Raw genomic sequence first — 288,358 nt, forward strand, 5'->3', positions numbered from 1 at the left:
GACTCTGCTGTGCTGATTGTCATGGTGCTGGATGAGGTAAAGTTTCTGTGTGGGGTCAGAAGGGGTTTACAGTGTGGATGTAGCAGAGCTGTGTGTGTACGAGGTGTATGGAGCAGAGCCGTGTGTGTACGAGGCGTACGGAGCAGAGCCGTGTGTGTACGAGGCGTACGGAGCGGAGCCGTGTGTTCGAGGTCTACGGAGCAGAGCCACATGTGTACGAGGTGTACGGAGCGGAGCCACGTGTGTATGAGGTGTACAGAGCGGAGCCCTATGTGTACGAGGTGTACAGAGCGGAGCCCTATGTGTACGAGGTGTACAGAGAGGAGCCGAGTGTATACGAGGTGTATGGAGCAGAGCCATGTGTGTATGAGGTGTACAGAGCGGGGCCGCGCATGTACGAGGTGTACGGAATGGAGCCACGCGTGTATGAGGTGTACAGAGTGGAGCCACGCGTGTACGAGGTGTATAGATTGGAGCCACACGTGTATGAGGTGTACAGAGCGGAGCCACGCGTGTACCAGGTGTACGGAGCGGAGCCACGTGTGTATGAGGTGTACAGAGCGGAGCCCTGTGTGTACGAGGTGTACAGAGAGGAACCGAGTGTGTACGAGGTGTATGGAGCAGAGCCATGTGTGTATGAGGTGTACAGAGCGGGGCCGCGCATGTACGAGGTGTACGGAATGGAGCCACGCGTGTATGAGGTGTACAGAGTGGAGCCACGCGTGTACGAGGTGTATAGAGTGGAGCCACACGTGTATGAGGTGTACAGAGCGGAGCCACGCGTGTACCAGGTGTATGGAGCGGAGCCGTGTGTGTATGAGGTGTACGGAGCAGAGCTGCGTGTGTATGAGGTGTACAGAGCCACGTGTGTACGGGCATACAAAGCAGAGCCACATGTGTATGAGGTGTACGGAGTGGAGTTGCGCGTGTACGAGATGTACAGAGCGGAGCCATGTGTGTACGAGGTGGAGCCACACGTGTACGGAGCGAAGCCGCATATGTGTACGAGGTGTATGGAGCAGACCCATGTGTGTATGAGGTGTACAGAGTGGAGCCGCGCGTGTTCGAGGTGTACAGAGCGGAGCCACGTGTGTATGAGGTATACAGAGCGGAGCCGTGCGTGTACGAGGAGTACGGAGCCACATGTGTATAAGGTGTACAGAGCGGAGCTGCGTGTGTATGAGCTGTACAGAGCGAAGCCACGTGTGCATGGAGTGGAGCCACGTGTGTATGAAGTGTACGGAGCCGCGTGTGTGCGGGGCGTCGTCGTATGTGTGCAAGGTGTACGGAGCGGAGCCACGCGTGTACGAGGTGTGCGGAGCGGAGCCGTGTGTGTACGAGGTGTACGGAGCGGAGTCGTGTGTACTTGGTGTACGGAGTGGACCCAAGTGTGTACGATGCATACAAAGCGGGCTTTTCCCATGGACACAGGAGTACATGGCAGAGCCCCGAGGAGCACTTTAAAACTCACACATAATGGTCCACCGGAAGTGATGTGCTGGAAGCTGACCGGATATGAGGTAATTTCATGAGGAGATTGTGACGGAACCAGGAATGCTTCAGATCCATCACCATGTCCTCCTCCGACAGTGTGGACAGCAGGATCGCCTTGGAATCAGGGATGCCGGCTGTTAGGCGTCGGATTCCTGACACTGCACAGCAGGAATCCAGAGCCAGACATCCAGCGGTCTCCCATTCTCCTCCTACCGGTCCGGGTGCTGCTCAGACTTGCTCTGACAGCCTGGATATTGCTGCCACCTCTGGTGCAGAAATGGTAGCGCAACCTGCTCTGCAGGGAACCGCTCCAGAGGCTAAGTCCTCATGCCGTGCCACTGGGCATGCCCGCAAGGTGACCTCTCAGTGGAGAGCAGGGGTCACATGTTCAGGTCTTGTGTCGGATCTGATTGGTCCTTCCCAGGGGACTGGAAGGTCCCGGAAGCGCATGGCTATAAAAAGCCCGCATGGCGGCTCGGCCATGCGCTAGTGTAGCATATTATGCTGTGTGTGTATGGTGATGGATGCATGGACTGGTGACTGAATTATTATGAAACCCCTTCCCTTGAATAATGCGATTGGTAACTGTGTGTTGGGTTAGTCAGCTCCAGGTTGTGGCAAGCTACACGCCACTGTGCTTTCCGCACCTACACTAGCGTCCGTCGGTGCACGGTTCTCCGGTACCGACGCCTGCGGCTTTAGTTATTGCCACGCTGCGGTAGCAGCGTCTATTGGCGGTTGCGGCTGCAACGCCACCCGCTGAGCTTCCTGTGAAGCCAACAGGGTCAGCGGCTTTATATTTATTTCTGCCCAGCGACTCTGTGTCTGAACAGAGCCGCTCCTAGCGTACGGGTGACATTAACCCAAGCACAGTACTTCACCTTCTGATGCACCTGCCATTGTCCAGCAGCGGTCTTACCATCTACCGCACGGTCAACCCCGGGCGGCGAACGCACCTCCTATTATTTATATCTGGTGCGTTCCGCCGACCCTAACACCGGCCATGTGAGCGGATCATGATATGTCCTGCATCGGGAGGCTCAGGTGGGCATTACAATGGGAGCCGGGCTGCTATAGTATCTTTATAGAATCTTTCTTTCTTTCTTACTTTACTTCTTTCTTTCTTTCTTTCTTTCTTTCTTTCTCTCTCTCTGTTCTTTCTCTGTCTCTCTCTGTTCTTTCTTTCTTTCCCCTTTCTTTCTATCTCTCTGTTCTTTCTTTCCCCTCTTTCTTTCTTTCTTTCTTTGTTTCTCTCTCTGTTCTTTCTTTTTTTCTCTTTCTTTCTTTCTTTCTTTCTTTCTTTCTCTCTCTGTGTTCTTTCTTTCCCCTCTTTCTTTCTTTCTCTCTCTCTGTTCTTTCTTTGTTTTTTTCTCCTTCTTTCTCTCTGTTCTTACTTTCCCCTCTTTCTTTCTCTCTCTGTTCTTTCTTTCTCTCTCTCTTCTTTATTTCTATCTGTTCTCTCTCTCTGTTCTTTCTTTCCCCTCTTTCTTTCTTTCTTTCTTTCTTTCCCCTCTTTCTTTCTCTCTCTCTGTTCTTATTTTCTGTCCCCTCTTTCTTTCTCTCTCTGTTTTTTCTTTCTTCCTATTGCTTTTTCTCTGTTCTTTCTTTTCCCTCTTTCTTTCTCTTTCCCTCTCTTTCTTTCTCTCTCTAATCTTTTTTTCATTCTCTCTCTATTCTTTCTTTCTCTCTATCTGTTCTTTCCCCTCTTTCTTTCCCCTCTTTTTTCTTTCCCCTCTTTCTTTCTTTCTATTTCTTTCTTTCTCTGTTCTTTCTCTTTCTTTACTTCTTTCTTTCTTTCTGTATCTCTCTTCTTCCTTTCTTCTCTTGCTGTTCTTCCTCTCTCTGTTCTTCCTCTCATTGTTCTTTCTTTCTCTCTCGCTCTCCTTTCTTTCTCTCTCTATTTTCTTTTTTTCTCTCGCTCAGTTTTCTTTCTTTCTTTTTCTCAGTACCTGTCAGTGTGCCCACATTACCAGCCACTGTGCCCATAATGCCAGCCACTGTGTCCTCAGTACCAATCCGTGTGATCAGCAGTGCTAAATGGGTGCGGTTGGGCGTGGACATGAGTGTGACTAGTTGTGAAATGGGTGTGGTTGGGGCGTGGCCTAAAACTTGCCACAGCGCACGCAGCGCACAGCATCCTTTGTCCCTCTTTCCCTTATTCAAAAGTTGGGAGGTATGTATAAAGGAACAGGTAGAGACCTGTTCGCACAGCAGGTGCAGGTACTGGAACAGGCAGAATGGAGTGGAGTATGACGAAACAGGTTAGGACCTGTTCACACAGGAGGTGCAGGTACAGCTTTAGACAGGAAGGAATGGAGTATGATGGAACAGGTTTGGAGCTGTTCACACAGGAGGTGCAGGTACGGGTACAGACAGGAAAGAGAGGAGTATGAAAGAACAGGTTTGGACCTGTTCACACAGGAGGAGAACCACAAGGCTGCAGAGAAGAGCTGGAGAGCAGCCAGAGGTTGTGCAGCAGCAGAAGCAGGACAAAGCAGAACCGCAAAAGTGCAGAACACAAGCAGACAGGGAGGACACAAGGAAAGACACAGCAGGGAAGGAAGCCAAAGACAGGGAGACAGGCAGACAGAGGTAGGACAGAGTTCAGACAATGTAATAGTGCGAGACAAAGAACAGGATCAAGGACACAGGGACCAAAGTACATACAGATACAAAGCAAGGCTAGGAGCTACAGCACAGGGACCAGAAATTATTGCCTCCAGGAGAGCGGCAAGACAGGTACAAGGCAAGACTAGGACAAAGACACAGAAACCAGGATATTCTGCCTCCTGGAGAGCAGAATGAGAGTACCAAGCAAAGCTAGGAGTAAGACCTCCAGAGAAGGAGAAACACAGAGCAAGACCTGGCAGCTCAGTAGCAAGACACTAGCTGAGTTAACACATTGCACAGGCCATTTTCCAGTGGGTGGAGCTGCCCTAAATACTAGAGGGCTCTTGGTAATTGATCAGGGACACATTAGACAGGTGCACCCTGACTCCATAAGAACCAGAGAGCTCTGGAGCCGCCCCCCTATACACACAGCCAGGAAACATGCACAGAGCAGACAGGAGACAGAGAATGGAGCTGGCAGTAGTCAGAAATCACAGCATGGCCTGGAGCAGTGAGAAAGTTGGTGAGTGAGGAATGGGAGGCCATGCAGTGATGCCAGCAGGGTTGTTACAGTCCTGATGTCCAGCCTATGTGTGCCTCGGTGATCCGTTGGTGACTTGGGGTCCACTAGGTGGTACCCTTCTGGGAGGTGTGGAATCGGGAGCCTGGCATAGTCATGTTTGGTTTATGTACTGTGTGACTCTACTTTAGTAAACTTTACGTTCTCTATATGTGAAGTTGTGTGGTGTAATCAAGTTCTACGTGTCTTCTCTTTGTCCCACATGCTCAGCTGCCAGCAGTACCCCGGTCGCTGCACATTTCTGGTTCAGGGTACGTCCGGGTCCCCCTCTGCGTTATGGAGGGTCCATATTGTGTCCCCGGGGGACGCTCGCCCCACGCGGTTGTGATGTGCGCCACCAAACAATACATTATACCATGGGGCCTGGTGAACAGAAGCAAAAAGGGACCCATACACAAGTAAGGGCAGTTATGCCCTGATTGCAGCCCTGAGCAAGGACAACATCTGCAGGGAGTTTGTATGTGCTCTCCATGTTTGCGTGGGTTTCCTCCGGGTTCTCCACTTTCTTCCCACATTCAAAAGACATAGTAATAGGGATTCTAGATTGTGAGCTCCAATTGGGAGAGTGATAATGAAGTCGGTAAAGCACTGTGGAAATCAATGGGGCTATATGAATGAGTAAAATATAAAAAATGGGGGTGCTGATCGATATAATTGTGGAGAACTGATGTTTTGGAGATTCAAAGTTCAGGCACAATGCCACCCCTTGTGAGCTAAGGCTAGATGGGTTTTACCTCGGATTGGTAATTAATAGGGATTAGCGAGCACTAAAATGATCAGATGCTTGTTACTAGGACCAAGCAATTCCTAATGCTCGGATGTCCATTTCGAGTAACGAATATAATGGAATTAATGGGATATTCGAACATTTTTCTGGCAGACCCTACAAGGAGGTCTGGGGGGCAGTGAAAATGTTGAAATGGCTGGAAAAAGTGCTGAATGGAAGGAGAACAGCATGGGGAAAACCCTTGGAAGCATCTCTGATTCCCAGCTGGTTGGAACAATAGTGTCGCATTTTTACTCCACTTTAAGGAATGACAAAAACATTCAAAATTGATGAGAAATTGGAGTTTACAGGGAAAAATGTTAAGAAACATTCTTTCCTGTATAATGACTCATATATAAGGCAAAATTTTTAAAGGATATAAAAACTAATTATTTAAGTAAGCCAAAATGTATTTATTTTTATAATTTTTAATAAATTTGTACTTTTTTTAATTACAAAATTGGAAATTTCAGTGTAATTTATGAAGGAAGTATGGACTGTCAAAATTGGATGGAAGAGGGATTCAGATACACCCTGTATTATACATAAAGGAGGGCCTCATACACATTATGTTCAAATTGTCATGTAGTGGTACTCCTGCACTAAGTACAAAGCCTGCCAATTACAAGCAGGGTCATCCATACACCCTTTAAGGCACCAACTGTAGTCCCTCATTCAAATATTTTGAACAAAGTGTAGTTGTGGTACTTCTACACTCATAAAAGCTCTGAACACATTTCAAAGCATGACAAAAATTATAAACAAGGTCATCCATACACCCTTAAAGACATCAAGTGCCTCATAAAAATTTAACAAAGTATAGTTGTGGTTCTTGTACACTTATAAAGGCAGAAGAATTAGGGAGTACGCTAGTTTTGTCACTCAGGTATTGCTTGCTTGACCATCTTTAAAAACTTTTCCCTCCTTGTCAAAAATATCTGATCATCAGGGCCTGGATGCAGGGAGGCTGTCATAAAATTGGTCCAGGCCTTTTACAGTGTACACCTGCCTTTGCTATAGCCAGAATGTGTCTCCTCCCTTGTTTTTCTTCCTTGGTTGAGCAAGCAAGCCTGTCCTCTGCCACTAGGATTCTCTGATGGGAATTTTTTCAAAATATTTTCCACAATGGCCTTCTGGTATAGAACCATTTTAGCAAACCTCTCCGCCTCAGGAAGGAGAGATGCAAGGCTCGCCTTGTTGCATGGGTTTAGCCGGGAGAACAACCAGTACTCTTTTTTGGCCATGGTGAAGTAACACGAGGGTCACGGGAAAGGCAGCGGTACATAAAGTCAGACATATGTACCAAGATCCATACAGCCAAGCCAACACTTCCCTGTCTCCACCATGATGACAACTCTCCATCACTTTCTTATTCCCCTCCTCAACCTATCTACGAATTAGAGGGCAAAGCTTGTGTTGGTACTAGCCTCTGTTACGCTAGCAACCAGCTCCTGTTCCTCCTCCTCCTCAGCATCCCCCTCCTCATTGTTACCCAATCTGCGCTGAGCAGATGAGATAAGGCTAGGCTGGGTAATATCTCCCTGTCTCATGTCTTCCTCAATCACCACCTGTTACACATGCAAAGCTTCAGCTTTAAGTGTGATCAACAACTGTTTAAGTAGGAACAGAAGCGGGATTGTTGCACTGAATATGGCATAATCACCACTCGCCATCTTTGTGAAGTCCTCAAAGTATTGGAAAACTGCACAAATGTCAGACATCCATACCCACTGTTCAGTTGCTATGTGATGAGGCAGACCAGAATACTGACGGGCGTGTTGAAGCTATCAATCCACAACTGGCCTCTTCTTCTCAGTGCAGTGTGGAGTTCCGGCACATGGTGAAATCGCATACCAGTCGATGAGCTGGCAGTTGCATGCGGTGGCAGCGGTGGCAGCTGTAGACGACTTGCGGAAATGGGTGCTGACGTGACGTGCCTTGACCAGAAGCTCTGGCAAATCTGGGTACATATTCAGAAACAGCTGAACCACCAAATTGAGCATGTGGGCCAAACATTGTACGTGTGTGATCTTGTCAAGCTTCACACCCACCACCAGGTTACGGCCATTATCACACATGACCAGGCCTTGTTGGAGGTTTATCAGCAAAAGCCACAGATCTGTCTTATCTGTTATTCATTTCTATAACTCTGCTGTGGTGTGCGGTTGTAGTAATGTGTGCCGACTGGGGAGTGGTCCCTTTTTCGCCGCAGACAGACTGGAGACAGAAACTGATGTGCGTTCAACAAGTCCTCTTTATTGGCCGTCCTCCGGACGACTACAGCAACACGACAGCTTCCGTACACACAGGCCCGGGTACCTTGCACCTTCTTCTCTCTCCTACAGTGACGTCCCTCGCGGTTCTATCGCTGTGGCTGCCCTAGGCCTACCACCACAGCGCTTCGCCTGTCCGAGTCCATCCATCTGGTACCCGCGGCCTTCCTCTGTCCTGCGGCTCTCCTGTCAGGGCCACCCCCCTGAATGTCTCTCCTTCCAGTCCCTTCCAGAGCTCTTCCTCTTTCAGTCTCTTCCTCCTTCAGTCTTCCCCTCCACTGAACTCCTCCTCCTGGACTGGCTTCCTTCTGGAACTCTCTCTCCCTTTTTATTCCCCTCCCTGGGAATTCCCCTCTTGAGTCCCTGGAACTCTGCCCACCATGACTTTGTGGTTTCTTTAGCATTAGCTGCTGTTAAGTCCTTTCTCTGCTTGCTTCTGTCTCCCTCTAGTGGCCAAACCTTAGTACTGCACCGTCTCCTTTTCCTGCTGCTCTTTGTCTCCCCCTAGTGGCCAAAACCCAGTACTTCACCATCTTTCACTATTTCTAGCTGTCTCCCCAAATGTATATACCAGTTCACGTCAAGTATATTTACTGCACATCTTACATTCACTTTCCTGCTTCAGACCGGTCCATAGGTCAGTCCACTTCCCTACCCGGTTTATCTCCTAGACAAATTTTCTTCAGCAGAACCTGTTGCCGCATCACTGAGGCAGTACTGCAGAGCTTCCATCTTCCGGCTGATGTGGATGACCTGCTCTGAGATAACAAATCAGAGGAGGATGAGGAGGTACGGGAGGGGGGTGCAGGAACTGCTGTAGGAGATGAAGGAGATCTGATCGAAGTAGGGCCAGCAATCCTAGGCGTTGGTAGCACATGTGCCATGCCAGGATGGGACTCAGCCACGGCCTCCACAATGTTCTCTCAGTGTGCCATCAGGGAACTATCCATTTTTTATTTTTAGTCTATTCTGACCTGACCTAATTATTCTGACTAATATCATGTGTGGAAACGCTCTATTACTGGTGTCACCATAATTGCCTGTGGGAACAATTGTATGGTTTTAGCTTATGTCTCACACTCTCTTTTTATACGCATTTTTATCCTTATTGTTTGTTTATATTTGTGTAATAAAGAAATGATTTTTCAAAGAAAATTTGGCTAATACTCTTGTTTATCTATAGTTTTTATTTACTATTGGGAGAGCCCTTAATTTTGGTCTTTTTGGGTACATATTTAGCAACGGACTGCAAAGCACTAAACCCTGCCTAGATGCTGTATTCTGCCACTCTCCCTGCTCCTGCAACTGTCCATAGACCAAATGCAGAATGTATCTGATACAAAAAGCAAAGCACAAGATTGGCACTTAGAAGGGCTGTAAGTATGATGGTTCAGCATCAACACTCTGATTAGTCAAACTGTGTACACACAGGCCTGGATAACTGCTCTCTCGCTCCAATCAGAACTGTCCCTGAGCTGTGAAATGGCGTCAGTGTGCCAAGCGCGGCGGCCCCAGTCCTTTTATAACCTCTGATGAGGTAATGCGGCCAGCCAATCACAGTAATGCTACTAACAAGATGGCTACGGCATCACAATGACTCCCACATGCTGATTGGCTGTGTAAGCCAATCATGTGGGGTAGGGATTCAAGCTTCAAATCCGAACACCAGCCAATGCTCGACGAATGCCGAGCCCATCGGAGCACCCAGATACTCAAGTGATATCTGAGTAACACCAAGCATGTTCGTTCATCAATAGTAATTAATCTATGATCGCCAAGAGGTTCCACTGCTGGTACCCTAAAGATGACTATGACAGGAAATCCCAAGTCTCCAGTTGCTTCTCCATTCAGAGTCTTCAGTACTGCTGGAGACAAGGATCGTGCATCCTGTGGATAGGTGTGAAATATTGCTGTGTATACGTAAACTCAGACTTCAGAAGCTTTTAGAATTTATCAAAGAATTTTAACTAATTTTTGGCAATGTCAGGTCTATGAGCCCTTTTTAATAAATACACTCTGCTCGCCTTTTAGCAGAGTGTATATATATGGTATATATAAAACATTGCTCGTTTTAAACTCTTGAACACAGGATTAGGATTTCCTTTCAGGAGAATTTCTTTGGCCACTACTGTTGCTATATTTAAGGATTATATTTTCAAGTTCAGACACGTTGGAGAAATTTAATCCTTGCAACTGAGAAAAACCATAAAGATTGCAGAGCATTTGCTGTATGAGTTGCTTATGAAGTATTCTTTTCAAATGGTCTTCAGAGACTTTAACCCCTTTACCCCCAAGGGTGGTTTGCATGTTAATGACCGGGCCAATTTTTACAATTCTGACCACTGTCCCTTTATGAGGTAATAACTCTGGAACACTTCCATGGATCCTGGTGATTCTGATATTGTTTTCTCGTGACATATTGTACTTCATGTTAGTGGTAAAATTTATTTCATATTACTTACATTTATTTGTGAAAAAATGGAAATTTGGCAAAAATTGAAAATTGAATTTTCATGTCCTTAAATCACAGAGATATGTCACATAAAATACTTAATAAGTAACATTTCCCACATATTTACTTTACATCAGCACAATTTTGGAACCAAATTTTTTTTGTTATGGAAGTTATAAGGGCTAAAAGTTGACCAGCGATTTCTCATTTTTACAACAACATTTTTTTAGGGACCACATCACATTTGAAGTCACTTCAAGGGGTCTATATGATAGAAAATACCCAAAAGTGACACCATTCTAAAACTGCACCCCAGAAGGAGATCAAAACCACATTCCAGAAGTTTATTAACCCTTCAGGTGTTTCACAGGAATTTTTGGAATGTTTAAAAAAAAAAAAATGAACGTTTATCTTTTTTTCACAAAAAATTTACTTCAGATCCAATTTTTTGTATTTTACCAAGAGTAACAGGAGAAATTAAACCCCAAAAGTTGTTGTGCAATTGGTCCTGAGTATGCTGATACCCCATATATGCAGGTAAACCACTGTTTGTTGGTATGGTAGAGCTAGGAAGGGAAGGAGCGCCGTTTGACTTTTTCCAACGCAAAATTGGCTGGAATTAAGATGGGATGCCATGTCGTGTTTGGAGAGCCCCTGATGTGCCTAAACAGTGGAAACCCCCACAAGTGAAACCATTTTGGAAACTAGACCCCTTAAAGAACTTATCAAGATGTGTGGGGAGCACTTTGAACCCCCAAGTGCTTCACAGAAGTTTATAACGCAGACCCGCAAAAATAAAAAAACATATTTTTTCCACAAAAATGAACTTTTCTCCACCAATTTTTTATTTTCCCAAGGGTAACAGAAGAAATTAGACCCCAAGAGTTATTGTGCAATTTGTTCTGAGTACGCTGATACTCCATATGTGGGAGTAAACCACTGTTTGGGCACATGGCAGAGCTCAGAAGGGAAGGAGTGCCAGATTTTACTGTTATGCTTTGCAGATGCCATGACCCACTGGGAGAGCCCATTAGGTGCCAAAACAGCAGAACCCCCATACGTGACCACATTTTACAAACTACACCTCTCAATGAAATCATCTAGGGGTGCAGTGATCATGTTGACACCATGGGTGTGTCACAGAACTTTATATCATTGGGCAGTCATGCGGAGAGACTAGGGAGGAGCGGAGCGCTATTTGCCTATTCAAGTGAATGGATCTATGCACATGTCAGTGTGTTTCCACGGACCATGTGTCCATGGGCAAAACACACTGACATGTCCATTTTTTAATGTCAGCACGGGCCACAAAACATCCAGCACACGTGCATACACATAACACACATGGATGACATCCATGTGACACGCATCGGGGAAGAAGTGTTACAGTAAGTGCTGTTCCCCGATGCCGGGTGCTGAACACACCTCTCATCATTCTCCCCTGCTTGTGCCGATCGCCGGCAAAGCAGGTGAGAATGATGAGAGCAGTGTTCAGCACCCGGCGCCTGGGAACAGCACTTACTGTAACACTTCTTCCCTGGCGCCCGTCCTTGTGGTACTGATGCGGCACACGCATGCCACACATGTGCCGCAAGTATTACACACACGGACACTGACATCTCCAGTACTAGAAATATCAGAACGTGTGAAACAGGCATTATAGCGGGTTTCTCTGTTTGGCAGCTGTCACACACTAAAAGACGCTTTTTATTGCAAAAAAAATAGTTTTTGCATCACCACATTTTGAGAGCTATAATTTTTCCATATTTTGGCCCACAGAGACATGTGAGGTCTTGTTTTTTTGCGGGACGAGTTGACGTTTTTATTGGTACCATTTTCGGGCACATGACTTTTTTTATCGCTTTCTATTCCGATTCTTGGGAGGCAGAGTGGACAAAAAGCAGCAATTCATGAATTTCTTTTGGGGGGGTGTTTATACCGCTCCGCGTGTGGTAAAATTGATAAAGCAGTTTTATTCTTCGGGTCAGTAGGATTACAACAATGCCTCATTTATATCATTTTTTATGTTTTGGCGCTTTTATACAATAAAAACTATTTTATAGAAAAGCATCGCTTTATTCTGAGAGCTATAACTTTTTTATTTTTCTGGTGATGGAGCTGTATGGGGGCTTATTTTTTGTGGGACAAGATGATGTTTTCAGCGGTACCATGTTTATTTATATCCGTCTTTTTGATCGTGTGTTATTCCACTTTTTGTTTGGCGGTATGATGGTAAAGCATTGTTTTTTGCCTTTTTTATGGGGTTCACTAAAGGGGTTAACTAGTGGGACAGTTTTATAGGTTGGGTCATTATGGACGCGGCGATACCAAATATGTGTACTTTTATTGTTTAGATTTTTACTTCATTCAAATATTTATTTAGTGATAGATTATATATATATTTTTTAGTATTTTTTTTTGTAAAATACTTTTATAATTATTTAAAAAAATTTTTTTTACTTTATTCTATCTTTTACATTTTATCCCACTATGGGATAATCATTTTTTGCAGGCTGATCGCTTCTATAGCATGCAGACGAAGCAGCATCTGCATGCTATAGAAGCTGTAAGCGCTGCACTTACTGCACACTGACCTGAGAGACTTCCTGATCATGCACTGCGCATGACCGGGAAGTTTCTCAGCTCTGGTAACTCGGTGACGGAGACGAGAGAGTGAACAATTTTGTCACAAATTTATCTTGTAGATTGGAAGTCATAGTCCATTGGTAAGATATCCCAGCGTGTAAGCGTTCCCGTGTGGTTTGAGAGAATGATTTCCGTTTTTGTAGGGTATCTCTAGACAAGTCCTTGAAAAAAGATAAATTGTTGTATGGAGATGAAAGAAGTTCTGAGTCTTTGTCAGCATAAGGAGATCGTTCTTTACCCCAATAGGATAAAAAGACACAATAACATCTCAAGCAATGTTCATAGGGAGAGACAGCTGCCTGCGAATTCTGAAAACCTTCTCAATCAGGTTTTTTTCTTTATTTTTAGGCAGTAGTAAGTGAAAAATCATTGTAGAAATATAGTCCCTCTTCAAGATCCAAAAATAACGGATTCTTTATACAAAAATCATCAGATCTCGCCTTCTATTCATGCTCAAAGTCTACCCATACTCTCGGATTCTCTGGAGAAGATTCAAAAAGACATCATCTCCTTTAGAAACTGCATGGCTAACTATGAAGATTTTACAAGGAAAAAACAACATAAAAATCAGGGTAATTTCGGAGTCGGTCCATGCAGTAGACTTTGAGCATGAATAGAAGGCGAGATCTGATGATTTTTGTATAAAGAATCCGTTATTTTTGGATCTTGAAGAGGGACATCAGAGACCATAGTAGAGTTTAAGTCAGAATCTTTAAAGGGAATCTGTCACCTCAATTTGGCGCAGTATGTAAATGAGTTGTGTCCAGTCCGATGGGAGGTGTTTTGGCTCCTTCCCTCCACCCCTCCTTGGCCGCTGTGCGCAATCTTTCTGCAAATTTCCGTAGCTGTCGTCCAGATTATGCGCGTGTGCATTGCAATATCCAATTGCGCGTGCGCAGTATGCTTTGCCCAACTGCGGGCAAAGCCGAAAAGCATTAGTGCGCAGGTACCGGTGAACCATGTCCTGGAAGTATTTCGCTGCCATTTCTGTGTTCCGGGATATAGTTCACCGGCGCCTGCGCACTAATATTGATGTGAAATACTGACCAAATATTGAAAGTGTGAATATGGCCTAAAATAAAAAAGACGAATGACACCTACAAATGACTGATTACACTTCCTAAATTTTAACTACAATCAGTCTCTATCTTGTGAACATCTGACTTACATACGACTCCTAGTTATGAACGTGAGATGTTAGAAACACGGAATGAATGCAGCAGTGAGGTGGCCGGAGAAGTGAATAATGAGGTATTGGTAAAAAAAAAAAAAAAAAATAATAAAGTAATACAACATACATTGACGTCCAAGGTGTGGATGTGAAGAAGCCAGAGATACAGTCCACTATGGTGGAAAGAAGAGGACCGCATGGCGAGTAGCATGGCCGCTATAGAGGTCAGAGATTATGTTTTAGTGTTTTTCTTTTGCTGACCCTATTCCAAATTTCATTCAAATAAGGGTTACAAGTAAACCTACGTATCGAGTTTGTAACCAGGGGACTACCTGTCCATGAATACTTTTTCAAATAAAACATAAAAGCCTAAACAAAACAAATGAAAAGATCTTTTGGCAATGGGTTACAACCCATATCATTGGCATAATAACCAATAGGGCCATATAAATATATTGAAATAAATATAAATACATAAAGTGATGTCAAATAGTAATCAATAATGAAAAAGATGCAATACGCACCTACGGATGGAAATGCATAAATAACACAAAAACAAAAGAACATAAAAGAAGTAAGCAGTAAAGGATGAGTCATGTAAAGATAGAGAGGTTCGCTAGATGCAGTGATGAGCCGGAGAAAGAGAAGGGGTTAACAGGATTTACTGAACAAATAATACTCCACACAGGGAGGCAAAACTAGTAGTGACAAAGATGGGAATTGCACATAAACACAATACAGTAGCAAAAGATATACAAAAAAACAGGGTAAGGCTAGTTTCACACTTGCTTTTTTTTGCAGCGCGTTTTTCCCGCAAAAAAACGCATTGAAAAAACGCATACAAAAGCATACAACTGCTGCGTTTTTTTCAAGCATTTTTATGAGCATGCATGAAAAAAACGCAGCGTTTTTATGCGTTTGTATGCGTTTTTAGTGCGTTTTTACCGCGTTTGCGTTTTTTTCCAACATTTTTAGGTGGCCCCTCACACTACCCAAACCATGACTTTACTAACCCTAACCCTGACCCTAACCCTAACCCTAACCCTGACCCTAACCCTTAACCAAATCATACTTAACCCTAACCCAAACCCTAAACCCTAACTAACCCTAACCCTAACCCTAAGCCTGACCCTAACCCTAACCCTAACCCTGACCCTAACCCTAACCCTAACCCTAACCCTGACCCTAACCCTAACCCTAACCCTGACCCTAACCCTAACCCTAACCCTGACCCTAACCCTTAACAAAACCATACTTAACCCTAACCCTGACCCTAACCCTAACCCTAACCCTAACCCTGACCCTAACCCTTAACCAAACCATACTTAACCCTAATCCTGACCCTGACCCTAACCCTAACCCTAACCCTGACCCTAACCCTTAACAAAACCATACTTAACCCTAATCCTGACCCTAACCCTGACCCTAACCCTTAACAAAACCATACTTAACCCTAACCCTGACCCTAACCCTGACCCTAACCCTAACCCTAACCCTGACCCTAACCCTAACCCTAACCCTGACCCTAACCCTTAACCAAACCATACTTAACCCTAATCCTGACCCTAACCCTGACCCTAATCCTTAACAAAACCATACTTAACCCTAACCCTGACCCTAACCCTAACCCTGACCCTAACCCTAACCCTAACCCTGACCCTAACCCTAACCCTAACCCTGACCCTAACCCTTAACAAAACCATACTTAACCCTAATCCTTGACCCTAACCCTGACCCTAACCCTTAACCAAACCATACTTAACCCTAACCCTGACCCAAACCCCAACCCTAACCCTGACCCTGACCCTAACCCTAACCCTAAACCCCTTTAACTAACCCTAACTCTAACCCAAACCCCTAAATTCCATGGTTAAAAAAAAAAACGCATATGCAAAAAAACGCATACATGAGCATGCCAGTGCGCACATATGCGCATCCATAGGCTATAATGGCCATTTTTAGCGCAAAACGTGCGCATATGTGCGCATGCGCTTTTTTGCAGGGCCAAAAAATGCAACATGCTGCGTCTGGAAAATACAAACGCACACCCCAAAAAAACGCAGCGCATGAAAATCGCATACATGCGCTTACAAGCGCGCAGGTATGCGCACCCATGTTAAATATAGGGGAAAAAACGCATGCGCACATATGCGTTTTTTTCCAGCGCTAAAAAACGCAAATGTGAAACCAGCCTTACATATCGCTTGCAGTCCTTGCAGTGAAAAGGCTGGAAAATCACCCAACGGTGTCGCAGATTGTGAACAAAGTCCCTGGCTCTGTTACAGAGGAACGTGAAACACCATTTTCCGACGGTGGTAATGTATCCGGTTTGGCTTGGCTTGAGTGCGCTGGAACGTGGAAACAGTCCTTTGTGTAGATTCCTCGGGGATGACGCTGACCCGGAACCGTGGGCACACTCACAGACCACGGTGGCGGGCGTTCTTCTGGAGTAGTCTCTAGGAGCGGAGCAAGTAAGCTTATCTATCACTGCAGTCATGAAAGTGCTGTCAAAACAGGCCGGGTCCGGAAGTAATTCAGCAGTGTAACAGTCAGTCTTAGAGTCAGTACGCTGAGGGATAAGTGGCGCAGAGTTCTCAGTCAGAGCAGTGGAGAGGGAGTCAACCTTCTCCTGTCGCTTTTCCGCCAAGTCTGACCCGTTCCTGCACTCAGTTCTCTTTATACTCCCCGTGCCTCCTGCTGTTCAGCGTAAAGGTCCTTCCCTCCCAGAAGAATCCTCCCCCGGCAACAGTAGTGACAGTCCCAATAGTTCCGGCCTCAAAGGACACCGGAAACTGCTGACTCCGCCTCAGCTCATCTTCTTACAGTCACAGGGTTATATAACTCAGATGGGGATCACAACGCAATTCTTGGACTGGTTGTTGGCTGTCACGCTCGGGTTGGAAGAGCCAACGGTCAGTCCAAGCATTGCGTCTGACTCATGTTCCTCGTTAGAGTTATATATCTGACTCTTCCCTAACACTGCAATTAAGTGCCATGTACTTAGTTACCCGGGACAATTGGCACAGAGAGGAAGCATCATGTGGGAATGAAGACCCCACATGTACTTCCACAGAAGGGAGCCACGTACTGTGGCTATACACGTATTTTTGTATTTCATCATTATACAGGTGGTGCACACTCCATTGGGATCTTTTTCTGTCCGTTCGGCCCCCAGACACATTAGCCCAAACCCTCTGATATTGGCCAGCTTGCACGACAGTGTAATGTTTATGGCGAGTGATGTAAGAATCTGAAGTGTCGGATTTGGAACTGCGGATACTTTTGTTCAGGGTGAGATAAGCTGCCGACGCCATAGGGGTCGGGCAGCAGCTAGGTCATAGAGAACACATGAGTGAGTGCTCAATATGGAGTAGTCAGGAGAGATAGCAACTGGCCAAATGTTTGGCTGATCGTTCCTCTGGCAGCTATCTATTGTGTATGAGGCCCCTTAGGATAAGTCAGCAATTTCAATTTGGTGGGATCTGACACACAGCACAGCGCCACACCTTGTGTAGTGGCTGTAAATTATACTGCAATTTATCTCCCATTGAAGTGAATAGGAAAGAGCTGCAGTAACATGGGGACATAAGTTTCATGAATACCAACTTATATTCCAGTTCATCTCTTTAGGTTTTTTATTTCAGTTGGTTTGCATCAAGTGCATATAAAGGTATGGCTGTCCTTTTCGTTGAGTTGAACATTACATTCATGTAGTTCCCCATGGCTGCGTATCTTCTCAGCCCTTATCCACATATATGTCCCTTGACAAATGGTAAGGTCTTTATTATTAGAGGTTAGGATTATCCCAATTAGGGTCACCATGTCATGGTGAGATAGTTTTTACATCTTTTGATCAAAGTTATGTTAACCCTATATTATTTTCATGCACTACTGCATTATTTATTTACTGCAGGGTATTTACTTATTATGTTACTGTCTCCATAGAGGGCTGGGAGATGTTCTTGGTCGAAGCGGATCTCTGAGGGAAAAAATGATCTGCAGCAAACGTGCTTGTAGGGAAGAGCCAGAAGTTTAGGAAGATACCCGATTAACCTATGTTAGGAGACAGATGGATTTAAGTGGGGAGGTGGCTACCAGACTGGAGCAATTAGCTCACAGGGCACAAAATATACCAGCCAGGCCCCAAAGGTCCATAGGGAAACTGCAAGGGTTCCTTAAAAATGTCACCTATGGGGTCCCGCTAGGTTGCTTTGGCTATGGAAGCCAATAAGGATGGAGACTGAGAAATGGCTTTCTCTTCAAAGGGGGTCCTTTAGCTGGGAAGAACTTGGGACGAGGGAGACAAAAAGTGCTCATGTGAATGCATTGTTGGGTGACTCTACGTCCCTATTGGATGTTCTTAATACAGTAAATAAGTAAAACTCAACTATTGATACACTAACAGGTCAACTAGGCTTCATTCAGGAAACTATTTCCATAATCCGTATGGATGTGCAGAAGGAAAAGGAACATACCACATGGCCAGGTAAATGAGCTGGAAGATGCACCCTTGCTCTTTCCTTGTGCAAATGAGAATAAAGTTGATCCTTCTACAATGTGACAGCCCTTTAGATATTTGTAGACAGCTATGAAGTCTCCTCTCAGTCTTCTCTTTTGTAAACTAAACATTCCCAAATCCTGCAACCTTTCCTCATAAGACAGGGTTTGCAGACCGGTCACCATTCTGGTCGCTCTTTTCTGAACTTGCTCCAGTTTGTTGATGTCTTTTTTAAAATGTGGTGCCCAAAACTGGACACAATATTCCAGATGAGGTTTGACCAAAGAGGAGTAGAGGGCAATAATGACTTCACGTGATCTAGACTGTATGCTTCTGTTAATACATCCTAGAATTGCATTTGTCTTTTTTGCTGCTGCATCACACTGTTGACTCATATTCAGTCTGTGATCTATTAGTATACCCAAGTCTTTTTCACATGTGCTGTTGCTTAACCCTATTCCTCCCGTTCTGTATATGCTTTTTTCATTTTTATTGCCCAGATGTAGTACTTTGCATTTTTCCCTGTTAAAAACCATTCTGTTAGTTGCTGCCCACTTGTCCATAGAGATGTTCAAAATCATGCATAGGAGGTGGCAGTGCTGTTGCATGCAGCTGAAGACATAGAAAATGGCCAGAGATGCAATAACATTAGGCTGGAAAAAGTTCCGAAAGTGGAAAGAGCCGAGATAGCTTCTTTGAAAAATGTCTCCTTGACCCCTTCGGCAAAGATGTCTGTGGCGCCCATGAGGCTCAGTCGCCACAGAGGTACTGCACCTCCTCCTGAGGTGTGGTGCCCCACCATCCAGGTAAGTTGGAGGATCCTGACCATGCTCCAACACCTGCATCCCACACAACACAGTAGTTCATCAAAGCCACATTGTGGCTCCCTGCTTGGAGTGTAGCAGAGCACCTTTGGTGGCTCCCTGCTTGGAACACGAAACGTGCTGGGAGGCGGGTGGAGTTAGAATACATAAAAGAGCAGGAGGGTTTAGGATTTGAGGTCAGTCAGTCAGTGAGTCACTCAGAGAGGAGTGAGGAGAGAAGATCCCTGAGAGAGGGATGGAGGAAGAGGTGCTGCAGCAGATCTCAGTGATCTGGGTCTGCTGTCACGGGAAAGGAAAGAAGGAGAAAGACATTGAACCGAAACCTGATCTTCCATAAGAAGGAAAGACTAGTACGGAATGAAGGAGTAAAAGGGAACAGAGGACGTGGGTTAGGAGAGAACCCTGCCTAGAAGTTCTAAGCACAAGGCCAGGGCCCGGTCCCCGAGGTTGTTTGGATACTAATTGTCCTACAGCAGACACCGGTGGAGTAGTGAGCTGTAAACGCACTACTCCCATCTAAGACTCGGGGGCACAACAGCAACTTGGATAGTGAGCCGGGACTCAGGAGCAAGGAGTCCCCGAAGCAGGTTACAGCTGTCTGCCGTACAAGTAGAGTTCTTGGGAACATCTGTCAGGAGGAACTCCAGTGTAACTCAGTACTAGGAGTACTTCACACTTGAAGGTTCTATAAGAGGAGACGTTCAGAAAGGCACATGTTGGTGGAGTGTTGGAAGAGAGCATTCCATCTGGCCTGGAGGTTGATTGAGTCCCTGACCGGGAGGACACAGCACAGAGGCAGGCACCTGTGTGTACTACAGACTGTGAGTAAAGCTTTGGAACTACAATCCCTGGTGTCCTCCAATTCTTGCGCCAACGCACCCAGCACCGCTACATCTGGGTACCAGCTTCTACACCGCTTGTGCCTCTCCTCTACCCCGACATCTACACTGCCCTGGGGCTACAGCTCCACCTGTGGGGAGCTTCACCATCTTGGCTGCAACACACCACCAGCCCCAGAGGGTCTGCATGCAGCGTCGGCTCAACATCTCACTTGCCGAACACCACAAGTGGCGTCACAAACTATTCCATTAACTACATTCCACCATTCAATCTACCCTGCTTACATTGGGCGCCCAGGGCCACGGACCGGGTCACCGCTGCTGTGACACATCCCGCCGACGCCGGCCCGGTACTGAGTACCCCATGGCCCTGGGTGGGCGACCCAAGTTTGGCGTCACGAACAGGATGATGAGACCTGATGCCATCAGGTTCTGTGTGCCTAAGACTTAAAGTTTTTGAAGATGTGCCGAAGACCCAATTTAATAGACTGTAAAATGAACATTAAAAATGGCCGCTGGCGCGGTGAAGAAGGGTGTGATAACATAGGAGGTCCTAAGAAAAGACCGCAAACTGTCCTGGGCCTCCCCTGCCTGAATTACTATGCAACGGCAACATGGCCCACCTCCCGAGGGGTTCGTATACTGGCTTGGTATGGAGGAGTTGGAAGAAGATGCCGCCCAAAAAAGGAGGAGCGGAAGCCAGTGACAGGAAAGGAGCCGAGACAGGAAGAACGCCAGAACGCCATCTTGGAAGGAGACGGGAGGAGGCCTGCGGAGCACAGGGAGGTTATGCTGGATCTCCCCGGCGCCATGGCTAAAGGCTCCAACCCAGTGTCCGAGATGAACCGCCAGCTGCTGGACAAAATAGCCCAGCTGACGCGCCGCCTGCAACTGAGGCAGGAAGCACTATGGACTTTGAATCTGCAGCGCGCCCAGGAGGAGACCACAACTAGTCAAGATGCTTCTTTAAAATAACTCTCGTTACCCAGGAGGGTATTTGCACCGTTGTGCCTTTTGTTTCCTATTTTTTGACCATCATGGTTTAGTTTTGTTTTTCCAGTTATTGCCCAGTTGTAATGGCAGCTTTCACACTTGAACTGCAGAGATCATGAACGCTGAATGGTCCAGAACTGTTATTGTATATAGTTTGCACCTCTTTAGGTGCCCTCTTTTGGTTTTACATAGACACTTTGCGAAGATAATGTCTACCTCCTTTGGAGCATGACTCCAATCAAAGGACACTGCAAGAGATCCTGGCTGGGAGCGGTGTCCAGCACTTACAAGAATTATTGAAAGTTTTAGTGTGAAGTATTTGATAATGTGTTTTATGATAGTTTTCATATAAGATGTAGGAATGTTTTAATAAAGAGATGAGAGATTTGAATAAAGAATGAAGATTTGGAAAATGTAGGTGATGAACCAGGTATGAGCAGTTATCACTTTAAGCTAATGACAGAAGGGTAGAAAATGTGAAAAAGGAAAGATGATGAAGAATGAAACTTGCACTTTTGAATTAAGATTTTAGATAGTTAACTAAGAATTGTTTGCAACGTTCAAGAAACCGTGCCTCCCACATCGGAAAGTTTAGTATAAGAAATGTTTATTCAGCATTACAAAAATTTTGTATGTTCCTGTATTGTCAACTTTGTTTGCCTTGCAGCCAGCGGACATGCTGTGTTTAACAGGGGGGTATGTGGCATCCCTGAGGCTCAGTCACCACAGAGGTACTGCACCTTCTCCTGAGGTGTGGTGCCCCACCATCCAGGTAAGTTGGAGGCTCCTGACCACGCTCCAACACCTGCATCCCACACAACACAGCAGTTCATCAAAGCCACATTGCGGCTCCCTGCTTGGAGTGTAGCAGAGCACCTTTGGTGGCTCCCTGCTTAGAACACGAAACGTGCTGGGAGGCAGGTGGAGTTAGAATACATAAAAGAGTGGGAGGGTTTAGGATTTGAGGTCAGTCAGTCAGTGAGTCACTCAGAGAGGAGTGAGGAGAGAAGATCCCTGAGAGAGGGATGGAGGAAGGAGGTGCTGCAGCAGATCTCAGTGACCTGGGTCTGCTGGCACGGGAAAAGAAAGAAGGAGAAAGACATTGAACCGAAACCTGATCTTCCATAAGAAGGAAAGACTAGTACGGAACAAAGGCGTAAAAGGGAACAGAGGACGTGGGTTAGGAGAGAACCCTGCCTAGAAGTTCTAAGCACAAGGCCGGGGCCCAGTCCCCGAGGTTGTATGGATACTAATGGCCCTACAGCAGACAACGGTGGAGTAGTGAGCTGTAAATGTACTACTCCCATCTAAGACTTGGGGGCACAACAGCAACTTGGATAGTGAGCTGTTGTGAGTTCATTTTCCCCTTCACCGTCGATGTCTGATGAACTCCCTCTTCTGGTAAAGGAAGGTAGTGAGGCTGATTACCAAACACCTGATCTGGTAGATGATGACTGGGTAACAGGAACTGCTGACTGGATATAAGGCAGCGACGCCCTTCTGAGTCGCTGGTGATTTCTCTGCTGGATTCTTGGAGACCAGTCTGATTCCTACTTCCCAAAGATAAGTTTTTGCTCTGCTATTGAACTTATTAGTTTTGTTTTGTTTGCCTTGTTTTTTGGAGTTCAGCCATCCCCGGTCGGGGGTGTGCTGAGTTACATTTTTGTCTCTGATCAGTTTGTCTCTTTGCTCTGTCTTCAGAATTTACCTGAGTGCTGATATAGTCTTTTTGAAGTCCTAGCGACCTCAGGGCCTGTTTTTCCTATCAGACGGTTGGGACAGTTTTTGGTAGGGTTTTTTGCGGATTGCAGACAGCAGCATTTCTATCCTGTCCTTTTTAGTTAGCTTGGGCCCCATCGTTTGCTCAACCTATCTTTCTATCTGTGTTAGTGTTTTCATCTTGCTTCACCGTCATTATATGCTGGGGGCTGCCTATTGCTTTGGGGTCTGCTCTGGGGCAGTTTAGATTTCCCCTTTCTTTTTTTAGGCCTATTTAGTTCTCCGGCTGTGATCGAGGGGTCTAGGGCATCGTAGGGAACCCCCCCATGGCTACTGTTAGTTGTTGTGGATAGGATCAGGGGTCTGCAATCCGATAGCTACCAACCTCTCCGGTTTTCTGGACTTAGCTTGTATTTTTGTTTTTTCCTCCTTCGGTGACTCATTCATAACAGAATCACCAGCCATACCTCAGATCCTAGGGTACTCAATAGCAGGAAAGAATTGTAAAAAAAAAAAAAAAAAAAAAAAAGTTTGTCAGAATTTTTTTTTTTTGTGTATATTTTTTCCTCTATGTCTCTGAGGCCGCAGGGGGAATTTTTTTTCTTTCTTAATGGAGATGAAGCAATTGTCTGATTGTGTGGAGCAGCTCACTGTTGAAGTGCGGGGAATTTCCACCTATCTTGCTCATTCACATGCTGCTGAACCAAAGATCCCTACTCCTGATGTGGTTTTTGGGGATCGGTCTAAATTTTTGAATTTTAAGAATAATTGTAAATTATTTTTTGCCTTGAAGCCTAACTCGTCGGGGGGCTCCGCGCAGCAGGTTAAAATTGTCATCTCTTTGCTGCGCGGCGATCCCCAGGATTGGGCGTTTTCTTTGAAACCTGATGATCCTATTCTTACTAATGTGAACGCATTTTTTCAAGCCTTGGGGTTGTTGTATGATGAACCTAATGCTATTGATCAGGCTGAAAAGGCCCTGTTGGCACTGAGCCAGGGTCAGGATTCTGCAAAGTTGTACTGTCAAAAATTCTGAAAGTGGGCGGTCCTTACTACCTGGAATGATGGTGCCTTAGCAGCTCTCTTTCGGAAGGGTTTGTCAGAAACCGTAAAAGATACTATGGTGGGATTTCCTGTTCCCTCTGGTCTTGACGATTCTATGTCATTAGCCTTTTAGGTTGATCGGCGTTTGCGTGAACGTAAAACCGCATGAGAGGTGTTGCCACCTGTTGAACAAATGTCTGAACCTTTGCAATGTGATAGAGTTTTGTCTGGGGCGCAGCGTCAGGAGTTCAGAAGGCGTAATAAGCTGTGTTTCTTCTGGGGTGATGCCTCGCATATCATTTCGGTCTGCCCTAAACGAGAGAAATGATTTGCACACACATTTGCTATGGGTGGTGTTCAACCTAAGTTTCTTCTGGCAATTACTCTGATCTGCTCCCTGTCCACATTTTCCGCTAAGGCTTTTGTGGATTCGGGAGCAGCTCTGAACCTGATGGACTTGGATTTTGCTAAACGTTGTGGATTTCCTATGACACCTCTGCGGACGCCTATCCCTTTGAGGGGTATCGATGCTACTCCTTTGGCGAAGAATAAACCTCAGTTTTGGACCCAGGTGGTAATGCGGGTCGCCCCAGACCATCAAGAGAATTGCAGATTTTTGGTGTTGCATAATTTGCATGTGTTAAATATTAATAATCCGTTAATTTCTTATAAGACTCAGTTCTGTACATTGCTTTAGCTTACACGACATAGGCTATTTTTAAGCTTGGCTCATGGTAGAAAGACAGCTCCATATATGTAGAGACCACGTGCTTTAGGAGACGTATATAATTCATGGCTAACTGTAGAGGTCGCTCTTCTTCCCTCACCATCATGAGACACAGACGCAAGATGACATAACTCAACAGCTGGTATGTTACTTTACTACGAAGAAGCCGAACTGAGAGACAGACGCCATTTGCCATGTGAGATCCCGGAGAGAAAGAAGAATACATGCTGCTTTGCTATGAACAATGGACAATATCTCTTTCACTTATTTTTATTCACCTGTTTTTCTGTAATAACCTTTCTTTGATGGAAGAATCCAAATAAACTACTATATTTTTATCTGGTAACTAGTCCTGAGTATTTTACAGGATATGCATTATTTTACATTGGAGAGCCAGCCAGATCTGCATTTTTGTACTTTTTTGCGAATTTCCCTCCACTTGCCCAAAAGGGGGATTGGACTTTGCTAACGTCAAATCATATGTGCAAGTTATCGGGAATTCCACTACTTACAAGAATCATACAGAACCTAGAAGTAAGAATTACCAGATAGATTGAGAAGTACTACAAGTGCCAAAAGTACCAGACGTAAGCCAGACGTGTGAAGACAACAGGAACCCAGCGTTGTCCATCAAAGGAACAAGCTGAGACATTTCAAGGTAAGATAAAATGGATGTCATTAATTGTCTTGCTAAGCAGAGTAAATTGAAATTTAAGTCTGTAGACAATTCTAATTCAGAAGTTTTATCGTTAAGTTTATATGCCGAGTGTGAACTCGAGAATCAGAGGTTAGATTCTAAGTTTTTCAATAGAGAAAGAGAGAGATTAAAAAATATTCTACAGATGGTAGATATATTTCATAGATCTGTGTCAGAGAAATCTAAAAATGATTGTGTAGAGGATAGTGATATTCCCGAGATTTACTGTAATGTGGAGAAACAGTTACAAGTAGCAGCAGCCATGGAAGGTGACCTTGCAGACGTGGAACAAGATGGAGAAGTAGGAGGAGACTTCAGAACTGACGTAGAGGACGTACAAGGGAAAGACGTACCACTAAAAATAGACGACTCACAGGCCCAAATCCGAAGGAAAAGTTTGCTACAGATATGCCAAATAATTCCTGCGTATGACAACAAAATGCATGTTTGTAGAAACTCTGAGGTTTTTGAAAGTTGTGTTGATAAATTTGATTTATCTAACGAGGAGAAGAATCAGTTGTTCAAAATGTGGATCCCTGTAACCTTTTCCAGGAGGTTATCTTTAAAGTTATCTGGTGAAACACATGAGAATTTAACTGATGAGGACAGATTAAAAATTCTCATTTTTTGTTCATCAAATGAAAATCATCCAGATATTGATATTCTTCAAAAATTAAGGATTGGTCGGAAGGAATGTACCTACACATTCATGTCTATATATCACCGCTTGTATAGAACGGTCATGGAGAATGTCAAAACACAGTCCCTCATAAGGAGTTTTGTGAGCAAATTTTGGTTTCTAAATCCTGCATCTCGTGTTATTGCGTCACAAAAAGATTCTTTGTTTGAATGTGCGCAATCCCTTGATTTTGCCAGAAAACACGAGAATCGTGAAAGGAAAGTAAATTGTGCTAATTTTGTGAAGACAGGCAGAGTAAAATCTTATCAGAAGCCGGTATTAGCAAAGCCTTCTAAAATGAGTTTTCCCCAAAATCAAATCTACGAAGAAAGAAAAAGAAAATCACATGTTTGTTATAAGCCATATGGAATGATGCAAAATAACACCGAAAAGACACAAATTGAATTAAGAAAAATGATGAGTTCTGATTTTCTTTCTGTAACCAAGATGGCCGAATTTAACAGACAGAAACAGGTGGTGAGTGACATCATGGCCTGTAAACTGAATACTCTGCTCCAAGAATCTATCAGCTTTAAAATGGCAAGAACCTTTCAGGATATTTTTTGCAGAGAAATAAGTATGGGTGTAGGAATTGGCTAGAAAAAGTAATATATATTGTGTAACAGTGTTATACAATTAGTGAGTTATATGTAATTATTTTATAGAGTATAATCCTGTAGTTTTATGGTTTGTGGATATATACATAGTCATACAGTATATATAGAGTGTTTGTAGAAGTAGAAATAGTAGAACTGTATTTTTTAATGAAAATTAAAATCTACATCAGTAATAATATTTAAAATTATGAATATGATATTAACCTTATCTTTTATGTTTCCTTAGAATTTTCATTTCAAAGCAGGACTTAATCGGGAAAAATTCTCTTCCAAGGATTTATGCCTTTATTTACACAGGAAGTTGCAATAATTGCATGATATATATATCTAACCCTTAAAAGGAAATAACTAACTGCATTTAAAATATGTTCTGTATGTGTGCCTTCACTGCATGGTTCGAATGACAACCACAGCATGTGGAATTTGAACCTTGTTCTAATAATACAAGTATACCAGTATACTATGTCCCTGTTCCTTAGGGAAAGAATTTTTAAGGGGGTCTCAACTTTTGCAAACCAATGGAATTTTTTTCTAGGCCTAAATGTCAAGTATAGCTATACATATACATATATTTATGTCATGTGTATTTGGGGAATATTCAAAGAAATATTAAGAGACTAAATTTTAAATAGTTTACAATGCATTGATGATTAGGATAATTTGGGTTAAAACACGTGTATTCATCACACCTTCGTATGTGAGGTATTTGGTTTAAAGTTAATATGTGACAGAGTCTGAGTGACAGTGACTGAGTGTATGAGCAGCTGCTGAGCGAGTAATGTGATACGTTTGTGAGGCCTCAGGATCCTGAATGCATGAGAGAAAAAAAAAAAACCCCCAAAGCTTTTATCTTTAGGAAATTATTAGAATATTAAGATACATAATGAAATATTATCTATACAACATATATTTCTATATTTCTATAGTAATTATTATTTCTTGATTTAGTTAATTGTGGATAAGTGCAAAGTGCAATCGCACATCAAAATGGTTTATGCAAATTAATTTTTCCAAAGGATAATTTTATGATATTCAAATTAATTTTGATGGTTACACATCTTCAGACAAATAATGGTATAAGCAAGTATAAATTCACATAATTTATACATTAATTATTTTTAATTTTGGTTTTGATAAATGAATTATTTCATAGAACAATATTTTTTGGTATTAAGGGGGAAAATATGTTTTTGATCCTGACTACATCATCACATTTGATTAATACCTCTTCTTCACACATTTTAATAGGAAAAAATATTAATAAGGTACAATGGTATAAGTATTGGGTATAATAACAAGTATTATAAAGAGTCATTTCTTTACACTAAGAGGAATATTATATGCAAAGTTGCATAATTTGAATATTTTGGTAACACAAGTTTATGACAATTATGAAATAATCCAGATCATGGAAATATTAAGGGTGTATGTTACTGAAGACATAACTACTCTGCATCAACATAAAGGCCTTGTTTTTATTTTTATTTTTATTCTTATTTTTCATTATTTTTAATTCTTTCACCAATATTTAGTAAAGTAATATCTACTGAGAATATTGCTTCATTAAATATAGCAATTATATGGTTCTATTACTAAGGAAATGTTTCACTTCTGAGTTATATGCAACAATTCTTTTATTCATTCATTCGCTCACTCATATTCTTATTTTGGTTCATGGCTATACATTCCTACATATTATTAGTATAATAAATATATTCCTTATTAATAAAGATGACGACACTGGTTACATAAAACACAGTGACACCTATGGGTTGAAAAAGGTAATTACACCTATGACATAAAAATGTTCTATCACATGAAAAAAATATGGATAATAATGTATTATCACTTATTATTGGTTTATTATTTCAAATATTGAAATCCATATATGGTACAAATTCTGATAATAATTATATGGATATTACTGATTGCTATGGTACGCTGTGATATTATAGGATAGGAAAATTACCAGATTTGGTATAGAATAGAGAATGAAGACTTCAAGCAAGATACTGAAATTACGTTAATAAAGACTTTTCATATTAAAATTGATTCTTATCAGTTGCAAGAAGAAGAATGTCGCTATCCAGAAGTCCCAGAAGGTAGCAAAGCTATGACTTCTGAGAAATGAACTGTGTTAATTACAAGTGCAGTATCCACCACTGACAGTCACAAGTGCAGTATCCACCACTGACAGTCACAAGTGCAGTATCCACCACTGACAGTCACGATTAAAGTGTCTAACCTGACAACCAGAGGACGATGATCCTATGATGCTGAGATGAACTGTGTTATCACGTTCTTATCAAGTTCCAGAGGTTTTCAATCACCTGAAAAGCTTCGATGAAAGCTGGTGAACAATGAAGGTAATTAACCCTGACATATGTCCTGTGCATTAGGACAAGGACTGGTTATGGTGCTATGTTTAGCAAGGAAGAGTCATTTTAACCCTTGCTTTGCTGACCAAAGACGTCACACCTGTTCAAAGACCAGTACCGATGGAGGATTCCAGAATATCCAAGGCGAGCCAATGTAAGCCCAGGTTTTTAAAGGTGACACTACACAGATATTAAAGCTGCATAGACTTTGTTTTCGTATTAACATTTGAATTTATGGACTTTGATTTGATACACAACACAATTTCTACAACATCTATATGCTATAGAAAAACTGTGTTTTTAAAAGAACCAAGAAGAAGACAGAAGACATCAAAATGAAGACCAGATGACATCAGATGATGATGACTGGACCTGAGATGCTTCAATTTAGACTTAGGGAAGTATAATTATACATATTTTATATGAATATTGTTCACGGCTTATCATAACATGAATTCACATCAATTATGTCATTGAGTACTTATAACGGTAATCTGATATTATTGATATTAAATTATTTTGTCAAAGAAGAAGAAAAGAAGAAAAAAAAAATCTCATTATAGTTTGAGGGTTCCAATTAATGTCTGTCTCCCTCAAAAGGGGGAATTGTTAAATATTAATAATCCGTTAATTTCTTATAAGACTCAGTTCTGTACATTGCTTTAGCTTACACGACATAGGCTATTTTTAAGCTTGGCTCATGGTAGAAAGACAGCTCCATATATGTAGAGACCACGTGCTTTAGGAGACGTATATAATTCATGGCTAACTGTAGAGGTCGCTCTTCTTCCCTCACCATCATGAGACACAGACGCAAGATGACATAACTCAACAGCTGGTATGTTACTTTACTACGAAGAAGCCGAACTGAGAGACAGACGCCATTTGCCATGTGAGATCCCGGAGAGAAAGAAGAATACATGCTGCTTTGCTATGAACAATGGACAATATCTCTTTCACTTATTTTTATTCACCTGTTTTTCTGTAATAACCTTTCTTTGATGGAAGAATCCAAATAAACTACTATATTTTTATCTGGTAACTAGTCCTGAGTATTTTACAGGATATGCATTATTTTACAGCATGATACCATTGTTCTGGGGTTTCCCTGGTTGCAAATCCATAATCCAGTTTTGGATTGGAAATCTGTGTCTGTGGTGAGTTGGGGTTGTCGGTGTGCCCTTAGTGATGCTCCTGTTTTCTCCACCTCTCCCCAGTCGCATGATGTTCCTGACTATTTGGCTGATTTTTATGATGTATTTAGTGGGAATGAGTCTGCATCTTTGCCTCCTCATAGGAGTTATGACTGTGCAATTGAGCTGAGCCCTGGGTGTAAATTTCCTAAGGGTCGACTTTTCAATTTATCGGTACCCGAGCACGAGGCTATGCGATCTTATATTAAGGAGTCGTTGGAGAAGGGTCATATTAGACCATCCTCTTCACCCTTAGGTGCTGGGTTTTGTTTCGTGGCTAAGAAAGATGGGTCATTAAGGCCTTGTATTGACTATCGCTCCCTCAACAAAATTACTGTTAAATATCAGTATCCGTTACCCATGATTTCTGATCTATTCTCCAGAGTTAAGCCCCCGTTACACACTGCGATATCGCTAGCAATATCGCTGCAAAGTCACCGATTTTGTGACGTTGCAGCGATATTGCTAGCGATATCGCTGCATGTGATACTTACCTCCGACCGGCTCCCCCGCTGGTAATCGCTGATCGCGCGAGAAGCTGCTGGATCATTTCTCGTCGTCAGCTTCCTGCTGGGCTTCCTGCTGTGATGATGAGCGACGCGTGGAGCCGGGCGGGAGGACGCAGGATCGCCGCGTCTGACAGGTAAGTAGCGATCCCCGTCCCCAGCGATGTCGCTGGTGAGATCTGCCTGTGTGGCAGCTCACTAGCGACCACCCAGCGATGCACCAGCGATCCTGACTGCGTCATATCGCTAGTCGGGATCGCTGGTGCATCGCTAGGTGTAACGGTACCCTTAAAGGTGCTTGCTGGTTTACAAAGCTTGACCTCAGGGGAGCGTATAATCTTATTCGCATTAAGCATGGGGATGAATGGAAGACGGCGTTTAATACTCCGGAGGGACATTTTGAGTACCTGGTGATGCCTTTTGGGCTCACTAATGCCCCTTCTGTCTTCCAGTGCTTCATGAATGATATTTTCCGAGACTTGGTGGATACATTTTTGATCATCTATCTGGATGATATTTTGATCTTTTCCAAGGATTGGGACTCTCATGTGGAACATGTCCGGACTGTGTCCCGGATTTTGAGGGAGAATTCCCTGTATGTCAAGGGATCGAAATGCCTTTTTGGTGTACAGAGGATTTCGTTTTTGGGATTTATTTTGTCTCCGTCAACTATTGAAATGGACCCGGTCAAGGTACAAGCCATTTATGATTGGGTTCAGCCCACTTTGAAGGCCCTCCAGAAGTTTTTGGGTTTTGCTAATTTTTATCGTAAATTTATAGCTAATTTTTCTGGTATTGCCAAACCATTGACTGATTTGACTAAGAAGGGTGCTGATGTGCTGAATTGGTCTCCGGAGGCTGAAGGTTCACTTCTGCTCCGGTTTTGCGGCATCCTGATGTCTCACTCCCGTTTCAGGTAGAGGTGGACGCTTCTGAGATTGGTGCAGGAGCTGTTTTGTCCCAAAAAGATCCTGTAACATCTAAAATGAATCCCTGTGCTTTCTTTTCCCGAAAGTTCTCCCCATCCGAACGTAACTATGATGTGGGGAATCGGGAACTGTTAGCCATGAAATGGGCATTTGAGGAGTGGAGACATTGGTTGGAGGGAGCTTAACATCAAGTCGTGGTCCTTACTGACCACAAGAATTTGATTTACCTGGAGTCGGCCAAACGCTTGAATCCTAGACAGGCTAGGTGGGCCTTGTTTTTCACACGTTTTGATTTTGTGGTCTCTTTTCTTCCGGGCACTAAGAATGTCAAGGCAGACGCCCTCTCTAGGAGTTTCTTTGCTCATTCTCCTGTTGTGACCAAGCCTGCTACCATCTTAGGTGAGGGAATAGTTCTTTCTGCCATCTCGCCCGATTTGAGACGTGCCCTGGAAGAGTTTCAGGAGGACAAACCTGAGCGTTGTCCCATTGGAAAATTGTATGTTCCTGACCAGTGGAGGAAGAGAGTGATGTCTGAACTTCATTGCTCTGCATTGGCTGGTCATCCAGGTATTTTTGGTACTAGAGATTTGATGAGTCGGTCTTTTTGGTGGCCCGCCTTGTCTCGTGATGTCAGGAATTTTGTGCAGTCCTGTGGGACTTGCTCTCGGTCTAAACCTTGTTCTCGCTCTAGTGGGTTGTTAATGCCTTTGCCGGTGCCCAGGAGGCCATGGAACCATATTTCAATGGATTTTATCTCTGATATGCCTGTCTCTCAGAGAATGACTGGTATTTGGGTGATTTGTGATAGATTCTCTAAGATGGTCCATCTTGTACCACTCCCTAAGTTGCCATCTTCCTGAGAGTTGGTGCCCTTGTTTTTGCAACAGGTGGTTTGCCTGCACGGGATTCCTGAGAGCATTGTATCTGACAGAGGAGTTCAGTTTGTGTCTAGATTTTGGAGGACTTTCTGTTCCATGCTGGGAATTCAGTTGTCCTTCTCCTCTGCGTTTCACCCTCAGACCAATGGGGAGACGGAGAGAACAAACCAGACTTTGGAGTCGTATTTGAGATGTTTTATTTCTGCTGATCAGGATGATTGGGTTTTATTTTTTGCCCTTGGCCGAATTTGCTTTAAATAATAGAGCTAGTTCTGCCACTTTGATGTCACCTTTTTTTTGTAACTTTGAGTTTCATCCTCGATTCTCTGCCTGCCCAGGTGTTGACACTGTGGTGGAGAGAATGCACCAGATCTGGGACCAAGTGGTGGATAAGTTGTCTCTCTCCCAGGAAAAGGCCCAGCGGTTTTCCAACCGGCATAGGACCATTGGTCCCCAGTTTAAGGTGGGTGATATGGTTTGGTTGTCATCAAAGAATATCGCTATGAAGGTGGCTTCTCCAAAGTTTAAACCTAGATTTATTGGACCTTACAAGATTTTGGAGATTCTTAATCCAGTATCTTTTCGATTGGCTCTTCCTGTTACATTTAAGATCCATAATGTGTTTCATAAGTCTCTGTTAAAGAGGTTTGTTGAGCCAGTAGTTCCTGTGGTGGCACCTCCTGACCCGGTTTTGGTTGAAGGTAATGTGGAATATGAGGTTGAGAAGATACTGGATTCTCGCCTGGCTAGACGGAGACTCCAGTATTTGGTTAAATGGAAGGGTTATGGCCAGGAGGATAATTCTTGGGTCCCTGCATCCGATATTCATGCCGAAAGATTGGTTCGTGCCTTTCATCGGGCCCATCCTGATCGCCCTGGTGGCGTGGATGAGGGTTCGGTGACCCCTCCTCAAGGGGGAGGTACTGTTGTGAGTTCATTTTCCCCTTCACCGTCGATGTCTGATGAACTCCCTCTTCTGGTGAAGGAAGGTAGTGAGGCTGATTACCAAACACCTGATCTGGTAGATGATGACTGGGTAACAGGAACTGATGACTGGATATAAGGCAGCCGACGCCCTTCTGAGTCGCTGGTGATTTCTCTGCTGGATTCTTGGAGACCAGTCTGATTCCTGCTTCCCAAAGATAAGTTTTTGCTCTGCTATTGAACTTATTAGTTTTGTTTTGTTTGCCTTGTTTTTTGGAGTTCAGCCATCCCCGGTCGGGGGTGTGCTGAGTTCCATTTTTGTCTCTGATCAGTTTGTCTCTTTGCTCTGTCTTCAGAATTTACCTGAGTGCTGATATAGTCTTTTTGAAGTCCTAGCGACCTCAGGGCCTGTTTTTCCTATCAGACGGTTGGGACAGTTTTTGGTAGGGTTTTTTGCGGATTGCAGACAGCAGCTTTTCTATCCTGTCCTTTTTAGTTAGCTTGGGCCCCATCGTTTGCTCAACCTATCTTTCTATCTGTGTTAGTGTTTTCATCTTGCTTCACCGTCATTATATGTTGGGGGCTGCCTATTGCTTTGGGGTCTGCTCTGGGGCAGTTTAGATTTCCCCTTTCTTTCTTTAGGCCTATTTAGTTCTCCGGCTGTGATCGAGGGGTCTAGGGCATCGTAGGAACCCACCACGGCTACTGTTAGTTGTTGTGGATAGGATCAGGGGTCAGCAATCCGATAGCTACCAACCTCTCCGGTTTTCTGGACTTAGCTTGTATTTTTGTTTTTTCCTCCTTCGTTGACTCATTCATAACAGTGAGCCGGGACTCAGGAGTAAGGAGTCCCCGAAGCAGGCTACAGCTGTCTGCCGTACAAGTAGAGTTCTTGGGAACATCTGTCAGGAGGCATTCCAGTGTAACTCAGTACTAGGAGTACTTCACACTTGAAGGTGCTATAAGAGGAGATGTTCAGAAAGGCACATGTTGGCGGAGTGTTGGAAGGGAGCATTCCATCTGGCCTGGAGGTTGATTGAGTCCCTGACCCGGAGGACACAGCACGGAGGCAGGCACCTGTGTTTACTACAGACTGTGAGTAAAGCTTTGGAACTACAAGCCCTGGTGTCCTCCAATTATTCTTGCGCCAACGCACCCAGCACCGCTACATCTGGGTACCAGATTCTACACCGCTTGTGCCTCTCCTCTACCCCGACATCTACACTGCCCTGGGGCTACAGCTCCACCTGTGGAGAGCTTCACCATCTTGGCTGCAACACACCACCAGCCCCAGAGGGTCTGCATGCAGCGTCGGCTCAACATCTCACTTGCCGAACACCACAGGTGGCATCATGAACTATTCCATTAACTACATTCCACCATTCTATCTCCCCTGTTTATATTGGGCGCCCAGTGCCACGGACTGGGTCACCGCTGCTGTGACACATCCCGCCGACGCCGGCCCGGTACCAAGTACCCCACGGCCCTGGGAGGGCGACCCATGTCCTTATCCATATATCTGCGATGGAGAAAGCCCATAGGGTCCCTATCAGTCTGGGACCAATGGGCAGACCTCACCAGCCTGTTCTAATTAAAATATTACATTACAAAGATCAGGACATATTTTTGAGAAAAGCCCTTGAGATGCAAGATATTAGGCTTGGTGGGCAGAAGGTCTCTTTCTTTCTGGATTTTTCAGCGGCTGTTCAAAAGAAGACATCCATGTTTCTGGACATGAAAAGGAGATTGAGAACACTGGGAGTACAATATTCCATAATTTATCCTGACAAGTTGAGAGATCCAACAGGTGATGAGTGGAAAGGAGTCTATTGAAGAGGAATTCTGTTACACTAAATATTCTGCTTGGTGGAGGTGAAAAGTTTACTAGGGATTTTCAGCCTGGACCCCCAGGTTTCCTTGAAAGTACAAGGTTGTATAAGAATGTATAGGTGAAGCTACAGTTTAGTTCTGAGTTTGTTTTTAATTCTCTTTTTTGCTTATAGCAATGGAGCGCACTCTGCTACGAAGTTGCCTGCATTTGGTAAAGAAGTATTTGTTAAATATGGGTTTAATGGTAAAATTTGTGTCTTGGAATGTTTGGGGTCGTAAAGACAGCGCTTGGAGGCAAAGAATTTTTGAGCACATTAGGAAAATCAATCTTGATATTTGGCTCCAGGAAACACACTTGATCAAGGAGTCTATTAATCTGCTAGACATGTCCTGGATGGGGTTTAGTCTTCATTCTGTCCATTCTAACTATGCCCGAGGAGTCAGCTTTTTATTACTCAAGAACATTTCCTTAAAATATATGGAATCATTTATAGATGATGAGGGTAGATTTGTTGGGGTTCATTGTAAACTGTCTCATTTTGGATGCATCATTATGGTAATATATGTTCCTCCTCATTTTTCAATTTCTCAATTAAGATATGTAACCTTTATAAGGATTACCTTTACAAGGATAGATGTCTAGCAGGGGATGACAATTTGTCCCCTTTTGGACACCTGGTTAAAGAAGTGTGTCTATCTAATAGTTATTTGGAGGGAAAGAGTTCCTAACCTAAGGGTCCTCTCGTGCATCCTCAACATACAGGTCCCTTTCGAGAATAGACATTTTAGTGTCTGCCGGCGCCTCCGCTTGGCTATCCTCCTCCAAACATGCAGGATTACTCACCGCCCCGGCTGCAGCAACTTCCACGGAAGCTGTCTTCTTCTCTGTGTGCACCACATTGTGGTACAGTGGCATACATAGTACAACCATGTGCGCTCTCCCCTGTTCTTAAAGGGGAAGCACGCACATAGTAATATAACCCCAGCTGTCAGCTGAGAGGCATTTAGTTAAAGTACTACTTTCCTGCAAGTTGTCTCCCAGCCAATAGCTGGGAGGCATCTTGTACATAAGGCACCCTCCCCAACTGGGAGGTGCCTGAACAGCCCCTATAGTATAGTCCTAGTGGTGTTGGTGTAACTATATGTTGTCTATCTCCTGTCCCCAGTCTGTTAAAGATATTCCCATATTCTATGTTCTCGTTAGCTTAGTTTATCCTTGTTCCTGTGACTGCTTCGGCAGCATCCTAATCTTGAACCATGTCTGTGGTACCTATAACCGGTCCGCCGGTCCCGGTGCGGCTAGTCCTGATTCCGTTATCCCTGGTCCTAGTGAAGCCAGCTCCTGGACTGTTTTCTTGATAGCTATGTATGTGAACAAAAACCCATCTTCAACATTCAAGTTGTCCGTTCAGCCCATCAGTCCTCGTTATTGGCTTGTCAGTGACCTCGGTGTCAGCAAACCCGACCCTTGGGATCGACAGCTGCAGTACCGGTGTCCGCCTAGGAGTGGTACCTTGCGGCTACCCGCAGCCCAGTCTGTCTCCACCATCAGGAGCTCTAGTGAACAACAGATAGCCGCTTAGCTACGCCCCTTCCTAGGCAAGTGAAAAACATGATTCTCTGTAATGCCATGATGGTTCTGTTTCTCTTTAATATCTAATACTCCCCTAGGTCTCTATCAGACCACTCTCCTCTCCTATTTCAGGTACAAGTGGACCCAATGTGAAATAGACATCATTTGGGCTGGAAACTTAACACATTTTGGCTCAAGCTTATCAACCTAAATTATATCAGGGGGAAGCTGACAAAATGTTTCCATCTTAATGTTGGTACAGCACCCTTGAATGTACTTTAGGACGTATGAAGGCTTTCATGAGGGGGATAATAATAAGAGAAATAAAGATGGTAAAGGATAGCGCGTAAAAAGGGGGAGCAGATAGGAAATTGGGAATTGAATGCGAATGACTGATGGTGCTTTTTTATTCTCAATAATAGCTCAGATAATAGGACTGAATGGAAAGATGTTCAGTAGCAGCAAAGAAAGTATAAGTCGGAGCAGGCGGAACAAAAACGTATGTTTTTAAAACAACAATTTATGAGGAGGGAGAAATCTGGTCCGGTATTAGCCAAATTAGTGCAGACATAATGAGATAATGCATTTATATACCAGTTCAGAGATAGGGAAGGTAAGGTGGGTGCTCAAAACACCAAAATCATGCAAATTTTACATGGATTCTATGCTAGCCTGTAATCCTCCGAGGTGTGCCCCTCCGAGGGGAGGCTACTGGAATATTTAGCTGGGATTCATCTCCCACTCTGAGTAATAAGGACAGAGAAATCTTAGAACGACCCGATCACTGTAGAGGAAATTCAAGAAATGGTAGGGAAAATGTCAAAGCTCGGGGTCTGAAAGTCTCCCAATAGAAATCGCCAAGCTGTTTGAGGAGGAATTATGGCAACATTATGATAAGACAAATTACGCATTTCTGACAGGGAAATTGCCTAAATTTATGTAGCAGGCAACAAAGATAAAGAACTACCTGACTCATATAGACTTATGGTAATTCACTACTGACATCAGATGTTAAAATATTGGCCAAATTCCTTGCAATACACCCAAGTACGGTAATTACATCGGGAGTTGATACTGATCAGGTGGGTTTTTCGCCCTCAAAATCAACAGCCATTAATTTGCACAGACTGTTCCTTAATTTACAAGCAGCAGTGACTGATCCTAGGCACAAGGCTATTCTTTCATGGTAAGGCAAAACCCATTCATTCATAACCAATATACTTAAATTAAGGATAAAAACAGCCCGTGGTGTTTTATTAAGAGTAACTTGAATTTTCAATTTAATAATTAACCATAACACACCATAAGATTAAAACCAATAACCACTTTTGACATAAATATAAAAAGACCAAATCCACCCAGCAAGAGCTGGGCGATTTTCCCACAAGCCACATTCCAAGAAGACGTTGTCCCCCCCAAATACCACAGCCATCTCTCAATCACTGTCTGAAAATCTAAATTAAAAATATCTAGTCCAATGTTCCACCTGAGTTATTATTAAACCAGGATAGGGCCAGAATTTTTCTAACTTTTTCATTGCTTGGCATAAATCCTTCCATTTCATACCACAGAGACTGTACCACCATACTTGCAATTTATCAGAGATGAATGAAAGCTTCTCAGTGTAACTTCTCAGACGGGCCTTCTTCTCAGCCCAGTGTGAGAAAGAGTGACCTAAAATCCAAACTACCAATGGACCCGTTAATTTAATTGTATAACATTTTACTTGAATGATATATCTGGTCTAATATATAACTCCAATCTCCCATTTTTCGAGAATGGCTCCAAATTGATATTTCATAGCTGGATCTTCATGTCAATGAATAAACAGAGGACCTTGAGATAGTTGTTTTGACCTTAAGCCATTTTATCAACTACTGCAGTGGTTCCCAACCTTTTTCACACCAGGGACCGGCTTCCAGCAAGACCATTCTTCCATGGCCCAGCGGGGTAAAGGTGGGGCGGGGGGCATAGATATATATACACACACACAGACATACACACTGTTAGGCGTCAGATTCCTGACTCTGCACAGCAGGAATCCAGAGCCAGACATCCAGCAGTCTCCCATTCTCCTCCGACCGCTCCGGGTGTTACTCAGCAATCACGGTGAGCCAGACGTACTGCTCAGACTCACTCTGACAGTCTGGATGTTGCTGCCACCTCCGGTGCAGCAATGGTAGTGCAACCTGCTCTGCAGGGAACCGCTCCAGAGGCTAAGTCTTCATGCCGTGCTACTGGGCATGCCCGCAAGGTGACCTCTCACTGGAGAGCAGGGGTCACATGTTCAGGTCTGTGTCGGATCTGATTGGTCCTTTCCAGGGTACTGGAAGGTCCCGGAAGCGCATGGCTATAAAAAGCCCGCATGGCGGCTCGGCCATGCGCTAGTGTAGCATATTATGCTGTGTATGTATGGTGATGGATGCATAGACTGGTGACTGACTTATTATGAAACCCCTTCTCTTGGATACTACGAATGGTGACTGTGTGTTGTGTTAGTCAGCTCCGGATTGTGGCAAGCTACACGCCACTGTGCTTTCCATGCCTACACTAGCGTCCGTCGGTGCCCGGTTCTCGGCTCCGATGCTTGTGGCTATAGTTGCCGCAGCGCTGCATTAACAGCAGCTATTGGTGTTCGCGGCTGCGACGCCACACGCCGGCTCCTGTGACGTTAACAGGGCCAGCGTCTTTATATTTATTTCTGCCAAGCGACTCTGTGTCTGCACAGAGCCGCTCCTAGCGTTCGGGTGAAGTTAACCCGTGCGCACTACTTCACTTTCTGGTGCATTTGCCATTACCCAGCAGCGGTCTTACCATCTACTGCACGGTGGACCCCGGGCGGCGAACGCACCTCCTATTATTTTATATCTGGTGCGTTCCCCCGACCATAGCATTACACTAGCGCCAGGGTCTGGCTGGTAATGGCAAACGTGCAGCAGTTGCAGCGCTATATTCGGCAGCTGGAGAGCAGTTTGGCGGCTATTGAGAGCGCCAACTCAGCTGTGAATACCGCGTTGACTGCCTCTCAGACAGTTGCTGAGGCTGTCTCACGTGTGCCCACACTATTGCCCACGCCGACAATCTCTCGCCTCCCACTCCCAGACAAGTTCTCGGGTGACAGCGCCACCTGTAGGGGATTTATCAGCCAGTGCTCAATTCAGCTCGAGTTACTGGCTACGCAGTTCCCTACAGAGCGGGCTAAGGTGGGATTTATCGTCTCTTTATTGTCTGGCAGAGCATTACAGTGGGCTACACCTTTGTGGGAACGTGATGATCCGGTGGTTCAGGGTGCTGCCCAGTTCCTCGTGGCCCTGAAGCAGGTCTTTTTGGGACCCCGGATCACGCACGACACCTCTTTACAATTACTCTCCCTAACACAGGGGTCACTCTCGGTCAGCCATTATGCCGTCCGGTTCCGGACATTGGCTTCCGAATTAGAGTGGCCGGACAAAGCTTTAGTCCCGGTGTTTTGGAGAGGGATGGCGGAGCACGTTAAAGATGCTCTAGCTACCAGGGAGGTTCCCACAAGTCTGGAGGATTTGATTGCAGTCTCCACCCGCATTGACCTCCGGTTTACGGAGCGTGGGCTGGAACGTGCACAATCCAGACGAAGGGTTAATTTGGCTCCCACCTTCACCGAGCCGCTGAGATACCCCGCACAGGAGCACGTACCCTCCGAACCTATGGAGGTGTCCCGCACCGACTCCAAGCCGCCACCGGTGTGTAGTTATGTACGTTGCGACCAGTGTCGACAACTTTGACACTCGGACAGCACATGTCCTTTGCGGGCGAAAAAACGCCCACGTCCTGTGGTCATAGGAGGTGGTCAGTCCAGCATGAAACCCTTCTCACCCAAACCGGTATTCCGGGGTACCTTAGACAGTGGCCCCCTCACCTGGGAGGCGGAGGTTATCGTGGATTCCGGGGCCGAAGGGAATTTTATGTCCTCAACCTTCGCCCAGAAACACGCTATCCCTCAGGTGTTGCTGCCTCAACCACTAACCATCATGGTGGTTAATGGGGCGCATTTGCCTACCCAGGTGACCCATCAGACAGTCCCACTCGGGCTTTCTATCTCTCCGTCCCATCGAGAGATCTTATCCCTGCTCATTTTGCCAGACGGTATTGACCAAGTGCTACTTGGTCTTCCCTGGCTCCGTTGCCACTCTCCTCATATTGAGTGGGCATCAGGGAAAATACTGGCCTGGAGCAAAAATTGTGATGGAAAGTGTCTGAAGGGCAGTCTTCAGGTGGCTTCCACTGAAGTGCCTGCGGATCTCTCCGCACTTCCTAAACCCTACCATCAGTACGCGGACTTCTTCTCCAAAAAATCTGCGGAGACGCTCCAGCCACACCGCTCATATGATTGCCCGATAGATCTTATGCCAGGCACAGAACCTCCTAGAGGCTGTGTGTATCCATTATCACTCCCTGAGACAGAAGCTATGTCACAATACATCTGGGAGAACCTGGCTAGAGGTTTCATCAGGAAGTCGGTGTCGCCGGCTGGTGCAGAGTTCTTTTTCGTTCAGACAAAGAGCGGAGAGTTACGTCCCTGCATTGATTACAGAGGTCTCAATGCCATAACAGTGAAGAACAAGTACCCTCTTCCGTTGATCTCTGAACTGTTTGACAGGTTGCGAGGGGCCCGGATCTTTACAAAACTAGATCTACGGGGGGCATACAACCTGATCTGCATTCGCGAGGGAGACGAGTGGAAGACAGCCTTTAACACCAGGGATGGCCACTATGAATATCTGGTCATGCCCTTTGGCCTATGTAATGCACCAGCTGTCTTCCAAGACTTCGTCAACGACATCTTCCGCGATATGCTGTCTACTTTAGTGGTGGCCTATCTGGATGATATACTCATCTTCTCGCCAGATTTGACCACTCACCGGAGAGACGTATGCAGGGTCTTCGACCGTTTACGGGCGAACTCTCTATACGCCAAGCTGGAGAAGTGTCAGTTTGAGCAGGAGTCCTTGCCGTTCCTGGGCTATATCATCTCGGCCCAGGGATTGGCTATGGATCCGGCCAAACTTCAAGCGGTGATGGACTGGCAAGAACCCCATTCACTCAAAGCGGTGCAGCTCTTCTTAGGGTTCGTAAATTATTACCGCCAATTTATACCGCACTTCTCCACATTGGTGGCTTCTTTGGTTGCTCTCACCAAGAAAGGAGCTAACCCTAATGCTTGGTCAGAACAGGTCTCCAAGGCCTTCTTGTCTATCAAATCCCACTTTGCTGGCGCTCCCATCTTACATCGTCCCGATGTGAACAAGCCATTTATTCTGGAGGTAGATGCCTCTTCCGTTGGTGCAGGAGCCGTCCTCTTCCAGAAGGATGCTCAAGGTCGGAAGCATACTTTCTTCTTTTTCTCAAAGACCTTCTCACCGGTGGAGAAGAATTACTCCATCGGTGACAGGGAGCTGCTGGCCATGAAGTTGGCCTTTTCTGAGTGGAGACATCTCCTGGAGGGGGCTCGGTTTCCCTTCCAGGTATACACGGACCAAAAGAATCTGGTCTATTTGCAAACGGCCCAGCACCTGAACTCCCGTCAAGCTAGGTGGTCGCTTTTCTTTTCCCGCTTCCGCTTCACCCTGCATTATCTCTCCGGAGAGAAGAGCGTCCGTGCGGATGCTCTTTCACGCTCGGTGGTTTCGGCGGAAGAGGGAGAGGCTGAGCCTCGGCTTATTCTCCCGTCGGAGAGTTTTACAACCGTGGCTCCAGTTTCACTCGAGTCAGTGCCACCGGGCAAGACCTTGGTTCCTCCTTAGCTACGGCCGGAGGTCCTCGCCTGGGCACACGCCTCCAGGGTAGGTGGTCATTTTGGCAATAAACGGACCACCGAACTCCTGGCTAGGTCATATTGGTGGCCACATATGGCTCGAGATGTTAAGGAATACGTGCAAGCATGCATTTCGTGTGCTCGGAACAGACCCTCTAGACAGAGGCCGGCGGGGCTGTTATATCCCCTGCCAGTGGCGGATAGACCGTGGGAGATGGTTGGCATGGATTTCATAGTTGGCCTGCCCAAGTCTGGTGGCAGTACGGTCATCTGGGTGGTCACCGACCATTTTTCCAAAATGGTGCATTTGGTGCCACTCGCACAGCTGCCTTCCGCCCGTGGTCTTGCCACTTTGTTCTTAAAGCACGTGTTCCGTTTACATGGGATGCTGGACAAAATCGTGAGTGACCGAGGTCCCCAGTTTGCGTCTCGGTTCTGGAGGGAGCTCTGCAGCCTACTCAGCATCGAGCTAAATCTGTCTTCCGCCTACCATCCCGAGACGAACGGCTTGGTCGAGAGAGCCAATCAGACCTTGGTTACCTAACTGCGACATTTTGTCTCTGCCAGGCAGGATGACTGGGCATCCTTGCTACCTTGGGCTGAATTTGCCCTAAACAATGCGGTGGCTGATTCCACTGGTCAGACGCCCTTCTTCCTAAACTACGGTCAACATCCACGCGTTCCTGCTTCGATGCCAGTGTCCTCCACTGACTCCAGGGTGGCAGACTGAGCAGTGGAGGCCCGGGACATTTGGGATCGCACTCAGGATGCTATCCGTGCTTCTAAAGAAAGGATGAGGGCGTCTGCCGACATGTATCGGCGACCCGCTCCAAGCTTCTCCCCTGGCGACATGGTGTGGCTCTCCACCCGAAACATCAAACTACGGGTCGAGTCCCCTAAGTTCGCACCACGATATATTGGACCATTCAAGGTCCTTGAGCGAATTAGCTCGGTGGTCTACCGCCTGGCTCTTCCTCCACATTTAGCGATTTCGGACGTGTTTCATGTGTCCCTCCTCAAACCAGTTCACATGGTCCGGTCTTCTGAGTCATCGGCCGGGTCATCAGACTTATTATCTGATGAGTTTGAGGTTAATGCCATCGTAGGGCGCAGGTTTGTCCGTGGCAAAAAAATTTATTTAGTGGATTGGAAGGGTCATGGGCCCGAGGCTCGAACCTGGGAGCCGGTAGAAAACATCCACGCACCGCTCCTGATCGCGGCTTTTGAGCGCAGTGAAGCACAGAGGGGAGGGGGCCTTAGGGGGGGGTAATGCTAGGCGTCGGATTCCTGACTCTGCACAGCAGGAATCCAGAGCCAGACATTCAGCGGTCTCCCATTCTCCTCTGACCGTTGCTCAGCAATCACGGCGAGCCAGGTGTACTGCTCAGACTCGCTCTGACAGCCTGGATGTTGCTGCCACCTCCGGTGCAGCAATGGTAGTGCAACCTGCTCTGCAGGGAACCGCTCCAGAGGCTAAGTCCTCATGCCGTGCTACTGGGCATGCCCGCAAGGTGACCTCTCACTGGAGAGCAGGGGTCACATGTTCATGTCCTGTGTCAGATCTGATTGGTCCTTTCCAGGGTACTGGAAGGTCCCGGAAGCGCATGGCTATAAAAAGCCAGCATGGTGGCTCGGCCATGCGCTAGTGTAGCATATTATGCTGTGTGTGTGTGGTGATGGATGCATGGACTGGTGTCTGACTTATTATGAAACCCCTTCTCTTGGATACTACGAATGGTGACTGTGTGTTGGGTTAGTCAGCTCCAGATTGTGGCAAGCTACATGCCACTGTGCTTTCCACGCCTACACTAGCGTCCGTCGGTGCCCGGTTCTCGGCGCCGACGCTTGCGGCTATAGTTGCTGCAGCACTGCATTAACAGCAGCTATTGGTGTTCGCGGCTGTGACGCCACACGCCGGCTCCTGTGACGTTAACAGGGCCAGCGTCTTTATATTTATTTCTGCCAAGCGACTCTGTGTCTGCACAGAGCCGCTCCTAGCGTTCGGGTGACGTTAACCCGTGCGCACTACTTCACCTTCTGGTGCATCTGCCATTACCTAGCAGCTGTCTTACCATCTACTGCACGGTGGACCCCGGGCGGCGAACGCACATCCTATTATTTTATATCTGGTGCGTTCTGCCGACCATAACACACACATACGTGCACAGATACACACATACACAGATAAACACACATACATAGATACACACATACATACACACATACATGCACAGATACAAACAGATAAACACACATACACACATACATACACAGATACAAACATATACACACATACACATACAGTATAGACACATATACACACATGCACAGATACACACATACATACACAGATACACACATACACACACATACATACACAGATACAAACATATACACACATACACATACAGTATAGACACATATACACACATGCACAGATACACACATACATACACAGATACACACATACACACACATACATACACACAGATACACACATACAGATACACACACACATATACAAAAAAATACCTCTCTTCATTCCCTGCTGCTTCAGTCGGGCCATGGCTGCAGTGTTACTATGGCCACGGGCAGGAAAGCAGAGGGCTTGCTCCCTGCCCACAGACAGCGCTGACACATAACAATGTCAGCGTGTTCCCGCCTGCACGCAGCCACACATGCGTTGCAGTGTTCAATGTGATGAACGCTGCGTGCCTCTAAGCGCGACTTGCCCCGGTGATAATGAACAGCCAGGGCAGGCACCTGCAGTGTGCTCTGAGCCGCCGCAGAGCACACTGTCAGTGTTTACTGCTGGTCTGCGGCAGCTCCGTGGACAGGCAAAAGAACCCCAACGGCCCGGTCCTGGGCCGCGGACCGGTGGTTGGGGACCCCTGAACTACTGGACAAATTGAAAGGTTGAGTATGGCATGAAGTCTACTCTACCTATCTGATCCATTTTGGACCATCTTATATATATAAATAAATGAGACTTGAATACTTTAATGTCGTAAAAAAAAACAAACCTGAAGGTTTTGATTTGTTAAGGCCCCGTCACACATAGCGATCTCGCTAGCGAGATCGCTGCTGAGTCACAATTTTTGTGACACAACAGCGATCTCACAAGCGAGATCGCTGTGTGACAGCAATCAGCGACCGGCCCCCCTGCCGGTATCGCTGATCGCTGCAGGAAAGGCTAGGACTTTTTTTTGGTCGCTGGTCTCCCGCTGGCCACCACGCATCACTGTGTGTGACAGGCGGGAGACCAGCGATCTGCTGGTAACTAATGTACACATCGGGTATCCAAGGGACGTGCGTCCCTTGGATACCCGATGTGTACGATAGTTACCAGCTTCCGGCATCAGCACGCTGGTTACTAACGTGCACAGCGACGCCGGGCGCTGGGCGTCGCTGTGTGATCGCTGGTGAAGCTGTCTGTTTGACAGCTCACCAGCGATCACATAGCGATTCACCAGCGATCCTGACACATTGATATCGTTGTCGGGATCGCTGGTGAGCCGCTATGTGTGACTCCAGCCTTAGCTGATACTAACTCACCAACTCTCAGTGCAGCAAATGAAGCTATAACACAAAGGCTCCTCTGAAGAGAAGCATTTCAAAGCTATTTGTACATATTTTTTCCAATGATACCCACAACACCTCGAATAGCTCCAAAGAAATAGGACGTCTTTCATCTGGTTTATATAAATAATGTTTATAGCCCTTAAGAAGTTGTTTAATTGGAAATAAACTGCTTAGCGGACTTTCACCTGCAAGTTTTAAGAAGAAAGAAATCCCAGCTAAAATTTTTGGTAACACTGAATGTGACAAACCTTTATCTGTTAACATTTGGCAAAACTGTAAATCAGTCTCTGTACTGGATTTTGAATAATCAAAGCTATTCTTTTGGCAAAAATTCTTCTATTGCCACTATGCAGCTGGATAGTCAGCCCAGGTTCTTTCTGAAATGGAATTCTGAATAAAGAAATGTATCTTCTCATGTTAGGTCACAGGGACACGGTGGGCATGGTGTTCCCTCTTTTTCAAAAAACCGATCACTGGTGGTGAGAAAGGGCTCTTACGATTAAACTATGACCACTGTCTGCTAACTGAGCTTTCATCCAAATATTTTGTTTTAACAGTATAATAGTATTTGTCTTAAAATTTTAATTGCCCACCTATTTTTAGCCAGCAAAGTGTTTATCGCAAAGACCACACCTTGATTTTTTGAAGAAAACAATATCCTTCTATTAAGTAAATTAGAACCCCAATTAAACAAAGCTAATAGAATGCAAAATAATTCTAAAACTAATAAGTTATCAGTAACTTTTGTAGCCACCCATAAAGTAGGACAATTTCAGTTGACCGACATATGTTGACAATGATTCCATAACCTATATTGGTTGTTATCCCAATTGCTGAATCCAAAGAATCTGTTGAAATAAATTCATTCTGCCAACATGTCTTACCATTAAAATTGATTAAAAACTCTTGCCAAATGCCCACATCTTCTTTTAATTCCTTATTAAGCCTAATATGAGCTCTAGGTGAATTGAAACCAATTGTAGCAACGTTTAAACGCCTAGAAAAAAAAACTCTACTCATTAGGATTATTTTTAAAGCGAAATTTAAAGAGCTCAATAACGAATGTAATTCTTTCAACGTAACTTTTTCTTTACCTAACATATAATCTAAAGTTGTTGTAAGATTTATTAGTTTTTTGGAAGGCAGACTACATTCCATTCTTTTAGAATCAATCAATATCCCTAAAAATTCAAGGCTATGACAAGGGCCTACAGTTTTCTTTAGCTATTGGGACCCCAAAATGCTCAGCTAACTCCAGAATTTTTCTAAATTAGCTCTGCACATGTGTTTAGGTTAGATGCTCCTATAAATAAAAAGTCATCTAAATAGTGGAAACTACCTTCATTGACAACCTCATCTTGAACTGACCTTTGAAGGAATGTAGAAAAAACTTCAAAGTAGTAACATGACAATGAGAAACCCATTGGTAAACATGTCATAATAGAATTCCCCTGTCAAGAACTGAAACCTATTGGATTAACTGGTAAGAGCCTAAAAGTTGATTGTATGTCTGATTTGGCTAATAATGCATTTTTTCCATAAAACCTGAGTAAATCAGCTGCCATATTAAACGAAGCATATTTCTCGGATGCTGTTTTACTGTTTATTTCATGATTTAATGAAGAACCTAATGGATATGGTAAATGATGTATAAGCCTGAAGGACCCAGGTTCTTTTTTAGGAACTAATCCTATCGGAGAAATTCTGATATTAGATAAAGCTGGTGACTTAAAAGGGTCCGCAATTCTATTTAATTTGAATTCCTTAACAATTTTTTGTTTTGCTATATCCTTATATAGGTCAAAACATATTAAATTATTTAAGGTATGGCAACCTAAACATTTAAAGGGGGGAACAAAGAAAGCAATTGAAAAACCTTGTATAATTAACTTAGGTTTCATTATGTCTGGGTAACGTTCGAGCCAGTTTGAGGTTGTCTATTGAAACTATGCCTCTGTGGGAGCATCATATTCAACCCCACATATTTTGTTCTGTTACGGGCTGGTGGAACGCACCAAATAATATAATGATAGTAGGTGCGTTCGCAGCCCGGGGTCCACCGTGCAGAGGTGGTTAACTGCTGCTTAGTAATGGTGGATGTATATAGTGGTATACAAAGGTCATACGCGGGTTAACGTCACCTGGTGTGAACAGGAGCGGTCTTTGTTACGTCACAGAGCCGCAGTACCGCGAAACGTAAATGCCAGAGTCTGTTAGCACTCACAGAGCTCAGCAAGGGGGCGCTCAGAATGTGGTCACGGAACTCTGCCCCAAGGACACGGGGTCAGAGTCCCTCTAGACCTTCTGAGCACGTGGCGTCGCACCTACGGACACCACTATAGACGCTGACTTTGGAGAAGTGTCAAGCATGTGCACCGTGGCGTGTAGAGCCAGCGGTGGACACTGATTCTAGTCTCTGACTCAGCCTCTACCTACACCTAGACCTGGGCGCTTGACAGGCTAGGCTGCACAACACATGCGTACCAAGGGTAGGGGTTTCCAATGAGTCATTCACCAGAGACATTCATACATGCATACAACACTCACTCCACATGGTCTAATCTCTGTCTATGCTAGCGCATGGCCGTGCAGCCATGCGATTCTTTTATAGCAGCATCCTTCCGGGACCTTCCTGATGGTCCAATCCGAGCTGGAGAAAGACCTGAGCATGTGACCTCCGATCTCCAATGAGAGATTTTCCCACGGGCATGCTCAGTGGACCGAAAGGAGGACTTAGTCCCCGGAGTAGCTCGCTGCTGACCAGCCTGCGTTGCTACAGCTGGACCAGAGGCGGCAGCAGCAACTAAACCTACAGAGCTGGTCTGAGCAGAGCGCCTGGATCGACGAGTCTGCTCTGCAGCATCCTGTGCGGCTGGAGAGGAATGGGAGACTGCCGAATGCAAGGCTCGGGATTCCTGCTGTGCAGCGACTGGAACCCGACGCCTAACGTTACCCCCCCTCCTCGGGCCCCCTCCTCTCTGAGCCTCGCTACGCTCAAATGCCTCAATAAGGAGCGGAGCATGGATGATCTCCACTGGCTCCCAGGTCCGAGCCTCTGGACCATGACCCTTCCAATCCACCAAATAAAACTTTTTGCCCCGCATCACCTTGCATCCCACGATGACATTGACCTCAAACTCGTCCGAAGACAGCTCTGATGTCCTGGCAGATGACTCGGAGAAGCGGGACATGTGAACAGGCTTAAGGAGGGACACGTAGAACGTGTCAAAGATAGCGAAGTATGGTGGAAGGGCCAGACAGTAGACCACAGGGTTGATCTGCTCAAGGACCTTGAAGGGGGCAATGTAGCGTGGTGCGAACTTAGCGGACTCAACCCGCAGCCTGATGTTTCGGGCGGAGAGCCACACTAAGTCACCAGGGGCAAAGGTCGGAGCAGGGCGCCGTTGTGCGTCAGCGGAGGTCCTCATTCTCTCCTTGGAGGCCCGGATAGCATCCTGAGTGCAATCCCAAATGTCACGTGCCTCCACCACCCAGTCCGCCACCCTAGAGTCGATGGATGACACAGGCATGGGCACAGGGATGTGCGGATGCTGGCCGTAATTTAGGAGGAATGGGGTCTGACCGGTGGAGTCGGCCACAGCGTTGTTCAAAGCGAACTCCGCCCACGGCAGCAAGGATGTCGTAGATATGTGACCAGGGTCTGGTTGGCTCTCTCTACCAAACCGTTTGTCTTGGGATGATAAAATGTCGTAGATATGTGACCAGGGTCTGGTTGGCTCTCTCTACCAACCCGTTCGTCTCGAGATGATAGGCCGAGGAGAGATTTAGCTCAATGCTGAGCAGGGAACAGAGCTCTCTCCAGAATCGAGAAGCAAGCTGAGGGCCCCGGTCGCTGACAATCTTATCCGGCATGCAATGCAGGCAGAAAACGTGCTTAATAAACAACGCTGCCAGGCCCCATGCAGAAGGTAGCCGAGAGAGTGGTACCAGATGCACCATCTTGGAGAAATGGTCAGTGACAACCCAAATGATGGTGCTGCCACTGGACTTGGGCAGTCCCACCACAAAGTCCATACCGACCATCTCCCAGGGCCTGTCCGCTACCGGCAGGGGGTAAAGTAGCCCAGCGGGCCGCTGCTGAGAGGACCGATTCTGGGCGCAAGAGATGCACGCCTGAATATAGTCCCTGACGTAACGGGTCATATGCGGCCACCAGTACGTTCTCGCCTGAAGCTCAGAGGTCTGTATGGTCCCAAAATGTCCACCCACCCTGGACGAATGAGCCCAAGAGAGGACCTCCGGTCGCAGACGGGCAGGGACAAAAGTCTTGCCCGGAGGTACAGACTCAAGGGCAACCGGAGCCACGGTCCTCAGGCTCCCAGATGGGACTATCAGCCGAGGCTCCTCCTCCTCCGATGACACCACGGAGAGAGAGAGAGCATCAGCCCGGACGTTCTTCTCCCCGGAGAGAAAATGCAGGGTGAAGTGGAATCGGGAGAAGAACAAGGACCCTCTGGCCTGGCGAGAATTCAGACGCTGGGCTGTTTGTAAATAAACCAAGTTCTTGTGGTCGGTGAACACCTGGAAAGGGTGGCGAGCCCCCTCCAGGAGGTGTCTCCACTCTGAAAAGGCCAACTTCATTGCTAGCAACTCCCTGTCCCCGATGGAATAATTCCTCTCCACCGGTGTGAAGGTCTTCGAGAAGAAAAAGCATGGGTGCTTCCGACCTTGCGAGTCCTTCTGGAACAGGACCGCTCCAGCACCGACGGAAGAGGCATCCACCTTCAGAATGAAGGGTTTATCCACATCGGGGCGATGTAGAATGGGAGCGCTAGAGAAATAGGATTTAATAGAGGAGAAGGCCTTGGAGAGAGGTTCCGACCACAACTTGGGGTTTGCACCCTTCTTGGTGAGGGCTACCAAGGGCGCTACCAAAGTCGAGAAGTGGGGGATGAATTGGCGATAGTAATTTATGAACCCCATAAAGCGCTGCACCGCTTTGAGAGAATGGGGTTCCTGCCAATCCATCACCGCCTGTAGCTTGGCAGGATCCATGGCCAAACCCTGGGCGGAGATGATATAGCCCAGGAAAGGCAAGGACTCCTGCTCAAACACACAGTTCTCCAACTTGGCATAGAGGGAGTTTGCCCACAGGAGGTCGAAAACTTTGCAAACATCTCTCTGGTGGGAGTCAATATCTGGAGAGTAGATGAGGATATCACCAAGATAGACTACTACCGAGGTGGTAAGCATATCCCGGAAGATATCGTTCACAAAGTCTTGGAAGACGGCCGGGGCATTACAGAACCCGAAGGGCATCACCAGGTATTCATAGTGCCCATCCCAGGTGTTAAATGCCGTCTTCCATTCGTCCCCATCACGGATGCGAATCAGTTTGTAAGCCCAGCGCAGATCAAGTTTGGTAAACATTCTCGCTCCCCGTAGCCTATCAAACAGCTCCAATATCAGGGGCAGAGGATACTTATTCTTAACGGTGATGGCGTTAAGACCCCTGTAATCGATGCAAGGACGTAGTTCCCCACTCTTCTTCTGGATGAAGAAGAATCCCGCCCCCGCTGGTGACACTGACTTCCTAATGAATCCTCTTGCCAGATTCTCCCTGATGTATTGAGACATGGCCTCTGTCTCCGGGAGAGATAGGGAATAGACATGACCCCAGGGAGGCTCAGCACCAGGCAAGAGGTCAACAGGACAGTCATAGGGGAAATGCGGTGGAAGGTTCTCCGCCGCCTTTTTGGAGAACACGTCCGCATACTGTTGATAGTGTTTGGGAAGCAAGGAAAGATCTGTGGGGACCTCGGTGGAGGCAACCTGGACGCACTCCCTCAGACATCTACCCTCACATGATTTATTCCAACCAAGAATTCTCCCCGAGGACCACTCTATATGGGGAGTGATACCACAACCAGGGGACCCCTAGAAGGACCTGGTCGATACCCTCGGTCATGACGAGGAGGGATATCGTCTCCTGATGAGATGGAGACACCGAGAGTAACAGTGGAGCGGTTTGGTGGGTAATCTGGGAGGGCAGAGTCGCGCCGTTCACTAATCTGACGGTGACTGGCTTGGACATCATAATCAGTGGTATCGCGTGCCGTTGAGCAAAGGCAGATGACATAAAATTGCCCTCCTCTCTGGAATCCACGCAAACCTCCACCGCCAGAGTGGAAGAACCAAACCCAAGTGTCCCCTTATAGGACAACTTGGAGGAAAACGCCACAGATTCTAGTGAGCCACCTCCTACGGCCACTAGGGGCGAGCGTCTTCCCAGGCGCTGTGGGCACCGGTTGGCAAAGTGACCGGACTGCCGGCAACCATGACTGATCACAGGGGCTCGAGCGGGCCAGGGCCTGGACCCCTCACGGGAAGCCCCCTGACGCTCGGACGCCTGATCGGGAGATTCCAGAGGTTTAGCAAAACTGGGTGCCGACCTAAACCTCTGCCTACACTGGGACCGCTCCAACCTTCGCTCGGCAAAGCGAAGGTCTATACGGGTGGAGACAGTGATAAGCTCCTCCAGTGTAGCGGGAATCTCCCTGGTGGCCAGAGCGTCCTTCACATGGTCAGCCAAACCTCTCCAGAATGCCGCAATTAGGACCTTATCTGGCCACTCTAACTCCGAGGCCAGCGTTCGGAACTGGATGGCAAAGTGGCTGACCATGGACGAGCCCTGTGACAATGCCAGCAGCTGGAGCGCGGTGTCATGGGTGACTCGTGGTCCCAGGAAGACCTGCTTTAGAGTGTCCAAGAACCGTGAGGCACTCTGCACCACATGATCACCACGCTCCCACAGCGGTGTGGCCCACTCCAAAGCCCTGCCCGACAAGAGGGAAATAATAAATCCCACTTTAGCCTGCTTGGAGGGGAATCGTGCTGCCAGCAGCTCCAGCTGTATAGAGCACTGGCTCACGAAACCCCTACAAGAAGCACTATCGCCCGAGAACTTCTCGGGCAGCGGGAGGCGGGACAAAGTCGGGGCAGGGATGGCAGTGGTCACACGGGAGACAGCCTCTGTGGCTGCCTGAACAGCTACCGCAGTAACATCTGCAGCTGAGGCACTGAACGCTTGAGAGCCGTCAACCTGCCCTGCAGCTGCCGGATGTACTGCAGCAGTCGCTGTTCGTACGCCATTACTAGCCAGACCCTGGCGCTAGTATAATGTTACGGGCTGGCGGAACGCACCAAATAATGATAGTAGGTGCGTTCGCAGCCCAAGGTCCACCGTGCAGAGGTGGTAAACTGCTGCTTAGTAATGACGGATGTATATAGCGGTATACAAAGGTCATACGCGGTTTAGCGTCACCCGGTGTGAACAGGAGCGGTCTCTCTTACGTCACAGAGCCGCAGTACCGCAAAACTTAAATACCAGAGTCTGTTAGCACTCACAGAGATCTGCAAGGGGGCGCTCAGAATGTGGTCACGGAACTCTGCCCCAAGGATACGGGGTCAGAGTCCCTCTAGACCTTCTGAGCACGTAGCGTCGCACTTACGGACACCACTATAGACGCTGACCTTGGAGAAGTGTCGAACAAATGCACCGTGGCGTGTAGAGCCAGCGGTGGACACTGATTCTAGCCTCTGACTCAGCCTCTACCTACATCTAGACCTGGGCGCTTGACAGGCTAGGCAGCACAACATATGCGTACCAGGGGTAGGGGTTTCCAATGAGTCATTCACCAGAGACATTCATACATGCATACAACACTCACTCCACATGGTCTAATCTCTGTCTATACTAGCGCATGGCCGTGCAGCCATGCGACTCTTTTATAGCAGCATCCTTCCGGGACCTTCCTGATGGTCCAATCCGAGCTGGAGAAGGACCTGAGCATGTGACCTCCGATCTCCAATGAGAGATTGTCCCACGGGCATGCTCAGTGGACCGAAAGGAGGACTTAGTCCCTGGAGTAGCTCGCTACTGACCAGCCTGCGTTGCTACAGCTGGACCATAGGTGGCAGCAGCAACTAAACCTACAGAGCTGGTCTGAGCAGAGCACCTGGATTGATGAGTCTGCTGAGCAGCCTCCGGTGCAGCTGGAGAGGAATGGGAGACTGCCAAATGCAAGGCTCAGGATTCCTGCTGTGCAGCGACCGGAACCCGACGCCTAACAAGTTCCTCATTTTATATTAGGATGCCTTTGCAATTTTTGCTAAAGGTCTCATCATACGAGTACCGTGCCATCCCTCCGAAGTTTCGGTTGGCTTCTAAGACAATGTCTATCTGTTGAAAAAGACCAGAACATAAATTGGGTGACTTTTCACCCAATAGCACGGCATAAATTGAGAAAGCTTGACTCCAATTATAAAAAGATTAAAAGATTTTGTAAACCCACACTTCTTTGCTTCTCCCTCCAATCTTTTTTTACCAAACTTAACTGGCTGAACTTCCGATGGAGGAGAACTCGACTTCTGTCTTGAAATTTCAACTTGGTTGGTGGATGGCGGCGGTGAGTATGGTTCACGGTGTCTCCTCTTCTTCCACAGGTTTCTGGCTGGAGTTTCTTCAGGAATATGAAGTGTTCCTGATGATCTTGTGGCGACATCCTCCGCTGCACATACATTATCTTCATCCCTCACCATTGTTGGTTCACGGATAAGACAGCTTCTAAGCCAATCGGCTCCCCCTTCTTCTTTGGCTCTCATAGGTGCTTGCTGAAGAAGTTCCTCCATGCTTCGCTCTTTTTCTGACAGGAACTGGCAGATGACTGGTGAAACAATGGTATTTATAACTTTCCTGCACTTTTTCAAAGGGATCCATTCACAAACCGAGAAACCGAGAAAAAAATGCCAAAACATGCTGGTTATAACTGGAATGAACCTACTTGTACATCCACTGATATGACCTTCTGACGGTCCTATTGATGAAAACTGTCAATGCAAAATATGAACCATAATGAAAAACCACATCTGAAATACATTAGGTTGAAGAGTTTGTGTTATCATGAGCCCCCCATGTTATTTGGGTCTATGAGGGGCTTCCATTAGATGCCAACAAGTTAATGGACAGTGAGGCCGTGTTACAAGAGATGGGTTTGGACCCAATTTTGTTAGGTGGGCAATGCTACTATACAAAGCCCCGAATGCCAAAGTAAAAGCCAACGGGGACATCTCTGACAGATTTGTGCTTCACATGGCAGGAGGCAGGGCTGTCCGTTATCTCCATTAATGTTTGCCCTTGCAATAGAAGCATTGGCTTGCCTTTGTGACGCAACAGCGATCTCGCCTGCGATCTTGCTACATGTGACACGCAGCAGCGACCGCCCCCCCTGCTGGATATCGCTGATCGTGCAGGAATGTCCTGGGGCCATCCTTTATTCATCGGCGTCCCGCTGGCCAGCATGCATCGCTGTGTTTGATCGCTGGATCGATGCTGCGTCGCTGAAGAGATCTGCCTGTTTGGCAGCTTACTAGCGATCATTTAGCGACGCACCAGCGATCCCTACCAGGGCGCATCGTTGTCAGGATCGCTGGTGCGCTGCTGAGTGAAACGGGACCCTTATTAGAAAACATCCCAGACCAGAAGGCATGTATGCCATGCCTCTTTAATGCCGAGTCCTCACAGTTCTTGTAGAAATCCGTTTTGCTTTTTAGCAAAATTGAAGTTGAAATGATATGCTAATGAGATGCCTGCCTGCGACCGACAGCTCACTCATGTATCAGTCACCTGTCAGTCAGAGACAGGAGGCTGGCAGCGGACAGGATACAATCAGAGAACCCGCCCGCTGCACTTGCAGCTCATTAGCATACAATTTCAACTATGGAGTTGAAATAAAGTTTTCCTCAGCATTAAAGAGGCTTTACATGGGATTTTCCCATGAGCAAGGTACATTTTGATTAATAGATCTTGGAATAATCTCCACAATTAGATGTGTATAAATAAAATGTTCCTGTGCTGAGATAATCTTATAAATGTGCCCCTGCTGTGTACTGTGTGATGGCTGTGTCTGACCGTACAGGGACATGGTCTGATCATACCACAGCTCCTGGGTAGTGGAGGACGCAACAGAGTATTCAGACAGGACATCAGGAGATTACAAATAATTCTTTCTGTGAGGTAAAGCATTTCACTGCCTCTGTTTAGCAATGTTTGGTCTCAAAGAAAGAATCGGCTGCGATCCTGTGCTCTGTTTCCCCCCACCAACTGCCCAGGAGCTGTGGTATGATCAGGCCATGTTCCTGTAAGGTCAGACACAGACATTACACAGTACACAGCAGGCACATTTATAAGATTATCTCAGCACAGGAACATTTTATTTAAACACATCCAATTGTGGAAATGATTATTATTCCAAGATCAATTAAAGTGTACTTTGTTTGTGGGAAAAATCCTTTAAAGGGAACCTGTCACCCCCCAGGGCGTTTTTCACTAAAAGAGCCACCTTCAGCAGCACTAAAGGCCCCGTCACACACAGCGAGATCGCTGATTTTGTGACGCCACAGCGATCTCTCCAGTGATGTCGCTGTGTGTGACATGTATCAGCGACCGCCCCCCCCCGCCGGGTATCGCTGATCGCGCTCGAACGTCCTGGGCCGTTTTTTGATCGTTGGTCTCCCGCTGGCTGCATGTGACAGCGAGAGACCAACGATCAGCTGCAAGCTGGTTTCCAATGTAAACAGCTGGTATCTAAGAACCGCGTGATTCTTAGTTACCCGCTGTTTACCCTGGAAACCAGTGTGCACGCTGGTCCTGATCGCTGGTGAGTCTATGTCCCATCGATCCCATCCATGTTGGATCGTTGGTGGGATCGCTGGGACATGGTTGTGTGTAACGGGGCCCTAAGGCTGCATTCTGTGATGGCGGCTCTTCTGTTTCTGACGCCCATTAATGGCAAAATATAGACTTTTATAAATCGTTCCTCATACCTGCATCCTGTCACAGAAGTATGGAGTGTCGCCGCCTCTCAGCTGTCCATCAACCTCCCTCTATAGTGTCCCTGCACCGCCTCCTTCTTTTGTATTTGCCGCCGTTACATGTTGTCGGGCGCCTGCGCTGCGCCAACAGTTCACGGGCATGCGCAGTACGCTCTGCATGGGAACTGCCATCAAGCTATCGCGCCTGCGTGTTTCTGCGTCCCCAGATCCCGCCCCTCAGTGTGTTATGAAGTATTCACACTGCGGGGCTGGGAATCTAATCTTGGCGTTAATGGGCGTCAGAAACAGAAGAGCCACCTTCACAGAATGCAGCCTTAAGGGCCTGTCACACTAAGAGATATCGCTAGCAATATCGCTATGTGTGATACTTACCTACGACCGGCTCCTCCGCTGGTTATCGCTGATCGCGCCAGAACAGGCTGGACTGTTTCTCGTCGTCAGCTTCCTGTGGCGCTCCCTGCTGTGAGGACGAGCGACGCGTGGAGCCGGGCGGGAGGACGCAGGATCACCTGATGTGACAGGTAAGTAGCGACCCCCGTCCCCAGCGATGTCGCTGGTGAGATCTGCCTGTGTGGCAGCTCACTAGCGACCACTTAGCGATTTACCAGCGATCCTGACCGCGTCATATCACTGGTCGGGATCGCTGGTACATCGCTAAGTGTGACAGTACCTTTAGTGCTGCTGAAGGTCACTCTTTTAGTGAAAAACTCCCTGGGTGGGGGGGGGTAACAGGTTCCCTTTAAGTTCATGGTACTAGAAATGACTCTGACAAATTCTGCTACATTTCATTGTTTCTTCACTATTGTCAAAAAAGTAATTTATTTATTTTACTCACTTATATATCGCCATTAATTCCAAAGCCCTTTACATAGATTATCATCACTGTCCCCATTGGGATTCACAATCTAGATTCCCTATCAGTATGTCTTTGAAGTGTGGGAGGAAACCGGAGAACGGGGGAAACCCACGCAAACACGGGAACAACATACAAACTCTTTGCGGATGTTGTCATTAGTGGGATTTGATCCCAGGACCCCAGCGCTGCAGTATTAAACACTGAGCCACCCTGCTGCTGTAATACAATGGAATGTATAGTGGAAAACTATAGACTTCAATGTAAGTACTAGCTGTAAGGTGAGCACTGGGGTCATGAGGTTGGTAAAGTCATTTGATTACAAGATTACCTAGCTGTCCCCAGCAGATAGATTAGACTGATTGCCAGGACTGTTGATGAAAGCAATGGGACATCTCCTCGGGCTACTGCTGAGTTACAACAAAGGAAACAAAGGCCACCACCTTTTCCCTGTAAGATAAGATTTCATTTGGACTCCATGCCTCCTGTGTATGGTCTCGTTCACACGACTGTATTTTCAGTCTGATTGCTGTCCATGGAAAAACGGATCGCACTGGAACTAATGTTCCTCAATGGGGCAGCGCAGATGGACGATTTTTTTAACTGGCCGAATCTGCACGTGAACAATATCAATATCGAATGAGACTTGCCCATTCAAGTTTATGGGTGCGGAAAAGAAATTGGATGCCATAAGGAGCCACAGTATATTATCCAATTTTTACAGATACATTGCAATTCTGTAACATAGGAAACTGTAAATGGTTAATAGGTGTTTCTATAAAAAGCGCATTGCATATGGATGAGAAATGAGAAAAAACATCCAAGTTTTCCGGTTGATGCTCTGAATGACTTTTTATACGCTCTTATGGGAGAGATTGTTTGGCTGATAGACATCTGAAGTGGATTGAGGGCCTCGGCCAACAGATTTAGGCTGTGTGCCCACGTTGCGTTTCCGCCGTGTTTTTGCCACAGCAGAAACCGCGGTAAAATCCGCAGCATGTCCATTATTTCTGCAGAATAGCGGCGATTCCGCCACCATAGGATTGCATTGAAACGCTCACGTTACGCATGTGGCTATGCCCACTATGCATAAAGTGAGTGCTTCATTTGCAGATGGTACCCAGGGTCTGGAGGAGAGGAGACTCTCCTCCAGGCCCTGGGTACCATATTCCTGTAAAAAATAGAATTAAAATAAAAAATAGTGATATACTTACCCTCTGTCGGCCCCCGGAGCTCTCCCGCCTCTCACCACGCTCCCGGCAACTTCCGTTCCCAGGGATGTATTGCGCAAATCACCTGAAATGACGTTGCGGTCTCACGAGCGTGACGTCACAAAGGTCCTTCGCGCAAAGCATCCCTGGGGATGGAACGTTCTGGGAGCGCCGCTGAGGAGATCGGAGGCTGTCAGGTGAGAATAACCATATTTTGTTATTATTTTTAACATCCTATCTTTTAGTACTGATGCTGCATAGGCAGCCTCAATAGTAAAAAATTGGTCACACTTGTCAAGCACTATGCTTGATAAGTGTGACCAACCTGTCAATCACTCTTCCGAGGAATGCGGACATTTCCGCAGTATTTCTGCAACGTGGGCACTTAGCCTTAGGGTGACTGCACATATTCATCTAAAGGTGCCCAAAACCACTGATTTCAACCAAACCAATTATCAGGTGAAACAAAGAAAGATGGTTATAGCTGAGCAATGACGATGTCAAAGTCCGGACCCATGTCAGCACTGTTTAAAGGGATCTGTCAGCAGGATTTCACCCACAAAGCGGTATGTGTTTGTAGCTATTTCAAAGACAAGTCCAGCGACACCCTTACATGGCCGGTCCGTTCCTCCATTACCGAGATATCAGCATTTGAATTTTGTATGTAAATGAGGCTGAAGCACTATGGTAGATCTGAAGCCTCTGTCACTCCGGCTCTATTCCCTGTCCAGCGCCGCCTCCTCCTGCTTGTTGGACTGGAGGAAGATCTGGGGTGTAAGCTACGCCACACCCCGCCATGAATTAGCCCGCTTTGGCGTAGCTGGGTGGAATTGGAGACTTGTCCAAGCGACTGACGCCAGTGAATGCTTTGATGAATTGGGGTCTTTGCACAAGTTGTTGCCGTCTGGTCACATGAGCCCTTACGTCCATTTTATCACCAGAGTACTGCCTGCATTATTTTTTATTGCTGTTTTATACGTTTTTTGGTCATCTTTTTCATGTTTAAGCATCTGCCGCCTCACTTTTCTTGTTTTCTATCTATAGAAAGGCAGAATTCTACATAATATCATGCAGCACGGCGGCCCATAGGATCCCCAGCCAAGGTTTAATGGAGGAGACCCCCGTCCCCCCAGCTGGGGTCCTCCATGGGCCTGTGCTAGAGAAGGGAGGTCACACCATGACCCCTCCATGTCCTTGTGCCATCCTGCCCACCTCTGGTATTAGAATGGATGTCTAGCACTGCGGGGCCCCATAACCAGGGTGACGGCTGATCCGCTGAGGGTCACGGGCGAGGAGCGGACACGTCTGTATGGCCAGGGCTCTTCTACACGGTCTCCCGCTAACCTGTGGGGTCTGGGAGCCTGGTTGGCTGTTCCCGAGGAGATGGCAAATGTTTCTACACCATGCAGGGCTCGAGGACACTATACAGGTGATGTGCTCTTTTATTTGTGGTTGCAAAGAAAAATTTCCAAGGAAAAGCCCTTTAAGATTCCATTATCCCCTTGATGTGATGACCACGTGATCCCAGCCCAGCAGTAACTACACACTAGCTCAGTACTAAGCAGCGCTGCCTGCCCTGCACTGACTGACATCCCCGGGGGGGGGGGGGGAGCAGCTCCCGCGCTGAGCCCGTGGCTGGCGCGCGGCCACTGAGCAGGAAGTGACAGCAGGTGCTGGCAGGGCGTCACGCACCGCGACTTCATGCCAGACCACGGTGCCTACGTAATGACGTAGGAGGCGTGGCTAACTCTGAACTGTCAGTGGCGCTCTGCTGTGTGTGTGCCGTGTGGTGCGGTCCGCCTCTCTCCTCTGGCAGTGCCGCCGCCAGACAAAGCCCGGGATTACGGGCCACTGCAGGGAGTCGCCATCGGGAGCCGGTGATGGCAGGTAATATAACATACGGGGATGCACAGGCTGGCGACCAGGGGCAATGGTGGGCACAGCAGCTGTCTGTACCTCTGCTGACCAGGTGGGGGCAGTATGTCGCTATGGGCCTGTGGGGCACTGATGGGGGAGCCTGGCACCGCCACACTGCATGGCATCCTCCCCAGACCTGCCTGCGTGGTGCACGACCCTGACCAGCACTTGTGGCCAGACCTGCAGCTGGGACACTGCAGCCCCCGGCTGGACCAGGCATACTGGGAGCTGTAGTGCAGCAGGAGCTGGGGATCGCTGCCCTCCTCTGTGGGATCGCCACCCCCAGTTATAGGATCAGAAATGTCTTCCTGGATAAGTGACATTCTGTGTGTAGCGCGGAGTTGTGTAAAGGCTTAGCGACATTTGGCGTTTTCACGCCTGTTTGGGTCAGTTCTGATGGAGCCTGAGACGGGGCGGGGGTCGTTTCTGCCGTCAGAATCCTATATAGTGCTGGTGTTTGTTACCCTAGGCTGCGGCATTCTAGTGCGACACAAGCATCTCTGAAGACGTGCTGCATGTATGACGTGGTGTGCGCCTCTTACAGGGAATCCGTAAGCAGGTTTCTGTTACCTCATCTGAGAGCTGTATAAGGTAGGGGCAGAGACCCTGATTCCAGTGATTTATCATTTAGGTTACTGGGTGCAGCAGTTGTGACACAATCGGAGTCCTTAAATGTAGCAGAGCTAAAAGCTGCCCCCGCCCACACCAGGCTCTCCATGTACAGTCTGTAGACGGTGAGCTGCTTATCACAGGAGGCAGCATGGTCGGACCAGGGCTCATGCCAGCTAGTCACAGCATTGATAATGTCCTAGTGACAAAACATAAGTACACAGCCTGATAAGTGACACATTATTGAATTGTGTGTTTTAACCCCTACAGCACGCTGTCCTTGGATTATATATCGATAAGCTGCTGATGCATTCCCTTTAATGAATTTGTTGCCTCTTCTGCTCCATTAAGGATTCTATAATGTGAGCCACCCCAGTCTTAATGAATCTGCCCCTGTGTTTTGGGTGATCAGCCTCAGGCCAGTCCCTGGTGACTTCTCCCCCTACGCTGTCAGCTTCCCCCCCATATACACACACCCGGGGACCTTCCTCGCAGTCGCACTTTACCACAGCTACATGAGACACCGCTCATAAAGAGGATGTGGATAAACTTGAATTAGTCGCTGAAGAAACATTCTCTAATCTGAGTGTTTGTCCCGTTTGGTGCCATTTTCAAGCTTGATATATAATATTTAAATTGCATAATGAGGCTGTAAACCTGTCCAAGCCTCGTGTTAGTGTCCCGGTCAGGATCCGACTGCTGGGGCAAAGGCTGCTGTGAAGGCTGTAGAGGGGGCACTTTTGTGAGGTGTTGGTAGTTAGGGAAGCTCCGTGTGGATAGACTGCTCCTCACATGGTGGGTCCCAGTACTTCTCAGGAGAGACGGCTTATGTTGTGTGTGACTCCAATATCAGACACCCCCTATGTGTTCCTCGGGCAGCCATAGCCCGGCTGGCTAGGTGCACATTTTGTGTGGCTGTGACGGATCTCTTATAATCTTCTGGATTTCCGGGTCAATGTGGCACTATATGACGGGACAGAGCTGGATGTTTTCGGGGGGTTCTGTGGATGGAGTTTAGGGATATGATCAGATACGGCAGAATCTTCTCTCTCCCGATGCTGACACTGGACTATCCTGCCGGCAGGTGTGAGGACTCGCAGGTCTGCTGTCACAACACTCGGCTTTGGTGGAATGAGCCTTTAGTTTCTCTAGAGGAGACAGCTTTTGACTTTTTTTTTTTTTTCTAATCTTCTCAGTTGCCTTTCTTAATGCTGGTGGCAATAGTAATTTTAGACACTATTTTGCCATTATTGGGTCCACAATATTGCACAGAGATTTAAAAAAAAAAAAAAAATTCTCCGGAACTAGGTCTTTGTAGGCAGCAGGTAACATGTTAAGGAAGAATAATCCCATCATCCAAAACAATTGTATAGGTAGGGTTATCTGGTAGAGAAGGCCTGGATTTCTCCCTTCTTGCTGTTGGGATGGCTGCTGAGAAAGCTGCTAAGACACTGTTCACATTTAGAAATGGTTATTCCTTTAAGAACAAGAGACCCTAGGAAGCAGAAGTGTGGCAGCTGTCATCACCTCAGTGATTTCCAAAGTCCTCATCATACTATAGACTTGTGAGATGTTTTCTCCAACTTGTTGTGGAGAAAATCCAGGATTTTGGAGATGTAAGAGGTAGAATCCACCACTCCAGGATACAGAAGTTGTCAAGAATTTAGATTATTTGTGACTTTCTACCTTTTCCTGTGAAGTAAGGATGATGGACACAGACATTTTGGCTTTCAGATTCCAAGCTGTAAGACATAAGTTTCCTGACTTCGGATAGAAATTGGGTCCCTGTTGAAGGACAACTGAGGTGATTGGAAAAAGAAATAGTTCTAGATTCATCTTGTTCAGCCGTATGAACCAGCTCCTTTGTGCCCACAGAGGTGCTGATAGAATGGTCTTGAGCTCTTCTGATGGATCTTCTGTAAAATTCTTGGAAGAAGATGAATAGGAAATGCATAGACCATGTTGAATTCCAGGGGTGGCCTAGAGCATCTAACCATGGATCCTCGGATTCATTGTGAAGATGAGTGGTGGCTTTGTATTCTTTTCAGAGGCAAATGGGTCCACATCTGGATACCTCCATCTACTCGTAAAGTGGAAGGCTGACATGCTTAAGACAACATCATCTGGAGTCTTTCCAGGTCAGAAGGTTGATTTGCTTGTTGGATGATCCTTTTAGGTGATGTGCAGAGAGAAAGGATGTTTCCATCCAGGAAAAAAATTCTGGCTGACAAACTCAAGATTCTTCTGGCTTTTTCAACCCTGTTGTCTCATGAGCCCCTGTAGTCACATTGTCAGTGACTTCTGACATGAGTCCTGAAGTTGGTGTTCCATGATTGTTCGAAACTTGATAACTGTTGGCCTTCTGTCTAGGACCAAGTACAGAACTCAAATGAAATAAGAGCGACTATAGCACCCCACCATGTTTATGACACTTACTGTGATTACACAGAGCTGTTGCCAACTTATTCCTTTAAGTTGCTTCTTTAACCACCAGAGGCGAGGATCGTTGAGGACTGGAGAGGGAGGTTTTCTTGTCCAGAAACAAGGTAGATCAGTCCAAGAGGAAGAGATGAGGGACATAAGAGGCCCTGTGTGTTTGAGCCGAAGGCATTTCCTGAACACATGCCATTATGGAGCCAAAGCTAGATGAGGCGAATCTTTAGAGATGCCTTTGTTTAGGGGGATGAAGTTTTTTTTTTTTTTGTAAAAGAAATTTGAGAATCTAAAGGATTTCCCAAAATTTCCCTGTAGACAGATATAGATAAGACATCTGTGCATTAATGAACCATCCAAAGGGTTGGTGTCCGTGCCCAAGACATGGAGACACGTCTGCTTTTTTTTTTTTTTTTTCTTCCCAGCAGCACAGATGGCAAAACGTTCAGCACACGGATGGCATCTCGTGTGCTTTACGTGGTTAACATTACACATGTAGGAGACGCTTTGTCATTTTAATTCAAATTTAATTCTAACAAAGTTTAGATTTGGAGATGACCACGAGTCCACATTTACAGCCACAAGGTCCATGTAAGAATTTTTTCTTTTCGCCACGACAGCACCCACTGAGAGAGGGGATCCGCCCCCAGGAACAGGAAACCTACAGAGAGATAAAAGGGGCGGTCCCCCTCGCTCCCTCAGTTGGTTTCCTGTTCCTAGGAAGGAACCCACAGAGAAGAGGATTCCTGGCCTGGCAGCCGCCCGCGGCATTATGTGAGCAACGGGGGCCCCAGAGCTGGAAGCAGCGACGGGCGGATCCGAAATAGGAATCCCCCCTCTGCTGGTAATGCGGGTGAGGCCGTGGCGAGGAGTGCCTGGCTCACCAGGAGGTGCAGTGGAGGAGCACCTGGGAAATCCCTAGGAGGGGATTGTGCATTACGAAGCGCGGCACAGACGCAGGGTATGCCACAGGTGCTTGAGATGAAAACAAAAGACCGGCATCCTCAGGTATGATGCGGATTGCGGTAAGAAGCTGAACGCTGATTCCATACCTGATTCCTGGCGATGGTCAGTGGTGGTATGGTCCGGTCCGACAGCATAGACCGGGAGAGGCCAACATGGCGCATATAAGAGGGCACAGCACGGTGCAGAAGGCCAGCAGCCGGGGGCTTGGCATGGTGATGCAGCATATGGCTGGAGTAGAACTGGCTCCGGTCTGACAGCGTAGACCTGGAGAGGCCGACCTGGCGCGTATGAGAGGCGCAGAAGGCCAGCAGCCGGGGGCTTGGCATGGTGATGCAGCATATGGCTGGAGTAGAACTGGCTCCGGTCTGACAGCGTAGACCTGGAGAGGCCGACCTGGCGCGTATGAGAGGCGCAGCACGGCGCAGAAGGCCAGCAGCCGGGGGCTTGGCATGGTGATGCAGCATATGGCTGGAGTAGAACTGGCTCCGGTCCGACAGCGTAGACCGGAAGAGGCCGACATGGCGCGTATGAGAGGCGCAGAAGACCAGCAGCCGGGGGCTTGGCATGGTGATGCAGCATATGGCTGGAGTAGAACTGGCTCCGGTCCGACAGCGTAGACCGGAAGAGGCCGACATGGCGCGTATGAGAGGCGCAGAAGGCCAGCAGCCGGGGGCTTGGCATGGTGATGCAGCATATGGCTGGAGTAGAACTGGCTCCGGTCCGACAGCGTAGACCGGAAGAGGCCGACATGGCGCGTATGAGAGGCGCAGAAGGCCAGCAGCCGGGGGCTTGGCATGGTGTGCCTGAGTCTCAGAGGAGAGCCGAGGTAGATTGACTCCCCCCTCGGCCGATAATGACAGCGTGAGGCAGGGGCCAGGTGAGGCCATCCTCGCTCACGGATGCAGCACGATATGGCTGGAATATAACAGGCGCGCATTTGCGCAGAGGGTCTGCAGATGAAGGCCTTGTATAGCCACGGATAAAAGTGGTAGACAGAATGATTCCACGGAACGAGGTGGTACTACACGGTGAAGCAGACCACATCTTAGGCTGAGTTTCCACAGCCGGTACCATGTGTTAATCATCAAGGAGACGCGGGGTTGCTCTCTTTAGGTGGCTGCTGAGCAGATGAAGGCCGGGCAATTACCAGAGTGGGAGAGAGACCAGCTGATGATCCCTAGTCTGGTTGATGTGTGAAAAGAAAAAAAAAAAAGTGCACTAACCTCACCCTGCTTCCCTGGAGGGGAGGCTCAGTATAGCTAGACCCTCGGCTTGCAATTGGGGGCTACAGCACCCGGCAGGGGTTAATGAAGCAGTGTGCAGGAGTTTGATCATTCTTCCTCCTGCTCTCCGAGAGAAAAAAAAAAGGAAGGGTCGGCAGCCTTTCCAGTCTGACTGCTCTCGTTAGATGGCAGCAGCTAAGTAGCTGGAAGCCAGGCAAGTACCAGAATGGAATACCAGTCATAGATCCTGTTAAACAGCAGCATACTGGTAGCAGTCCAAGAGGCACACACAATTTCATGTGCTGAGAGCCTTATGGGGGACTTGAGCAGCGCATTGTCTCCGTGAAGATTGCCAGCTGCAGCTCGTTAATTGGCTCCTTCGGGGGAGGTCACTCTGACAATTGAGATGTACCATTCAGAGTGGGGGTTATCTGGAACTCTGAGAGGTGCCCCCTTGAGTGTAACTGTGGGCCTGGTCTCTTGTTTAGCACCTTCAAGCGGGGCCGTAAGTCTGTGTGTACCCCATGGGGCCTATGTATATCATATGGTATAATAGAGTCTGGATGTATCGTATTACGTCATAGCGGCTCTATGAATCGTACTACATCATAGAATACTTCATGGTAATTCATAGTTGCTCTCCATGTCAGAGGAGTGGACAATTCCGGAGCACACCTCCTCAGCCACCCTACCCGGCATCAAGAGGAATGGGTGCTCAGCCCGGGCATCTTCAAGATGATAGCGGCTATATAGGGCATGCCGGAGATAGATCTGTTCGCTACAATAGACAGGTCGAAGGGTTCGCTCCACTGTACAGGGCATGTACTCGACGCCCTTCTAAACCCTCGGACGGTTCACCAGACCCTCCGATGTTATGGTCGCCAGCTGTTACCAGGATGATGAGGTAATAAGGAGCGAGAGTCATCTTAATAGCCGGTGGGGCTAAAAAGACGTGGGTTTCATGGCTGAGAGCCATGTCATGGGTTCTCCCTCTGGATCGGGACCTGCGCTCACAAAGACCCTGTTACACCCTCAGGTCAAAGGTCTACGCCTCACAGCATGTAATTTGAGGGGCAGTTACTGAAGCTAAGCAGATGACTTATTTGGCACCCTCTTGGAGGAAAAACTTTAAATTTTCCATTCAGCAGACCTTTCTGGGGAGGGTCTTTTTCCTTGCCATATTAGAGTTCCGGCAGGAGGGGAGTGAGTTTGGACTTGCAGGTAACACCCTAAAATTCCAAGTTTCGGCTCTGGAGGCCAACTATAATAACGTGTGGGCAACAAAGGGGTAGCTCGATCCTTGCTTGCCAGCAAGCAAACCCGGTTCACATTCTTCAAGGACCGCCTTGGGGACCTTAGCTTAGTCCTAGATGCTTTCACACAGGGACCATTCGGGCCCATACACTTGACCTCAATAAAGTGCGTTTCATTGAAAGCCGCCATATTGGCAGCTCTAGTATCGGCACAGAGGATGCATGATCTCCAGACCCTGTCAATAGATCCTCCATCCTGACAATATTTCAGGACAGAATAGTGTCAAAGACAGACCGTCCTACCTCCCTAAGAAGGCTGCTAAATTCCATAGATCCAAAAAATCTACCTTCCCTCTTTTTTTATGATAGCCCGGCAACACCAGAGAAGGAAAGATAGCATGGCCTAGACGTAAAGGGGGCCATCTTAGTCTATATAGATAACTCTAGGCCCTGGAGGCAGAGCAGGGCTCTTTTTGTCTCTTTTTCTCTTTCCAGGGTAACAAGATGTGTGGATCAGAAACGCATTGGCATATTCGGCAAAAAAAGGAGAAGGCCCGCCACAGGGCGTGAGGGCACATTCTGCAGGAGCCATATCTTCTTCCTGGGCCAAAAGGACGGAAGTCCCAATTGAGCTAATATTGGTCTGTTTCCCTAGAGGTGAGTAGGAGGTAAGGCCGCAACCTGGTCTTCTCCTTCTGCCTTTTATAATCACTACAGGCTACATTTGTCTTCTTCCGATGACTTGGCCTTTGGTAGATCTGTCCTTAACACGGTGGGCCCTCCCAGGTGATTATCTCTGAAAATCTCTCAGTGGGTGCTGTCGTGGCGAAAAGAAAAAAACGGATTACTTACCGGTAATACTCTTTTGTAGAGCCACGACAGCACCCGCTCACTTCCCTCCCTTGATATATATACATGTGGTTCACTCTGGTGGGTGAAGGATAGAAGCTGTATATAAATATATGCTAGAATCGCTTACTGAGCAAATTGACTAAAGCATGTGTGGCGGTTCCTCTTGTTCTCTGTAATCCAACTGAGGGAGCGAGGGGGACCGCCTCTTTTATCTCTCTGTAGGTTTCCTGTTCCTGGGGGCGGATCCCCTCTCTCAGTGGGTGCTGTCGTGGCTCTACAAAAGAGTATTACCGGTAAGTAATCCGGTGTTTTTTTTCATCTCAGATGGTCTTGCAGCTGTTCAATCCAGCGAGCTTGGGTATGGCCAAACATGTAGATGCTACATTAGATTTTTAATATAGCCGCAGAGATTTCCCAATATTTCTTTAGGCTATTGGTTTTTCAGTTTCTATTTTCAAATGGATGGAAAGGTGGTTTTCTTCACCGCCTTAGTCACTTGTATGCCAATTTTAGGGTGTGTCTCGGGGGGCTTTCACACTGCGTTTTGTCACTTGTTGGTCTGCTCCTTTGGGGCTTGGACTCGACCCAATGTTTTTTTTTTTTTTACATGCTTTCTATTACAACTGTTTTTTTCCACGATACTACTTTAACTTTTTTAAGGTTTGTTAATGGGGAGTTTTGGAAAGCCAGGTGTCAACTCCTGCTAGAGAAATAATGGAGCCATATTTGTTGTCACCGATTTTGGTGAAAGAAACACTTAGAAAGTTCTGACATAGTGTATGTGACCATTAGGCTACATTCACATTTTCAACATTTAACATCAGTATTTGTCAGCCAAAATCAGGAGTGGGTGAAAAATGCAAAAATTGTGACATGATGATGACGCTTGTACAGCTTTCTGCAGGGACCTAGTGAAAACTCATCTACTCTTCTGATCATCAAAATAGCTTGTTCACAATGGTGAAATGGCATCCCCAGGCAAGAATCTGCAAAAACCGCACTTGTCCCGGGCAAGCCTTCGTCAGAGGCTGGGATTAAATGGTGAGCAGCGTGTTAAGTGTAATTATCAGATGAGCCTGGCGTTTATGCGGTCGTGGTAATGATGTTAGGAGTAATTGCTAGGGTGCAGCTCATATTTAACCCATTATATAGAATCTGTAGACAGACGCCTATCAGAAATACAGTACCTTTTTATTAAATCGTTACTATTGAGAATTCCTTGCTAGCTCTTCTCCAACCATTTGTCCTCAGTAGTTCTAAGGCGTGAAGTTTCTCCTTGTGGAGATTGACATGCCTGGCATGCGAGTGTAAGGAGACTTATTGGCCAAGCATGGCTAGGAAAACTCCTTACACTGTCATGTCACATTCGACAAGGAGAAATGTTATCCGTTAGATTCCAAACAGAGACCTCTCATACAGCTAAATCGCATCACTGAGGAGGGGCAATACCCCAAAACACAGTGGTCTGCAAATTGACTCTGGTTTGGCTTTTATTCTAAGCCATGTGACAAGGCACATTAGAATCAATATTAACTTTTTCGTTTGCTACCTCTAATAGGCGACACTAGAGCAACAAGTATGCTCGCTCATCACTATTCAAGTAGTCTTTCTCTCTGAAGAGGCACTTTGCTTCAGGGCTGTGGAGGCTGACACAGTTGGTATCTATTTTGGTGGATTCGGTTTAAAATGAACCAACTCGGACTCCTAAAATGTATAATAAATTGTGTATAGTAGTTCAGTAATGTAAGTGTATTCATTAGAATTTGGGAAAGCTATAAAATGTCCTATGTGTCTGTTCTGTTCCTGATCTAAGGATCTCTGCTTTTAGTTGAGATGAATCTGTGCTGCACTTTATGCTCATGCTCAGTAGGGGGCAGTGCTGTGGGATCTGTGCTGCACTTTATGCTCATGCTCAGTAGGGGGCAGTGCTGTGGGATCTGTGCTGCACTTTATGCTCATGCTCAGTAGGGGGCAGTGCTGTGGGATCTGTGCTGCACTTTATGCTCATGCTCAGAGACCAGTGCTGTGGGATCTGTGCTGCACTTTATGCTCATGCTCAGTAGTGACCAGTGCTGTGGGATCTGTGCTGCACTTTATGCTCATGATCAGTAGTGACCAGTGCTGTGGGATCTGTGCTGCACTTTATGCTCATGCTCAGTAGTGACCAGTGCTGTGGGATCTGTGCTGCACTTTATGCTCATGATCAGTAGTGACCAGTGCTGTGGGATCTGTGCTGCACTTTATGCTCATGCTCAGTAGTGACCAGTGCTGTGGGATCTGTGCTGCACTTTATGCTCATGCTCAGTAGTGACCAGTGCTGTGGGATCTGTGCTGCACTTTATGCTCATGCTCAGTAGTGACCAGTGCTGTGGGATCTGTGCTGCACTTTATGCTCATGCTCAGTAGTGACCAGTGCTGTGGGATCTGTGCTGCACTTTATGCTCATGCTCAGTAGTGACCAGTGCTGTGGGATCTGTGCTGCACTTTATGCTCATGCTCAGTAGTGACCAATGCTGTGGGATCTGTGCTGCACTTTATGCTCATGCTCAGTAGGGGGCAGTGCTGTGGGATCTGTGCTGCACTTTATGCTCATGCTCAGTAGTGACCAGTGCTGTGGGATCTGTGCTGCACTTTATGCTCATGCTCGGTAGGGGGCAGTGCTGTGGGATCTGTGCTGCACTTTATGCTCATGCTCGGTAGGGGGCAGTGCTGTGGGATCTGTGCTGCACTTTATGCTCATGCTCAGTAGTGACCAGTGCTGTGGGATCTGTGCTCCACTTTATGCTCATGCTCAGTAGGGGCAGTGCTGTGGGATCTGTGCTGCACTTTATGCTCATGCTCGGTAGGGGGCAGTGCTGTGGGATCTGTGCTGCACTTTATGCTCATGCTCAGTAGTGACCAGTGCTGTGGGATCTGTGCTGCACTTTATGCTCATGCTCAGTAGTGACCAGTGCTGTGGGATCTGTGCTCCACTTTATGCTCATGCTCAGTAGGGGCAGTGCTGTGGGATCTGTGCTGCACTTTATGCTCATGCTCACTTTATATACATGCTCAGTGTGGGCAGTGCTGTGGGGGTCAGAGTCGAGGAAATTGAGGAGTTGGGGCTGTGGCTTTGCAACTCCACAGCCCTGATTTCATCACGTTTAAAAAACACCACCAGCAAAAAATGCCAACAGTTTCTAGTGCCTTTTTATAAGACTTTTTTTTTTCCCCTGGAATTGCTGTTTTAATGGGTAATTGGCATTAAAAACACTACTGAGAAAATGCCGCATTATGAAAAAAAAACAAAAAACGGATGGCAAACAACAAAAGCTGTCTCCCATTAAGCCTGTTTTTCCAGAATTCTGGTTTAGCCTATGTGCCCACGTTGCGTGTTAAAACGCACACTGAAAACCGGACTCCTTCCCAGAAATCGCGTGATTTCACCGCGATTTTACCGCGTTTCTGTTCGCGATTTTGCAGCGATTTTCTCAAGCACTTTCCAAGCGATTTGAAGCATCGCTTGGAAAGTGATTTGACAGGTTGGTCACACTCGTCAAACATAGTGTTTGACAAGTGTGAGCAGCTTTTTACTATTGAAGCCGCCTATGCGGCATCAATAGTAAAAGATAAAATGTTAAAAGATAAAATAAAAAAATCGGGGTATATTTACCTTCCGGCGTCCTGCGTTGCCATCCCGGACCTCTGATGACGTTGGTCTCGCGTTGCTATAGCGATCTCGCGAGACTACGTCATCACTGGACCGTGCCACAAGGCATTACTGGGAACGCTGTGGCCCGGGAAGGTAAATATACCCCAATTTTTTTTTTTTTATTCTGTTTTTTTTTTTTTTACAGGGGTATGGTACCCAGGGCCTGGAGGACAGTCTCCTCTCCTCCACACCGTGGGTACCAACCGCACATGAGACACTTAACTTCCCGCATGGTGGGCATAGCCACATGCGGGAAGTAAAGCGATTCTCATGCATTCCCATGGGTGCGGAATCGCGGCAATTCTTTGCGATTTCGCACAAAAGAATGAGCATGCTGCGATTTTTTTTTTTCCGCAATGCATTTCCGCCTCGGAAAAAAGCGCAGCATTAGCACAGCATGTGCGAAATGCCATAGGAATGCATGGAGGGCATTCTGTACACGATTTTTAAACGTTTTTGCGCCGAAAATCGTGGCAAAAACGCTTAAAAATCGCAACGTGGGCACACAGCCTAAAACTTTTTTTTCGCACGGTTTTTGTGCAAAAAACGCGCGTTTTTGATGCGTTTTTTTCCGCGCGTCTTCTGGATTATGGGAAATAGCCAGAAACGCGGACCTAATCGGAAATTAATGAACGTGCTGCGTTTTTTACCGCTAAGCGTTTCCTTAGCGGTATAAAACGCATCCATTGGCACAAAAAGGCCAAAATGCATTAAAATGAATGGGATGCTTCTTTTAAGCGTTTTTTATGCGGTTTGACCCCGAAAAACGCATCAAAAACGCTTAAAAAAAGCAACGTGGGCACACAGCCTGACAGTTCGGAGCAACAGAATAGCTGTGCTGCATGTCTGCCCTGAACGCTCTGCCATGCTGCTAGAAGCGATGGCTTTGTATGGGAGAAGTGCAGGAGGACTGAAGCTATCCTGCAATCCGCCCAGCTGCAGAGCGGTGAGCATAGACCCTGCAATCACCACGTGTTCTTGTACTTTCTGTCATCTGGCTTCGCATGTTAATGAGTGATTATGGAAGTGAGCATTTTTCCCTATATCTTGGCAGTATGTTTTTAATGGATTTTTCTAATAAAAATTACATTTTTGGAATAAAAAACGTTTTGCCTTGTAATCATCTTTTTCTTGTGTATGTCTATATACATTAGACTGTCTGCTGAACCCGCCGATATCCACGGGTTTGGATGATTGTCCATTGTATGGGGTTTCTGGTCCGGTCAGCTGATGGTCAGAGGGTATGTCGATCACTCAGGTTCGATTTCGGACTGCCAGTCGCACTAATTCTCCCTGAGACAAATCACTGGACAATGGGATAGTCGGTGACTTTCACACGAAGAACACAGGAGAACACAGCCAAGCGAGCGCTCCTGCGCGTGGGCGAGTCGTCTGAGCGAGGAGCGCTCGTGGGCGAGTCGTCTGAGCGAGGAGCGCTCGTGGGCGAGTCGTCTGAGCGAGGAGCGCTCGTGGGCGAGTCGTCTGAGCGAGGAGCGCTCGTGGGCGAGTCGTCTGAGCGAGGAGCGCTCGTGGGCGAGTCGTCTGAGCGAGGAGCGCTCGTGGGCGAGTCGTCTGAGCGAGGAGCGCTCGTGGGCGAGTCGTCTGAGCGAGGAGCGCTCGTGGGCGAGTCGTCTGAGCGAGGAGCGCTCCTGCGCGTGGGCGGGGAGCGCTCCTGCGCGTGGGCGGGGAGCGCTCCTGCGCGTGGGCGAGTCGGCTGGAGCATCGTTTGTGCACAGTTATTTGTGTATGGCCAGCTTAATCTGATCCATCCTGTTGGGTAAAACAAGAACATGAACATTTTCCTGCCGCCATGTTCTCTAGGATGAGCAGTCGATCACTGGATTTAGCTGTGACTCTGAGGTGTATTTTATTTTTTTTTCTTCAGCTTACTCATGAAAATAAATATTGAAAGCGGTTGTCCTGCATAGTATAAACCGCCATGTTCCTCTGGGTATACCTTTGCATTGCAGCAGTGGCGTGCTTGGATGTGAGACATATTCCTTGGTGAAGTTTCCATGCTGTTCTGCGTTATCTTTCTAGCTCACATGCTTTGGCTCTAGTCCAGACGTAATTTACTCTGACGGCCTCAGGTGGCTGGTAACTAATGCACCATCTATTTTTAGGAATTTTCCTGCCTCCCGGATTTATTACCACTGTCCTCTTGTGATTGTCCCGCAGGCACAATACTCAGTAAGATTAGTATCGGAATTGTAAGGCTAGTGCGTAGATCGTGCAGGTGACATTGACGGCCGTGGATGGCGTAATGACATGGGCAGATGAAAATGCTGCTATTGTGTAATAACATAGTTTGCTGTTTGTTGGTAATGAAACTTGCTAGTTGAAAGTTGTTTTTTTTTTTTTTGTTTTGTTTTTGCTTTTTTCCCCCACTAGGAAATTGTTGGGGAATTTATGACATGTTTAAATTTACAAGGGGGATTTTGGGGGACGGAGTCCCAGTAGTCTGATCCTTACTAGATCTGACATTTAAAGGGGGTATTTTCAAGTTTGGAGTAACATAATCTCTTCAAAGCGGTTGTCTCAAGTTTTAAAGTTATTCCCTATACATGGAATAGAGGAAAACTTTCCAATTGCCTGGGGTCTGACCTCTGGCGCACCCAAAAATCCTGAAAGGTGGATGCTGTATTAGAATTAGAATGCTGTAGAGTAGCCCTGAAAGGCAGTGGCCACATCTTATAGCAGCCAAAACAGCTGATATGTTCCCTTTAATAATTTGTTCAAAGATCTTTACTGGTATAGAAGTCAGACTCACCGGCTTATAGTTGCCTGGGTCCACCTTCTTCCCCTTTTTGAAGATTTGAAGATAGGAACAACATTTGCTCTTCTCCAGTCTTCTGGGACTTCTCCTGTTCGCCGAGAATTTTCAAAGATTATGGAGAGGGGTTCAAAAATTTCTTCCATCTCCTTCAGTACTCTGGGGTGTAATTCATCTTGACCTGGAGACTTGAATTCATTTATGTTAGCTAAGTGCTTCCTCACTATCTTTCTGTTTTATAGATATCCTGGATTCTTCTGTTCCTTTAATAGGACAGTGAAGATCAGTTGATGTTACATTTCCTTTCTAAGAGAAAAAAGGAATTTAAATGTTTGGCCTTCTCAACATCCTTTCTTACCATTTCATCATTTTCATCCTGTAAAAATCCTATAGCATCTTTGACTTTTCTCTTACTTTTGACATCCCCTAAATCCTTTTAATTGCTTTTGACATCTCTTGCAAGCCTCAGTTCATTGTCAACTTTGATATTCTGATTTGTGCCCTGCAGGTTCTGCAGACAGCATTATATTATTCTTTAGATATACCTTCCTCTTTCCATTTGAAACACAGTTCTTTCTTCCTTTTTAGCATGTGTTTAAGTTCTGTGTTCATCCTTCCTGGTTTCCTTAAATGCTTCCTATTCCCTCTTTTTGGAATTGTTAACGATTGTGCTTTGAGAATCTAATTTTTCAAGATTTCCCATCCTTTCTTAACATTTGTGTCCTTAACCCCTTCCCCACCTGTGACGCAACGTATGCGTCATGGCGGGATCTCGTTCCTGCGCGTCGGGTGACTGGCGTTACTGAAATGTCACCCGACCCGCAGGTACAGGAGGACCTGTACTTGACCCTGGGTGGGTGTGGCTTTACCCTCCGTTGCTACGATCGCTCTAATTGGCTGTTTCACTTTCAACAGCCAAGCAGAGCAATTGTAATATTTCACCAATGAAACTTGGTGAAATATTACAATCCAGCCATGGCCGATGCTGCAATATCATCGGCCTAGGCTGGAGACCGCGATCTGCTGCCGCCACCGACTAACGGCTGCGATCTATCGCCGCCATCAGTATTTCCTCCCCTCTTCTGCCCTCCGATTCCACCCCCTCCTGTACCTCCCGGTGTCCCCCCGTCTCCAGGCCTTCCCCCATGGGTGCAGCCAGCTTACGGTTAAAAAATGGCGGGCGCATGCACAGTGTGCCCGCTGAGATTGGCCGGCACCCGGCTGATCCCATTCATTCCAGGTACATTTTGATCACTGTGATAGACTCTTTCACAGTGATCAGAATAAAAAAAAAGTAAATAAACCCCCCTTTTATCGCCCCCTTAGATAGGGGAAAAATAAAGTATTTTCGGTTGGGGTTGGAATGAGGGTTGGGGGTGTGTTGGAGTTAGAATTGAGGGGTCTCCACTGTTTGGGCACATCAGGGGCTCTGCAAACGCGACATGGCCGCCACCATTGATTCCAGCCAATTTTGCGTTCAAAAAGTCAAACCGTGCTCCCTCCCTTCCGAGCCCCGACGTGTGCCCAAACATTGGTTTACCCCAACATATGGGGTATCAGCGTACTCAGGAAAAATTGCACAACAACTTTGGGGGTCTAACTTCTCCTGTTACCCTTGGGAAAATAAAAAATTTGGGGCTAAAAAATAATTTTATGGAAAATTATTTTTTCCTTATTTTCACAGCTCTGCGTTATAAACTTATGTGAAGCACTTAAGGGTTCAAAGTGCTCACCACACATGTAGATAAGCTCTTCTAGGGGGGGTGTCTAGTTTCCAAAATAGTCACTTGTGGGGGTTTTTCACTGTTTAGGCACATCAGTGGCTCTGTGAACATAACATGAAGCAGACCATTCTATCAATGTCTGCATTCCAAACCAGCAGTACGTTCCTTTCGAGCCCCAACGTGTGCCCAAACAGTAGTTTCCCCCCCCCCCACCCCACATTTGGGATACTAGGGTATTCGGGACAAATTGGACAACCACTTTTGGGGTTCAAACTTTAAACTTTAGTGAAATACTTGGGGGGGTTCAAAGTTCTCACAACACATCTAGATAAGTTCCTTGGAGGGTCTAGTTTCCAAAATGGGGTCACAGGGGGCACTCCATATGCGACATGGTGTCCACTAATGATTGGAGCTAATTTTCCATTAAAAAAATCAAATGGCGCTCCTTCCCTTCAGAGCCCTTCCGTGCTCCCAAACAGTGGTTTTTGACCACATTTGAGGTATCAGTGCACTCAGGAGAAATTGCTCAATAAATTTTAGGATCCATTTTATCCTGTTGCCCATGTGAAAATGAAAAAATTGATGCTAAAAGAACATTTTTGTTGGAAAAATTAAAATGTCCATTATTTCCTTCCATGTTGCTTTAGTTCCTGTGACGCACCGGAAGAGTTAATAATCTTCTTGAATGTAGTTTTGAGCAGCTTGAGGGGTGCAGTTTTTAGAATGGTGTCACTTTTGGGTGTTTTCTGTCATATTGACCCCTCAAAGTGACTTCAAATGTGAGGTGGTCCCCAAAAAAAAAAAAAAAATGTTAATTTTGTTGTAAAAATGAGAAATCGCTGGTCAACTTTAACCCTTATAACTTCCTAACAAAAAAATTTCTTTCCAAAATTGTGCTGATGTAAAGTAGACATGTGGGAAATGTTATTTATTAACTATTTTGTGTCACATAACTCTGGTTTAACAGAATAAAAATTCAAAAACTGAAAATTGCGACATTTTCAAAATTTACGCCAAATTTCCAATTTTTTTTCCACAAATAAACGCAAAAACTATCGACCTAAATTTACCACTAACGTGAAACCCAATATGTCACCAAAAAGCAGTCTCAGAATCACTAGGATGCGTTGGAGCGTCCCTGAGTTATTACCTCATAAAGGGTCACTGGTCAGAATTGCAAAAAATGGCCAGGTCATTAAGGTCAAAATAGGCTGGGTCGTGAAGGGGTTAAAATCCCCCATCCTGTAAGATGTCTGCCGTCAGTGAATGAGAGGTCACTTGTACAGACCGTGCGGGCCGCCCAGCCTGGAGAGAATTGCAGCAAAGTTTCACTCGTGAGAAAGGTTATTAGATGGAAATGGGATCTAACATTCGGTTCTGCATGGAATGGTTACATCTTGCGGTGGTCTCCTAGCGGTGGTCTCCTAGCGGTGGTGTTACACAGCGTTTACATCAGCAGGTGACCAGGCTAGATGCCATCCTCTTGAGCTCAGCGCTGTTCTGAGTTTGGCCACTTGGGGGCACGCTTAGATGAAGTCAGCCTGTGGAGACTGCTCGCCAGGACGGCTGGCCTCTTATGCAATGCAGCAGTCTTCCGGCATGTTAAATAAGCAATGCATGCTGTGCTATTGTATAATGACACAGACATGCTGGAGAGGAGCGCAGACAGCGAGCGAGCGCCACCGAAGACACATGTCGTCCCCGAGCCGTGACCTGCCCTCAAGGTGAGCGAGCGTCCCCATACTCCACTGCACACACATTCTCTGCTTTCTTCTACTCCGTTACCACCGGCTCTGACTTTTTTTTTTTTTTAGATTTATTTCTGTTTTCTGCCTTTTTCTTGTGCTATTTTCGTGTGTCTTGTACATGTCGCTGGTTGGTGTGTGGGGTGGGCAGAGCTGGCAGCAGTGTCTGGGCACGGTCTTTGTTCTCTGTAGTGGGTAGGTCTCCCTGTAAGGCTCGCTCCCTCTATATTACTTTATTATGTGAGCCCATCCATCCATGAGTCTCGGCCTTCTCCCCTTCCCCGTACGGCTGACCTGCTGTCGGTCACTGCCTATGGGTACTGTGGTCTTCTGGATCCGGGCTAAGTAATGACCCAGAGGCGTCTCGTGGTCTCCATCATATACATCCATCTATCTGTATGGAGGTCACGACTGGGCTTTGTGTATGACCTGTACTGTCCCACATATGATCAACGCTGCCTATAAGGCCGGCCGTTCAGGGCACATGCCCCACAGGTCGGCCTTTGTACTGTGGTCCGAGCGCCATATAGTCTAATAGTCTTAGGGGGCCATGTATCCAGGCTTTTGCCACAGTTTTAGTAGATCAAAAATCTGCTTCCAACTTTTGTCACTTTTTTGTTCACTTGATTGATAATGAGGTTTTAAGCAAGATTTATGAAATGCATTATTATTTATTACCTTTCTAGAGCAACCTAATTTTTTAAACTTGTGCGACACGTAGATAAATTTGGCGCAAATAAGTGCAACACTGAGATGAACAAAAGTCCCCTAATAGCCCCTCATAACAAATGGCCCAGCGTCCTGCTGTCTTACAGTCTTTCCCAGTGGTGTACCAATTTTCCCCAGTATGTAATGTGATATATCATATGTGTGCACATACAAATTTATTGTCTTTTCTGCCACAGTCTGAATACGGACCACAGAACCCGGACTAAATGCAGGTCTCCCGACCCTGATTTACAGTCTCGTATGTGTCTGAGGTTGGAGGCTGTCGTTTCAGAGCTGATAAGTGTGGGTTTTAAGGACCATATATGACCCATGAAATGTGCCCTGTGGGAACCTTTATCCTTAGGACAGGTCATCCGTGTCAGATTGGTGCAATCTGACCCACCAACCATACAGCTCATATACATGGCGTTGGCTGGGTGTAGGCAGTGTACAGAGGAGCGCCACACTCTGTTTAGCAGCCACTACCAAATATTGCGGTTCAACGCCCAGCAGCAGCCACAAAACATTGTAAGGGGTTGTGTTGATCCACTCTGCACACAGTAGTCACTAGTCTATGAAAGGACTTGCCAGAAAGGTTGTCCACCCTTGTCTTTCAACATCAGTGACTAGAGGATATAGAGATCTAATAGAAATCACGAAGAAGGCTGAGTATCGTTTGATGGACTTTCCACCAACAGTCACAATCCCTTTAGTCCGTGCTGGCTGCCGGTAGTCCGTGCTGGCTGTTGGCCAGTTTGTATACCTAGTTTGTACAGCTAACCCCATTATGGGCTGTTATGTTTTTGGCTGTGTTGGTGGAATGTTCACCAGACGATTGTCTTCTGCCATCAGCCTTCTTCTCTAGGTTGGATCGTGATTAATATTTTATATACACCTCTGTCCTCTAGTCACTATAGCTAGTTGGTGTGTAAGGCCAGGTTCACATAGCGTTAATGCAGCCCGTTCAACGCATGTGTTAAACGGATTGCGCTAACGCTACTCTAATATTCTGATCGCATTAGCGCACATGCTCAATCTGCGCTAGCAGTGACGGACCCTCGAACGCTGCAGACCGCATCCGATGGTCCGTCACAGAGTGACGCTTATGACATGCGTTAGCGATGCGCTCGGTAATGGCAGTGTATGGGTGCGGTAACGGATGCATTACATCGTGTTAATGCCGCTTTGTAGCGCAATCCGTTTAAACGGTCTGCCATAACGCAGTGTGAACCTGGCCTAACCTAGTTGGCGATGCAGCAGGCAATATGGGCTGTGGGAGACTGTGGTAACCTCCGTTACTGCTAGGTAGTAATAATGAAGTACTGTGGATCCGGACACTGGGTGCCGTTCCCATGATAAGTTTTTGATGTTGCAGTATTTCTGCGCCTAATATATAAATTCAGTTCCGATGTATGCAGATTGTGGGAGGAGGCAGTGGAGTTCAGCCTACTGACAAATTTTCTTGAAACATTTGGGGGAGAAAAGTCCCCCCCACCCCGTGCACATTAATTACCGTTGGCAGAGCCAGGCGCCATCGATTAGTTAAGCAAACAGTCAATTGTGAATGGAGATTTTATTTCAGAATAGTGGTCCTCTGTATGTTTACATTTCGGCCACCACGCTGAAACTAAGGGTACCGTTACACCTAGCTATGCACCAGCGATCCCGACAACGATATGATGCGGTCAGGATCGCTGGTGCATCGCTAGGTGGTCGCTAGTGAGCTGCCACTCAGGCAGATCTCACCAGCGACATCGCAGGGGTCGGGGATCGCTACTTACCTGTCAGACGCAGCGATCCTCTGCACGCCTCGCTCGTCGGCGCCACAGGAAGCCCAGCAGGAAGCGGCCGACAAGAAATGGTCCTGGACCTTCTCGCGCGACCAGCGATGAGCAGCGGGGGAGCCGGTCGGAGGTAAGTATCACATGCAGCGATATTGCTAGCGATATCGCATTGTGTAACGGGGGCTTACGGAATAAAGCCAACCAAGATGGCACATACTGATTATGTTTATAGGCAGAAAGGACTCTGTGGAGTTAAAGGGACTGCCAGCAGGATTTCACCCCCGACACTATTCATATGCACATATAGCTCTTGCAAAGACCAGTCCATCCATACATTTGGTTACAGTCTGTTCCTCCATTACCGAGAAGTCGCTGGCTTCATTACTGTATAAATGATGCAGAAACACTTTTGGCACCATTTATTCCTCTACAAACTGTATAAATTGACAACTGGAGATATGCACATTAAACTACTGGTAGTTATCATGGATTCAGATATTTTTATGGTTTTCCTGTCCCTTTTATATGTTCACCATATAATTACTATTGGGCAATAATGTATTGATCTCCCAGCTCCTGCATATGTGCAATACTTATATAAAGGTCCCCTGTGCCAGTATTGTGTTGTGTCCAATCTGGCATTTTCTATCTATATGGGACCCCGGATGGAACAAATTGTAAAGTCCTGAATGAATGAATGAATCCTTTCTTAATTTCCACTCTGTAACACCCCATTGGATATGTCACTTTGACCTGTCATTGAGGTTTGTTTAGTCCAAGTCCCACCATTTGGAGAACTGCTTGAGGCTGGATCCGGTCTTCTCCTCCTCTACATCTGTAAGATGGAGCACACAGACTCAGAGTTTAAACGCTATGTATCAAGATGAAATGTTACCCCCAATCTGCATAATGGGGAAGAACTTCCTGATTGCTGGGGGTCCAACTACTGGGGCCACAGATCCCAAGAATGGGGCTTGAATGGACCGAAGATGGAGAAATATACACACCTCGGCTCCATTCATTTTAATGGGAGTGGTGGAGACAGCTGAATACGGCGCTTGGCCACCTCCGGCGGTGTTGTGGAGAATGAATGGAGCAGAGGTGCACATACTTCTCTCAGATCTCTGACCCATTCTTGGGATTGGTAGGGGGTCCTAATGGTCAGATCCCAGTGATAAAGGGTAACTTCTAATCTTGGTATATGCCGTTTAATGGAACCATTCAACTTTTTTGACTCTTGATCTCTTACATTAAATTTGGAGCATGTCCTATTCTCATCAGGTTTTTTGTGAATCAAGATAAATTGATGGAAAACGGGAGAAAAATGGTCTGCTTTTTTTATTGCAATACAATTAGAAATTGATTGATAAATGTTGCCATAGGCCATGTGCATATGTTGAGTGTTTGCAGCACAGATTTGTCTACACCAAAAAACGGGTTGTGGCAGGACAGACGCTGTACAATGGGGAAGTATATATATTTTACACTTCTGAAATCTCATTCACTTTGCTGCTCCTGTAAAAACGTGGCAAATATGTGGAAATACCGCAGTAAGCGAGTCCTCGAGGTTTAGATTGTTGTATGAAAAATTTTCCTTTTTTTCATGCTGAACTTCATTGTAAAGAGGTTAAGCCCCGATTTCTTTTTTTTTTTTTTTTTTTTTTTTTTTTTTTTCTTCACATTTTTTGCTCCACGTTTTATAAAATTGTGCAGAGGGTTCATGGGTTTATGCTCAAAATAAAAAATGTTTTTATTGTCTTATATTTTTTATTAGACCTTTTTGAAGTTAGTTTCTATGTGCTCTCGTCGCTCCATGTGCCTCTACAGCCGGCTGTAAAGTCTCTCGACACTTCCGGTTTCCTTGTCTCTTGGCAACACTCGATAGGAGCGAGCGCCGCTCTGGTAAATGAATCACATACTGCTGATGGACTCGCATCTTCCCTTACACCTTTCCCTTCCCGTAGCTCCATCTCATTCACAGCAGTGCAAAATTAGACTTGTTCCTTTCTTTAGAGGCACTGATACTAAAGTGATCAGTAAGGTGTCATTTCATTCATGTCACCCTGAGTTCACACAAGCGTAAAACAAAATCGTCCCTTTATCATCCAGTGCAAAATATTCAGTATGCACTTATATTGCCAGTGGCAGACACAGATGAAATAGGGCCTCGGTGCAAGGACAGTATATGGGCCCCTCTTTGTGTCTGTGACGGGATCGGCCCCCTATCCTCTTGGGCCTTGGTGCGGCTGCCCTCGTCCTCCCCTATGTATTGCCATCCTTATGGCCCAGTTCTTGGATCGCTCTTGTAAATTTCATTAACTGCTGATATACGGTATATCTCAAACGGGGTGCCATCATAGCCGCTGCCTGTGATGCGCTGGTGGGAAATCCCTATGGCATCGGGAGGGCGGTAATGTCATGATGGGGGCAGGCTTTTCAGCGTTGAGAATCTCTCCCCCCATGTGCTTACCCACCTATCCACTCTCTCTTTCCCCATGTGCTGACTTCTCCCGTCTGTGCTCTCTTCTATGACCTGTCTACCCCATGTGCTATCCCCCTTGTCTGCTGTCTCTCTCCTTCCTGTACTGTGTTCTCCCCTCATGTGCTGTCCTGTTTGAGCTGTCTCCCCCTTGTGATCTGTCTCTCTCACCCCTGTGTCTGACCGTGTACAGATCATACCACAGCTCCTGGGCAGGGGAGGAAGCAAAAGACAATACTGACATTACAGCAGGAGATCTCAGAGGATACATTTTGTGAGGTAAAATATTGTTTAATAACAGTCAGTGAAATATTTTACCTCACAAAATGCATCCTCTGTGATCTCCTGCTGTAATGTCAGTATTGTCTTTTGCTTCCTCCCCTGCCCAGGAGATGTGGTATGCTCCGTACACTGTCAGACAAAGACAATTTTTAAAATGAACTTTCGTTCGTGGGAATACCCTTATAATGTGACCGGCTTCCTCTTCCTGTAGACACATCGTGCTTCTGCCGCCGGGATCAGCCGAATGATTCACTGCGGCAGCGTTGAATTCGCGCAGTGCGATGGTGTTCCACTGGTGGTACTGCACAATACGTTGGTACCAGCAGCAGTTTCCATATTGAGACACCCATCACTTTGGTGTCTCCATATGGCGGTCGGTAAACTTCCTCCGCTTGGAATTCTGGGATACGGTGACATCTGGACAGAACAGGAAGGGAAAACATTACAAGGCAATTATATAAATAGATTCTAGCCACCTATCCACCAACAGCAGCACATCAGAGCGCTGGCCTCGAGATGGCTACACGACCAGTTGGTGGCACCCACCTCTTCTATACATTTATGGCTTATTACAGATCTCCATAAATGTATGAGATGGAAATACCCCGTTAATTCTTGATCGCATGTGTCTGTCCGTGGTTGCGGGGTTTGCAGTGTGTGGAGCTCTTTCCTAACGCTGTAGATGCTGGTTACATTACATTGCCGGCATCTGTCTTTGATAACCGCGGCCTGAGCTGGGCTCCGATCGCTGCTGTCAGTGCCAGGGAGTGACTACAGCCGCCATTCACAGTATAGCATACGGTGACTGTACCGACTCCGTGCACGTCACTATGACTGAAAGTGAGTGGCTCCGGGAAGGATATAATTTAATTTTCTCCCTGTAGCCGCACTTTTCATAAGGCAGCCAGGCAGCATTTTAACACTATCTGCAGATTAAACTCACATCTGCACTTTTTTTTTTTAATTCAATTTTAAAGCAGATGTCACTTATTTTATTTACTTTAATTTTTTTCAAGCACCAACTGCATTCATTATTACATAGGTAGACCTGTTGAGGCTGGTGTGCTCACTGTAAAAAAAAATCTCAGTATGTTCTTGGGTTGCTTTGAATACGAGCGTTTTAGGAATCTGTTTCTAGCTCCTTTTTTATGTCTGGATTATACAGCTATTCTGATATGGATTTTCAAAGTAAATACACCAGTCTCAACAGGTATAAAATCTATGTAATTATGAATGCAGTTTGTATCATAAAATCTGACAAATCAGCTTTTTCTTGTGGTTCTCAATGGCACAAGGAGGCTTTTCATGCCTGCACTGACATGCTGCTTCTTTCTCAACATCATCAGAAACATGTAGGAGAAAATAAATGCGCCATGTGCAATCGTAGCCAGTTTTCCCATTGAAATCAATAGGAATTTCTTTCAAAGAGCATTTTAAGTGATTTTTCACATGGATCCTACAAGAGCCAGGTGCCAACAGTGTGACATAACAGATGTCTGACAGCTCTCCATCCCCCCAAGTCAGTAGTATTTTTAGCTGGCACATCTCCTCATATGATCGATCCAGGCTATGGATTTCCTGACTATTCGCTCAGACTCCGGCAGACGGCGGCCCCCGCGCTTTACTATTACATATACCAGCATATGTAACTGGCACTTGATGCGTCGCCATGTGCGCAGCGCCTTCTCCAGCTTCCCCTGGCACGGAAATGTTTAATCTGGCAGAATAAGACCAGGATGTTTTGGCTGCTGATTTAGGCCGTGTTACAACCCCGTGGTTCAGAGCCTATTAGATCTGAGATGTCATTCGGTGGAATAAAAGCACAAAGTGAGTTGGGGAGACGGTCACATACGGTAAAATGGATTGGATAAATCTGCGTGTAATAGATGTTTATCAATTCCCGGCCTTACAGGACACTGCATATTACACCCCAGATCATGAATGTAATGCCAGTAATGCGGTTAATACTGACACCGTTTTTTTTTTGTTTTTTTTTATTTCAGTAGTCTTGCCAAACCACTCTAAAAAATAACATGTTGGGGACTATACCCCTGAAAAATGGACACTAAGTGGATTTTTTTCTTTATTATATGTATATATAAATCCATTATTCAACAGAGGCATTCAGACAACAACCACTGCTGGACAAGGTGGGCAGCGATTGGAGATGATGGTGGTGTTATCCTGGAAACCCACCACCCTGTGATGACAGGTGCAGCCATTACCAGTTTTAGCTAATGAACTGGTTGTGTATCCATCCATCCAGTTCTTTAGCTAAAACTGTAACACCCATCATCCCCAATCGTTGCCCACCTTGTGCAGCAGTGATTGGTTTCTGAATGCCTCTGCTGTTGATGATCGGGTTTAGTCACCACATTTTTAGGCCACTGATTCATCCTGATGAGTCACCAGATGTCTTCTTGCACAAAGGACAGGATATTGCCTCCTCCTGCAGCCGGCAGGGATCCTCCTGGGTGGAGGGGGCTGTCCTGTCACACCGTGCACCTTCACCTATAAGACTTCTACTCCGCAAGGCGCTTAATTAGATCTGGGCTAATCTGCCATCAGTCCGGGTTCTGGGTTCAGACATCCTCTCACCGGCAGTCTGCGCCTCCTACCTCTCCGAACACATTTAACCCAGTAGTAGCTCATTGTGGGGCTGGGACAACAAGTCCCAGCAAGCTCTGCTCGAAAACCCTTGCTGACAAGGTGGCTTTTAATATATTCGGTATTTTCCTCCACATCTGTTGTGGCCAGATGTTCGTATATCCTTATGTCAAGCAGTAAAGTCTGCAGACAGCTTCTGGTTTGCGGTGGTTGCTGCGTCTTTTGGGGTCAGTAGGTGTTCTCCTTATTTACACACGCCGTGCGTTTTCTACCTTCTCAACAAATTCACATTCAGGAGGAACTGTCAACATGGCAAAAGAAAAACATAAAAATCCTGTTTGAAGACTGTGCTGATCCGCCTGTCTGCACAGATTCCACTAAGAGAGCATGCTGTGATAAGTCTGCAACAAACCCTGATTTTCCCCTTTACAGGACTGCAAGCTATTGATTCCTTCCTCTGCTGTTAGCAATTCTCCGGTCAGCAGATCATAAATGGGCGCTCAAAGTGGATCCGTTGTCAGATTTCACAATCCAAACTGCATACCCAATAAAGCAATTTATTGGCCCGGATAGGGCTGGTGTGCTTACTTTGAAAAGCCATGTCAGAATTTTGTTAAAGTTACAATTTTATGAGATGAGTTAAAAAAAAAAAAAAATCCAAGTGTATTCAGTAGATAATTATCTACTGGCTAACACAGTACAAAGATATACCGGACATCTTTCCTGTATCAAGTGTATTCAGTCTCCTTCAACCCAGCTTGACTGACCACTGCACCTTGTGCTTTGCAAGGTGAGATCTGAGCAGGGAGGAGGCACACTGAGAAGCTGTCAGTCAGGCTAGTAGGGGAATGGAGAGTGGGAAATTTGTGCTAAGGATTATGCAGCAATTCTATCATGATATTGAGACTGAACTGCAATCACTTGATCTGGGAGATTTGTGTCATAATCTACAAAGTTTGTATTGTGAAATCTGGGGACTTATCCGCTTTAATGGCACCGCCTCAATTGGGAAACGCTGCAAGATCCGTATTTTGTAATGTCAAAAACGTGATTTAAATCTCGAGCTGAAAGGTTGAAACTTTTTTTTTTTTTTTTTTTTTTTTAGCATTCCTATAGCTGGACTTTTTGGGCACTTGATGTGGCTTTTGCACAGTGCTGTAGCAGGATGCATGATAAACTTGATTTGAACCTCCGATTTTTCTCTGTCCTGCTGATGTCTATGCTTAAATGGCAATTTATCACCTGTGAACAGGATGGGGTGGATAAAGGGGTTTTCTGGTTTAGGAAAATCCCTGTTCGTTGGTTTAAAAAAAAAAAAAACAAACAACAAAAACGTGCTTTAGGCCTTGCTCTCACGTTTAATATTTGGTCAGTATTTTACCTCAGTATTGGTACACCAAAGCAAGTGGTGCAGCGTGTTCCTATTAGGCTGCCCACGATCAGGAATAGCAGCGCTCTGGATGTAGTGTTTTTTTTCTTTTTCCTGCGTTCTACTCATGCAGATTTACCACATCTAATGCCTGATTATGGGGAGAGTAGTGTATCCCGTGCTGAAATCGCCATGCTGCGGCCCATAAACCCACACCATGGGTGAGGCTGCACAGTGGGCAGAGGATTTCTATAAATCCCATAGATGCTTGTCCTGTAGATCGCAGCGCCGCTATACCGGATCGTGGGCACGCCGCCTTCCACTCCTCCTCCGATTGTTCCAAGCCTGGTTTTGGCTAGCCAATACTGAGGTAAAAAACTCGTTAAATACTGAACGTGTGAACGTGGCCTAACTCCTTTCTCGGGTCCATCAGCCGAGTCTCCACCACTGCTTACAGTGTCTGTGATTGTCTGCAGCGCTCTCATCACACTGCAGGCAATTGCTGAGCTCAGAGGCTCTGCCCGATCAGACAGCACGATTGGTTGCAACGTTGTTGAAGTGACATCAGCGCTCCAGACAGTAACAAAGACAGAGTAGTGGTGGAGACGCGGCTGCTGGACCTGGGAAGGGTGAGCAATGAGCAGATGATTTTTTTTTTTTTTTTCTTTTTTTGTTCTAAAGTTTAAAAAAATAAACGTACAGTAAGGGAACAATGGTTTTACTGCAAAAAATCCGTTAATTGATTCTGCAGGTCCCAGCAGTTGATATGTAATATGGGGCCCTTCTGTCCCTCTCCTGGCACGACTGCACAGAGCCATCCTATGCAAAGTACAACTAGGAACGGTGGTGGGCACGGGGGCAGCCATTCTGGCTATCCTCCAGGCAGGCTATGCAAGACATATCTGTTGTTGTTGATCCCTTTAAGTGGCACTTGTCACTAGTGTTGGCATTGTTATTGCAGAATAATAAGCCGAGGCTGGGTTCTGTGCCGTATCTACTGGAGTGTGCCAATGTGTTTACTGATAGGAATAAGCCCACGTCAGCCGTTCTGCTGCTCTTACTTGTGTTTTTTTTGTTTTTTGCAGTGTCATTCTTACATCATTTTGGGTGAAAAGTATATGGGAGAAGTGTGAGCCTTTAACAGAGCGCCACCTTGTGCATTTTATGGGCCTGACCCCTTTGTGGACTGGAAACAGTGGTGGTTCTGAGATGGAGACTTAACTAGGAGAGGCGCGGGTCTGCCCTGGGGATTTACCTCCTGCAGTCCTGGAGACTCGCACCGCTCCTTGTTCTCAGCAATGTATCTGTGTAAGGGCGCACTTACTCTGCCCGATCCCAGCCGTCAGACAGCCACAGATCCGCTATGTACAAGTCAGCGGTCATTTAATAGAGGAGGACCACAGTTCTGTGTGCGCAGAACAATTGTTACTGTTCTGTGCAGATAGAATATCATGCTGTCGGCAGCACATCACCCATCTCCACAAGATACTGTGCTGCCGAGAACACTGACTTTAAAGAAGCTTAAAAATCATCTCCCCTGACGAACAAGTGTGTGTTGTTTTTTTTTTTTTACTCATTTGTATGGTGATTTCCTTCTGTCTGATCGACAGTACAGTGTTCCTAGGACAGTCATTCCCAATTGTGAGACTGTCTAAATTGGTCATAAATCTCTTAGGTTCTGTAGTTATGTAACATTTAGTATCGGGGCAGTGGTTGTGGACGTAGTCTAAAAATGTACTGCCGGGCCTAAAGACCATGCTGATTGTCCACAGGATTGGTGGTGCTCCTGCTTGGTCCCACCACTGCAACTCCCGCTGATCCCGAGTCCCCCGTCTAACGGAGCGATGTTCTCACATGCACAGCACCGCCCCATGGGAAAGCAGTGCGCTCGGCTATCCCTGTCAGTCCCATATTCAATGAATGAATGGATCGATGGTCCCACAAGCATAGCCCTGCCCCATGGGACAGAAGTGCGCTCGGCTATCCCTGTCAGTCCCATTTTCAATGAATGAATGGATCGATGGTCCCACAAGCATAGCACTGCCCCATGGGACAGCAGTGCGCTCGGCTATCCCTGTCAGTCCCATATTCAATGAATGAATGGATCGATGGTCCCACAAGTGCTACTGCTTCTAACGGGACAATCCAAAGCACTGTCCTCAGCATCGGTGGAGGTCCAACTGGTGGGACCCCCAGTAATGAGAAAGCGATCACCCATTTTGTGGCATTTGTAAGCCGCTCTCGTTTCCGCTGCGGTGCCTCTGCGTTGTGTGCAACCAGCGTCGTAAATTTTACCACCAGTCTGTTTGTGTAATAATTGGGGGTGTTGGGGATGAGATCAAAATATTTTTTGTAGTTATTAATTATTGTATTTACTGGTCTGGTTTCGGTGTTGGCAGTTTTTAAATATTTTATTTTAAACTCCCTGCAGATTTTGATGGAGTTTTTGTGAACCAATCTGAAAAGTTGTTTGAAAAAAAAAAAAAGCGTCCTCTCTTTTCCATGACTTCTGTCTTGGGCCAGAAAAACCCCTCTTGTGTGTGAACCCACCATTAATGAGCTGTTCCTCGAACTCCCCCACTGCCCCCGCGATCTCCTCAATCAAAGCCTTAGTCTGTTGACCTTCGTGTGTTTTTAGAGCGAACGGAAACTACAGAACCCAGAATAAACCACTCCAAGATTGAGAAAACATGGAAAATGCGGCTTCTCGTTCAGTGGCTGTGTTTATTTAGTTTCCTCATGTTTAGTTCCCACTAGTCTGAGACTGAAGATCTGCTGATCCTGGGGTGTAGGACAGTCTGACGTTATCTACAGATCGTGGGGATGAATGTTTTTCATTAGTTTGTGTGTTACATTCATATTAGACAGTGACTATACTTATTGTCCTCTGTCCAGACTGTCGCTCCGCTTCCCTCCTGCATCCCATGATGTAAACTACGTTCTATTAAAAACATTGATGTAATCTTCATCGCTGTTGTCATCCCAATGTAACCGGTTGCTGGCAATGAGCTCTAAGATTACCCATTTCTAATTTTGTTAAAACATATATGTGCATGAAGATCAGAGTTTCTTGTTCTGCTGGCTTGTGGAGCTGCTAGTTCAGTGCTCAGTTTGTTTTCCCACCTTCAGTGGGGAAATAAGTATTTGATCCCTTGCTGATTTTGTAAGTGTGCTCACTGACATACATGGACAGTCTATAATATGAAGGGTAGGAAAATTTTATCATTGAGAGAGAGAATATCAAAAATAAAATCCAGAAAATCACTTTATAAATTTTATATAAATTTATTTGCATTTTGCAGTGAGAAAAAATGTATTTGATCCCTCTGGCAAACAAGACTTAATACTTGGTGGCAAAACCATTGTTGGCAGGCACAGCAGTCAGAAGTTTTTCGTAGTTGATGATGAGGTTGCGCACATGTCAAGAGGAATTTTGGTCCACTCCTCTTTGCAGATCATCTCTAAATCATTAAGATTTTGAGGCTGTCGCTTGATAACTCGGAGCTTCAAATCCCTCCATAAGTTTTCTATAGGATTATGGTCTGGAGACTGGCTAGGCCACTCCATGACTTCAATGTACTTCTTTTCGAGCTACTCCTTTGTTGCCTTGACTGTGTGTTTGGGTCATTGTCTTGCTGGAAGACCCAGCCACGACCCTTTTTTTAATGTCCTGGTGGAGGTTGTCAGTAAGGATTTTACGGTACATTGCTCCATCCATTCTTCCATCGATGCGGTGAAGTAGTCCTGTGCCCTTAGCAGAGAAACACCCCCAAAACATAATGTTTCCACCTCCATGCTTGACAGTGGGGACTGTGTTCTTTGGGTCATAGGCAGCATTTCTCTTCCACCAAACACTGCGAATTGAGTTAATGCTAAAGACCTCAATTTTTGTCTCATCTGACCACAGCACCTTCACCCAATCGCTCACAGAATCACCCAGGTGTTCATTGGCAAACTTCAGATGTGCCTGCACATGTTCCTTCTTGAGCAGGGGAACCTTGCAGGCACTGCAGGATTTTAATCCTTTTACATCGTAATGTGTTGCCAAGGGTTTTCTTGGTGACTGTTGTCCCAGCTGCCTTCAGATCATTTTCCCCGTGTAGTTTTAGGCTGATTTCTCACCACCTTCATGATCAAGGATACTCCACGAGGTGAGATTTTATAAAAGCGAAAGACAGCAAAATGTGCTGGAGTGATTTATCAAAATCATAATGATCTAGATGTGCTGGTGATCACAACCAAGATTCCAGCACATAAATGGACAGTGCAGAACACACTGCATATTAAATGCAACAACTAAACAAAAAGCAGTGAAAGAGTTCAAATACCGCATAGTAAAGTGCAAAATAGATTTTATTAAGGATGAAAACAGCAGAACATGGCTAAAAAGTGACATTGGCAAAAAACGATAGGCCGGGTAACAATGGCTGCTCCGAATAAATAATCATGAAAATACATACCGTATTTTCCGCTTTGTAAGACGCACTTTTTTTCCCCAAAATTTGGGGGGAAAACAGGGGTGCGTCTTACAAAGCGGACATGCCTTACCTAGGCTGTGATCGGGGCGTCCGGCGGTTGCTGGCCGCTGCTGCGGGTGTGTCCGGTGCCGCGTTGTGTGCCCGTCGATGCCCGGGGCTCTGCCAACATTGTGCGACAGGCCAGAGCCCCGGCATTTCCTCAGTTCCCTGTGTGCCGGTAAAAAGATGGCCGCCGGTGCGTGCGCAGATGGGATCTCGGGACCCAGTTCTCGAGAGATGAGATTTGAAATCTCATCTCTCGAGAGGTGGGTCCCGAGATCCCATCTGCGCACGCGCCGGCGGCCATTTTCCCTGGGTTCCCTGTGTGCGCGCGGTGGTGCCTGCAAAAAAATGGCCGCCGCGCGTGCGCAGATGGGATCTCCGGACCCAGCTCTCGAGAGATGAGATTTCAGATCTCATCTCTCGAGAACTGGTCCCGAGATCCCATCTGCGCATGCGCCGGCGGCCATTTTTTTTTTTTACCGGCACTTCAGCGCACATATACAGGGAACCAAGGAAATGCTGGGGCTCTGGTCTGTCAAACAATGTCGGCAGAGCCCCGGGCATCGATGGGCACACAACGCCGCACCGGAGCACCCGCAGCACCGGCCTCCAACCGCCGGACAAGTGGAGAAACCTGACACCAGCACAAGACTCTGCAGCAGCAACAGCACACATCGGAGCCCCCCCTCATCCCTGAATGCGGCCTGCAGCATCACTCCACGCCTGCCTCCTCCAGCAGCGAGCCTGGGACCCCTCTACACCGCAGCCACCAACCCCGGTAAGCAATAAGATGCAAGGATTATAAGAGGCACCACCATTTTATTAAAAAATATTTTTTTCTTATTTTTCTCCTCAAAAATTGTGGTGCGTCTTATAATCCGGAGCGTCTTATAAAGCGAAAAATACGGTAATCATCGTGGAGTACCTCATTATCTAGACATAGGCAGTGCTCTCCCATGGACATAGCCATATAATAAAGGTAAAAATCCCTGGCAGAGTAATATAAAACAAAGGTGAAGCAATAATCTGGGGAACACTTACACAATGAAGGAGCAGCAAAAGGGACCACGGCCGTACCCCAACGCGCGTTTCGGCAATTGTGCCTTCCTCAGGGGGCATGTGTTAATGCTGATATGGGCCCATTATATAAGGGGAGTGAAAATAAAAACTCCAATCACGCCCGGAACCACTAGACACACAGACCCATCCCAGCATGGCAGTCACCGCTGACGCTGACAAATCACGGGGCCCCGCGTAGTCAGACGGTGGGCGGGAGGGAGGAGGGGAGATGTCACGTGGTCCGTGACGTCATCAGCGCATGCGCAATACATGCGGAAGTTACTGCGGCCATTTTTGAAAGGGGAGCGCTGAGAGGGCAGTAATGAAATCAGTGCCTGCACCAAGCATGGAGAAATGTACAAGCGGCCATCTCAATACAGGGAAAAAGGGGCAGAAAGCAAAGGTAAATGCCAAGTGGTACAGATAAATGGAATTGTAATGGACATTATAAGTATCAGATTATCACAATACGGCAAACATAACAGAAAAGATATAAGATACAATAAACAAAGAAAAAAGAAAAATCAATAATATACATATCAATATGTGATCCATGTAGATAAATGGCTAATATATATAGGGATAAAAAATATATCCATATATCAATATTAGATCCTAACTCCACATGGAACAGACTTACATAAAAAAGAAATATGCACATAAAATAAAAAATATATTTAAGAGACATATTTGATGGCCCAAGTGTAGAGCCAGAAGATAGGAGTAGTCCAACATCAGTATCCAGTAGAAAAAGGTAAGGTATATGGAAAAGATCCTTAAGCGCCACATCCCCAAATCAAAAAGCTGGAGTATTCAATCACATGAAGGGCCGGAAAACAGCAGAAACACACAGTCACTATAATGGAAAATAAAAACAAATTAAGAACATGCTAAAACCACAACCAATATCACATAACTGGATTAAAGGAAAGGGGCAAAGGAAAGGCTCTCATTGAGGCCATGTGGATGAACAGTCTTAAGTTGCCAGATCCACCTAGTTTCAAGCTGGCTGAGTCTTTTGGATAGACCCCCGCCTCGAATATCGATTTTAAGCGCATCGATGCCTTTAACCTTCAGTGAGGTGGCATCACAATCATGATGATCTAAAAAATGACGTGGTATAGTTCTAAGGGTGGCAGGGTCCTCGTGTGTGCGTGCCGCTTGAATCCCCAGCACATGTTCCCTCACTCTTACCTTAAGCTGACGTGTTGTGAGGCCGATATAGATCAGGCCACAAGGACAGGTAGCATGGTAAATGACATATCTAGTGGTACAGGTTATTCTTTGACGAATGTCATACATATTGGTCCCACTGGAGTCACAGAATTACTGCGTATTATATTGGGACATGCCACACAGCCACCACACGGGACACAGCCACCCCCAGAGACAAAATTATCCAAAAAAGTCAGTGGTTTTCGGGCAATATAATGGCTGGAAACCAAATAATCTCTAAGATTCTTAGAGCGCCTGAAGGACATGGATGGTCTTTGTGATAGAAACTGGTTGATTACTGGGTCAACCTGAAGAATGGGCCAAGCTCTCTGTAATGCCATACGTACCTGGTTAGACCTAGAACTAAACGTGGTGACAAACCTAATAGTCCCGTCTGTTTTTTTGGTGCTGGGTAGACTCTGGACGATATAGAAGATCATGACGGGAAGCATACTTAGCCCTATTAAAGGCCCGCTTGATGGACCTGTGGCTATAGCCGCGTACCAGAAACTGTTGACGCAAGATTTCGGCTTGCCGAAAGAAATCATTGTCCGTGGAGAAGATCCTACGGAGTCGCAGAAACTGCCCCACAGGGACGGCACGGATGATATGTTTGGGGTGACTAGAACTGGCATGTAACAGAGAGTTAGTGGCGGTTACCTTCCTGAAGATGTCCGTCTGTAGGACCCCAGCATGGTCCCTCTTAATAGTGACATCTAAAAAGTCCAGAGATTCCCCACTGTAGGAGAATGTTAGATGAATGTTCTGATCGTTGCCATTCAAGAGAATAATGAGTTGTTCAAGGTCGACGGGCGTGCCATGCCAGACGAAGAAAATGTCATCAATGTACCGTGTCCAAAAAGGGACACGGCACATTGAGAGACCCTCGTCTGACATAAAGAGGTCCCTCTCCCACAGCCCCAGGAACAGACCCGCATAGGAGGGCGCATAGGCCGCTCCCATCGCGGTCCCCTGGAGCTGCAGGTAGAAGGACCCCTTGAACACAAAGAAATTGTGTGTGAGGGTGAACTCAATTAGTCTCAGCAGAAGGTCCCTTATTCCTAAACATAGGCTAGAAGTGCTTAAAAAATATTTGACAGCCTTAAGGCCATCAATATATTTGATGTTGGTATAAAGGGACTCCATATCTGCCGAGACTAAAAGAGTATCACCCCCAAGGCACAGCCCGTCGACCCTGCGCAACAAATCACCCGTGTCCCGAAGAAACGAGGGAAGGCTGGTGACAAAGGGTTGTAGGTGGAAATCGATCCATTTATTAATATTTTCCAAGAAGTTCCCCCGTTCCGAGACAATAGGCCGCCCGGGTGGCACAGAGGAGCTCTTGTGTATTTTGGGGAGGAGATATAAGGTAGAGACCTTGGGTTCAGGAACAATTAGTGCATTACACAGCTCATAGGCAGCATTTCTCTTCCACCAAACACTGCGAATTGAGTTAATGCTAAAGACCTCAATTTTTGTCTCATCTGACCACAGCACCTTCACCCAATCGCTCACAGAATCACCCAGGTGTTCATTGGCAAACTTCAGATGGGCCTGCACATGTTCCTTCTTGAGCAGGGGAACTTTGCAGGCACTGCAGGATTTTAATCCTTTTACATCGTAATGTGTTGCCAAGGGTTTTCTTGGTGAATGTTGTCCCAGCTGCCTTCAGATCATTTCCCCCGTGTAGTTTTAGGCTGATTTCTCACCACCTTCATGATCAAGGATACTCCACGAGGTGAGATTTTGCATGCTGCCCCAGATTGATGTCTATTGACCAGGGCTGTGGAGTCGGAGTCGGAGTCGTGGAGTCGGAGTCGGTGCTCATTTTGGTGGAGTCGGAGTTGGAGTCGGTATAAAATGGACCGACTCCGACTCCTAAAATATATAATAAATTGGGTACAGTAATTCAATGCAGGATGTGCTGAATATTTTTTCATAGGAATTTGGGAAAGTTATGAAATGTCCTATAAATGGCTGTTCTATTCCTGATCTAAGGCTACATTCACACACAGCGTTTTTCCTGTGTTTTTTGAGGATACGTTTTTCAGCTGCAAAAGCTGATCATCTTTTTAAAAAACCACATCACCTGAAAGGTTTTTGAGCTCATAGATAATGTTTTCAATAGCAAAAGCAGATTAGAAATCTGCTCTATCTATCCATTTATCCATATCTGTCTATCCATATCGTATCTGTACCAAAAAGAATGAAAACCGGGTAGTACACCAATATATTCTGTTCTATCTAAATATCTTGATTATGGGATCATAAAAATGATTAAATGTCTGAGGTTCACATTGTACTACAATAAATTTTTCACTTAAATATAAGCAATATGTGTGGGAGTCGGAGTCGTGGAGTTGGAGTCGGAGTCGGAGTTGCAGGTTTGGCTTACCGACTCCACAGCCCTGCTATTGACAGTCATTTTGTATTTCTTCCATATTCTTTCTATTGAGCTAACAGTTGTCTCCTTCTCACCCAGCGTCTTACTTATGGCTTTGTAGCCCATTCCAGTTTTGTGCTGGTCTATGATCTTGTCCCTGACATCCTTAGAAAGCTCTTTGGTCTTGCCCATGTTGTAGAGGTTAGAGACTGACTGAGTCTGTGGACAGGAGTCTTTTATAAAGGTGACTTTATTCCTAATCGATATTCTCACATCACACACACTGCATTATTGCATCCAGCTTTATTGACCCCTCTAACTGGCAGTATCGTCCCTTCTGCAGTTTGATATATTTATGCCCCGCTAGTATTTCCATATCTACATATGCTCTTCTGTGCAGGGCTATCCACAAAAGTCTCCATTTACAGAGCTATGAAGATCTGAGGTTGTGGGTTGTAATAATCACATAGGCAGGTGAACAACTATTTTTATTCCTTCCATCCATGGTCTTCCAGCAATTCCGAATAGATGGTCACAGTGTAATGTCCCCAGTCTGTGCGACTTGGGCAGCTCAACCCTGATTACCTATTTTTGTGTAAATCATGTTTATTGAATTAACAATGTTAAAATAAAACATTGCTTTCAACAATATCATGTCTGGTTCTTGAATGAAAAACAAAGTGCATATTAATTCCATTGTTGCGTACTTAACACCAATATTCTCTTCTAATTGGAATAACAACTATTAATACCATTCAGTCCAGAAAATTGTCATACACAAAACAACCTCTGTGTTGTGTATTCTCATGAAAATTTAAAATAGAGGTTTGATGAACAACATTAAAATAACAGGGAAAAAAAAAATTAAATAGTCAGAGGAAAAATAAGAAAAAAGGTGAAGAGAGGGGGAGAGAAAAAAAAGGGGGAAGTAGAGGTAAGGAGAAAGTTATAAGTAGAGGGTCAAGTAATCCAGACCCCCCCCCCCCCCCCCCCCCGTTAAGCACTTTTGTGTCCTCTGTCCCATACGGAGGGGATAATAAGTTGGTGAAGACCATTTTAAGCCAAAGACAAACAGGTCCAACCAAGTGAACAAGATCTAAAGTGTACAGAATATTTCTGATGCTATCCTATATATGAATCAAGGTCCCGATAGCCAGATATCTAATTCCGGGGTTTCCCTGAATGCTAGCCAGGAGGCCCAAGTGTTTATAGTCTGTCAGGGTTCCCTGTGGTTTCAATCAGCAAATACTCCATTCAATAAATATCATTGAGTTCTGCAACAAATTCAGAGCGAGAAGGGTATTTCTCTTGCTTCCATAAACGGGGATCAGATTCCGAGTAGCCGTGAGAAAGTGCCTGAGGAGACTCTTCTTAAACCTGGAAATCGACATATCACATAAAGATAAAAGTGCAAGTTCCACTGTAGGTTGAATTTGACATAGCCTGTTGTAGAGATCAAAAATCGACAACCACAACTTCTTTATAGGCGGGCAGTCCCACCATATGTGAACATATGTTCCTTTATCCTGTAACGATCTCCAACATGTGTCCGGAATCACCGGAAACATAGAATGCACCATAGAGGGACACCGGTACCACCTTGTTAAAATGTTATAGCTAGAGTTGAGCGACTTTGGTCGGATCGGGTTTCATGAAACAAAATTTGTTTCAGATGAAACTCGTCCGAATAGGGCAAAAAAAGTCGGAGTTTCGTCCGAAACCCGACCCCAATGCAAGTCAATGGGGAATAGGTTTCGGAAGAAACTCCGACTTTTTTTGCCCTAGTCGGACGAGTTTCATCTGAAACAAATTTTGTTTCATGAAACCCGATCCGACCAAAGTCGCTCAACTCTAGTTATAGCTCCTCTCCTGTGATGCTGAGTGTAACGACGTTCTAAATGTAAATAGTAGCACCCTGCCCCTCTCCTCTTGAGATAGGGATGTCCCCAAGTCATGCTCCCACTTTGAGAAAAATAATGGGAAGTCATGTGTCGGAGTCTGATTTTTTTTGGAAAAGATTGTACAGCAAGGAAACCACGTGGGCCGGAGGGTCCCCCGTGACACAGAGCTCCTCGAAGGGAGTTAAAGGTCTCCTGATATCATTTTGTTTGGATATAGCAGTTATAAAACTTCTTAGTTGTTCATAAAAGAACCAGGCACCTGTGGGTGGTACTCCGCCCTGAAATATCTCATCTAATGATCTCGTATCAGATCGATCCACAAAATCATAAACAATATGACGTGAACTCCTACACTTATCTCGATAAAATTTCCTATTAAAACCAGCAGAGAAATTAGGGTTATCATAAATAGGAGTCAGTGGCCCAGGAGATGTTGAGGTCTGAAGAGCCCTGTGCCTCTGTTTAGTAAATAAGATCATGTTCCTGGTCAGGAACAGCAAGGTGGCTCCCCCTTCCCCCCACCCCCCGTGGATCACAGTATAATTTGAGGATCACTACCATTAAGATCACTTTCCAAATTGACCCATTTCTTACTATCCCTGCTATGATATAAATCTAGAATACAAGTTCCCAATGATGCACGGCTGTGTTAGAAAGTCCGGTAGGCCAACTCCACCCATTCTTTTAGGACAACTTAATAGGTGGTATGATATTCGAGCCCGTGTATGGGACCACACAAACCGGGAAATTGCTTTTTTAAGGCGGGAAAAAAAGGAGGCAGGTAAATATATGGGGATCGTTTGGAAATAATAAAGAAGGCGTGGCAATAAGTCCATTTTAGTTACATTGGCTCTACCAAACCATGATAACGGGAGTTTGTGCCATTTTTCTAGGTCCGATTCTGCTTTATGTAAGGCAGGCTTGAAATTGGTGTCATATAGCCTGGACACTCTAGGTGTTATTTTGATTCCCAAATAGGTGATGATGCGGTCAGGATCGCTGGTACATCACTAAGTGGTCGCTAGTGAGCTGCCACATCGCTGGGCATGGGGGTCGCTGCTTACCTGTCACACTAGTCGATCCTGACGTCCTCCTGCCCGCGTCCACGCTCGTCGCTCGTCTCTCCACAGGAAGCGCCGCAGGAAGCTGACGACGAGAAGCAGTCCTGAATGTTCTCGCGCGATCAGCGATAACCAGCGGGGGAGCGGGTCGTAGGTAAGTATCAGACACAGCGATATCACTAGCAATATCGCTATAGCATCACAAGTTATAGCGATATTGCTAGCACTATCGCTTAGTGTGACAGTACCTTTAGGTAAGACCGTGATGTGAGCCGTCAAAGCCTGGGAAGGAAAGGATCCTCCCAAGGCTGATTACCTATTTTTGATGATACTGGTTTGGCACGTTTGAGTGACTATTTTCCTAAAGTTTCTTTTTGTAGGCATTGGCTACCTTTTTCTAGGTGATTGTCTGGTCTTCTGGACTAATAAGTGGTGTCTGTTACTGTCATCATAAGAATAAACAGTTATGGTATACCATACCGGGCTCATGTATGACAACCTTTGCGTTGGGCTACATTCACACATCTGCCTGACACGTCTAGGTGCCTTGTTTTCTAACCCCCCCCCCCCCCCCCGACCCATAGAGTAGAACATGTGCACACGTCCATTAACATCGTAGATCTGAGAGTGAGATCCGTGCGCCTCGGAGCACGTCCTAGTCTCATCTGCTGTGCAAATCAAAGTGTCATTCAAGTGTACAAGGATCGGCAAAACGTAGATGCAAATCGCAAGACTTCTGTTTTGCACCCTTGTATTGCAGATCTGTTGCTGAGTATTGAACTGGAATAAAAATGTGAATTTGAGAGTTTTTTATTGGCTTGGAAGCGAGATAAAAAACTCCCCCAAAAACTGGCAGCTAGGAGGACACAAAGCAAAATCTCTCCTGGTCTCTTGGATGTGTTATGGCACCTATAGACGTCTGTCGGGCCGTACTGTGCCCCATAGTCCTCTGATAACATATAAGCACCATTTTGGCGTTTGACCAATAATGCTAATACTTTATTTTTCAATGTAAGATTTCTTTTCGGACAGAATAGCTTTCCTAGGGATGCACACACGCCTGTGGCTCTAAAGGACGAGGCTGCAGGGACTGAACTGAGTATTATTGGGCTGAAAATATTTGGTGGTTTTTTTTTTGTTACTTTTTGTAGTCTATTCTTGTTATCTGTTGATTGTGTTATTCTGTTAGGTCTATTGTCTGTACAAGTCCCCTCTAAAATGTAAAGTGCTGCGGAATATGTTGGCGCTATAGAAATGAATTTATTTACCCTATAAAAAAAATCCATCTATAGAAGAGATTTGACACTTAAGTAAGAATTTCAGAGTATTTTATTAGGCATAAATAATGGACTCCTACTTTTCCTTCTTGCTGTGTCAACTTTTGGCTGTGATTAGAAAAACTGCTTCAAACTGCAATTTTGATTCCAGCTGAAGGGAGGTTTTGAAAAGTGGCCATTGACCTGCTACTTTACCCAACACACCCATTTGTTGAGGGGTGTTGTTGTTGTGGTTGTTGTTGTTGTGTTTTTTTTTTTTTTTTTTTTTTTTACCATTCTAGATCCATTGAGATACCCTTTTTTAAAAAAGGGTTGTCTGGTGCAAACAACTTGTCATTTCCAGGACAGGTGTTAACTTATTGATCGGTTGAGGTCTGGAGCCTGGAAGAAATCATTAACATAAAGTCCCCTTTACATTCAGCGATGCACCAGTGATCCCGACGACTATATGACCCGGTCAGGATCGCTGGTGCATCGGTAAATGGTCGCTAGTGATCTGCCAAACAGGCAGATCTCACAGCGATGCAGCAGCGGTCGCTACTTGCCTTTCAGACGCGGCGATGATGACATCCTCCCGCCCGCGTGTCGCTCGTCAGCGCCAGCAGGAAGCCCAGCAGGAAGCAGCCGAAGAGAAATGGACGTGGACGATCTCTCGCGATCAGCGATAGCCAGCGGGGGAGCCGGTCGGAGGTAAGTATCACATGTAGCGATATCGCTAGCAATATCACTGCTGCGTCACAAAATCGGTGACGCTTTAGCGATATTGCTAGAGATATCACTATGTGTAAAGCCCCCTTAAGATTATACATTTCTCAGTGGCTACACCCACAGCTATGAGGCATACAGGTAAGACTGGTTTAACCATTCAGTTATTTGCTTCTACCTACTTTAGCTAAGCTCCTGTTGGCTTTAGCTTTGCAGGGTGTTGGCATTGCTTTAGGTTGCCATTTTTTTAATACTTTTCTCGAGGCTGGTTCACGACTGATCTTGGCTGTAACTCCATATGCGTCAAGAACCCGTTCCTCATAGAAAGTCCAGATACTAACCTCCCAGTTCCAAAATGATGGCTGAATGTCTGTTTCAGTGGTTACAGGGTTAATAAGTGGAATTTTCAAGTATTTAGAATATATTGAGGATCACAATGGAACCTCATACTTGGCCAATCCACAACATGTATGAACACTTGAGTTCTGACATAGGTATAAAGTAGGATTAAGGTCATTCTTTTGTGCGATTAGGTGAAAGTATGAGGCTCAGGTAACGCCCTGCGTCTTGTACATCCCCGATCACCTTATAGAAGATCCTGTCTCACGCTTCTAGTCTCGCATTACTCGTCCTGAAGAACGGAGACTAATTTATAAAGGTTATTTTTCTATGTTCCCTGGAGACTGTGACAGTGATCTATAACATAGTAATGATGCAATGATTGCAGCAATAGTGAATCATTCCTGAGGAATCGGTGACTTAAATCGATATCCTGCCCCCTTAGTAGCGTCAGTTCTGCTGGGGTTAATACATTACCAGTGCACATCATTTAGGGTGAGGCTGGTTATAGCCACATTAATTACAATACTTATGTCATTACGTCCAAGCCTGGGTTTCAGAGAATTAATTAATTTATGGTTAGTGGTTAAAACCAGGATAGCAGCCTTTAGGGTACGTCCACACGGAGAGGAAATGCTACAGATTTTCCGTCCACAGTGGAATACAGTTTGGATTATATTCTTGCAAGTCTCATCTGCATGTTGCAATGAAAAAACTGTTTTTCAATTGACACGTGGTGACAAAGCAAAGAGTGAGAATCAGTACGTGAGCAAGGTTAGGGAAGGAGCGAAACGTTGGCTGTATTGGATACTCATGATAATCTTCCAATAACCAATCTTCTTGAATTGCAAATTGTGCTTTCATACTACAGCAGTGGCCCCGAACTTTTCTGACCTTGAGAGCTACATCCAGCACTGAGAGGGTCGCGCGCCACAGTTAGCTCCCACCCCCCTTCAAAGTAGTGTCAACCAAAGCCCCCATTACAGGTATAATGATAACCAAAGCTTTTCCACATAAATCACTCCAAAGCAGTAGCCTGAGATCCAGGGTTTCCCACAATACCCTGTTGTGAGTTCATTCTCTGGTTCACAAGTTGTGAGTTCTCCTTCCAGACTCCCTCTGGTGGTAACAGGAGGTAGTGAGGCTGATTTGATCGGTGGAGATCTGCCACCTGAGAATGAGGATGACGATTGGACCTCAGGAGTCTCAGATTGGATTTAAGACAGCCGACGCCCTATTCAGTTGCTGGTGATTCTGTCTGGCTTGTCAGCTCTTGGTTTTCAGCTCTGTTCCAGTCATCTAAAGCTGAGATTTTCTGCTAATGTTCACACTTGATTTTGTTGCTCTATTCAGTTTTTTTGCGTGGTCAGCCAGCCACTCTTATTTATCAGTATTTTGCCAGTTTGCTTTTTGTTCCTTACTGGTTTGGCCTCTTTTTGCTCTGTCTCAGAATATTTCAGAGTGCTGATATAGTGGGAGAAGTCAAGTGACTTCAGGGTTAATTTTGCTATCAGAAATGTTGTAAATTATTTTTGTAGGGTTTTTGGCAGATTGCAGACAGTGTTTGCTCAGACTATTTTCCTGCCTGTTTGTGCTTTCATCTTGTTTCACCGTCAATACATGTGTGGGCTATCTATTCCTTTGGGGTCTGCTCTGGGGCAGTTAGTTTTCCCCTTTTCATGCTTCAGGCTTATTTAGTCCTCCGGCTGTGACGAAGCGTCTAGGAACATCGTAGGTACGCTCCACGGCTGCTGCTAGTTGTGTGGTTAGGATCAGGGATCTGCAATCTGCATAGTTACCAACCTCTCTGGTTTTCTGTGACTTAGCTTGTTTTGCTTTTTTCTCCTCGGTGACCCATTCATAACAATACCCCCATTCAGTATTCTCCCATCAAGGACTCCCAACACAGTCACATCCAGCTTTAAGCACCTCCTCAAACAGGTAGTACCATCCTCCAGCGTACTGTACCTAAAACATCTCTAAACCCTTAAGACCAGTTAATGTGAATCCACATCTGCTCTTCTCTGCAGGGCTACTCACTATTTGCCATTTTGAAATGTGCTCTTCATACCTGTTTGCTAGACCTGGACCTAATGCACCAAGCTGGCAGACAGTCACGAGCCCTGTTCTACGTATTTTAAATCCAGGAAATCCTATTTTCCTCTAAGCCCTTTCCAGTGTAGGGAGGTGACTATCCGTATGGAATACGGTGGCATGTGGAAGTGTGGGCACCCCTCGTCAAAACTACTGTTATTGTGAACTGTTAATTTGAAGATATAATTATCTCTATAAGACCTAAACTTAAAGGTGACACAGTTCCTTTGTATGATAGCACCCCCTCCCCCCACAATTTTTTTTTTTTTTCATCATTTACATTTTAAAAATTACCAAAAGCAAAATGGACTGAGGCAAACGTTTGGGCACCCTGCATGGTTAGTACCTAGTAGCACCCCCATTTTTTGAAAGTTTCACAGCTTGTAAACTTTTTGTAGCCAGACAAGAATCTTTCAATTCTTGTTTGAGGGGTTTTCATCCATTCTTCCTTGGAAAATTCATCTAGTTCTGTGCGATTATTTGGTCGTCTTGGATGCACTGCTATTTTTGAGGTCTAGCCACAGATTTTCAAGAATCAGGTCAGGGGACTGTGAGGGCCATTGTACAACCTTTAGCTTGTGCCTCTCGAGGTGGTCTATTGTGGATGTCGACGAGTGTTTAGGATGATTATTCTTGATGAGTGTGCTTTGCTATAGTGTTATCCGAGTATCTTGGACGTTCTCGAGTAATATGTTCGAGTCCCCCTGCATGATTCACAGCTTTTGGGGAGTGGCAACAAATGCAGCCGCAGGGAATCAATCATGTTACTCGAGCATGCCCAAGATACTCAGTTAACCTCTAAGCATGCTCTCTCATCACTAATCATTATCCATTTGTAGAAGCCATCCTCTTTTCAACTTCAGCTATTTTACAGACAGTGGTATGTCTGCATCAAGAATTTGTTTAAATTTCATTGAATCCATTCTTCCCTCTACCCGTGAAATGTTTACCACACCATTAGCTGCAACACAACCGCAAAGCATGATTGATCCACCCCATGCTTAAAGGGAACCTGTCACCAGGCTTGGCCGATCTGAGATGTGGCCACCGCCTTTCAGGGCTTACAGTTAGGTTCATATATATTTGGACAGGCAACATTTTTCTAATTTTGGTTATAGACATTACCACAATGAATTTTAAACAAAACAATTCAGATGCAGTTGAAGTTCAGACTTTCAGCTTTCATTTGAGGGTATCCACATTAAAATTGGATGAAGGGTTTAGGAGTTTCAGCTCGTTAACATGTGCCACCCTGTTTTTAAAGGGACCAAAAGTAATGGACAGATTAAATAATTGTAAATAAAATGTTCTTTTCTAGTACTTGGTTGAAAACCCTTTGTTGGCAATGACTGCCTGAAGTCTTGAACTCATGGACATCACCAGACGCTGTTTCCTCCTTTTTGATGCTCTGCCAGGCCTTCACTGCGGTGGTTTTCAGTTGCTGTTTGTTTGTGGGCCTTTCTGTCTGAAGTTTAGTCTTTAACAAGTGAAATGCATGCTCAATTGGGTTGAGATCAGGTGACTGACTTGGCCATTCAAGGATATTCCACTTCTTTGATTTAATAAACTCCTGGGTTGCTTTGGCTTTATGTTTTGGGTGATTGTCCATCTGTAGTATGAAACGACGGCCAATCAGTTTGGCTGCATTTGGCTGGATCTGAGCACACAGTATGGCTCTGAATACCTCAGAATTCATTCGGCTGCTTCTGTCCTGTGTCACATCATCAATAAACACTAGTGACCCAGTGTTACTGGCAGCCATGCATGCCCAAGCCATCACACTGCCTCCGCCATGTTTTACAGATGATGTGGTATGCTTTGGATGATGAGCTGTACCACGCCTTCGCCATACTTTTCTCTTTCCATCATTCTGGTAGAGGTTGATCTTGGTTTCATCTGTCCAAAGAACGTTCTCCCAGAACTGTGCTGGCTTTTTTAGATGTTTTTTTAGCAAAGTCCAGTCTAGCCTTTTGATTCTTGATGCTTATGAGTGGTTTGCACCGTGCAGTGAACCCTCTGTATTTACTTTCATGCAGTCTCCTCTTTATGGTAGATTTGGATATTGATACGCCTACCTCCTGGAGAGTGTTGTTCACTTGGTTGGCTGTTGTGAAGGGGTTTCTCTTCACCATGGAGACTATTCTGCGATCCTCCACCACTGTTGTCTTCCGTGGGCGCCCAGGTCTTTTTGCATTGATGTGTTCACCAGTGCTTTCTTTCTTTCTCAGGATGTACCAAACTGTAGATTTTGCCACTCCTAATGTTGTAGCAATTTCTCGGATGGGTTTTTTCTGTTTTTGCAGCTTAAGGATGGCTTGTGTCACCTGCATGGAGAGCTCCTTTGACTGCATGTTTCCTTCACAGCAAAACCTTCCAAATGCAAGCACCACACCTCAAATCAACTCCAGGCCTTTTATCTGCTTAATTGAGAATGACATAATGAAGGGATTGCCCACACCTGTCCATGAAATAGCCTTGGAGTCAATTGTCCAATTACTTTTGGTCCCTTTAAAAACAGGGTGGCACATATTAAGTAGCTGAAACTCCTAAAAGCTTCATCCAATTTTAATGTGGATACCCTCAAATGAAAGCTGAAAGTCTGAACTTCAACTGCATCTGAATTGTTTTGTTTAAAATTCATGTGGTAATGTCTAGAACCAAAATTAGAAAAATGTTGTCTCTGTCCAAATATATATGGACCTAACTGTATCTACAGCATTCTATACTGTGGGGCGGTGCGGTCCGAGGGGTGTCGCTGGTCTTGATCCGGCACCTTCCATCTTCTTGCGATGCTGTCTTCTTGGTCCGACGATTCCCATGTTGATGCGATGCTGTCCTCCTTCTTGCTTCGTGTGAGTGACGCGTCCCTCCCGAGCGGGCGTATTAATCTGCCCTGTTGAGGGAAAGGTACTGCAGTGTGCAGGTGCTGGGCCTCTCTGACCTTTCCCAGCGCCTGCGCACTGCAGTACTTTGCCCTCAACACGGTAGATAAGTACGCCTACGCAGGAGCGCAATGCTGAGCAGACTGTGTGGACAATGCAGGGACGTGTCATTCACAAGAAGGACGGCATCGCAGCAACATGGGAGTCGCCGGACCAAGAAGAGCAACACCCCTCGGACCTTACCGGTTGGGTGCCAATTATACAGCATTATAGGATGTTGTATATCAGCCCCGAAAGGTGGTGGCTGTAACTCGTATCGGCCAAACCTGGTGACAGGTTCCCTTTTAAAGGTTGTCGAGATTTTTTTTTCCACACATACCTTTTTGATCATTGTGGCCATTGAGTTTTATTTTAAACTCATCGGTCTACAGGGCTTGTTTCCAAGATGTATCAGGCTTGTTTAGATGTTCCTTTGCACTATTCTGGCACTAAATTTTATGGTGAGGATGCACAAGAAGTTTTCTTCTGATGAATTTTATTTATTTTTTGTTTTTCATGAAGGTCATTGCAGTGAAATGTGTGTGTGTGTATATGTATGTGTGTGTGTGTATATATATATATATATATATATATATATATATATATATAATCTGCAGTAATTAACATTTGTCTTAGACTGCAGCTCTCCACACAGACCTCATGTTATCCTGAAAAGGCAGACTCGGATCTCGGCTGGGGCCTTTCCTGAGAACTTCACAGTGGTAACATTTCACACCTCTTAGTGTCTTTGAAGAAGAGATGCTAATTAGAGAATGACACTATATTATAATAATGATAATCTTTATATAGCGCCAACATATTCCGCAGCGCTTTACGGTTTAACAGTTTCAAAACACAAGTCATAAGTAACGTTAACCATACAATAATTAAAGCAAAATAAGACAACCCTGCTCGTGAGAGCTTACAATCTACAATGAGGTGGGGGAGATACAAAGTACAGGTGTGTATTTACAATGGTGTATTTACAATGATGGTCCAGCCATCTTGAGGGAGTGAGGATTGGATGGAGATAGTGAATGGGCTACACATGCACACTTACACATATAATGATTTTGATTAGTGAACGTGATAGGCCGCTTTGAACAAATGTGTCTTGAGGGAGCGCCTGATGCTATGCAAATTGTGGATAGTCCTAATTTCTTGGGGTAGAGCATTCCAGAGGATTGGCGCAGCACGTGAGAAGTCTTGGAGTCGGGAGTGGGAGGTACGGATTAGTGCAGGGGTTAGTCGAAAGTCGTTTGCAGAGCGCAGCGGTTGGTTAGGCCGATAGACAGAAATGAGGGAGGAGATGTAGGGGGGTGCTGCACTGTGGAGAGCTTTGTGTGTGAGAACAAGTACTTTGAATTGGATCCTATAATGAATGGGCAGCGAATGTAAGGACTGGCAAAGAGCTGACGTGTCCAAGTACCGATTAGCCTGATAGATGACCCTGGCTGCTGCATTAAGTATGGACTGTAGAGGGCATAGTCGAGTAACGGGGAGGCCAATTAATAGAGCGTTGCAGAAATCCAGGCGGGAGTGGATCAATGCTACAGGGAGGGTTTTTGTTTCCACGGTGAGAAAAGGGCGGATTGTAGAGATGTTCTTTAGGTGTAAGGGGCAAGAGTGTGTAAGAGATTGTATATGGGATGTGAAGGAGAGATTGGTGTCTAACATAACACCCAGACAGCGTGCCTGCTGCCGGAGTGTTGTTGTGGTGCCACCCACGGAGAAGGCAATGTCAGATTTAGGGAGGTTAGTAGATGGCGGGTGCAGAAGAAGTTCAGTTTTGGAGAGGTTGAGTTTCAGATAGAGAGTGGACATGATGCGGACAGACAGTCACTGGTGTTCTGTAGTACAGTGGGGGTAAGGTCGGGGAATGACGTGTATAGTTGTGTGTCATCAGCATAAAGATGGTACTGAAAGCCAAATCTGCTGATGGTCTGTCCAGATGGGGCTGTGTAGAGAGAGGAGAGAAGGGGGCCAAGAACTGAGCCCTGAGGTACCCCGACAGCGAGAGGAAGAGATGACGTGGAGCCAGAGAACAAAACACTGAAGGAGCGGTCAGAAAGATAGAAAGAGAACCAGGAGAGAGCAGGGTCCTTAATGCCAAATTACTGGAGCCTAGAGAGTAGGAGATGGTGGTCAACAGTGTCGAAAGCTGCAGATGGGTCGAGAAGAATGAGCAGAGATTGGTCACCATTACGATTTGCTGTCAGAAGGTCATTGGTCACTTTGAGTGCAGTTTCAGTTGAATGTAGGGGGTGGAAGCTGGACTGTGAAGGGAGTGAGTGGAGAGGTAACGGGTAAGACTGGAGTAAACTAGGCGCTTCAAAATTTAGAGATGAAGGGGAGATTGGAGACTGGTCTGTAATTGTTTGTGCAGGATGGGTTGAAAGCGGGTTTCTTTAGTAATGGATTAACGATGGCGTGTTTGAAGGAGGATGGGAAAATGCCCGAGGAGAGGGAGAGATTAAAGATTGCAGTTAGGTGAGTTGTGACGACTGGAGAGAGAGACTGGAGGAGATGTGAGGGAATGGGGTCGGTAGTGCATGTGGTCGGAAGAGAGGAGTTTGGAGACTTCTGTGATGGGATCAAATGTGGAGAGTGAGCCAGGGGAGATGCAGGAAGGGATGGGAGTCACAGTACTTGGTGGTTGGGAGCAGATTTCCTGACGGATATTATCTATTTTTTCTGTAAAGTGGGCGGCCAGGTCATCAGCACAAATGGCTGTGATAGGGGCTTGTGCTTTTGGCCTGAGGAGGGAGTCAAAGGTGTCAAAAAGTTTCTTGGGGTTGTTGGCTAGTGAGGAGAGCAGGGTGGTGAAGGAGGTCTGTTTGGCGAGGTGAAGGGCAGCATTATAGGTTCTTAACATTTGAAGTGGATGAAGTGTTCTGGTGTACGGGTTTTTCTCCATAGGCGTTCAGCACTCCTAGAGCATCGCTGGAGAAGTTGAGTTTGCGATGTGAGCCAGGGCTGTTTAACTCTGTGCTTGGAGGTGTTGAGAGTGAGGGGAGCTACTCGGTCAAGGGTGCTTCTAAGAGTGTTGTTGTAGTGATGAACAGCCAGATCAGGACAGGAAAAAGAGGAGATTGCGGACAGTTACGAGTGTAGAGTCTGAAAGTGTCTGAGGGTTAATGGCTTGTAGATTTCTGACTGTGTGGTAGGTAGGAGTGAGCTGGGATGGGCGAGGATTTGTGAGTGTGAAGGAGAGAATGTTGTGGTCAGAGAGTGGAAGCGGTGAGTTGTTTAGGTGGGAGATTGAACAGAGCCGGACAAAGACCAGATCATGGGTGTTGCCGTCCTTGTGTGTCTGAGGTTGAAAGCTGCAAGAAGCCTAGAGAGGTGGTTAGTGATAGAAGCTGGGATGCAGATGTGGAAATAGGGCTGTTAATGGGGATGTTGAAGTCTCCCAGGATAAGAGTTGGCAGCTCTGAGGACGTGAAGTGCGGCAGCTAGGCTGAAAAGTGGTCAAGGAAGTGGGTGGGTGAGCCTGGGGACTGGTGTATGACTGCTACTCTGAGGGAGAGGGAACAGAAGAGCCTGATGGTGTGGACCTCAAAAGAAGGGAATATGAGTGATGGAACTGGGGGGATGACATGGAAAGTGCATTGTGGGGACAGGAGTATGCCGACTCCACCACCATGTCTGTTTGAGGGTCTCGGGGAATGAGAGAATTGTAAGCCACCGTAGGAAATGGCAGCAGGCGAGACAGTGTCAGAATCCTGAATCTAGGTTTCAGTGAGGGCCAACAGATTAAGAGAGATGTTCAGAAAATAGTTGTGCAGGAAAGGAAGCTTGTTTCAGACAGACCATGGATTCCAGAGGGCACAATTAAAGGATGGAGATGAGGGAGTGCAAGTAATATTAATAAGATTATTATGGTTTCAATATGAGGTAGGGTTGAGGTTGGGGGATGGTGGACCAGGGTTGGGGGCGATGTCCCCTGAAATCATTAGGTGTAGGAAGATAAAGAGCAAATAGTTGTTGGAATTGTAAGTAGTTTTTTTTCTGCCTTGTGTTTGGGCAAGATGGGCTGAGGTTTCTCAGGAAGGTGAGGAGTGCATGAGAGCTGTACATGGGAGAGGGGAGTATAGAGGGGTTGATGTGTATGAGTTGTGATGGAGGGGGGATGAGGTGGTGAATGTGGATAGCAAGGGAACACAGGAGGATACAAATAAAGCAAATGGTTAAAGGGGAGAGCAAAGTGTGGGTTACCTGACTCCTGCCCTGATTAACTGTCGTTTTCTTGATGCTTAGCTTCTGTGATGTTTTGCTTATGGGATGCTTGCGTGCTGCACCCCACACTGCGTCTGCACCCTACACTGCATGCTTCCCCTTACTATATCTGAGAGGTTACACAAGAGTTTAAGAGCAAAAAATAATGTATTCATTGGTAAAATAGCCATGGTCCAGTCACAAACCAGCAATTAGAATATTAACATGAGAGGCTGGTCTAGAAATTGGATTCCTGAGTCACATTTATAAATTAGACACACAAAGAAAACTGTTCACAGTGACAGGCAACCTAGCTGTTGTGCTCCATTTCATATTTCCCCCTCCCTCGGGGACAGAGGATTAGACTGCAAAGTTCAATATTTCAGTAAGTTTTCTCCTTTTTATTTTATCGCTATTTCGCATATTTGTATGTCACGTTTTATTTCCATTTTTATATCCTTTTTTATTAAATCTTAAAACTTTAAGTCTAAATCTTGTTGCTCTAAAGAATCCATAGCCTTAGAGTAGGTGCTCCTGGTGATTGGCACATAGTATTAGTACTATTTCCGGGACTCATCGCCTGTGTGTTCGGTGAGTGGCGGCAGCGTGTATGAAGCGGGGTGTATGGTCTGTCAGGGTGTGATTTATGCTCTCACTGCAGCATAGAACAGAGGTTGAATGCTGGACTGAATGAGAGGAGATAGATTAACCCTTGCAGGCGCAACCCCAAATCACATGCTGAGTAGTAGGTACGTGACAATTGGTGGCAGCGGTGAGATATTCGAATATATCCTCCCTGGTAATTCGTGACAGTCATATTTGTGCAGTTGTCTGTTCTTCTGTTCAATGTACCACAACTCCAGTGTCTGATAAATCTTTCTGAATGTCTTATCCTGCGAGCAGCTCAATGAAAAGTAATTTTGACCAGGAGTGCCCAGACTTGCTGTAGACTCATCTAGGAGTTTGCTGGAATCTCTAAAACAGACTTTTGCTTTTTTTTTCCTGTCCTGTGCGGACATGCAGTTATTAACGTTACACCATGTATCCTAAATATTAAGTAATTGCTACATATATTGACTGTCCATTACTGTGACTGGTGGCCATGTTCCCAAGGGACTTTTCAGGATATATTGGCAGTGGACATTGTGTGCAAACATACTGGAATAGTTTCTGTAAGATGGAGAATTGTAGCCTGCTGGCGAAAGTGATGAAGACTGACTTTTGTGGAGAACCACAAGGGTGCAAATTTCCGAATTGTCGGTTGGGTGTCTATAAATTAGCTTGGTATGTGTGGTGACTCTTCCTGTAAATCCTTTGACCCATTCTACATGGTGCTTTTGGGTTACCTAACACATCTCTTGCAGTCCTGAAAATATGCTGCCTTTTTCCCTTCTAGTAGTACAAAACCAGCTTTTAACTTTCTCTCATTTGTTTTATTCGTCCATCCAGGTATCTTTGAAGACCGTCCACGCTGTTCTTGTCAGTCCGGATGCTTAGGGAGGCAGACGCACCTTTCTGATCCCTGAGACCACATTCCCTTAACACAAGAACACTGTATTGTTGGAAACTTCCCTTGAGCCAGGCGTAGCCGAGGCAAGACAGAAGTGGACACTGCTCCAGCGATGGGCATTGGTCGTAATCCCTCATCTAAGGCGATGGAATCCACAAACTCAACCGACGGGAAGTATGAGGAGGAACCAAAACACACAACCTTCTTCACTCTACCGGTAAGGGTGATGGGTAGACATTGTCTTTTGCTATTTTCCTAACATTGTTTGCCATAAGTATGGAATTGAGTTCATGGACTAGTGTGCAACTGTTGGCTAGCCTAGGACTTAGCAGGGTGTTCTCAAGTATGAAAATGGTGTCTTATCCAAAGGATAAGGGGTAACTTTCCTATTGCTGGGATTCTGACTTCAATGGCCCCCACCGATCCCAAGAACTGGCACTTTAAAGAGCTCTGGCTGAATGGAGCAGATGTTGAGCATGTGCTGTGCCTTTCCATTTATTCTAATAGAAGCGCCAAACATCAGCTGAGCTCTCCACTCGGCAATCTCCAGCACTCCCATTAAGAATGAATGGAGAGGTAGTGCACATGATCGACCTCCACTCTGTCCAACCTCTGTTCTTGGGATCAGTGGGGGCCATAGGGGTCAGACCCCCAGCGTTCAGAAAGTTATCTCCTATGGATAGGGGATACTTTTTTTTTTTTTTTTTTTAACTCCGAACTCCCCTTTTAAGTTGTTAATTATGGCTCGTATAATGACACCCAATATGATGGGAAATGTTTTGTTTGTCCCAGCCCCCCCCCACCGCCCTCTGCCAAACCTCTGGAGTCAGTAATTTTCCATTTGTCTTTCTACAGAAAACCAGTCTTGCTCTTGTATTGCATTTAAGCCATTATACAACTGGATTTTTTTTTTTTTTTTTTTTCAAAAGATTTATTTTAGTGAGCATTCAGTCTGCAATTTCTAGCTATAAATGGGCTGTAATCTTGCCAGCTCCTCCTGTATTTTGGATTAAGAGCTACTGTTGCTCTTTTACAACTCCAGTTAGAGGCTTATAGATTTATGGCGGTGACTCTCCCCATTGTAAAATTTCCATAAAGCAGGCTAGCATGGGATTACCAGTCTTCAGTTTACGTTGTCAGTGACTGTGCCTTTTTCGTGAGATGTCAGTGCTGGGCCATACAATGGAAGCCTGCTCTGTGTCTGAGCTACGAGAGCCATATTATCGATTCAAAGTCAAACTGGGGTTTCTCACTAAATCCATAAGAATCTGAAGAATGAAATGTTGACATGGAGCGGTGTATGGTGTATTGCGAGCGCTCATGGTAATTCTGCCCCGTAAGTTTTGCTGCACAAGGTACCTGCTCTTCTCTACATTCCTCAGAGCCGTGACTACGATCCGCGGTGCAGTTACATTGTCCTCCTTGTTAGGACGTGAGCCATGCAGATTTTCCCAGTTGTCCCCTCTTCTAGATCAGGAGGAGGATTACGCGTGAGTAGGATTTGCTCATATTATTTTTTTTTTTTTTTATAATTCTTTATTTAAAGACTCACAACGAAATCCAGGATAACATAATAATTGAAACCAGACAAGTAGACGAATACAAGCAATACAACTTAACTCCCGACCAAGACAATCGTCCACGAATCCTTAACAAACGGGGACCTGGTAGTAGAGGTCAATGACCCAATTCGAAGGGTCTTTCATTTTTTAACTTTTAGTAAACAGTATAGGAAAGAAAAAACAGAACAGAGGAAGAAGGAGAGCAGTTGAAGCGAAAAAAGAGAGTGGGGGGAAATAAGTAACGGAGCCAAGAGAGGCATAAAAACGAGAGGGTAAGGGAAGGAGTACTCACCCAACCAAGTCCACCACTCAGCTTGATGTTTTCAGTTAACCTCAGGGGGGTTTGCCTCCAGCATTAGATCTCAATACTCACTAGAGCTTTGAAAATCCATCCATCCAAGCTAAGTAGCCCAAAACTTTGTGTACGATTCATGTATGGATGAGGTGAGGTCCTTCATATACATAACTTCATTGACTTTTGCAGTCCACTGAGTTATGGTTGGAGGATTCGCTCACTTCCTAATCTGTGCCTTGCTGGTGACAATCTGATGATGCCCGCGCTTTCTAAGATTATAGTCTTATCGGAAATTGTTCTTTATCTGCGGTTTCTCAATGTTCATAAACTCATCGGCCCGCATTCACCTGCCGGCCAATGAAGGTTCGCTTTCTCTTCATTGCGAGGTCGAAATACCTTGGATCTGATAAGGCGTAGTTTATTACTCGGATGTGTTACGGTTTTTCTTTTGATGTTCGGAATGTCTTGTTGAAGAGGAGCTTTGGATTTTTTTTTTTCCCTAGGAAGTGAATCTTGTCTATTAAGTACTTGTTATGAGTGTATATGAACTGTAGCGCCGTGTAGCAATCGTAAAACTCAATATTGACCCTTTTAGTCTTGCCGCATGACTTTGGATAAAAGCCAAACCAGAATCCCTTTTTGCAGACTTGTGTTTTGGGGTGGTGCCCCTGCTCGGTGCAAAGCATGACATCTGATTTGGCTGTATGAGCAGCTTCTGACTGGGATTCCAAGGGGTACAGTTTCTCCATAGAGAAGCGTCAATATTATGGTCACTGCTTAAGTGGAAGATGTAGGCAGAGAAAGTCTACCTATTTGTTTCATATATTTGATCCACCGCCAGAAGAACCAAATCACTTTAAAGGGGGTTTTCTCAAGTTTTGAATCGATAATCTTGAACTTCCTGATCGCAAGGTATCTAGCTGCGAGGACCTCCACTGGTCTATTAACCTGGGCTGTTAAGAGCCCAGGTTATCTGGATTAATGGGAGTTCCAGGAGTTGGACACCCCGCAGTTGGGATGTTAGAGGTTTTCTTACGTTTGGAAGTTATACTCTACCCTTTTAACCTGCATATTGATGTTTCCCAACACATTAAATTTTTCCCAAGACCTAGTTATCTAAAATAACTTCCTTGTCCCACGCCAGTCTGTTTACCGGCTCTAGGGATGTCATGCCAGTATGACGTGACCATTTTCGTCTGTTTGATGACCTTTGCTGACACAGTGGGGTGTAAACGCATCACTGCTGCAGCCAATCATTAGCTGCAGCTGATCGATGTCGCCACGCCAAAGCGGAAGGCAGATAACGACTAGGAGGAATCGAGAAACTTTGGCACAGGTGCCATGGTGTGTTGGTAAGGTAACACAAAACACTCCTTTTTATTGATTGGCCATTCTTATTAATTGTGCTTGGATAACACTTTTAAAGGAAAACTTGGCTGTCACTGAAACCCTTTTGTCCCTTTGTCTATTTTTGTCTTTGAAAGTGTTGAAATTGTATGTATTCCATCATATGTTTGCTTCCCTGTGAACTCGTGTATAATTACACTACCAGATTTACCCTGAGGGTAAATGGACCCCGCTTAAGGGATTATGTGACTAAAACTTGACTTTTGTTGTTATTTAATTAATATGGGCAAACAAGAAGTAATGTACAGTTAAAGGCAATCGGCATGGTGGCTTCAGGCTGGTCTGCTGGCCTAGGAAAATCTGCCACGCCAAGTATGTGAAAATCTGCCAACTGTGACGCCAAGTATATGAAGCTTCGGGGGTTTTGGCTTAAATCTATGTAGAGAAATTTTGTTCAAATTTTTTTATTTTATTTTTTTTTTTAAACTTTTATTTTTTAATTTGCCAAATATTTCAGTTTGCCCCGTTCCCCCAGGATTCTCTGCACGGAGCGGGGTGTACCTACGTCCCTTATGTCTGTGTATAGAGATGCATAGCCTCATTGGGTCAATGATGATGATAATAATAGTAATCTTTTTATATAGCGCTAACCTATTCCACAGCGCTTTACAGTTTGCACACATTATCATCTAAATTCCCTATCAGTATGTCTTTGGAATGTGGGAGGAAACTCGCGCAAACACAGGGAGAACATACAAACTCCTTGCAGATGTTGTCTGGACGAAACCCACGCAAACACGGGGAGAACATACAAACTCCTTGCAGATGTTGTCCTTGGTGGGATTCGAACCCAGGACTCCAGCGCTGCAAGGCTGCAGTGCTATCCACTGAGCCACCGTGCTGCCCTAGTGATGTCCTGAAGCCTCAGACAGGCTCTCCCAGCCGGCAGTCATCGGGACGACTTCACCTTTCTCCCTTTCCGGCTGCGGAGCCGGATTCTTGAGGGTACCATTTCTCCGAATGATGCGCTAGATCTCACTGTATGAAGGTGCTGGATTTGTCATTAATTTGTTTTGTTAGATGCTGCTGATTAAAGGTTATCTGTGTCCGCACGCAACATGGAGCGCTGATATTTAAAATCTTTTTTTTTTTTTTTTTTCCACCCTTTTTTTTTGTAGAAGTCTTTAATTATCTACTGCATGCCCCAGATCTGCCGCTTTTATCCAACTGTCTGGTTACCATGGAAACCTGCTCCTTGCCGCTCATTAGAGTAGCATTCTTGCTGGTTTGGGGAGAATATCGCACACTCCTCCGTCCTCGTCTCATCCCGTACCCTTATGTCCCAAACTGACAACACACGGGTATGCTGAGCGCTGCCGTGCTCGCGGTGAGTGTCGTTACCGGCAGCAACGGCTGTTACTGGAGTGCGGCCCTTCTGCACTGTTATGTATACACTAAGCGTATGGATGTCTGTCTTACGCACACAGTATAAATATAATGCATACATTACACTGTGCGTAAAATACACATACGGTGCATACGCTTAGTGTATACAGAACATGAGTCACCGCACATAATACTGTAGAAGGGCTGCACTCCAGTAAAAGGGTGTGTGTGTGTGTGTGTATATATATATAGAGAGAGAGATAGATAGATATGGATTGCACTGTAATAGTGATTTATATACTTAGTGAGTGTTACTCTCCATGGCCAGTGACCATATGCATTGGAAAGCCTCAGGTCTTTATAATGAGGGTATTGGGGAGGCTAGAACATGTGCCTGTACCATCCTGACCCAAGCACTCCAAAGCATGGAGCAGTTTTCGGATGCCTGTGATATGATGGGTCGCCTCCTAGGTCGGGCCCCTGCCATCAAGTGCGCAAATGGGTAATGGCGGATGTGATATATAAAGAATGACCTCTCCTCCGGAAAGATTTTGACCCCTATGGAGAGGAGCTGTTGGTGAGACAAAAGCGAATGCTGGCAATCATCTAACAGTGTGTGCACAGGGCTTTTTTTTTTTTTGTTGTTGAGTGGGTCGGCTTCAGTAACTCTTGAAGTACAATATCCGTTTGTATAGTAAAACCACTTGGCTGTTCATATCTTCTGTCTTTTGGGCATTTTTTTTCTGCCTTCGGTTAAAAAGAAAAAAAAATCTGCTTCATCTGATCACCTTTCATGGCTTCAGTTTCTGATTCCTGAAACATTTTAAGAGAAGTGACGTAAGAAAAAAAAAAAAACACCTGCCCAGTGACGTCCTATTGAAATTACTGTGCACAATGTTCATTTTGTGGGGCGCAATGTTCATTTTATGGGGCGCTTGCTCATGGCCACAGGGAACGCTTTAGGGAACGCCTTCAGAAACTCTCCTAAAAAGGAGCTATTGTTTAATCTGTTTCCTCTGAAAAACTTGTCCTTTTTGACAGTCTCAAAAAAACTGTGTGCACATTAAGGCCACGTTCACACGATCAGTATTTGTTCCACTCCTGTTTTTTTGGCTTACAAATACTGAGGTAAAATACTGAACGTGTGAATGTGGCATCAGATGGTCAAAAGTGCTTTTACCACTGAGAACTTATCAAAATGGTAAAACAATCTTCTAGAATAAATCATAAGCATTAATTAAAACATATTAAAGCCACCGGCGTAATAACACTTTGCCATTACAAAAGTATAGAAGACCCCTGAAGGTGTCCTGTGGTATATGGCCCCAATACATTGGTAGCAGATCCTTGAGTTACCGTAAGCTTTTTTTTTTTTGCCATAGTCTGTACAATGTTTTTATCTACAGTAGGTGGAAAGTGTCAAAGTGATACCCGCATAAGTGCTAGGACACAAGAATTTCCAGTAGGATGTTGCTCAGAACATGGGACTGCCGGCTGTTGTCCCTTAGGGCAGGGTTCCCCAACTCCAGTCCTCAAGACCCACCAACAGATCATGTTTTCAGGATTTCCTTAGTATTGCTCAGGTGACAATTGCATCCTGGTGCCATCTTTTCCCCGGGTAAGCGCCACATTAACACTTGGCTGTATACAGATGTTGTGAGTGTTTTACAAGACCAGGCCACCTTCCATCATAGAATCGTAGAATGGTAGAGTTGGAAGGGACCTCCTGTGCCATCTGGTCCAACCCCCAGCTCAAAGCTCAGTGCTCCATCCCATCTGGTCCAACCCCCAGCTCAAAGCTCAGTGCTCCATCCCATGTGGTCCAACCCCCAGCTCAAAGCTCAGTGCTCCATCCCATGTGGTCCAACCCCCAGATCAAGGCTCAGTGCTCCATCCCATCTGGTCCGACCCCCAGATCAAGGCTCAGTGCTCCATCCCATCTGGTCCAACCCCCAGATCAAGGCTCAGTGCTCCATCCCATCTGGTCCAACCCCCAGCTCAAAGCTCAGTGCTCCATCCCATCTGGTCCAACCCCCAGCTCAAAGCTCAGTGCTCCATCCCATCTGGTCCAACCCCCAGCTCAAAGCTCAGTGCTCCATCCCATCTGGTCCAACCCCCAGCTCAAAGCTCAGTGCTCCATCCCATCTGGTCCAACCCCCAGCTCAAAGCTCAGTGCTCCATCCCATCTGGTCCAACCCCCAGCTCAAAGCTCAGTGCTCCATCCCATCTGGCCCAACCCCCAGCTCAAAGCTCAGTGCTCCATCCCATCTGGTCAAACCCCCAGCTCAAAGCTCAGTGCTCCATCCCATCTGGTCCAACCCCCAGCTCAAAGCTCAGTGCTCCATCCCATCTGGTCCAACCCCCAGCTCAAAGCTCAGTGCTCCATCCCATCTGGTCCAACCCCCAGCTCAAAGCTCAGTGCTCCATTCCATCTGGTCCAACCCCCAGCTCAAAGCTCAGTGCTCCATTCCATCTGGTCCAACCCCCAGCTCAAAGCTCAGTGCTCCATCCCATCTGGTCCAACCCCCAGCTCAAAGCTCGGTGCTCCATCCCATCTGGTCCAACCCCCAGCTCAAAGCTCGGTGCTCCATCCCATCTGGTCTAAGCCCCAGCTCAAAGCTCTGTGCTCCATCCCATCTGGTCCAAGCCCCAGCTCAAAGCTCAGTGCTCCATCCCATCTGGTCCAAGCCCCAGCTCAAAGCTCAGTTCTCCATCCCATCTGGTCCAAGCCCCAGCTCAAAGCTCAGTGCTCCATCCCATCTGGTCCAAGCCCCAGCTCAAAGCTCAGTGCTCCATCCCATCTGGTCCAACCCCCAGCTCAAAGCTCAGTGCTCCATCCCATCTGGTCCATCCCCCAGCTCAAAGCTCAGTGCTCCATCCCCCAGCTCAAAGCTCAGTGCTCCATCCCCCAGCTCAAAGCTCAGTGCTCCATCCCCCAGCTCAAAGCTCAGTGCTCCATCCCCCAGCTCAAAGCTCAGTGCTCCAACCCCCAGCTCAAAGCTCAGTGCTCCAACCCCCAGCTCAAAGCTCAGTGCTCCAACCCCCAGCTCAAAGCTCAGTGCTCCAACCCCCAGCTCAAAGCTCAGTGCTCCAACCCCCAGCTCAAAGCTCAGTGCTCCAACCCCCAGCTCAAAGCTCAGTGCTCCATCCCATCTGGTCCAACCCCCAGCTCAAAGCTCAGTGCTCCATGACCCCGGACTGATGCTCGCCTGTACATTGTAAGCGCTCTCGGAGTTGCAAAGGGGTCAGGCTGGTTTATGGCTATACACCCCCCTATATAAAGTAAGCTGCCACACAGTTTTTTTTTCCTTCAGTCACTAAGAACTTTTTCATCAATTTGTGTTGCAGTAGCTCTTGTGTGGGATTGTACAAGACTGGCTAGGCTTTTTTCCACATGTACATTTGTGATCTTTGATTGTATAACGCTGTCATCAGTCCAGAAGTTGTCCTTCCTTACATAATTTTCGATAGGTGCTAACTAGCAATGAGTGTATGTGCCCGGATAAGGTGTTGTCAGAGCATGCTTGGGTCCTAACCAAGTGTCTTCGGCGCTCGAAAAATGTTTGAGTCCCTGCACCTGCGCGTCTCGCTGCTGTTTGACAGCCACAACACATGGAGGGATTTTCTGTTTTGTTAGACGCTCTGCTAACGTCTTATCTGAGTACATTCGCTCATCACTAGGACTAACCAGTGGCGTAACTTGAACCTCATGGGCCCAGATGCAAAATCTCCAACAGGGCCCCAACTATGGCAGGTCTTAAACAAAAATAATCTCTTCAAATTTGCTAAAGAGACTAATTCTCCAGGGCTCTCTGTGATTGCATCCCCTGTACCTATTATAATTGCGCCCCCTGTCCTAACCAGTGCATTCCTGGAAGACCCAACAATGCCGGATATTTGGGGATGTCTTAACCCAAGCCATCAAAATGTGGTCTTTGTTAAAATATCTCCCATCCCTAGGCTAGATTTGCCCAAAAATGTGAGTGTTACCATCCAACAGAAACAAACTGATGTGTTTCTCAGTTTTCATTGTAGCTTCTGTGTTTTTTTTTTTTTTTTTTTTTCCCCTCTGTATCGGGCAGACTGAATTTTTTACTCGTTGACTCTTAACAAGGTATTGGTAAAGAACAGATGAAACTTGGATGAAAAACGCAAGTACACAGTTTGTCTGCCTAGTTTCATCTTTGCTTTCATAGTTCCCTGTAGACTTTAATGGCCGAGTCTAATCCGAGGATGTGTGACTAGCCGTCACCGCCATCTTTTTTTTTTTTTTTTTTTTTTTTTTTAAACTCGTGACCCTCAAGAACGCACGGATCACTTGATGGCTTAATTATCCCATTCATTGACGGCAATGTCACACGGTAACTATCGGACTGTACTGTGAAAAACAAGTTATCGCCTCTCCATATGATGGGTGATCACTTACTGATCGGCGGGTGGGCCGTCTGCTGGGACCCCCACCGTTTGGCAGAACGAGGACTTTTTAGTACCAATAGGAAAAAGGAACATCAGGTCAGTTGGTCATCATCCAATACATTCATTCCATATGGAGCTGCCGGAAGAAGCCAAGCACAGCGATAACATATGTATTGTCTCCATTCTGATGGGAGTAAAGGTTCCCCATTCTGCCGATCAGTGCAGGTCCCAGTAACCGGACCCCCACCGATCAATGGACAACCCCTTTTAATGTCACTTAATTTTATGGCTGATTTGTTGTATATTAGGGTTTTAGAATGAATACTTTGTAATTAAATTTTCTGTAATTTCAAGCTCAAAGCTATGCCCAAGGTCATGTTTTGGATCTGGAATTTTTTTTTTTTTTCCTCCATAGTAGGATATTGTTAAATGACTGTCCCTATCTTGTGAAGAGGAAAGTTCAGCTTTGGCTACAGAGCAGGGTCACCGCTGTTTGCTGTCGTTTGTTGGGTAAGAGTTCACAGGACTTGATTGTAAAACTGAGATAAGGATAAAGTACCTAGGAATCGGGGGCCGCAGAGATGACGTCTTTCGCCAGAAATTCCCGACTGTCTCCTGAAACGCAAAAAAACACCTCTCTTTCCCACCCACCAATACATACTTTAAGTGCCCCATTGCCGTGTTTGCTCCTACTTGGCTCGTTGGGGTGTTTTTGCTGCCCAAGGTTCAGAGCTGTAAACTCCGGACTGTGACGGCATCTGTAACGATCAACATGGCAGCGCTCTTGTGCGTAATCCCTTGACTGCTTTCCATTGAGCAGGAGCGTCCACTGTCTGCCCATATGTGTGTGATGGTTGCTTTTAGTATCTGTGCAGGAGACGCAGCGCCAGTGAAGCGGTTGTGTGATTTCCTACGTGACGGACGTCATCTTGACCTGCTATGGATGTGGCTGCGCATCTGTCCACTATTTGCACCACCGATCTCTGAACAGCAGGGGATCTGAACTTGTTGCGTGTGGGCATGTAATGCAGGTGTTTCTGCTTGGGTTGGAAAAGTTGAGGCTGATGGGTTTTAGGCTGGACCCCCACAATGAGTTTTTGACACTTCATATTTTCGCAGGTTCGTCCAACAAAGTAGTTGAGATTTATAGACCCCTCATACCCATTGTTCTTGAAGTTTTGTGAAATATCAGGATAAAAAAAAAAAACTGTGACACATCAAAAAGAGACAAAAACCTCAGTGTAAAAAAAAAAAAAAGCATTAAAAACACATGTAAGAAAAGGCACTCAAACACAGTGGAAAAACCCACAAGTGACCGAACATACCTAGTAGTAGGTGCAGAAACTCTGAAACATCTAAAACTCGCTGAAGACTCATCCTGGGAACGTAGCCTAAAGGTTTACGTACAATTACATGAACTGTCACGGTTTTGATTTAAAGCTATTATTTAAATGATTTCAATTTTTTTTCATAGCTTTAGGTGAATTCCAGCAGAACGGATGTAACGTTCGCGTGACTTTTCACGGTCGTCAGGCTTAAAATTAGTTTGCATGCAGCCGCTGAAACGTGCAGATGTATTACTGTATGCAGCAGACGTGGGTAACGTGTATGTGGAAGGATGGCAATTTCAGCTTTTTTTGCGTAAAATATTTAATAGTAAACTGGGTAACGGATGCAACATGAAATGGAAGCAGGGTTTCTCCTGCGAAATGAATGAAACCGCGAACATGCTAAGATGTGGCGTTATCCGTGCGCGCTCGAGTGCTGAGCTTTATTCGCCGCCGCTGCATGTCTCACTGCAGTTTGGCAGTCGCAACACATTCAGGGATTGCCTAAGAAACTGGCTTGCCTTGCATGTGTTGCGGCTGTTGAACAGCCACTAAACATGCAACCACGGGGACTCTCAACATATTTTTGAGCATGAAGAAGACACTCGGTTCGCACCAGAGCATGCTCAGATAACACCTAGCCTGAGCACATCCCTTTGTCATTAATAATCACACCTATATTAGCAGGCACCGGCGGGTCCACCTTGTGAAGGTCATCTGTTACAGGGGGCCACATTTCATTGTTTGTGTGAGGCCAGACCCCTCCATTTCTTCTCTTCTGCATGACATTGGCCATTACTTCCCCATGATCAGAAATGCCAGTTACAATGCCACCGTGCTCCTGTGCGTCGTGGCGAATAGTCCCCATCCTCCACAGAAGCTGATGCCTCGGCGTAACTTCCAGACGTTGTCATCTTTGATGTCGTTGATAAAAGGCCGGTTATATGCGAAAGGGACGATGATGATGGTGCACATGTCACAACTATCTCCACTTGTCCTACAGTAATGCTTGTTATGGAGTTGTGGTATGGCAGCAACATTTTTATTTTTTTTTTGGGCACAGTAAATATTAACCCCTTCATGGCGGCAGTTAAGGGTACATATTCCTCAGCGCCGTTTTTTAACGGTGCTGAAAAATAAGGTTATAGCCCCTCCCCCCCCCCCCAGCATAGGAAAATCTCCAAGACGCTGGAGAACTTGATTCGAGTTGGATTTTACTGTCCCCAGTGTTGCGATCGCCATTATACACCTCCTGCATCCCCTGGTCCTGTTCTTCGGCGTCTTTTTCTGGGAAGAAAATGGTGTATGCATGCGCAGTGCGCCGCTTACATCTGCCGGCTAGCACTCAGCAACAATAGGAGATTTTTCCTATTGGTTCATTTTGATCACTGTAATGGGGTCTATCGCAGTGATCAAAATAATACATAAAAAAAAGTAAATTAAACCCCTGGTTAGAGCTGGGGTTAGGGTTAGACCTGGGGGCTTTCCACTGTTTTGGTACATCAGGGGATCTTCAAATGCGACATGGCACCTGTCCTTGATTCCAGCCAATTTTGCGTTCAAAAAGTCAAACGGTGCTCTCTCCCTTCTGAGCCCCGCCATACGCCCAAGCAGTGGCTTTCCCCCACATACAGGGTAATTTGCACAACAAATTCTGTGGTCCTTTATCTCCTATTACCCTTGTGAAAATAAAAAAAAGTTTGGCTCCAAAGTAAATATATTGTGAAAAAAGTAAAATGTTCATTTTTTCCCTCCACATTGCTTTAGTTTTTGTGAAGCACCTGAAGGGTTAATAAACTTCCTGAATGTGGCTATGTGCACTTTGAGGGGTGCAGTTTTTAGAATGGTGTCACTTTTGGGTATTTTCTGTTATACTGCCCCCCCAAACTTTCTTCAAATGACGTGGTCCTTTAAAAAATAAGTAAATTAAAAAAAAAAGTTTTTTAACCCTTAATGTCCTAACAAAAACAAATTTGTTTCCAGAATTGTGCTGATGTATAGTAGACATTTGGGAAATGCTATGAACTATTTTGTGTGACACCGCTCTGATTTTAGGGGTACAAAAATCGTTTGAAAATTGCAGCATTTTCAGAATTTTTGCCAAGTTTCCGATTTTCATAAACTTAAGTCATATTGAAGAAATTTTACCACTAACGTGAAGTGCAATATGTCACAAAAAACAAAACAAACACTCTCAGAATCAGTGGGATATGTTGAAGCGTTCCAGAGTTATAACCTCATAAAGTGACAAGAGGTCAGAATTGTAAAAAATTGGCTTGGCCGTTAAGTACAAAATTGGCTCGGTCACTAAGGGGTTAAAAAAAGTCTGTGAAGGACATAACGCTTGTTATGTCCCTTAAGTTGCCATGTTGCGTCAGTTACACCCCTTTCTGCTTAAAGTAACCAAAAATCGTACTGAGGAATATGTACAGAGAGCAGATATTGGGCCGTCCGTGACTGTTCCCGAGATTGCAGACTGTGCTGTTGTAATGTGAAAAAAATTGATAGAAATTTTGAAGGACGAAAAAAATAACACTATTTTGATAATTGCCAAATAATCTAGGCACAGGTTGTTTGTGGATTCTGAGTACGCTAAAGCGGAGTTGTCCACCTCTGCACATTCCTGTATTTCCCTGCACCTCACTTGCACGTTTTGTCCTGAAGACACACACCAAAAGTAGAGCAAAGTTCTTCACTCCCAAGCACCGAGACACGTGCTCAGGCAAAAATGGCTGTCTGGTCATGTGATTTCGGGGTTACTAACTGCCCATTTTCAGACGCTTCAATGTGTTAGTAATATGAGTTACTTAAAATTTCTCCAAAACTATGGTAAAAAATTTTTCTCATCCCAATTCAATGTTTCGCTGGAATGCGCTTTTTAAAGGGACTGTCAGCACAGCACTTTAAACAGTCATTCTAGGTCCTGCCGCTCGGGACTTCATGGCGGGGCCAATCATTTACATACAACTTCCCACCTGCTTGTTTTCCCTCAATCTCCACCCCCTCTTCTTTGACAGCTCTGATACTTCATAGAGCCAGAGAAGGATGGAAACCAAGCGGGTGGGAAGGTGCTCGTAAACCTTTGGCCACGCCATGAAGCACCGAGCGCCTGTACTTCGTTAGATCAGTCATTCTGTGCTGACATCAGGACAGTGGATTCGGTAAGCCAAACCTCAGACTCCCGACGCCTCAATTTCCATGACTCCGACTCAGAGTTCACAGCCCTGCCAGGGCTGTGGAGTCAGTAAGCCAAACCTCCGACTCCTCAATTTCCATGACTAAGACTTTAAATCCACCAAAATGGGCTCCGACTCCACAGCCCCAGCTGACAGAGTCCCTTTAAAAGTATTGTTCTGATCGTCTTGATAGTTTAGAATATTACTGTAATGCCAATTGCGTAAAGTAAAACGGGAACATCACCATTCATTCCCAGGTGGAAGGTTGGCCTCATCTACTGCTCTGTGGGACATCAACGCTGTATGCCAGGAGAGCGGTTCACATTGTACATCCGTTTATGTTGTGTATTTCGTATACGGGTTTCACACTTTGCAATGGATAGGGTAAAATGTGCAGAATGTCTTCCATACATTTACCTTTTAAAGGGGTTTTCCTAGTTCATTTTAATCAGTAGATCTTGGAATAAAAATAACTTCCACAATTGGATGTGTTGAAATAAAATGTTCCTGTGCTGAGATAATCTTATAAATGTGCCCCTGCTGTGTACTATGTGATGTCTGTGTCTGACCGTACAGGGACGTGGTCTGATCATACCACAGCTCCTGGGCAGGGGAGGAAGAGAGTATACAGACAGGACAGCATGGATCACTGCTCCTGGACAGAGGATGAAGCAGAAAAGCACTCAGGCAGAACAGCAGAGGATCACGAATAATGTTTTCTTTTGAGGTAAAACATTTAAAAATACACAGGCAGTGAAGAGTTTTCTCACAAAAAGTTATCGTTGATCCCATGCTGACCTGTCTGTATCCTCTTTTTCTTCCTCCTGGCCAGGAGCTGTGGTATGATCAGACCATGTTCCTGTACGGTCAGACACAGCACAGTACGGGCACATTTATAAGATTATCTCAGCACAGGGACATTTTTATTAAACACATCCAATTGTGGAAATGATTATTATTCCAAGAGGTATTTATCAAAATCTACTTAAAAATTCATTTTATTCCTGGAAGAACCCCTTTAAGTGATATTGGAGAAATCTTGGTCAGAAGACAATTGGGACCTTTCCGCTTCGTGAAGCGCTGGATTTCTACCCCATGAATATGATGGATACAATGAATGAAGAGAGGCGATATTCTTTTAGAGCCATACACCTTGCAGTGATGTGATGCGACTGCTGACCTTGTTCTTACAAGGACTGATTATTTCATTGTATGTGACAGTCCAATTTCCTTGTAGATTCTTCCCCACTTCTCAGAACAACTAAAGCTGCTGAGTCACTGCAAGTCATCACACTGAAAAGCCGGTTTGTCACTGCTCGGTGACGTACATCTCGTGACATTGAGCCAGCACCAGCTTATCTGTAGCCTGAGGCCCTTACTCCACATTTTATTGTTTGCCGAGCACAAGGTAAAAATATTTTTGATGCCTCACTTAAAGCGACAGCGTCACGGCCATGCAGGATCTACATTTATTTGACCAGATTTTATTTTACCTGTGCAATCAACCTCTCGCACTAGAGCTATGTTGAAACTGCAATTCTGGGGATGCTGGGAGTTGTAGTTTCCCAGCAGCTAAAGTGCTGCAAGTTGTTGAACCCTGCATTAAAAGTAGCCAAGTAGCCAATACTACCCACTACAGGATCCGGCCACTTTCCCTTTTCCTGACCAGACTTTCCGGTACATAACGATTTTAACAGCTGTCTAAAACATTTTCTCATTCGAATATTCATAAAATGCTTGTCCCTATTTTTAGCAAAATATCTGTTTTAATTTTTATTTCTGTTTTATAATCAACTTTATATTTTTTCCGGGTACAAAAAAAAAGGAAGTCTTTCACTTTTTTTTTTTTTTTTTTAAAGAGAACACAAAGGGACCACTTACATATGTATTTAATTTTCTGTACTAGATGGAGGCCCAATGCTATCGCTTTCGGAGGGCGGTAATGTCACGATGGGGGCAGGCTTTGCAGCGTTGAGGATCTCCTCCCCCAGATGTGCTCACCCACCTGTCCACTCTTTCCCCATGGCCTTTGGTGCTTTCCTTTCATTGTCATTGCTGTACGTTTTAGGAGGAGAAATTAACTTTAGTTTGTGGGAAAACCCCCTTTAAAGAGCAAATATCACATGGCGTTGATATTTGCTCTTTAAAGGGGTTTTCCCACAAACTAAAGTTAATTTTAAAAATTTTCTGTGTCTGACTGTGTACAGTGCATGCCACAGCTCCTGGGCAGGGGAGGAAGCAAAAGACAATACTGACATTACAGCAGGAGATCGCAGAGGATACATTTTGTGAGGTAAAATATTGTTTAAAAACAGTCAGTGAAATATTTTACCTCACAAAATGTATCCTCTGTGATCCCCTGCTGTAATGTCAGTATTGTCTTTTGCTTCCTCCCCTGCCCAGGAGATGTGGTATGTTCCGTACACGATCAGACGCAGTAAATCAGACCTCCGCCATCTTTGTGTAGACAGGTCATATTAAAACGGCGCATACGCTCTTCCTGTACAAAGATGGCGGCGGTCACTGAATCATTCAGCTGATCCCAGCGGCGGCATTTTCGCGACAGTTTTTCCTCTGGCTGCGCAAGAGACTGGTACCACCAGCAGTTTCCATATTGAGACACCCAGCACTTGGGTGTCCCAATATGGCAGTCAGTGAACTTCCGCCGCTTGGAATTCTGGGATCCTGAGACATCTGGACAGAATAGGATGTGAAGACATTACAAGGTAAGTATATATTGGATGTGTATATACAGCTCTGGCAAAAATTGAGACCCTTCCAAATGTTCAGTTTGTCTGATTTTTCTCTTTATAGGTATATTTTTGAATAAAATGTAAATTTGTTCATTTAGTCTATAAACTTCTGACAACAGGTCTCTGAATTTCCAAGCAATAATTTTTTTTTTTTTTTCTGAAAGAGAAATGGACAAAATTAAAATAAAACCCAGTGCTTTCAGACCTGCAAAGAAAACAAGTTCATAATCATTTAGAAACAACAATACTAATGTTTTAACTCTGTAAGAGTTCAGAAATCAATATTTTGTGGAATAACCATGATTTTTAATAACAGCTTTCTTGCGTCTTGACATTCTTTCCACCAGTCTTTCACACTACTTCTGGTGCAAAAAATGTAAGCAGTTCTTCTTTGCTTGATGGCTTGTCACTATCCATCATCCTTTTGATTACATTCCAGAGGTTTTCATTGGGGTTCAGGTCTGGAGAATGGGCTGCCCATGATGGGGTTTTGATGTGGTGGTCTTATTTTTTCCAGAGCTGTATCTGTGTATGAATGTATGTGTGTGTGTATATACATGTTCTGTTCCCCTATGCTCTGGAGATCAACTTTATAAATTGGACATGTTTTTCAATGGGATGGGGCTTGAATATTCTTAAATGCCGCCACCCCCTTCTTTTATCATATAAATACGTTCTTATTGCTGATTTTGCCTGTAACTAGGGTTGGTATATTTGCCCCAGTTACAGTGGAGTTGTATCCTCCTGGCTGCATACCAGAGCGGAGTTTGTCTTTGGTCCCTGCAGCTCCTGCTCTCTTCCATGATCACTGGCCCGGAGGAAGCGCCTACAGCTCTTCATACTGTAGAAACAGCACTTGTTCAGCATCGTGTACAGAGCGATGGTGAATGCAGAGAATTAATGAACCATCTCTGCCTTCTCTGTGGAGAGTCTGGCTGTGTCTGACAGTCCTGGCTCCCACTTCTGCTGCTGTACGATGTGCAGCTTACTCTGCATTGTTTTTTTTGTTTTTTTGTGCACACTGCAGTTAATTTTGGTGAATGTTAACCACAGACGGAACGTGACTAATACCACACCGAAGGAGAGTGAATCTGTCTTAGGCCACGTTCACACATTCAGTATTTGGTCAGTATTTTACCTCAGTATTTGTAAGCCAAAATCAGGAGAGGAACAATCAGAGGAAAAGTCTAAGGCCTCTTTCACACATCAGTTTTTTGCCATCAGGCAGGATCCGGCTTCTTTTTGTAAAACCGGATCCGGCAAAATGCAATGCCGGTTCCAGTTTTTCCCCATTGACTTGCATTAGCGCCGGATTGCGCCGGATGGCATTGCGTTTCATCTGTTTTTTGCCGGATCCGGCTACTTGTCTCATTCCGGCGTCTGGAAAAAACGGCTACTGTAACGTTTTTTGTCTCCGGCAAAAAAGCCGGAAGCGCCGGATCCGACGCTTCCGGCTTTTTGCTACAATGAAAGTCTATGGGCGCCGGAATGCGCCGGATCCAGACAAAGACGGATCCAGCCATCGGATCCGTTTTTTTAAGTCTGCGCATGCTCAGATCCAATTGGCCAGCCCCCAGGAAACAGATATAACCTGCTAGACGGATCCAGCAGAAAAACGCATCCGTTTCTACAGTTCTCCAAAATTTATGCCTTATCCTTTTTTTCTAAAAATAGCCGGATCCTGCCTGACGGCAAAAAACTGATGTGTGATAGTAGCCTAATAGAAACACGTCACCACATCAACCACTCTTGGTGTTGGCTTAGAAAAACTGAGGTAAAATATTGAGCAAACACTGACAGTGTGACCGTGGCCTACTTCTGCTCCTTTAAGCTCAATCATTAATTACATAGCTGTACATTGGGCCGGCTTTATGAAGATTATTGTCATTAGCATTCTATCACAGCCCAGATATCACTTTTCAACCGCAGAATACAACGTGAAAGCTCTGCTATGATTGGTCGCTACGTACAACAAAGACTTTAGAAGATTGTTATGGCCGTTGAATGGACTTCCTGTGTTTATAATATTTATAATTGAGCATATGCCGCCATTTTGCAAAACGCTTTTGTGGCTGCAGCAATTTTTTTTTTTTTTTTAAATCAGATAAATTTTTATTGCACAGCAAAATACAAAACAACAAACATTCAATCTGTCAACAGTAGACAAGTTATGAATTTTCCAATGTCTTCCCCATTCCTTTACCCCACCCCCCTTCCATCTATAAAGCACATATATAATTATTCAAATAAAAATACACATACACAGTAATGCAGCATAGATCAGCACCTCTCCGCCCAGGGATTCCATATTGTTTCAAAGGTACCAGCCCTTTTTAGAGAGATGTGTATATATATTATACTCTTTTTTTTTTTTTTTTTTTTTTTTTTTTTTTTTTTTTTTTTAATCCTAATGTAGTCAGACTGCCTATAGAACTCCCGCATTGTTGGTGGTTCTTCACTTATCCAACATCTGGCAATCAATTTCCTCGCAATATACAACAGTCTAGCTATTGCTAGTTTATGGTAACTCGATACCCCAATCTCAACATACCCCAAAATACATATCAAAGGCTCCCTTTCAATTCTGCAGTTATATACCCTTCCAATAGCGGCTGTCACTGCCACCCAAAACGTATTTAATTTTGGACATTGCCATAGCATGTGAACAATCCCAGCCCCTTCGGTCTGACATCTCTGGCATTCGGAGGTTTGTCTCAACCCGGCCTTGTATAGCCTATCTGGAGTCCTATACGCTCTATGGAGCACATATAACTGCGAAAGTCTGGCCAGTTCACTCAGGGCTGCAACATTTTTCAATGGAATTTCTTGGTCATTTATTATATGTGATAACTTCACAATTGCTGACAAACTTTCTTGTAAACCGAAGCTGACTTGACGATCAGCTTATAATGCCATAGAAAGTTTTGGCCATCTTTTGTCAACAATCTTTCTAGCTGTACCCTGAAATGGGTGTTTTGGGTGCTTAAGGAAACCTGTCAGCAGGATTGTGCACAGTAACCCACAGACAGTGTCAGCTCGGCACCATTATACTGATTACAATAAATGATACCTGGGTGATGAAATCTGTCTTCTGGTGGTTGTTTAATCTTTATTTTCAGTTTTAAGTTAATGATATGCTCGTGCTACGGGGCGGCCTGTGGGGGGGGTCTTCATGCGGTACTCTGATTAGGAATTCACCAGTATGGCTTCTGACATGTCACTGATCCCTCCCCGGCCTGCCCCTTATTTTACACACTGATTATTATATGTATTGGAAAAAAATAATCACCTTCAGCAGGCGGCGGTTCCTGTAATGCAGCATAATCGCATGTATAATATGCAATAAATTGTTTATTTAGTCTTGCACATTGATTCAGAAAACAAGAAAAAAAACTTTCTCTAAACTGCGCCCGCGCCATAGCGTTTATCGGTGATCCAATAGATGTGATAGATACTGTGCCGGTGGCAACCATCTTGGTGGAGACTTTTTTTTTCCCGCTAGCAAAATGGTGCCGGCACCTTTCGGATCGCTGATGGATGCTACTGTGCAGGCCATTTTGACAGTTTTTTTTCTTTCTCCAGAATCTATGCACAAGACTAAATAAAACAATTTAATGCACACTATACATGTGATCATGCTACAGTGCTGAAGGTGATTTCCCCCCCCCCCAAATAAAAAAAAAAAAAAAAAACTATGTTAAATAGGGGGCAGGCATCAATGATCTGTCAAAAGCCATACAGATGAATATATAAACAGAGCTCCACATGAAGACCCCCATTAACTGAGAACTGAAAATAAAGATTAAACAACCACCACAAGACAAATTCCATCACCCAAGATATCATTTTAGTCAGTGTCAGGTTGTCGCAGTTGTGCTATCTGTAGGTTCTCGGCACAATGATGTTGACAGGTTCCCTTTAAAGACGTTGTCCACTGATCAAATACTAAAGGTGTGTATATCATAGAGCGATATGGAGTATATCTCAGCCCTGTGGTCCTGCCAGTCTTCTGACAATAACAATGTCGTGTGGTAGCTGATTGGCTGCAAATTCCACTCTCAATTCATGGGTAAAAATCTGCATTCAGTGAAAATGGGTGATTTTTTGTTTTATCATTACTGAGATAGAAGGTGACAGTTGGTGCTTTTAAAATTCTTTGGAGAGGGGAGGAGCTGGAATCTGATTGATGTTCTGCTGCGGGTTCCATAGAACTTTATGAGCACCAGCTGTCCTCCCCTATATCCATAAATGGAAGGTCTGTATTCACTGGAGACAGATTTTACTCATGAATTAAGAATACTGAGAATGAATGATCAAGTCCAGGAGAACACAAAATTGGCTTTCTCTTTTTTTTTTTTTGGTTTAATAGCACACGCCTTAGGGCGTTTTTTACTTATTTGCACAGCTGCACTTTTGGCACATCTATTAATGTATATTTATTTTTCTGTGTCACTATAATTATGCACTTTTTTACCTGTATTATTAATTAAGCCTTTCTTGTTCTGGAACGGGTTTTCCAATATACATAAGTATACCGCATATGTGGTTTTATATTTTATTATTATTATTTTTTCTTTTTTATGATTATATATATATATATATATATATATATATATATATATATATATATATATATATATATATATATATATAGTCATATGTAAAAGTTTGGGCACCCCTGTTAATGTTAACCTTTTTTCTTTATAACAATTTTGGTTTTTGCAACAGCTATTTCAGTTTCATATATCTAATAACTGATGGACTCAGTTATATTTCTGGATTCAAATGAGGTTTATTGTACTAACAGAAAATGTGCAATCTGAATTTAAACAAAATTTGACCGGTGCAAAAGTATGGGCACCCTTATCATTTTCTTGATTTGAACACTCCTAACTACTTTTTACTGACTTCCTGAAGCACTAAATTGGTTTTGTAACCTCACTGAGCTTTGAACTTCATAGCCAGGTGTATCAAATCATAAGAAAAGGTATTTAAAGTGGCCACTTGCAAGTAGTTCTCCTATTAGATTCTCCTATGAAGAGTGGCATCATGGGCTCCTCAAATCAACTCTCAAATGATCTGAAAACAAAGATTATTCAACATAGCTTTTCAGGGGAAGGATACAAAAAGTTGTCTCAGAGATTTAACCTGTCAGTTTCCACTGTGAGGAGCATAGTTAGGAAATGGAAGAACACAGGTACAGTTCTTGTTAAGCCCAGAAGTGGCAGGCCAAGAAAAATATCAGAAAGGCAGAGAAGAAGAATGGTGAGAACAGTCAAGGACAATCCACAGACCACCTCCAAAGACCTGCAGCATCATCTTGCTGCAGATGGTGTCACTGTGCATCGGTCAACAATACAGCGCATGCATAACGCCTTTTTGTATGACCAAACAACTCAATCTTTGTTTCATCAGTCCACAGGACCTTCTTCCAAAATGTAACTGGCTTGTCCAAATGTGCTTTTGCATACCTCAGGTGACTCTGTTTGTGGCGTGCTTGCAGAAACGGCTTCTTTCGCATCACTCTCCCATACAGCTTCTCCTTGTGCAAAGTGCGCTGTATTGTTGACCGATGCACAGTGACACCATCTGCAGCAAGATGATGCTGCAGGTCTTTGGAGGTGGTCTGTGGATTGTCCTTGACTGTTCTCACCATTCTTCTTCTCTGCCTTTCTGATATTTTTCTTGGCCTGCCACTTCTGGGCTTAACAAGAACTGTACCTGTGTTCTTCCATTTCCTTACTATGTTCCTCACAGTGGAAACTGACAGGTTAAATCTCTGAGACAACTTTTTGTATCCTTCCCCTGAAAAGCTATGTTGAATAATCTTTGTTTTCAGATCATTTGAGAGTTGTTTTGAGGAGCCCATGATGCCACTCTTCATAGGAGAATCTAATAGGAGAACTACTTGCAAGTGGCCACTTTTAATACCTTTTCTCATGATTTGATACACCTGGCTATGAAGTTCAAAGCTTAATGAGGATACAAAACCAATTTAGTGCTTCAGGAAGTCAGTAAAAAGTAGTTAGGAGTGTTCAAATCAAGAAAATGATAAGGGTGCCCATACTTTTGCACCGGTCAAATTTTGTTTAAATGCAGATTGCACATTTTCTGTTAGTACAATAAACCTCATTTGAATCCAGAAATATAACTGAGTCCATCAGTTATTAGATATATGAAACTGAAATAGCTGTTGCAAAAACCAAAATTGTTATAAAGAAAAAAGGTTAACATTAATAGGGGTGCCCAAACTTTTACATATGACTGTATATATATATAATTTTAATGCACTTAATTGTTGTGCCAATATATTTTAATAAAGGCATTTTTTTCACAAAAAATTTTGCCATTTGTTATTATTATTTTTATTACTTTATCATTGTATCATCATTCATGCTGCACATTCTACTCTTATCTTGTGGCACTTTTTTATCCACCCTTGAGTAAATCTTTTTATGGCTTTCTCTAATGTATAGTACCACGTTTCTTATTTTCATGGGGGATATTGATTTTATGAGAAATAAAAATGTAAAATGATAGTTACTCTTCAAAAAGTCTATTTTTATTTTTCAATTTTCGTTAGTGTCTTGTTCACAGAAGTCCTCTTCTGAATGACGACTTCCAGACAGATTTCCTCTTCTCCAGTGTCAGTGTGGTCATATACGGGGAGAATGGCCGAGTCTATGAAGCGAGCGTTCGTCAGGTGATCATTCGGGCAGTGGTTGCTTAACCACCGGTAAAACACGGCCTCCCAACCTTCTAATCTGAGGGTCTAAAAGTACAAAACTTTATGTTGTGGAACGGTCAGGACTTTTTAAATGGTTCCAGAACAAATATTGACTTTGCGTTTAAATGTTGGATTTCCAGAGGGCAGCTCCGACTTAAGGGGGTTTTACACATAGCGATATCGCTACCAATATCACTATAACTTCACCGATTTTGTGACGTTATAGCGATATTGCTAGCGATATCGCTGTGTGATACTTACCTCCGACCGGCTCCCCCTGCTGTCTGTCGCTGATCGCACGAGATCGGCCGGCTCCATTTCTCGTCGGGCGCTTCCTGTGGCACCGACAAGTGACGTGTGGAGGCGGGTGGGAGGACGTCAGGATCGCCGCGTCTGAAAGGTAAGTATCGTCCGCTGTATTGCTGCTGCATCGATGTGAGATCTGCCTGTTTGGCAGCTCACTAGCGATCATTTAGCGATGCATCAGCGATCCTGACCGGGTCGTATCGTGGTCGGGATTGCTGGTGCATCGCTAAATGTAAAAGGTCCTTAAGTCAATTTAAAGGGAATAAAATGATTTGTTTTATATGGCTTCTCAGAACTTGCACAAAAGATCAGCTAATCCAGTGGTGTCCTCCGATACAGTCACCGTCATGTTGTCCAACCCACGTCTACTTTTTATTGAATTCTAGAGCCTAAGAAAGTTAAGTAGTTTCCTTCTATGATGCTCTTCGGTCATAAACAATAGGCTAAGTCCCCGCGCTCGATGTATATAATGTTGGACAATCACTTTTAAGTCTATGATCTTGGACCACCATGATTGGCAAAATTAAAGGGATTATTTAAAAGTTTAAAACCCCTTTGATCTGCCAAGAGCCCTCAAATCGAGGACTATGGGATGGGAGGATATGTATGATGGGTATATGGGCACGGGACTATGGGATGGAGGATGTGTGAGATGGGTATATGGGCACGGACTATGGGATGGAGGATGTGTGAGATGGGTATATGGGCACGGACTATGGGATGGAGGATGTGTGGGATGGGTATATGGGCACTGGACTATGGGATGGATATGTATGATGGGTATATGGGCACGGGACTATGGGATGGAGTATATATATGATGGGTATATGGGCATGGGACTATGGGATGGAGGATGTGTGAGATGGGTATATGGGCATGGGACTATGGGATGGAGGATATGTATGATGGGTATATGGGCATGGGAGTATGGGATGGAGGATGTGTGATGGGTATATGGGCACGGGACTATGGGATGGAGGATGTGTGATGGGTATATGGGCACGGGACTATGGGATGGAGGATATGTATGATGGGTATATGGGCACTGGACTATGGGATGGAGGATATGTATGATGGGTATATGGGCATGGGACTATGGGATGGAGGATAATCATTATAATTTGTTATAACTCCAGTTAGTTGCAATGCCCGGGCAACGCCGGGCTCTTCAGCTAGTACCATATAAGACTGGATTTTCAGAAGCATGTATAGGGCGGTTCATGATTAAGGGTGGATAACATCAGAAACGCATAGATCGCCTGGTCGATCACCAAGTCATGGACTTGGCACTTCATAGCCGCGCTATGCTTTGTCTTTGACTTGACATTTTAACCCTCAATATTGGAACTGAATTAATTCACTAATAAGTTTTATTCCGTGGAGCTGGATCCCTTTTCATATGCAGCTTGTTACAGCGTTCAAGCAAAGACGCCTTTCTGAGCTCCGGCGAGCTGTTATTTTCTTCTAGTGCTTTCTGCAGCCATTGCGCAGGTGATAACTGAAGGGGCTGTAGCACTGAAGTGATGCTATAGGTTTGTTCTTCTCTGCGGGGGTCCCTAAAGTCAGATCCCTAGCAATCATGAAACAGTGGCATTATTTAATTAGATGTGATGGTGGTTGGAGTATGAATTGCTCCCCAGGCACCGATTGTAATAGTCCTGAGTGCTGGAGACTGCCAGCAATTACGTCTGGAGAAATCATTGTCCTCAATCTGTGGCCCTGCAGACTGGTAACTGCGGCCGCCCCCACAGGAGCAAAAAGATCCAGTGAAGGAAGCAGTCGCTTGCACGTCTCCTCCTGTACAATGCTTGTTTCATTACATAAAGACCCATTTCTGTAGTGCCAGACGTAAAGGGGGTTGCAAGCAAGATTATGAGTTACTTTTAATTGTATAGCGTACTGCTTGTTGCCTAGGTAACCGGCCACCTCTGGAATGTTTTGTGAGTTTCAGTCTCTTAAGGCCCCGTCTCACATAACGAGATCGTTAGCGAGATCGCTGAAACGTCACAGGTTTTGTGACACAACAGCGACCCCCCCCCCCCCCCCCCTTTGCTGGATATCGCTGATCGTGCTCGAATGTCCTAGGCCATTTTTTGATCGTTGGTGTCCCGCTGGCCTTCATGCATCGCTGTGTTTGACACCGACGAGCGACCTCGTTGGCGACGCAGAACTCAGGGTTGCAGGCGTGAGTCATCAAAATAGCTGCTGTGTGACAAGGTACCAACGATCACCGAGGTCGTTATACGAATCTCTGGATCGTTGCTGCGTCTTTGAATTGATCTGCCTGTTTGACAGCTTACTAGCGACCATGTAGAGACGCACCAGCGATACTTACCAGGTAGTATCATTGTTGGGATCGCTGGAGCATCGCTAAGTGTAACAGTATCCATAGGCAAGGAGCGCAGTCCTCTGAGCTGCCATCTTTACTTTTCCCGCTGGCTGCACTTGCTGCAGCGGAGAGCGCACCGTTCCGACCAGCGTGCAAACACCCACTGATCCGACCGGTCATTCTTCAGTAGCACACCGCTCCCCTTACAATCGGGAGGCTGAGACAGACAACCGGTGCGCTCCTGAAGACAGAAGATTAGAGCAACCTGTAAATCCACTTAGTCAGTCATTCTATATTATATGCCTTGTTACATGGAAAATGTATAAAACCTGCTCCATGTTATTGCTTCATGCTCTCATTGAATATATATTTTACCTTTCATTGTAGGTGGTGATAAATGGAGGAGCCACACCCAGCGTGGATCAAGATACAGAAGACACAGAACTGATGGCGATTTATACGACGGAGAGCGTGATCGCTGAGAAGGTAGCTCTTCCTTCTAGATGTAGAAATGTCCTTGGTGCTGCCAGATCAGGATTTGGCCCTTGATACTCTGTTGGTGCCAGCGTTACCAGAAAATAAGGCATTTGGTTAGTGGCACCTGTAGTATTGAGATGGCACAGTATTCATAATCAAATAGGCCGCTCTAATATTTTCTCTTACCGTGATCTACAGCTTTCTTTACACCAGTAGCAGTTCCAAAAGTGCCAAGGGGCTGCCGATCTCATCTTATCCAGAGGCCCCCTAAGGCCTCTTTCACACTTCCGTTTTTGACCATCAGTCAAAATCCGCCAGGTTTTGACAAAAACTGATCCGCCATTTTTTTTGCGGATCCGTTTTTTCCCCCATTGAGTTGCATCACTGGCGGATCTTGACGGATGGCCATCCGTTGGATCCGTTTTTGTGAGGATCCGCCAAATTTTTTGCGTCCGCCGGCATGCCTGGACGGACCTTGCAACGTTTTTTTTTTTGTTGTTGTTGGATCCGCATTTTCCAGTGCGCATGCCCGGAGAAAGGAAGTGAGGGAGAAAATTAACCCTGAAATCCTTTCTGGCGGACAAAAAAAATTCCCCCCTCTCTCCCCCCTCTCTTCCCCCCCTCTCTTCCCCCCCTCTCCCCCCCCCCTCTCTTCCCCCCCTCTCTCTCCCCCCCTCTCTCCCCCCCTCTCTCCCCCCCCTCTCTCCCCCCCCTCTCTCTCCCCTCTCTCTCCCCCCCCCCTCTCCCCCCCCTCTCCCCCCCCTCTCTCTCCCCTCTCTCTCTCCCCCCCCCCCCCGGCCAGCGGTTCCTTTAAAATTCTTCATTCTGCGGATCCGTTAAAAAAACAGATCCTGTGGCATCCGTTCACATCAGTTAGGAACGGATCCGCTTTTCCGCCTTTTTGGCGGATTTTAACTGACACAAAAAACTGAAGTGTGAAAGAGGCCTTACCAGGAACCGCTGAATACTTCAACCCACTATGCAGGGCTCCTTTTTACACAAGGGTGAAACAATGTATGCGGTTACTCATTGTGGTGGCCGAGGTGCTAAAGCGTCACCGGGCGGTAGGCATATATGACATACTCGTCCCTTGAGCCCCTGTATGGTTACATGAAGGTCCAGATGTTGGACAGTTCATTGAAGACCAAATTCGAAAATCTTTTACTGGACGACGACTTGGTCAACAGTTTATACAACAGATGGCAGGTACGGTGTTATGAACACTTCCTTTACAACTCAAAGCATTTTCCAGTTTCCTTCCTTCTCTTCTCTATAGTTCTCCTTTTTCACCTTTCCTCTTTACTCTTTGTCCTCGGTCTCCGCAGTTTCTCACTACTTGACCACAACCCAGAATATATATACAGTCCAGAGTCCTTTACTCGTTCCGTAATTTCACATCTTTCCCCTTAGCAAGCCAATATGGCCGGACTTGGCTTCAAGCTCTTTGACACTCTGGATCTCCCACCTGGGACTTGCTACTGCTCTCACGAACTCAGTCCTGTCTAGACCCGTTACCTTCAGAAGTTAGAAACTCTGGACCTTTCTCCTAAGTGTCCTCTCAATAGATCATGCTGTCACTTCTGGTCCAGATCTTGCTATCTCTTCCTTCAGTATCCTCTCACTTTAGAGACACTCCAGAATGCCGCACTTCTCACAATGGACCTCTGGTCCTCTTTCTGTACACTCCTCGTCTAGGCCCTATCTCACACTGACACATTGTCACTTGCTTGTCAACTCATCCCCTCCTACTTTGGGCTAGTCCATTAACTCTAACTGTCCCTATGGTCAAACTACATACAAGATCAATATCACTAATACCTTTAACTGGCGTCACAATTCACACTATACATCACATAACATTTTACAACAATAAACTTACCGTAATTCTTCAAGCAGTAACATGTACAGCATGTCCATCCCTTACTTAAGGTGTTTCACCAGAAAAGAAATACAGATGGCACTCACCGGTTAAAATCTTCTTTATTCTATTTCTTTAAAGCATCGGCATACCATCTGTATTTCTTTTCCGGTGAAGTTGTTGTGACTATTGCTTTGGAGTGGCACCCCGGTCTATGGAGAACTTCTTATACTGCACACAATCTTAAGTGGCAGTTCACACAGGCATGTGCACAATTAATGCATTTTCCTGCTGTGCGGATTAATTCCTGGTTGGCCTTAAGGCCCCGTCTCACTAAGCAATCTCGGTAGCGAGATCGCTGCTGAGTCACAACTTTTGTGACGTAACAGCGATCTCACCAGCGAGATTGCTGTGTGTGACAGCGATCAGCGAGCGGCCCCCCTGCCGGTATCGCTGATCGCTGGAAGAAACCTCTGGACATTTCTTTGGTCGCTGGTGTCCCGCTGGCCAGCACGCATCGCTGTGTGTGACAGCGGGAGACCAGCGATCAGGTGTAAAAAATAATAAAAAAAATAAAAAATATAGTTATTCTCACCTTCCGACGTCCCGTTCAGCCATCCCGCCTCTCTCCACGCTCCGGTCCCAGTGATCCTTTGCATGAATGACCGCGAGACTTTGTTATCCCGCGAGACCGTGACATCTCGCGGTCATTCGTACAAAGGATCACTGGGACCGGAGCGTGGAGAGAGGCGGGATGACTGAACGGGACGTCGGAAGGTGAGAATAACTATATTTTTTATTTTGATTCTATTTTTTACAGCGATGGCAAGCGATGCCGGGCGCTCGGCATCGCTGTGCTTATCGCTGGTGAAGCTGTCTGTGTGACAGCTCACCAGCGATCACGTAGCGACTTACTAGCGATCCTGACACCTTGATATCGGTGTCGGGATCGCTGGTAAGTCGCTTCGTGTGACGGGGCCTTTACTTAAGGTGTAACCCGTCTTGCTGAGCCCCCATGTCATTACAGAAACATCAGGCCTCTTCCCTGTGGTGCTGTCACACTGAGACATCCTTGTCACACTTATTTTCATAGATAAGTTTGTCTTGGTATCATTAAGCCATCACTCCTTTGCCCCCGGCTTGTTTGTGTGCAGTTACATTGGCTGCACTTGACAACGTTCCTTTTCATGTCTGGTTATAAATTATTTTTCTCAAAGCGGCTCTGTTACAGAACTTGGGTCAGGGGTAACCTTGGAGAAAGAACTATTAAAGTGATGTAAATTGTGACAAGGCGACTCTGGCTTTTAGAAGATGATAAAAACAGGTTGTGAACTGGTTGTCGCCTGTATACTGAGCCCGTGGCGCTCTTGCTGCTGTCTGTCCTCCCATCTTTTCCTCCGTCTCCTCATTATTAGCGTAGACTGTGCATGTGACATAGTGAAGGGTGGCCATGCCGGAGACCAAGGAAGAGGAGCAATGACAGAGGAGCTGATGGGTCTTCCGCTGCCAACGGTTCTCCTTTGGGGAGGGTCAAGGAGAGAGGTGGTGACTTAAGATTTTTTTAAATTATTATATTTCTCCCTTTTCAAACCTCTTTCAGGGCAATTTGATTTTAGCCGAATTTTTCATCCAAATTAAATTTCCCCAAGTGAAATGAAGTGAATTTGCTGAATTTTGGCAGATTACATGAAAAAAGGTTCTCCAGCGTGGTCGGGAAATAAAACGTCACGTTTATTGTGGAAACATTAAAAGGACGTAGTGGATACACTCAGAAGCCCAGGATGGCTGGTGCCGTCTTCAAAGGAATTGAAAAAGGACTTGTGGCTGGAAGATGGTTACCCGCTCACAGGTCTGCTTAATGGCCAGAAACATGGAGGGGGGAGCTGAATGACAAGCAGTGAAAACTTTCTCGTTGAAAATTGAATATGCCAGCAGGACCCCCCAACCAAAATTTATACGCACATGTAGCTCTTTCAAAGCGAAGTCCAGCAATACCTTTATGTTGCCTGTCCACATCTCCATTACTGACAAATCGGCCATTGACAGGATATGCAAATGAGGTGGTGCTTTTCTGTGTGGAATCACTTCCCAAACCTCTGTCACTCCGGCTCTATTTTCTGCCCTGCACGGTCTCATTCTGGTTGACAGCTCATTTCCTTGAAGTCGCACAGCAAAGGACCTGTCAGTCCAGCAGGTGGACTGGGCACTGGGTAGGGAAAAGAGCCGGAGTGACAGAGGCTTACGAAGTGCTTTCATGTGTGAAGGCACTACAGCCTCATTTGCATATCCTTTCAAACACTGATATCTCAGTAACAGCGGCATGGATCGGCCATGTAACGGTATTGCTGGACTTGTCTTTAAAAGCGTTATATACACATATAAATAGTTTTAGGGGTGAAATCCTGCCGACGGCTTCTCTTTAAACGCTTCATAGGGTCATTCACTATTTAACATTTGACTATTTGACCTTTTCGTGTAAGGAATGATTTTTTTGCGTCCTTTCATGTGTGTTTTTTTTTTTTTTTTTTTTTTTTTATAAAGCTTCATGCTTTATTTCGGCGGTCTCGGGCTCGTCAGTCACATGACATTTCTGCCTGTTAATACTAGTCTTTCACTAGCTGCCAGTTTTGTCTTTCTGCCATGTTTGGCCATTTGAACACCTCAAGGCCTGGATATGCTGTGGCCTGGAAAGTGCTGCTTCGTTTCTTCTGACTGGAAGAGTTTGCTGCCTGCAGTCTTCACAAAAATACATTGCACAGCTATTATTAATCTTTGGTGCAATTTTTTTTTGGTTTGTTTTTAAAGCACCACTTTAGCTGCTCTTCCTTTTTTTTTTTTTCTTTTTTCCCCAGATCTGGGGTGGCGCTTTAAACGTGAGCATGCTGCCCCCGTTCTTATATTCACTTTCCAGCGACTACACCTTTTACCAACACCGCTCCGATCCCGCGGCGCCAACTTGTGTCCGTACCTCTCACTGGCTGTAAGATGACGCTATCGTAGAGATGCATTGAAGTGACCTCTGGGGCGCTCCATGAAGCCCTGGAGCTGTTGGCAGGTCACGTTTGGCCAGAAACGCTGCAAGGCGATGAAGGGGGCAGAGGAATCGCATATAAAGCACCACTTCAGTGCTGAATTTTAATAAGCACCACTCCAGGGTTTTTTTTTTTTTTTCTTTTTAAGTATTTTATGACCCAAATTTTTTTTGTATTTTATTTAAGGGGGTTTTACACTAAGCAATATCGCTAGCAATATCGCTAAAACGTCACTGGTTTTGTGACGTTATAGCGATATTGCTAGCGATATCGCTATGTGTGATACTTACCAGCGACCGGCTCCCCCGCTGCTCATCGCTGATCGCGCGAGAATGTCCGGCTCCATTTCTCGTCGGGCGCTTCCTGCTGGGCTTCCTGCTGTGACGACGAGCGACGCGTGGACGCGGGCGGGAGGACGCAGGATCGCTGTGTGTGAATGGTGAGTATCGTCCGCTGCGTCGCTGCTGCATCGCTGTGAGGTCTTTCTGTATGAAAGCTCACTAGCGATCATTTAGCGATGCACCAGCGATCCTGACCGGGTCGGATCGCTGGTGCATCGCTAAATGTAAAAGGGCCTTAAGACTGTCTTAGTTTAGCATCCCATTCTTAGGTTAGGACCATTCCGATAAGGTACAACTTGTCGTGGTGGGCTGGTTTTTATGCTTTTTTGATAACTGACTCCATGTTTGTGGATCCTTGGCCTCTCCGCTCTTTTTTTTTTTTTTTTTTTTTTTTTTTGTGCCCCCCTAGGGAGCTTGAACCTGCATTGAAATTGATTGCGAGCACAAAACATTGGTCATTTTATAATACAGTATTGCAATCTGCTCTGGGCTTCATAGATATAAAATCATGGCAAACACGGGGGTCCATCATTGGGCTCTCCCAGTGGCTATCTGCTGTTTTCAGCAGTCCCACTGTGTGTACGGAGGATGTTGCAAGTTGAATCCTCAGTGGTGATACAGGGTAGCAAATCCCCAGTTGTCCCCAGAGGGTGCTTACTATTTGACTTTTACAGTGTTCAGTCAGCTCCCTCTAGTGGTAGCTGCAGGCAGGCAACTGTTCATTTGCGTTACGGCGTTTGCCTTCCAAAACGTTCTTTCTCATCCAGAAGCAAGACTATCTCGTGCCACCCATTTAAGTTGGCTACTCAGTAAGTCAATGGTCCCATTACTTTGACAAGCAATTACATAATTCTGAAAGGGCCGCTTACAGCACAAGATTATCGTGAACAAGCGCTAACAAAAGGTAACTGTTCTCGGCGGCACATTGTCCTCTGCAAACAGGAAGATTATTGTCCTCTGCAGCACATTGTCCTGTGTAAACACATGCAACTCGTGCTGCTGAGATCAATGGCAGCCTGTGTGCACAGAGCGGTCTCTTCAAGTTGAATGTGCATCTGAAGCATAGACCATCTGTGTAAACAGGCTCTTGACGATCACTGATCAGTAGATATTTGTCGATCAGCGGTCATTTAACACCCCAAAATCGAGTTGTGCAAGTCCACCCAAATGACACCCATAGACCGCAGTTTGAAGGTGTTTATGGAAACCGCCATGACCACTTCATGTACAGTAAATATCTCCTAAATCTATGGTCATAAGGTGATCGGGGGGATGTCCTGTAGCAGAAGCCATTTTCTTATAGATACTATTTTTATGTTGTGTTTTGCATTTGTACGATAAACCTCCCCCGGTTGGTTATTGCTCGAGTCCGAGAGGTGAGCAACCTCAGGTTTTGTTTTTTAGAATTCTTTTAGAGATTACATTTTCATGCCGTGTCTAAAAAGCACCTGATCACATAATGCGGGATTTAGTGCACATTTCACATCTGGCAAGGGTCTGGTCAGTTTGGCAGACACAAGTTATTGTATTTAATCTGCAGAGTCTTTGACCTGATTGCAAAGTTTAAGGTCAGTGTCTTAGTTAGGCAGATGTCCAAAGCCTGGTTCTGTATTAATGCGACATGCATGCAAGGCTGAAAATCTGATGATAATCCACTTTTAAATAGTTCTGAGAACTTTACACAAATACTTTCAGACCTGGGAAAATTCTGGGCTGTCTTGACTGATTCGACAAAACGTCTTTAGGAATATTGCTGTTCAAGAAGGGTGAAGTAATAGTATAACTTTTTATTAATAGAGTTGTTCATTTAAAATGCTTTTTTTTTTTTTCAATTTTTTTTAATTGCTACTTTTATACTCAAATTGAGCAACTTTTATATTTTTCCTGGTTTTTGTTGCTGGTCATTAATTTTTGGTAGACTACCTCAAGGAGCACAAGCAATTCTGATGCTACCAGAACCAATACGCTGCTGTATTGCTCATGATGGGCCTTGGATTTGCAAAAAATATGATTTGGCTGCGTTTGTTTCAGTTCTCTTCCGCACAGTTTATATAAGGACCTTTAGCTTCCAGTCAACTTATATGACCAGGGTGTCCTGTGCCACCTGGATTTTGTAACATTAACATGGCAGGAAAGAGTTTGGACTGCTGGGAACCTCACTGATTTGGAGATCCTTTTGAAGGAAACTGAGTTACTCATGCTCCACCTCCACTTTACTCAATTTTTGGGACTTTAGATAGTATTGGAGCCAGAACCAGGGCTGTGGAGTCGGTGTCATTGAAATTGAGGAGACGGAAGTTTGGCTTACCAACCCTGGCAGGGCTGTGGAGTCTGAGTCGGAGACTATTTTGGTGGAGTCGGAATTGGAGTCGATGACATGGAAATTGAGGAGTGGGAGTCAGAGATTTGGCTTACCGACTCCACAGCCCTGGCCAAAACTCTGCTTTCTCCATACAGTGGATGGAGTGGAGGACGTCAAGCATGATTGTGGGTAAGACTTTACTAAAACTCATCCACATGCTGCAGAGAAGATCTGCTGAGTAAGTTTTGCAGCTCAGATTTAGCAAAGGGTGAACTTTGCAGCATTTGTCCCAGTTAGAAGTTTTTTAAAAGCGATGATGATCCAGAAATCTGAGGATTTGTGCCGCAGTTCTGCTGTCTTATATTCTGCAGGTCCGCACTGGAGGAGTCGTGTACTGCGCGGGCTAATCCATGTGTTGCATGCCTGCTCCAGATTCTGTGCACAATCTGCTTCCATATGTGATCTGTCACATAGGCTGTGTGCACACGCTGTGGATTCTGCTGTGGTGTACAGTACCATTAAAATCAATGCAAAATGAAAACCGCTGTGCAGACAGTGCGGATTTTTCCGCGCGGATTTGCTGCGATTTTAAAACCGCAGCATGTCCATTCTTTGTGCGTATTCCGCTGCGGTTTGGCACCTGCTCCATGACAGGTACCATTAGTGGCTGCCTAGAACGTTTCGGCTCTGCGCAGTTTTGCCGCTCCTATGGTGGCGTAAGGTTTGGAATATATTCTACTGGTTTGGTCCGCTATGGTCCAGTCTGAAGGCATGACCATGTATATAGTAGATGACACTCTTCGCCGTTAGCTGCAAGCACAGTTACTCTGCAGATAATTGAAGGCTGGCCCTTATTCTGATCATCCTTCCCTCATACACTCTTGTCCTAACCAGGTTCATTTATTTTTGGGAATTGTTTTTCTGACTTGCCTTTTGGGTTGTTTCTGATGTAAAATCCTGCATTGGGGTTTCACGTGGTGAGCAGTATCTATCCTTTTATTTTTCTTTTTTTCCTCCATATGCATTGATGGAAAAAGAGATGTGTCAGAGCCGTCTGGAAATCATGTTATCAGAACAGAATGTCTAAATCTCGTCTGGCAGCCCACAAACAGCCTTGTCTATGTGGAACATGAGGGCATAGGCGCTCGGACTGAGCAAGGCAACGCAACGGCCTTTAGGAGCTGGAGGAATGTCTTAGTAATTATGTCAAAGATTTACCCAGAATATCAAGGATTTCTACCGCTCTACGGCGTACAGCAGGGTTTATAGCACAGATACCACTTGTATCAAGTGATCTGTTTATGATCTTGGGTGGTCTTTGTCTGGTTGGGTCGATCAGCAGCAGAATATCTTGGAAGAAACCTTCTGGACGTTGGAGGCTCTCGGCTTGTATATCAAATCCTACTTTGTGTGTTGCAGAGCTCTTTGGCTGAGACCTTGGATAGCACCGGAAGCTTAGACCGCCAGCGGATGGACATGATCTATACGGTGGAGGATGTACCTCCCTGGTATCTCTGCATCTTCCTAGGCTTACAGGTATGATATTTTATTCATTACTTGTGTTACTTTCTAGATCACACTGAGCGATTCATGTCAGGCTGGGTATTATAACCAAACTTCTGTGTGCTCACCAGTACTCATGGAAGCTATGGCACCGATCCATCAACGCAAGGTCACCAGAATTCTGCTGCAAATAGCCTTAAAATGCAGCAAAATGTTGGCGCAGCTTGGAACCATGCACAATTGATCTGATTGTGGTCTTTTTCATGCCAATTTTCCAGCTATGCCAAAATGGAGAGAGCTCCAGCAGGGGTGTGATAGCGCACGTTGTCGAAACGACTACTTACATCAGAGATCTTACTCCAGTCCTGGACCGGAGTAAGATTTCTGCTGCGCACACCACTAGTTAGTGATATGAGTGCATCTCTTAATGAATCAGGTGTGTCTGACTCCTACAAACCCCCTCATCAAGATTGGTGAGAAGATCACTCATTTTCATGAATATAGGCCATGGTCTTGAGACCAAGCCTGGATAGCCCTACTGTTAGAAACCAAGAACATGGCTATACAGGTTGCCAAAATGACCGTCACATCTAAGTTATCCTCAAGGCACTACTTTGTAGGAAGACCTCAATTTTATAAATTGCAAATGGTTGGTACATGCCTTTTTTTTCTTACAAAAAAAAAAAAAAAATTACATTGGGCCACAAGGTTTGGAAAGGAATGTATCCTCATAAAATGGTCTATTGTTTGCACTGGGTAGCAAATTCTATATAACTATATTCTGTTCATCTGATCTGGGCAAAAGTTATTTTGCACAGAGGTCGAGGAGGTAATCTGCCATGCCATCATGTATTGTGTAATAGGGGTGTAATATGGTCTGTAGTGATAATGAAACTGCTGGAAAGTCGTGTACAGAAAAGGCAGTGTCAGCCTAGTATTAAGGCCCCGTTACACACAGCGAGATCGCTAGCGAGATCGCTAGCGAGATCGCTGATTTTGTGACACCACCGCGATCTCGCCAGCGATATCACTGTGTGTGACACGCATCAACCACCAGGTATCGCTGACCGTGTAGGAACGTCCTAGGCCGTTTTTTGATCGTTGGTCTCCCACTGGCCAGCACGCATCGCTGCGAGAGACCAACGATCAGCGACGCTCGGAGCGTGCGGCTCTTAGATAACCGCTGTTTACCTTGAATACCAGCTTGCTCGCAGGTCCTGATCGCTGGTGAGGCTATGTGACAGCTCAGCTATGTCCCAGCGATCCCATCCACGTCGGATCGTTGGTGGGATTGCTGGGACATTGAAGCGTGTAACGGGGCCTTTAGGCCTATCCTCCAGGGTGAAGATTAGGATTTTTTTTTTTCTTAATGGGAATCTGTCACCCCATTTTTTGCTTATCAGCTGCCGGCATCGACATCAAGGGCTTATCTACAGAATTCTGTAATGCTGTAGATAAGCCCCCGATGTAACCTGAAAGAGAAGAAAAGAGTAAGGGTACCGTTACACTTAGCGATGCACCAGCGATCCCGACAACGATATGGATCGCTGGTGCATCGCTAAGTGGTCGCTAGTGAGCTGCCACACAGGCAGATCTCACCAGCGACATAGGGGTCGGGGGTCGCTACTTACCTGTCAGACGAGGCGATCCTGACGTCCTCTCGCCCGCGTTGCTCGTCGGCGCCACAGGAAGCGCCCGACGAGAAACGGTCCAGGACGTTCTCGCGCGACCAGCGATGAGCAGCGGGGGAGCCGGTCGGAGGTAAGTATCACACATAGCGATATCGCTAGCAATATCGCTATGTGTAACGGGGATTTTAGATTATACTCACCCTGGCGTTCGGTCCGGTCCGATGGGTGTCGCCGTCCTGTCCGGTGCCTCCCATCTTCTAACAGTGACGCCCTCTTCCTTGCTTCCCGTCGCGGCTCCGGCGCAGGCGTACTGCTCTGCCCTGTTGAGGGCAGAGCAGAGTACTGCAGTGCGCAGGTGCCGGGAGAGGGCCTGCGCACTTCAGTATTCTGTTTTGCCCTCAACAGGGCAGAGCAGTGCGCCTGCGCAGGAGCCACGACAGGCAGCAATGAAAAGGACGTCACCGGGAGGCGCCGGACCGTAACACCCATCGAACCAAGAACGGACCGCTCCATCGGTGAGTATAATATAACTCATTTTTCTTCTTTCAGGTTACATCGGGGGCTTATCTACATCATTACAGAAAAATGGGGTGACAGATTCCCTGTAACTTAATTTGAATCCAGTTATGAAAACTAAAAATAAGTACATTTACCATAAAGCTTGATTTCGACAATTTGGTTATTTTCTGATGATCCATTCCCTCTAAAGGCGTTGTCTAGCGCCTCTCTCCTGCGTCTTGTCAAGTACACTGTATCCACAAATTCTGCGCAATAATTGGCGCATGACCGACAAACTGCGTATCATTAGGGCCTCTCGCTGACCCATGCAGAAGGCGGAGGCGCTACATAAACCTTTCAATGTGGTCCCTCTGCTGGGACCAGTAAATTGTATGTCATGGTCCAAGTTATCAATAGTTGCCTTGTGTGTCTTGACAAACCGTATCATTTTATACCTCAGGCGCCTCATTACTACGTTTCCATCAGACTTCCGTTGCTTTTAGAACGCCATTTTCATGTGCTGTAGAAAGCTATTATATAGCATCCAGTAAAATATAATTATAAGAGACTGGCTATTGAACCTGTTTTATGCCCGGGAGGCAAGCATTTTTATTGGAATGTTTATACAGTGTCTTCAATACAATGGTGCCGCAGATCACAGTATGTGCACACGTTGACTCTGGCACCATTGTTTTGAAGTAATCCGCTATGCCAACATAGCAGTGAGCAACCCGGCCATAGGGATAATTGGGATGGCTGGCGCATGCCCACTGCTATGTTGACGTCAGAGTAGAATTCTTCAGTAAATTGGTGGCAAAATCATCGCGTGTGCATCCCTCATTATCAACGCCATTTTGTTGAAGACAATGTCTTTGAGTTTGCATTTATTGTCTTCAAGAAAACCGCACTACAGTGCCATATGTGCACGTGCTGACTTCGCAGGCACCGCCCGTTCCAGATTTGGACAGAAGGAAGCATCTATACCTATTGGTGCCATTTTTGTGAACACACTGTGTCTGCGAATTCGCATGTACAGTGTCTACAATAAAATGGCGCCGGAGATTACTGTATACGCATGTACTGACCACGGCACCATTTTATTGAAGTAATTTACTACAATGTCAACCTAGCAGTTCGCGAGCGCCAGCCGTAGGTATAATGGCGACGACCAGTGCGTGCGCACTGCTATTTTGGCTTTGTGGCACAATTCTTCAATAAAATGGCGCTGGAGTCAACGTGTGCACAACCTGTGATATCCGGCGCCATTTTGTTAAAGAGACTGAATTCGCATGCAGTGTTTTTAATAAATGGGCGCCATAGTGCGGTAAGTGCACGCACTGACTTTGGCGGCATTTTATTGAAGAGTTGTAGTACAATGTCAACTTAGCAGTGCTCACGCACATCCTGGCTTTGGAGAGAAGGACGCATCTACCGTTGCAACAAAGTTCATATGAGCCGTTGGTTTATCATGTTAGCTTCATTTTTCATCTTGTATATATCACACTGAATGTAAAATGTGCAATGAAAGTATATAATCTAAGTGGTAAAGTTTTTCTCCCTTTGTAAATGTCTCTTCAGAAAGCAAGAAGATGTGAATTCTAGCGCCACCTGTTGGAAGGAGCAATGCTAAAAGTCCGTATTGACCCTTTAACAAGCCTTGCCACATGACTTAGGATTTCAATTTGCAGACAGTGTTCTAAGGTGTTGCCCTTCATCAATGCAAAGCAAGAGATCAGAATCTTAAATTACAGTATGCAAATTGATACTCTGGTTTGGCTTATATCCTGTCATGTGGCAAGGCTCGTTAAAGAGTCGATATTGACTTTTAGGATCGCTACTTACGATAGGTGTAACTAGAGTTCAAATCTTCCTCTGAGGCAATTTGCAAACATGCAGAGGATCATTGCATGGCCTATAACTCTCCTTACACTGGCATTCCAGACATGTCATTCCCCACAGTGAGAAATGTTACCCTTTAGGTCCCAGTCAGAGGTCTCTCATACAGCCAAATCTGATCTCATACTTTGCACTGAGGAGGAGCGACCCCCCAAAACAGTGTCTGCAAGTTTAGATTCTGGTTTGACTTTTATTCTAACGGCAAGGCTCGTTAAAGGGTCAGTATTGACTTTTAGGATTGCTACTTAGAATAGGTGGCGCTAGAGTTTTAAGCTCTTTAGTGGCAGTTTGCATACAGGTTGGGATGCAGTGTGTGTGGTACTGCTGTGCTCCGGAGGATGAATGGGGTTGTCTGGTTGGAACACTTTTTTATTTTTTCCATTCTACATGACGGCAACTCGAGAGTGGGGATCCGCCCAATGAGGACAGGAAACCTTCAAGATAAAAGGGCGGCTCCTCTCTCCGCATCATTTGGTTTCCTGTCCTCGATGGGGAACCCTCAAGATGAAAACCTCCTGAAGTTTCTGGAAGAAAGAAGAGGATGCCTGGGTCGAGTGATTACTGGCAGGCACCGGTCTGCTACACCCGTCGCAGGTACCGGTAGTCGCCCCGGGGGCCATATATTCCTATGCCCCCCCGAGTGAGTGCATGGCCACAGCCTGCGAGGCAATTGCCTGGGTGAAGTTTGATGCCTCGGAGACCACATTGGGTGTACCCTCCCAGATGCCGACATACCCCATAGAAGTCCACGGAGGCCACTTTTGTGCTCCCTCCCTGTTGACGTGTGGTGGCCATGCAGCCCGTGAAGCACATCGGTGCCCGGGCAGAGGTAAGACTCCTTGGAGGACCCTGTCGGAATCCCTCCCTGTTGAGCCCAGGACGCCGGTCACCGTTTGGGCCATAAAGAAGCAGTACCTGCAGAACAGTGGTGGCCAGCGGGTAAGGAGGGGGCAGCGGGGCTGGGCGTTAGAAGAACGCCGGGAGCGCACTGGAAGTGATGCGCCTGATAGTGGCAGGACAGAGACGCGCACCAGGAACTGGCCAGAGACTCCCCGAGCGTAGAAAGGGTGCGCGCACCCGGGGGAAAGGCAGGCGCACTCCGGGGCATGCGCGGGGAGGAGATCAGCGCACACCAGTAGTGGTTACTGGGGATGCAAACAAGTTGGATGTAGTGCGCATGTGGATAACACCCAGGAAGCGCAGGTGACCGGCAGGTGCAGGATCAACCAGGTGATCAGTTAATTAAAAAAAAAAAATATGGGGTAATGCTGTCAGAAGTGCTGGCAGGGGTCACCAACCATTCTAGGTTGAATGTGACTGTTGTCATCTAAAAGCGGCAGCAGCTAACTTGTTAAGATTGAGAGCCCTTTTTGCCAGAGCACTTACAACCGCGCCAGGAGGTGCAGGAGTGGTGGTCTCGCTCAGATGAGAGGAGCCAGACGCGCCATAACTACAGTGGAAGCCGCTCGGACAGCGTACGGGAGGATCATCATTGTGTTAACAAGGAGGGGGGTCCACAGTCCCGATGGGAGTCGTGTACAGACCAGGCAGCCTCCAGATCCGGTACCAGTCTTGTGAAGCGTCCGAGTGCTGAGTGAGCTTTGAGAAAGTCCAGTACGATAATGCCTGTTCTCTTTCTCTCTCTTGTCTCCTCTCTCCCCTCTTCTTACATACATTGGTGGGGTAGTTCATTGGAGGTCCCTAAAAAAAGGAGTAAATTAAAAGCTAGGAATAAAGAATATTCCTTATGTGAAAAAAAAAAAAAAAAAAAGTCCCTTAGGAATAAGGGGTTGTCAGACCTGTACTGTTATAACAGTAGCGGAAGTGACACCCGCTCTGCTGAGAGCTGGAGATCTCTGATTGTCAGAAGTCTACAATCAGGAAGGGCTTTGCAGTCAACAAACATGGATAGCAAAGCAAGGGATAGACCAGCCCCTCACTGATCTCTCAGGAAGACCATAGGGATCAGAGGAGGACTGTTAAATCTCGCTACTGAGAAGGTAGCTCAGATGAGAAAGATACTTTCCTAGTAGAGGATACAGTACGGACAAGCTTATTAAAGCAGTCTGACCTACCGTGGGGCTGGTCAATGCAAAAGCCATAGAACTTATGTTTGACAAGCTTGCTATGAGGAAAAATGTAAAGCCTTCCCTATTTTTGGCAATGACTCATTAAAAGAGAATGGCAAAAACCAGAGATGAAGTCCCATAATCAATTCCCTGTAAAGGAGGTACTCTTTTGATGAAGAGGCATCCTCATCCTGGGATGAGGCTTCGAAATTGATGTAGCGATATCAAAGGTCGCCGGAAAGTCCTCCCTGCTCCTTAATGGATTTAGGTTCCCTGAAAGAACCTCTTATAGAAAGACAGATAATTGTCTTAAACAGCCTGGGAGACCTCAGCTGAAACACTTAGACCGACCATCGCGGCCACTGGTGTGGTTAGATCCCTTAAGATATGGATCAATAACCTAGAGGATCAGCTAGAGCAATGAATCCCCAGGGAGACTATCCTAGAAGCAATAGCAGCCATAAGAGCGCAGCAGTATTCCTAGCTGAAACTTCAGCAGGCTTCAGCAAGGCTATACAGCAAATTAGGCCACCGGCCATTCTAGGCTGAGCGTGACTGCATACGTAAGGTGGCATCCACAATGCAGCTTGAGGCTGGGCTGGGACCGGAAGGGGAGACCAGCCCAAAAGCGCTAAGAACGTTAGCTAATATAGGACGCTGTTCAGGATGGCTTAAATGCTGGCTGGGGGACACACAGGCAAAGATGTAACTCTGCCCTTTACCGTGTGAAGGAAATTTCCTATTTTGGTCAGACAGTGGATGACGTATGAGGGAAAACCGACAACAAAAAAGAAAATTTTCCCAAAAGACAGCCATCTTCAGGTCTCTTTCGGAAGGGCCAGAAATCCAGGAGATAGCAATATAAGGATCGAGACAGAAACAGCTCTGACTAACGATCCATAGGTGGGAGAGGCTTCTATTTTAGCAAACCCTCCAAAGACACCAAAAAACCCTTCCGGTGACAGGCATTCTCAGGTGCACTTCCTTCCAGCTTGGGAGAGGTTCTCGTCCAACATCTGGATCCGGCAAATTGTGGGATCAGGTCTGGAGTTAAGGTTCCACCACTGGCTTCCAAGAGGACATACGCAATCCTCTTAAAGAAAGACGGTCTGGAAGGGGAAACAACCTCACTCCTAGACAAACATTGTCCTGGAATAGATTTCGATAGAAGCCCAGATAAGTTCCTGGAGGTCAATTATAATTCTGAAAAGATCTCAATAGGTATCTGATAATCCCAGTGGAGACGATAAGGCCAGCAGTAGAATTCCTCCTTCCTCGAATGTTATATAACCGTTCCGAGATCTCATGAACACTTATCACCAGATCCGGCAATAAGGCCATATACGTCTCAGAATGACAGTCCGGATGGGTCTCAGTAGTGTCATTTCCAATACAAGGCCCTGCCCTGTGCAGTAGTGATAGCCCTCAAGTTTTCACAAGGCTAATCGCAGAAATCACAGCGCACCTCAGAGGGAAAGATGCGCTGATGATACCCTATCGGGACAACTTCTTGATAATAGGGAAGAAATCTCCCTTAAGGTACTGTCACACTTAGCGATGTACCAGCGATCCCGACCAGCGATATGACGCGGTCAGGATCGCTGGTATATCGCTAAGTGGTTGCTAGTGAGCTGCCACACATGCAGATCTCACCAGCAACATCGCTGGGACGGGGGTCGCTACTTACCTGTCACACCAGGCGATCCTGTGTCCTCCCGCCCGGCTCCACGCGTCGCTCGTTGTCACAGCAGGAAGCGCCACAGGAAGCTGACGACGAGAAACAGTCCAGCCTGTTCTTGCGCGATCAGCGATAACCAGCGGGGGAGCGGGTTGTAGGTAAGTATCACACAGCGTCACAAGTTATAGCGATATTGCTAGCGATATCGCTTAGTGTGACAGTACCTTTACTGTCAAGATCAAGTCAGAATAGTGATGAAAACACTATAGATGATAGGATGGCAGCTGGACCTCAAAAAAAACAAAAACAAATCCAAACTGGAACCAGCAATGATCTAGAAATTTTTGAGGTTAACAATGAACTCAGTGGAGCAGGAGCATCACCTCCCAGAGGAAGAAAAAGGAGCTAAAAAAGCCAGAGATAGCTCTGTGGAGGACCTTGTTGGTGTTGGGGTCCCTCACCTCCTGCATACCAACAGTGAAATGGGCCCAGTTCCACAAAAAAAGAACTGTAAAGGTGTGCGCTGCAGAACAGGGAACTGCAGGGAAGGTTAGAGCAAAAGTTCACCCTTCCGGACTCTGTATTTCAGTCACTCAGGTGGTGGTTACAGACAGTCCTCTCCGAGGGGAGTACCCGATACACAAACACACACTGCTTCCAAGGTGGTCACAACGGACACTAGTCCTTGGCGGTGGGGAGCCCACCTAGGCACATTATGGCTCTAGGATCCTAGGGCCCAGGAGGAAAATAATCTTATCCTCGAACGATTGAGAACTTCTAACAATCGAAAAAACGCCGGAGGAATTGTTATCGCACTTAAAGTGGACACCACGTGAGAGTCCTATCAGGACAACTAAGCAGTGGTTGCATAGGTAAACCACCAGAGAGACACCCGTTCTCAGTCCTTGAGGCTGTTAATCACCAGCCCTTTCAGGCTTAAGGTGACTGCTCTTGTCAAAGGGCGTCTGCTGAACAGCTTGAGGCCGGAACATGACTCTGGCAGAACACCAGTCCCTCTCATTATCGGCCCTGCACATCCGAGGTATAGACAACCTGAAGGCAGACTGAGCAGGAACCACTTGAGGCAAGGAAATTAGTACCAAAAAGAATCCGTTTTTCAACGGATAGGACACATGTGGGAAAATCCCAGTATAGATCTCTCTGCCTCAAAAAAAAAAAAAGAGAAAAAAAGCCAACAGGAAGGTTCAGAAATTCTGCTCCCTAAGTCCAGCGGACAGACCATTGGCAGTAGACGCCTTCAGGATAGAGTGGACATCATGTCTCCGGTATGCCTTCCCTCCAATATGCCTCATACCAGCGGTTCTGAGGAAGATCAGGGAGGACAGAGCCAGAGTGATTTTGATAGGCTTTTTTTGGCCGATAAGGCCATGGTTCTATTGGCTGAGAGTAATGTCAGTGACCCTCTGACACAGGGTCCCTCAGAGATCTGGGCTGCAGTTGACAGCCTGAAATTTAAAAGGTCACTACTAGAGGAAAAGGGATTCTCAGTAGCGTTAACATCCACCTTAAGGGCCCGTTACACATAGCGATATCGCTGTAACGTCACTGGTTTTGTGACGCAGCAGCGAAATTGCTAGCGATATCACTACATGTGATACTTACCTCCGACCGGCTCCCCCGCTGTCTGTCGCTGATCGCGCGAGAACGTCCTGGACCATTTCTCGTCGGGCGCTTCCTGTGGGGCGGGCGGAGGACGTCAGGATCGCCGCGTCTGACAGGTAAGTAGCGACCCCCGACCGCTGCTATGTCGCTGGTGAGATCTGTCTGTGTGGCAGCTCACTAGCGACCACTTAGCGATGCACCAGCGATCCATATCGTTGTCGGGATCGCTGGTGCATCGCTTAGTGTAACGGTACCCTTACTCAGTAGCTGAAAACCAGTGACTACAAAAAATTTTGGTAGGAGGATATGTGAAAATTCTTATCTACCTCAGACCCAATACGGGAAGGGAAAGTCCCAATAGTGGCAATACTGGAATTTTCAGCAGAAAGGTTTAGGATGGGGGTTAGCTGTCAGTACCCTCAAAGTACACGTCTCAGCCCTGGCAACCTTATTCAGCTGCGACCTGACAAACAATAGGTGGGTGGCCAGGTTTATCCACGCCTGTACTAGAGCTGACTCTGTCCATCCTCTACTCCTCCTCCTTGGGATCTAAATTTAGTCCTGTCACCTTTGACAGAGTCCCTTGGAACCATTTAAAAACACATTAGATAGGGATTCTAACATTAAACAGCCTTATTAAAGGCTCTCGCGTAGGCCAGTAGGTTGAATAGTTGCTCGCATTATCAACAAGACCCTCCCTACACTCAGGCAATAGATGATAGTTGTGTTAAAAATTAGATCCAGCATATCTTCTCAAGGTGATATCAAAATTCCAAAGGGCTCAGGAGATAACCTTACCATCTCTCTTGTCCTGACCCTAACGACCAGAAGGAGGAGAGGCTTCATGGCCTAGATATGAGGAGATGTCTCCTGCAGTATTTGGAGGTAACGAGACCTTGAAGAAAACAGGGGGCATTATTTTTCTCATTTCAGGGGGCAAGGCGGGGCCTTAAAGCCCCTAGACAAACTATAGCTAGATGGGTGTGAGAGGTCATTATGCCAGCAGATAACATTGCGGGCAGGGCTATTCCAGAAGGCCTAAAAGCCCACTCCACAAGGGCCGTGACGACTTCCTGGGCGGAGAGAGCAGACGCTCCCATTTACCAATTCAGTAAAGCGTCCACTTGGTCCGCTCCGTCTACCTTTGTCAGACATTATAGGTTAGACCTATTTGCTACCTCCGATCTCTCATTCGGGAGAAGACTGTTACAAGCAGTGATCCCTCCCTAAGAGAATACAAATCTCTGTAACTCTCTCGTGGTGCCGCATGTAGAATGGAAAAACACGGGTATTACATACCTGGTAATGTGTTTTTTCATGGGACATGACGGCACCCTTATATTCCCTCCCTATTGATCACATCATTAGTTGGGTGCATTATGACGCTCCCTTGTGTGTTAGAAATTTAGTAGTGTAAAGGATATATTTATATATACACTAACCTGCGGAGTTCCTCTCGTGCTCTTGGTGCCGTCATGTCTCATGAAAAAACACGTTACCAGGTATGTAATACCCATGGTTTTTTTTTTACATTTTTTTTTAAACAAATTACAAATGGCAAACAACAAAAGGTGCCTCCGATTCATTAGTTTTGCCAGAATCCTGGTGTAAATCTGTTTTCAGGATTGCTTCTTCCAATAGGTGACACTTGAGTTCAAGGCGTCTTCCTCTCTGAAGAGGCAATTTGCACACTAAAAGGAAAAATGTATAATATTCCATTATATTAGATTGTTTGCATATATCTTCACGCCCGTGTTATGCAGATGGATGCTTTGCAGTGATAGCTGATTTGCAGCTGCCCATTTCTTTCACATTGTTGGGCCGCGCTCACTGCCTTTTACCATTCCACTCTTATATGAGTAGATGTGTATACTGAGCGCTGTTCTGCCACTGCACTGAAGAAGTCTAATAACTCTCACAGTAAATCATCCCTGGAGCCATTACATTAGGAAAATGAATCCTGACATGACTGACTCCTAAACAAAGCAGAATAGAGGTCCGTCTCCATGTGGAGCAGCCTGGTCATGCACCCTAAGGAACAATAAGTCTTGGTGCTGATGAGATCAGTGTTCCTTTATTTCTTTATTTCGGTGTGTCTATGCTCACCATGCAGAATATTAAGTTTCCATATGACCTACTAAATGACCTTTTTCTTTGCCCTTTACGATCTCGTCCAAAGATACAATGACAGAATTTTGATAATTCTGGATAAAACTGTCTTCAGGAAATTACATTGTTTTAGGTTCTTAATAGGAAAGAATTCTTTAGAACCTTTTTTTTGAAAGAATTCTTTCAGATGTTTCAATTAAAATATTTTTAAAAAGTCTTAAAATATTGCAGCTCTCAGTGGTCACCGATCCTCCTAATGTCTCTTTGATTCCTGCATATTTCTATTCAGCAGTCCATCTCCTTACCTTCATCGGCAGGATTACTATGACGGGTGACACCTATATATAAATACAGGGCCAAAGCAGTCAGTGTTGGGGGAGAGAAGGATCGACATGTTGGAATTAATGTAAAGACCCCCCCCCCATACACATTGGATAGCTGTTGGCTGAATGAGTCCCCCATACATGAACGCTGAGACCGGCCGAGCGTGCCTGTGATTTCTTAAGAGAGCCTCATCCAGACTCCTCTGGCGGGGCTTACCTGTGTGCTGAATGAAAGGTTTGGCCATTGGAATTCCAATGTGCCGATACCTCTCTCCTGAACATCTTTTGGGCAAGTAGTCCCCATACTCATTAGTCTATGGCTCTACGCAGTTATCCACGGGTTCTGTCCACTTTAATATGTAGGTATTAGCGAAGAGTGAGAGTGCTCTGATAAGGTGTTATGCGAGCATGCTCGAGCGCTGATGGAGTCCCTGCGGCGTGCTCTAATTCCATGTTAGAGTCCCCGCGGCTGTGTCTCGCCGCTGTTTGACAGCCGCAACACATGCAGGGATTGCCTAACAAACAGGCCATCTGTCCAACAGCCGCGATACATGCAGCCACAGAGACTCATAGTATTGGAGCACGACAAAGATACTGTATTGGCACACGAGTATGCTCGCATAACCCCTTTTCCAAGCATGCTCACTCATCACTAGTAATCACTGTGTTTTTTTTTTTTTTTAAAGCGTGGACTAACATTATACAGGGCTGGCTAGGCACAAAATTTAGTAATCTACATACGAATGCTGCTGGTTTGGAGGTCATGGGGGACACGACTAGTTCCTTTTTAAAGAGACACAGCTCACCTTCTCCCCCTCACTGCTCAGTGACCTCCTTGCAGGTCATAGAGCTTGTTCACAACACTATCTTTATCCCACAGAAGTTAATGAAAATCTCTAGCCTCTTGACTCCTACGGTCCACGTGACTGCTGTAAGCGCACGCTGCCGATTTTTATTTGTTGTGAAAATAGTTCTAATGCAGTCATTATCCGTGACTAAGTGCGCAGTAAAATCTGCTTACTAGTTTGCATGTTAGTCTGTTTTTAATGAGTTTTTTTAGGCTGGTTTCACAGTATAATTTCTATACTGCGTTGCACATAACTTAATGCATAATGATCAGCAGTGCAAGGATAAAAGGTCGATTTCTAATCCAGATTAAGCAAATTTTAAAGGGTTATCCCCATCTTCATAAATGGGTATTGCTGGATAGTTCTTATAAAAACAAGCAATTTTTGATATCGCTGCTTTATTAAAAATTTCGTCTGGTATTGAGATGGTAATACTTTTCTGCTGGTTGTTTTAGAATTGTAAGATGGCAAACATTGCGCAGAGCTTACAAGCTCTCTCCTATTGAGCTTGGAAGCACTACTTTGAAGCTGATCAAGTGTTATTATCTCAGGAATGGCTGCAGATGTTAGCAAACAGTAAATTGCAAAAGTGCTCGTTTTTCCAAGCACTATCCAAACTTATCCATCGGAGAAGATGAGCATAAGCCTGTAATGGATATTCCATAAATAAATATGAGGAATCTGAAACTATAAATAAAGCTGAGGGGTGATTGTGTGGATTGTGACATCTCATTTCCCAGCATTGTGTGACTTGGCCAATGTTCCTCACGTCGGGGGTGTGGATGCCGTGTCCTCGGGTCACCTTGTGTAAAGAGCATGGTGCATGATGCAACACTGTCATTACGACGCCACGCCTGTGCTATTGATGCTCGGATCAGTGTATCAGCTGGCGAGGTCTCAGATCTGCGTGATCAATGACAGATTAACTGGATATTTTTATGCTTTCCTTGGCAATCGTTCTGAATCGTGCAGTGTAATCTTAAGGGTTTGGCAACTTTCTGCTCTGATTTCAGAAATGTCATCCCCTGAGGTTTGTTGGAATCGGGAACACCAAAGTGATTTGGTCTTCGCTTTAGGAGCCCGGTGGAGCTTCCTCTGTGCATGGAAACCAACAGCAGCGTGTGTAGCTCCCCCTGTTGGTCGTGACTGCACCCTCTCCTGCACAGTCTCTGAACATCCGGCGCAGGTGCAACAGCAGATTTTTTTTTTTTTTTGTCTTGCCTCTATGTGAGTGCAGTTGCCATAGCCATCTTGTGGAGTCATCGATGGCTTGTATCTGCACCTGCTCATTAGACAAGGCTGCGACCATTTTGTATAGCTATGGCCTCCATGGTTCGCTTAGAAGGGTGGGCACACTAAAGCCCTTCACTGTGTGGGCTGAGGTTAGGACTGACTCATTTTAGCGGTCCTTATGCCATCACACGCCAATATGTGGCAGTTCTGAGATTTGAGCGGAAAGTGGTGAATGCCTTATAGGTCTTTGTGATGTGGACTTGGCTCATAGAAGAAAGCTTTATATGGCCATGTGCCTGAGCCCGAAAACTAAGGGAGGCATCAGACCCCTGTGATATTGGAGACTCTATGCCCGCAGCATTCCGAGAGGCCGGATTTTGTGATCTCCCAGGATTTGCGATCTTTCCCTTAGCCGGTAGTGTCCTACACGCAGTCTTAGTACCAGCCCATACATATTCTGCGCTGTATAATCCTAGATGTTCAGCCTCTTGTATGTCACTTGCCAGTGTGAACGGCCAATTGTACCTGTCCTGTGTGTATAAAACATGCTCTGTTCCTTATTTTTTTTTTCTTTTAACCACGTTGTTGAAAAAAAAATGTGGATGTGTGACCCGCTTACCGTCTGTACCTCTGTTTTCCACAGCACTACCTGACATGCTTCAGTGGGACGGTCGCTGTCCCCTTCCTGCTTGCAGAAGCCATGTGCGTTGGCTTTGACCAATGGGCTACCAGCCAACTAATTGGGACCATTTTCTTCTGTGTAGGAATCACTACTTTACTTCAGACAACGTTTGGGTGCAGGTAAGGCGCGTAACTTGTTTTTCGATTAGAGAAGATCAATGCTGAAATCTTCTGGAGGTGCCAGGCCAGGAAGAGGAGTCTGTCTGCTCTCTGTCTTGATATTATGGATGGGCCAATCCTGTGCTGTATTTGGCTATTGCAATCAGTCTCCTTGACTAGGAATAGAGCAGTGGCCTCCACTCCGTCCTGCCGGGGTGTTTCATAGCCTTGTTCTCAGTGGGGATCCCAAAGATCAGCAATCAATAACCTGTGTATTGGTGACCACTAAACTGGACACACGTATGTCAACCTCTTACTTGTGAGTAGTGGTCTATTCCCCCCCCCCTCATTCCACCTCTAATGTGCGTCCCATCACTAATGACATATACATGGGATGGTTCTATTGCTGCGAGAGTGTAATATCGGCAATGATTTGTGGGAAATGTACTTTGGAGCCCAAGTAGAACATCTTTATTACATCTGCAATTACTATCCTGTGCTGACGTTGTGTATATCCAGGCTAACCTCTTTAATGCTTAATTTAGATAAAATTGGTATACTGCCGTGGTGATCACTGTGCCACAAGGGGGGGGTATCCACCATTACCACTATGGTGCCAGAAGAGACACAATAGGTGGGCCGTCTGCGCCACTGATGGAGATCAAAAGGATGGTCCAGAATAGGAAGTAGACTTGATGCGGTTTTATTATCAATGCCTTTCTAAGATTTCACACTTGGATAACCAAAGTCCTGATGAAGAAGCCTGGAGACTTTGAAGCACGATGATAAAAGCGCATCAAATCTGCTTCCTATCCTAGACTATTCTTTCGGAGCTCCCATCAGCAGCGCAGACGACCACCTATTGTTTCTCTTCCGGCATTTCGTTGATTTTGGAACCCTTGGGACTACAGCGGCTGACAGTTTTTAAGCTTGATCTCTGTTGTGGGATACACAACTTTGCCGGGTGAGCAATTCCCTTCACCTTATTGTCCTTGGTTATCGGATGAGACCCAGTTGCTCTTTTTGCTCCTCAGATTTTTCCTACATATTTCCGCTATGGTACCATGCATCTGTATAATTGTCACTACATCTGTAGATGTTACGGCTATGTCCATGATCTGTGTTTTCTCTTCTCTGGGGACTCTGCAGGTTACCCTTGTTCCAGGCAAGTGCATTTGCTTTCCTTGCTCCAGCCCGTGCCATCCTATCCCTTGAGAAGTGGAAATGTAATACTACAGGTAAATAACCATCTGGTCTAAGCCATGTGATATTGAGACTCCCTGTCACACCCTATTGCTATTTTTTTGTTTTTTTTGGACTGGCACCCAGCTAGGAGAGCAGAACTCTGGAAAGAACTGGCGTGAGACTCTCCTGGGATTATTTTCCTTGCTGGCAGCTCTTTAATCCGTTTCTCCCCAAGGAGCGGGGGCACCTTTTGTGAAGAAAAGAATGTACATAATCTGACACTGGAGACTTTGGGTTTAACCCGACGCGGAAAGGGATTAAGATGAAATTGTACTGAAAACCATAAAGTCAGGGAAAGAAAAGTGCAATAGCTGGAGGTCACGTTCTCCGCAATCGAGCTCGGGAAGCCTTAGCGGATCGTGGAGGGTCTCGTTCTTCATAGCACAGTTGATACAGGAGGCTTGTCAGTTTAGTAGTAGTACTACTCTGGTGTGGAAGCTTCTAGGCAGGTTAAGGTCTACTTCTGCAGAAGCTGCCTAGCATCAAAGGGTTGTCCAGCCATTAAATATCAAATGTATAGAATATAAATGAGCATGATTTTCCATTTACATGCAGTTGGGAAAAAAAAAAGTGCACGTCCCCCTAATGAGTCCTGGTAAACACACATGCTTGGTTGCTAGCCTCACAGCCATTTTACTTCATTTCACTCTATAGCATCAGCTAATAAAAGCGGTCTTATTTTCTGCTTGTTAGGAAAGGAATAGTGGGACGATGGGAAGCACAATGCTGCCTACAGACAAGATGTTCAAAAGTGGAGTATCATATGGAGATGAGCGAGCCTGACCTGTAAAGTTCGTGGTTCATACGTGACACGCTGTGTCCTGTGCTCACCACTGAACACTGACTTCTCCTGGAAGTCTGCTTTAGTGTAAGAGGAAAACTGTTCAAACGTTAAGAGCGAGAGACTCTGCTTCCTATGGCAGCCCCCTAGCCCTTAAAACAACCATTTTACAACATTTTGGGTCCACCTCGACTCCTATGGGGTCTAAGTTCAGCTACAGTTCAGGCACCCAAACTGAATTTTCGGCTAAAGGTCTGACGAACCCGAACATCCATGGGTTCACTCATCCCTGTTTTTAAAAAAAAAAAAAATTTGATATGTCTTAGGGGCCATTAATATGGTTTGGTAGTGGACAATGTCTTGAAGTGGATTTGTGGGCTGATTTTATAGTAGTCAGTATACTTTGTTAATGATGAGCCTTGTTTACCTACTGTAGAAATCCATGTCAGAATTGCTATACTATCCATATACATGGCTGAGAGAGCTCATGAGTCAGTGTATTGCCTCCACCCAGCCTGACTTGCAGCTTGCAGTGAGATTTCTCAGCAGCAGCAGAAGGGAGGAGGGACACTGAGGAGCTGTCAATCTGGCAACGTTTGTGAAGATGACCAGCCTCATCAATTCAAAAAGTTCTATTTGATATATACTGTGGCATGTAAACATTTTGGCACCCCTGGTTAAAATTACTGTTATTGTGAACAGTTAAGGAAGTTGTAGATGAAATGATCTCTAAAACGGCTAAAGTTAAAGAAGACACATTGCCTTTTGTATTTTGGGTGAAAAGAAGAAATATTTTTCTTTTACATTTTAAAAATTAAAAAGGTCTGATGCTACATTTTGGGCACCCTGCATGGTTAGTACCGAATAGCTCCCTGTTTTGCAAATATCACAGCTTGTAAACTCTTTTTGTAGCCAGACAAGTCTTTCAATTCTTGTTTGAAGGATTTTCAACCATTTTTCCTTGGAAAATTCTTCCAGTTCTGTGATATCCCGGAGTTCTCTTGTATGCAGTGTAATTTTGAAGTCTAGCCACAGATTTTCAATGATAATCGGGACTGAGGGCCATTGCAAAATCTTCAACTTGCGCCTTTTGTGGTAGTCTGTTGTGGGTTTGTTTTTTATGGGTGTCTAGGATCATTATCCATTTTTAGAAGCCTTTGTCTTTTCAACTTCAGCGTTTTTACAGACTTTTATGTTTGTATTAAGAATTTATTGGAATTTAATTAAATCCATTCTTCCCGCTACCCATAAAATGTTCTTGTAGCCTTCTCCTGCTTTGTGTGCCTCCACCATTTTCATTTTCAGAATGCTAGGCAGCTGCTTAAAAGAACCCATGGCTGCTGTTTTTTGGCACAAGGTTAGAGGAGGCTAGAGTTTTATAAAGGTGGGGATTTTTCATCACCTGGCCTATCCTAAGGCTGTGTGCACACGCTGCGGATTTTGCTGCGGTTCCGCAGCGGTTTTGGCCACTGCGGACCCGCAGCAGTTTTTGCTGCGGTGTACAGTACCATGATTCCCTATGGGAATCAAAAACCGCAGTGCAGACGGTGCGGAATTTTTCGAGCGGATTATCTGCGGTTTTCAATCCGCAGAAAGAATTGACAGACATGTCAATTCTTTCTGCGGATTCAGCTGCAGTTCCTCCATTGAGGAGATGAAAAACCGCAGGGCAAAACCGCAGAGCAATCCGCAGGTAAAACCGCAGGTATTTTGACCTGCGGATTTTACAAAATCCGCGCGGATGAATCCGCACCTAATCCGCAGCGTGTGCACACAGCCTCAGGGTTATGGCTTGTTCACTATCATAACAGGCTAAGGCCTGAAACCTTGGTCAAAGTTATTTGAGCACCACATCTCCAATGGTGCCCAAACTTTTCCATCGGCCCATTTTCCTTTTTGTAATTTTTAAAATGTAAAAGGTGTGTGTATATCTATGTATGTCCTGTATGAAATGCGTCATCTTTACCGTTGGGCCTTTTAGAGATCATTTCATCTTCACCTTGCTTAACTGCTCACAATAACAGTAATTTTGACCATGGGAACCCAAACTTTTACATGCTTCTGTATAGACTAAAAAAGCCGATCTTTCACCAGATTTTAAAATGTAGTCCCCATACGATTGACTATGGAATGGCCTTGGTAGCAGCAATGTTGTAGTACGGTTCGGGGCAAGGAAGGGGATGGGCAATTACAGACAGAGATGAAGTCCTGTCTTTTGTAATCTTCCATGTCCTTTCTGGATCAAAGATAAAGGGGAAATATTTGCTTAATGGAAAAAGGTCAAAGATCAGACCAGTTTTAATGAGCCATCCCTGGGAATCTCTTGAATGGAAATTTCCAGCGGGCAGGGTATTTGTATTTAGATTGGTGGCCAGAAGGATTATTGGGAGTAAAGTTGTGGGTTTTTTTGCTCTCCTTCTGTGACTGTATACTATTAAACAGCGGTCCTTGTAGAATGTGCTCATTTGTGGCTATATGTAGATCATCCTGAACTCAAATTCTATTTTCTAATGATCTATTTTGATTTAGAGCAGATTCTCCAGTGTCTGAAGGTACTGTCACATTTAGCGATGCACCAGCGATCCCGACCAGCGATATGACGCGGTCAGGATCGCTGGTGCATCGCTAATTGGTCTGTAGTGAGCTGCCACACAGGCAGATCTCACCAGCGACATCGCAGGGGTCGGGGGTCGCTACTTACCTGTCAGACGAGGCGATCCTGCGTCCTCCCGCCTGCGTCGCTCGTCGTCACAGCAGGAAGCTGATGACGAGAAACAGTCCAGGACGTTTTCACGCGATCAGCGATAACCAGCGGGGGAGCGGTCGGAGGTAAGTATCACACATAGCGATATCGCTATAATGTCACAAGAACCAGCGATCTTATAGCGATATTGCTAGCGATATCGCTTAGTGTGACAGGCCCTTGACAGCGACCACCATTACTGATTCTTCACCCGTGGTCGGATATATCGGTTGATAATATTCTTAGTTCTCTTGCTGCTGACCACACAGGTCAGACGTCTGACTTTTTGAAATAATGGAAAATATGTTAAGCTTTTTTTGGATTTTGCAAACTCCTAGCTTTTTATGGCTGTATGGTAACATAGGACGTGAAGGTATAGTTTAGGTCGCCCTCTGTTGGTGCTTAAGACAAATGACAGGAGTTCTCCTTTTTGTTCTTGAGGGTTTAGCAAATTTTCATGACATGTAAAACAGGATTTATCTTCTATGCCGTATTAAAGGGATTCCTCTAGGTGGGGATCTGATCACAGGAACGGGAGTCCCAATGTCTCTTGTGTAAATGGAGTGGTAGGGCCCATGCGTGACCATGGGACCCCATCATTGCCAGCCCAATAGAAGTTAATGGAGCAGTGATTATGGCTGCACAAAGCTGCATCATTTACAGCAGGGACTTTGGGAACCACAATCTACATGAATCACCTATCTTTGGGATTTTTTTTTTTTTGTAACTTCTTTACACACCTTGCCACTGTATAGGTGCACTTGGGTCGGCGCGGTCTGTGCCACTGTATAGGCGCACTTGGGTCGGCGCGGTCTGTGCCACTGTATAGGCGCACTTGGGTCGGCGCGGTCTGTGCCACTGTATAGGCGCACTTGGGTCGGCGCGGTCTGTGCCACTGTATAGGCGCACTTGGGTCGGCGCGGTCTGTGCCACTGTATAGGCGCACTTGGGTCGGCGCGGTCTGTGCCACTGTATAGGCGCACTTGGGTCGGCACGGTCTGTGCCACTGTATAGGCGCACTTGGGTCGGCGCGGTCTGTGCCACTGTATAGGCGCACTTGGGTCGGCGCGGTCTGTGCCACTGTATAGGCGCACTTGGGTCGGCGCGGTCTGTGCTACTGTATAGGCGCACTTGGGTCGGCGCGGTCTGTGCCACTGTATAGGCGCACTTGGGTCGGCGCGGTCTGTGCCACTGTATAGGCGCACTTGGGTCGGTTGGTCTGTGCTACTGTATAGGCGCACTTGGGTCGGTTGGTCTGTGCTACTGTATAGGCGCACTTGGGTCGGCGCGGTCTGTGACACTGTATCTGTGCACTTGCAGGCCTTTCTCCTGGAGTTGGCCCCTGTCCTGTGCTGTGCATAGGCTGACTCCAGGCAATGTGCGCAGGATTTAATTTGAGATGGTGTTGGCTTAAGTGAAGCCAGCGGTGTCAATCAAGCTGGCCGGACTGTCTGAAAGAAGGTGCTCTGGGACGTTAGGCCCCGGTGCAATTAACACACAATTTGGCTTCTTTAAAAGTTTTCCGAATACTAGCCCACAGATTAATCAACCAAATATGCAATTCATCTTACTTCAAGCTGCCCTAAATACAGGTGTACTTAATGCCATTTTGCCTTTAAGGCCTTTACTGTTAAGCTACAGGTTTATTGGCAAACTCTGTAACTGCGGCATCAGACCCCAATGTTGTAGGACCTTTCTGTATGCCTGCTATTATTTTAGCATGGGGACTGGGGATCATAACACTAACAGTAACTTTTGTAATTCCCAATATCCAGGCATAAGCAGATATGGTGGTCAGTCCTATGAGATTTTGATTGGCTCGCTTTTCTTCTTGTAGATATAATTTTCACTAATGGAACGGAGACGTTTGACACTGGACACATATGGCAACCGAGGATACGTGAGGTAACGCGTGTGATCTAGTAGTGTTAGTAGGGGAGGGACTTATGTTGATGCCCATACTGACCATATTTGTTTTTTGGAGGGAATGACTATTTTTTCCAACCCCTTGATACACCTGCTTGGGCTGAGGGTCCATGAAGAAAAGGATCTGATGTCTAAAATCCAAAAGCCCAATTCTGTTCTGCCATTTTGGGGTGGTACATACACCGCCAGATTTAGTGTATATGTGTGCCGCCATATTGCCTATGATTTCTGTAGGTTCTCTGTGTATACCCTTGGTGTAACCCTTTCACTTGGTCTCATTCTTTTGTAGATACAAGGTGCCATCATCATGTCGTCGCTCATAGAAGTGGTAATCGGCTTCCTTGGTCTTCCTGGTGCCTTGCTGAGATACATAGGACCGCTGACCATAACTCCTACTGTGTCCCTTATCGGCCTCTCTGGGTTCCAGGCCGCCGGGGAGAGAGCGGGCAAACACTGGGGCATTGCTATGCTGTAAGTGCGAAAAATCTGTGGATCTAATGTGTGCTGCCGTATAGGACAGAGAGCTCTGTAGGACTTGGTAACTTGCTCTTTGCCCAATAGCTTGTAGATGCTGCTCTGAAGCTGGCTGGCAATGCCACCTTGGAAGAGCAAGTGAGCCATTCTCCTGCACCATTGGTAACTCTGTGCCAACTCTGGACTTGGTCCTTAAAACGGTGTAAATTCCAAGCTCTCCAAGGCCCCAGAAATCGCTAGCATGTGAAAAACATATCGTAACTTTTTTTTCCTTCCTTAAAAATCGCTTAACAATAGAAAAGTGATGTAGACAAGGCAACGTTTCGGCCATAATTGGCTATAGGCTATGGATGTGTTGGGAACTGGATGCCTTATGGCAGAGATGAGGACGTATTGGTTTTCATTGCTGAAATCCACTTTAAGTATGGTGTCTTACAGGCAACGCTCCTTTGGGGCAAAGTATGCAAATTTATACCCCTTGTAAGGTAGTGCTCACTGAGTGTATTGGGGGACACTTATTTGGCTGCGATATTGATGCACACCTGAACACTTCCACTTAAAACAGTCCTATGCAGTTTATTGTGCCATCATAAACCGCACCGTAAGCCATGTTATACTTCACAGGCTCACACATAGTCCATAACATTGCATAGTAAACTGCTTTAATACGCTGTCACTAAACACGCTGGACCCTCTTGTCCAGTTACCGTGGATGTTGTCCAGTTACCGTGGATGACCGCATGCCGAACAGTTCATTAGTGTCCATAGAACATTACGGGCACCAACAGTTATATCGCCATGTCTGGGGTTACCTCGCAGGAGCTCTGGCTCCAGATGCCGACTCTGTCAGTCCTCTCTTTCCCAGGGAAGCTGCCGAACTGGGATCACCGTCCCGGATAACGTCTTGCTCACCAGGCCACCTGACAGTCCAGATCCACAGACAGACACTAGGTCCCCCAATGCAGTGCCGTCACTGACTCTGCAAACACACAGGCCTGACTGTGTGCTATTCATGAAATCCGTCCCCACTTGGAACCGTCCAACACACAGGCCTCACCTGGTGCTATTCAGAGATTCAACCCTTCTTCCAGGGTTTCCCAACACACCGGCCCCCAGGTCCAGGGCCTCAGCGGGTGCTATTCAGGACGTCCGTCTCACCTGAGACCGTCCAACACTCCTGCCTCACCAGGTGCTATTCAGGGATCCGTCCCTACTCCCAGGGACTCCCAACACCCCGGCCTCACCAGGTCCAAGGTCGCAGCAGGTGCTATTCAGGAAGGCAGCACACCTTCCAACACCTAGACCCTCCAGGACCTTCCACCCTGAACCATTCAGGTACACACTCTCTCTCCATGTGGCCAGACCTCAGGCACATTATATGGTACATAACCACACCCATAGGTCATGACCTCACTACAGGTCCTATTCCACACACTGCCACACACATACAGGCTTTACATTGGGCGTTCAGACACATGCCCCTGGGTGGGTTTGTAGGTGACTGGTTCCACCTATCTCACCAAGTCACCTAGAAGTTTTCCCAATACACAGCAACAAACCCTCAGCAGTATATCTGCTGATCAATACACGTTCAAGCTTCCACCTCAAGGCACCCACCCCTGTGATACATATCGGCCATTTACAATCCTGCCGCTCACCATTTCCCCATCACAATAAAGGAAACGCCTGCATGCATGTCCTGGGAAGCCCATACAGCACCCCCTAGCTGTCACAGGGGTCACTGCATCACACCCTCCACAAAGAATAAAACAGACTCTTTGGTTCCGCTTATAGGTTTTTTACCTTGCAAGTCAGTGTCTGACCATAAGAGTTTCGGGAAATCGACACCCGTCTGTAGGCTGCTGTTTTGGGTTCTTGCCCTTCGTCATGTAGGTGTCTGATATTTACAGATGGGTGTCTGTTCTTATTTCAATCTGTTGTTCAGTCTCAGAAGTAAAGTCTGCGGTCACAGTGTGTGCCTGTAGACTGCCGAATCATGAGTGTGTGTGACCCACCCACTGTCATGATTCACTGTGTGGAGGGCGCTCATGTGACCTCATATATGTGACTTGCATACGTGCCATTATGGGCTGACTAAGCTCCGACCAGCTGCAAGTATGGAAATCGCATATATGCATCATGTGACTGCACACCTACACGGAGAAAAGGAGAGTCAAGGCAGTGTGTCCATCAGTCAGTCACAATTCAGCAGCATGCACTCACACAGAAGGACTGCAGGCCTTTCTCCTGAGACTGGATAACCCCTTTAAAGGGAATCTGTCAGCAGGTTTTTACTATGTAATCTGAGGACAGCATGAGGTAGGGACTGAGACACAGATCTCAGGGATGTGCTGCTTATTAGGCTGTGTGCTGTTTCCATACAATGAATGTTTCATCACCAGGAGATTATCACTGCCCGGATTAGTTCACTCAGTGCAAAGTGTCCCGACCATGCTGACTCCTAGAATAAGCAGTTCACTGTCTATAGACTAAGTACATACAGAGCCTGATGTGGGCAGGATCAGCTTTCTCAGCTCTGCTATATCTAAAAACTGTCACAACTGCTGTACCCTGTAATCGAAGTGATATGTTGCTGGAATCAGGATCTCTTTCCTACATTACGTTGCTCACATGACTTGGCAAAAACCTGCTGACAGGTTCTCTACCTTGTCAGGTTTCATGACTGTTATGGGTCAGACATTGACTTTGTTTTTTTTTCTTGTTTTTTTTCCTGGTGAACAAAAAGGGTATTCTACATATTTTTATTTTTCCCTAAAGAGTATTGCCTGGAAGACTCCAAACATCAGTTGTACCCCCCTAATGAAATCCAGTATGTCCACCTGTACCCCCAGAGACAGCTGTGTATTTGCAGAGTGGTTGGCTATTATAGAATGTGTTCAGCTCTTCTGTCTGCTGGCGGTCAGATGAGCCTCGCTGCAGTAATCCTAATGCGGACAGTGTGGTAGTTAAATACACATTGTAATCTTATGTCTGAATGTCACTACTTTTTTTTGTTGTTGTTGGGTTCACCAGTATAAGTTCTCTATTTATATAGCAAGTTCTATGATGCCGCTGATCCATGTGCCAGAGAATATGGAAAATGACTAACATTGAGCCTTTAATTCTGTAGGTAAATGGAGACGACCGCTCTCCTGTGCCTTTATTGACTTGCAGGGCACAGTAGGTGATGGGATCTAGTGTTCTGGGCATCTGTGCCCTGCAGCCTGCATACGTCTATCTGCCTATGCGATAACGACGTTTTCTTCTCCTTCCAGCACCATATTCCTGGTCCTTCTTTTCTCTCAATACGCCAGAAACGTCAAGCTGCCGCTTCCCGTGTACAAGTCTAAGAAGGGATGGACGGCTTACAAGTTACAGCTATTCAAAATGTTTCCCGTAAGTTACCGCTCCACGTATCGGACATGGACGTGTGGTTGTTGGATGATACGATAGGACGTTAGCTGAGCTGCGAATTCTTTTTTTTTTTTTTTTTTTTTTTTTTTTCCTTCTGGGATCTAAAGGGTAACATTTCTCCTTGTGTAGAGTCACAAGCCAGGCCTGACATGTCAGAGTGAGGAGACCTATAGGCCATGCAATGCTCCTCTGGGAAATGAAATATGCAAATTAACCCTCCAGAGAGGAAGACTACTAGAACTCTAGCGCCACCTATTGGAAGTAGCAATCTTAAAATTCACTCTTGACCCTGTATTGAGCCTTGCCGCATGACGGGATAAAAGCCAAACCAGAATCTCAATTTGCAGACACACGTTCCAGGGTTTTGCCACTCGGAATTTATGAGATCTGATTTCTCTGTATGGGAAGCCTGACCTAAGTGGTAACTGCTTGTCACACTCCACAAGAAGAAATGTTTCCGCCTAGATCCCAGTCTTAGCCTCTCACCTAGTCAAATCAGTTCTCATACTTTGCACTGATGAGGGGCAGCACCCCAAAACACGTCTGCAAATTGAGATTCTGCTTTGCCTTTTATCCTAAATTATATGGCAACACTCGTTAAAGGGTTGATATTGACTTTTAGGATTGCGACTTCCAATAGGTGGAGCTAGAGTTCTAGTTCTCCTTCTCTGAAGAGACAATTTTACATATTTTTAATTTTTTTCCCCAAAAATTAAAACAAAAAAAAAAAGGTTATTCCTGTGAAATTCAGTTGTCAGGTGGAGATAGATTTGGGATAATCCCTTTTTCTCTTTCGTCTCATTGGGGGACACAGAAACCGTGGGTGTGTGCTGCTGTCACTAGGAGGTTGACACTATGCATGAAAAAAAATGTTAACTCCGCCTCCGCGGTATATACTCCTCCGACCGGCTGTAGGACTATCAGTTTTGCTTAGTGTCAGCAGGAGGTGGACAGGGATCTCTCGCAGACCCATGCCTACCTCAATGTGCATCGTTCCTTTTCAGGTAACCATGGAGGGATACAGAGTAGATTTGCTACATCTGTATTCCCACACCGGGACCATGAGTACGGCGTGTACTGCTACCCTGTATCCTCTTGAATCCCACGGGCAGGACGCTATCCCCTAACACAGGACTCGTGTTGAGGGGCAGCTCCTGGTCCTGACCTTCGTCTACCATCACTCACCCACCAGATCCTGATGATCGAGAGACGCCCTGCAGAAAAGGTTTGGGAGAGCAATCTTTTCATGCAGATAACCGACCCCTGTTACGGGGTGAACTGGAGGTAAGAGACTGCAGCGTTGTATGATCTGCTCACCAGCCGCTCTGGCTGAGTATGACCGCTGTAATCAGCTCGGGCTTACAGCCCAGGGGTCTATACTTATGTTAAGAGCCAACACTTACTTTCAAGCACGTGGTGCAGCTCGGTTCCAGCCTCCTCCCGTGGCAGCGTTATGGCCTTGGGCTCCAGCAGGAGCCCTGCACGGCTGACGCCAGATTCCGGAGGCAGGCTCCGACCCCCCCGGCTTTCTCTTCCTGTACCAACGCCATCTTGGTGCTCCAGGAGGCTGGAGCAGGGCCCCGCCCACCACCTCCGGGCGGGGATTTCATAAGTCTTCAAGGCAGCGGCAGGGCTGTTCACCTCGCGCGCTCTCTCTCTCTCTCATCAGCCTTCGGGTGGGGACACAGGTCGTGGGTATGTGAGTACTGCACTACAAGTTGCTCCCTCACACCGCTTTCTACCACCGACGATCGGCACCAGGTAAAACCTGTCAGTATGCCCAAGGGAGGGCAGTCCCGCTCCTCCTCCTCATCTGCTTCTGTGACCTTGGTCAAATATTTTGTATGTACCAAATGCAATGTCAGGCTTCCTTCAGGTCAGTCCTCGCCACTCTGCTCAGATTGCAGCAGACCTACGGTGTCACCTACGCTAGAGAGCAGGTGCAGCCCCCCGTTTTGCCTGTCAGGGCTCCCACATTACCCCTGGAGCAGGAGGAAGCCACCTTGCCTGCTGCCCAGGGGCCATCCATTGCCACGGGAGACAGCGAGTGTCCAGGATGGGACTCTCCCTTATCCAAGTCCGTTGCCGACCTTACCATGGTATTACAGACCTTGGCAACAGCCCCCAGAATTTTTACAAAGATTATGGCAGCGATGGTTGCTATATTAAGGGTCATATCTCGACGATATTCTCGTCAAGGCGCCCTCCTTCGCTCAGGCCCAGGAAAATCTAACGGTAGTTTTAAACACCCTGTCCTGGTTTGGTTGGATCATAAACAGGGAGAAATCCCACTTAACGCCAACACAACGCCTAGAATTCTTAGGGATGATAATCGACACCCGCCACTCGAGGGTCTTTCTCCCAGAAAGAAAGTGGATTACCCTCCAGCAGGGAATTCGCTCTCTGTTGAAATTCCGGTTTCTATCCTTTCTATCCTTAGCCTACCATGAGAGTCCTGGGAAGGATGGTGGTAGCTTCAGAGGCAATACCCTTTGCCCTGTTCCGTTCCAGGATACTGCAGAGGAACATCCTCCTTCAGTGGGACAGGTCCAGCTCTTCGCTGGATCGCCCTTTCCTTCCATTCAGACCAGGGAGTCCCTCAAGTGGTGGCTGACCTCCCCCTTGTTCTTCTGGGTTGGCCTTTTCTCCCTGTCCACTGGCAGGTAGTAAACACAGATGCCAGTCTCCTGGGCTGGGGTGCGGTATTCTTTCTAGCACTTCTACATTGGGAAAGATACCTCAACAACCAACCAGTCCGGATTCAAACGGACAATGCCATGGCGGTGGCATACATCAATCACCAAGGGGGAACCAGAAGTCCCCGGGCACTGGCCGAGGTATCTAGAATCTTCAACTGGGCAGAAACCGCAATTTCGGCAGTTTACATTCCTGGCACAGACAACACGGCCGCCGACTTCCTCAGTCAGGAGGAGCTCGTGGCAGGAAAATGGTCCTTACACCAGGACGTGTTCCATCAGATATGCCAGCTTTGGGGGACTCCAGATGTGGACCTCTTGGCAACGCGACAGAACAGGAGGGTCCAATAGTTTGTCTCAAGATACCGCGATCCTCTAGCAATAGGGGTCGACGCGCTGGTCATTCCCTAGACACAGTTCAGACTCCCTTACCTGTTCCCTTCCTCTCCTTCCTAGACTAACGAAGATCAAGGCGGAAGTGGTGCCTGTTCATATTAATCGCCCCTTACTGGCCCAGGAGGGCCTGGTTTGCAGAAATTATCAATCTTCTCACAGGCACCCCCTGGAGACTCCCCGACAGACCAGATCTCCTGGCTCAGGGGCCGTTTTACCACCCGAGTTCTCGGTTGCTCAATTTGACGGCATGGCCGTTGAAACCACAATACTGAGACCAGCGGGGTTTTTGGATCAAGTCATTAATACAATGATTCAGGCTAGGAAGCCTTTCTCTTCCATGGTCTATTATCGAGCCTGGAAGGCCTATTTTGGCTGGTGTGAGTCTAGCCTCATCACACCTAAGCCCTGTTCCCTGCCATCTGTCCTAGCCTTTCGCCAGGCAGGGTTAGATGGCGGTTAGGCCCCAAGTCCCTTGAAAGGACAGGTGTCTGCTCTCTCTGTTCTTTTTCAAAGAAATACGGCCCCTCCTTACAGATCCCCTGTGGCTCCTTAGGATCTTAACTTGGAAGCCTTGACGGGTTCACCCTTCGAACCCCTCCAAGAAGCTCCCATGTCTTTGTTGTCCTGGAAGGTGGTATTTTTCGTAGCCATCACCTCTATTAGGCGGGTTTCAGAATTGGCGGCATTGTCCTGTCTCCCTCCATTCCTAATTATGCACCAGGACAAGGTTGTTTTGCGGCCTCCTCCTAACTTTCTTCCCAAGGTAATATCAGCCTTCCACCTGAACGAAGATATAATCCTTCCGTCATTTTGTCCCGCTCCAACCCATCCTCTGGAGCGTTCTTTGAATAAGCTAGACCTGGTCAGGGCGATAAGGATCTATCTGGCCTTGACCGCTCCCTTCAGGATGACGGACTCGCTCTTTATCCCCAATGGGGTGAGGAGAGGCCTGCCGGCCTCTAAGGCAACAATTGCCCGCTGGATCAGAATGGCAATTCTGGAAGCCTCCCGGGTGAAGGACAGGGTGTCCCCTGCTGGGGTCAAGGCCCATTCAACCCGGGCGGTGGGTGCCTCCTGGGGGGTACACAACAGGGCATCAGCCATGCGGTTGTTCAAGGCTGCCACGTGGTCGTCCGTGCATACCTTTTCAAGGTTCTATAAGGTCCATACCTATGCTTCAGTGGACGCCAGGCTAGGCAGAAGAATCTTGCAGGCGGCAGTGGTGAGTTCTCCGGCCTGAAGGAAGTTTGTCTTTTATTCGGTCGTCCATGACAGCACCACCTGAGAGAAGGGATCCACCCCTTAGGAACAGGAAACCTACAGATACAAAAGGGTGGCACCTCTCCCACGCATCAGTTGGTTTCCTGTTCCTAGAGGACAGGACTCTCTACAGATCGTCCGTCATGGAGTCGTCGTTGAGTTCCCAGGCCGGCTGACCGACCCAGGTAGCGAGGGGGTCTCCTACCTCGGTCAGTGCGGGGTCCCTGGAAGCGCCACGGTGGGGCCGGGTAGGTCACCACGGCAGTGGACGGAGCAGGTGGAGCAGGGGTCCGGTGGATGCCGTCTCCAAAAAACGCCAGCACCTGGTACGTATGCCCCGGCTGCGCTTCCCCAGGCCCGGTCCTCCCGGTCAGTGCTGGCCCCTGGCGGGCTCATGGCGGCGTGCGCAGTGGGGCAGTGGGGCATTCCGGCCAGGAGGCGCTGCGTGGCTCCTTCGCGCGCGCTCCCGCAGGGCTCTGATGAGCGGCGGAAGTGACGCGGCGGAAGGGGCGGAGCGATAGCGCCGATACCGGAAGTCGGGTGCCGGCCGGCCTCCGGCATGCGCCGCGGGTGCATGCCCGTCCGGGGGTCGCGCAGCGACCCGGGTAAGGCGAGGGGGCCGGAGCATGGGGGAGGGAGTGCGGAAAGCCGGGTGGGTGGTGCTATGGCAGGATACCTGCTGACCCGGACACCAGGAGGCCATATAAGGCAGATGGGGATGCCGCTGGGGTGCTTCTGAAGGCCCCAGCAATGGATTCAACGGAAGCCCCCTTGGACCGGCAGGACGAGACGCAGGAGCGCCCGCAAAAACAGGCCACGACAAAACCGCTTGCGAGTGGCCAGCAGAAAAAACAGACGAACTAGCGACCAGAGCCGCGAAAGTTCCTCCAGAAAGGACCCCCCTGCCTCCCTCCGTGATCCGGTACCTGCTTTATCTGCATGGGTAAGAGATCTCCGTGAATGTACCCTGATGCAGTGTTCCCTTATGTTTTTTTTTTTTTTCAGGGGAAGAAGGCTACGGGAAAACAGAAGCACAGGGAATGTGCCCTCTGTAGTTCCCCCCTACCAGATGGCCACCCTAAAAAAATTATGCCAACCATGCATTCGGCAAACGGTAGGGGTTATTAAAGACAGGGAGTCCAGGGGTAGATTGTCAGGCCCTTATACTCTCCCCCGTTTATGCAGGTAGCGGAAGAGACACCTGACTTCACTTCGAACCTGAGAGAGATGATCAGGGCAGAAATGAGTGTCTTACCTCAAAGAGAACCTTCTAGGAGAAGAGAGGCTAGTGGTTCAGGCTCGGAGACCTCAGTCGCCCCTAGGAAAGGTGACAATTCCTCGGACTCTTTGGCCTCCTCGTCGTCTTCCTCGGATGAAGACTCTAGCCGGTTCTGCTTCCTCTTAGACCAGATGGACAGATTAGTGAAAGCAATACGGTCCACCATGGGGGTAGCGGACAAAAAAACGGGAACTCTCAGCACAGGACATAATGTTCGGGGGTCTAGACCCCAAAAAACGCAGAGCCTTTCCATTAAACGATAAGGTTCAAAACCTAATTGACAGAGAATGGAAGAGACCGGAAAAAAGGGGCTCCATGCCACCAGCCTTTAAGCGGAGATACCCCTTTGATAACCCGGTAGTAAACAGATGGGATAAAGCCCCGAAACTAGACGCAGCAGTAGCCAAAGCATCTAAAAAATCTGCCATACCATTTGACGATATGGCCTCCTTGAAAGATCCGCTAGATAAAAAAGCGGATTCTTTTCTTAAAGGGACATGGGAGATGTCAGCAGGCGTGTTAAGACCAGCGGTAGCTGCCACCTGTACAGCCAGATCGATGATGGTCTAGCTAGATCAGCTGGATTCCGAGCTAAAAGACGGAGCCTCAAGATCATCTATTCGGAAAAGTTTGCCGATCATTCAGAATGCCGCGGCATTTTTAGCCGATGCGTCTGCAGACTCTGCAAGAATGGCGGCTAAAGCCGCGGGTCTATCTAATGCAGCGCGAAGAGCGCTCTGGTTAAAATGTTGGCCAGGAGATATTCAAGCCCGGTCCCGTCTCTGTTCCATTCCCTGCGAGGGGGAGTACCTATTCGGCCCTGTCTTGGACGAATTGTTAGAGGAAGCTGGAGATGACAAAAAGAAATTTCCCAGTCTCCCGAACCCCTCGTACAGACGTCCTTTTACCAGAAAAGGTTTTTTCCGGAGAAGGCCGTCCAGAGATCAGGGCAGATGGGAGGAGAAAAAAAGGAAAGGTACAGGATTCATGTTTGGCGGGGGGCGCCAGGAAGGTCCAGCTCGAGATACGAAAAAGCCGCCCCAATGACTAGTTACCCCGGTAGGATGGAGACTAGCTGCCTTCTACCCATCCTGGTCTCTGATCTCTAATAGCAGCTGGATATTGGGGATAATAGCCATGGGACTACGAATAGAGTTTTCTAGGGTTCCCCTTGATCAATTTAAAATCACCCCACTCAGGTCGTCTGCTTCAGAGCAAGCTGCCCTGGAGGCCGAGGTTCATGACCTGTGCGCCAAAAAAGTCCTGATAGAGGTTCCAGAGACAGAATGGGGGAAGGGATTCTACTCCCCTCTGTTCCTGGTCCGCAAACCAGACAGCTCCTTTAGGACAATAATAAACCTTAAGGCCCTCAACAAGTTTTTGGTCATACGTCCTTTTAAAATGGATACAATTAAATCTGCAATAAAATTGCTGTTCCAAAACTGCTTTATGGTGGTGTTAGATCTGAAAGACGCATACTACCATATACCCATCCATGCAGGCCATCAGCGGTTTCTCAGAGTGGCGGTTCAGTTGGATGGGTCAATTCGACATTTCCAATATGCGGCCCTCCCTTTTGGAGTGGCAGTCGCTCCCCGAGTATTTACTAAAGTAATAGCGGAGGTCATGGCCCATCTACGTGAATCGAACATTCTGGTGATCCCCTACCTGGACGATTTTCTTATTGTAGGTAAAACGGCGAATCATTGTTCACAACAGCTACAAAAGGCAATGTCCGCCCTAGAACGGTTAGGATGGTTGCTGAACGTCAAAAAGTCTCGGTTGCAACCAATGAAAGTCCAACAATTCTTGGGCCTAACCCTGGATTCTGAAAAACAGGAATGCCGTCTGCCCCCGGAGAAGCTTGTTCGCCTCCGTTATCAGATCCTGAACGCCTCCAATAACCCCACCATGTCCCTCAGGAAAGCCATGTCCCTTCTAGGCTCTCTTTCGGCCTGTATCCCGGCAGTCCAGTGGGCCCAGTTTCATGCAAGGAAACTACAGAGCGAGGTCTTATTACATCAAAAGGTCCTTGGGGGTTACTTGGAGGGTCAGCTAACCTTGTCCCGTAACACAAGGGAGTCCCTAGAGTGGTGGTTAGACAAGGATAACTTGTCTAAAGGGGTGCCCTGGGAGTATAACGTAACCCGCATAGTCACCACGGATGCTAGTCCTTACGGTTGGGGAGCTCATATGGGTGAAATATTAGTCCAGGACCAATGGCAACATGATCAGTTAGGAATGTCATCTAACCTAAAAGAATTGACAGCGGTAGAACAGGCGGCTAAAAAGCTCCTTGTGTATCTACAGGGCCATCACGTGCGGGTGTTCTCCGACAATCAGGTCGCCGTGGCATATATCAATCACCAAGGCGGGACCCGTTCCAGACCCCTGATGATTGTAGCAGAGCGGTTTTTCCATCTAGCAGAACAATACTTTCTATCTTTAACAGCGTTACATATAAAAGGAAGAGACAACATCACGGCAGACTTTTTAAGCCGCAATCAGCTAAAGCAGGGGGAATGGTCCCTAAACTCCTCCATATTCAATCTGATTGTTCAAAAGTGGGGATATCCAGAGGTAGACCTCTTCGCCACCAGAGACAACAGACAATTGAAACAATTCTGCTCCCTAAATCCCAGAGAGAATCCTCTGGCGGTAGATGCCTTCCTGATAAAGTGGGACTTCAGACTAGCCTATGCCTTCCCTCCCCTATCTCTTCTACCCCTGGTGATGAGGAAAATCAGGAAAGACAGAGCAAGGGTTATAGTCATCGCTCCATTTTGGCCCAGGAGAGCATGGTTCTCATGCCTCAGGACCATGTCGGTATCCGATCCTTGGGTTCTGCCGGACATCCCGGATCTCCTGTCCCAGGGCCCAGTCTTCCATCCTCAGGTAGCTGGCCTTCATCTGACGGCGTGGAGTTTGAACGGTCATTATTAGAAGAGAAGGGCTTCTCCGCAGACCTAGTTAACACCCTACTTAAGAGTAGGAAAACCATTACCACAAAAATTTGTCAGAATTTGGAAGAAATTCCTTCAAAACTCAGGAGTAGTCGCTGGGGATTCAGCGCCTATAATGCAGATATTAGAGTTCCTACAAAAAGGTCTGGACATGGGGCTCTCTACCAGTACCCTTAAAGTACAAGTGTCAGCCTTGGGGGCTCTGTTTAGCTGTAACATCGCTGGTAATTATTGGATAAGCAGGTTCATTAAGGCGGCAGGTAGATCCAGGCCAATAATGAAGGATAGGTTCATGCCGTGGGACTTAAACCTAGTCCTCACTGCTATGACAGAGACCCCATTCGAACCTATCTCGTCGGCTTCCCTAAAAAACCTGTCCCTCAAGGTAGCCTTCCTGGTAGCTCTAACATCAGCCCGCAGAATAAGCGATATCCAGGCTTTATCTAGGTGTCCTCCTTATTTACAGTTCAAAGAGGATAGGGTAATACTTAGACCTGACCCAGCGTACTTGCTGAAGGTAGTGTCTAGTTTCCATAGGACACAGGAAATAGTTCTTCCATCCTTCCTCCCTAATCCAACTAACGAGAAGGAAAAGAAACTACACACCCTGGATGTCAGGAGAGGCCTCATAGAATATCTGACAGTCACCGATCCCTGGAAGAAAGATAATGCCCTATTTATCTCTCATCAAGGCCCCAGGAAAGGTTGTAGAGCATCAAAAAATACACTAGCCAGATGGATTAGAGAGGCGATTTCAATAGCATACACCTCAAAGGGCAGGTCGCCACCCGGGAAGCTGAGGGCGCATTCCACCAGAGCCATGGCAACCTCATGGGCCGAAAGATCAGAAGTCTCCATTGACCAGATTTGTAAGGCGGCTACTTGGTCCTCTCCGAGCACCTTTTATAGTCATTATAGGCTAGACCTGGGTGCTTCCACAGACCTCTCTTTTGGTATAAGGGTGCTGCAGGCTGTAGTCCCTCCCTAAAGCTGATATTACTCTCTGTAAATCTCTCAGGTGGTGCTGTCATGGACGACCGAATAAAGTCTTAGTTACTCACCGGTTAACGGTATTTTTCGGAGTCCATGACAGCACCCGTATATTCCCTCCCTTATAGTTGATTGGGGTGTGCACGTCTATTTCTTGTATATGCTCACTGGTGGTAAAAGTTTATAATTGTAAAGAATACTGTACATAAATCATGCATTAACCTTGGAAGTCCTCTTGTGCTCTGTAATCCAACTGATGTGTGGGAGAGGTGCCACCCTTTTGTATCTGTAGGTTTCCTGTTCCTAAGGGGTGGATCCCCTCTCTCAGGTGGTGCTGTCATGGACTCCGAAAAATACCGTTAACCGGTGAGTAACTAAGACTTTCCCATCCCAGGGACTGCTTTTGGACGTCCCACGGTTTGTGTCCCCCAATGAGACGAAAGAGAAAACAGGATTTTGGTAACTTACTGTAAAATCTGTTTCTCAGAGTCTTCATTGGGGGACACAGCGCTCTCCCATGACTTTATTACGTGTAATGAATATATGATGACTTGCATGATGATGTCTCCTCCTACTGCTTTTTGACTGATTGTCCTACAGCCGGTCGGAGGGGTATATACTTCGGAGGCGGTGTTAACATTTTTTTCATGCATAGTGTCAACCTCCTAGTGACAGCAGCACGCACCCACAGTTTCTGTTTCCCCCAATGAAGACTCTGAGAAACAGATTTTACGGTAAGCAACCAAAATCCTGTGTTATCCTGCGTCCTTCTTGTTGGCCACTCTGCAGCAGACGCAGTGATTGCAGGACGAACAAAGTGAAGAAAGCGCCCGCTGAGCTGCACAAATACTGATGAGTATTCCGCTTTTTATGTACGTCGTTACGGCTCCTTATTGCACAGTATCATATTTTTAAGGTGCTTTAGAATAATCCCTACATGGCAACTATTTCCTGCTCTAACATTGGAAGAATCTCCAGTCATGGCCGTGGCACTTAAAAACGGAAACTGTAGGTAGTTTACAAAGGGGTATGCACTGAGCCGATGGGTTGTCGTTGCAGCTGGGGGACTATAAAAATGTCTGGTGAGAAAAAATAACTTCATTTTAACTTGCTTGGGAATTAAAAAAAAAAAAAAAAAAAAATGAAAATAATAAAAAAAAGTTAATGAGAGGGTTTCTTGAATGTTTTTTGCTTGCAAAAATAGCATATGAAAAATTAAAATGTGAATGAAGTGGTATCTCCGTGATCGTACTGACCCAGTGAGTAAAATTATTTATACAGATACACAGTGAAATCCGTGGAAGCAAAAAATAAAATAAAAAAAAAAAAACAACTTACCATAATTTTTCTGTCTACAGGGTTGTCTTGGGAGTTTTAGGCTGAGTCCACACACTGCGGATTTTTCCGCGCAGATTTGCTGCGGTTTCAAAGCCACAGCATGTCACTTCTTTGTGCGGAATCTGCAGCGGTTTCACACTTTCTCCATTGTAGAGGTGTCAAACCGGAGGGGAAAACCGCACGCTAATCCGCAGGTAAACCGCAGTTCTTTTGACCTGTGGATTTTACAAAATCCGCGCGGAAAAATCCTCAGGTGAAATCCACAGCCTGTGCACATAGCCTTATTTTCTTACTTGCAGCTGTAGTTGTTCTCTTTTAGGCAGGATGCTTTAGAAAGCTATTCACCCCGAGCGGTGACGGACGTAATCAGATGATCCTTATGTGCTCACTAGCTAATATATGGCCGGTCATAGGACGTCTAATGGGGCATAGTACAGTGTGGAAATGTGACCCTTAATGGATGTTATGAACCGGCTTGTAAGTATTGTCTTCCTTCTCTCCATACAGATCATCATGGCCATCCTGGTGTCATGGCTGCTCTGCTTTATATTTACTGTGACCGATGTCTTTCCACCAGATAGTAGAAAGTATGGCTTTTATGCCCGCACTGATGCCAGGCAAGGGGTTTTGGCAGTCGCCCCTTGGTTCAATGTTCCATACCCATGTAAGTATGGCTCTTTATAGCATCCTTATTTGATCATAAAGGTGGTGTTTCATTTTTGATGATTTTTGCTTACTTTTCATGAAAGCGTAGCTCTACTTTTGTAGGTCGCTTTATAGTCTACGTCTATATAACCTGTAAAGTAACATTTGCGCAGGTACCGCCTCTATATTCTCCGAAAATCCTATTTCTACATTTGCTGCCTTTCTATAGCCCCAGTATTCACTGAGGGCTGTGACTTCATATAGACTATATAGGGGACAGTTCTTCTGATGCGCACTAAACAGCAGGAGGAGCATTTCTTATAGTGGCAGTTGGGCGGTTTGCTTCCTATAGCTGCTGTATTAGGCCACGTTCACACTAGATCCCTATTTGGTTGGTTTTTTACCTCGGTATTTATAAGCCAAAGCCAGGAGTGGGTGATAAATAAAGTGGTGACGTGTTCCTGTTAGACTTTTCCTCGGATTGTTCCCCACCTAGTTTTGGCTTACAAATACTGAGGTAAAATACTGAGCGTGTGAACGTGGCCTTACACTCACGTTGCTGGCTACGAAATGAGTTATTGACAATCAGTCAGTAAGTCCACTATGAGCATCTGACAGAGTCTTTAACCTTTTATGTGTCTTTCTGTGCTCCTCTCAGCTGATTAGTGATCACAGACCACTAATCAGGGATCTGTTGAATATTCAAGAAAACAAAAGCCGTAAAAGCCAAACGCTGCAAAAATGTACAATTGCAAACGTTATTTTTAGCCCCAAATACAAAAATAAATAAAATTACCCCCATGACACGATCTCTCCCGACTCCTCCATAGACGGGAACGCTCGGCTGGGTGCTCCTGTATTCTCTGTGAGTGCTAGAGAACAAAAGTATCGCCCATCAGAAATCTAACGTGCTGGGTCGACGATGTTGCGTGAACATCGTCTGTCGGGGTTGAGTCGGGAGGCCTGAATTCACACCTCCTATTGGCTGATCCTGTGGATATCGACGGGTTCAGCCGACGTTTATTTAACTTTACAACAATACAAGCTGTCCTGACCTCCCCTGGGCAGACCCTGAATAAGCAGGGCATATTCACAGATGGAGGGGTTCTCTGACAAGTGGTCCTGGCCTCTGGGCACACCCTGAATAAGCAGGGCATGCTCACAGATGGATGGGGTCCTCTGACAAGTGGTCCTGGCCTCTGGGCACACCCTGAATAAGCAGGGCATGCTCACAGATGGATGGGGTCCTCTGACAAGTGGTCCTGGCCTCCTCTGGGCACACCTTGAATAAGCAGGGCATGCTCACAGATGCAGGGGTCCTCTGACAAGTGGTCCTGGCCTCTGGGCACACCCTGAATAAGCAGGGCATGCTCACAGATGGATGGGGTCCTCTGACAAGTGGTCCTGGCCTCCTCTGGGCACACCTTGAATAAGCAGGGCATGCTCACAGATGGAGGGGTCCTCTAATAAGTGGTCCTTGCCTCCTTTGTGCACACCCTGAATAAGCAGGGCATGCTCACAGATGCAGGGGTTCTCTGACAAGTGGTCCTGGCCTCTGGGCACACCCTGAATAAGCAGGGCATGCTCACAGATGGAGGGGTCCTCTGACAAGTGGTCCTGGCCTCCTGGACACACCCTGAATAAAAGCAGGGCATGCTCACAGATGGAGGGGTTCTCTGACAAGTGGTCCTGGCCTCTGGGCACACCCTGAATAAGCAGGGCATGCTCACAGATGGATGGGGTCCTCTGACAAGTGGTCCTGGCCTCCTCTGGGCACACCTTGAATAAGCAGGGCATGCTCACAGATGCAGGGGTCCTCTGACAAGTGGTCCTGGCCTCTGGGCACACCCTGAATAAGCAGGGCATGCTCACAGATGGATGGGGTCCTCTGACAAGTGGTCCTGGCCTCCTCTGGGCACACCTTGAATAAGCAGGGCATGCTCACAGATGGAGGGGTCCTCTAATAAGTGGTCCTTGCCTCCTTTGTGCACACCCTGAATAAGCAGGGCATGCTCACAGATGGAGGGGTTCTCTGACAAGTGGTCCTGGCCTCTGGGCACACCCTGAATAAGCAGGGCATGCTCACAGATGGAGGGGTCCTCTGACAAGTGGTCCTGGCCTCCTGGACACACCCTGAATAAAAGCAGGGCATGCTCACAGATGGAGGGGTCCTCTGACAAGCGGTCCTGGCCCCCTCTGGGCACACCCTGAATAAGCAGGGCATGGTCACAGATGGAGGGGTCTTCAGACAAGTGGTCCTGGCCTCCTCTGGGTACACCCTGAATAAGCAGGGCATGCTCACAGATGGAGGCGTCCTCTGACAAGTGGTCCTGGCCTCTGGGCACACCCTGAATAAGCAGGGCATGCTCACAGATGGAGGGGTCCTCTGACAAGCGGTCCTGGCCTCCTATGGGCACACCCTGAATAAGCAGGGCATGCTCACAGATGGAGGGGTCCTCTGACAAGCGGTCCTGGCCTCCTCTGGGCACACCCTGAATAAGCAGGGCATGCTCACAGATGGAGGGGTCCTCTGACAAGTGGTCCTGGCCTCCTCTGGGCACACCCTGAATAAGCAGGGCATGCTCACAGATGGAGGGGTCCTCTGACAAGTGGTCCTGGCCTCCTCTGGGTACACCCTGAATAAGCAGGGCATGCTCACAGATGGAGGGGTCCTCTGACATGCGGTCCTGGCCTCCTATGGGCACACTCTGAATAAGCAGGGCATGCTCACAGATGGAGGGGTCCTCTGACATGCGGTCCTGGCCTCCTATGGGCACACCCTGAATAAGCAGGGCATGCTCACAGATGCAGGGGTCCTCTGACAAGCGGTCCTAGCCTCCTCTGGGCACACCCTGAATAAGCAGGGCATGCTCACAGATGCAGGGGTCCTCTGACAAGCGGTCCTAGCCTCCTCTGGGCACACCCTGAATAAGCAGGGCATGCTCACAGATGGAGGGGTCATCTGACAAGCGGTCCTAGCCTCCTCTGGGTACACCCTGAATAAGCAGGGCATGCTCACAGATGGAGGGGTCCTCTGACAAGTGGTCCTGGCCTCTGGGCACACCCTGAATAAGCAGGGCATGCTCACAGATGGAGGGGTCCTCTGACAAGCGGTCCTGGCCTCCTATGGGCACACCCTGAATAAGCAGGGCATGCTCACAGATGGAGGGGTCCTCTGACAAGCGGTCCTGGCCTCCTCTGGGCACACCCTGAATAAGCAGGGCATGCTCACAGATGGAGGGGTCCTCTGACAAGTGGTCCTGGCCTCCTCTGGGCACACCCTGAATAAGCAGGGCATGCTCACAGATGGAGGGGTCCTCTGACAAGTGGTCCTGGCCTCCTCTGGGTACACCCTGAATAAGCAGGGCATGCTCACAGATGGAGGGGTCCTCTGACATGCGGTCCTGGCCTCCTATGGGCACACTCTGAATAAGCAGGGCATGCTCACAGATGGAGGGGTCCTCTGACATGCGGTCCTGGCCTCCTATGGGCACACCCTGAATAAGCAGGGCATGCTCACAGATGCAGGGGTCCTCTGACAAGCGGTCCTAGCCTCCTCTGGGCACACCCTGAATAAGCAGGGCATGCTCACAGATGCAGGGGTCCTCTGACAAGCGGTCCTAGCCTCCTCTGGGCACACCCTGAATAAGCAGGGCATGCTCACAGATGGAGGGGTCATCTGACAAGCGGTCCTAGCCTCCTCTGGGTACACCCTGAATAAGCAGGGCATGCTCACAGATGGAGGGGTCCTCTGACAAGTGGTCCTGGCCTCTGGGCACACCCTGAATAAGCAGGGCATGCTCACAGATGGAGGGGTCCTCTGACAAGCGGTCCTGGCCTCCTATGGGCACACCCTGAATAAGCAGGGCATGCTCACAGATGGAGGGGTCCTCTGACAAGCGGTCCTGGCCTCCTCTGGGCACACCCTGAATAAGCAGGGCATGCTCACAGATGGAGGGGTCCTCTGACAAGTGGTCCTGGCCTCCTCTGGGCACACCCTGAATAAGCAGGGCATGCTCACAGATGGAGGGGTCCTCTGACAAGTGGTCCTGGCCTCCTCTGGGTACACCCTGAATAAGCAGGGCATGCTCACAGATGGAGGGGTCCTCTGACAAGCGGTCCTGGCCTCCTATGGGCACACCCTGAATAAGCAGGGCATGCTCACAGATGGAGGGGTCCTCTGACAAGCGGTCCTGGCCTCCTCTGGGCACACCCTGAATAAGCAGGGCATGCTCACAGATGGAGGGGTCCTCTGACAAGTGGTCCTGGCCTCCTCTGGGCACACCCTGAATAAGCAGGGCATGCTCACAGATGGAGGGGTCCTCTGACAAGTGGTCCTGGCCTCCTCTGGGCACACCCTGAATAAGCAGGGCATGCTCACAGATGGAGGGGTCCTCTGACAAGTGGTCCTGGCCTCCTGTGGGTACACCCTGAATAAGCAGGGCATGCTCACAGATGGAGGGGTCCTCTGACATGCGGTCCTGGCCTCCTATGGGCACACTCTGAATAAGCAGGGCATGCTCACAGATGGAGGGGTCCTTTGACATGCGGCCCTGGCCTCCTATGGGCACACCCTGAATAAGCAGGGCATGCTCACAGATGCAGGGGTCCTCTGACAAGCGGTCCTAGCCTCCTCTGGGCACACCCTGAATAAGCAGGGCATGCTCACAGATGGAGGGGTCATCTGACAAGCGGTCCTAGCCTCCTCTGGGCACACCCTGAATAAGCAGGGCATGCTCACAGATGGAGGGGTCCTCTGACAAGCGGTCCTGGCCTCCTATGGGCACACTCTGAATAAGCAGGGCATGCTCACAGATGCAGGGGTCCTCTGACAAGCGGTCCTAGCCTCCTCTGGGCACACCCTGAATAAGCAGGGCATGCTCACAGATGCAGGGGTCCTCTGACAAGCGGTCCTGGCCTCCTCTGGGCACACCCTGAATAAGCAGGGCATGCTCACAGATGCAGGGGTCCTCTGACAAGCGGTCCTGGCCTCCTATGGGCACACCCTGAATAAGCAGGGCATGCTCACAGATGGAGGGGTCCTCTGACAAGCGGTCCTAGCCTCCTCTGGGCACACCCTGAATAAGCAGGGCATGCTCACAGATGCAGGGGTCCTCTGACAAGCGGTCCTAGCCTCCTCTGGGCACACCCTGAATAAGCAGGGCATGCTCACAGATGGAGGGGTCCTCTGACAAGCGGTCCTAGCCTCCTCTGGGCACACCCTGAATAAGCAGGGCATGCTCACAGATGCAGGGGTCCTCTGACAAGCGGTCCTAGCCTCCTCTGGGCACACCCTGAATAAGCAGGGCATGCTCACAGATGGAGGGGTCCTCTGACAAGCGGTCCTGGCCTTCTTAGTGGATATTTTGTGATGATCTTGGCCTGTAACATACGGATATGTCTGGTTACTGTAGATGTAGACTTAACAATGATGGGCAAATCTGGAGCTACGCTTTCCATCCTCATGGCTGCTAATAAAGCACACATTTGTCGTCTCAGCAATGTGCCGCACTGTAGGGCTCTGTTCACATAAGTTTTCCTGCATATGTGCCAGGAAAGCTCCTCGAGGCTGTATGGACTCTGTAGTCCAGGAGTTACCCAGTGGGTATGCATTGTCATACATCATGGACTGGCATAGTCTGTGTAGTGTCTCTGATCGTACTTATAGCGGCATACACCCGAGAGAACCCTCCTGGCGTATATCGCAGCTGGACAGGTCAAGCGCTGTGTGAACAGAGCCTAATATATAACGCAATGTGGAAAAAGCCTGGTTTCATCTTTGTATAAAAAGGAGCCGCCTTGACTTGTGCCCCAATAACTACTGTGTGTTAGTAGCATGTCTGACAACTGGCACAGGGTTTAAGGGGTGGGCTGCTTTCTCCTTACAAATGTCCAGGAACCATCCATTTACTAATATGCTATTACCCCTGCCCTCCACTATGTGGTGCTGCTGTCTGCAACGGGGTCGCTAATGGAGGTCATGTGACTCCCGTAGAATAATCGCTGCATGTGTGCCAGTTTCTGATTGGCAGGCTGATCTCGCTCCCCTCTAGTGCTCGTGTTCGGGACCAGAATATTACATTCTATTCGTAAATGGATGACCTCAATATTTCCTGCACATTTTTGTAATCGTTAGGAAATGGCCAACCCCTTTTAGCGGTGCCATCCCCCTCCCCTGACCGCACTCTGTGTACACTGCTCTGCCCCATACTGTGCGTGCTTAGACCCCACTGATGGTAGAAGGGGGGAGTAATAATGATGGTGACGTGCTTGTTACTGCCCCCTACTGGCTGCTCTGGGGTTTGAAGAGAACACATAGGCTAAGCCCTTTAGAAATCATCTTGTACTTTTGCCGTTACAGCGTTAATCTCACCGCTTGTGGCTTTCCCTCCATTAGAGCAGTGTACACAGGGGCTTGCATATCTTGTGTTTTCGAAAGCTGGTTTCAGGACGCATCAGTCTATGACAACGATTCTTGTAAAAATCAAGGTAACATCGTATATTCCATTCTTTTGTTGTTTTGGTCACTACAAAAAAAAATGTACATTGATAAAATTTGCAGTTGTCACGTTAAAGGTTATCAGTTACCAGGTGTTGGCTATCTAATCTGAGAGCAGCACGATAGAGACAGAGACACTGATTCCAGTGATGTTACTTACCGTGCTGCTTGCTGTATTGTGGATAATTTTGTGCTGATGAAACATTGATTTTATCACTAGAGGAGTAGTAAAACTGCTGCCACGTAGTCCAACCACACCTCCACCACTGATTTGGCAATTTTCTGCCTATGCACATAGTACAGATGGCTGCCAATCAGTGGTTTTGTCGGGTTACGCAGAGCTCAGCATTAATAGAACTGGTAGATCTACAGGAGAGACACCAATCCTTGTATGAAAATTGCAGCAAGTAGCCCAGTAAGTGATACTTCACTGAAATCTGGGTCTCAGCCCCTACATCATGTTACTCATGTGGAATGGCAAAAACCTGGTTACAGTTTCCCTATGATTGTATGACAGAGCATGATTAACCTTTCCTGCATAAATAAAATTGAAACCTGGGTGACAGCGGCTTATCTATTCACTGAGGCAGACCACTTCTCTGGGGTTGCAGTTACCAACATTAGCAATTTAGGGACAATAATAATAATCTTTATATAGCGCCAACATATTCCGCAGTGCTTTACAGTTTCAAAACACAAGTCATACGTAACAACGTTAATACAATAATTAAAGCAAAATAAGACGACCCTGCTCGTGAGAGCTTACAATCTAACCCGTTTTTAAACCCACACCTCCTTCAGCCCTCAGCCCACTGCTGCTCAGAAACTGCCATTTATAGGAGGGCAAAGCCCATAGTTACTTTTTCTGAAATCTGAGGATTAACAATTGCTTCTATTTTTAGAAAACTCCAGGTCCTGCCATTTTCTATTAAGGGGAATCTGTTAGCAGGTTTGTGATGTGCAATATGACTGCACCATGATGTAGGGACAAAGACCCTGATTCCTGCAATGTATCACTTAGTACACTGGGTGGAGCAGTAATGCTAAAATTACAGTTTTCTCTGCTGCTGAGCCCTGTATAACCCCGCCCACACCACAGCTTTGTGTACCTTGTATTGTGACAGAGCAGCCAGTTCGTGCTGGGGGCGGGGTTAGACTACCCTGCACTTGCCAGGTTGTCCTGTAATGATGATCTCCTGCTGATAAAACACTGATTGTATTGAAACAGCAAACCACATCGCTGTAATCAGGGACTCTTCTCCTACCTCATGCTATTCTCATATTGCATAGCAAAAATCTCCTGACAGATTTCCTTTAAGTGTGAGATGGGGTACATTCTTAATTTTGCGTTAGGGTTGTGTGTTTTCTGTGTCCGCCCCTGCTGGGCGACTTCTAGTAGTTGTACAGAAGAAGTCAAAGTATCACTGTATAACTAAAGCAGATGCCAACGCCTGTGACAATGGTGACATTGGACGCAGTGCTTGCCATTCTGCTGGATCAGATGTAGCATTTTGTCATAGATTTGTAACAAAAGGAAAAAGTCGTCATATAGTAGGTGATGCCCGTCATATAGGGATATCCTATAACGAGGTGGTCAGGGGGAATGAAGCATTAGATGGCTACTCAATGACTTGAGTCCTCCAGAACAGATCCCATGCAGGAGACCCTCATCTGGGATGTCCATATGCCCAGATAGGTTGTCCTGATGTGCCAAACCCTGATCCCTTACACGTTGTCTGTGGCCTCCCAATGGTTAGGATTTACGGCAATATGAATCAATTACAGTTGTACACTTGGCTCGCTTCCCCAAAATGACTGGTCATTCCTAACTTTGGTAGCCAGAAAGTCTACATTACTGCCTGACGGTATGGGAAACTCTATGGACACTTAGAATGCTAGAATTTTACGGATCATGGTTTTAAAAAGGTAAAAAAAAAACAACAAAATAACGCAGAACTTGTCCTTGGGTCTTAGAAAACTAAATAATGACACCGTGTAAGTTGTCATGTAATGTATATTTTACCAAAAACTAGGCCAAAATAAGCAGCAGTGTGTGGAAAATGAAGTCCACCTCCACTGCTTCCATAGGAATTAAGAGAATGCTGAGTAGTATGTAGCAGTCGCATGCTTTCTAATCAAATTCCCCATCGTTCATCTGCACATGTGACGACCTCTATAAAAGCAGAAGTTTGGGCAGATCGCTGGCCTCACTCGCTCACACTCTTATTTTCTGCCTGTAAAAGCAGCAGCAGAGGCACAAAGTGCAAGAGTGTATCCCTCCAGGGCTTTTACTGAAGGCCTCACTGCAGAAAGAGGGGACCAAGGATAATTAGGCTTGGCTCCAGTGTAAATATGAGGGTCAGGTGTGATGCCAATTAGCCCGGTAATTGCTAACCTTCTGTAGGTGCTGGGAAAAACCTCAGAAATGCACTAAACTGTGAATGCTAGCAACCGTAACCCCTATTGCGCCATGAACAAGGTCAGTGGGACGTGGAGTAGAACTGAATTACACCTGGTGGTAATGTGATCGTACTGAAACTGGTTTATGACTGTGCACAATCTGTAAACATTAACCCTTTACTGCCATGTCTGTAATGGATCTTCCATGTGTTCTCTTGCAGTTCAGTGGGGTCTCCCGACCGTGTCGGCTGCGGGGGTCATCGGGATGCTGAGTGCGGTGGTAGCCAGTATTATCGAGTCCATTGGCGATTACTACGCCTGTGCCCGGCTGTCTTGTGCTCCGCCGCCTCCTATACATGCCATCAATAGGTTAATAATTTTTTTTCACTCTTATAAGTTTTGTGTTTCTTCTCCCTTTCGCACAAATGGGTTCACACCTGTGATCGCACGTTATCGGGTGGTCCCACCGATCGGCCGGCCTATGGCTAGATTTAGCGGCTCTGGTCCAAAACCTGAAAAGTAGTAGATTTAATTGATTCACCACATTTAGTTTTTTGGAATGGCAGGTAATGAAACGGTTCATTACTACTCCGGATGTGAGTGTATATATTGATGTGATATGGCTACTGACTGACCTATTGTGTACATGACAGGGGGATTTTCATAGAAGGCCTGTCTTGTGTGCTGGATGGGATGTTTGGGACTGGAAATGGATCTACGTCATCCAGTCCCAACATTGGTGTTCTGGGCATAACCAAGGTAAGGTCGGCTGAATACATTACTGCGTTCCCCATGCAAGACTATGTATAATTTTGCACTTTTTTATATTTTTTTGTTTGTTTCATAAATGCCAAGTTAAGTAGCTTTCTAAATAAACGTCATTAAAAATGTCCTCTCGTTTTGCTACTGCAGAGTGTCTAGAAGTCATTTCCTTTGCTGAGTGCTTTTGCTCATTGTTCTTTGCTCTCCTCTCTTCCTTCTTCGTGCTATAAATGGCAGAAAGGAGAGGGAAGGAGTAGTATGCTAATCTGCAGTGGAGAGGGGAGAGAGCATTGTGGAGGACAAGAGAATAGTGGCTATAGAAAGGGAGGAAAGCACTTGGAAAGGAAATAAGTGCAGGATAGAAGATGTGCTGACATATGAACCAATAAAGACCTCGGCACCCTGGATACACACACAACTCGCGTCCAGCCTGTATTTCTAGGAGAGACACTCCCACTAGACTAAATCTGAAACTTGGATCAGGCTGCAAACTGCATTTTAAGGGGAATTTCCAGCTCTGAGAGTTGCTGAGCGCATCTGCATGGCAATTTTGTTGCTCCTTAAGAAATTGATGGGGAGATCCTCCTTTCTGACACTGACTGTTAGGGTTGCCCATTACAATCTTGCCCGATTCAAGAACAACCCCTATCAAGTCACGGTCTTGTCCTGGGCATTTACAAACCGGAATTCGGCAACAAACTGAACATTACTTGTGACGGAAGTGAGTCCAGCTTCAATACTTAAAATCAAATCCTCTTTTTTTTTTTCTTGGCAATACTAAAATATGTCTAGGCATGATTGGGGACAAGGGGTGCAAGGAGGTGAAATCAGACACGTTTCGAACTACTGCTGCGTTCTTCAACTGTGTGACCGAGTGAAGTATGGCTGTAGGGCCATGTATTGGTCGTGTGTGGATGAATGTAGATGTTACACGCCCTGATAACCAATAGCTGGAGGGTGCTGTACACAGGACTGCCGTCCTTTCTCCTGTGTCCTTCTATGACTTCTTTACTAGAACCGTGCGGTGCGGCTGGTTACATAACCCCCTCCTCCTCCCGTCGGCCTGGAGCAGTCACCAGCTTACGTGCCCCCAATTTAAGGAGATTATCTGTAAACTAGAAATGACGACTGCTTTTCCTTAGAAATGTGCAAGTATTAGTGGTTATTAGGAAAAAAAATGTAAATTTGCAAAGCTTGAAAGTTCAGTCCTACAGGCTGCTGGTATATCCAGACTTGGTAGGTCCGCTTTACATATATTGGCAGATACGAGGACCCGTGTAGTGCAGTGGTGATGTCTTCATCATTGGGCTTCTTTTATTCCAATTTTTCAGTACCACGACCATCTTATATGTTCACAGGTTGCCAGTCGCAGAGTTATTCAGTACGGTGCCGCCTTCATGCTGCTGTTGGGCATGATTGGGAAGTTCAGTGCCCTCTTTGCCTCTCTGCCGGATCCAGTTCTTGGTGCTTTGTTCTGCACCTTATTTGGTAAGATGGTGAAACATACAGTAGAAGTAAAATGAATAATTCCTATAGGGATTAACCCATCGTGTGCTCTTCATTGCAGGCATGATCACCGCTGTGGGACTCTCCAACCTTCAGTTTGTGGACCTAAACTCGTCCAGGAACCTATTTGTTCTAGGCTTCTCTATATTCTTTGGGCTCATGCTTCCTAGTTATTTAAAGCAGAACCCACTAGTGACAGGTAAGTGGCGACCTCACAGATGTATTATAATAAAGAGGTTTTCTGGGACGGCGATGTTGACTGGCTGTGCTTAGGAAATGCCATCAATGTCAGATTTATGGGGTCCAAATTTCTGGTACCCGTACTAATCAAATGATTGAGCTGTGATGCTTCAAGGAGCACTGTGGCCCTTCAATGTTTATAAGGCACCGCTCTGTACATTCTATGACGGCTGAGCGTGGTACTGTAGCTCAGTGTGGCTCAGGGTGTGGCTGGATTTGCATGTCCGCAGTTCGCTGTCCAAGTTTGGACTGGCTTTCGCTGTCCTGACCCAAACTGGACAGCCTCGTACAATACTGTGCAAAAGTTCTAAGGAGGTTTGGAAAAATGCTGCAGAGTATTAATGTTTTCCAAAATAGAAGTGTTAATACTTCATTTTTAGGAAAATTCAAAATGAACAAAAGAGAAATCTAAATATTTGGTGTGACCGAACTTTATCTTCAAACCAGTATCAATTCTTCTATATACACTTCCAGATTTTTTTTTAAGAAATGCAACAAGGAAGTTGTTCCAAACATCTTGAAAACCTAACCACAGATCTTCTATCGATATAGGCTTGTGAAAATCCTGTCTCTATTCGTGTAATGTCACACAGGCTAAATAGTGTTGAGATCAGGGCTCTGTGGGGATGATAATTTCCAAGATTCCTTGTTCTTTACACTTAAAAGGGAACCTGTCAGGAGGATTGTGCACAGTAACCTACAGACAGTGTCAGGTCGGCACCGTTATACTGATTACAATGATACCTTGGTTGATGAAATCTGTCTTGTGGTTGTTTAATCTTTATTTTCAGTTTTGAGTTAATGATATGCTCGTGCCCCGGGGTGGCCTGTGGGGGGGTCTTCATGCGGTGGTCTGATTAGATGTTCATAATGCAGACTGCTGAAAGGTCAATGATCCCTCACTGACCTGCCCCCTAGCTTACATAATGAATATCTGTACATACTGAGGGAAAAAAAACCCTTCTGCAGGCAGATGCCGGCCGTGGCACCTGCGCTGCTGCATAATCGCATGTTTACGGTGTTCTTAATAAAAGTTCTTGATGTTTGCTTGAGGAATATATAAAAAAAAATGTAAATTGCGCAGTAGCAGCTATCGGTGTATATAGTGGTGATCCGAGAGCTGCTACTGCAAGGGCGCCATCTTGGAGGACATTTTTTTTTTTTCTTCATTACCAAGATGGCGGATCACCTCTATATACACTGATTGCTGCTACTGCGCATGTGCAGTTTTAAAGGGAACCTGTCACCCCCCAGGGCGTTTTTCAGTTAAAGAGCCACCTTCAGCAGCACTAAGGCTGCATTCTGTGAAGGTGGCTCTTCTTTTTCTGACCCCTAGTAACACTGAAATATCGACTTTTATAAATAGCTCCTCTTACCTGTAATGTATTCCATAGGTATGGTGTGTCCCCCTGTATCAGCCGCCTACCATCCGTCCATCATGCCTGTCCGGTGTCTCGGCGCCGCCCACCATCCGTCCATCATGATGCCCCTGTGCGTCGCTGCATCCTCCTGATTTGAATGCCGGCGCCTGCGCTGTGACAAGAGTTCTCGGGCGTGCGCAGTGCTCGCTGCCCGAGAACCGACATCAGGCTATTGCGCCTGCGTGTTGCGGAGGCCCCAGATCCCACCCCGTAGTGTGTTTATGATGTATTCACACTGGTGTCCCAATATGACGGTCGATGAACTTCTGCCGCTTGGAATTCTGGGATCCGGACACATCTGGATGGAACAGGATGTGAAGACATTACATGTTAAGTTTAAATTAAATGTAAACTAGGGGGCAGGTCACTGAGGGATCAGTGACCTGTCAGAAGCCATACACATGAATAGCTAATCAGAGAACCACATGAAGATTCCCCACAGGCTGCCCCAGGGCACGAGCATATCATTAACTCAAAACTGAAAGTAAAGATTGAACAACAACCACAGGACGGATTTCATCACCCAAGGTATCAGTGTAATCAGTATAACGTCGCCGACCTGACACTCTGTAGCTTACGGAGCACAATCCTGCTGACAGGTTCCCTTTACGTTAGTTCTTAATGACTTTATCTGTATGTTTGGGGTCATTGTCCTGCTGTAGAATAAATTTACAGCCAATCGGGACGCCTTCCTGATGCATGATGGATATGTATCTGCCTATATTTCCCAATATTGAAGACCCCATTAATCCCAAACAAATCCTGCAGCCCCAGACTTGAATGGACACTCCACCCCATTCTTCCCTGTTCCTGCAGACACTCATTATTGTGCCACTCTTCAGCAAACTGTTACCAAATAGTTCACATTTTCACTCATTTCAGAGCACCGGCTGTCATTTTGCTGCTCTACAGTTTACCTGTTTTAATTTAGTACAGCATTGTGTGGGTTAACAATGAAGGGTGCACAGCATTGACAAGAGCGCTGCCGCCCATCAAGCACCTGACCGGTATGGTGATGTTCCTGTGACAACCTGAAGAACTCTTGACAGATTAGGAAAATTGTAGGATTCTCTGGACCTGTATTTGAAGGCATTTGAATGGAGAAAACTTGGCACTCAGATGTATACTAGAAGCAGTTTTTTTTGGTGCAAACAATCCAACATGTAGTGGACGGTCAATCATTGACTTTCATCAGTAGTGCGGATTGCAGTGAAGAGGAGCAGAGAAAACCTATGCTGTAGAATAGCAGTGTGTGCTGTAGTGAAGGATAGCGTTTCTTCTGCACGCCTATTCTACACCGTTGGTTTTTCCATTCTACATGACGGCACCACGAGAGAGGGGATCCACCCAGCGAGGACAGGAAACCTTCAAGATAAAAGGGCGACTCTTCTCTCCTCATCAGTTGATTTCCTGTCCTCGATTGGAAACGCTCAAGATGAAAACCTCTTGAACATTCTAGAAGAAAGAAGATGATGCCTGGTTCGGGTGATTACTGGCAGGCACTGGTCTGCTACACCCGTCACCAGGTACCGGTAGTCGCCTCGGGGGTCATATATTCCTATGCCCCCCTGAGCGAGTGCATGGCCACAGCCCGCGAGGCAGATGCCCGGTTGAAAATTGGCACGGTTCGTGTACCCTCCCTGATGTCCGACATCCCCCATATATGTCCACGGAGGCCACTTTGGTCCCTCCCTGTTGACAACCAGTGGCCATGCAGCCCGTGAGACACATCGGTGCCCGGGCAGAAATAAAACTCCTCGGAGGCCACATATGTGTACCCTCCCTGTTGAGTCCAGAACGCCAGGCCACCAGAGGTAAAGAGAGGAAAAGTTCTGAGATGGAAAATACCTGCAGGACTCGGTGGTGGCCAGCGGCATAATTGCTCCCTCCAGGTGATATCCAGATCTAGGAGACAGGTATGGAGGGGGCAGCGGTGCGTGGTGTCATGGCGCTGGAACGCCAGGTACAGGCCGATGCACCAGGCGCGCATCGGAAGGGGGCACGCGATAGCTTGTGACCAGCAGGGCCAGGCAGCGGCACGTCAGAGGTCGGGCGCGCTCCGTGAGGTAGTCCTTGGGTGCGCACACGGGCAGAGAGGTGCGCGCACGGGAGGAAGCACGCATCAGAAGTGGTCACCGGGTGCGCGCGGTCATTTACAGCTGAAAGGGCGAAGACACCGGAGGAGAGCGTGCGCACCAGATGTGGTTGCCGGGTGCGCGCACAGACCAGCGCTAGTGCACATGCTAGTGCACATGCGTGGGTGTTACAACCAGCCACAAGAAGCGCAAGCGGCCGGCAGGTGCAGGATCAACCAGGTGGTAAATTAGTTGATTATGAAAAAAAGGGTGGAATGCAGTTATTTAAGGCCAGCAGGAAGTGCTGGCAGGCGTCACCACACCAATATTGGAGTAGCTGTCACTGCTCTCATCAGGTAGCGACAACAGCAGCCAAGCAGCTTATAGGATGGAGAGCCCTTCACCAGACCACTTGCAGCCGCACCAAGAGGTGCAGGAGAGGCAGTCGCAACAGCAGTGGGAGCCGCTCGGGCAGCGCACGGGCAGATCGTCACCCCAAAATGAGGGGTCCCTAGTCTCTTTGGGAGACAGTGAGAAGACGAGTCAGCCTCCAGATCCGGTACCCGTTCTGTGAAGCGTCCGTGTGGTGTCTCGCTAATGTCTGTTCTTTCTCTCTCTCTTGTCTCCTCTCTCCCCTCTTTTTTATATACATTGGCAGGGTGGAGTATAGGAGGCCCCGAAGAGTAGGTCAAAATCCAAAAATAAGGAATGTCCCTTATGTAATAGCCCCTTAGGAACATCTTGGGATAAAAGATTGTGCCAGGATTGTATTAACAAAACAGTAGCGGAGGAGACACCCTCCTGCTCTGACAACCTGAGATCCCGAATTCAATCAGAGGTCTGTAAATCAGTCAGGGCGTTACAATCTGTGGATACGGATAGCAAAACAAGAGATCAAGCCCCTCAGTAGTCTCTCAGGAGGACTCCGATAAATCACACTATTCAGATAGCAGTTCTGATGAGGAAGACACATTCCAGTGGAAGCTACAGACAAGCTTATAAAGGCAATCCGATCTATGGGGCTGGTAGATGAGCGAGCAAAAAAGACGGCTCAGGAACTCATGTTTACCGGGTTGCAAAAGAAAAAACGTAGAGCCTTCCCTATTAACGAACAGCTGGAAGGACTCATTAAAAGGGAATGGGAAAAAACAGAAGTCCCAGATAATTAGTTCCCTAAAAAGGAGGTACCCCTTTGATGAAGAAGCATCCTCATCCTGGGATAGAGCTCCAAAGATTGATGTAGCGATCTCAAAAGTCACCAGAAAATCCTCCCTACCCTTTGAGGATTTAGGTTCTCTAAAAGAACCTCTGTACTGAAAGACAGACAATTGTCTTAACACAGCCTGGGAGGCTTGTGTGGCTAGATCCCTAAAAATTTGGGTTGATAACCTGGAGGATCAGCTAGAGCAAAGAGTCCCCAGGGAGTATTTTGGAAGCAATACCGGCCATTAGAGCAGTGGCAGTCTTTCTCGCTGAGACTTCAGCAGATTCAGCCAGGCTAGCAGCAAAATCAGCAGCCTTAACTAATGTGGGATGCTGGGCAGTGTGGCTCAAATGCTGGCCTGGGGACACACAGGCAGAGATGAAACTCTGCTCTCTGCCATGTGAGGGAAATTTCCTGTTGGACTGGCATTGGATGACGTATTGGAGAAATCCGGCGACAAAAATAATTTCCCAAAACAGCCATTTCAGGCCTTTCGGCGCTCCTTTCAGAAGGGCCGGAAATTCAGAAGACAGCAGTACAGGGATCGAGACAGAAACAACTCTGACAAGCAATCCAGAGGTGGGAGAGGCTTCTATTTCAGCAAGCCCTCCAAAGACTCCAAAAAACCCTCCCAGTGACGGTCCTCAGGTGGGGGAAGGCTCTCTCACTTCCTCCCAGCCTGGGAGAGGATCTCATCCAGCACCTGGATCCAACAAATTGCGGGATCAGGTCTGGAGTTAAGATTCCACCACTGGCCACCACGAAGATACATGCAGACTCCAGTACAGTCCTCTCAAGAAAAACAAAGTTTGGATGGAGAAGTAATATTACTCCTAGATAAACATGTCCTGGAAGAAGTTCCGGAAGAGGAAAAGGAAGGAAGGTTTTTACTCCCCCTATTTCTCATTAAAAAAAAGACAATTCCTGGAGGACGATTATAAATTTGAAAGGCCTCAACAAATATCTAATAGTCCAATCATTAAAGATGGAAACGATAAGGTCGGCGGTGAAGCTCCTCTTTCCTCAATGCTACTTGGCAGTCCTGGACCTCAAGGATACTTACTATCCTGTCCCGATCCGACAACAAGATCGCAAATATCTGAGTGGCGGTCCAGATGAGGTCTCGGTGGTGTCACTTTCAATACAGGGCTCTGCCCTTTGGCGTAGCAATAGCCCCCCGAGTCTTCACGAAAATAATTGCAGAGGTCACAGCACATCTCAGGGGAAAAGACACTCTGGTAATACCATATCTGGACGCTTTCTTGGTAGTGGGAAGAAATTTCTCTCACTGTCAAGAACAAGTCAAAATCGTGATGGAGACACTACAGACGCTGGGATGGCAGCTGAACCTAAAAAAATCCTAATCCAAACTGGAACCTGCAAAGATCCAGAATTTCTTAGGCTTAACAATGGACTCGGTGGTGCAGGAGTGTCGCCTTCCAGAGGAGAAAGAAGAAAAGATCAAAAATCTAATCGTCACAACATTAAAAAAAAAAAAGAAATAACTCTGAGAAGGGCCATGTAAGTGTTGGGATCCCTAACCTCCTGCATACCAGCAGTAAAATGGGCCCAGTTCCACACAAGAGAAATTCAGTGGTGTGTGCTACAAAACGACCTGAGGCTTCAGGGACAGAGCAGAAGCTCACCCTTCCGGACCCTGTACTCCAGTCACTCAGGTGGTGGTTACAGATAGAGTCCTCTCCGAGGAGTACACCGGACATACACAGCCTCCAAGGTAGTCACAACGGATGCCAGTCCTTGGGGGTGGGGAGCCCACCTAGACACACTATGGCTCCAGGATCCCTGGGCCCAGGAGGAAAGAAATCTATCCTCAAACGATTGGTAACTGATAGCAATCGAAAGGGCACTAAAAGGATTGTTGACACATCTAAGAGAACACCATGTGAGAGTCCTATCAGACAACCGAACGGCGGTCGCATGTGTGTTGAACCATCAGGGGGGCACCCGTTCTCAGTCCTTGATGCAAATAGCAAAAAGAATCCGGACTCTGGCAGAACACCAGTTCCTCTCATTATGGGCCCTGCATATCCGAGGAGTGGACAACCTGAAGGCAGACTTTCTGAGCAGGAACCACTTGAGGCAGGGAGAATGGTGCCTAAAAGAGTCCATTTTTCAACGGATTGTGCATATGTGGGGGAAACACAACATAGATCTCTTTTGCCTCAAAAGCCAACAGGAAGGTTCAAAAATTCTGCTCCCTAAGTCCAGCAGACAGGCCATTGGCAGTGGACGCCTTCAGGATAGAGTGGACATCAGGTCTCCTGTACGCCTTCCCTCCAATATGCCTCATTCCAGCAGTTCTGCAGAAGATCAGGGAGGACAAAGCCTGAGTGATTGTGATAGCTCCCTTTTGGCCAAAAAGACCATGGTTCTACTGGCTGAGAGTGATGTCTGTGACGGACCCATGGGTGCTCCTGGAGGACCACGACCTCCTAACACAGGGTCCCTTCAATCACCCTCAGAAGTCCGGGCTGCATTTGACAGCCTGGAATTTGAAAGGTCACTACTAGAAAAGAAGGGATTCTCAGCGGGGTTAACATTCACCTTACTCAGTAGCAGAAAACCAGTGACTACAAAAAATTATGGTAGAATATGGGAAAAATTTTTATCTACCTCGGGCCCAATACGGGAAGGGGAAGTCCTGATAGTAGCCATACTGGAATTTCTGCAGAAACGCTTAGAGTTGGGGTTAGATGTCAGTACCTTCAAAGTACACGTCTCAGCCCTGGCAGCCTTATTCATCTGTGACCTAGCAAATGATCAAATGATAGGTGGGTGGCCCGGTTTATCCGGGCCTGTACTAGAGCTGACTCTGTCCCGTCCCCTACTCCTCCTCCCTGGGATCTAAATTTAGTCCTATCGGCTCTAACAAAGTCCGTTTGAACCACTAAACACAACATCAGACAAAGTTCTAACACTAAAAACAGCCTTATTGGTGGCACTCACATCGGCCCGTAGGGTTGGTTACTTACACGCAGACCCTCCCTACACTCTGGTCATGGATGATAGAGTTGTGTAAAAATTAGACCCTGCATACCTTCCTAAGGTAGTATCAAAATTCCACAGAGCTCAGGAGATAGTCTTGCCATCCTTTTGTCCTAACCCTAGTAACCGGAAGGAGGAGAGGCTTCATTGCCTAGACGTTAGGAGATGTATCCTGCAGTATTTAGAGGTGACAAGACCCTGGAGAAATCAGAGGGCCTTATTTGTCTCATACCAGGGGGCAAGAAAGGGCCTTAGAGCCTCTAAACAGACTATAGCTAGATGGGTGAGAGAGACCATCATGCTACCGTATAGTAGTGCAGGCAGGGCAGTTCCAGAGGGCCTAAAAGCCCACTCCACGAGGGGCATGGCAACGTCCTGGGCGGTGAGAGCTGCTGCCTCCATCGACCAAATCTGTAAGGTGGCCACTTGGTCCTCTCCATCTACCATTTTCAAACATTATAGATTACATCTATCTGCTACCTCTGATCTCACATTTGGGAGAAGAGTGTTAAGGGCCTGTCAAACTAAGCGATATCGCTAGCAATATCGCTATAACGTCACCGGTTTTTGTGACGTAGCAGCGATATTGCTAGCGATATCGCTATGTGTGATACTTACCTCCGACCGGCTCCCCTGCTGGTTATCGCTGATCGCGCGAGAACGTCCTGGACGGTTTCTCGTCGTCAGCTTCCTGTGGCGCCGACGAGCGACACGTGGACGCGGGCGGGAGGACGTCTTCATCGCCTCGTCTGACAGGTAAGTAGCGACCACCGACCGCTGCTATGTCGCTGGTGAGATCTGCCTGTGTGGCAGCTCACTAGCGACCACTTAGCGATGCACCAGCGATCCTGACCGCGTCATATCGTTGTCGGGATCGCTAAGTGTGACAGTACCTTTACAAGCAGTGATTCCTCACTAAAGAGAATACAAATCTCTGTAACTCTCTCGTGGTGCCGTCATGTAGAATGGAAAAACACGGGTATTACATACCTGGTAAAGTGTTTTTTCATGAGACATGACGGCACCCTTATATTCTCTCCCTATTTATCACATCATTAGTTGGGTGCATTATACGCTCCCTTGGGTGTCGGAAATTTAGTAGTGTAAAGGATGTATTATTTATATGTACACTAACCTGCGGAGTTCCTCTCGTGCTCTGCAAAACAACTGATGCGGAGAGAGGAGCCGCCCCTTTTATCTTGAAGGTTTCCTGTCCTCATTGGGCGGATCCTCTCTCTCGTGGTGCCGCCATGTCTCGTGAAAAAACACATTACCAGGTATGTAATACCCGTGTTTCTCTGCTCCTCTTCACTGCATTCCGCGCTACTGATGAAGGTCAATGATTGACCAGAACATCTACATGTTGGATTGTTTGCACCCAATAAATTTGCTTCCAGAATACATCTGAGTGCCAGGTTTTCTCCATTTGATTATGGGATAGGATCCTCCCTAAGCACCTGATTGCATCTTTGACATATCCCTTTCCCTTTTTCAGGTATTGCAGAGATTGATCAAGTATTAAATGTGCTGCTTACCACAGCCATGTTTGTGGGAGGCTGTGTGGCGTTCATCCTGGATAACACTATTCCTGGTGAGTGGTTTTCTGATAGAACTGGTGGTAAAGCTCATCCTCCATGGAGCGGAAATGGCTTTTGGCTAATTTCTGCTTCTGACCACTTCTGTGACCATCCTTTCTTTTTTTTGGACACTGCCTGAAACCCAAGTAGGCCACAACTGCCTGGCTAAGCATCTGCGGAGGGACCCTCAAGTCCTGATTAATATTTGATGTGCCTTTACCTGTCCCTCTTCTCACATATATTGGGGACCTCGAGTTGTGTTCACCTGTTTGATACTTAATTAGATTTACTTTGGCAAGAGGATGATGTAACGGCTCCTTCAGACGGCAGCTTTTGTCATGCGGGGGTCTACCTACGTTTTTCATGTATAGAACTCATACTTAGTCTATTCTACGGAGCTGTTCACATGTCAGTGTATTTTTGTGAACCAAGTGGTCTTCACAAAATCATGGAGACATCCTATTTTGAGTTGCATAACGGATTAAACTCTCCAACGCCAAGTATATGGTTCCATGTAAAAAATTACATGTCGTTCGTGTGTGGTCCATTTTCACTGACTGATAGATGCTTGAGAGACCTCCGTTTTTTTTTTTTTAAAAGGAAAAAGTGGTGACATTCTGATTGTAAGGACCAAACAATGATGAAAATCTGATCTGAAACACTGACAATCGGGTTTTTTTTTGTGTGTGTTTGTCAGAGGAATATCACTGACATCTGAGTCCTAAAGCATAGCGAGCTTACAATCATTAAAGGGGTTGTCCAATACTTGGACCTGCTCTTCTCAATCCCCATGTTTCTCCCTTGTGAAATAATAACACTAAGGCTGGGTTCACACGTAGCGGAATTACCGCGGAAGTTACCGCGAGAATTCCGGAATTCCATTCCGCAGGAAAATTGCATTTTAAATTCCCGTGATTTTCCCGCAGAAAAACTAGCAATTTCCAAGCGTAATTAGCTTGCAGAATGCTAGCATTTTGCAAGCGATCTGTAGCATCGCTTGGAGAACTGATTGACAGATTGGTCACACTCGTCAAACATAGTGTTTGACAAGTGTGACCAGCTTTTTACTATTGAGGCTGCCTATGCAGTGTCAGTAGTAAAAGATAAAATGTAAAAAAAAAATATTATTCTCACCTTCCGACGGCCGGCGATCTTCTTCCCGCCTCTCTCCACGCTCCTGGTATCTTCCGGTCCTTTGCGCGAATGACCGAGACATCGCGCTCCCGTGACGTCATCGCAAATGACCGAGACCGCGACGTCATCACGGTCATTCGCGCAAAGGATTACTGGGACCGGAAGATGCCGGGAGCGTGGAACGAGGCGGGAAGAAGATCGCCGGCCGTCGGAAGGTGAGAATAACAATATTTTTTATTTTAATTCTTTTTTTTACAGGGATATGGTACCCACAGCCTGGAGGAGAATCTCCTCTCCTCCGGACCGTGGGTACCATCCGCAAATGTTCTGCTTACTTTTCGCAAGGTGGGCACAGCCACATGCGGAAAGTAAGCAGAACAATGCATTCCTGTGTGTGCGGGATCGCCGCGTTTCCGCAAAATTTCCGCAAAATTAATGCGCATGCTGCGTATTTTACCGCGATGTGATACCGCCGTGGGAAAATCCGCAGCATTAGCACAGCATTGCGGAATCGCATAGGATTGCATGGGATGCTGTTTTTTGCGTTTTCGCGGCAAAATTGCGCGTTTAAAATCGCTGCGAAAACGCAAAAAAAGCTACGCGTGAGCCTAGCCTAATACTCTCATCTGGCGGTGTTGGCACTGACTCTCCCAGGGATCACCTAACATTATCATGTGATCCCTGCGGCCAATCGGCTCTGGCCTCCCTGTCTTTGGACAAACCACATATTTTCCCGTCTCCCATGACGGCACACATGAGAGAGGATCCGCCCAGTCAGGACAGGAACCCTACTGAAGATAAAAGGGCGGTACCTCTCCCTCGCTTCAGTTGGGTTTCCTGTCCTGACAGGGACCCGTGTGAACTGAAGACAGCAGGTCACACTTACCTGCCCCTCTCCCGTGCCGGCGTAGATGATCAGGCTGGGCTCCTGAGTGCTGGGCGTCGGGATTGAGGAAGCGCCGTCCGCGGGTCCTCCGGGGCTCAGCAGGAGCAGCACGGCTGGGGTCCTGGGGCACTGCCGTGGCTGCCGCGCCGCCCTCTCCCCCTCTGCCGGTCCATAGGAGTTCCCTATTCTGGAACAGCGCAGGAGCGTTGAGGGAGCGGCCGCTTCCGGGTCGCGCTCCTCTGACGTCACGCGCAGGGCACGCTGGGAAAGGGGGGTGCCCGCGTGACGTCGGGAGGCGGCGCCAGCTATCCAAGATGGCGGCGCCCATGGTAATCAACGCCGACCGTTGGAGAGTGATCCCGGCAGCATGGCAGGGGGGGGGAGGGGCTGTGGGGGTAACCGGAGGAGGCGGAGAGTGCAGTGGATCCCCCTTACAAAAGGGGGATGACCACAGAAGACGCACTCATGCCCAAGGCTTCAGGATGGAAGTGGGGCAAGACGAGCATCGTCAGCAGCAGCGTCAGCAGCAAGACCTCTCGCCAGATGCCAGGCCGAGCCGCAAGCATACCAGGAGCAGTCGCTCAAGTGGTGGGAGCGGCAGTCATAAGCGCAACCGGCGTGACTCTGGGACGTCCAGGAGAAACGTCACGAGTGCATCTGAGGAGCCTCCGAGATCGGTACCCCTGGTTGACAGCGGTGGTGAGTGATCTACGTGAATGTCACCCTTATGGTAACGGGGTTCCATTTTCTCTGTCTGATCACTAGGGGGCGAGAAAGGCCAGCAGCAAAACCAAAAATAGAGAATGCGCCCTATGTAAAAACCCACTGGCAGATCAGTGGCAGAAAGATCTCTGCGCTGACTGTATAAACAGGACTATACAGGAGGAGACCCCTGATTTGGTGACTAGTCTGAAGGAGTTAATACATCAGGAGGTGAAAGGTTCCCTAAAGGCAGCCCTTAAAAAGAAAAGAAACCGTAGAAGGAGCTCCGGTTCAGAAGCCTCGCCAAGGCAGAAGGGGCGGGATAGATCTTTGTCCCCCTCCACCTCCTCTTCCTCTATTCAGTCCTCAGAATCCTCTTCGGACAGCGATATAGGTGGCCGTCCATGTTTCCCAACGGAGGACGTGGAAAAGCTGGTGAAAGCCATTAGAGCTACAATGGGCCTTAAAGAGGAAAAAGCTCCCAAGTCAATAGAGGATGTAATGCTTGGAGGACTGGAGGAAAAGCGGAAACGTACCTTCCCTGTAAATGATAAAATAAAAGCACTAATTGACAGGTAATGGAAAAAGATGGAGCGGTCAGGGGGCTTACCTTCCACATCAAAGAGGAGGTACCCTTTTGACCAGAAGGACTCAGAAACCTGGGAAAAAGTCCCAAAAATTGATGGGGCTGTAGCCAGATCCTCAAAAAAGGTATCCCTACCATTAGAAGATTCTGGCGTGTTGAAAGACCCGCTTGATAAGAAAGCAGATGGGTTTCTGAAGCACATCTGGGAAGCTTCAGCAGGGGGATTGAAGCCAGCAATAGCCGGTACCTGTACCGCTCGTGCCCTCATGGTCTGGCTGCAACAAATAGAGGACCAGATCAAGGATAGAGTTCCTAGAGACGAAATTCTAGCTAATCTGACACTGGTGCACGGAGCAGCGGCTTTCCTGGCAGATTCCTCTGCAGACTCCGCAAGATTGACAGCTAGAGCAGCAAGCCTGTCAAATGCAGCAAGACGAGCCCTGTGGCTTAAAGGGTGTCCCGGAGAGTTACCCTCTAAGCTTAAGTTGTGTTCCATTCCATGTGATGGCCAATTCCTCTTCGGGAAAAAACTAGAAGAGATTTTGGAACATGCGGGGGATAGGAAGAAAAGCTTTCCCCGATTTCCGGGAGAACCTAAGAAGCAGCCCTTTCGGAGAAGGAGATTTAACAGTGGTCGTCCCCCGGGAGATAGAAAAAGCAGGGACTTTAAAGAAAAAAGAGGATCGGGCTATATGTTTAAAGGGCCCTCCACTTCCTCCAAAAAATCTCCCCAATGACATTGGGCCGGAGGTAGGGGGAAGGCTTTCTCTCTTCCTTTCCGCCTGGGCAAATATCTCCCCCAGTACATGGGTCCTAAATATAATCAGGGACGGTTTAAAAATAAAATTCATCCGTCCGCCCAGGCATACCTTCATAATAACACCCAGAAGGAAAGCCCAAGAGCAACAGCTGGCCCTGGAGACGGAAGTCTTGGGACTAGTGAAAAAACAAGTCCTACTGGAAGTCCCAGTGCAAGAAGGAAGGGGGTTCTACTCCCCCCTCTTCTTAATACAAAAACCAGACGGCTCTTGGAGAACCATTGTCAACCTGAGGAGACTCAATCAGTGGATAGACAATTGCTCCTTCAAAATGGAGTCAATCAACACGGCCACAAAGATTCTGTTCCAGCATTGCCTCATGGCAGTGATAGACTTAAAAGATGCCTACTATCACATCCCAATCCATCGGGAGTATCAGAGATATTTGAGAGTAGCGCTCTATGTCCAGGGGCAGGTGAGACACTACCAATACGCAGCCCTTCCGTTTGGCCTGTCTACAGCCCCCAGAGTATTCACCAAAGTGATGGCCGAAGTAATGTCTTTTCTGCGATCCAGGGACATAGTGATCGTCCCATACTTAGACGACTTTCTGTTAATAGGGAGATCGGAGGCCCATTGCACACATCAAGTGAAGGAAGTGATAGCAACTCTAGTACGACTAGGATGGATAGTAAACATCCCCAAGTCAAGGATAACCCCAGTAAAAGAGCAATCCTTCCTAGGGTTGATATTGGATTCCGAGCAACAACGCTGCCTCCTACCAGAGGGCAAAGTGACCAAGATAAGAGGCCTAGCTCGCACGGCAATTCAAAGGCCAAATATGACACTGAGGAACGCAATGTCCCTTTTAGGCTCACTGACATCATGCATACCCGCAGTAACATGGGCGCAGTACCACTTAAGGCAACTACAGTGGGAGGTTCTGTCAGCACAGAAACAATTAAAAAGGCATTTAGAAGGCAAACTATGTGTCTCAGTGGCTGTAAGAGATTCCCTGCTCTGGTGGACTGTAGAGAAGAATCTAACAGCCGGTGTCCCGTGGCAAAAACCAGTCGAGGACATCATTACGACAGACGCGAGTGCCACAGGATGGGGAGCACACCTGAGATCCCACACAATACAGGGGACCTGGTCCGCACTAGAAAACGATCAGAGTTCAAATGTAAAAGAACTATGGGCAGTGGAAAAAGCCGTGAAACATTTCCTTCCCTTACTTCGGGGCCGCCACACCCGGGTCATGACGGACAATCAGGCAGTAGTAGCCTACATCAATCATCAGGGGGGAACGAGATCTCGGGGCCTCATGCAAATATCAGATCTACTCTTCCAGCTAGCAGAACAACATCTGTTATCCATCACAGCACTGCACATAAAAGGGGCAGAAAATATAGAAGCAGACTTCCTGAGTCGCAGGCATCTAAGACAAGGGGAATGGTCCCTAAACCCCCAAGTCTTCCAACAAATAGTTCAGGCCTGGGGCAAACCAGAAATAGACCTGTTCGCTACCGCACGGAACCGGAAGGTCAGGAAGTTCTGCTCACTAAACCCCAGGGAAAACCCCTTCGCAGTAGATGCCCTACAAATACCCTGGAAGTTCATCCTGGCCTATGCATTTCCCCCAATAACAATGATCCCAGTAGTGGTCAGGAAAATCAGGGAGGATCGAGCGAGAATAATTCTTATAGCTCCATTCTGGCCGAGAAGGCCTTGGTTCTCCCTTCTGAGGCTCATGTCACTGACAGATCCATGGATACTACCGGAGATTCCAGACCTGCTTTCCCAGGGACCAGTGGTCCACTCTCAGGCGAAGGGCTTCCATCTAGCAGCCTGGAATTTGAGAGGGCGCTACTGAGTCGCCAGGGATTCTCTCCAGGGTTAGTCTCCACCCTGTTGAAAAGTAGGAAACCTATAACATCCCAAATCTACGGTAGAACGTGGAAAAAGTTCCTAGACTTCCTGGGAGAACCCTTGGGGGATGTAGCGCCAGTGGGACCTATCCTAGAGTTCTTACAGTCGGGGCTACAACTGGGGTTAGCCACTAATACACTCAAAGTTCAAGTCTCAGCTTTGGGGGCCCTATATAACTGCAACTTAGCAGCCAATAGGTGGGTGTCCCGATTCATAAAGTCCTGTGGCAGGTCAAGGCCGGTCATTATCCCAAAGATACCACCATGGGACCTCAACCTAGTCTTAGAGGCTTTAACCAAAGACCCCTTTGAACCACTACTAGAGCTGTCACCAAAGCTACTTACACTTAAAACTGTCTTACTGGTAGCCTTAACATCAGCCCGAAGAGTCAGCGACCTTCAAGCTCTGTCTATATGTTCTCCATATACACAGATATTGGAGGACCGAGTGGTTCTAAGACCAGACCCGGCCTATCTCCCCAAGGTAGTCCAAAAGTTTCACAGGACTCGGGAGATCTCCTTGCCATCGTTCTGTAACAATCCTAGAAACCCTGGGGAGCAAAAGTTCCATACATTAGATGTAAGAAGAGCCATATTACAATATATATCAGTAACTAGTCAGTGGAGGAAAGATCAGTGGGAGAGGTACCGCCCTTTTATCTTCAGTAGGGTTCCTGTCCTGACTGGGCGGATCCTCTCTCATGTGTGCCGTCATGGGCTCCGGAAAAAACGGCTACCGGTAAGTAACCTTGGTGTATCCATAGCATGTCAGAGCTGCTGCTTTCTCTTTTCCTCTGGGTGTAATTGATACGTCAAAAGGAGGAGAGGGTAAAGCCAGCTCTGCTTGTCCGGAGGGATAGCGTGACATAACGATGAGAGCCAGTGCCCAAACCGCTGGAACGACATCGGAGGCGAGTATAAGTGTTACTATTTTGCAAGGGGGAAAACCTAAGGAGTCAGAAGAGGTTGTTTGTTTTAGTGAGCAAGCTGGACTTCGTAAACTTACAACTACTGCTGGACACTTTAGTTACAAGGGCTATTTTTGGGAGATCTAGTTCTTGTATAAATTATTTCTCACCCTTGTTAATTTCACAAATGGTATATATGAGCCAGGTTTATGTTCCTGATACATTCCCTTTAATTAAAGGCTTGTCTCAAAATCAGCATTTTTACCTATTCAAAGAATAGATGGTAAATGTAACCCCTTCACGACCTATGACTTACTGTATATACTCGCGTATAAACCCCCCTAATTTTGTCAAAAATTACTGGGAAAACTTACTGACTCGCGTATAAGCCTAGGGTGCACAGTGTGTGGCCCCAGGTAATGCTGCACAGTGTGTGGCCCCAGGTAATGCTGCACAGTGTGTGGCCCCAGGTAATGCTGCACAGTGTGTGGCCCCAGGTAATGCTGCACAGTGTGTGGCCCCAGGTAATGCTGCACAGTGTGTGGCCCCAGGTAATGCTGCACAGTGTGTGGCCCCAGGTAATGCTGCACAGTGAGTGGCCCCATCATGTTGCTGCTGCTGCCTCCATTACACACACAAAATAAATAATATACTCACCTCCTGCTGCTCATCTGCAGCGTTGGCGGCTCTGGAACGGGGACAGGTGAATATGGCCCCCCCGTTTATACTCACCCATTCCTGGTGCTCGTTTCTGCAGGGCAGCCCCTGCTTGTTCCATGTTCTCGGCGCTGCTTTGCTCTTCCTGCTTCAGCGGTCACGTGGTACTGCTCATTAAGGTCATAGATATGAGCATATTCATGAGTTTAATAAGATAATCCTTTAATGAGCGGTACCACGTGACCGCTGAAGCAGGAAGAGCACAGTAGCGCCGAGAACATGGAGCAAGCAGGGGGGCTGCAGAGGGTGAGTATGATCTCTAGCACCACCGACCCACCGACCCCCCCCCCCCCCCCCCGGTATATGACTCGTATATAAGCAGGGAGGGAGGGGGGGGACACTTTCAGCCCAACAAAATGGGCTGAAAATCTCAGCTTATACACGCATATATATCTATGCCATAGGTCGTGTCCCTGCACTTTTTTTTCGTTTTCCGGTACTCTATGGTAAAGTCAATGCTATTTTTCAACAGTACAACTTCTCCCACAAAAAACAAGCCCTCACATGGCCATATTGATGGGAAAAATTGAAAAAGTTATGACTCTGGAAAGAAGGAAAGCAAAAAACGAAAACGTAAAAAAAGGGAAACCCCCAAGGTTGAGAAGGGGCTAAAACCTCTTCGGCTGAGGAGACACCCACTAATTCCAATTTGGGTCCCAAAGTCCACTGTTTGAATGGAGCTGTAGTGACCACCACACCTATAGATTGCGAATAGAGCAGAGGTCTCACTTTCCGCTACCACTTAATTAACATAGAGTATTTTGGACTGCTGCTCTTGGGATTACATGGGTGCCGGCATTTGTACCCTCAGCAGTTATACATTTCTGACCTATTTGGTGGATAGGTTGATGTATGTTATGGGACATCCCCCTTCCCGACCTGTGACACAGCGTATGCGTCATGAAAGTCGGTGCCAATCCGACCCATGACGCATTTGCTGTGTCATGACTTTAAAGCCCCCTACGGGCCGGGTGACCGGGGTCACTGAAAGGTCACCCGACCCGCCGATACAGGGGGCTTTGTACTTCACCACAGGGGGGGTGGTGGCTTTGCCCCCACTTGGCTACGATCGCTCTGTTTGGCTGTTGAAAATGAAACAGCCAATCAGAGCGATAGTAATATTTCATCATATTACAAACCAGCCATGGCCGATGCTGCAGTAGCATCGGACATGGCTGGAGACACCGATCTGACCCCCCCACACCGGCTAACGGGGCCGATCTGCCCTCCGCCACTGAATGACAGCGGCGATCTGCTGCCGCTGTTATCATCTGCTCCCCCCGCCTTCCCTCCGCTCCCCCCCCAGCTTCCGATCACCTACCCTCCCACCCCCCCCGATACCTTCAGAGTGCCGCTCCAGCGGTCCCGGATCGTGGGCGCCGCCATCTTGGAAAATGGGCACATGCGCAGTGTGCCTGCTCGAATCTGCCGGCTGCAGATTCCATTCATTCATTTTGATCACTGTGATAAACTCTCACAGTGATCAAAATAAAATAAAAAGTGAATAACCCCCCCCCTCCCCCCTTATCACCCCCATAGATGGGCACAAATAATAAAATAAAGAAAATATTTTTATTTTTCTGTTAGGGTTAGAATTTAGGGTTAGGGTTAGAATTTAGGGTTAGGGTTAGAAGTTAGGGTTAGAATTTAGGGTTAGGGATGGAATTAGGGTTAGGGGTGATGGGATTAGGGTTAGGCTTGTGGTTAGGGTTGGGATTAGGGTTAGGAGTGTGTTGGGGTTAGGGTTATGGTTAGGGATGTGTTTGGGTTGTGGTTAGGGGTGTGTTGGGGTTAGGGTTGGAGTTAAAATTGAGGGGTTTCCACTGTTTAGGCACATCAGGGGGTCTCCAAACGCGACATGGTGCCACCATTGATTCCAGCCAATTTTGCGTTCAAAAAGTCAAACGGTGCTCCCTCCCTTCCAAGCCCCGACATGTGCCCAAACAGTGGTTTACCCCAACATATGGGGTATCAGCGTACTCAGGAAAAATTGCACAACAACTTTTGGGGTTTCATTTCTCATGTTACCCTTGGAAAAATAAAAAATTGGGGGCTAAAAAATTATTTTTGTGGAAAAAATTTTTTATTTTCACGTCTCTGCGTTATAAACTTCTGTGAAGCACTTGGGGGTTCAAAGTGTTCACCATATATCTAGATAAGTTCCTTGGGGGGGGGGTCTAGTTTCCAAAATGGGGTCACTTGTGGGGGGTTTCTACAGTTTAGGCACATCAGGGGCTCTGCAAATGTAACATGACGCCCGCAGACCATTCCATCAGTCAGCATTTCAAAATGTCACTACTTCCTTTCCGAGCCCCGACATGTGCCTGAACAGTGGTTTCCCCCAACATATGGGGTACCAGCGTACTCAGGACAAACTGTACAACAACTTTTGGGGTCCAATTTCTCCTGTTACCCTTGTGAAAATAAAAAATTGCTGACTAAAAAATTTTTTGAGAGGAAAAATTTTTTTTATTCTCACGGCTCTGCGCTATAAACTTTTGTGAAGCACCTGGGGGTTCAAAGTGCTCACTATGCATCTAGATAGTTCCTTAGGGGGTCTAGTTTCCAAAATGGGGTCATTTGTGGGGAGCTCCAAAGTTTAGTCACACAGGGGCTCTCCAAACATGACATGGTGTCCGCTAACGATTAGAGGTAATTTTCATTTCAAAAAGTCAAATGGCGCTCCTTCTGTTCTGAGCCCTGCCGTGCGCCCAAACAATGGTTTCCCCCCCCACATATGGGGTTCCAGCGTACTAAGGACCAACTGGACTACTTTTGTGGTCCAATTTCTCCTGTTAGCCATGTCAAAATAAAAAATAGTGGGCTAAAAAATCATTTTTGAGGAAAAAAAAATATGTACTTTCACTGCTCTGCGTTATAAACTTTTGTGAAGCACTTGGGGGTTCAAAGTGCTCACTACACATCTAGATAAGTTCCTTAAGGGGTCTAGTTTCGAAAATGGTGTCACTTGTAGGGGGTTTTCACTGTTTAGGCACACAGGGGCTCTCCAAACGCAACATGGTGTCCGATAACGATTGGAGCTAATTTTCCATTCAAAAAGTCAAATGGCGCTCCTTCCCATCCGGACCTTGCCGTGCGCCCAAACAGTGGTTTATGACCACATATGAGGTATCGGTGTACTCAGGAGAAATTCCCCAACAAATTTTATGATCCGTTTTATCCTGTTGCCCATGTGAAATGAAAAAATTGATGCTAAAAGAAAATTTTTGTTGGAAAAATTAAAATGTCCATTCCTTCCACGTTGCTTTAGTTCCTGTGACGCACCTGAAGGTTTTTTAATCTTCTTGAATGTAGTTTTGAGTAGCTTGAGGGGTGCAGTTTTTAGAATGGTGTCACTTTTGGGTGTTTTCTGCCATGTAGACCCCTCAAAGTGACTTCAAATGTGAGGTGGTCCATAAAAAAAAAAAAATGGTTTTGTAAATTTTGTTGTAAAAATGAGAAATTGCTGGTCAACTTCCTAACAAAAAAAATTTGTTTCCAAAATTGTGCTGATGTAAAGTAGACATGTTGGAAATGTTATTTAGTAACTATTTTGTGTCACATAATTCTCTGGTTTAACAGAATAAAAATTTGAAAATTGCAAAATTTTCGCCAAATTTCTGATTTTTTCACAAACGCAAAGATTATCGACCTAAATTTACCACTAGCATGAAGCCCAATATGTCACGAAAAAACAATCTCAGAATCACTAGGATCCGTTGGAGCGTTCCAGAGTTATTACCTCATAAAGGGACACTGGTCAGATTTGCAAAAAATGGTCAGGTCATGAAGGTCAAAATAGGCTGGGTCATGAAGGGGTTAACAGATCCTTACATGTCCAGTTTAGCTCAGGCATCATGCCATGCTGTGCATTCCCCTAAGGGCAGGGGCTACAGAGTTGATGTTACAAAGATTAAAGGGTCTTTAATATGAGTAGCTCTCCATATAACTACAGATCATTGTCCTTCCAGGCACGGCTGAAGAAAGGGGGATCCGGAAATGGAAGCGTGGAGTAGGCAAAGGAGCGTCTGCTGCTGAAGGCATGGATTCCTACGACCTACCGTTCATTATGAACTTTCTCCGGAAGTACAAGTGCTTCAGCTACCTTCCGATCAGTCCCACGTTTGCAGGATACCAGTGGAAGACCGCTAAGAAGAGCCGGAAGAGTCGGCGTGGGGAGGAGGAATCAGAGCCCACCGTATAACCCCGGCCTTCAGATCGTTTTGTCCTACAGTAATGTCTCTGCAAACTCGTTGCCAGATTCCCCGAGTTTTGAACCAGTTGTGTGTTCTACTCCGTATACTTACATAGAAAAATTCCAGGGCTGAGACATGAGTGCGTACGGTGGGCCAAACCCTCTGACCGCCTTGACCTTGTGCCTCTCTTCCTGCATTTTTGCCCCCTTTTTTTTTTTTTTTTTACTCTTGTTAATCTTTAAAAGCAATATGTCCTGCCTGACCTTTGCCAACTCGCCCTTCCTCGGTGCATGGCCGGCGTAAACTGGTACCATGCCAGCTGTAGGCACCACCTGCATGCTGCCCCTCGGTCTCAGCTCTGAAATATTTAAATAGCTTTCTTTTCCACCAGTCTCCTCAAAAAAAAAAAACCCCCTGAAGTGCAATGTTTAATATGAGAATTGTCCTTCCCTTTACCCCATTGTTCCACCAAGAGACTAAAGCTGCGTAGAGGGGACTGGGTTTAATTTTTTTCTGTAGAGGCCAGTATAGCCACTAGGTGATGCTCACTTCTGACCATCAGCCATGTAGCTGGAGATGACCTCTGAAGTATATGTACCTTTATTTATGTTGTCGTTTGCACAGCCATCTTACCTTTCATATCATTGATCTGGTTTACCAGTGCAGCAAAACTCTTGTAATATTTATTTCCTTTTTTTTTTTTTAAATTCTATTTATTGGATTCCATTTGCCTTAATGATATTTCAATGATATGTCGTGGATTTTTCGGGTTTTCAGTTTCCAATTTGTAAAACCCTTTGGAATCCATAACGCATATCTGTGCAACTATTAAGATATCCAGTGAAATTCTACTTTAAACTGCGTAACTACGTTCAGTCCCATCCGCATGGGATAGTATTCTTAAAGTGTACATGTTACTGACATGTAATAGAAGTGGCCATATTGGCTAAATATTCCTATTTAACAATATATGAGGAACAAGTGATATCACTGAAGAATAACGGCTTTATTCACCCTGAGTGGTGGAGTGCTGCATTACAAAAAAAAAATTTTTATACGTTCACTTTGCACTTTTTATAGTTGCATTTTTTTACCCGTATTTAAAAGGGTTGTCTGAAGCTTAAAAAAAAAAAAAGTCCCAAACTGCAGGAAAAAGAGAAAATAATAAAAAAAAAAAATAGATCCTAAATCATGATTTTAAATCTGCTGCCCTTCGGGGAGGCTACGAAGGAAGCTTTTTGAAAATCTTTCAAGGAAAAAATTTTTCTCATTTTAAGAGAAAATAAAAATCAGTGTTTCTAACTTTTTCCTACAGTCAGCGTAAAACAAAAAAATAAATCTTTTAAATACATTAAACGAAAATGGGAAGAAAGTATTTTAATATTCTGCAGTCAGTGTAAAATTTATAATGTGGAAAAACTGTTTTACACTGACTATAATATATAAAAATTTTAAGTAATCACTATAAAAGTTAGTTTTTATAAAATTAAAAATATACACACTATTCAGCATGTATTCTTGTTGGTGCTAAATTTTTTTTAAGCGCTGACTACAAAAAATACCTGCAGATTATAGTGTGTATAATCTTTTTTTTATCTTACAAAAACTTATACGGATTACTTAAAATCATTTTTTTTACACTGACCAAAATTAAACTTTTTTCTAAAATTTATTGGAAATGTTTTTTTACACTGACTGTAGGAGAGAAAAAACCTTGATTTTTGTTTTCTCACACTGACTACTAAAATTTTTTTCCAACCCAAGATTTAAAAAAAATTCCCATCAGACAGGAAAAAAGGCACAACAGAAGTGAATTATTAAAAATTTGCAGTGTCAGGTTATACCATTTACCCTGAGACTATGTTCACATGAAGACTTTTGAATTGTTCAAAAACACTTTTTTTTTTCAAACATAAAACATTTTAGGAGAGGGTTTATAAAGAAGTTTTTCTAATTTTCTTCCTTTTTTTTCCCTGAAGCGTTTTTGCGTCCTTTTTGATTTCAGCTCCTAGTTTGGTATCTTTCAAAACGTCTTTGGGATTTAAAAGTAAAAAGTCACAACTTTTCATAATCTGCTTTAAAAAAAAAAAAAAAACTTGTCAAAATTCTCCATGTGAACATAGGAGGAATCTAGCAAGGATCGTTCCTGCCGGTAATACGGTGTGCGCCTTGTACTTGCCATTAGTTTGCTTCCACTTTTTGGAGCTTAAATCTTGAAAAGCTGCATGGGTCTTGAAGGCTTTATAAATGTGGCATTAGCTACAAGTGCCATCCTTTTTTGTAATGCAATTATACCCAGACACCAGCTTAATGCATTAATCCGTAGCCAAAGCAAATTGTGAAGAGGCCTTAGGACCACTGATATCACCCCATTCATTGTCCTCGGTATTACCGGTCCGGCGCTCTGGCTGGACAAGTGGCAGGTACACTTTAAAAGGTAATTGATTTCGGATTTACAATTGACATGCTCTCTCCGGTCCGACCAGTGGACGGACGTACAATAATTTATGGTTTCTTACAGAATGGGCATCGTGTATCAATATCGTCTCGATAAAGCCGCCTTGTTGCTTGTAGCTACAAATCAAGATGCAGGTTTTAATTGTTTGGTGGAATTTAATTTCTGTGGGCAATTGGGACACTTTCTCAGAGTCTGGTTTGAGAAGGATCCCGGTATATCAGTATATTTGCGGATCATTTAGTTACCACGCGGCATCCTAGGACACCAGGGATGCTCACGATGAACAGACACACCTTGAGGCACATTTATTAGAACTTAAAGGGTATTCCCATCTCCAAGCTCCAATCCCAATATGTAGTAGTTGTAATAACTTAATTGTAGGTATTTACAAATATTATCAGGAGAACTATACTACATTTCTATGTCACTTACCCCATGTGCAGGGCATTGCAGTAGCTTAGGTATCCATGGTTACGACCAGTCATGGACAGCTGCTAGTGGTTGTAACCATGGATACCTAAGCTACTGCAATGCCCTGCACATGGGGTAAGCGACATAAGTTATCAGTAGAACTATACTACATTTCTAATTGTAGGTATTTACTAATGTTATTATTATTACACCTTTTACATGTTGGAATGGGATCTTGGCGATGGGAACACCCCTTTTATGAAAGTAATCTGTTGTCCATAGCAACAGCACGAATGAGCCATGATTGGTTGCTAAGGGCAACAAGGACCATTGCCAAAGATTTCTTTGCAAATGAGTGGTCACATCGCAAGCTGCAGCGAGTCACAATAGATCTGATTTTTCTTTATTTTTTGCAACTTGCTGGTTGCGATAGTGTGCGGGTGGCAATGCGACCTCAGTGACTTGTATTATGCTGCGATGTAGTAGCGTCATACTTTGATTTTTTTTTTTTATCATGCGACCATAGTTTGTGTAACCCCTGTCTAATCTGTTTGGAAAGCCGCCTAAGGCTATGTTCACACGTTGTATTTTTTTCTGCAGCCGAAAACCTGATCTCTTAGCAGGAAAAAAATCTTCAGTCAAAATGCAAGTTTTGTTGCTTTTTTTTTTTTTCTTCTTTTGCTGCTTTTCTTGCTGCATTTTCTTCGTCATATTTTGTGGTGCTTTTCGGGATCCCAAAGTCCACTTTAACTTCCACCTTACAAGCATGACAATACAAGGTATTATAGGCCACCAATGCAGTGATGGAAGTGAAAAACAATTTGATCAAGTGATGTGGGGGAAGGATTTTTTTTATGTTTACTAGGGCATTATTTTATTTTTCACACACATCACTAATTTAATACTCGAAAAACTGTTCTGAACAAAAAAAGCTGTGTGACGCGCAGCCGTGACCGAACGTTGAGTGTACGGGAAAAATGTGCAATTACAAACCTAAAAACAGCGGGAGAAGTAGAATTGGTCGGACGTCGTTTACTTCACCACATATCACTGATTTTAATTATCACTAATTTAATCAAATTATTCTTGGGAGTGGGGAGAAACAAAAAGATTACTTTAAAACAAAAAAAAGTGGCCAATTACATTATATTTCAAGTACTTAAATATTGTTTTATATTTGAGAAAATCACAAATGGGTTTCACATCTTTGTGTACCTGCATTTAAAAAAAAAGGGTTTTTGCAAATTCTCATTGCTTTCTATGGGTGGAAAAAAAGCTTCAAAAATGGAACAAAAAAAGAAGCAATTTTCAAAAAAAAAAAAAATAAACCAGCTTGTGCATGAGATTTTAGAAATCTCAGCTTTTGCTGGTATTGTAAAAAGCAGCTTAGAAAAAAAAAAACAGCAAAAAGGCCACGTGTGAACATAGCCACAAATTACCATAGGCGGCATAGCTTTCTGGAACAGATTTCTCCATCGCTACGTTACCATCCTCTGCCTCTTACATATGACAGATCGCAGCCAGTGATGAGCGAACATGCTGGCATAAGATGTCACCTCGGGTGTTTTCTAAGTGCCTTCGGCGTGCTTGAAAAATATTTGAGTCCCCGTGGCTGTTGGACAGCGTACCAGCCGCGAGACATGCAGCCGCGGGGCCTTGAACATATTATTCGAGCATGTGATAGGCACTGTTGGCACCAGTTTGCTCATCGCTAATCTCGGAGTGTCGTACTCCTGCGGTACCTTATTCGGTTCTCTTCCGGATTCACGTTTTCGGTTGCGATGCATCGGTGGCTTTCTAACTCCAGATCCGTTTATGGTCGCTCCTGCTTAGGAGATCGTCTGCTTATTGCAGAATATCGTGTCGAACAATGCCGTTGCCCACCCTCGCTAATCAGCCCTGAATACTCTAAAAGCTAGGATTGAATTTCATTCACTGGCCCGCTTCTTGTGAAATCGGATCCTGCCCGACCTTCGAGATTCTAATGTTCATACGCACAAACTGGGTCTGAGCGGCATCCTCCATTCATTTCATGGCTCAATACACTTTACAGCCGGTGTGTCCTCCTGTTTCAGCGCGCAAGCCTAACGTTTTCTATACGGAAAAGAAAGTGCAGTATTATATAAAAGTACCGAGTATAGTATCAGTATTCCGGCTCCCCACTAATTGTACACATCCCAGTTTACTATGTTTGAAGAGTTTACACATTACTGTATATATGTCCCCTTTATGTAGAAAGGACAACTGCTGACAAATCTGTATTAAAGCCCTTACATTATTTTGATTAACCCTTCCAGTTGTTAGGCAAAGTTGTAGATGTTGTAATTGGGTTGTGAAGGGTTAAACTAAAAAAAACAAACTGCGGAATCCTTAATAAAAAAAAAAAAAGACCACAAACGCACAAGTTTGCAGTGGTTCTGCATCCTTGCCCCATTTCCTTCAATGGAGCTGAGCTTCAATACCAGACACGACCCATGGAAGTGTACGCTGCTGATTGTAACCTTGTACAACCCCTTTAGAGACTTTTGTGGTCGCTGATTCTGCAGTGTTAATGCTTGTATCTGGTGTTTTGTTTTTTTTTATATACCTGTGTACGGATTTATAGGGGTTGTCTTATGTTTGTAAATGGGTAGAATTGCGAAGTGCTCCTAAAAACTTTTTAGTTGACATTACAGTAAAAATCTCCATTCTCCAGAACGTCATGCTGGGATAAGTTATCTGAGCATGCTCTGGTGCTACCCAGTGACTTCAGCGTGTTCGAATATAATGTCCGAGTCCCCGCGGCTGCATGTCTCGCAACACAAGCAGGGATTGACTAACAAACAGGCGATCCCTGTAAGTGTTGCGGCTGTCAAACAGCTGAGACCTGCAACTGCGGGGACTGGAACATAGTGTTCAAGCACGCTGAAGACACCAGTTAGCACCAGAGCATGCTCATCACTACTATTTGCCTAGGTTATTGGCCACCTATCAGCGACTGATCCAGGAGATAGAAGATTCCACAACCCCTGTAAATTTCTAGCACAAATGTTATGGCTGGTTCATGTGATCTCAGTCCTTTTTAAGCCAATACTTAGAGGTAGAAAGAGCTCTCGTGTAGACATTACACCAAATTTTTTGTTTTCAAACACAGTCCATTTAAAAGGTAATTTACTTTGGGAAAATATTTGAGTTTTGTTAGGAGGATCCCCTGAGTAAGTGGATCACAAGGGGTGCACAGGAGCTGGGGTTTATGTTCCCTACAGCGCCCCCGCAGGGGAAATAAAGTATTACACAGAGGCTATTGAAATCAGTGGACTTATCCATGCACATACGTGGTCCTGAAGAGCAAGAGACTAATTGTAGCACCTCTGCATCCGGTAGTCAAGTCTAGGGCTTGTGTGCACACAGGATTTTTTTTGTCTTTTTGTTTTAGGCTTTTTTTTTTTCTCTCCATGTTCTTGCCCTGCTAGGTCCTGATAATTATTTGGGCTGCCTGATGCAGGAAATCTGAGGCACCCGACCCTTCATTCATATTGTTGCTGGCACCTTGAGCTGGGGACTGAATAAACCGAAAAGATTGTGCCATGATAGACATTTCATACATTCCTAAATATCTCGCAATGGACAAAAGTTGTAAAATGTGTAACTGACCTAGTACATGCACTAATGGATGTTTTTTGCTGATGTGTCAAGTTGAAACTAAGAAAATATAAACATTTAAATTATTTTTTATTTTTTTTTTTTCTTAACTTTATTTTAAAACTTTTTTTTCTTTTTTGTTCACTAATTGAAGGTAATTTGTGCGTAATAAATCTTACTGGGAAGAATTCCTTTGCATTTCTTCCATGAGTTATCGAGTCATTTGCTGGATGTTTTTTGGTTATGTAACATACGTTTTTGTTTTTTTTCCTCCCAAGATGTAATTTGTTACAATTTTTTAGAGAAATTATTTCATATTTAGTGTTTTTTTTCTAACATGGCTTTCATTTATTGTTGAAATATATTTAAGATAAATATGTAATATTGGACCAGATGTTGTGAATAATAGTAGAAAAAAAGCTATTTTATTCTGTATTTTTAAAGCTTGTTAAATATAAATAAACATTGATATACCTGCTGGTCATTTTTTTTCTTATCTCCCTCCCGTACCATTATACCATTTCTAGGGACAGGGTATTACATGGTATTTACTTCAGTTTTAGAAATGTTAATATGCAAATGTAATTTGTTATGAAGCAGAAAATTTAGAGAGGACCAGTCTGCTCTCCTGACATATTTTGTCTTGCATTCACCTTAAAGTGTTTGCCAAGTTTTGAAGTTACTCTAGCCATTCAATATGGGATAACTTCCTGATTGCTGGGTGTCCCACTGTGTCCTCTGCATAGACCTTTCCTGGGGACACCCACCGACCTCCAACACAGGCCTCTGCATAGACCTTTCCTGGGGACACCCACCGACCTCCAGCACAGACCTCTGCATAGACCTTTCCTGGGGTCACCCATCGATGTCCAGCACAGGCCTCTGCATAAACCTTTCCTGGGGTCACCCATCAATGTCCAGCACAGGCCTCTGCATAGGCCTTTCCTGGGGACACCCATCGACGTCCAGCACAGGCCTCTGCATAGACCTTTCCTGGGGACACCCACCGACCTCCAGCACAGGCCTCTGCAAAGACCTTTCCTGGGGACACCCACTGACCTCCAGCACAGGCCTCTGCATAGACCTTTCCTGGGGTCACCCATCGATGTCCAGCACAGGCCTCTGCATAGACCTTTCCTGGGGTCACCCATCAATGTCCAGCACAGGCCTCTGCATAGGCCTTTCCTGGGGACACCCATCGACGTCCAGCACAGGCCTCTGCATAGACCTTTCCTGGGGACACCCACCGACCTCCAGCACAGGCCTCTGCATAGACCTTTCCTGGGGACACCCACTGACCTCCAGCACAGGCCTCTGCATAGACCTTTCCTGGGGACACCCATCGATGTCCAGCACAGGCCTCTGCATAGACCTTTCCTGGGGTCACCCATCAATGTCCAGCACAGGCCTCTGCATAGACCTTTCCTGGGGTCACCCATCAATGTCCAGCACAGGCCTCTGCATAGGCCTTTCCTGGGGACACCCATCGACGTCCAGCACAGGCCTCTGCATAGACCTTTCCTGGGGACACCCACCGACCTCCAGCACAGGCCTCTGCATAGACCTTTCCTGGGGACACCCACTGACCTCCAGCACAGGCCTCTGCATAGACCTTTCCTGGGGTCACCCATCGATGTCCAGCACAGGCCTCTGCATAGACCTTTCCTGGGGTCACCCATCAATGTCCAGCACAGGCCTCTGCATAGGCCTTTCCTGGGGACACCCATCGACGTCCAGCACAGGCCTCTGCATAGACCTTTCCTGGGGACACCCACCGACCTCCAGCACAGGCCTCTGCATAGACCTTTCCTGGGGACACCCACTGACCTCCAGCACAGGCCTCTGCATAGACCTTTCCTGGGGACACCCACCGACCTCCAGCACAGGCCTCTGCATAGACCTTTCCTGGGACACCCACTGACCTCCAATACAGGCCTCTGCATAGACCTTTCCTAGGGACACCCACTGACCTCGAGCACAGGCCTTTGCATAGACCTTTCCTGGGGACTCCCTCTGACCTCCAGCACAGGCCTCTGCATAAACCTTTCCTGGGGACACCCATCGATGTCCAGCACAGGCCTCTGCATAGACCTTTCCTGGGACACCCACTGACCTCCAATACAGGCCTCTGCATAGACCTTTCCTAGGGACACCCACTGACCTCGAGCACAGGCCTTTGCATAGACCTTTCCTGGGGACTCCCTCTGACCTCCAGCACAGGCCTCTGCATAAACCTTTCCTGGGGACACCCATCGATGTCCAGCACGGGCCTCTGCATAGACCTTTCCTGGGGACACCCTCTGTCCTCCAGCACAGGCCTCTGCATAAACCTTTCCTGGGGTCACCCATCAATGTCCAGCACAGGCCTCTGCATAGACCTTTCCTACACCCACCGACCTCCAGCACAGGCCTCTGCATAGACCTTTCCTGGGGACAACCACTACTCTCAGCACAGGGCTCTGAATAAACCTTTCCTGGGACACATACTGATGTCCAGCACAGGCCTCTGCATAGACATTTCCTGGGGGGTACCCACTAATCTCCAGCATAGGCCCCTGAACAGACTTTTCCAGGGGACGCCCACCGATCTCCAGCACAGGACTCTGAATAGACTTTCCCTGGGGCACCCACCAATCTCCAACACAGGGCTTTGAATAGACCTTTCCTGGGGACAGTCTCCTATCCCCCTGAACAGAACTCCGCATGGATGACTCCAGGACGGGTCTACCGTTTCTCAGCTCAGAACTCTGAATAGAACTGTCATGGGGGACACCTACTGATCTCCAGATCAGGGCTTTGAATTCACCCATAATGAGGACACCCAGTCATCTCCAGAACAGGGCCTTGAAGGACCCTGTCTTTTCTAGAATGGTGGTTGGGAATGTGCAAACATTCTCTATGGGACCGTAGGAGATAGCCGGGGACTATACTGTGATTTTTCTTTCAGTTCTTTGGAGAGTGAATGGAGTAGAGGGTACTCCATTCAAATGGTGTTCTGAGTCCTGTTCTTGAGTGGTGAGAGGGAGTGGGGTTGGGGAGATCCAACCAGGATAACTTAAATGTTTGGCACAAATCCTTTAAATTAAATTGGTGCTGATCACCTATTTTGATACAGGATAGATATATATCTTTTTACCGTGTTAGCCAGTAGATAGAGAAATATTCAGAATTGAGAGTCCTCAGTGGTTGATATCTTTTAATGGCTAACTGAAAAGGTGGTAATAAATTGCAAGCTTTCGAGACTACTCAGGACTCTTCATCAGGCAAGACTAAAGGTACTGTCACACATAGCGATAGCAATATCGCTATAACTTGTGACGTTATAGCGATATTGCAAGCGATATCGCTATGTCTGATACCTCCGACCCGCTCCCCCGCTGGTGATCGCTGATCGCGCGAGAACGTCCAGGACTGTTTCTCGTTGTCAGCTGCCTGTGGAGAGACGAGCGTGGAGCCGGGCGGGAGGATGTCAGGATCGCCTAGTGTGACAGGTAAGCAGCGACCCCCGTCCCCAGCGATGTCACTGGTGAGATCTGCCTGTGTGGCAGCTCACTAGCAACCACTTAGTGATGCACCAGCGATCCTGACCGCGTCATATCGCTGGTCGGGATCGCTGGTGCATCGCTAAGTGTGACAGTACCTTAATGCAAAATCTGAAGAGTCACATTCACAACAGAGCAGAGAAATAATGCAATAGATAAGACAACTGACATGAAGCAGAGCTATCATGGGAGAGTGATAAACAGTTGTGGCTGTAAATATTGGTACAGTTCATAGATAAGGAGTGTGAATGATTTATTGTCCTCTGATTGGGGTCTGGAACAGTTGTGGCCATAAATATTGGAACAGTTCATAGATAAGGATTGTGAATGTTTTATTGTATTTGCTTTATTGTCCTCTGGGGTCTGGTACTGCAAAATTGTACTTGCACCTTTCCTTTAATAAGCTAGTAATAGTAATTTTTCTACAGCGTTGTATCCAGTTTTTTATTTATTTACCTATTCTAAGTACTTATGTTTATCATGAAAATGTTAATTTGATAACCTGAAGCACAATTGCACCAAATTAGAATTTGTTCTCTTTACTGTGTAGCATGTAAAAAAAAAATGTGGGACAAGTATAAATGCAAATGGTATAGCTGAAAACGTCATCTTGTCCCACAAAAAAACAAACCGCCATACAGCTCGTTCTGTGGAAAAATAAAGTTATAGGTATCAGAACATAAAGATGCAAAAATATTTTTCTATAAAATTTGTGTAAAAGCGCCAAAACCTTAAAAAATAAATGTGGTATCGCGGTCATCGTACTGACCTGAAGAATGATGCTGCCTAATCAATTTTACCACATGCAAAATGGAATAATAAAACAAATTCCTGAATTGCTGATTTTTGTTCATTCTGCCTCCCAAAAATTTAAATCGATCAAAAAAATGTCATGTGCCTGAAAATGGTACCAATAAAAATGACACCTCGTCCCGCAAAAAAAAAGCCCTCACATGACTTTGTGGGCCATAATATGGAAAAATTTTAGCTCTCAAAATGTGATGCCAAAACTAGTTTTTACAAAAAAAGGGGGGGGGAAAGCATCTTTTAAAGTGTGACAGCAACCAAACATAAAAAACCCGTTTTAAATCTGGTATCGCTGTAATCGCACCAACCCGAAGAATAAAGTCATCTAATCACTTATACCGCACGAAGAACCAATTAATCCAATTATTCACCTACTCCTGATTTTGTTCATTCTGTCTCACAAACATCGCAGTGAGGCTCAGCTCATGCTTGCCCTGCACTTTACTCTGAGCTCTTACACCAGGATTTCAATGTAAATCTCTGAAATACGTGATTCAGATGGTACCCCCAGTGGAAGGTTCCCTATAATGAGGCAAATGGAGACACTGAATGCTGTCTGGCCTATGGTCTGGGCGGTGTCCTTTTTAGGCGTCCATAAAAGCGCAGTCGGACACAGTTTTGTGCACTTCTGAAAAAAGGACACCACTGAACAGAGGCCAGACGGAGACCAAAGTAACTGCTGCCTCATTATAGTGAATTGATCCCTTTGGGGGTTTCATCTGAATGTGATTTGGAGATTTAGATGGAAACCCCGATGTAAGTGCACAGCGTAGAGCGCAGGATAAATGCGATACAAAAATAATGTAAAATGTTCCCAACAAAAGCTTCAAATCAGTCCACAATAAAAGCTCCCACTCAGGTCTGTCATCTGTTAATGGAAATATAGGGGGGCTTCCATGTTACTGGTAATGCTAAACACTATGTTTCCTCACACCCCACCCCCCCCAAACAAAATCCAGTGAATTTTGCACTCCCAAATCTAAATGCACTTCTCCCTTCTGAGCCCAACAGTGTACCTAAACCACATTTAGCATCTACATCTTTGCCAGGGATATAATTTACACAATTGGGTCATTTGAGGGGGGGATTATGCGCTTCTGGCACTTAGGAGCTCTGTGTATGGAGTCTGAAAACTATTCTGGAAAATCTACACTCCAGGAGGCAAATGGTGCAATGATGACCCTCCAGAGTCTCGCCGTATGGCTAAGCAGTACTGTACAGCCACATATGGGGTATTTCTACATTCAGTAGAAATTGTGGGACAAAATTTTACTAAGCTCCCTGTGTAGGAATATAAAATCTGGTGCTAAAACTAAATTTGTGGTAAAAATGTCATTTTTTAGTCACTTCCCAATGGTGTAAAATTCTGTGACACACCTGTGGTGTCAACATAATAATCAACCTTAGATTAATTTATTGAGAGATTTAGTTTGTAAATTGGGGTCACTTATGGGGGGTTCTGCTGTTCTGGCACCTCAGGGGCTCTCCCAGTGGGTCATGTCACCAGCAAACCATAACAATAAAATCTGCAATATAATGTGGCAATTCTCTTCTGAGCTCTGAACTGTGCCTTAAAGGTAATTCCCGATTTACATGTTCAGTATTGGCGCAATCAGGAGACATTGCACAACAAACTGTGCTGTACCTTTTTTCCTATTAACACTTAAAAGAAATTGAAAATATGGGGCTAAAACAACATTTTAGCAGTAAAAATGTAATTATTTTTTGTTTTGTTTTCTGCCCAATGGCATAAATTTCTGTAAGGCACATGTGGTGTGCCCCTAGATGAATTCATTGAGAGAGGTGTACTTTGTAAAATGACATCACTTTTGGGGAAGTTCCGCTGTACTGGCACTTCAGGGGCGCTGCCAAAGTGACATGGCATCCTCAAACCATTCCAGCAAAATCTGAACTCCAATATGGCGCTTCTTCCATTCTGAGCTTTATATTGTGCCTCAAAAGTAGTTTTCAACCACATATGGGAGATCTGTGTATTCAGGAGAAATTGCAAAACAAATTGTATGGTGGATTTTCTCCTGTTACCTTTGTGAAAATTAAAAAAAATTGGGGCTAGAAACATTTTTTTTATTTAAACGGTTCTAGGTTTTAAACTTCTGCAAAGCACCCGGAGGTTCAAGGTGCTCACCACACAACAATGATAGACTGATACAGAGGAGGAGAGAGGACCCTGCCCTTTCGGGCTTACATTCTACAGGATGCTGGGGAAGGAGACAGTAGGTTGGGGGGGTTGCAGCAGCTCCGATGTTGGTTGAGGGCGGTATCTCCGGTAGTGGTGAGGAGGCAGTGGGGTCATTGCAGGCTGTAGGCTTTCCTGAAGAGGTGGGTTTTCAGGTTCCGTCTGAAGGATCTGAATGTGGTTGATAGTTGGACGTGTTGGAGCAAAGAATTCCAGAGGATGGGGGCTATTCGGGAGACGTCTTGGAGGCGGTTTGGTGGGGAGCCAAAAAGTGTGGAGGAGAGAAGTAGGTCTTGGGAGGACTGGAGATTACGTGAGGGAAGATATCGGGGGATTAGTTTGGAGACATATAGAGGAGACAGGTTGTAGATGGCCTTGTAGGTCAGAATTAGTAATTTGAACTGGATACTCTGAGGGAATGGGAGCCAGTGAAGAGATTTGCAGAGGGGAGAAGCAGAAGAGTAGCGAGGAGAGAGATGAATTAGTCAGGTGGCAGAGTTAAGGATGGACTGGAGAGGTGCGAGGGTGTTAGCAGGTAAGTCACCGAAAAAGATGTTGCAGTAGTGAAGGCGGGAGATTAGGGCATGCACAAGCATATTAGTAGATTGAGGGTTGAGGAAAGGACAGATTCTGCAAATATTTTTGAGCTCGAGGCGAAAGGAGGTTATAGCCTGGTTATATAAAAAAAAAATAATGTATTGGGAAGACTTGGGTTTTCCCCGAATTTTTTATAACCAGCCAAGGTAAAGCAGACGGCTTGTGGGCTGATATTACTAGACTGAGAAGATCCCTGGTTATTTGGTCTCGCCATTGCTAGCCCCACTGCTTGATGCCAGTTGTCATTTTTGAGAAATCACAGCTGTTATCAAACCCAACTACCAGGGCAATCAGGAAAAGCGGGTTAAAATGCCAGAATTGGGGCATCTAATGTGATGTGACAATTCTGAGGTGGCTGCGGGCTTGTACTTTTAGGTTGGGAAGGGCCCAATAACCATGGATCTTTCCAGCCTGATAATATAAGCCCACAGCTGTTTGCTTTACCTTGGTAGGTTATCAAAAATAGGGTGACCCCACGTTATTTTTTAATTTATTTATTGGGTTATTCCATGCACAGTAAACTACCGTATTTTTTCGGACTATAAGATGCACTTTTTTCCCAAAAATTTTTTTGGGAAAATGGGGGTGCATCTTATAGTCGGAATATATTTACAAGTAGTGTGGCGGCAGCAGGGGTTGGGCAATTCTGCGGTGGTCCGAAGCTACAGGGTGACGATCACACTCCCTTTCCAGGCTGGTGCGGCAGGTTCGGCGGTGCTCTGTGGTGTGGGGGCCTCCTGGAAAATGGCTGTCAGGGGCGGCGCATGCTCAGATTGAGATCTCAGCAACATCTTGTCTCTCAAGATTTCAGGAAGAGATCTCGTTGCCAAAATCTCAATCTGAGCATGTGCCGCCCCCGGCGGCCATCTTCCTGGACATCACTGCATCGCAGCAATGGCTGTGCGGGGCCTCCAGGCTTCCACAAAATGCCTTCGCAGCCCCCTCACCACAGAGCACCACTGAACTTGCCTCATCAGCCTGGGATGGGATTTCTCGGAGGCCACTGCATCGCAGCAATGTATATGCTGGGCCTCAGGGCTTTCACAAAATGCCGTCGCACCACAGAGCACCGTCAAACTTGCCTCTTGAGCATGGGATAGCATTTCTCGGAGGTCACCGCATCGCAGAAATGGATGTGCGGGGCCTCCGGGCTTTCACAAAATGCCAGCACAGCCCCCGCACCACAGAGCACCACCGAACCAGCCTGAGATTGGATTTCTCGGAGGCCACCGCATTGCAGCAATGGATGTTCGGGGCCTCTGCTTTCACAAAATGCTGCGCAGAACCACCTGCCGCACCAGCCTGGGATGGGATTTCTCGGAGGCCACCACATCACAGCAATGGAAGTGCGGGGGCTCCGGGTTTTCAGAAAATGTTGGCGGAGCCTGCTGCACCAGTCTGGGATGGGAATCATCGCTGGACCACCCATCACCCCCTGTGACCATGCTCTGCCAGCATATACCCCCATTTGAAACATTAATTTTTTTTTTTCCCCCATTTTCCTTTTAAAAATTTGGGTGTGTCTTATAGTTCAAAAAATACGGTGCACAGGCACAACACTAAATATCTCACAGATAGCTATCCACCCCATATCTATGTAAATTGGTTTGCAAAATTATTCACCTCTCTTGGCATTTTTCATGTTTTGTTACCTCATAACTAGTGTTGAGCATTCCGATACCGCAAGTATCGGGTATCGGCCGATACTTGCTGTATCGGAATTCCGATACCGACTTCCGATATTTTTTCAATATCGGAATTCGGCATCGGAATCGGAAGTTCAGTTGATTGACGGCCTGACGTCATCATGATGCGCGGTGTGTGCGCATCATGATGCGCCGTCATTTCGGGCCTTCCGGGGGTCTCTGCCGGCCTGCCGGGGGGCTGTGCCGGCCTGCCGGGGGGCTGTGTGGACTGCCCGGGGTCTGTACCGGCCTGCCGGGGGGCTGTGCCGGCCTGCCGGTGGTCTGTGCACCCTGTGGGGGTCTGTACCGGCCTGCCGGGGGGCTGTGCCGGCCTGCCGGGGGGCTGTGCTGATGTCCGGGGGTCTGTGCAAGCATCGTCCGATGGGACTACAAGTCCCATCGGGCGATGCCTGCTACCATGACAGTGATTGACACATTAGCCAATGATGGGACAGTAGTAGTCCCATCATCCGGCTAATGTGTTAAATGTTAAAAAAAAAAAAAAAAAAAAATACTACATACATACTACATGCTACATACATACTACATATATACTACATACATACTACATACATGCTACATACATACTACATGCATGCTACATACATACTACATATATACTACATACATACTACATACATACTGCATGCTACATACATACTACATACATACTACATGCATGCTACATACATACTGCATGCTACATACATACCACATACATACTACATATATACTACATGCATGCTACATACATACTACATGCTACATACATACCACATATATACTACATACATACTACATATATACTGCATGCTACATACATACTACATATATACTACATGCATGCTACATACATACTACATGCTACATACATACTACATATATACTACATGCATGCTACATACATACTACATATATACTACATGCATGCTACATACATACTACATGCTACATGCATGCTACATACATACTACATGCTACATGCATGCTACATACATACTACATACATACTACATGCTACATACATACCACATATATACTACATACATACAATACATTCATACAATACATACATAGACATACAGTACATATAACATAGAGTAACATACTTACCAATACTTGTCACATTGTTCCCCGAAGCCATTGTCGTCTACGGAATAAATATTAACATAACAAACCACAAAAATACTCACCCACGATCCGAAGCAGTCCACGAGTGTGTCCCACGACGATCTTGGGTAGAGAACTGCAGCATCAGATGATGCTGCCGTTCTCTACGGGCTGCAGGAATCCAATGACGGAAGGTAGGTATCCTTCCGCACTGTATTCCTCCGCCACTTAAAAAAAAAAGTCCCTAGTCTCACTTTATGCCATTGCTGTGTGGGAAATTCTTTGAAGTATCGGACGGTATCGCTCAACTCTACTCATAACCTGGAATTTCATTTTTTTTTTTTTTTTTTAGGGTTGGCTTCAGTTCATGTAGAGAACATGCCTACAACTGTAAACATTTGGCAATGGGATGAAACTGAATGGGAGGAGACACAGATTAGATATTAGAAAAAACTTTTTAACAGAGTGATCAATGAGTGGAACAAGCTGCCACGAGAAGTGGTGAGTTCTACTTCAATGGAAGTCTTCAAGCAGAGGCTGGACAGACATCTGACTGGGATGATTTAGCGAATCCTGCTTTGAGCAGGGGGTTGGACCAGATAGCCCAGGAGGTCCCTTCCAACTCTACGAATCTATGATTCTTTTTTTGTGAAGCAAACAACAAATAGGACAAAATAACAACTGAAAATGTGTGCATATTCACACCCTAAAGTCAGCACTTTGTAGAGCCTCCTTTTGCAGCAATTGTAGCAGCAAGTCTATTTCAATAAATCTGTATGAGCTTTTCACAATGCCACTGGGATTTAGGCCCATTCCTTAAGGCAAAACTGTTTGAGCTCCTTCACGTTAGATGGTTTCCTCTGGTGAACAGCAATCTTCAAGTCTGACCACAGATTCTCAATTGAAATAAGGTCTGCACTTTGACTAGGCCACTCCAAAGCATTTACACTTTTTCCCTTAAACCACTCAATTGTTGCTTTAGCAGTATGCTTTGGGTCATTGTCCTGTTGGAATGTTGGAAGGTGAACCTCTGTCCTAGTCTCAAATCACTGACAGACTGAAACGAGTTTTGCATAAGCATATCCCTGTATTTCGCACCCTCCACTTCCCCTCGAATTGGACAATTTTCCCTGTCCGTGCACAGCATGATGCTGCCACCAACATGTTTCACTGTGGGGATGGTGTTCTTGGGGTGATGAGCTGTGTTGGTTTGACACAAGACTTGACGTTTACCTTGGTGACCAAAATGTTGGTGTTATCTGATCACAGCACTTACCTTCATACATTGGGGAAATCTCCCACATATCTTTAGGCAAACTCAAAATGAGCCTTGCATTTTTTGTGTGTAAGTAGTGTCACGATTCAACTGCTCAGTGAGTGATTGCTGTTCTATGGAAACTGTCTTGCTGAGTTGCTTGTGACTTGATTGACAGCTTGGCTATTCAATCTGTGACTGGGACATGCAGAACCTTTCTATAGGTGTTCGGTGTTCTGGTGATTGTCCAGCTACTTAACAGAGCTGCCTGCCTCTGATCCCTGCCAGACATAATTTGTGCTTCTTGGTGAGTGTGAGCCTGATTCTGTTGCTCTGAGTTCTCATCTGCTGCTGCCTGATGCTTTGGACCGTTTTCTGACTATCCCTTTGCCTTGTCCTTTGGCTTTTGATCCGCTATCTCTTGTTATTGACCCTGGACTGTGACCTGACCTACGCCATCATCTTGTCCTTTGGTTAAAATTGGGGGATGTCTGGAGAGAGGTTCAGAGGAATTTTTTGGTGGCCCTGTGTTACCAGAAACGGAAGATCGATAGACATTCAGTTATTCCCATATTCAAGGGAGGATTTTTGGGTCCTCTTTCTATGCTATTTCAGTGTTATGATTTAGTGTTAGGTCCCCGTAAACGTGGAGATCTTTGACGTAGGTTACGGGCTCACGTATTTTGGCCAAAAGATCAGCTAATACTCCACATTTTTTAATGTGTTTTTTGCACTTTTTATTCAGGGTGCAGTTGGGCCCATTTGCGGTGTCTGTTCACATGGCATGCATTTTGATAGCGCTTGGCAGCCCGTCTGAGCTAATAGAAGGGTGTCACTACTAGGCTGGCCTGGATGCTGTGCATGGCCATAGTGTGAACAGCGCCGCATATAAGTTTTTTATTGTGCATTAACATACCAGGCAACCGCCCCCTCCATGTATTGGTAGGCTGTGAGCGGTTGTTTCATCGGTGTTCTTGCACCTGTGTTGCCATCTTAATTATATGGGTCCACTGCATCCTGATAGTGCATTTGTCTGGAGGCCTGGACGGGCAAACCTTTTTGCTCTTTTGCTGTTTTCTATTATTGCAGGATTTTTGGGTCCTCTTTCTGTGCTATTTCAGTGGCCCTATATTACCAGAAACGAAAGGTCAATAGACATTCAGTTATTCCCATATTCAAGGTTGGTGATAAGGTCTGGGTTTCTTCCAAAAATATTAAATTGAAAGTGCCATCAGCCAAGTTGGATCCTAAGTTTATTGGTCCATATGAGATTTTGGAGGTAGTTAATCCAGTGGCTTTCACATTAAAACTCCCTCCATCATTTCGCATTCCTAATGTACCCGTATTTTTCGCTTTTTAAGACGCACCTGATTATAAGACGCACCCCCAAATGTGGTGAAGGAATAGAGAATTTTTTAATAAATGGGGTCCGTCTTATAATGCCAGTGTCCGTCTAACAAATCATATAGGGTATATGTCCCTCATAGCCCCCCACCCTAAAATTAGCCCCCTTAATCTGGATATGGCCACCTTATATTGAATATAGCCCCCTTGTGCTGGCACACGGGCCCCCTGTGGCTGGCACACATCACCCTGTGGCTGGCACACTGGCCCCCTGTGGCTGGCACACATCACTCTGTGGCTGGCACACTGGCCCCCCTGTGGCTGGCACACTGGCCCCCCTGTGGCTGGCACACATCACCCTGTGGCTGGCACACGGCCCCCAGTGGCTGGCACACATCACCCTGTGGCTGACACACTGGCCCCCCTGTGGCTGGCACACATCACCCTGTGGCTGGCACACTGGCCCCCCTGTGGCTGGCACACATCACCCTGTGGCTGGCACACATCACCCTGTGGCTGACACACTGGCCCCCCTGTGGCTGGCACACATCACCCTGTGGCTGGCACACTGGCCCCTGTGGCTGGCACACATCACCCTGTGGCTGGCACACTGGCCCCTGTGGCTGGCACACATCACCCTGTGGCTGGCACACTGGCCCCCCTGTGGCTGGCACACTGGCCCCCCTGTGGCTGGCACACTGGCCCCCCTGTGGCTGGCACACATCACCCTGTGGCTGGCACACTGGCCCCCCTGTGGCTGGCACACTGGCCCCCCTGTGGCTGGCACACTGGCCCCCCTGTGGCTGGCACACATCACCCTGTGTTAGATATCGCCTCCATGCTGCTGCTTTTAGTAAAATAAACTCTTTCCTTACCTTCTCAGCGCTGTCCCTCCTCGTGTCTCCCTCAGTGTGGTTGAGCTCCTCCACTTCCTGGTTCTCAGAGCCGGTCATGTGATCAGCACAGCAGAGTGCTGATGACAGCAGCAGCAGAGACACCGGGAGATCAGCGCTGGAGGAGGTAAGGAAAGAGTTTTTTATTTTACTATGGGCAGCAGCATGGGGGCGATATCTAACACAGGGGATCATGTGCGATCAAAGGAGGGCGCAGGCAGCTATAATATGCACCGCTCCCCCAGCCAGTCACCGTGGTGCGGTTTCAGCACCATGGTGATGGACAGCGGCAGTGCATATTATATGAGCGGGAGCAGGAGATCAAAGGCTCCCTTCGGCAGCTTTTACCAGCTCACAGCACCTCTCCAAAGCTGCCCCCACCTCCCCTGGACCCTGCAGTACATATATATATATACACCCCCTCCCCCGTATATTCGGATTATAAGACGCACCCCCTACTTTCCCCCAAAATTTGGGGGAACAAAAGTGCGTCTTATAAAGCGAAAAATACGGTATTTCATAAATCACTGCTGAACGAGTTTGTCCCTTCTGTTTTGGCTCCTTCAACTCAACCTCCACCAGTTTCTGTCAATTACAGTTTGGAGTTTGAAGTTCAAAAGATTGTTGATTCCTTGAAAGTCCATAATTCCCTCCAGCTTGTCATTCATTGTAGAGGTTACAGACCAGAAGAGAGATCTTGTTCCCTGCTCGAGCTGTCAATGCCGATCATCTGGTCAGGGCCTTCCATTTCTGGTTTCCTGGGAAACCTGGGGGTCTGACGGCCTCCCCGAGAGGAGGGGGTACTGTCACAATTCCTCCGCTCAGTGAGTGATTGCTATGGTGTTCTATGGAAACTGTCTTGCTGAGTTGTTTGGACAGCCAAGCTGTCAATCAAGACACAATCTGTGACTGGGACGTGCGGGACCTTTCTCCTGATGTTCGATGTTCTGGTGATTGCCCAGCTACTTAACTGAGCTGTCTGCCCCTGATCCCTGCCAGCAGGGCTGGTTTTAGGCAAAGTGGAGCCCTAGGCAAAGTTTAAAATGGGGCCAAAATGCTAACATATTGCACATCCAACAGAAGCATTTTAATTGTAGTTACATGCGCTGAGTTCAGGCCGCTAAATGAGTGTGATCGACAATATTTATGTCGTTCAACACTTGTTTCCCGGCCTCTTTCCACCATCTGAGAAAGAAAGATGGGGACAGAACTATCACTAATGGATCAATCTGTCCCCATACAGTATCACGTTATCAGCAGCACACCTACAGTTTACACCCCATAGTCCTCCACTGCTCTGCCAGTCTGCCGGGTACACAGTGAGTGCGCGATGACATCATCGCGCACCCGCTGTGTCAGAGGCAGAGCGGGGAATGATGGGAGAGGGAGCGTCAGCTGACGCTCTCTCCTCCATCATTGCTGTGAACTCTACCAGTTCAATGCAGCAGCAGGGCAGTCGGTGCTGGCGGCAGGAGGCCCCCCTGCCTCACAGGGGCCCCATAGCGGCTGCATGATGTGCCGCAAGCTGGGGGGCCCCTGGGGGAGCGGGGGCCCTAGGCAGCTGCCTGGTCTGCCTGCCCCTAACGCCAGCCCTGCCTGCCAGATGCAGTGTGTGCTTCTTGGTGAGTCTTAGCCAGATTCTGTTGCTCTGGGTTCTGATCTTCTAGAGCCTGACCCTTTGGATAGTATTCTGACTATACCTTTGCCTTGTCCTTCGGCTTCTGATACACTATCTATTGTTATTGACCCTGAGCTGTGACCTGACTTATGCCTTTGTCTTTTCCCTTGGTTGTCTATGTACTCTTGGTATTGACCACAGGAACGTCTGACTCTTCTGCCTCACGGCCTGTCCCATAGAGGCTTTTTATGCCCACACTTCCATAAAGGGAACTTTGCATGTTCTTCAGGGTTGCCTTTGGCCTCTGTGCTGTCTTTTTGATTATTGCCCTCCTTGCCAAGGCTGATAGTTTTGATGGGCAGCCTCTCTTGGCAGGTTCGTTGTGGTACCATTTTCTTTCCATTTGATGATAATCGATTTGATGGTGCTCCAGGGGATCATTATAGGTTGGGATATTTTTTACAACCCAACCCTGACTTGTACTTCTAAACAACTTTGTCCCTGACTTGTTTGGAGCTCTCTTTGGTATTCATTGTGTTGTTGCGTTAGTGGTGCCTCTTGCTTAATGGCGTTGCAACCTCTGTGGCCTTTCCATAAAGGTGTGTATGTACTGACCAACCATGTGACACTCCGTTTGCACACAGGTGGACTTCCTTTCACTAAGCATGTAACTTATGAAGCTAATTCGTAGCAAAAGGGGTGAATACATATGCAAATGACAATTTTTAGTTATTTGATCCCATCAATTTAATTAATGCCTATATTTTTTCTCACTTCACTTCACCAACTTAGATTATTTAAACTCAGATTTTAATGTTTCAAAATAGGTATAAAGCCAAGGGGGTGAATACTTTCGCTAACAACTGTATTTACCCCATATCTACCTATCGCATTAAAATATTGAAGCAGCACACCATGATACATGGATAAAATGCTATTTTAATAGCCCATATAACAGCCTTTCTGCTCCATGTGTGAGCCTTTCTCACACTTGCAGCCAAAACGTTGCCATATGGGCTATTAAAATTGTATTTTTTTCCATGTATCATGGTGTGCTGTTTAAATATTTTTTTCTATATCTGAGGATTGGTATGAACCTACAGGCCTGTCACATGGAATTTCAGGATCTCCTATTGCTTACATTTTTTGGCCTCCATGAGACTCCGACCAGCCTCCACTCCAGTTCTGTCTGCACCCCAGCTCCGCCTCAACCCCTCGAACCTTCTGTAGTCCCACTGCCCACTCTTGACAAAACTCCACTTCTGCACCACATCTTCACCAATCACACATTAACAGTTCCCATTGAACACCATATCACATACATAGCCAGCAGCTTTTATTTTGGCCAAAAGATTTTTTTAAGCAGCCATGATGGCAAGGTAGATTCTTTTGGCATCACTTTACTCTAACCTATTAAAAATATCCTAAAATATCCAATACTCTTTTTAGGTATATTTGCATTTATTTTTTTAAGGGAATACATCACATACTGTACATTTTTTAAAATGATCTAAAATACCACATACAAGTGACAAATACCATCACACCATGGCTGAACCACATATTGCTACCACATAGTGATCAAATAATGCCACATACAAGAAACAAATACCGCCACACCATGACCATACCACATATTACCACCCCATAGTGATTGAATACCACAATATACTGGTCATTAATAAAAAAAAAAATACTTAGTGCCACTATGCACAGGAGCTCTGTATATAATGTCAGTGTACAGGTAATACAGGGATCACCGGTGACATTATGCATAGGAGATCTGTATATAGTGTGTGTACAGGTAATACAGGAATCACCAGTGACATTATACACAGGTGCTCTGTATATAGTGTATAATGTACAGGTAATAGTGATCACTGGTAACATTATACACAGGAGCTCTGTATGTAGTGTCAGTGTACAGGTAATACAGTGATCACCAGTGACATTATACACAGGAGCTCTGTACATAGTGTCAGTGTACAGGTAATACAGTGATCTCCAGTGACATTATACACAGGAGCTCTGTATATAGTGTACAGGTAATACAGTGATCTCCAGTGACATTATACACAGGAGCTCTGTACATAGTGTCAGTGTACAGGTAATACAGTGATCTCCAGTGACATTATACACAGGAGCTCTGTGTATAGTATACAGGTAATATAGGGATCACCAGTGACATTATACACAGGAGCTCTGTACATAGTGTCAGTGTACAGGTAATACAGTGATCACCAGTGACATTATACACAGGAGCTCTGTACATATGTCAGTGTACAGGTAATACAGTGATCACCAGTGACATTATACACAGGAGCTCTTTATATAGTATCAGTGTACAGGTAATACAGTGATCACCAGTGACATACACAGGAGCTCTGTATATAGTGTCAGTGTACAGGTAATACAGTGATCACCAGTGACATTATACACAGGAGCTCTGTATATAGTGCTAGTGTACAGGTAATACAGTGATCACCAGTGACATTATACACAGGAGCTCTGTATATAGTGTCAGTGTACAGGTAATACAGTGATCACCAGTGACATTATACACAGGAGCTCTGTATATAGTGCTAGTGTACAGGTAATACAGTGATCACCAGTGACATTATACACAGGAGCTCTGTATATAGTGCTAGTGTACAGGTAATATAGGGATCACCAGTGACATTATACACAGGAGCTCTGTATATAGTGTATAGTGTACAGGTAATATAGGGATCACCAGTGACATTATACACAGGAGTTCTGTACATAGTGTCAGTGTACAGGTAATATAGGGATCACCAGTGACATTATACACAGGAGTTCTGTACATAGTGTCAGTGTACAGGTAATATAGGGATCACCAGTGACATTATACACAGGAGCTCTGTATATAGTGTCAGTGTACAGGTAATACAGTGATCACCAGTGACATTATACACAGGAGCTCTGTATATAGTGTATAGTGTACAGGTAATATAGGGATTACCAGTGACATTATATACAGGAGCTCTGTATATAGAGTACAGGTAATACAGTGATCACCGGTGACATTATACATAGGAGCTCTGTATATAGTGTGAATGTACAGGTAATACAGAGCTCACCAATGATATTATACCTGTTCATTTTGACTTAGGTGATGCAATCTCTGTATTTGTTGTGGCTGTCAAACAGCCTAGCGACATGTAGCCACAGCGAGTAGAACATAGTATTCTAGCATGCCATAGACACCTGGATAGCCCAGGATCGTGCTCGGATAATGCCTTATCCAAGCACGTTCGGTCATCACTAAGACATTTCTGTTCACGTGTTCCATCCTATATCACTATTAATTGCTGCAGGATTCATAAGCCTCGATGTGGTTAAAGGGGGTTTTACACTAAGCGATATCGCTAGCAATATCGCTAAAACGTCACTGGTTTTGTGACGTTATAGCGAAATCGCTAGTGATATCGCTATGTGTGATACTTACCTCCGACCGGCTCCCCCGCTGTCCATCGCTGATCGCGCGGCTCCATTAATCGTCGGGCGCTTCCTGCTGGGCTTCGTGCTGTGTGAGACGAGCGACGCGTGGACGCGGGCGGGAGGAAGCCTTCATCGCTGTGTGTGAAAGGTGAATATCGTGCGCTGCGTCGCTGCTGCATCGCTGTGAGGTCTTTCTGTATGAAAGCTCACTAGCGATCATTTAGCGATGCACCAGCGATCCTGACCGGGTCAGATCACTGGCCGGATCGCTGGTGCATCGCTAAATGTAAAAGGGGCCTTAAGAGAAGTGACTTGCTAATTCTTCAGGCGGTGTTCACAGTCTAGAGGGAATGTTACCAGCTGTGAAGCCACTGCAAGAACAATGGCAAAACCACCAGCTGAGCTGCTTCAGTAAATTTTTCATTTGTATTGTCATCCCTGTGGCATCTATATGACATCCGTTTTGATAAATCAGTAGTGAATAAAAGTTACATGATCAAATACTATGTAAGACCCCTTCACATGTCCTGATATTTCTGTTACTGAAAAACTAGCACTGGTGCCATCCGTGTACGTATATGTCATCCATATTGCATCCTTGTGCCATCTGTGTGCACCATCCATGTGATACATACTGGAATAGAATGCAGAACAGAAATGACAGATGTTGAGATGTGAAAGATGAGCAAAGCTAGAGATAGAGGATAGATAGATAATATATAGATAGATATGTGACAGATATTCGTGGGATTATAATTAGTGTTTTGCGTATGTAGTTTACTGTACTTGTATAAACTGACAGTGGGTACGGAAAGTATTCAGATTCCTTTAAATTTTTCAGTCTTTCTTTCATAGCAGCCATTTTGGTAAATTCAAAAAAGTTCATTTTTTTTCTCATTAATGTACACTCTGCACCCCATCTTGACTGAAAAAAACTGAAATGTAGACATTTTTGCAAATTTATTGTAAAAGAAAAACTGAAATATCACATGGTCATAAGTATTCAGACCCTTTGCTCGGACACTCATACATAAGTCACATGCTGTCATTTCCTTGTGATCCTCCTTGAGATGGTTCTACTCCTTCAATGGAGTCCAGCTGTGTTTAATTAAACTGATAGGACTTGATTTGTAAAGGCACACACCTGTCTATATAAGAGCTCACAGCGCATGTCAGACCAAATGAGAATCATGAGGTCAAAGGAACTGGACAAGGAGCTCAGAGACAGAATTGTGGCAAGGTACAAATCTGGCCAAGGTTACAAAAGAATTTCTACAGTACTCAAGGCTTGTAAGAGCACAGTCGCCTCCATAATCCTTAAATGGAAAAAGTTTGGGACCACCAGAAGTCTTCCTAGACCTGGCCGTCCAGCCAAACTCAGCAGTCATGGGAGAAGAGCCTTGGTTAGAGAGGTAAAGAAGAACCCCAAGATCACTGTGGATGAACTTCACAGATGCAGTAGGGAGATGGGAGAAAGTTCCACAAAGTCATCTATCACTGTAGCCCTGCACCAGTTGGGCCTTTATGGCAGAGTGGCCTGACAGAAGCCTCTCCTCAGTGCAAGACATATGAAAGCCCACATAAATTTGCTAAAAAACACATGAAGGACTCCCAGACTATGAAAAATAAGATTCTCTGGTCTGATGAGATGAAGATAGAACTTTTTGGTGATAATTCTAAGCAGTATGTGTGGAGAAAACCAGGCACTGCTCATCACCTGCCCAATACAATCCCAACAGTGAAACATGATGGTGGCAGCATCATGCTATGGGGGTGTTTTTCAGCAGCAGGGGCAGGACGACTGCTTGCAATTGAAGGAGACATGAATGTGGCCAAGTACAGAGATATCCTGGATGAATATTTCTTCCAGTGTGCTCTGGACCTCAGACTTGGTCAAAGGTTTACCTTCCAAGACAATGACCCTAAGCACACAGCTAAAATATCAAAGTAGTGGTTTCAGAACAACTCTGTGACCATTCTTGACTGGCCCAGCCAGAGCCCTGACCTAAACCCAACTGAGCATCTCTGGAGAGACCTGAAAATGGCTGTCCATCAACGTTCACCATCCAAACTGATGGAACTGGAGAGGATCCCCAAATCCAGGTGTGAAAAACTTGTTGCATCATTCCCAAGAAGACTCATGGCTGTACTAGCTCAAAAGGTGCTTCTACTCAATACTGAGCAAAGAGTCTGAATACTTATGACCATGTGATATTTCAGTTTTTCTTTTTTAATAAATTTGCAAAAAGTTCTACATTTCTGTTTTTTCAGTCAAGATGGGGTGCAGAGTGCACATTCATGAGAAAAAAAGAACTTTTTTTAAATTTACCAAATGGCTACAATGAAGTAAAGAGTGAGAAATCTAAAGGGGTCTGAATACTTTCCGTACTCACTGTAATATATAGGTTAGTCACATCCACTTTACTGGAATTGAAGAGCTATGTGCACACGTTCAGTATTTTACCTCAGGATTTGTAAGCCAAGACCAGGATCAGGTGGTAAATACAGAAGTGGTGAAGGGTCTCTATTATACTTTTCCTCTGATTGTTCCACTCCAAGTTTTGGCTTACACATAAAAGATTGCCCATACAAATTGCCCACATGGATAAAATTGTAACAGTTTATTAACCCCTTCACAGCACATGTATATACATTATATGTCTTGTATCCCCCTTTGATGCAGATTTTATCAGTTGTCATGTGCCCCTAACAACTGTGGATGGAATGGTTATCCACCCGCGGCTATTAACATTAAATACTGCTGTCAATATCTGACAGCGGCAATTAACATGCTTACGCCAGAACCGCGTCACTAACTCTGCCAATCGTGGTTGGCATGATAAACAGGGGTCTGCAGGAGACCCCTTAGTGGTTGTCATTGCCGATCTGCTAGGAGTGCTGCCTTGTGGCCGGTGTTCATTGCTGACGAGCATTTCTGCTACACATAGCATGGCTGAAGCCCTGCTCTGTGCAGCACAATCGGTCAGAAGATCGTAGCTTCAAGTCTCCTATGGAGATTGTTGAAGCCAGTGAAAGGTAGAAAATTTTTTATAAAAAAGAGAAAAAATTATAAAAGTTCAAATCATCCCCCATTCAAAATAAAAAATAAAAAAAATACACATACTTGGTGTCGCTGCATTTAAAAACGCTCAATCAATATATAAAAATAATTAATACTAGCTGAAGAGCCCGGCACTGCCCAGGCATAGTAACTAACTGTGGTTAGTGATAGCAAATTATAATTATCCTCCATCCCATAGTCCCGTGCCCATATACCCATCATACATATCCACGATCCCATAGTCGAGTGCCCATATACCCATCACACATCATCCCATAGTCCCATGCCCATATACATATTCTCCATCCCATAGTCCCATGCCCATATACCCATCATACATATTCACCATCCCATAGTCGAGTGCCCATATACCCATCACACATCCTTCATCTCATAGTCCCATGCCCATATACCCGTCATACATATCCTCCATCCCATAGTCCAGTGCCCATATACCCATCATACATATCCTCCATCCCATAGTCCAGTGCCCATATACCCATCACACATCCTCCATCCCATAGTCCCGTGCCCATATACCCATCATACATATCCTCCATCCCATAGTTCCGTGCCCATATACCCATCATACACATCCTCCATCCCATAGTCCCGTGCCCATACACCTGTCCTACATATCCTCCATCCCATGGTCCAGTGCCCATATACCCATCACACATCCTCCATCCCACATCCTCCATCCCATAGTCAACCATTATGACATCATAATGAGCGGCGGGGCTTGCAACCTATGATGACAGCGTTGCCATGGCAACCATTATGACATCATAATGAGGGGCGGGTCTTGATACACACACACTTTTTCCCCATTATGTAGATGGGGGCAAAATTGTTTGGTGAATTGGAATGCGCGGGGTTAAAATTTTGCCTCACAACGAGCTTTATATATTAGATGATCGGTAAACAACGTAACGAGCAAAAAATTGAAAAATGCCAGAATTATGTTTTTTGGTCACCACAACATTGAAACAAAATGCAATAAGAGGTGATGGAAACATTGTAGCACAAGATCCTGAAAAATGGAGACGCTACAGGTCTTGGAAAATGGCGCCATTTTTTTAAATTTACAAACTTTGAATTTTTTTCACCACTTAAACTAAAAAAGAACCTAGATATGTTTGGTGTCTATGAACTCGTAATGACCTGGAGAATCATAATGCAGGTTAATTTTAGCATTTAGTAAACATGGTAAAAAAAAAAAATATTGTGGAATTGCACTTTTTTTTTGCAATTTCACTGCATTTGTTTTTTTTTTTCCATTTTCAAGTACATTATATGGTAAAATCAAGGTGTTGTTCAAAAGTATGTATGTATGTCAATACCTGGATAAGAATGAAGTGATTAAACAGAGTCAGCATGGGTTTGTAACTAATAAGTCATGTCAGACTAACTTAATTTCCTTCTATGACGGAATCACTGATTGGGTGGATCAAGGAAATGTTGTAGATATAGTATATCTTGACTTCAGCAAAGCATTTGACAAAGTATCTCATACAATCCTTATTGAAAAAATGACTAAGTATGGAATGGACAAGGCAACTGTTAGGTGGATTCATAACTGGCTTAGTGTTCAGACCCAGAGAGTGGTCGTAAATGGCTGCACATCCAGTTGGAAGAATGTCTCAAGTGGGGTACCACAGGGCTCTGTCCTGGGCCCTGTATTGTTCAAGATCTTTATCAACGATTTAGATGAAGGAATTGAGGGTAAACTGATTACATTTGCTGATGACACAAAGCTAGGAGGGATAGCTAATACTAGAGAAGAGAGAGAGAGGATTCAAAAAGATATAAATAAACTGGAGAAGTGGGCAGCAACTAACAGAATGGTTTTTAACAGGGAAAAATGCAAAGTACTACATCTAGGCAATAAAAATGAAAAAAGCATATACAGAATGGGAGGAATAGGCCTAAGCAACAGCACATGTGAAGAAGACTTGGGTATACTAATAGATCACAGACTGAATATGAGTCAACAGTGTGATGCAGCAGCAAAAAAGGCAAATGCAATTCTAGGATGTATTAACAGAAGCATACAGTCTAGATCACGTGAAGTCATTATTTCCCTCTACTCCTCTTTGGTCAGACCTCATCTGGAATATTGTGTCCAGTTTTGGGCACCACATTTTAAAAAAGACATCAACAAACTGGAGCAAGTTCAGAAAAGAGCGACCAGAATGGTGACCGGTCTGCAAACCCTGTCTTATGAGGAAAGGTTGCAGGATTTGGGAATGTTTAGTTTGCAAAAGAGAAGACTGAGAGGAGACTTAATAGCTGTCTACAAATATCTAAAGGGCTGTCACATTGTAGAAGGATCAACTTTATTTTCATTTGCACAAGGAAAGACTAGAAGCAATGGGATGAAACTGAATGGGAGGAGACACAGATTAGATAAAACTTTTTGACAGAGTGATCAATGAGAGGAACAGGCTGCCACGAGAAGTGGTGAGTTCTCCTTCAATTGAAGTCTTCAAACAGAGGCTGGACAGACATCTGACTGGGATGATTTAGCGAATCCTGCTTTGAGCAGGGGGTTGGACCAGATGGCCCAGGAGGTCCCTTCCAACTCTATGTTTCTATGATTCTATGATTCTATGATTCATCCTGCAAAAAAAACAAACCCTCACATCGCTATAATGATGGAAAAATACAAAATGTTATGGCTCAGGGCAGAAGAGGAGCAAAAAGTGAAAACAAAAAAAGGAAAATGGCCTCGGCGAAGGGGCTATACACACACTTGAAGCGATGGCCGGGGGACCACCACAATGCAGGGATACTACAGTACACAAGATGAGGTGCAAACAACTAAGGGTTAATTTATTTACAGGCAAGGAATGCAGTGTTTAGGAAAATGCAGAAACAGGGGTATGCTATGAAAACAGACAATTTACAAGGATAATATTCTCTAGCTGGGCCATCAAACAGCACGGAGCACCAGCTATCACAGCTCAGTGTATTTATCCAACTGGCAAGACAACACAGTAAAACAATGTATGATTCTACACTAACTATAAGCTATCTGGCCTTTGCTAACCTGGCCACATGGCTGCCATGCTCTATCTATTGCAGCCTATCCTAAACCCTAGCATGTGCACAGAAGAGGTTAACACTTACAGTAGCGTTGGTATCTCAGTCCATTCCCGGGGGCCCTGCAGCTTTGCAAGATGGTGCGCACGTCTTCCTGGAAGCTCTGTGCAACTTGGTCTTTTTCTTGTGTACAGGTCCAGTGATGCTCCTAGAAATGGTGGATTCCCTCCTCTGGATTCCTTTCTTGTCTTTTCTTCGTGGCTCCGGACGGCAACATAGGAAAGCCACCTTGTTTTCCACAGAAGATTTTACAAAGTCTTTCCTTCACAGCTCAGGTGCATATCGTTCCTGCAGAAATCTTAGCTCTCTCCTCACACAGAGAAAAGCAGCCCCTCCCCTCTCCAGTGCTGGCAGAAGAGACCAAAACAGTCTTTACAGCAGGGAAGCGCAGAATGTCCCACTGCTATAACCAAGGGGGTGCTGTTTCTTAAAGTGGCAGCTTGTCTCTACAGTCCATAGCAATGCCACCCCCTTACACACTGTACACAAGCTCTGGAGCAATATAACATATTACAGGTCGGGGGAGGAATGTTATATTGGTACAGCCAGGGTCACACTGTACACAAGCTCCAGAGCGATATAACATATTACACGTCAGGGGGAGGTGATGTTATATTAGTATAGCTGGGGTCACATTGTATACAGGCTTCAGAGCGATATAACATATTACAGGTCAGGGGAGGGGGTGATAACCAGGGGCGTACATACTGCATGTGGCGCAAAAGCCGCTGCACCAGGGCCTACAGGTAGAGGGGGGCCCCCTGGAGGGGGGCTAATAATGAGGGCAATCTGGACCTTTTCTCAGGCTTCGGGGGACCCCTGGCCACATTACCCTCGTGTGGTGGGCAGGGAGTGATCCCTGCAGCTCCGCTGCCTATAGGAGGAAATGGCAACAGAGCGGAGCTACAGAGATCTGTGCTCTGTTTCCTGCTTGCGCTTCCTATCTGACAGCAGTGCGGCTGGATGACGTCATCATTCAGCGAGCGGCTGTGCCAGAGAAGAAGCTGTCTGCGACTGTGATGCTATGGCTGCGGAAAACATGCCGAGAGATGAGTGGTGCGCTGTGGCTGCTGGGGAGCATGCAGAGAGGTGAGGGATGCTCTGTGTGTGTGTTTGTGTGCGGAGGTGAGTCGTGGTGTGTGTGTAGGTGGTGGAAAGGGCAATGATGGGGGTGGTTGGGGAGAAAGCAATGATGGAGGGGGTGCAAAGGGCAATAATGATGGTGGTGGGGGAGGAGGCAATGATGGAGGTGGTTGAATGGGCAATGACAGGGTGGTGGGAGAGAAAGCATTGATGGAGGTGATGGAAAGGGCAATGATGGGGTGGTGGGGTAGAAGGCAATGATGGTGGTGGTAGAAAGGACAATGGTGGTGGTGGTTGTGGAAAGGGCAATGATGGGGTGGAGGGGGAGAAGGTAATGATTGAGGTGGTGGAAAGGCCAATGATGGGGTGGTGAGGTAGAAGGCAATGACGGATATGGTGGAAAGGGCAATGATGGGGTGGTGAAGAAGCCAATTATGGGAGTGGTGGGGGAGAACAATGATTGGGGTGTTGAAGAGAGAAATGATGAAGGTGGTGGGAGAGAATGCTTGGGGTGGTGGAGAGGGAAATGATGGGGGTGATGGGGTAGAAGGCAATGATGGAGGTGGTGGAGAGGGAAATGATGGGGGTGGTGGGGGAGAAGGCAATAATGGAGGTGGTGGGGGAGAAGGCAATAATGGAGGTGGTGGGGGAGAAGGCAATGATGGAGGTGGTGGAAAGGGCAATGATGGGGGAGGTGGAGAACAGTGATGAGGGTGGGGGAGAGGATGATGATGAGAGTGGTGGGGAAGAACAATGATTGGGGTGTTGGAGAGGGCAATTATCGCGCTGCAGCTCTGCAAGTAAATGCACACACCATTAGATGACAGCAGAGTGGAGTGAGGGCTACAATACAGCAAAGAGCAGAGCACTGCAGTGAGGCTACCACCAGATGGCAGCAGAATAGTCAAACAAGCCGAATCAATGCCAAAGAGTAACTGAGTACCAAGGGAAGTAACAAACACTGGGTCAATGCCGGTCAGAAGCTGAAGTACCAGAAGCAAGAGACAGAATCAGGTCGGAGCAAATGCAGAGTCAAATACCGGGAAATCCAAACACTAAGGGAAACACTCAGTCGGGGCGGGAGGAGAGAAAGGAACAGACACGTGCAAAGACAGCTAAACACAGCAGGACAAATCAGGGTATCACCAGAGTCAGCTACTCATGCCGTAGGCAGAAAATTTAACTGACACTGCCTGCAGGATACAGTGGAGAGAAATAGCAGACCTATCACCATAACGAGGCAGAGAAAAGTTAACCCCTGACATGACCAGACTGGGAAAGAGGGAAACAGGACCCAAAACCCAGCCTGAATCATGACAGTTCCCTCCTCTCAAGGGGGACCCTCGGATCCCCAGGTTTCCCAGGATAACATGCATGAAAAGCCTGAACTAACCAATCAGCATGGACCGATAACGCTGTGACTCAAGCTCGATCCTCAGGAACGCAACCTCTCCAATGAGCCAAGTACTGCGAACCATGTGAGAATCAACAATCTGCTCCACTTCATACTCAGTTTGACCATCCACAGAGACAGGTTGTGGAAGAGATAGAGACTCAGCAGAGGAAGATACAAATGATTTAAAAAGGGACTTATGGAACACATTGGGGATCCAAAGCGACGGAAGAAGGCGTAAGAGAAAGGCAACTGGATTGACAACCTCAATGATCTCGTACGGACCAATAAACTTGGGACCCAGCTTAAAGGGAATCTGTCACCTCATTTTGGAGGTTTATGTAAATGATTTTGATTTCGGTCCGGTCCGATGGGCGATGTTTTGGGTTCTTTCCTCCATCCTTTGGCCGCTGTCCGCAATATTTCTGGGAATTTCCGTAGTTGTCCTCTATATTACGCGTGTGCGCATTGCAATCTTGACTTGCGCACACGCAGTATGTGTGACAAAGTCAGCTTACGCTGAGTCGTTTTCTTTAGAGTGGACACTCTGGGTTGTGGCACCCACCCACCCACCCACCTAGGGCGAGCTGACCTTGTGAGGAACCACCCCCTAAACAGGGAGTGTCAGGGGCAAGACCAAGGGGGTGAGCCTCCACGACTGCTGGCACCAGACAGCCGGCTCAGGTAGACACTAAGTACGAGTGTCTGATGACAAAGGACATGCAGGAAACAAGACAAGACGTGAATTCAAGGTATCTTCATTAAGGCAAACTCAGGGTAACATCAGGTGCAAGACGTGATAACAGAGAAAACACAGCAAGGTGCGTGCGAGGGCACGCCAAGATCCATGGCATGGTACATGCCAGGAGGCATGCCTGGGTAACGGCAAGGACTTGATGGCATCGGACACCGGACAGCTGGCAACGATCGACAGGATTAGGGCATCAGGCCGCAGACATCAGGCCGCAGTCATCAGGCTTACAATCTCTGGCAGGGATCGGCAGGTTCCGGGCATCCGGCAGGCAAACCAAGGTTCAGGCAAGGAGGCACGACAGATCTCCAGACATGGTGCATGTTAGGGAACACGCCAAGGTCCAAGGCAAGGTTCCAGTCAGGGTGCATGCTAGGGGCACACCAGGGTCCAGGGCAAGGTGCAAGGCAAGGTGCGTGTGTAGGGGACACACCAGGTTCAAAGTTCAAAGTACAAAACACGTGCGTGTGTAGGGGACACGCCAGGGTTCAAAGTACAAGACATGGTGCGTGTGTAGGGACACGCCAGAGTTCAAGGTCCTGGGTGCGCTAGAGGAGCCGCCAGGGTTCAGGCTAAGGTCCTGCACGTGCCGAGGGCACGCTAGGGTTCAGGCTAAGGCAAGGGCCTGCGCGTGCTAGGAGACACGCCAGGGTTCAGGCTAGGGCCTGGCGTGCAAGGGGCACGACAGGGTTCAGGCTAGGACCTGTATGTGCAAGAGGGCACGACAGGGTACATGGCAAGACCTGCGCATACTTTAGAGAAGCACGGGGAGGTATGCCAAGAAGCAGGCTAAGAAGGCACGCAAAGCACAGTGCAGAGGCAGCGTGGGTGCAAGGAAGCACGGAGAGCACAGCCGGGGCACTGGCTAGCTGGTCGGGCTGAGGCACAGACAGACGGGCAAGACTGAGGCGAACCCGGCTGAGGCATAACAGGCGACAGCTGTCACTGGCCGACGAGCACGGCTGAGGCACAAGCAGGCAGGCACGGCTGAGGCACAGACAGGAGGCTCGGAAGGCCAGGCGCGTGCAAAGGGCACGCGAAGAAACAAGGCAAGGCGAGGCAAGGTGCAAAGCAAGGAGCGGAACGTAGGCAGTAGCACAGAGCCGGGTACAAGAGAAGAGAAGCAAAGCGTATGCTAGAGCCCAGAGCCGGGTACAGAGACATAGAGCTAGCAGCGGAGCGTAGGCTGAAGCCCAGAGCCGGGTCAAGGTAGAGCCTTGAGACTAACCTGGAAATGTGCAAGAGAGCACCATAGAACAGAGTCTAGCAGCGGAGCGTAGGCCAAAGCCCAGAGCCGGGTCAAGGCAGAACCTTGAGACTAGACATAGAATGCGCAGGACAGCACCATAGGGCAGAGTAAGGAAAACCAGGCAGAGACAGAGAACGTGGAAGTACTACAAGGCTCAGAATAGCTAAGGCCAGACATGGCGAAATAGGCAAGGCAGAGAACATAGGAAGTACTACAAGGCAAAGCATAGCAAGGACAAGACATGGCGAAAATAAGCAAAGGCAGAGAACATAGGAAGTACTACAAGTCAAAGAATAGCAAGACAACATATGGCACAAAAGACAACACAAGACACGGCACGGGACAAGAGGCAGAATACAAGCACAGAGCGTGTGCAGAGAGGCACAACAGGGCAGAGTGCAGGGGCACAGAATACAGAGAGCGACCGAGCAGACCAAGCAGCCATGCAGGGAAGCAACACGATACTCAGACCCCGACCATAGGAAGGGGCGGTCTGATTTAGGGCATTAGCTCCTGCACTTCCGGGTCAGGACCAGGAGAGGACTTCCAGTTCAGTCCTCCAGGTTCATAGAGAGGATAGCTGGATAAAACTGTGCCGGACCATAGGAAAGTTCACATGGTCAGTGTCTCCAGGATCATAGAGAGAATAGCTGCAGGCAGAGCAGAGACAGGTGGTCACACAGCAACGGCATGCAGCCATGAGGTAAAGCACACATGCGCACTGGCAATGGCAGGCAGCCATGAGATGAGGCGCGCGTGCACTCTGCTCCAGGCATCTTGCAGCAAAACAGTCACGAGGTGCATGTGCACACTGCTCCAGGGATCTTGCAGCATAAGAAATAATGGGCATGATAGTTTGGTGCGCGTGCACACTGCTCCAGGGGTCATGCGGCATAACAGACATGGCGGGTATGAAAGCTCGGTGCGCATGCACACTGCTCCAGGGGTCATGGGGCATAACAGACATGGTGGGTATGATAGTTCAGTGCGCGTGCACACTGCTGCAGGAGTCATGCGGTATACCAGACATGGCGGGCATGACACTATGCTTTGCTCAACTGCGGGCAAAGCCGAAAAGTATTAGTGCGCATGCGCCAGTGAACTATGTCCCGCAACACAGCAAACTACTTCCAGGACATAGTTCACGGCGCATGCGCACTAATGCTTTTTGGCTTTTCCCGCAGTTGGGCAAAGCATACTGCGCATGTGCGTATTAAGATTGCAATGTCCACTGTTGTGTAGTAATCACTGTGTCCGCTAGGGGGTGCTGTGTGGATGTCCCAAGAGAAAGGATGAGTGGCAGAATCCTGAAGGATGGTTATGTATCTCAAGGTGGGTGGCCTTGAAATGGAGACTTATGTATGCGTATTGATCAGCAATGATATTGCTGAGGTGTTGTCTCAAGGTGTAAGGGAGAAGTCTCCAGGTAACTAGAGAGTTGGGGGGGCCTGGTTACCTACAAACCCACCCAGGGGCTGTGTTTAAAGCACTGTTGTAAAGAGTGTGAAAATGCCTGAAGGACCTGTGATGAGGTCAGAGTCATGTGACCCAGTGGGCGTGGCTATGAACGATATAATGTGGCCAGGGTGAGTCACAAGTGGTGAATGCTGGGACCTGGTTGGTCCAGTGTGGAAGGTCCCGCTGCGATGGAGCTTCCTGCCTGACAGCACGTGTGGAGTGGCTCTGTGTAATGGCTGCCAGCACCTGTTAGTTCCCTGGAGGGAATGAATGTCGGCTGCATGATAAAGGAACCGTGAGGTTACCCGGACGTGGGTGAGATAACTTGGGGCTAGGAAGCCTGCACATGGAATACTGCATAGCCTATATGACTACAGGACATTGCTAACAGAGGGAAACTCTGTAGTGGACGCTATGCTGATTATGCTGTTAAGTGAACTGTCCGTTGCTGTGATGGTTTATGATGGTGAATAAACCGCAAGGACTGTATTGATTTGATGGAAAATCCGTGCCGGATCTGGTTTTGTGGCGGCTAAGCGAGTGATCCCCTACTTAGATGACAGCACTACCTCACATTTGGTGGAGAATGCGGGCATTGTTGTAGCCTTGTTGCTGGGAGCAACAGAAGAGGACTGCAAAGTTTCAGTTGCTAAGGGCAACGGTTTTCAAAGGCGTATGTTGCATTGCTGGCAACGCTGAGCCAGGAAGGCTGACAGTTGGGGAAGCCACTGCCCGGCTGTGGTTCTGGAACCGTGGGGCAGCCTAATGAGTAAGGCACTGTCCGGATCGGTGAGCCCAGTGTGGCCGTGTCACGCTCGCGCCTTGGCTGAATGGCGCGAGCCAGGGGTTTCTGGCCCCACTGGACCACAAACCAGACTACCCTGGAAGGGGCGTGACTACGACAGCTACCTCGGTCTTCACTGGAGCCTCTGATGGTGAGGTCAGGCTTGTGCGGCAGATAGCTGTCGGGTGCCACTCCAGGGTGGTGTCTGGCTGTGGCTGCTGGTCCCACTCGGGGACAAGTCACTTTGACAGAAGCTATAGACAGGCAGGCAGGTAGACACGACAGGCACGGCTGAGACACTGGGCAAGCAGGCGTGGCTTGGAGACACAGGACAGGCGGGCACGGCTTGGAGACACAGGACAGGCGGGCACGGCTTGGAGACACAGGACAAGCGGGCATGGCTTGGAGACACAGGACAGATTGGCATGGTATGAGAAGGAGCAGGTAGGGACCTGTTCACACAGCAGGTGTAGGCATGAGGGAGTGGTGTATGCTGGAACAGGCTTTGGACCTGTTCACACAGGAGGTGCAGGTATGGATATAGGCAGGAGTGTGGAGTAGGCTGAACCACAGGAGTGCGGCGTAGGCTGGGCGGCTAAGGAGCCGTGCAGGCAGAGCGGCTAAGGAGCCGTGCAGGCAGAGCAGCTAGGGAGCCGTGCAGGCAGAGCGGCTAGGGAGCCATGCAGGCAGAGCGGCTAGGGAGCCGTGCAGGCAGAGCGGCTAAGGAACCGTGCAGGCAGAGCGGCTAAGGAGCCGTGCAGGCAGAGCGGCTAAGGAGCCGTGCAGGCAGAGCGGCTAAGGAGCCGTGCAGGCAGATAGGGAGGACACAAGGAAAGACACGGCAGAGAAGGAACCACAGACAAGGAGACTGACAGACAGAGGTAAGACTGAGTTCAGACAGAGACACAGGGACAAAGACACAAGGACCAGGATATTCTGCCTCCTGGCAGGCGGACAGAGAACAGACAAGGCACTGGGAACAAGACTCAAGGACCAGGATATTCTGCCTCCTGGCAGGCGGACAGAGAAATGCTAGGCAAGGTACCAAGACACAAGAATACGCAGTAAGAGCCTTCAGAGAAGGCAAGATATAGGACAGGGCCTGGCTAGCTCAGCAGCAAGGAGCTAACTGAGTTTAGACATTGCACAGGCAAAGGTCAGTGGGTGTGGCGAAACTAAATAGTCAAGGGCTCTAGGCGATTGGTCAGGGACATATTACACAGGTGCACCCTGACTGCATAAGAACCAGAGAGTTCTGGCGCCGCCCCCTATACACACATATCTTGGAAGCATAGAGCAGAGGCACAGAGCAAAGGACTGGCAACAGACAGATCTCACAGCATGGCTTGAAGCAGAAAGTAAGTTGGTGTGCGGGGGAGGGGAGGCCATGCAGTGATGCCAGCAGAGTTGTTACAGGCCGTTTCCCCAGGAGAAAGACTGTGGATTGCTGTAGGGTGCCTCTGCGGATAAGAGGTAACCCAGGACCTGTGTAGCCTACACAGGTAATGGACAGGTGTTCGTGTTGTACTGACCTGGGTCAGTGGTAAAGACTGTGTACCTGGAGGGTTCAGTGAGCACGTGGTATGACCTTGGACCTGGTGAGGCATGAGTGTTGGGCAGTCTCAGGCGGAGATGGATGTCCTGAAGAGCACCCACTAAGCCCCTGGACCTGGTGAGGCCGGTGTGTTGGGAAACCCTGGGAGGAGGGTCGGCTCCCTGAATAGCACCGGGTGCGCCCTGTGTGTTGGACGGTCTCAGGCAGAGATGGTACGTCCTGAATAGCACACAGACAGGACACGTGAGTTTTTTTGTGGTGTGTTTTTTTCTCTTCTTTTCTCAACTCAGCCTGCGGTGGCTCAGTGGGAGTCAAGAAGGTGACAAGTGGCTTCCGGTAAATCGGCGAGGTTACAAAGGTGACAAGCGGCTTCCGGTAACTCTGCGGGGTTACGAAGGTGACAAGCTGCTTCCGGTAACTCGGCGGGGTTACAAAGGTGACAAGCGGCTTTCGGTAACTCGGCGGGGTTACGAAGGTGACAAGCGGCTTCCGGTGGATCGGCGGATCCACGAAGACGGCGCAGCAGGTGCTGCAGGGACACCAGCCGCTGTGTATGTGTGTGTGTGTGAACAGCAGCCGGTGGTGTCAGTGATCGGTGACAGCAGGAGCTGTGGTGGTGCCAACAAGGACTTGTGTGGTATTGTTAAGACATAAACTGTGTTGTGTGAACTGTGGTCTGAGAAGACCGGTATAACGGACGTGAGGAGATCCCAAAAGGGGGTGGAGTCCCAGAAGGGGCGGTGACCCAAATCAGGATGTAACCCAAAAAGGGGTGGAGTCCCGGGAGGGGGCGGCAACCCAAAGTGGGGTGGTGGTCCAGAAAGGGGCCAAGTTTGAAGAAATAACAGCACTGGGTGACTCAGTGGGTATGTCTGGAGTACCGCAGTGTGTGTGTGTATGTCTTGGTCAGAATGTGGGATATCCTTTCCGGATAGTAACGATGGGCCGCAGGTCTGTACCGTGATGCTGTACCAGGAAGGAGTCCCTGTTAAGCTGGACTCAAAGAGTCAGGTGACTCTGACAGGAACTCAGCTCGTTTTATCTCTAACCGAGAAAAACGTCAGAGATCGCTGTGTCCACGGGGTCATTGTGAATTATAAGGTGGGCAGAGTCCTGATTGAGATGACAAAGGGGGAGTGCCAAGGTGGTAGTATGCCACCAAACTTAGTGCATACCTTTGAGAGGCGCCGGGACTTTGTTATATTTGATGATGTGGGGCAGGAGATAGGGGCAGGATAGATGTGGGGCAGGATAGAGACGTTTCTGCTGTAGGGCTAGCAAACATTGAGACGCTGACGCCCCCTAACGTGGACATGCCAGGCGTAGGGGCGACCGGAGAAAAAATGGCGTCGGACGAATTTACTGACCTGACGTCACCTGAAGGGTACCACAGTGTGAATGAGAAGGGTGTGGTAAACAAAAAGAAAGAAGCTGACACACGGATAGAGAGTGCCTTGGGAGTTCACCGTACGGTGTGGTGTGACTGTGATGGGTTGTTGCCAGTAGCCACCACTAGGACAGAATCTAGTGCTGTGCTGACTGAAACTCATGACAGGACTAATGGGAACTGGATCGAGAAGATAACGGAAGTAGAAACACAGTTAGAGGGTAACAGGGGCTCGACTGATGGGACTAACCCAGGGGTACCCTTTGACAATATAATTAAAGAAATAGTGGTGCGACACATGCTGACCAAAAGAGAACAAGAGCAGGAGATACAGTTGATAAAAGAGGCAGTGAAGGAACATCTCGAACGAGAAAGAGTGATGAGATAAACGGCCGAGCACAGAGTGGAGGAGCTCGAGAAAGAAGTCCTGAAACTCAGAGGTCATCTGACAATGTGGCTAAGCGGGAACAACACCTTAAGAGAGGATGTGGAAGGGCTTGAGAAAGAAGTCTTGGAGCTCAGAGGTCACATGTCAATGTGGCAAAATGTGAACAAGACCCTTAGGGAAATGATGGAAGAACTCAGAGGAGTAGTAAAAGGTCTTCTGCGGGAGAGGCGCTTGGACGGAGATGTAGAGCGGCCGGGTCCGAGTGATAACAAGATGGAACTGCCGGTACCCATCTTGGCAGAGGATAGTGAAGAGATGAGATCTCCTGAAGTTGGTGAACAAAGAACTGAAGAAGACAGTCACCCGGTCAGGTCAACTGTAGGGAGGGAAGTGTCCGTGGTAAAGCCAGAGCCTCCTGGCCAGGAAGACAGCAAGGCCACGCCCTTCAAGTTGGTGATTGATGTACCAGAAGACATGCAAGAAGCCTGTGCTGAGCAAGGTGTGCATGAGGCTTTCAAAGAGGCAGTCATAGCGTGTAAGGTGCACTGGGCACCTGAGACTCGGCAGTTGGTGATAGTATCAGTCAGAGAAGATACATCGAACCGAGTAGCTGTCTTGAAAGAGATGCATTTGCAGTGTCTCCACGCCAAACAGTTGGTCAGGCAGAGTAATGTGAAAGCTGCTCGACGCCTAGAGTTAGCAAGGGAGGCTATGGATCGGCAGGGTTTGCAGAAGGAGGTGGTTCCAGTGCCCAAAGCTCTGAATGGGAGAATCATTGGAAGATTTGGGAAGGTAATGCAGGACCTTGTAAATATCTCCGGTGTGGTGAGGGTGAGGATCCCTCCTGATGATGAAGACCAGATGTCCAGTGTAGTGGATAAGATTCCCATCATGGTGGTTGGCTCCGTGGAAAGCCTGAGAGACTTTCAAGTGCTCGTGGAGTATCGAGTGGAGTACCTGCAAGAAATTGAGCAGTTGAGGCTGGACCGCCAGCGAATTAATAAAGAAGTACGGAATACCAGGTGGCGGCCACCTCCAACCCTAGTTCTAAGGACCCGAAGGGTTCCACCAAGAAGTGACAGGGCAGATGGCCGAAGAATGTCAGCAAGTGGTAGTTCGACTGGCAGGATGACGTTGAGAGACATTAGTTCCTGTGAGACGCTGAATGGGTCAGACTCAGGCCAGACAGTAGGCCCAACTAAGACTGATGACCGCACCAACCGGGAGAGCCGGTCAGTGGGAGAAGAGTCAGGTGACAACGTGCACTGTAAGAGGGTGGTGACTAGACAGTGTCTGATGACACAGACAGACTGTAGCTGGAGGGCCAAAGATCAGGGCCGGTATTCTGACCGCTGGGGGCGGGGGAGGCCTAACGTAGAGATGGGACTGTATGACAGATGGAGACGGTTCTCTCTACCTGTGGGGCAAGGTGTAATGAGTGCCCGGTCTCGAGAGCCTGATGTAAGGTTGTGTGTTCAACCCCACAAGTTTGATCAGAGGGGGGAGGTATGTGGTGTAGTAACCACTGTGTCTGCTAGGGGGTGCTGTGTGGATGTCCCAAGAGAAAGGATGAGTAGCAGAATCCTGAAGGATGATTATGTATCTCAAGGTGGGTGGCCTTGAGATGGAGACTTATGTATGCATATTGATCAGCAATGATATTGCTGAGGTTTTGTCTCAAGGTGTAAGGGACTCCAGGTAACTAGAGTTGAGGGGGCCTGGTTACCTACAAACCCACCCAGGGGCTGTGTTTAAAGCACTGTTGTAAAGAGTGTGAAAATGCCTGAAGGACCTGTGATGAGGTCAGAGTCATGTGACCCAGTGGGCGTGGCTGTGAACGATATAATGTGGCCAGGGTGAGTCACAAGTGGTGAATGCTGGGACCTGGTTGGTCCAGTGGGGAAGGTCCCGCTGCGATGGAGCTTCCTGCCTGACAGCACGCGTGGAGTGGCTGTGTGTAATGGCTGCCAGCACCTGTTAGTTCCCTGGAGGGAATGAATGTCGGCTGCATGATAAAGGAACCGTGAGGTTACCCGTATGTGGGTGAGATAACTTGGGGCTAGGAAGCCTGCACATGGAATACTGCATAGCCTATATGACTATAGGACATTGCTAACAGAGGGAAACTCTGTAATGGACGCTATGCTGATTATGCTGTTAAGTGAACTGTCTGTTTCTGAGATGGTTTATGATTGTGAATAAACCGCAAGGACTGTATTGATCTGATGGAAAATCTGTGCCGGATCTGGTTTTGTGGCGGCTAAGCGAGTGATCCCCTACTTAGATGACAGCGCTACCTCACAGCACGCACGTAATATGGTGCACAACTACAGAAATTCCCAGAAATATTGCGGACAGTGCCCAAAGAGGGGTGGAGGAAAGGACCCAAAACACCGCCCATGGGACCGGACCAAAAACATTTACATAGACCGCCAAAATGAGGTGACAGATTCCCTTTAACAGAAGGAACTTTCAGACGTAAGTTCTTGGTAGACAACCACACTTTATGTCCAACCAGAAATTTAGTTCCTACAGATTGTCGCTTATCAGCAAAATGTTTCTGCTTGCCCTGAGCCACCCCAATGTTCTTCTGGACCTCCCTCCACAACCTCCCCCAACCGTTGAACCACAGAATCAGCCCCTGGACACCCCTAATCCAGCCTGGAAAATTCACCAAAATGGGGGTGAAAACCGTAGTAACAAAAAAATGGAGAGGTGCCAGTGGACTGATTAATCAGATTATTAAATGCGAACTCAGCCACGGGCAACGAAGAACACTAATCAGCCTGCTGAGACGTGGCAAGACACCGCAAAATCTGTTCAAGTGACTGATTGGTCCACTCCGTCTCGGGATGGTAGGCAGAGGAGAAGGTCAAGCTAATCTCTTACAAAATGCCATTCAGAATTTGGACACAAATTGCACCCCTCTATCTGACACCAATTTCAAAGGCACACCACGCAACCGCACAACGTTTTAAATAAACAACCTGGACAGTGTTTCCGCGTTAGGTATTCCTGCCAAAGGTAGAAAATGCACCTGTTTACTAAATCTGTCAACCACTACCCAGACAACAGTTTTGCCATTGGAAGGAAGGAGATCAGTGATAAAATCCATGGACAAATGAGTCCAAGGTCTTTCTGGAATGGGCAATGGCACCAATTCCCCGGCCGGCCGGTAATGGAAGACTTAAGCACGGGCACACATTTCACAAGCAGACACAAACACGGCGATGTCAGAAGACATGGAGGACCACCAGAACAGTCTAGCAATAGCTCTCCGAGAGGCTGAGACTACAGGATGCCCACTGAGAGCAGAGTCGTGGAACTCCCGGAGGACCCTGAATCGATACTGAACTGGGACGAAGAGCTTGTTATCAGGTAATGACGAAGGAGCAAGAGTATGAGCCTCATGAATATCCCACTCCAATTCAGAGGACACCCCAGCAACGAGAACCCCATGCTGAAGAATGGAGGAAGGAGGTTTGGGAGGTAATATCAGATCCAAACTGCGAGACATCAGCCTTGACATTCTTGGAACCAGGCCAAAAGGTGATGGAAAAATGAAAACGTGAAAAAAAACGACCACCTCGCCTGTCTAGGGGTCAAACTTTTGGCAGACTTAATGTAAGACAGGTTCTTGTGGTCCATAATCACCGTGATCCGATGAGCAGCCCCCTCCTAAAAGTGCCTCCATTCTTCAAAAGCCAGTTTTATGGCTAATAACTCCCGATTCCTGACATCGTAATTTCTCTCAGCAGGAGAAAATTTCTTGGAGAAAAAGGCACAAGCTCTTAAGTTAGTCAAAGTGACAGGTCCCTGAGACAGCACCGCCCCCACTCCCACCTCCGATGTGTCCACCTCAACAATGAATGGTTCAGACAGATCGGGCTGGACTGATACAGGAATAGACATGAAACAATTTTTCAACGTAGAAAAGGCTACAACTGCCGGGGCCATCCAGTTTTTAAGATCAGCCACCTTATGAGTGAGATCCGTGAGAGGCTTGACCACCTGAGAAAACACTTTAATAATAATAATAATATTTGCGATAGTAATTTGCAAACACCAAAAAACGCTGAAGAGCTTTACGGTCTCTGGGTTGCACCCAATCCACAATAGCCTGTACCTTTCCAGGGTCCATACAGAACCCCTTGGCAGACAGGATGAACCCCAGAGAGGACAGCTCTTGGACAAAAAATGAACACTTCTCCTGTTTAGCAAACAAAGAGTTCTCACTTAACCTCTGAAGAACTGCACGTAGATGACCCATGTGAAATTCCTTGTCAGATGAAAATACAAGAATGTCATCTAAATATACCACCATAAAGCACCCAATGAAGTCAGAAAATACATTATTGATGAGATTCTGAAACACCGCTGGCACTTTTTGAGACCAAAGGGCATGATCAAATTTTCAAACAAACCCTCATAGGTGAAGAATACTGTTTTCTACTCATCCCCCTTCTGAATATGGATAAGATTATACGCTCCCCTGAGGTTCAACTTGGAAAACCACTTAGCTCCAGATAATTGGTTGTAAAGATCAGGGATAAGCGGGAAAGGGTAGGTATTGCTCACTGTAATTTTATTTTGTTCCCAAAAATTGAGGCAAGGGCATAGTCCACCATCTTTTTTTTTGACAAAAAAGAATCCAGCAGCCACAGGGGAGACAGAGGGACGAATGTGACCTTTACGTAAACTTTCTGAGATTTACTCTTTCATAGCGGTACGTTCCGGGCCAGAAAGATTCTACAGTGGGCCTTGGGCAATTTAGCACCTGGAAGGAGATTAATAATACAATCATAGGGGCGATGTGGGGAAAGACCGCGGACTCTTTTTCGGAAAACACGTCCTTAAAATTTTTCAGGTACTCCGGAATACCCTCCAGATTAACGGACGACACCAGTACAGCAAAAAGACAACTCTTAGAACAATTAGGACCCCATTTCACAATATCCCATGATTCCCTGTTAATAACAGGATTGTGCAACTGTATCCAGGGGAACCCCAACACCAGTCCCGCTGGAGGATTATCCTTAACATAACACAATGTGCTTCTGGTGCGAAGAGCTCACCGTGAGGAGAAACTCCTCCGAGACAAGTTTAACAATATTCTTAACCAGTGGTGTTTTATCAATGGCAATGATATGAATTGGTGTTTCAAGCCTAACTCTCCCTGTCTTACACTTGGATATGAACTGTGAGTCAATGAAGTTCATGAATGACCCACAGTCCACAAAATCTGAAGTGGGTGTGTAACAATCCCCCCAACAAAGTTCCACCTCCAACATATTTTGGAATGAGGAAAAAGGTACCTGAGAGTCTGTGTGACCTCCATGACAATCACCAGACTTGGCAGCTTGTTAGTAGGTGGGCTAGAGGGGCAGTCCTTTTTCCAATGTCCAGTATTTCCACAATAAAAACAATCTCCCTTGCTGTCGTCACCTCCTCTCCACTTCCATGAAGTTGGTGGCCCCCCACTCCATAGGTTCTGTATATAGTACCACATCAGAGTTAGCCGGATGTAAAGGAACCTCTCACTGCTTTACACCTCTCTCCTGCAACCTCCAATCCTTAGGAATGGCCTGAGTCATAGCCTCCTCCAAGGAGGTGGGTGGCAGATGGAGAGCCAGAGCGTCCTTAAGAAGATCCGACAGTCCCCTCCTGAACTGACATCTTAGTGCAGATTCGTTCCAGGTCACTTCGGTAGACCACTGTCTAAACTCAGAGCAATACCATTCGGCAGTGAGTTTAACCTGGGAGAGACCCATGATTGTGTCCTCTGCCACCATGACCCGGTCCGGTTCGTCAAAAATCAGTCCTAAAGCCTCAAAGAACCTATCCACAGTCACACGTTCAGGGGCAGTAGCAGGTAAAGAAAAAGCCCACGTTTGAGGACCCTCTCAGAGTAAGGAAATGATAATCCCCACTTGTTGGCTTTCATCACCAGAGGATCGGGGTGTCAGGAAGAAAAGCAGCTTACAACTCTCTCTGAACGTACGGAATTTCTCCTTTTCTGCGGAGAAAGTATCTGGGAGCATGACCGTAGGGTCAGGTGAGTGTAGCAAGACATCTATGGGGTCCGGGTGCTTACAGGCTGATTGTGTCATAGAACCCTGAAAAGACTTAACCGTCCCAGAAAGTTCCCTCTGAAGTTGATTATAGGAAGTGGCTATGTTCCAAAGATAAGTCCTGCTTATTTGAGTCAGATTTGACATCTGATCCACCAGGGTACTAAGCGGGTCCATAAAGAGAGGAGCAAAAAGGAAAGAGAAAAAAAAACTGTCAGTGGTCAGTTATAATGTCATGCTGCAGCTCTGCAAGAAAATGCACACTCCACTAGATGGCAGCAGAGTGGAGTGAGGGTTGCAATACAGCACAGAGCAGAGCACTGCAGCGAGGCTACCACCAGGTGGCAGCAGAATAGTCAAACAAGCCGGGTCAATACCAGAGAGTAACTGAGTACCAAGGGAAGTAACAAACACTGGGTCAGAGCCGCGCCAGAAGGTCAATGCCGGTCAGAAGCTGAAGTACCAGAAGCAAGAGACAGAATTAGGTCAGAGCAAATACCGAATCAAATATTGGGAAATCCAAATACTAAGGGAAACTCTGAGTCAGGGCGAGAGGAGAGGAAGGAACAGACAAGGGCAAAGACAACTAAACACAGCAGGACAAATCAGGGTATCACCAGAGTCAGCTACTCACGCTGTAGGCAGAAAATATAACTGACACCGCCTGCAGGATGCAGTGGAGAGAAATAGCAGACCTGACACTAGAACGAGGCAGAGAAAAGTTAACCCCTGACATGACCAGGCCGGGAAAGAGGGAGACTGAATTCAAAACCCGTCAAGGATCATGACAGCAATGATGGAAGTGGTGGAGAGAACAATGATTGAGGTGGTGGAGAGGGCAATGATTGAGGTGGTGGGGGAGAAGGCAATTATGGAGGTGGTGGAAAGGGCATTGATGGGCGTGGTGGGGAGAAGGCAATGATGGAGGGGTGGAGAAGGCAATGATGGAGGTGATGGGGAGGGCAGTGATGGGGTGGTGGAGAGGACAATGATGGGAGTGGTGGGGAGCACAATAGGGTGTTGGAGAGTGCAATGATGAAGGTGGTGGGGAAGAACAATGATTGGGGTGGTGGAGAGGACAATGAGTTAGGTGGTGGAGAGGGCAATAATGGGGGCGGTAGAGAGGACAATGATGGATGTGAGGGATTGGGATGGGAGTAAGGGGGACTTATAATGGACTTATGAACAGGAGGAGGGGGAGAAGGACAAACAGTGGGGGAAATAAATATTTGATCCCTTGCTGATTTTGTAAGTTTGCCCACTGACAAAGACATGAACAGTTTACAATTTTAAGGGTATGATTAATTTTAACATTGAGAGATAGAATATCAAAAATAAAAAACAAAAAAACCCATTGTATAAACAAGACTTAATAATTGGTGTCAAAACCATTGTTGGCAGTCACAGTAGTCAGATGTTTTTTGTAGTTGATGATGAGGTTTGCACACGTCAGAAGGAATTTTGGTCCACTCCTCTTTGCAGATCACCTCTAAAACATTAAGATTTTGAGGCTGCCGCTTGGCAACTCGGAGCTTTAACTCCTTTCATAAGGTTTCTATAGTATTAAGGTCTCTAGACTGGCTAGGCCACTCCATGACATTAATGTGCTTCTTTTTGAGCCACTCCTTTGTTGCCTTGACTGTATGTTTTGGCTCATTACCTTGCTGAAAGACCCAGCCATGACCCATTTTTAATGTCCTGACGGAGGGAAGGAGGTTGTCCCTGAAGATTTTACAGTACATGGCTCCATCCATTCTCCCCGGTGAAGTAGTCCTGTGCCCTTAGCAGCGAAACACCCCCAAAACATGTTTCCACCTCCATGCTTGACAGTGGGCACGGTGTTCTTTGGCTCATAGGCAGCATTTCTTTTCCTCCAAACACGGCGAATTGAGTTAATACCAAAGAGCTCAATTTTTGTCTCATCTGACCACAGTACCTTTTCCTAATCACTCACAGAATCATCAAGGTGTTTACTGGCAAACTTCAGACGGGCCTGCCCATGTGCCTTCTTGAGCAGGGGGACTTTGCAGACACTGCAGGATTTTAAACCTTTATGGTGTAATGTGTTACTAATAGTTTTCTTAGTGACTGTGGTCCCAGCTGCCTTGAGATCATTAACAAGTTACCCCTGTGTAGTCTTAGGCTGATCTCTCACCTTCCTCATAATCAAGGATAGCCCACGAGGTAAGATTTTCCATGGTGCCCCAGATCGATGTTGACTAACAGTCATTTTGTATTTCTTCCATTTTCTTACTATTGCACCAACTGTTCTCTCCTCACCCAGCGCCTTACTTATGGTTTTGAAGCCAATTCCAACTTTGTGCAGGTCGATGATCTTGTCCCTGACATCCTTATAAAGCTCTTTGGTCTTGCCCATGTTGCAAAGGTTAGAGTATGGCTGATTGACCTATGGACAGGAGTCTTTTATAAAGATGACTATGTAAGACAGCTGTCTTTAATGCAGGTAACGAGTTGATTAGGAGCGTCTAATTGGTCTGTAGGAGCCAGAACTTTTAATGGTTGGTAGGGGATCAAATTCTTATTTCTCACTGCAAAATGCAAATAAATTTACATAATTTATACAATGTGATTTTCTGGATTTTATTTTTGATATTCTATCTCTCAATGTTAAAATTAACCTACCCTTAAAATTCTAGACTGTTCATGTCTTTGTCAGTGGACAAACTTACAAAATCAGCAAGGGATCAAATACTTATTTCCTCCACTGTAAGTTATGGATGTGAAATGAATTGAGTAGTGGAGGATGGTGCTAAGCCCCTGATAGCGTCCTCCCCATCTCACAATTCATTGTGATGCTATTGGGACTTAAAATTTATTGGGGAGAGGAAGCGATAAGGTGCATTGGACACTTTATAATGAATTGAAAGGTGGGAGAGATGTTAGGGACTTGTAATAAATTGGGAGGTGGCGGATGATGCTCAGTATCCGATAATGTCTTCTCCCACCACCAAATTCATTATGATGCTATAAAGGACTTATAATGAATGGGGGGGACACAGGACAAGGACTAATGCTATGTTCACACGTTGAAGATTTTGCAGCAGAAAATTCTGCTGCATATCCTAATGTGTTAGAGACAAAAAAACTGACTGGCACATCCAAACTAATGTGAATTGGTGCATACCAAGAGGAGCTACCCCCATATACAATATACAAAGTATGGTTGCACTCTATCATGCTAAGGCATGTCAATGTGGAAAATATGTAATTAGAATTGCAATGCAGCTTTAGAATTATAGAAAAAATATGAGACTCTTAGCATAAAATTTGGCCAAATATTGTCTGCCCACCAGCCAATGTCAAGGCGGCCTCAAATCTGATGGGTACCTACACTGTATGAATACCTCTCTAAAGGGCATGTCACACTAAGAGATATCGCTAGCAATATCGCTATAACTAGTGACGTTATAGCGATATTGCTAGCGATATCTCTGTGTCTGATACTTACCTACGACCGGCTCCCCCGCTGGTTATCGCTGATCGCGCGAGAACGCCCAGGACCGTTTCTCGTCGTCAGCTTCCTGCGGCGCTTCCTGCTGTGAAGACGAGCGACGCGTGGAGCCGGGCGGGAGGACGCAGGATCGCCTGGTGTGACAGGTAAGTAGCGATCCCCGTCCCCAGCGATGTCGCTAGTGAGATCTGCCTATGTGGCAGCTCACTAGCGACCACTTAGCGATGTACCAGCGATCCTGACCGCGTCATATCGCTGGTCGGGATCACTGGTACATCGCTAAGTGTGACAGTACCTTTAGGCTGAAGTCTGAATTCCTGGGTGAATGTGGACACCTCTGTCAGCAATGCCTGCATTTATGGGTAAGTAGGGACCTGCTATAATTAAAATCACCACCTGGTGGAGGGCGGAGTGCTCGGTCAGTAAGCTAACATACAAGAGACAAATATTGTATATTGTATATGGGGGTAGCTCCTCTTGGTATGCACCTATTCACATTAGTTTGGATGTGCCAGTCAGTTTTTTTGTCTCTTGTATGTTAGCTTACTGACCGAGCACTCCGCCCTCCACCAGGTGGTGATTTTAATTATAGCAGGTCCCTACTTACCCATAAATGCAGGCATTGCTGACAGAGGTGTCCACATTCACCCAGGAATTCAGACTTCAGCCTTATAGAGGTATTCATACAGTGTAGGTACCCATCAGATTTGAGGCCACCTTGACGTTGGCTGGTGGGCAGATAATATTTGGCCAAATTTTATGCTAAGAGTCTCATATTTTTTCTATAATTCTAAAGCTGCATTGCAATTCTAATTACATATTTTCCACATTGCCTTGCCTTAGCATGATAGAGTGCAACCATACTTTGTATATCCAAATGTGTTGGCATGAAGGACGCTGATTAAAACAAGTTTATTTTTTGGAAATGTTTTTGGCATGCTTTTCTTACGTATTTTCCCCCATCATGCAGATTTTAATCAGCTGCAAATCTGCAAGGAAAAAATTAGCAGCGTGTGCATGAGACTTCAGAGATCTCATTCAGTTTTTTTGTACTGTAAAATCTTGCATATTTTCCGTGTGCATATAAAGCAGGTTGCGGGATGCAGTGACGTGAGAGAGGCAGAGCAAGGGTTAACAGTATAAATTGAACAGGGGATACTCCAGTAGGGAGATAAACAGTTTAATGAGGGTTAAACAGTTCAAGGGTAGGCAATAGGTAGAGTTAATGAGCAATAAGCAAGATAACGGCAGTTCCTCAAATCACTTATTGTGTCAAATGCTTCCCAGTCTTCTGCTGAAGCTTAAACGGCCAGCGCGGTGCTGTTCCAGTGGGGTCCTGCAAACAAAGGTCCATCTTCTGGCGGCAGCGGTCGGTCTCTGGCACCTTCCGCTGAGCCCCTAGTCCATAATTTGGAATGGCCGGGATAAGCAGGGCTGCGGCACTGGCAAGGTCCAACGTGAGGTGATCAGCAGCAATGGACCAGGTAGGCTGCAGAAGTTCGTCTGCTACCCGGCTCTTCCTAGGCGGCCCGTGCGCTGTACTCTCAGCCACAGGGTATGCGACACTTCTCAGTCACGCAGAGGCAGGGCACCCGACACCTCGGTCTCTGACAGTCACTCCGGTCGTGGTGGGAGCTGGCAGGCGCAGACCGACGTGGCATGGGTGCTCGGGGGATGGAGCACACTCTTCAGCCTACTGCTCGGTGCCTGCCCGCGCCAAAACTAACTGCTGCCGCGCGCGCTTTTGCTTGTGTACAACCCCTGATTCCGGGTCAGGGGTTCTGCCTGGGCCCTCATGCTGTTATGATTAGGTAACTGAGGAGGATAGCAGGAGAATAGACTAGGCAACCAGATAACCAGAGAGGTTGGTAACTTAGTGGACTGCAGACCCCTAAACTGACTACACAACTAGAATTAGCCTTGGGACGTACTTACGATGCCCTAGACGCCTCGGCACAGCCAAAGAATTAACTAAGCCTAAAGAGAGAAAAGGGGAAACTAAACTGCCCCAGAGTAGAACCCCAAAGGAATAGATAGCCCCCAAACATATATTGCCTATGAGTAGTGTTGAGCATTCCGATACTGCAATATCGGGTATCGGCCGATATTCGCGGTATCGGAATTCCGATACTGGGTTCCGATACTTTTAGTATATCGAATACCGGAATCGGAAGTTCCCATAATGCAATGAGCTAGTTTGATTTTATTCAGCCAATGAGGATCCTAAGAAGTGTGGGCACATCCTGTTAGAGCATGCGAGGCATGTAACTACTGGCATGGCTGTGATTGGCTGCTGAAATAATGTCATGATGCACTATAAAAGCCGCCGCCGCCATTTTGGGTTCACTCTGCTGTGAATTCAGTTAGGGATAGGACGCTGCTGTTCTGAGGGACAGTGTGACCTAGCGATTTGCTATATTGTGCTTTACCCAGGCTACTTTATCAACCGCTGTAGCTTTCTTTTGCCTTGCAGCGCTGTTCACGGCTGTCTGCGAGGTCTCTGTGAGTGCAGCTCACACTGTAGTGTGTTCTGCAGCCAGCCACCTCCGGTTGAAGTCCACTCAGCGTGCGTCACTGCCTCATACATTGTCCTTTTTTGCATTAGTGATGCTCATTTTTCCAGATTTCTCCTATTAGTGTGGTTCCATCCATATCCAGCTAGAATATTTGCAAACACTATATAGGAGTAGATAGAGGAGCCTTTCTGCTGGCTTGTGCCCTGCAGCCCCAGCCAGATTAGTATTAGCCTATTTTTTGGAGCCTCATCTATTGCATTGTAGGTTACCTTCCTGCATTGTAATAGCTACAAAAAGTTTGTGATACTATCGGTTTTACATCTTTGGGCACATCCAGTGTCTTTTTGTGAAAAAAAAATGTTAATAAAGTTCACGAAACACTCCACTTTACAGTTGTGTAGGCCACATTAGCTCATATTAAAGTCTAGTCCACACTTTATAAAATTAGTGTTTCTTATTCATGTTAGCAGCTGTTCAGGAATAAGCACACTAAGCCCTTAGTACTTTTCTGCCTATCTTTATCAGTCTACCAAGATGAAGAAGGCAGGGAGTAAAGCATGTGGTCATGGGCGTGGAGTTTCTACAGGGAGAGGACGTGGGGATTCTGTGCCTGCTGCGGGCACCAGTGACTAGGAATCCCCCAGTTTTCCCAGGGAACAGTCCTTTATGCGCAGCTTTGTAGGAGCTCGCCGTACCCCACTGCTGCGGGACGAACAAATTGAAGCCGTTGTCAGACGGATGGCAGCTAACGCATCGACTTCAATTAGTTCCAGATCCTCTCAGGTCCAGAACACTGAAGAGCACCCATCTGTCTCTTCACTACCTGCCAAATTGCCCAGGCAGTCAGAGAGCCCTGGACATGAGCCATCTCTGCTTCTGTTCTCTGAATCTGTTGGCTTGGAAAGAGGGGGCCAGCCAAGCAGCATTCAAGAATTTGAAGAAGAGGTAGTATGCAGTGATGCGCAACAGCTTTGTCTCTCTGAATCTGAAGAGGCGGGTGGGCCAGTGCCTATCGTTAGCACACCTCAGTACGCATCTGATGATGAGACTCAGGTGCCACTTTCTGGTGCATACTGTGCTGTCGAGACTACCCAGGGGAAGCAGTCGTTTGAAGAGGGTAGTGTAGATGATGAGGTCCTTGACCCATCATGGCGTGAGGTACTGGAAGCTGGTGGGAGCAGCTCTGAGGAAGAGATTCCCCGAACGGCCAAAAAAAGAGGGAGAGGGAGGGGGAAACTCGGTTGCCTGTAGCCTCCACTTCGGCACCCATTAGGAGCATGCCTCTTCCAAAACCCAAAATGGGCGCTCCCAAGACTTGCAGTGCCTGGTCCTTTTTTGACACAGTTGCAGATGACATTTGCTTTGTCAAATGCAAGCTGTGTAATTAGAAAGTGAAAAGAGGGAAAAGTGTCAGCAACCTCAATACCACAAATATGTGGAAACATGTGCGGACCAAGCACGTGGTGGAGTTACAAAGACACACTGAAGACCTAGGCCAACCTACAGCGCCACCTACCACCTCTTCAGCTCGTGTTGTAGCCTCTTCCTCCAGGTCACACACAGCTGGTTCGGCTTCCTCACAGGATCGCCATGGAAGAACCTCTGGCACTGTTGTACAGAGACACAGTGTCATTCCACCCACAGCACCACGTTCCCTGTCATCCTCACACTCCCAGGCCAGTCTACAGCTATCGGTAGCACAGGCCTGGGAGAAAAGGCGCCCATACTCGGCAAACCACCCCCGAGCACAGGCTCTGAATGCTGACATTGCAAAACTACTGTCCCTTGAAATGCTCTCATTCAGGCTGGTGGAGACTGACACCTTCCGTAACTTCATGGCATTGGCAGTCCCACAATACAACGTGCCCAGCAACTTTTATTTCAACAGGCAAGCCGTCCCTGCCCTGCAAAAGCATGTGGAGGGAAAAATTAAACATGCGCTACTAAACGCCGTCAGTAGCAAGGTCCACCTGACCACCGATGCGTGGACCAGTAACCATGGACAGGGACGATATCTTTTCCTCACTGTCCATTGGGTAAATGTTGTGGAGCCGGGTACAGATCTTGAGAGTGGCGCTGTACGTGTTCTGCCAACTCCAAGGATTGCAGGAATCCAGTCTGTACACATTGACTCCTCCTCATACTCCAGTTCCTTTGAATCAGCGCTGCAGGAGCCGTCACAGTCTACCTCTACATGGACCCGTGAACGCTTACCTGTTACGACCGATATGAGCACAGACATGGCCAAACATCAACAGGCCGTATTGAAATTAATTTCTTTGGGGAATCGAAGCCACACAGCGCAGGAGCTCTGGAATGCCATCAAGCAGGAGAGCGACGTGTGGTTTGTGCCAGCGAATCTCCAGCCAGGCATAGTAGTGTGTGACAATTGCCGAAATCTGGTGGCAGCTCTGGGCCTAGGCAACCTCACTCATATCCCATGTCTGGCACATATGCTCAACTTGGTCGTGCAGAGTTTTTTGAGGGACTATCCGGATCTTGATGCACTGCTGCACAAGGTCCGCATAGAGTGCGCTCACTTGCGGCGTTCCAGCATGGCAAGATCGCGCATTGCAGCTCTGTAGCGCTGATTCCGCCTTCCGGAACATAGCATCATATGTGACCTACCCACCAGGTGGAATTCAACATTACATACTGTATGTTGGAGAGGTTGTGTGAGCAGCAGGCAGCAGTAATGGAGTACCAGCTGCATCGGGCGCAAACAAGTCACACTGCGCGCCGTTCACACTTCACCACCACTGAGTGGGCTTCTATGAAGGACATCTGCCACGTTTTGCGTGCCTTCGATGATTCCACGTGGATGGTGAGTGCAGATGATGCACTAGTCAGCATGACTATCCCCCTTATCTGCCTGCTTGAAAAAACACTGCAAGCACTAAGGGAGGAGGTTGTGGAAGAGGTGGAGTGTTGTGAGTTCATTTTCCCCTCCGTCACTGAGGCCTGGTGAACTCCCTATTCTAGTGAAGGAAGGTAGTGAGCCTGATTATCAGACACCTGGGACTGATGAGGACGATTGGCTGAGTGGAGTCACTGACTGGATTTAAGGCAGCCTACGCCCTTTCTGCCCTGCGGGTGATTTCTCTGTGGACTCTTGGACTCCAGTCTGATTCCTGCTCTCCTAAAGCTAAGTTTTCTGTTTTGCCTTTTTGCATCTAAGATTTGTTTTTGTTTTTCTTGCTTTTTGGATTCTGCCACTCCCTGCTGGAGTGTGCAGTGTTCCGTGAGCTCTGTCTTCTGAATGTACCTGAGTGCTGATTTAGTTTTTGAAGCTTAGTTGCTTCGGGGCCATTTTTATATCAGCTTGTTGGCTTTTGTCTCTGATAGGGTTTTGGCAGATTGCAGACAGCAGCCTTCCTATTCGTTCCTATCTAGGTAGTTTTTGGGCCCCGTCTTTGCTCAGCCTGTCTTTCTTTCTGTGCAAGTGTTTTCATCTTGCTTCACCGTCATTATATGTGGGGGGCTGCCTATTGCTTTGGGGTCTGCTCTGGGGCAGTTAGATTTCCCCTTTCCTTCTTTAGGCCTATGTATCTCTCCGGCTGTGATCGAGGGGTCTAGGTCATCGTAGGAACCCCCCACGGCTACTGCTAGTTGTGTTGATAGGTTCAGGGGTCTGCAATCTGATAGTTGCCAACTTCTCTGGTTTTCAGGACTTAGCTAGCATTTCTGTTTTTGCCTCCTACGGTGACTCGATCATAACAGTGGAGGATGAGGAGTCACAAATGCCATCTGCTTCTGGACAGTCTGCGCAACGTGGTTCCTCACAAAGGCCTAGGCAGGGGACACTTTGTGAGGAGGATGAGGAGGAGTCAATGGAGGAGGAAGACATCTGTCCAGAGGAGGGAGGTACACAATGCTCTAGTAGTCAGTATGTAGAGCGAGGGTGGGGTGATGCAGTGCAGGCAGAGATGACTCCTCAAGCAGGGGACAGCGTTTCTTGGCCAGTTAGCAGTCTGCAGCACATGGTTGATTTCATGCTGCAGTGCCTGAGAAACGACCGCCGCATTGCCCACATTCTCAACACGGCTGATTGTTGGGTGTACACCCTCCTAGATCCTCGCTACCGGGACAACTTACAAACTCATAACACCGTTGAACCGGGAGCGTAAAATGCGGGAGTACCAAGACATACTGGTGCATTCCATCATGTTCTCCATTCCACCCGAGAGCAGTGCTGCTAGTGCTTTACAAAGCAGCTCAGTGCGTCGAGGCAGTGGAGGAAGCTCTGCACAAAGAGGGAGCAGAAGCAGCGCCTCTGCACAAGGCAAGACCAGTATGGTCCAAATGTGGCAAAGTTTTGTGTCCCCGCCACAAATGTCTACACCATCACAGATGGCTCCAGTCAGCAGGAGGCAACGTTTCTGTCAGATGGTGAAAGACTACATGTCTTGCCCTCTCAGTGTTCTCCCACACGGCTCTTCCCCCTTCAAGTTTTGGGTCTCTAAGCTGGATACATGGCCAGAGCTTAGCCAGTATGCATTGGAGGTGCTGGCTTGCCCTGCTGCTAGTGTATTATCGGAAAGCATCTTTAGTGCCGCAGGTGGGGTACTAACAGATCGTCGCATGCGACTATCCTCCGATAACATTGACCAGCTTACTTTTCTGAAAATGAACAAGGCCTGGATCTCGCAGGAATTTGCCAGTCCTCTTCCAGATTAAATAATTGGTTGGCAACAGTATCCAGGTCTCCTGTTGTGTTCATGTTTCTTCCACCTGAACTGTAATCCCTGGGGTCCAACACCGCCAGTCGCTGCTCATAAGTGTCGTCTACACAGTCAACACATGCTCCAGTGTTATTGGGGTTCAGTAATGTCAGTTGATCCCCTGCTGTGTGTCTGGCAATTTCTTCTGCTCTGTCCACATTCACACTACTACAGATAATAAACTTGCGCCAATTAGGCCTCTGGCTACACACTGTTTCTACTGTAATCCCTAGGCTCCAACCCTGCCAGTTGCTGCTCAGAAGTGTCTTTGGCATGGGTACTCCCTCCTGCCCAGCCTGGTTCCAGCACGCCAGCTGTTTCCGGGTAGTGTCAACGTCACTTTGCCTCCAATACATTGTACTGTCGTGTTGCGGTTGGGTTAGCCGACTCTATGGTGCCTGCAGTTTAGGTGCTTCCTATGTGGGCTGCGGGATCTGGCAATGAGGGCTGGTTCCGTAGTGCCAATAGGACAAGCTCCCCCTGTAGGACTCTGGGTTTCGGTAACTCCGGCCGGCTCGCGGCCTTGCAACTTTTTTTTTCATGTGTACCTTCTGCTGCCTATCTGAGTTCCAGTACCATTAGCTGGTTCTTTTGAAGTCAGTCTTGAATATGTCCCCCTTGGTTCCAGTAACGTCAGCTGGTTCCAGGCAGAGCCTTTGGCTTAGGTGCCTCCTTCTCGGTATCCGAGTTCCACCAACATCTGCTGGTCCTTGGTAGTGCTTTCTGGCACAGGTACCTCCTGCTTAGTAACTGGGTTCCAGTACCATCAGCTGGTCCTCGGTAGTTCCATTGGCTCTTGTACCTTCGGCTACCCATCCAGGTTCCAGTACGGTCAGCTGGTTCTCAGCAGTTCCTCAGGCTTCTTGTACCTTCTGCTACATTTCCAAGTTCAAGCTTTTTGAAATGGTTTTTGGTAATCACTCTGGATCTCCCTGACAACGACCCTAAAGACGACGACCCCGAAGAAGACGACGACCCCAAAAACAACGACCCTGAAGACCACCCCGAAGAAGACCAAGAAGATGACCCTGAAGAGGATGATGAAGGAGAAAGTGTGGGAGAAGGAAAAAAGAAGGTGAAGAGCATGGAAGTAGTGAAACATAAATATCTGACAAAATATAAAAAAGCTTAACATAGTCAATATCTTTGTAACTCCGAATGTCTTAAAAAAAAAAAATTAATTCCTGCTATTCCATTTGATTGGGCTAAACCTCTATGCCTTTAATGTCTCCTCCACCTCCCCCAATACATTCTACATTATTCTTAGCTGTTTTCCTTCATGTAGAATTAACCTACAAGGAAAGTAAGGGTTTATTTTCATTCCGATATTTGTGTCCCATTGACTTGCATTGGTTTCCAGTATCGGAATCGGCGATATCCGATATTTTTTGGGTATCGGTCCGATCCAATCCAATCCAATATTTCCCGATATCGGAAGGTATCGCTCAACACTACCGGTGAGACAAGATGAGGCACAAAACACAGGCAGAAAATAGAGTAAGCAAATCATGGGGCCCAAACTGTCTAGATAGAACAGGACAGGAAAGAATACTGTCTGCAATCACACAAAAAAAACCAAGAAAAAATCCAACACGTCTGATATGCAAAAATACTGAGGCTACAAATCAGAACCCTGGTGTGAACTGGACGCAAAACAAAAGATACTGATATAACAGGGGATTAGAAATACTGAAAAGACTGACATGAGCTGTGTCATAAGGAACAGAGTCCAGCACAGGTCCCAGCAGGGAACAAGGCTGAATTCACACCAGCAAAGCAGAAATCAGAGGAAAGCAAAAAATGGATCAAATGCAAAAAGATTCAAGCAGACAAATAACTTATCTGAAAGATGCAGGACAAAGCAGGAGGCAAGCAGACTTCCAAAGTGCTCAGGAAGAAAACCAAATCACCGGCAACAACTGAGGGAAGATTGCTCACTTAAATCTCTCCAGTCTGTAACACCTGACCTCCAATCATCCTCCTCATGTGATTGACTTCTGTCAGCCAGACCAGCTCCATTACCAGCAGCAACCACTAGAGGGAGCCCAAACTCAGAAGCCAGGTCAAAAGTGTTCACAACGCACATGCCTTCCCCTGGATATCATGGAACGCAGCCTCAGCAGTTCCGGACCCGGCCTGGTACAAGTGCTCGCTGTCCGGTGCATCTCCTTACATGCACAGAGCCTTACAGGTAATTGAGCAGAGTCACAAACTCAATAATTTATATTATTGGGTGGCAGAGATTATAGTTAATGGGGGACACAGTGCTGCTTATCACTGCACATTTTTAATGGTGGGGTACATATCTGTATTGAGGGGAGAGACATGTATGTATACATTATACTGTATGTGACCTTGTTATTTTCAGGGCTGCGATGATCATTGCGACAAGATGAGTCGTGGCTGGGAAATGTCAACATGAAGGTCTGACCAGATGGAGAAGAAACAGGAGAAAGTGGCTCTAATTAGGTGAGATGTCAGCAGTATGTGTCTGGATGTAGATATTATTCTGTATCTGTTCTGTGTGACTTGGAGTAATAATGTTTTCTGTAATATCCCTTATTCTACATTCTCATATTTGTGTGAAATGTCTGTGGGCTTCCAGATTTTTTTATCGGACGGCACACGCACTGATAGAGTTTTATAGATCCATTCACACATACATGAAAATCACAGATCTGAGAATGCTTTGCTATGATTCGAGTTTAACGATCAGCATAGGACATGCTCAATGTGTCTGTAAAAGCGCAAAGCACACCGACACTGCACAAGGATACAGGAAAGTAGCCTTATTATGTATAGCACAGTCCCTTAGTATATAGTGTACTCACTTAATATGTATAACATAGAGCCTTAGAATATAGTGTGCTCACTTATGTATAGCACAGTCCCTTAGTATACAGTGTACTCACTTATTATGTATAGCACATTCCCTTAGTAAATAGTGTACTCGCTTATGTACAGTGCTGTCCTTAGTTACCTAGTTCCCTCTTTTATTATGTATAACACCGTCCCTTATTATGAAACATCCACTCCAGTTATATATAGTGCTGTCCCTTATTATATAGCTTCCTCTGCTGTAATGAACAGCACTGTCTCTTACATAGTTTATTCTTGTTATTCATAGCGCCCTCTTTTATTACATAGTCCCATCTCTTAGGTTTAAAATGACTGTTGATGGAGCAGCCGGTGACCAGACGACCAGTCCATCAGCTCCTCCACTAGAAAAGAAGCTTTTCTGTGGTACATCAGCCATCATTGCATTATATATTTAACAAGACAGGACAGTCTGTAATAAAGACAGGGCTCTATTTAATCCGATATGTAAGGGACGGAGGTGTACATAACAAGAGAGGGCACTGTGTAATAAGAGATGGCAATATACATAATAAAGGAGACAATGTAAGATATGTACATATTTGTGTGTGGCTATATATATATGTATATATATATATTTACAGTACAGACCAAAAGTTTGAACACACCTTCTCATTCAAAGAGTTTTCTTTATTTTCATGACTATGAAAATTGTAGATTCACTCTGAAGGCATCAAAACTATGAATTAACACATGTGGAATTATATAATTAACAAAAAATGTGAAACAACTGAAAATACTGTATGTCTTATATTCTAGGTTCTTCAAAGTAGCCACCTTTTGCTTTGATTACTGCTTTGCACAGTCTTGGCATTCTCTGGAAATGGTTTTCACTTCACAGGTGTGCCCTGTCAGGTTTAATAAGTGGGATTTCTTGCCTTATAAATGGAGTTGGGTCCATCAGTTGTGTTGTGCAGAAGTCTGGTGGATACACAGCTGATAGTCCTACTGAATAGACTGTTAGAATTTGTATTATGACAATAAAAAAGCAGCTAAGTAAAGAAAAACAAGTGGCCATCATTACTTTAAGAAATGAAGGTCAGTTAGTCTGAAAAATTGGGAAAACTTTGAAAGTGTCCCCAAATGCAGTGGCAAAAGCCATCAAGCACTACAAAGAAACTGGCTCACATGAGGACCACCCCAGGAAAGGAAGAGCGAGCAAGAGTCACCTCTGCTGCAGAGGATAAGTTCATCCAAGTCACCAGCCTCAGAAATCGCAGGTTAGCAGCAGCTCAGATTAGAGACCAGGTCAATGCCACACAGAGTTCTAGCAGCAGACACATCTCTACAACAACTGTTAAGAGGAGACTTTGTGCAGCAGGCCTTCATGGTACAATAGCTGCTAGGAAACCACTGTTAAGGACAGGCAACAAGCAGAAGAGACTTGTTTGGGCTAAAGAACACAAGGAATGGACATTAGACCAGTGGAAATTTGTGCTTCGGTCTGATGATTCCAAATTTGAAATCTTTGGTTCCAACCACCGTGTCTTTGTGCGAAACAGAAAAGGTGAACGGATGGACTCTACATGCCTGGTTCCCACCGTGAAGCATGGAGGAAGAGTTGTTATGGTGTGGGGGTGCTTTGCTGGTGACACTGTTGGGGATTTATTCAAAATTGAAGGCATACTGGACCAGCATGGCTACCACAGCATCTTGCAGCGGCATGCTATTCCATCCGGTTTGCGTTTAGTTGGACCATCATTTATTTTTCAACGGTTACAATGACCCCAAACACACTTCCAGGCTGTGTAAGGGTTATTTGACCAAGAAGGAGAGTGATGGGGTGCTACGCCAGATGACCTGGCCTCCACAGTCACCAGACCTGAACTCAATCGAGATGGTTTGGGGTGAGCTGGACCGCAGAGTGATGGCAAAAGGGCCAACAAGTGCTAAGCATCTCTGGGAACTCCTTCAAGACTGTTGGAAGACCATTTCCTGTGACTACCTCTGGAAGCTCATCAAAAGAATGCCAAGAGTGTGCAAAGCAGTAATCAAAGCAAAAGGTGGCTACTTTGAAGAACCTAGAATATAAGACATATTTTCAGTTGTTTCACACTTTTTGTTAATTATATAATTCCACATGTGTTAATTCATAGTTTTGATGCCTTCAGAGTGAATCTACAATTTTCATAGTCACGAAAATAAAGAAAACTCTTTGAATGAAAGTGTGTCCAAACTTTTGGTCTGTACTGTATATATATATATTGTCCTCCCCTGGTTAAAACGTTATATCAGTATAGCTGGGATCACACTGTACACAGGCTCCAGAGCGATGTAACATATTATAGGTCACGGGGGAGGTGATAACGTTACATCAGTGTAGCTGAGGTCACACTGTATACAGGCTCCAGAGCGATATAACATATTACAGTTCAGGAGAGGGTATGATAACGGTATATCAGTGTAGCTGGGGTCACACTGTACAAAGGCTACAGAGTGATACAACATATTACAGGTCGGAGGGGTGATAATATTATATCAGTATAGCTGGGGTCACATGGGATCACAATTTCAAAAAATAAATCAGCAAGAGACCAATCCAAATCAGCTCACAGTTATCTCTTCTATTTATATAAAAGCATCAATCTTTATTAACCAAATATCAAAACAAAATTAGACAATTATTAGACAAAACCGCATCATACCTTAAAAGTGATGAAACACCATAGGGAGGTGCTTATCCCTACACTGGCCTATTTGTCCCTACCTGACAGCGGAGGTTGGCACCCTATAACCTGTGCAGTGGCACCCTCGCTTCATGTTGGCTCTCCCTGCTCACCCTATAGGGCCCTATAGTGGCAGGGTGTCACCGAGGAGGATGGCAGGAACAGGCTAAGCCACCAGAAAACCAGAGAGGTTGGTAACTAAATGGCTTGCAGACCCCTGATCCTATCAACACAACTAGCAGTAGCCATGGAGCGTTCCTACAATGCCCTAGACCAGGGGTGGGGAATCTTTTTTCTGCCAAGGGCCATTTGGATATTTATACCATCCTTCGGGGGAGGTACAAACTCCGCCCACAAAGTACATCCTGACTCTGGCACTGGTTTCATGACTTATTCTTTCATTCCATGCCCTTCAATGTTCAGTGAATGTGCGTGCCAACAGAGCAAGAAGAAATTAATGAGCTTGTGGCAATCAAAATACAGCTCCCTGCCCAAGAATGCAGTCCCTGAGAATCTGCTCGGGGGCCTGATAAAAGGTCATCGAGGGCTATAAATGGCCCTGGGGCCTGAGGCTCCCCACCCCTGCCCTAGATGCTTCGTCACAGCCGGAGAACTAACTAAGCCTAAAGCCAGAAAGGTGAAATCTAAACTGCCCCGGAGCAGATTCCCAAAGGAACAGCCCCCAAACATATATTGTCGGTGAGACAAGATGAGACACAAACACAGGCAGAAAACAGACTGAGCAAATGGTGGGGCCCAAGCTGTCTAGACAGGACAGAAAACATACTGTCTGCAATCACGCACAAAACCCTAAAATATCCAACACTTCCGATATACAAAAAACCTGAGGCCACATGACCTCACCCCCGCTAGATCAGCACTCTGGTATAAATTGGAAGCAAAGCAAAAGATACTAATATAGCAGGGGACTGAACAAGCTGTAATGTCAGGAACACCGCACTGCACTTGCTCACTGAGCCAGTGCGCGTGTCCTGAGTACAAAAACAGTGCTCAAAGATACCTGTGGAGCAGTACAGCAGCGGTGACGATGCGTGCTTCAGACTATCAGGACCTCCACAGAGCTAGGAGCTGCAGGGCAACTCCTAGAAAGGTAACTACGGGACAAGTTACCAAGGGGCATAGATAGAGACAGAAACCAGATCAAGCCGGGGTCAAAGCACGAGATTGCAGGACAGTACCAATGGGTTAGACAGAGCGAATAGTCAGGACGTAGCAATAGATCAGAAAACCAGAACGGGCAATGGACGGTACAATAGGGACAAACTGTAACGGAGTAACAATAGCCAAGCCAGGAGGTCAGTACCGGAGAAGACAATAGTACCAAAACGAGAGACAGAGTTCAGAGTGAGGGGACAGACCGGGTCATACACGGGAATCAAACAAGCAATGCAGTATCCACGCACACCAGGGGGGTCAGACACACAGCCAGAATAATAGTATAGCTGACAGGGAATCCTAGTCTGGAGTGAGTATAAATACCTCTCCCAGATCCAAAGAGAGGCCGGCAAAAGTTAACCCTGTGAGAACAGGACATTAACCATGTCCTAACCATGACAGTACCCCCTCTTAATGGGGAGCCACTGGACCCCCAGGTTTCTCAGGGTATCTTGCATGAAAAGCCTGCACCAGTCGATCAGCGTGCACCGAACTGGCCAGAACCCATGACCGATCCTCAAAGGAATATCCCTTCCAATGAATAAGGTACTGAAGTCTCCGGCGCACCCACCGTGAATCAATGATGCGCCCTACCTCATACTTCAGTTGACCCTCTACCAACACTGGTGGAGCCACAGATGAGGGATCTTCTCTAACTGTCCCCACAGGTTTTAATAGGGACCTGTGGAAGACGTTAGAGATTTTGAAGGAGGTGGGCAACTGTAATCTGTATGCCACCGGGTTGCTCACCTCTATAATCTTGTAAGGGCCAAAGAATTTGGGACCCAACTTCATAGAGAGTATTTTAAGTTTGATGTTACGGGTGGACAACCAGACTTTTTCCCCCACTGTCAACGCAGGAACCACCCCCCTTCTCCTGTCCGCAAAATGTTTGAACTTCTTCTGGGCTTTGGAGATGTTCCCCTGCACATCCTTCCAGAGGGTTTTTAACTGTTGTAACAACCCCTTGGCACCAGGGCAATCCGAATCCATACAGGAAAATTCCCCAAACTGCGGAACAAACCCATAATTGACCTGAAAGGGAGACTTTCCGGTAGACTGATTAATTCGACAGTTGAATGCAAATTCTGCCATGGGTAATACCTCACACCAGTCTTCCTGTCTGGAGGAGGCCAGGCATCTCAGAATCTGCTCCAATGACTGGTTGGTGCATTCAGTTTGTCCGTTGGATTCCGGGTGATAGGCAGAGGAGAATGACAACGTGACCCCCAACTTCATACAAAACGCTCTCCAAAACCTGGCCACAAATTGCACACCCCTGTCCGACACCACGTTCACAGGCACTCCATGCAGCCGAACAATGTGCTGTATAAACAAGCGGGCCAAGGTTTCAGCAGATGGTAATGCAGGTAATGGCACAAAGTGGCTTGCTTAGAAAATCTATCAACCACTACCCATACCACTGAGTTGCCCTTGGAAGATGGAAGATTAGTGATAAAGTCCATGGACAAGTGGGTCCATGGTTTATCCGGAATTGGCAAAGGCACCAATTCCCCGGCCGGCCGGACCTGAGAGCTTTTAGAGCGAGCGCACACCGCACAAGAATTCACAAACCTTTTTATATCAGTACCCATAGAGGGCCACCAAAGATCCCTAGCTACTGCCCCCCGGGTAGCTGTAATACCAGGGTGTGCACTTAACACAGAATCATGAAATTCTTGAAGGAGTGTGAGACGGAATTGTTCGGGTACAAACAATTTACCTGGGGGTTTATTCCTGGGAGCTTGTGCTTATGCTTCCAGAATCTCTCTCTGTAACTCAGAGGAGATTTCGGCTACAACCACTCCCGGTTGAAGACTGGAGGAAGGAGGTTCTGGAGGGGACACAGAATCAAAACTTTGGGATAAGGCATCCGCCTTTACATTTTTAGACCCTGGTCGGAACGTGATGGTAAAATGAAATCGAGAAAAAAAAAAGTGCCCACCGAGCCTGTCTGGGGGTCAATCTCTTAGCAGACTCGATATAGGCCAGGTTTTTATGATCAGTGATGACCGTAATGGGATGAGCGGCCCCCTCCAAAAAATGCCTCCATTCTTCGAAGGCCAATTTAACTGCTAACAATTCCCTATTACCGACATCATAGTTTCTCTCGGCCGAAGAGAACTTCTTAGAGAAAAAGGCACAGGGTTTGAGGTTAGTCAGGGTAGGGGGGCCCTGTGACAATACTGCCCTCACCTCCGAAGCGTGGACCTCGACGAATCGGGTTGTACCAGGGGCTGTAGTAAAACACTTCTTTAATGTAAGGAAGGAATTTTTTGCGGCCACGGACCAATTTTTTACATCTGCCCCTTTAAGAGTGAGGTCCGTCAGGGGTTTCACCACCTGCGAGAACCCTTTAATGAACTTCCTATAATAATTAGCGAAGCCCAGAAATCGCTGCAACCCCTTCAGGTCATGAGGCTGTACCCAATCTGTAATGGCCTGAACCTTCCCTGGATCCATGCGGAATCCCTCCCCAGATACAATTACACCCAGAAAAGATAGTTCTTGCATAGAAAATGAGCACTTCTCCAGCTTAGAATACAAATGGTTCTCCCGGAGTCTCATAAGAACCGTACGTAGATCGTGTAAGTGTGACTGACTGTCTTCAGAGTAAATCAAGATGTCATCCAGGTAAATGACTACATAATGTCCAATCAAGTCAGAAAAAACAACATTAATAAAGTTCTGAAAAACAGCAGGAGCGTTAGTGAGGCCGACAGGCATAACCAGGTTTTCAAACAGCCCCTCAGTTGTCAGGAACGCTGTTTTCCATTCGTCCTCCTCCCGGATCCTTATAAGGTTATAAGCCCCTCGTAAATCGAGCTTAGAAAACCATTTGGCCCCCGTGAGTTGGTTGCATAGATCAGGAATCAACGGGAGAGGGTACGTGTTCTTAACAGTAATTTTGTTCAGTTCCCGAAAGTTGAGGCACGGTCGCAACCCACCATCTTTTTTTCTTTACAAAGAAAAACCCAGCTGTCACGGGTGAGACCGAGGGACAAATTTGCCCCTTGAGAAGGCTTTCTTTGATGTACTCTTTCATAGCTTGGCGCTCAGGCCTGGACAAATTAAACAAACGAGCCTTGGGTAATTCGACTCCAGGTACTAAATCGATAGCACAATCATATGGTCTATGTGGTGGGAGCGTCTCAGCCTCGCTTTCGGAAAACACATCTTCAAAGTCTCTCAGGTACTCCGGAATACCCTCCAGACCGACAGATGACACAGATACAGATTTTATCGGATTGACAAAAGGAACCGGGTTACAACACAGACCATTATCATTACATCCCCATCGAGTGATCTCCCCCTTCACCCAATCAATAAGAGGATTGTGGCGTTGCAATCAGGGCATTCCCAAAACCAGTCCTGCAGGCAGATTGTTCATAATGAAACAACTTAAATTTTCCACATGAGTGGAACCCACTTTCATAGAAAAAACTTCAGACATAAAACAAATTCCATCCCGGGTAAGAGGGGATGAATCCACAGCCACAATTTTAACAGGGTCTTTTAACCTGACTGTCCCTATCTTATTAAGAGTCACAACTTGGGCATCAATCAGATTAATGGAGGAACCACAGTCAACAAAGGCGGTGGTCATAACAGGACCGCCAGCAAGTTCCAATTCAACCTGGAGCACCATTTTTGTACGTGAGAAAAAATGTACCTGGGAGTCTGGACAACCTCCTCGATTGTTGCCCAGACTCAGTCATTTCTCTGAAGAAGGGCAGGAGGGGCAATTCCTTTTCCAATGTCCAGAGGCTCCACAGTAAAAGCATAGTAGATTGTCTCTACGGTGCTTTCTCTCTTTCTCCTTAACCGAGACTGACCCAACCTCCATGGGCTCAGATACAGGTGCAGTGTCACACAATTTGGGGTACAAGGGAGACTCTTGTTGACATCATTCCTCTAACGCGGAGTCTCCGGTCCATATGGACCGCCTGCATCATGGCGTCCTCCAGGGTATCAGGAGGAGGATGTAATGCCAGAGCATCCTGCAGACGGTCAGACAGGCCCCTGCGGAACAACCCCCTCAGGGCGTCGTCGTTCCATGATACTTCGGACGTCCAATGTCTAAACTCTGAGCAGAACCATTCAGCAGAGTGCCTCCCCTGTGTCACACTCATCACCATATCCTCTGCCAGGTGTACTCTATCAGGCTCATCATAAATGTGCCCCAGAGCCTCAAAGAACAAATTCACAGACATACGTTCAGGAGCAGAGGAAGAGAGAGAGAAAGCCCATGTCTGTGGAGCCCCCCAAAGTAGGGAAATGAGACCCCTGAGAAAGGGTCTGGCAATTTGATCGGAGATTCGGGGGATGCCAATGACACATCCCCAGCATTAGGAGCCCCTGCAGCGACAGCCCCCTGCACAGTATCCACCAACTGTTGCTGGGTATGGGCCATCATGCGCTGTTCCACATTAAGTTTGTGGAACATTTGGGTCAGGTGCTTGACCTGATCAGCCAAAGCTTGTATGGGATCCATGAGGATAACACAATTTTTTTTTTCCTTCAGAGGAAAAAAAAAACTGAAAGGTCAGCTATAATGCCAGGAACACCGCACTGCACTTGCTCGCTGAGCCAGTGCATGTGTCCTGAGTACAAAAACAGTGCTCAAAGATACCTGAGGAGCGGTACAGCAGCGTTGACAATGCGTGCTTCAGACTATCAGGACCTGAAGCACGTGACTGCTGGGGTCGTGACCTAATCTCCACAGAGCTAGGAACTGCAGGGAAACTCCTAGAAAGGTAACTACGGGACAAGTTACCAAGGGGCATAGACAGAGACAGAAACCAGATCAAGCTGGGGTCAAAGCACGAGATAGCAGGACAGTACCGAAGGGTTAGACAGAGCGAATAGTCAGGACGTAGCAATAGATCAGAAAACCAGAATGGGCAATGGACCGTACAATAGGGACAAACCGTAACGGAGTAACAATAGCCAAGCCAGGAGGTCAGAACCGGAGAAGACAATAGTACCAAAACGAGAGACGGAGTTCAGAGTGAGGGGACAGACCGGGTCATACACGGGAATCAAGCAAGCAATGCAGCATCCTCGCACACCAGGGGGGTCAGACACACAGCCAGAATAATAGTATAGCTGACAGGGAATCCTAGTCTGGAGTGAGTATAAATACCCCTCCCAGATCCAAAGAGAGGCCGGCAAAAGTTAACCCTGTGAGAACAGGACATTAACCATGTCCTAACCATGACATGTAACATATGAAACAGGGCCCAGCAATGCCCCCAGCAGGGAGCACGCTGAACCCTAGTAACAAAGCAGAAAGCAAAAAAAAGGCACAACCAGATTAGATGCAAAGGATTAGAAAAAGAATCACTTAGCTGAACCATGCAGATCAGACAGGGGACAAAAAAACTCCATATGCACAAGGAGGAAAAACACCAGCAACCACCAAGAGCAGCCAGCTCAATAATATGCTCCCAGCCAGTAATCCCAGATTCCTAATTATCGTCGTCAGGTGGGGAACTTCCATCAACCTGGCCAGCTCCACTACTCTCAGTAACCACCAGAGGGAGCAGAGGGAGCTTTGGCTCAGAACTCTGAGAAAGGGAATTCACAACACAGGGGGTGTGATAGAAATTGAACAAGTAGGTGAGAAAGAGGGGGAATGTTTAAAATGTAATCTTCTTGGCTTGATGATGTTAGAAGACTCTGTGTAAACGTGCTTCTAGATAGCTAATGGTTCTTCTTCTTGATGATCTCAAATAATTAAATCTTTTGCGTCTAGATAACTAATGGTTCTTCTTATTGATGACTATAAACTATCTAGTTCTTGGTAATCCAATCTAGTTCCTTATAATAAATACTTAGCAGATATAGACAAAAAGCCCTCTGGGACCACAAGATCGGGGACACTAACCGGTGAAGAAAAAAAAAATGATGGTGAAGCACAATATGAGCAAAACAGCCAAGAGATCCTCTTTATAACCCAAGACAATATAGCGGGAATAAATAATATGCTCACATGAAGAATTATAGTCAGAGTATATACAGAGTAGATTCTTGGAAACCCAGTCATAATAATGAATGTATATAAGCTGATACCTTAGTCAGGACTAGAAAATAGCACAGTACCATATAGAAACCAACAATCAAATGTGAGCCCACAAACAAAGCAAGAAAATCAAATCAAATAAACACGAAAAATCATCAAAGGCCACACCAGTGTTACCAAATATCACTCCAGGCCTTATTGTAACTCATACCCAACAAGGGTTAAACAGGCCAAGTGACACTAGATACAAAAAATCAAACGCCACAATATAAGCAAATATAACTCCAGGCCATATGAAAACTCCCAGGCACATAGCAACTCGACACGTTTCCCCTCCTCCGAGGTTCATCAGGAGTAGGATAACACAAAGGAGAACTTAGCTTATAGTTG

The 288,358-nt window shown here is 46.4% G+C and overlaps 1 protein-coding gene across 2 annotated transcripts; it reads left to right on the forward strand.

Moving 5' to 3' along the window:
* The first annotated feature begins 60,816 nt into the window (after window positions 1-60,816).
* SLC23A2 (solute carrier family 23 member 2) lies at window positions 60,817-224,198 on the forward strand. Of its 2 annotated transcripts, none has more exons than XM_073559495.1 (16): window positions 60,817-61,018; window positions 112,689-112,966; window positions 138,762-138,860; window positions 147,804-147,920; window positions 162,439-162,596; window positions 163,725-163,813; window positions 169,182-169,249; window positions 169,560-169,741; window positions 173,020-173,140; window positions 184,588-184,744; window positions 193,846-193,993; window positions 194,278-194,383; window positions 195,745-195,874; window positions 195,954-196,091; window positions 205,334-205,429; window positions 217,006-224,198. In XM_073559495.1, exons 2-16 carry the CDS (start codon window positions 112,862-112,864, stop codon window positions 217,236-217,238), a joined length of 1,947 nt encoding a protein of 648 aa, XP_073415596.1. In that variant the 5' UTR covers window positions 60,817-61,018; window positions 112,689-112,861; the 3' UTR covers window positions 217,239-224,198. The 2 variants fall into 2 exon arrangements, with proteins under 2 accessions (XP_073415596.1, XP_073415597.1); XM_073559496.1 differs by lacking the exon at window positions 60,817-61,018 and adding an exon at window positions 77,995-78,296.
* Window positions 224,199-288,358: the final 64,160 nt, after the last annotated feature.

Source organism: Dendrobates tinctorius, unplaced genomic scaffold (assembly GCF_039654945.1).
Source record: "Dendrobates tinctorius isolate UK_male_01 unplaced genomic scaffold, ASM3965494v1 ptg000272l, whole genome shotgun sequence".
In the NCBI taxonomy this organism is placed as follows: Eukaryota; Metazoa; Chordata; class Amphibia; order Anura; family Dendrobatidae; genus Dendrobates; species Dendrobates tinctorius.

Bases quoted from the DNA above. Each gene is read 5' to 3' on its own strand.
- SLC23A2 (XM_073559495.1), top strand. From the start codon at position 112,862: ATGGGCATTGGTCGTAATCCCTCATCTAAGGCGATGGAATCCACAAAC. The intron at 112,967-138,761 runs GTAAGGGTGATG...CTTTCATTGTAG, and splicing joins CAACCTTCTTCACTCTACCG to GTGGTGATAAATGGAGGAGC. The intron at 195,875-195,953 runs GTAAGATGGTGA...TCTTCATTGCAG, and splicing joins TTTGTTCTGCACCTTATTTG to GCATGATCACCGCTGTGGGA.